The sequence below is a fragment of the Myotis myotis genome, unplaced genomic scaffold, assembly GCF_014108235.1.
Source record: "Myotis myotis isolate mMyoMyo1 unplaced genomic scaffold, mMyoMyo1.p scaffold_m19_p_18, whole genome shotgun sequence".
NCBI classification, from domain to species: domain Eukaryota; kingdom Metazoa; phylum Chordata; class Mammalia; order Chiroptera; family Vespertilionidae; genus Myotis; species Myotis myotis.
The window spans coordinates 31,800,594-32,088,951 of NW_023416322.1; the positions used below are offsets into that span (position 1 = coordinate 31,800,594).

A 288,358-nucleotide genomic window follows, 5' to 3' on the forward strand; every position below is an offset into this window, starting at 1 on the left:
TTGACAGGCTTTCAGAGTTTGTCATGAGCTCAGGCATGGGTGGGGTTAGGAGGCGGTCATCATCCCCCGTCTCTGAGCTACTGTCTCTGCGGTTCATTAGCCTGTGAAACAGAAGGGCCAGGTCCTTGTCCACATCGGGGTCTTGCTCCACAGGGTCCTGCTCTGACTCCAGGACCTCCTCCGTCATTTGGAACCTGCGCAGCCACACTGCGTCTTTCTGCTGGTACTTCTCTCACCTGGTCATGGGCCTCCTTCTTACTATCAGGTCCTCCAGGTCCAAGTCATCCTCGTCCAGATCATGCCTGCGGATGGCATTGTAGCTGGCCTCCAGGTCAGAGAAGACGATCTCAGACTCTCCCTCGGAGAAGCTATCCGTGGACTCCACCTTGGGGCTGGCCTGCATGGTGCTGTCCTGGTGATTGATGGGCTGGCTGGACAGGGAGAAGATCCAGATCTTGTTCACCTTGATGGTGGGTGTGCTGTAGGCCACCAAGTCGGAGACACTGTCACTCAGCTGTTTGCTACCCAGACCCTGGGTCTTCACAAGCATGTTGACCAGACTCGGAGGCTCCTTCTGGCTCCAAGTACTGAGGATGGTCCTCCTCTCTGTCTGCCAGCTTGAGTGTGGCAGGCCTTCGAAGTATGGCCTGAGCTTGGTCTTGTGGGGGCTGAGGATGCTGTCATCGTCCTCCATGTCTTGGCCACTGTCACTGGGATTCTCAAGGCTGTCATACGAAAGGTCCAGGTCCTCCACCTCTGGGACATGCTCCGTAGGGTCCTGATTCGAGTCCAGGACCTCCTCTGAGACACTGGATCTGGGAAGCAGCCCCATGACTTTCTGCTTCAAGTTTCATTGCATGGATCGCTGCTGCCTCTCGGGCTGCCCCAGCTCAAAGTCATGCTCATTCATGTCCTGCCTGTGCATGGCATTGTAGCTGGTCTCCATCTCAGAGGAGAAGCTCTCAGACCCCCCCTCAGTGTAACTATCCATGGACTTGGCCTTGGAGCTGGCCTGCATGGAGCTGTCCTCATGGTCGATGGGCTGACTGGACAGGGAGAAGATCCAGATCTCAGCCACCTTGGTGGAGACCTCCTTGAAGCTGCTGCAGAGATTCAGCATTTGGCCACCCTTGGGGGGGGGGGGGGGGGGGGGGGGGAGTCGCTGCTTTACCTCGGCCATGTGGATGGCGCCTGTGGCCAGTGTCTTGTAGCCCAGGATGATCCGGTTATTATAGCACGTCCTCTGCTGCAGCATGATCTGTAGCTTGTTGCCTTCTCTCTTGAGGAAGTGTGGGTACTGCAGGAGGAATGTCAGCGCCAGGTCGCTCTCCACTTGCCCGCTGGAGGGCAACACAATCTCATGGGACCTCAGGATGCCCTTGGAGCCCTGCATTTTCACTGCTATCACCATGGAGATGAGCTCCTTCTCCAGCTCCTTCAAGACCACAAGCTTCTTTACAGTCAGGCTGCACAACCTGGGCATGCAGCTGGGGCTGAAGCAGTCCACCTCACAGGTAGAGAAGAGGTTCATGGGCACTGGCGTGTTGAGCACGGTGGGTGTGCCAGCCAGGCCTGCAGGTGGTGAGGAAGCTTCAGCTGCTTGCAGCATATAGGCCTTTGATGGTCTCTCCCCCTATGGTGGGACAGAGGAGGGACATGATGGGTGGCAAGAGGTGGGACACGAGTGACTGAAGGAGAGTGTGGATGAAAAGGGGGTCACACGCCCACCTGTGATGCTCAGGTAAGGCCTGCATGGCGGCCTTTCAAACTCAGAAACCTAAACTAACTAAATTACAAAGTTTGGCCTGAAATTAAAACTTGTTAACTAAGAGAGGTTTATGGTGTGTAGTCTTGTGTTAGGCCAGAATCTTCCCTGACAAAGTCAATCTTTACCTTAAAGGAGCCTTTCTATTGTCTTTTGGCATCTACTGTAACATATCTTTGGGATGTCAAAGGGATTTTCCTTTTTCCAGACCCCTCAAAGCACAGGCACTGCTCTGTGCTCTGCAGAGACCACAAATCTGCTCATTGTTCTTGAGTTCATTGCTGACCGCTAACTATCCTACATCCACCTGCATAAAAGAAGTGTCTATCATTTTACTTTTTATCCATTCCCAGAGATTTCCTTGCTTTGCTTTCTCCCGCATCCCTAATCTATTATCTGTGTAGTTCATGGGACCCACATACATCTCCACTTTTGATTGTAATGTATAAAGTAAGGTGCAAAACTGCCATTTTCTAGAGCATTATTTCAATCCATTGAGCTTTTGCTTCCCAGCAATTGTTGACAGTTTGGCTCCAATAAACTCACAAAAATCCTGCACAGGTTTGAATGCTTCTTATCTTGACATTTACTTGGCATAGTGCGGCAGGATTCCAAAGAAGCTCACCTAGGACCACCTTGCAGACCCAACCTGGTGCCAGGATCCAAAAAAGGGCCCATTGAGCCCGTCAGTTCCCTGCCTATCAGAAGAATTTGGCTAAGTTGTCTGTTGGATCCAGACATCAGTACCTTCCCTTTCTTGTGGTAGAGAATCTGACTTTACTTGAGCTATATGTTTAAATCCTCAATGTAGAATTAAGGTTAAGGGTTGACAGAACCCAGGCTAAGGAAACACAGGTGGCTGGTTTTTAACTCTGGTGTTTCCATTGGCATTACTTTCTGAGAGTCTGAGCAAAAAACCTTCGCTGTATAAATGAGATAAAGGGGCTGTAACATATCTGGCCATGCCTTCTGGCCCGAATCTCAGGTGTTCTTAGGCAACTAAGAGTCTTTATGGAGTTGTCAGAGGACATTCCCCATACCTAGGTTGTGGGTTCGATCCCAAGTCAAGGCATGTACAGGAGGCAACCAATCAGTGCTTCTCTCTCACACAGATGTTTCTCACTCTCTTCCTTCCTCTTTTGAAAATCAGCTTTTTTAATTAAAAAAAAAAGTCAATGCCTGCCCATTTGCTCACTCTGACCTGTGTTCTGTCTCTCTGTCTCTGTCTCTCTCAGTAACTCACTCTAAAGAATAAGCCTCTGAGTTATGAGTTGCTAGCTGGAGAGATCCACATGGCCTAGCACTGAACGAGACCAACAGACAGAGAGGACAGACATCAGGCCTTCAATCCAAACTGAATCCCAAAGATGCCCCATGTGAGCTCAGAGCCTGGGTGACACAGATCCCGCCTCAGCTGAGACCTCAGTGAGAGACACTGGCAGTAGTACCAGCTGGGCCAGGCTGGATTCGTCCTCACAGAAACTGTGAGCTAATAGTGTGTATTGATTAAGTCTCTAGTAGAACTTAGGGTCTCTACAGAAGCTTCTTCCCTGGGCCTCCGGCAGTTTCTTCTCTGCTGTGTGCCTGAAGGAGACTTTTCCACATGCCCGGATTCTCTCTGTCCATTGCTCTCCTCCCTGTGAGGCAGGAGAGTAAACAATTAGGAGACAGTTTTGGCAAGTGGAGTGGGGAAACGGAGACAGACAGCCCATTCCCACTGGCCTCACCCAGCAGCACCCTGACTCACCTGACTCTTCTCCTTTGCATGTGCACTCACTCCATTAAGCATTGAGCCCTCAGGACAAGGAGGTTCTGATCAGCATCAAATAATCATAGGAACAAAGCCTCCAGTTTGTTGAGACAGCATTTTGTTCAAACTAGAAAGAATATCTAGGTCTCAGTTGTGTTTCAACTCCAGGACCAGAAAAGCACCAAAACCAGAAAAGGCGACACCATAGCTGACATCAGGACCAGTGATTCCTCCCTTCCTCTCCCCCCCCCCTCCCCCCCACAAGCACCAACCAATCAATAGAGACCATGGCCCTGACCCTATGTGCTAATTTTGATGAATCAGCATATTAATGGACACACCTGGAAAGTTGATGACTATTCTATGGAGATCCCCCCCCCCCCCCAGACCTCCCCTAAAATTCCTGCCTTTAGAAAACAGACAAAAACACTTAAGGCAAAGGACCCAGTGCACCTGCAAGCACAAACACACACTCTCTCTCTAGAGCAGTGGTTATCAACCTTGGCTGCACATTAGAATCACCTGGGAATCTTTTTAAAATCCTGATTTCTGGGCCTCATCCTCCGGAAATTCTGTTTGTTATGGGGTGAGGCCACAACATTAGTAACAAAGAAACAGAATTTCTGGAGGATGAGGCCCAGAAATCAGGATTTTAAAAAGATTCCCAGGTGATTCTAATGTGCAGCCCAGGTTGAGAGCCACTGCTGTAAGGGCCCTTCTTTTGTCTCTGAACTTGTTTTCTGAGTCCACACAGCCCAGCTGGCTCACTTCTGCCTCCATGACTCTCCCTTAAAGGCCAAGGCATCTCTCTGGGCAGCCCCCATGAATCTTCTCCTCCAGTGTACTTTCGTTTTGCATGCTAAATAAACTTTTGCAGCTGGCTAGCCCCAGGAGGGAAAGGGCGTGCTGGAAAGGGGAAGGGAGCCTCCAGGCGAAAGCAGGGTCACGGCCTCATTGTTCCTGGAAGGGGTGCCTCCCTCGGACCTGGCCGGAGGAGGACTGTGGAGTGGGAGGTCATGGGGACACGTCGGTCACGCTTCCCCAGCACCACGCACCGGGGGACATTTGTGGTGACCGTGGGAGTGACCGTCTGGACAGGAGGAGGCGCGGCGCCGGAGGCAGAGGGATCCACACACTTGGGTCAGGAAATGGGGGAGCCTGGGTGGGGCCGGGGGGCGCAGTGTGGCACCAGGGACCCGGAAGGTCAGGGGAGAGCTCGTGGGGCTCCACACCCCTGAGTGCATGGCGGAGCCTCGCCCGGGAGAACCAGCTTCGTGATCGGTGTCGCCCCCGCCAGGTAAGTGTGAGCGCGCGCCCTCCTGGCACCGTGCAGCCCTCGCGTCCCTCCTCCGTGCACTCAGGGTCACCACCCCCGGCCCCCGCACACGCACACGGGAGACCCCCCCTCCGCCGCGGGTCCTTCTGACCGACCGCCTGGCGGCAGCGGCACCCGACCCAGCGACCCGCAGCCACGGCGCCGACACCTGCTTCTCGCTCTGCGGCCTCTGCGGCGGGGTCCCCGCCGCCCACCCGCCTCGCTCTCTCGCTCGCCCCTGGCCCAGAGGACACCACGCGCATCCCGACCGGTCTTCGGAGGGCAAAGGGAAACCGTGCCCCGCACCGGGGAGTGTCTGCGGGTTTAAGGGCAACAGTCCTCGTGGGACTGGGCCCTGGGACGGTGGTCGGAGCTGGTGCGGATTCCTGCTCCTCCCGCTGCTCGCGGCCGCGCTCGGCGTTTTCCGGTTGCGCCGACTTCACGCGCTGCCTTAGTTGGTTCACGTCGCCTCCCTACCCAGCTCGAGAGACAGACGGACAGTCACCCCTGGCGGCCGCACCTCTCCCGAAGCCGAGCAAACATTTTTGTGCGACCGAGCTGGGGAGGCCCCGCCGCCCGGCGCGTTTCCGGGGCGCGCACCCACCCTCCCTCCTCTCCGCGATGCGGGCTGCGCCGGCTCGGCAGGTGCCGCGGCCTCGGGTGCAGCCCCCCGGGATGCGACCTCCGCACCGCCGTGTGCACCTGAGCGGGAGGCCGAGGAGCCCTCCGAAGCCCTTTGTGCGGGAGGGCGGCTGCCGTAGAGAAAAGCAAGACCCGTGAGTCCCCAGAAGCGCGAGCCCCCGTGTCCCTGCTGCGGGAGTTGAAGACTCGGTGCGGGGAGCGCACACACCGCACGTGCGGAGATGAAGCAGATTCCTGCGGGAGGACATGTCAGACGGCGCAAAAGGAGTCCCCTGACCGGGAATCGAACCCGGGGCGTGGCAGTGAAAGTGCGGAATCCTAGCCACTAGGCTACTAGGGACAGGGCAGGCTTGTTCTTGCCTCTGTGGTACAGAAGCGATACCATTTGGCGGGTTGAGTGGCCGCCCACAGGTATTTAAAAATCCTTGAATATGTGAGAGGGGTTGACATGGTGAATATAAGGACACCGAGTCCCAGGAACCAAGGTTGAAGCAGCTAAACAGGTCTACCGAGGAGGTGTCACTTATCTGATGCAAACTTTTTTTTTTTAATCTGGTCTTTAAGATCCTTTAGAATCTGACAGAAGCAACATTTCCCAGCAATGCTAGCACATAAGCGTCCTCGCTGGGCAATTGGGGCACGAAGGACTCTGGCATTTGGGGGTCGAACTGAAGGGGAAGCATTTTCTTGGGTGTCCTCGTGCGGAGAGTCTAAGCGGAGAGGGAGGTCAGGTTCCTGCAGCGCAGGGTTTCCTTCCCTTCCCCTGAAGTGGTGGCAGGGAGGAAAGCGCTGGCCTGTGGCCCCAGATAAGGAAGGGGCGCAGCCTGCCTGCCGGGTTTGAAAGTTAAGCTCTAAGCACCACAGAGGCTCTTGCCGTGACTAGGAATGGAACCGAGGCTGTTGCCTACTAACCACTATAGAATCATGGCAGCTAAACCCGCAGTGGTGGGTCTGTCTTGTTCTGAGTTTTGACATAAAGGCATTCCGCCTAGTGCGCTTTGTTCTTGAACTGCAGGCACTCTTCTTTCCTGCTCGCTCTGTTTTCCCTTTCCTTCCTCTCAATTCTGATGATAAAATAGAACCCCCTAGCAATTCCCATGTCCCTACATACAGCCCTAGCCTCTGCCCCGACCCCTAGTAAGGCTGCCTGTCCTTGATCCCTGTCCTCCCCGCACTTTACCGCCTCTTCGCATTTGCCCCTTTTGAGACCCCCCACATCATCTTTCTGGCCCTCGCTGAACCAACAGCAGCCAGTCGCACAGATGGTGGGGTGCAGCCGAAGCCAAGCAAAGGGGAAGAATAATTGCCGGAGACCAGGGCCTTTCAACTTCCCCTGGGGCCACTTGGCTCAGGCCCAGGGGTTCGCAGGCCCTGCATCTCCAGGGCAATGACATCTGAGGCAGGCATGGAGCAAGGCCTTGGAGACCATTTGAATGCCCCATTGTATTCAGAATTGCCCAATGCACCGGTTTGGTTTCAAAAGTCAAAGGTACGTTAGTGGTTCCAGTCCACCCAGGGGATCCCTGTTAAATTTCAGAAAGCAAAATCATTTCTCCACTGCCCTTTCTCTATCAGCCCTTAAGAGGCGGGGCCCTCCTGCTGCAGTCTTTATTCTTGTACACATAGTTTGGCCACTTGTTCAAGCAATTCCGTAGGGTAGCATCCCCAAAGAGTTGTAGCATTTACATACTTTTCTATAGGATTCTATTTTCTCTCCTTTCATTGACTTATTACATAACACTCTTTATTTTGTGGTCCAGCATTTAAAAATCAGCTAATGTAATCCATTACATCAGCAGACTTTAAAACATACATCATACGATCATACCAATAGATGCAGAAAATCATTTGACAAAATCCAAAACCCAATCATGATAAAACGCCCAGCAAACTGGGAAGAAAGGGGAACTTCCTCAACTTAATAAAGACTATCAACAGAAATCTTCCAGCTAATATCATACTAAATAATTAGAAACACAAAGTATTTTCACTAAGATCAGGTTCAAGGCAAAGATATGCACTCTTGCCATTTCTTTTCAATATTGTACTAAAGTCTTTGCTGATGTAAGGAGGCAAAAAAAAGTTACACAGATTGGAAAGAAAGAAATAAAACTGCCTTTGTTTACAGACGACATGATGATTCTACATATGAAAATCTGAAAATATCAACGAAAACAGCCTGGAGCTAATAAGTGATCACAGCAAGGCTGCCAAATACAAAGGTAATATACAAAAGTCAATTGTTTTTTCATATAACAGCAATGAACAAGTGGAATTTGAAATTAAGAATGCATTTATACCAGTGATTCCCAAAGTGGGCGCTACCGCCCCCTGGTGGGCGCTGCAGCGATCCAGGGGGGCGGTGATGGTCACAGGTGCATTTGTTTTAACTTTTTTTGTATTACCTTTCTATTCTGAGTTCAATAAATAGTTTCATAATTTCAAACTTCAATGTTTCTAATTTACACCTTTCTTTACTATATTTTACGAAAAAGGTAGAAACATTAATACATATATCTTTCTGTTTAATTGCTATTAAAATTTTAAAAAAATTAATTTCCAGGGGGCGCTGAGTAATATTTTTTCTGGAAAGGGGGCGGTAGGCCAAATAAGTTTGGGAACCACTGAATTATACTAACACCCCCCAAAATGAAATATTTAGGTATAAATCTAACACAGTGTACAAGATCTACATGAGAAAAACTATAAAATTCTAGTGAACAAACTTAGAGAAAAAATTAATGGGGAGATATTCCATGTTCATGGATAAGAGGACAATCTTGTCAAGATGTCAGTTCTTCCCACTTGAGCTATTCATCCAAACAGTCTCTATCAAAATTCCACCAAGTTATATGTGGATATTGACAAACAGGTTCTAAAGTTTATATGAAGAGGCAAAAAATAAAAATAAAAATAAATGACCAATACATTAAAGAACAACGTCGGACAATGACACTATCCAACTTCAAGACCCACTATATAGCTACAGTAATTGAGACATAGATCAATGGAGCACAATGAGGGGCCCGTAAGTAGATTCACATAAATATAGTCACTTGATGTTTGACAGAGGAGTAAAGATAATAAAATGGAGCAAAGATATTCTTTTCAACTAATGGTCTTGGACATTCATATGCCAACAAAATGAATCGACACGGACACTATGCCTTTACAAAAATCAAATTAAGATGGAACACATACCTAAATGTCAACTAAAAAAGTATAAAACTCTTAGAAAATAACAGGAGCATATCTAGATGACCTTGCATATGGTGATGACTTTTTTGATACAATGACAAGGGCATGTCTCATTATTCTCCTCAGCTTGACTAAACTTTAGACAGGGTTTTTCCTTATAGTTAGGTCCCTGACTTTTCTTTAATTACAGTATTTACTTTAGAATACTTTTAAATTGTTCCTTCACCCCTAGAGATGTAATAGTTTTATAACCTAGGACCTGGGGACATCTCTTTGAAATGTAGTCATCAAGGAAGAGAAGCCCCTGTCTCCCAGTGTCTGTGAGAGAGTAAGAACCTAACTTCATTGGGCACATTGCCTCAACTCCTAAAATATCTCCCATCAGGAAGGAAAGATAATGTTTACTTTCCTTTGAGTAAAGCCAATTAACAAGCACAAATGACCTATGAGTCCTCCAGGCTCCCTCTTAAAAACTGTCCTTACCCCTTGGTTCATAGAATCAGGTATCCAGAAGTGGTCTGTGTTTTCTCCCCTATTGCTGGAGATATTATGAGAATAAAATCCATTTCTGTTTGCTCACTTTGAGCAAATTTTTCTTTAAGAGCTCCTATATATAGTAGCTTTCTGATACTAGGTGAATTGATAAACTTTTGTTTTCATCTCATTTGTACAATGAAAGGAATCTGACAGAACTTGAAATAAATGAAACAATGCATGTCAGACCATGTGACATTAACACATTATACACTGAATAAATATTTCCTTAGCACTCTTTCTTTATCAAGAGAATACATTCTAAGAGCCCACTCACTGATTTTTCTGGCACTGATCTTTGGTGTCAACACAGATGAGCCTATCAAGTGTATGGAGGAATGTGGGTGCCCCTTATTGTATCTCTGCTTCCCTAATCATTAATCCAAAATATCTTGTTGCCTGTCTCTACCATGATGATAATATGAATGTTGAAATTAAATCCCTAGAGTCTACAAAGCAAAAGAAGTGCCCGAGTGAGAAACTACACCAGCCTTCAAAAGTTTTACTTATAATGGTGGTTGATTAAAATAATAGAAAAAAAAAATTATGTAAGGCAGAATTAAGTGAGAGCTATGATAGAAGTATAACTACAGAATGATAAAATGAAAATTATCAGCTTACTACTTTTGAAAGGCAGTAGAATGTTGGGAAATATTTCTAATCCATTATTTAACTTAAAAATAATGAGTTTAATTAAAACAATTCTCAGGCTCTGGTGTCTGAGCTTCTCATAGTAGGAAAGTCTATCCTAGAATCAAGGACAACTGGTCCCTGAATATTTCTTCTCAAATGTTGCCTGACTCTCTTCTGTCCTCTAGTGGGCATCTGTAGAATTATTTCAATTGTCCCAAACCCTTCATTTCAGGTTTAAGAATATTAAAAACATTCTGTAGGCAAAAGAATTATAGGGAAAATAATTTAATGTTCTCTGAAAATATCATAAAAGTGAATCTTACCTCAAATTGGCTTCTAAATTTATCCTGGGTTCTGTGTTGGTTTGACCAGCTAGCTGCCTTGTTAAATTCTAGAGACAAAATGATGAGTAAGAAGGGATTAAAAAAAGCAGCAAACATTATTAAGGACTTGCTGTGCATCAGAGACTGTGTTAAATGTTACACATGCATTATTTCATTAAAGCCTCACAAGAAACTGCGAGGGGTGTGTATCTATCTATCTAGATAGATAATATCCTCCTGAGTGGTAGGATGGTTAAGTGCATGTTCAAGATCATACAGCTAGCCCGTGAAATATTTGAAATCTCGCTCAACTATCCAATTCAAAAGCCCTTACACTTAGCAACTATGCATTCTTATCTATCTATGAAACACACCATGAATAAAATTTCTCAGGTTGCAATGAATTGTAACAAGAGCCCAAATATTATCATTCCTTTGCCTTATATTGCCACCACATTTGTTATACACTATCAAGATTCTTCTAAAAGTATCTAAAGAGGTAATGCCACTTCTTCACATTTATAATTCAACATACCTCACTCTGGCTCTGGCTTCAAACTGAAAATATTTTTAAGGTTACCAATGACCTTGTCATTGAAACATCAATGCTCTATGTGGATTTCTGCTGATCCTTACTGAAACTCCCAAGAGCATTAAACCCCAAAGGCCACTAACTCCTTTTTCAGAATGGTTCTTCTTCTAACATCCATTCCGTTATTTCATATTGCTTTTCCTTCGTCGTCATCGTCTTCCTCCTCCCCTTTTCCTCAGCTTCATCTCAGTAAAGCTTTTTGGTTTATTTTGTTGTTGTTGTTTTTCCTATTTTTTAATATGTTATTTATTTATTTATTTATTTATTTATTTATTTATTTATTTATATTTTTTGGTTTATTTTTTAGACTCAAATCCTCTACTTAAATTCAGGATGAAGGAACTTTTTAGCTTCATTCTGGTTTTCTGTTCATTCTCATAGATTAAAAGGTAAAAATGTAGCCCTGGCTATTGTAGCTCAGAGGTGGAGCATCGGCCCTGGAATGGAAGTAGCACCTTTTAGACGTTCCTTGGAGCTGCCCTACCCAGGTGTCCACGTCCATTCTTACTGGAATACAGGACACTTAGTCTCCTCCCTGAAAATTAAAAAGAAAAGAAGGACCAAGGATGCCTTTGCATGCAGTTTGCCACTCTCTTGGCACATCTTTATTAAACTGGGTCAAGCGCTTTGGTGATTTTCCCATCGGGCCCTCCGGGTGCAGTGTTCTGGGATGAAGGAGTGTGTCGCGGTGACTTCTGTCCTTTGTCCTCGTCTGTGTAGGCTGAGAGGATCATGGAGGCAGTTGAACTATACCGAGAAGAAACTGCAAAAATGAAAGAACACAAAGCCATCTGTAAAGCTGCAGGGAAAGAGGTAAGATAGCCCATGACGGTATGCTCTGGGAGACATTTATAGAGAATTCCTGAGAGGAAAACCATTGTTTAGGACTTACTAACTCAGGTCAGGACATGAGAGAAACGTAGTAGAATTCGTTCTCATTCAAACATTAGAAAGAGCGAATTGAGGAAGTGGGGGGTGGGGGAAGCTTGATCTTAATAAACGGGAAGGAGAGCAAAGTGAGATTATTGTATTGAGTAGACACTCACACTCCTACTTTGGTTCGGAGGCAGGGTAACCATGTCAGATTTCTGGTGAAACCTATTGCCTAAACTCACTCGTAAGCACTATTGAAACTGAAAGGCCTGATGGGTCTTTACATTCACTCTTTCAATTTTTAGGGTCACTGTTTTCTCTTCTAGAAATGTAAATACTGTTATCTCCCTGCCTGTGACAAGCACTATCAAAGTCTCATTTTTTAATGACTGGATTTAATAATTTTCTTCTTAGGTTCCTCTCCTCACCAACCCCATCCTCATGGCTTACGGAATGTCTCTGTGAGTACAACGTCTAAGTCTCTCCCTGGTCAATCAGAGGTTACTCTCATGGGTGAGGAAAGAGGTAATTCTTTGTCGTTAAAAATCCCTCTTGAAGGTTGGTGTCCTCTAGATATGACCCATAAACAAAAATTCTTTGGGATCCTCACTTTTGAGCCCCATTTCTTCATTTGTAAAGTGGAGAAAATAGTATCTATCTTAGAGGTAGTATTAAGTAGGATTAGATATGATAATGTATCTACACTAATAAAAGACAAACATGCAAATTGACCATACCTCTGCTATGCCTTAAGCCACACCCACCAGCCAATCAGAGCAACTATATGCAAATTAACCCAACCAAGATGGCGGCCAGCAGCCACGGAGCTGGAGCAAGCAGGAGGCTTGGTTGCCCCAATGATGGAGGAAGCCAAGCTTCCCGCCTGCCGTAGCAGCTCTGAGCTCCACTCAAAGCAACAAAGTTTCAATTATAGAAGGTAAATAAACCCCAGATACCTGCTTTTAGCCAGCCGTGGCCACAGAGCTGGAGCGAGCAGGAGTGGGTTGCCCCTGGCAATGGAGGAAGCCAAGCTTCCCTCCCACCCGCCCTGGCTGGCTCTGAGCTCCTCTCAAGGCTACAAAGTTTCAATTATAGAAGGTAAATAAATCCCAGAATAAAAAAAGAAAAAAAGAAAAAAAGGGGAGGCTGGGAGCTTCCATCCCTGGGGGGGCTTGGCCAGCCTGAAAACGGCCCTCAGCCCCTCACCCAGACTGGCCAGGCACCCTAGTGGGGACCCCCACCCTAAAGGGGGTGTGGCCAGTCTGAAAACAGCCATCAGCCCCTCACCTAGGCTGGCCAGGCATCCCAGTGGGGACCCCTACCCTGAAGGGGGTGTGACCAGCCTGCAAACACCCATTAGCTCCTCACCCAGGCTGGCCAGGCACCCCAGCGGGACCCCCCACCCTGATCCAGGACACCCTTCAGGGCAAACCAGCCAGCCCCCACCCATGCACAAGGCCTCTATCCTATATAATAAAAGGGTAATATGCAAACTGACTCTAACAGCAGAACGACTGGGAATGACTGGTCACTATGACACACACTGACCACCAGGGGGCAGATGCTCAATGCAGGAGCTGCCCCCGGTGGTCAGTGCACTCCCACAGGGGGAAAGCCAGGCTGACAATTGCCAGTACTGCAGTGGTGGTGGGAGCCTCTCCCGCCTCCTCAGCAGCACTAAGAATGTCCGACTGCAGCTTAGGCCTGCTCCCCGCTGGCAAGTGGACATCCCCCAAGGGCTGCCGGGCTGCCAAAGGGATGTCTGACTGCCAGCTTGGGCCCGATCCCACAGGCAGCAGGCCTAAGCCAGTAGGTGGACATCCTCTGAGGGATCCCAGACTGCAAGATGTCATAGGCCTGGCTGAGGGGACCCGCCCCCCCCCCACCCCCCCCCCGTGCACAAATTTTTGCGCACCGGGCCTCTAGTATAAAATAATACCTATTGTAGTTATTAGAAACTAGTATTTTCATTCCAGCAGGCTAAATGGCTCATTGGTTTCTGACTGTAAAGAGAACAAACTTTAGGTCTAAGGCCTCAGATTTGAATGGTTGAAAATCAGATTCCCATTTAGTACTTACTGGACCTACTGTGGACAGACTTTCTGGGCCAGGACAACTCCAACATCAGAGGAAGGAACTGCAGATGTCCTCTGGACCAAGGGATTTTCCTTTCCCTGGGGAAAACCTTCAAGTCTCTTATCATAATTGACACTTGTTAAAACTGGTATAATATTCGTTAAGGACTATGATTTTCATGGTCAAATGATTTATATTCACAAACTCTAACATTTCAGAATTTGAACCTCTTTTCTAGCACCATTAGCTCAATTTTAGGTACTTTTCTGTTTAATGCAAGTTTTACATGCTCAGGCTTAGGGATGAAGGATGTATACTGACCTCTTGGAATTTCTTCTGTTCCCCCTAGTGCATGTTGCTCTGCCTCTCTAGAGTAGCCATCAATCACCATAACCAGGCCCCCAAACCACATCAATATACAATTTTATGGTTTTTGGTGCAGAAGGGTCCAGAGGGGTGTGAACTATCACTGTCTTTGGAAGTAGGTTAAAGATCTAATAAAACCCCTTTCCACCATTTTTCTGTGCCTGGCAGGTGATCTTTAATCTATAAGCAAGGAAATAGAGAAATTTTATTAGCACAAGTGCTAAATGCTCTAATGGCTGTGATCAGCAGCAGGGATTCTTTCTCCTGCTCCCTAAACAGACCCCAAATTTCTATTCCTTTCCCATACCTCATTCGTCACCTCTTTATAGGTGATGCATAAAAGTATGTCTCCAGATCTGACTCCAACTGAAATCCAGTTCTGTATATCCATGATTCATTATCTGAGCCCACAACCTTGGAGTTGAACTCATGTCCTCTTCCTTTTATCAATGGGTTCCACCTCAGATTTTACAGCTCTCTTTGCCAAATGTCCTTCATCATGTCCCTCTTCCACATGACTACTGTTGTCATACTGTAGTTCTTGTCCTTATACTTGGCTTATTGATGTATCTTTCCAATAGCTCTTTGCATATCCAGCCACTCTTCTTAAACATATTTTGTGCAACTGGATTAATTTTTATAAAGACATGCTAATTATGTCCCCACGGCATCAGAATAATGATTCACTGTTGCTTATTTAATAAAGTTTAAGCCAAGGATTCAAATTCTTCTACAATTTGATTCCAACCAACTTTCCCATTATACTTCCTAATACTCCCCAAACTCTTAACAAACTCCCTGATAACTCTCCCAAACACCTGGAGCTTTCCTATTGCTATGGGCTTATTTTTTCTTTCTAGTTTAAATCTTTCATCAAAAGCTTTTGCATTTTATAAGACTCAAATATCAGATATATAACACAAGAATATATATATATATATATATATATATATATATATATATATATATAAAACTATAGCACAAAGTAGTATATTATATTATTCATGTCATTGCAATACAAAAAATATAGAAATCAGGTATGAAGGCTTTCTGCTACTAGTGTATATGTCTTTTGAGATAGAGTCCAATTTTCATTTTCATATATGAAAAATATTTCATATAGTACCTTGCATATAATAAGTACTCAATATCCATATGATATCTACATGTGAGACATTAATATGAGGTATATATGCGTAATTCAGTGAATATCCATTCAACCTTTATAATAAAGAAGGTATCTCCTGTCTCTCAACAACATTATAAGTTTTTCTTGATGACAAACACTTGCTTTTAAAAAAAAAAAATTGGTAGTCCATCACAGCTAATAACATTGGCATTAATTCATCTTGCAATGACTGTACTGGTGCTGTGTGTTAGGCACTTTGCTTGGAATTAATGAAGCTATGGAGTGTGGGTGTGAGGGGGTTAGAAAATACCCTTTTGACTTCTGTGTTCTCCTGGCCCAAATGCAATTTTTGCACTATGCACGACAATTCAAACTGAACTTTAAAGGATATTCGCTTCCACAGGTAAGAACAGGACGTCATGCTCAGTCATGATCTCAATATAGTGAAAGATGTGTGTCGATCCCTTGGTGCTGTCCTCACCCATAACCATGGCAAATAGCTCCACTTTCAGTTCTACCTGCAAGCCAGATGCCACCTGTGAGACACAATGGAGCTTTAGAATCAGACAGATTTGAGTTCAAATCCTGGATTTCACACCAAATTGGGCAAGTTACTGAAACTAATCTGGTTCCTCACCTATAAATTAAGCACAAATGAATGCTTACTGTTACAGCATTTAGAAGAAGTACTTCATGGATTAGTGAGGCAGGATTCCATTGAGTAAATGGGACCCAAGATAAGTTGTTGAAGAAAACCAGGTGCTATTAAGAAAAGGCATGAGGATAAATGCCAGGGCCCCAGAGGCGATACCAAAGGCAAACTTTTATAGTGCCCCTAACTGTGCTAGTTCTTGAATGTCAGTAGTGGGTTTCTATTCCTTGGCATCCTTGCAGATTAGATTTAAGACAAATATAAATATAATCTGAGAGACTGAGTGAAACCTACCACTGTCCTGCCTCTTGATTTCTACCTTATGTAGGACCTGTGATGTGACAAAGCCAGTAGAGGGAGACAGAATTCCTTTAAATGCTGAACTGCCTAGGTCTGAAAGCTACAGGGAAGAGGTCTGTCCCCACCAAGAAGAAACCTGATACACAACGAAGAAACAGGGAGGAATGGGCTTCAAGAAACAGGGAGGAATGGGCTTCAAGAAACAGGGAGGAATGGGCTCCTCCCCTTGTTCCTTGAAAAGAACACCAGCCAGGAAACAGAGTTGTTTGTGTTTCTAAGCTGCCTCTCCGGGGGTTGGGTTCAAAAGCAGACTTGACAACAGTTATCTGGAAAAAATACGTCCACAAGGAAAGCAATTTGATACAAATAATTTTCCCTCCATCTTGTTTTAAAAAATAATAGAATTGAAGAACTTTTCAGTTTTTTTTCAACAATGTGTAAGGCGCATCCTGGCGGGGATCCAAGAGCTCTGTTTCTGAGAATCAGCCCTGGGCCCTCCAAGCCCAACAATCAACAGGGCTGGGGAGGAGGACATCCTGCACGCGGGGCTGGAGTGCAGCACCATACAGGTCTGCCCAGGCTTTGAGCACATTCCTTTAGTGTTGGCAACCGACCAAGCTGAGCAGTGGCCAGATTTACAAATGGAGAAGTCTACAGATTATTTGCCAGAGCCAAAACCTACTGTCAAAAAGAAAAGAAGAAAAAAAACACCTAACAGTATAGAGTGAGCTTTAAAGAATACACTCTGGATTTTAGTATCTATAAAGGTCTATCCCACAGGCATGCTAGCATTTGGCATAATCCCTCTTGAAGTGAAAAAATCTGCTAACTTCCCAGAGCGGTGGAAGGGGAGCTTGCTTTGGTTTTGGTTTTTGCCTTACGTTGTGAAGATTCTGAAATCTTGACACAGTACAATGATAAGTTGTTTGGGAGAGAGACTCATGAATTAGGGGATCTAACCCCAAAATGCATTTCTGCTTGGAATTGGGACTGCATAGTACTGCTTCACAGATTGGAAGATATTAGAGCTGGAAGAGGGTGAAGACATGGTCTGGTCTGCGTTTCTACAGCTGAGGAAAACAAGGCGCTCAGGATTAATTAGCCAACATGGCTGAGCTGCTTGGTCCCACAGCTGCAACAAGAAGCCAGGTGACTGGGCACTGAACCAAGGCAACCCCTCACTGAGCCAAGCTGACTCTTCTCTGTCAACATATAACATCTTGGACTCAGTGACCCCTGCGTGCTGGTCATGGGACTGGATGCCCTTTCTCAGTGTTTCCATGAGCCTGGGCATGGCCCCACCTGTGACAAAGGGTTCATGCATCCACCAGACTTGCTCACTTCATTCTGTCCTCAAGGACACATCTTCTGGGTGCCCACTATGTGCTCGGCTGTGAGCTCCTTCCCTGTCTTACTCATTTTATCACCCCCTGTAGCCTGGCACACAGTGGCTTGTGGGAGGAACTGTTTGTTAGGTGAAATGAAAGGATTGTTAAAGCAGCAGGATGGTGCACTGACCAAGAAATAAGTGTTAAGATTTACAAATGTGATGTTACTATATTTGAGACAAACTTTAGTTTATGTCACACTAAAGTTCTGAAATTATAGAGTAAGTGGTGATATGCAAGTTTTATACTTAACATCCTATTTTTGGGGTTATATCAAATAAAGTCAGAATAGGTTGACATTTTAACATTTGTATTTTCAGAGATCTTTGGAGAAATGAGGCAGCTGATGAATTTAATATATACTGTTTCTTAGTATATTAAATAATATACTTAACATTCTTAATAATATTCTCTGACAAACACCAAGAGAACAAATCAGATTTACACAGAATTATAAGACTGGAATATTTCTTTTTCCAAAGGATTTTTCACTGCAGAAGGATTTGTCACAGGATATAGTTAGGTAATCAACTTCCCAAATGCATGTTAAATCATGTTTAATTATTACAGATATATTTTTCATACAACCATACATAACTGTAGTACTGGGCGAACTTCAGAAATGTTTCCATAGCTCAAAGTTTAACTTTGTTTATACACAGGATCTGTCTCGTGGTTATTACATGAAGTAAGTGACATCAAGCCACATACTGCACCAATGCCAGGAATCTTTTGCTTATGATACTAAAAAATTAGACTTCAACGTGGTTTAAATGGAATGGGGAGAAGGACTTCACTGGAAACATATCTGCATTCATATAGAAACACACTGACATACACAACAGGCAACACATAGGACTTACAGGCCCAGGTTTGTAGGTCACTTTTAGTCCTGTGCTGGGTGGCGGCTGCTTTACCCTGAACCTACGGGCCGAGAGATGGGAATAAATTTATGCCATAATGAAAACCATGAACAATGAATGAACCTGGGTATTAAAAATCAGGAAGGTGTTAATATTCACGCTGTAGGAGCATGGGGTCCACACCATTGGAAAATCAACCCAATATTCAATTGGGAGAAGACTCTGGGGCCCGTTTCACAAGCGCCTTTCCAACAGCTGTCATCAGCGTCAAGCAGGCTCCTAGCCCAGCTCCAGCCCTGCCGAGCAGCCAGGCCGGGCAGAGCCGTGAGTGTTTGGCTATGTGTGCATTGCAGTGTGGCCGCCAGCGTGAACACAATGCTGACCGTCAGATTGTTAAGCTGAAGAATAAAGGTCTGGGGAGTGCAGTGGAGCGTCGGAGCCAGTCTCACTCTGTTGTGCATGGGGTTTGATCTTTGGGGAGAGGAGATACAGGCAAGTTGGTGAAGTTGAAAAGCCCTGTGCTCACACATGGGGCCTTTCCCTTCTTGTGGTTTGTGGGTTCTGCCTGAAGGTTGAAGGCCTGGAGTAAATTAAAATGCTGAGGAAAGCCCACCTCCACATCAACCCTAACTCTGCTCCGGTGACCCTCAATTCTGCTGCCTGCCCTATAGTGGCTAAATTTACTCCCCTGAGGAATGAACTCTCTAAAGCTAAAGTTCTGTACTGAACAGACAGGATCAGTGGTTATTACATGAAGTAAGTGACATCAAGTTTATTAGTTTGAGGTTGACTATCCCTCCCCACCTACTTGTTGGCCACAACCTAAACAACCAATACCATCTGGTGGCCTGGGTCCTCCTCAGTCTGTTTCTGAGGAAGCAAACGTAATTCCTGAAGTGGGGGTTGGCCTCAACTGAAATGGGACTGCGATCTTTGAAACCCATGCTCCTGTTGCTCTGCTGCACATATTGCCGAACCGGAGTCCAGAATCACAACCATTTTTGAAGGACTTGTCACTCACACTGAGAAAAACTTGGCAATTGAAATAAACATTTATTCCATACTTATTGGGGAAATTCTCCACATTATGCTTAAGATAAAGTAAAAATGGGATAGAGGTAATTTTGTAGTTGGGAGTTGTCTTGGTATAGAACTCTCCCATGCAGCAGTGACAACAGCTGTGTGGATCCAGTGAGTTGCCTGCAAGAACTAGTTGGTACTCAGGAGATCTGAGACTTCACCTTACTCTCCAGCCTACAAGGACCTTAAAAACAAGTCACAAAAGAGACTGCTCGGCGATTGGTGCACAATGCAGCATGCAGATGATGCTTTATTGAGTTGTACACTTGAAACCTGTATGGTTTGGTGAACCAATGTCATCCCAATAAATTAAATTATTTAAAAAAACACATGAGTTACTCAGTTTGTTCTACTGGCATAGTCTCTACAAGCTCTGAAATTCTATTGGTCTTGAATTGGAAAGGAGGGACTGACTCTTCCTTGTCACTGAATATCAGATGCAGTGTATTTTCAACTGGGAGTACAAACTGTGAGTTAAAATATTTGTTATCAATTCCAAGTCAGAACTTCAGAGCCAAAATGACACTAATGCAGTGATGGCGAACCTTTTGAGCTCGGTGTGTCAGCATTTTGAAAAACCCTAACTTAACTCTGGTGCCACATCACATATAGAAAGTTTTTGATATTTGCAACCATAGTAAAACAAAGAGTTATATTTTTGATATTTATTTTATATATTTAAATGCCATTTAACAAAGAAAAATCAACCAAAAAAATGAGTTCGCGTGTCACCTCTGACACGTGTGTCATAGGTTCGTCATCACTGCCCTAATGGTTCAGGTTATATTTTTCTCTTTTTGTTTCAACTATGCAGAAGTAATGTAATGAAAATCATTTTTAGATCATAAAGTTAAAACATATCAGCTATCATAGTTGGTGGTAGATTCGAGAAATAATTTGAGAAGTAGACCTTCAAATTATGTGTTAATTATTGTTAACACTTGTACAGCCCCTCACCTCCCTTTTTTCTCTAGAGCTGATCAGGCCTAGAGTTGCTTCTACCAAAGTATGAATAATGATTAATGGGAGGGCAAAGAAGTACCAACTAATACTTGAGGCTTGAGGCTTGATGAATACTGATTTTTCTGAAGAATAAATGAATCAATGAATGGGAGAATTAGCGAATGAATGATGTGAAAATCCAAGAGAGTATAATTACAGTTCAATTCAAGAAACATTCACTGATGTAGATAGTCAAAAACAAGCCACAGAGTAGGGGAAGGTGACTGAGCAGACGCGGGTGCCTAGGCCTTACCTGCAGAAGTCCACACCAGTGTTCTTGAGCTTGACAGTGGTTTCATAGGTGTGCCCTTCTCGAAGCACTCCAAACTTCACTGATGGAGGGAGAAGATGGAATCCGTAAGGGGATGAATGTGGGTTCTTAATGGCAGCCGAAGCAATGGAGGATGTTCTCACTCTTCCTCCAGAAGGATCTTGCGCCTTTGCATTAAGGAAAAAGTAACAACATGAAATAAAATGGTTCTATTAGTATTTTGAGTTCCCAGGATGAGATAAAGGCTCTGTCTCCAGAGAAAATGCTGCTTGTCTTGAGAGGAAAGGAACATTTACTGTCTCATGTAATTCTTGAGCAACCCCATGTGAGGGAGGATTTTAGGCTTTGGTTTGAGGCTAGAGAAGCTCATGTTTGAAAAATTTGCTCAAGTGGTAAGTGGCAAAGTCTCACACTCAAGTCTGCCTGAGTCCAAAGTGTGTGCTCTTCCCTCTGTGCCCATGAGGACCGAACGCTCCTCTGTGCCCGTGAGGACTGGATGCCAGCTCCCATTGGAATCAACTCCAGGACTCACTCATACTCCAATTGTTGACTTCATCCCCAGAGTTCTCATCCGTAAATGTGGGGTGGGGTCATGACCTTGCATTTATAACAAGGTCTCAGGTGTTGCCAGTGCTGCTGGGTCAGGTGATCACACTTTGGGAACCACTGCCCTATGCACTTGGTATTCCTCAGATCTGCAGCACTGACCTCACCTGGGAGCTTGTCAGAGCTGCATAATCCCCGGCTGCTACACCAGTGAGTCCAAATCTGTATTTTGACAAGATCTTTAGGTAATTCGTGTGCACATTTAAGTTTGAGAAGCACTCCCATCACATCAATTATATACATTGTGACAGATTCTGTGATGGCAACTGGCACAGGGTGCCATGAAAGTATAGAAGGATAACATCAAAACCTGTCTGATGGGCTCAAGGAAGGCTTCCAGCAGAGCTGATGTGGACTCTTAATCTCTGAGGCTCTAAAGAAGGAAGGAGTTGGATGCTTTTAAAGAACTAAGAACTAAAGAACTAACAACCCACAATGGCGGAAGTACAGTGAGTTTGGGGCAAGGTGATCCAAGAAGCAAACGGGGCCACACTTGTAGTCAGGCTAAGATATTGGATTTTATCCTAAGAGTCACGAGAAGTGTGGCGGATGACCCCCTTAGCCAGCAGTGTGCTGGTAACACTGGCTTCCTGAAAAGAACCTTGATTAACAGCAATTGTCAATTTCTATGATTACGAACTCCCAGCTGGGCTGATTTCAAGCTACCAATTCCTCCAGTGAGCCTATAGGAGCAAAGCACTGACTTAGTTCCTCTGTGTGTGACCTACAGGCCTTCACGGTGAGATGGTACGTCTAGTAAATAGCACGCAGTGGCTGGCCATCAATCACTCCAATGGGTCAGGTTTACATAAAATGCTGCTTGGCTCTGGGAAATGTGTCCCCATGTCTTTTACCTTTGTGAGAGGTAGAGACTTGGGCTTGGAACTCATCAAATAGTGAGGAATCTTCACTTTCTCCTTCCTGGCTTGTCCTTTGACATCCTGCAGCAACGACTGGGTTGGGATTTTCACGGGCAGACACAGATCTGATTCTGTTAGAGAGAAAGTTGAAATTACCACATGGACATTTTATTCAAAGACACTCGAGGTCATCCCAGGGAATATTGAACATTGACTTGGAAAACTTTTCTTCTTTTTTAAGAGCTCATTTAAAGGAACAAGGCTTTTAAAAAAATTAATTCTAGTGTTATATCTGTACATTTTATGAAGAGATGTTACTCAATGTTGGTCCTCACACCAACTTGACGAGATGCTATTAGTATAACCTTTTCTAATTAAATCAGAAAAATCAGATTCTATGAAGCTGAGTGACTTGCCTTGATAAACTGAATTCATACTGAGATGTTCAGGGTTCTTTCCACTGAATCAATGAGGTACAAATACAAGAAAACATTGATTCTGAAAGATTTCTTAAAACAAATGAGGACAAAATCTTGAGAATTTTTTTTGGCTCAACTCTTATATTTATAGTTCTAAAAAGTGGTAGTAATTACAGATAAATTGAGCCAGGGAAGTAAATCCTCAAGTCAACACATTTGGTGAGGAGTAAGCAAGAGTAGATGATCCACATTGCTGCATTTTTCCAAATACCCAGGCAATTGAAATAAGAATTGTATTTTAGATCATAATATTAAACATCCTTTCTCAGATTCAAAAGTCATCAGGACAGGAAAGGGAAGGGACCAATATTTGAATGTCCACTATCTGCAGGCAAGCACCATGGGTAGATTTTGCAAACAGCATCTCTGAGTTGAGGGTTATGATAATTATAATCTTTGTGCTCTCAGCACTCTCCACATCGCCCCCCTCCACACCCACTCCTGCCACATATATTTCTGGTGCCATGACATCCCTGGACCCAGCCATTAGGATGGTACATGAGCCAGGGGAAGGCAACACAGTACCTTTACTGGAATAGTCCCACTGAAGCTGACAGGGATAATTCCATGTCGCTGACTGGGTTATGGACCTGGAAGAATCAGAACCTTGGACCTCTGTAGTAATGGACATAGCCTGTCCTTTGTAGAAGAGGATAAAAACAAAGAGGACAAGTAGGGATAGGGCAAGATGAAGACAGGGAGGATGCCCAGAGAGACAGGCAGTCAGACACAAACACTCCTATGTGGATCAGTGGTTAGTGTCCTCGCACCAAAGGGTCACATGTGTGATTCCCCATTCAGGGCACATTCCTGGATTGCAGGCTCTATCCCTGGGGCATGTGTGGGAGGCAATCAACCAATGTGTGTCTTTCACATTGATGCTTCTCTCTTTCTCTCTCTCTCTCTTTCTCTCCCTCTCTCTCTGTCTCTCTTCCTCCCTCCTTTCCTTCCACTCTCTCTAAAAATCAATGGAAAAAATACCGTCAGGTGAAGATTAACAAACAACAACAACAACATTGCTGTTTATATGAATATTAATTTACTTCTTTTAAAGAGGCCACATTACCATGTCTTATCTCAAGTATCAGAGCCCAGGGCAGCAGTAGGTATCCTTGATTCAAAGTAGTTTGTTTCCTCCTTCGAAAACTCCCATTCCTTTAAAGCTCCTGCCATCAGACTGCGTTACCTATGACATCTCCAAGCAGCTATCATTGACTGACCTCTCCATCATTCCCTTGATTCACTGGAGCTCTTGACACCTAGGGTGGCCTTCTACTCCATGTTTCTTGGTGACATCACAATGTCCTCTCTGATTCTCGATCATCTCATTTCTTCATAGTTTCCTCTTCTATCTCAGAAACTCTCATGTCATATCTTTGACCTTGCCAACACCAATAATTTTACCACTTTCAAACTCTCATTTCAAGCTTCCCTCTATATATCATCGCCTCCTATTCTTCTAGCTTATTACTCTATCATATTTAACAAGCAATTATTTAACCTCATTGAGACCTGTAATCAATTGACTTCCTCATTTTAAACAATCACTTGTCTCATTCTTGTCTTGCTTTCCTGTTTCTTTGGAATGGATTATATATTCCATCATTATATCTACTCCTTTGCAATCGGACCTTCTCATCCTCCCAAACCCAACATATTAACCAACCTGCCAATGTATCCACATCATGCTAAGAATCCTTTCACAGTTCCACAGCTCCAGGGTCCATGATACTACAGAAATTTTTCTACAACCACAACCATACCTTCAATACCCAGTACAATCTCCCATACTCCGAAAGGACATAATGTCCAGTTTTGAGAGACAGTGAGATAAAGCAAATGATTACCATACCTGTGGGAGACTTGGATAAATTTTCAGTTTCCTTCTGGTTAGCGAACTCCTTGATATTCACAGAACTCTCCGATTTTGAAAAAAAAGCCCTATCTGAGGGTCCCTGTTCTACAACTTCTTTTGGCTGGGGATCTAGAAAACCTAAAACAAATATTATAAGGTGATATTCCAGACAATGGTACAATCACTACTAATGTTTGTGTTCTTTACAATGAACAAGGTGCTCAACCCCCACACTTGGGAAAGACTAAATAGAAAAAAAACTACTAAGAGGCAATGATTCTTCATATATGATGCAGTGCTTGCCATTAACAAATGGGGCTCACACTGCCTGGGAGCTAGCTGGTTCTTTCTGTAGTAGTAGCTATCTTGTTGGGTTATGAAATAGAGACCAAGTAATTTGGCCTATGTTATCTGGCAAGAATAACTGAGATGTGAATTTTTAAAAATTTTCTTATCTTAAATGCATTCATTACTGTGGACATGTAATTCTTTTATAAAAATCTTCCCCCAAGGATATGTATTTATTGACTTTAGGGGGTGAGGGGAGAGAGAAACATCAATTGACCAGGGACCTAACCTGGAGTGGAACCTGAAACCTTTTGGAGTGCTTGGTACGATACTCTAACTAAGTGAGCCACTTGGCTAGGGCTGAACATGTAATTGTTAATTAAAATATATCTCTCTAAGGAATCAGTGCAATATGAACACATTTTAAATAAATATATCAAGGACCAACTTGTGTGGGCCAACCCTAGTTGAATGAGTGGTGGTGGCTGCCTGGAGGACTGTGCTGAAAAACTGAGGCCTTTCCCCGTCTCAAGAGGAAAGTAGACTTGATTGATTAGTGATGTCTGTGTAGGTGGCAGGTAGAAGCATCAACCTTCACCCCCGATTTCTCCCCATCACACTTATAAGCCCTTGTTCCAGCCTTAATCTTTGCTTTGCAAACTCTGACCCATCATCACACTCAGGAAAACCTATAGTAATGCCACAATGCCTGCTGATAGAGTCCCCCAGTCAAACTCATGTAGTTGCCCTACAATATCTTTTATGGTGGTTTTTCTCAACCCACATCCAAAGTGCATGCACTGCATGTTGTTTTCATGACTCCTTAGTCTCTTTTAATATAGAACAGTTACTCCATCTTTTTCTTTTAATAATACTGATTTGTCTGAAGAGTCCAGGATAATTGTCTTTAAGAAAATGCCTACATTTTGGGTTTGATTGTTTCCTGTTAATCAAATTCAGTTTAAGGATTTTTGGCAAGAATTCTCCTTCATAGAGAATTTAGTTACATCTTGCTTTCCTCATATAAGTCAGGCAGGACTAATATACAGGTCACAGCAGGTCATGTCATTAGCTGTTACTAAGGCGAAGGGTGGTAGGAACTAGTTATGGCCTCAGAGCCACTATGAGGTATTCTTCATTTAGGCACAGTCACAGGAGCTACACAAGCACATTACCTGGATGAAGACCACATGTATTTTTCTCAGTTGTTTTTCTCACACCTTCACCTTTCTTTGTAAATGGAGGCAAGTTTCCAGAAAGGGTGTACAGATAAGGAAAAACCAAAAGAATAATTTTAGACTTACACGTGGCTGAAAGGCAGCTGCCATGAGCATGTTAAATTGTTGAGCAATGATCAAAGTCTCTTTTTTAAGGTCCTGGAAATGAAGTTTTGTAAACTAAAAGTTTTTCAAGAGACTTATTAACTCAATTGTAGATTTTGTTAATTAGTTTCCTATAATTTCTTCTCAGGCAGCCTCTGGTTAATAATAGTGTCTGGAGTTTTCATAGCAACACTGGGAGTTCTGAACTTATAATAACTTAGAGTTATCTCAGCAGCCGATGGGTAACAGAATTTCAATGGAATAAAAACTTTAATGAATAAAACTGGGATTTATCATAGGATGAGCATCAATAGGGAGAATTTTACACATAAAAATGGCTTAAAATAGATGGGATAAGGCAATTAATAGTGATAATTCAAGGCAGGGAGAGGGAGAGGTAGTAACACATTGGTAGAGAACACTACTTAGGTGTAAGACCTGAAATTAGGTCTCTCTCTCATGCTCTTGGAGACATGGATTTGAAGGGTATAGGTTAGTTAGCGGATTAGATGTAGGAACGAAATAACTTCAGGAAAGGAACATATATAATAGCATATGCACTATGTCAACTTTTAAAAGGACTCTTATTCAATAATTGTTAATTACATTCAGTTACCTGAGACTGAAATGTCTTGCTAAATTCAGATTTGAAGTAAGGTGACACTACTTTGTTCCTAATTTTCATTAAATAGTTGTTTGTGTTTTCAATCTCTTTCCTGGTCAGTAGTTCCATAATTATGCAAAAGAGACATAAAATATTTCAAAATATTATTTGCTTGTGTTTTAGCTCTATATCCCAGTCATTTTTCCTACTTAGAAATCAGCCTTTCATTGTAAGATAGCAAATAATGATACCAGCTGGTTGGTTTTACAGTTGACCTCAAAAGACTAAAAACCACATGGTCTTAAAGCCAACTAGATTCTTCTAATCTGCATAATTTCAGAAGCAGAACTAACAAAAACCTAAGTAAAAGTTTATGAATAATGTGATCAGTGATTACAAAGTGAAATAAAAGCATTATAATCCTGCTAGATGTCTTTCCAATATCAGAACCCTACATTGGGGAGACATATACCAGCTAAAAACTATACTTTTCACATGTAAAGACAGGCAATGAGAAGTAAACTAAATTCCCTGAGTAAGACTCCAGGTGGCTTTTTAAAGAAGGCTAACTCAGCTGGGAGGCTTTCCCTTTGTCCTTGTCTCATTTATTTTTCTACTTTCTGAAATATGGATGAAATGGCTGGAGTTGTGGCAGTCATTCTGCAACCATGAAGCAACCTTAAGGATGGAAATCATGTGCTGAGAACGATAGAATAGATGAAAAGAAGGAATCTGATGATGTGGTGCTGTCTACTTCTTTCTTATAAAAGCATTGCTTTGGGGGCTGTCTGTTAAATGTAGCTCAACCTAATCCTATCTGATATAGTTTTCCATTTTAAGTGCTTATTATATGCCAGACACTTTGCAAAGTACTTTATATTTAATCTTACAAGAATTCCGAGTTAATATTATTCCCATTGTGTTGGCCAAAAAGTCAAGGCCTAGAGAAGTTATGTAACCCACTCTAAATCATTAGCTCGTAAGAAGTAAAGTCCAAATTAAAACCCAGGCTGCCTCCTCCAAGCCCATGATCTTGATAAGTGCACTTGCTAATTAGCAATTAGTCACCCAGTGTGTGAGCTGACCTTAGGTATTAGGTGGTCCAATCATCCTCATTTTATAGATAAACAAATTGAATTCCTGGAGTTAATTTTACTGAACTAAAACAGTGCTCTCTTACACTGGATGGCTTCTCTGGAAATACTGGCTGAATCAAAATATCATCTAATTTGCCAAAACCGGTTTGGCTCGGTGGATAGAGCGTCGGCCTGCGGACTGAAAGGTCCCAGGTTCGATTCCGGTCAAGGGCATGTACCTGGGTTGCGGGCATATCCCCAGTAGGAGATGTGCAGGAGGCAGCTGATCGATGTTTCTCTCTCATCGATGTTTCTAACTCTCTATCTCTCTCACTTCCTCTCTGTAAAAAATCAATAAAATATATTTTAAAAAAATATCATCTAATTTAAACAATAATTTCTCATTAACATGTCTCGTCTCTATGGCCTCATGGATTCACTCATCAACCTATGGAAGTGTGCCTATTGCCTACCACTTTCTTAAAACTGTTCTCACAAAAGACATCAATAAGCCTTCCACCTGATAAACCCTAATTTCCCCATTCATTCTCCTTTCTGACACTTCCATATCATCTGACATTTTTGACCACCTCAAATTTCCTTGAAACTTTCTCCTTCCTTAATCCTCCTCTCCAATCTATTATGCATGCTGCCAACACTTATTTTTCTATGACACATATCTATGTGTTTCACTCTCTTTTTCAAAAACTTACATTGGCTTTCTATTACCTACCTCTTGGTTAAAATTAAAAATTTTAGTGTTCCAAAATTCTAAAAAATGTGAATGGATAACACATGTACACAATTCTAAAGGTATTGAAGAGTACATAATAAAAAGGAAGTCTCCATCCCACACTGTCCCCTAACCTAACCTCCCAACCTCCCTCCCCACAGGCAATCACTCTCACCAGGCACTTGAAAATCCTTCCAGGGATATTCTGAGACAGTATACACCTTACACTTTGACCTTGTATGTAGGGTGGGCCAAGAGACTTAAGGTCTTATCTCACCACTTCTCCAACACATGCCATAAGGTAACCCAGACATTGTTATTAAGAAGCATATTCATCTGGGAGTCATTCTGGAGGGGAGCCATACCAATATGTACAATAGTACCATATATACTACTATATGCTCAGTAAATATATATGCTTCCTCTCTTTATGGCAAGAGAGTTGAAGTTAGAATCATTGGCTAGGATTGAAAGGAAACCAAAGCACATGATGCTTAGAGCACATCCTCAGATGAGTTATATGAATCCTTGAATGTTTATAACTATGCTCTGCATTAAGTTCTAGATTATTTATCAGTAATTAAAATTAGCAAAGCACAGAGAGCGTTCTTACTTATGAGAGGGAGAGGATCCACCCCTACTGGTCCAATGGGCATCCTCAAGAGATAAGGACATGGTCACACAAAAGCTAAATGACCACTGGCAGAAACGCAGAAGAGATTCAGATCACAGCAGGGAGCCTGGACGGTAGGACCTCCCAACCCTTCCTTCTCTAAGATTCTATGATTCCACAAAGCTGGGCTTTTCATATGTTTATGTATATATACTTCAGAATGGATTACCTCTTCTGAGCTATCTTCTCTTTCCAGTGCTTTACTGTTGCTGCATGCCTATGTGAAAGGAAAGAGACTTATGACCAAAAAGGCAATACGATACTTTGCTGACTTTCCACACAGTTGGCTCTTTTCTCTGTTATCTTAATGGGCCATATCTTAGGTTACTTAGTGCCCACCATCCGGCTGCCTCTGGGATAAGTCCATGTGATGCTTTGAAAGGTCTAAAAGCATATTTTTCCAAAAGATTCCCCCTTCCCAGGAGCCGTATTTTTGAAGTCATAAAATAGGGCCCTCTGTCATTTTCCTTCTGGGGCTCCATATACCTTCCGTGGCATTTCTCGCAATCTGTCATGACGTGCCTATGTGTTGACTTGCTTTGGGGCTGTTTCTGATGCTATCTTATAAGCTCCTAGATGGCACTGGTCGAGTTGTTATCTATCACTCTATCTCTAGCTCCCAGCATGAAGCTTTTCACATAATGGGCATGCCAGACATGTCCATTTGGATTAGTGAATGAATAAAGAAATACACATGCTTCTAAAGCAAGAGAGGCAATGCTCTCGGTTGGCAAACAATAAAAGAAAACCACCCCTGTATGATAAGTTGTTGACAGTGTGGCAGATGAAAGGCAGAGATCTCCTGGATGTGGTCACCCATGGTTATGATACCCACATCTCTCCATTCCTGAATCACTGCATGCTTAATACTAAGTGGAAAACATTATTGGATCAGCTTACTTCAATTTCTTTTCAGAGAGCTCTGTATCAAATGGGTCTGGCAGACACTCCGGAACAGAAGTCAAAGACTGCTTGTACAAATCAATTAGGTGGGCTGCAACTTTAAAAATAGATTCATTTAACTTTACAACACAATCCCACACACAAGCAATACCTAATGTCTCGTTAGAGATACTGTCTAAGAGCCTTTCTTTAATCCATCAAGTGTTTACTAGGATTTCCATGATCAAGCTATACTGTAACAGTGAATGTTTACGCAGTGCCCTACTAGAGGACAAAATGAGAAACGTAGTGCCCAGCCAGTATGGCTCAGTGGTTGAGCGTCAACCTATGAACCAGGAGGTATGGTTCGATTCCCAGTAGGGGCACATGCCTGAGTTGTAGGTTCGAGCCCCAGTGAGGGAGGAGGCAGCCAATCAGTAATTCTCTCTCATCATTGATGTTTCTATCTCCCTCTCTCTTCCTCTCTGAAATCAATAAAAATGTGTGTTTTGTTCTTTTTTTTAAAAAGGAAACATAGTGACATGTTATTAGGGGAATCAGCATCTACCTGACTGAATTTCATTGTATCTGAAGCACTGAAAAAGTACCCATTTTATTTAAATTGTTCTGTGTCTTTTTTTTCCAAAAAGAAAAAATACACAAAACTATGATGATCTAAATCTAAGGGTATGAATGTAATACAATGTGGTTGTTTTTTTTGATAATTTGGGAAGTGACTCTCAGAGTTCATTCCACAGATCATGGTCTTGGTGCGATGTTAATAGGAGATTAAAAAAAGAAACAAGGCTCATGGGTATATGAGCTTGGGAAACACCAGGGCATACAGAATCCATCACAACCCTAGTGTCTCCCTGTCCTCTTCCCCTGGGCAGCCCCTGATATTAAGATTACCAGATTTAGCAAATAATGATAGAAAAGACCCAGTTACATTTGAATTGCAGATAAACAACCAATAATTTTTTAGTGTAACTATCACACCAACTAGAATTATGTTTCATTGTGCGGGACTTCTCTGCATCCTCCATTATTTAGTGTATATTGTGGCTCTCCAAGAACATAAAGCAACATGCAGCATTATCCAAACTTATATCATACAAGCCATTCTTGGTGGAGCCACCTCAGAGACTAGTGTCCTAGGAAATCCTGTGGGGAGCCTTGGCCCCGGATCTCTACTATTAATATGTCAGGGGCTGCTGTTAAGTATGCAAGACCCTGTTTGACTCCCACATGTTTGTTTGTTAATTTTTGTGTTTCCAAAATATATTTAATTTGTCCTTCACTTTTGGGCAACCTACCCATTTACCTCTCTGGAGACTGTTCCCTCATGCCAGAGGTTATGAATTCAAATGCCAAAAGTAGGTTTACCAGATAGAGTATAAGGCAACTAATTAAATATGAATTTCAGATAAACAAGTAATATTTTTAAAATATAAATGGGTCCCAATACTTGCACTAAAAAATTACTTTTTCTTTATCTGAAAGTCAAATATAACTGGGCCTTCTCTATTTTTATTTGCTGAATCTGGCAACCTTAATATAAGGGGCTGCCCAGGGGAAGAGTGATAACACTGTGTGAGGACAGGGAGACACTGGGTTGTGATGGATTCTTCTGTTTACAGTCTTGAGCCACATGCTACTATGTGGTCAAGTGACATTTCAAGAAAAGAAAAATTCAGATAAACAAAACAAACTGTTCAAGCTAACATGGTGGGGACACACAAAACACATGTATGGGCTTAATGAAGCCATGGCTGCTAAAGATGGCCAAAAATCAAACCCAAATTACCAAGTTTCTATGTTGCTTGTCTGCCATGAACTATGAAACCATAAAACCTTTTTTTGGAGCCATACATCTACACTAATAAAAGAGAAAAATGGTAATTGGCGTACAGCGCTACCCTTTTCATTGGCTAATCAGGGCTATATGCAAATTAACTGCCAACTAAGATGGCAGTTAACTGCCAACAAAGATGGCGGCTAATTTGCATATGTAGGCACAATGCAGGGAGGCGAAAGGGAAAGCAGGAAGAAGCCCCCTGCCACTGACAGTGATCGGAAACCCAGGGGGGAGCTAAGAGCTGGGGGACAGGGCAAAGGCGGCCCTGGGGCCGCCTTTGCCCTGTCCCCCAGCCATGATCGGAGAATCAGGCGCCTTTGCCGCCCTGGCCAGTGATAGCAGGAAGTAGGGGTGGAGCCAGCAATGGGAGCTGGGCACGGTCGAAGCTGGCAGTCCCGGGAGCTAGGGGTCCCTTGCCTGGGCCTAAAGCGGAACCCATGATTGCGGGGCCGCTGCCACTGCGGGTCCCTGCTGCCCGGGCGGACGCCTAGGCCAGAGGCGTTAGGCCTGGGCAGGGGCGGAGCCTGCAACCGCGGGGAGCTGGGGGTCCCCTGCCCAGGCCTAACCCCTCGGCCAGAGGCGTTAGGCCTGGGCAGGGGCAGAGCGGGAGATCGCGGGGAGCTGGGAGTCCCCTGCCCAGGCCTAATGCCTCGGCCAGAGGCGTTAGGCCTGGGCAGGGGCAGAGCGGGAGATCGCGGGGAGCTGGGAGTCCCCTGCCCAGGCCTAATGCCTTGGCCAGAGGCGTTAGGCCTGGGCAGGGGCGGAGCCTGCAACCGCGGGGAGCTGGGGATCCCCTGCCCAGGCCTGACACCTCTGCCGGAGGCCTCAGGCCTGGTCAAGGGGCCGATCCGGTGATTGGTGATCGGAGGGTGATGAGGGTCAACTCCTCCGGCCGAGGCATCAGGCCTGGGCGGGGGGCTGGGGGTCCCCTGCCCAGGCCTGATGCCTGGGCCAGAGGCATCAGGCCTGGGTGGGGGGCGGAGCCGGAGTTTGGAGGGATATGATGGTCCCCTTGCCCAGGCCTGAAGCCTGGGTCAGAGGCTTCAGGCTTGGGCGGGGGGTGGAGCAAGCGATCAGAGGGAGATGGGGGTCCCCTGCCCAGGCATGATTCCTGGACCAGAGGCCTCAGGCTTGGGCGGGGGTCAGAGCCAGTGATCGGGGGGAGATGGGGGTCCCCTGTCCAAGCCTGACACCTCTGGCGGAGGCGTCAGGCCTGGGCAAGGGGCCGATCAGGCGATCGGAGGGTGATGGGGGTCTACGCCTCTGGCCGAGGCATCAGGCCTGGGCAAGGGGCAGAGCCAGCAATCGGAGGGGTCTGGGGGTCCCCTGCCCAGGCCTGACGCCTGGGCCAGAGGCATCAGGCCTGGGCTGGGGGCAGAACCAGTGATGGGGGGAAATGAGGGTCCCCTGCCCAGGCCTGACACCTCTGTCAGAGGCGTCAGGCCTGGGCAAGGGGCCGATCCTGCGATTGGAGGGTGATGGGGGTCAACGCCTGAGGGCTCCCAGTATGTGAGAGGGGGCAGGCTGGGCTGAGGGACACTCCCCCCCACACACCCCCAGTGCACGAATTTCGTGTACCGGGCCCCTAGTATTCCAAAATAAAATGCTTTGAATGAGGCTATTTTCCAAGAGTAGATATAGAGTAAAATAGGGTGAGGTTTTGGTGACAATTGTGTAGTGGCTCCAAAGTTCTGTGTGGGTGTAGGGGCAGGGGGGAGAGTGCCCATTGGTTGGTTGTTTTCTTCCTGTGTCTTAGCCATGTTCTAGATACAGGTTAAGGTTAACATAGAAGCCAAATGTTAACTTTTTTTATTCAGAAGATGAATGTTAAAGATGAATTAGAGGCAATCACAGTTTTCAAGAATCTCATAATTCAGGCAGAAAAAAATATGAATAAATAATAATGATACAACATGGCTAATACAACAACAGAAATACCTACACAGAACTTTGCTATTAGATGCAAGAATGACTGAAAAGCGTATTTAAGGTTGTTCTTTTGGAATATGTAAATATTTTGCAAAAAAAAAATTAAATGTACTTACTTTGAGTATCATGACTTTTTATAGTTTCTTCCATTTTAGGGAAAGACTGAAATAAAGAGAAAATTCCTTAATTATTATGTTGCACACAAAATTCACTTTGTGTACAAGCATTCTTATGTGATCAATTTGATCTTTTATGAAAATTACAATGAATTATTTTTAATGCTTATACAAATCTTATTTGATTTTTTAGTCAATTCTTTCACTTAACAAATTTCTAAAAATCATTTTAAGTTGTAGAAACTCCTTTTCTTCCTCCTTCCTATTTCCTTCACTAATTCATTCACTATTTCAAAGAATATCAATTTCTCTTAAGAGAATAAAAACTTTTCTTTTAAGAGCCTTCAGAGTTATTTATGATTTAAGAAAGAGCCTAAAAAGACATTTGAAAAATTCAATATATAAGAAGTTAGATTTCCACAGAAATAAGAAATTATAAGGAGGGAGAAAATGCTTCACAGAAATGGCAGAAACAAGCTCTTACTTATAGGATTTTGTCTTGGAGCACCTAGTAGTGGGACAACAGTAAGGACAGTGGTGTGTGAACATTCTGTCTCACTATAACTAGTAGTGGAACAACAGTAAGGACAGTGGTATGTTAACATTCTGTCTCACCATAACTAGTTTGAGGAGATCTGCAGCATTGCCTCTCTCCTCCTCAGTTCTGGAATCTTTAACTGTCATGTCCTGTAGCTCATCTTCTTTCTTTAGGATATGGTTTATATAATCCTAAATCAGCAGAATAAAATGAATTAAAAAAAATCAGAAATAAGGTAGAGAGAGACACCAAACTAGTCAACATCAACTTGGAATATCACAAAGAGATTAAGAATATATAAATTCACAATGACCAGCCACCACAGTTACTGATCAAGCAATCTAGAAAGACCCTTCTTTAATATGTTAGTAAGCAAAGATCTGAAAAGCACAAAAGCAAAGCTTTAAGGGCCATAGGACATTAGAACTGTATGAGGACTTCAGAGAGGCCCCATCTAACTATATGCTCCACTGTCCCCACCAATAAAATGGACACAGGTAATTAGATGATCTTCAGAGTCCTTTCCAGGGACAACCTTTATGGTTCTATCTTTGAATGTAAGTTGCTTAGGCATGCCTTTGATTCCAAGAGGAACATACTTGACTTTCTCCATAAATATTTGATCTTTTCCCACAAATAATTGTCCCCTGTTCTATGTCAGGTACTAGAGACCCAAATCTCAGAACATATGATCCTTGTTCTGAGATTTAACATACCTAGACAGTGAGATGTTACAGATATGCTTATACAATTAATTAAATATTTACAAATTCTTAAGCCATTTCCAAAAACCAACAATAGTTTTCTTTCAGAGACAAATTTCAGATTAATATGCAGTTCTACCTTTTTCCAGAGGTCACTAGGCTAGTTTTCCACATAATGAGAAGTGAGGACTCTATATAACCATCATATATAAAAGTTACTTATCTTCTCAGTGTCTTTGGGATCTCAATACTTCCTACACCTTATGGGACTCATTTAGCATTTTATACCTCTCAATGTCCTCCCCTCTGGAAGATTGACACTCCTCTGTTACATTAATTCAGGTTCCTCAGCAAACCAAGAGAAATGATTGCCCTGTTCCTGATTATTTTGGGGCAAGTTACTTGGATTCCATTACCTTAAGGGAAATCTGTAGCTTCAGTTTCACCTCATTCTTTATGATCTCGTGCTGGATGAACTGGCGTATCTGTAGCACATTGGGGCTCTTGACTACAGGGGCGGGGGTGCTCACTAGCTGTTTGGTCTCAATGTTAAGGCCCTTCCAAATCTGAGTGCCAAACGGAGGTCCTGGAGTTTTTTTCTATTAACAAAACAAAGCAAAACAACCACACAAGAAATCAACATTTTAAAAAAACTGAGTTCTTATTATTTAAATACTATGCTAGAAACCACTGTTAGGGAATACATAGGCAAAAAAGGTAAATAAATAAAATATCATTGTTCTCAAAAAGTTTCACAAGTATAAGAAAAATTGGGCAAGTTTTCCTCTTTATATGTGTTACTGAGAATCTGCATATTTTAAAATCCTGTTGCATGATGTCCTGTGGATGGCACTTAGGGGAGTGCCAAGCAGTGCTGTGTTATGGCAACGTGGCTACAGCCTAGCTTAGGCCAAATGCATGAGACTATCCTTTGATACCCACAGGTAGCCAAAGACACTTGGAATAAAACAATCTTTAACTTTCTGGTTCCATGAATATGTTGACTTAATGAGAGAAACCATCTACAGACCTGAGTGGTCTTTGAGCTCACTCTAGAATAAGCATGAATCTTTGAGGATCTCTTGAGCAGAAATGTCTGCCTTAGAGTGGATTCTCATCTCTATGCTATCCTCTGTTTTCAGGAGTGGTGTGGTTTGACGCCATATGCCCCGCAGTGTGTCTGATGTGCTCCCTTTTAAATTGCTATTCAGTGTCCACTGCCTGGTCAGTGATAAGCACTCAGCATCTTGCCTGGGTTGGGCAACTCCCACCGTGTGTGGTCATAGCTACAGGAGTTGCAGAGGAAGAGACTGAACTGCTTTCATTCATTTCAGATGTCGCATATTATTTGTCATAATGCAGTGCTTCCAACTTGGATATATAGCCTTAGTGAGTCATTTGGTGTGTCCTTTCATTTTTTAGATAAGGAAGTAAAGGTCCAGTGTGACTTGTCACAAATCCCACCTTAATAATTGGTTGAGTCAGGACTAGGATTCAGATCATTTTCATTCACCATGTTGACTATAGTCACCAAATTAAAATATAGGGCTAGGAGATCATTGTCAGCAGTTCTCAACCTGTGGGTCGTGACCCCTGAAAATACATCCTGCATATCAGATTCATAACAGTAGCAAAATTACAGTTATGGTAGCAACGAAAATAATTTTATGGTTGGGGGTCACCACAACATGAGGAACTGTATTAACGGGTCACAGCATTAGGAAAGTTGAGAACCACTGCGGCTTAATTGTTCATTATTTTATGCCCCTGCTATTATAAAATTATTCAGGAAAGCAAAAATCATCATAACTCAAAACATTATCCTCTTCACTTAACACTAGTATCTCTCTCTGATCATCTTATCAATGCCTTCACTGACTTAATAATTTAATACCTGACAATAAGCTGGACGTATTACTTAAACTGCTTGCAAGATGAAATGGAAAGTCTTGTGAGATTCAGGACTTCAAGGTTCTCACTCCAGATATTTTCTTTCATTCTTAAAAAAACTTTAGGTGGAGGCTTTTCTACTGTGACCTAATTACAATATTTATTTTTTAACATTATAGTTTAAATCCCTGTGTATAATCCTTTACATTTTTCTTGTGAATTTAATTTATGAATTAATGAGATAAGAAGAAATTGTGCGTTAAAACTAACAAATAAGGAACCAGTGGAGAGAAGATTTTTGTATTGCATATCAGTAATTCCATGACAGCAGAACTGTAACATGGGTTACTCAGAGTATTTTTATATCATGAGAAGATGTTCAAGCCTGCAATGTAGGGTAAAAGAAATAAAACAGATTAGCTGGTCAGGTTTATCTAAATCTACAGTGTCAAAGTCTTCAAATATAAAATTCCAGCCCTAACCGGTTTGGCTCAGTGGATAGAGCATTGTCCCGTGGACTGAAGGGTCCCAGGTTCGATTCTGGTCAAGGGCATGTACCTTGGTTGTGGCACATCCCCAGTAGGGGGTGTGCAAGAGGCAGCTGATAGATGTTTCTCTCTCATTGATGTTTCTAACTCTCTATCCCTCTCCCTTCCTCTCTGTAAAATCAATAAAATATATTAAAAAAAAATAAAATTCCATAAGCCCATTCACAACTTACATAATAATAAAAAAAATATGGCCCTAACCAGTTTGGCTCAGTGGATAGAGCATCGGCCTGCAGACTGAAGGGTCCCAGGTTTGATTCCGGTCAAGGGCATGTACCTTGGTTGCAGGCATATCCCCAATAGGGAGTGTGCAGGAGGCAGCTGAATTGATGTTTCTCTCTCATCGATGTTTTTAACTCTCTATCCCTATCCCTTCCTCTCTGTAAAAAATCAATAAAATATTTTTTTAAAAAAGAATGAATATATGTGAGAAGACCTGAGACTCTGGTTTCATTTATGAATGGATATGCAAATTTAGTGACTTTTCAGCTAGAAAAGTTATACCTCTACTGGGGGGAATGTCTCCCATGTCCTCGACTGGAGATTCGGAGGAACAATTGTATCGAGCTCTTTCTTCATCAGCCATGGCGATGCTTCACAAAAAGGGCGAAGGACAGTGATGCTGAGGGCACCTTGTTGAAAGAGAGTCATCAGAGGATCACTTTTCTATCAAAAATATTCTGAAAATTTCCATGGGCATTCACTAAATTCAACAACCACTATTTGATAAGTGAGACACAGCAATGATGCTTAAGGGCCTTAAGATCTCAAAAGAAAGGTGGCTTTTAGTCACTGCAACACCTACAGACTGGATTTAGATGACCTGAAAGTACTCATTGTCCTTCAAAACTCACATCCACGTCCTGTCCATCCCACCACTAAACATTTCTGGAGTTCAGCACTTCTTCCCTCTCCACTGTCCCTCCTTAGATCATTCGCCTCCGAGAGATCCTATTTGGGATTGCAGCAAGGACTAGCTTTTCTGCCCATATCTACTCGGCGAGTGAACCTTCCCCAGCAGTCAGGGTGACTGATTACCTTAAGCCATGATTTCAGCTATTCATTGACTTACCATTGCTCACAGGATAAAACTGAGTCTTTTTAAATATTTTCTCACCCTGCACCATTCTTCCTTTCTGAGCTTCAGGTGCTACAGCCTTTCCCCTATTTTCTCCAGTGTTTTATGCTTCCTGCTTTGTATTCTCTCTTCTAAGATAGCTTTCCCTCCCATCTTAATGAACTCCTACATATCCGCCAGCTGTTGGTTCCAGTGTCTTCAGGGAAGCCTTCCATACTCTCTTAGCTCACCACTGTATCCCTAATACCCAGCCAGTGTTTGGCACATGGTGGGTTATCAAGTAGGTGCTAGTTAAATGCAATTTGAATTCTTGTTCTCACACAGTTCCATACATGTACTGTACAACCAGTGAGAGCACCCCACTCTCCACATTCACAAAGAGCATGTGCACTGATACCATGTTAAGCGCCCAGCCTGTTTTGTCTTCCAGACTGAAAGTATAGTATCAGTCACCGGTGACTGACATGGCACTCAATGTGATACACTAAAAGATCTAACTGCACACAGATGCAGGTATATTTATAAACAAGCACAAAATATATCCTACCAACCAGAGAAAAAATTAAAACACACACACATACACTTAGACTCACTAGAACATTAGTTTGGTACACAGATAAAATGCAAGTTTATATCTATGTTTAAATACACATATTACATACACGGATGATTCAAACTTAATGCAATATGTGTCTCTAATCTTTACTCACAGACTTTTTTTGAAATTGAAAGTTATACAAATGTCCAATGAATACATGACAAAACATATTTCAAGTTGGCTTTCTAACTCACACATCAAATGTACTTTCTCTTTTTATTCTATTAAATTCATTAAGGTAACACTGTCAAAATGACAAAAAATTAACTTACAGGGGATATCCTACTTTTCTTTTTTTTTTCTACCAAGATTAAACAAACACATAAATAGGAACCTAGGTACCTACATAACATACTTAAACACAGATACAAATCTGCATATGGGTAGGAGAGTGACTCATCCTCCACAGTTTACATAGGTTGATGCTCAGATAAATCTTGGTCTGAGCACAAATAACTATATATATAGGTTGACACAGTCAGGTAAAAAGTAGAATTGAAAAGTGAGCAAAGGGAAAAAGTAGAGACGACCTAGGCGTGGACTGGATAGGAAAGGTGAGAGTTTGGGAAGGGACACAGTGAGCTCCAGCCTGGTAGGCTTCCTACCTGGCTGCTCCTGCACTGGCTCTTGAAGAACTACGGTAGTTGGTTCTCCGTATGCCAAGGACAGATACTCTTCAATGTCACTGTCTCGAAGAAGTTCCACTCCTGATCCATCGGCATAGACAACAAAAAACCTATTTGAAGAAATAAAAATTGAATCACTTGACGTATTCAGTTAAAATGCCCCTTGAACTCCGAATTAAAAATAAAAGTCCTGGTATTATTTTTATCGTATTACCTGGGGACATGTTCACCAAAGATTTGCAGATGATTCTTATGAAGGTGAGCAGATGATAAATTATCATAGCCTTCTGGACTTGCATCTAAATGATCTTCCAAATTGATTTCAGGTAGCCTAGTTGATACGCTACCATCAGCCATGACCTAAGGGACAAAGTATATTAGCAACTGAAAGAAAAAACGCCATAAAGCTTACATTTCTGCTCATCACACTTGAGAAGTAGATGATTTTTTGTATTCTCAGAAAATCAGGTATTTTTATTTATTTATAAGGTATTGCTCACTAAGTACAGATTGCATAAAACTGAAAACCTAATAGCACATGTTCACTCACAAACCACACCTAGACTGTGAAAACAAATTAGAAAAACCAGAAATCCCCTGAAGAAGGTGACTAGGAAGGCAGAGGTCTCCAAACCTTATCTTCTGAGGATCAGTTCAAGGAACTGGGATTTAAACATGGAGGAAAGGCTGGTCATGTGCTAGTTGTCTTGAAAGATTGAGTGACAGCATGGAAGAGGTTTATATTCTGCGACTCCAAGCACAGAATTAGGATGCATGGAGAGAGTACATAGGGAAACAGATTGAGTATCAGTATGAGAGGAAACATGCTAGCCCTCACTACTGTCTAGATATGGCATGGGTTTTTCCAGGAAGCAGTGCAGTCCAGGCTGAAAGACCACCATAGAGGATGGCCAAGAAGAGCATCAACGCCTAGAAGAATGCTTGGCCTGGATAACCCATGTGTTCAACCTAGAAGGGCTGGGCTTTCAATTTAAATTCATTGTAAATTTAAATTTGTTAGGAGCCTAAATTCATGCTGTGAAGAGCTTTATTTGCTTAGTACAAAAACAAACAAACAAACAAACAAACAAACAAACAAACAAAAAAGCCAAGCTGGAACACGGCTTGTCTGAATAACAAAACAAAGTTGGGGACTCTGTGGTATGGTTCCAATCTAAAATAACTGCACCACCAACACACAAAATTCCATTCTTGGGTGAGGAGTGGAAAAAAAAAGATAAATGCCTAAAGGAGGGGTTGACAAACCTTCTTCCACCGCCCCCGCCCCCAAAGGCCAGATAGTAAATAGTTTAAAGTTGGTGGGCCATAGAGCCTATGTTGTAAATACTCAACTCTACCCTTCCATGACCAGCAGCCATGGACCAGTAAGCATCGCTGTGTTCTAGTAAAACTTTATATAACGACTAGAGGCCTGGTGCAGGAATTTGTGCATGGGTGGGGTCCCTCGGCCTGGCTGGGGATTGGGGCTGATCAGGGCCCTTTCACCTAGTCCCACTTGGGGCTGATCGGGGCTAGCCTGCTGGGGGGAAGGACCATGGGAAGTTGGCTGTGGGAGCGCACTGACCACCAGGGGACAGCTCCTGCATTGAGTATCTGCCCCTGGTGGTCAGTGTGTGTCATGTGACCGGTCAACTAGTCTTAACAGTCACTTAGGCATATATATATATATATATATATATATATATATATATATATATATAGAGAGAGAGAGAGAGAGAGAGAGAGAGAGAGAGAGAGAGAGAGAGATAGATATAGATCTATATCTAGATAGATAGATAGATATACATATAGATAGATACTGAAATTTGTATTTCCTGTCATTTTTTTAAATATATTTCTTTATTGATTTCAGAGAGAAGGAGAAGGAGAGAAAGATAGAAACATCAATGATGAGAGAGAATCATTGATTGGCTGCCTCCTGCACACCCCCTACTGGGGAACAAGCCTGCAACCCAGGCATGTGCCCTTGGCCAGAATCGAACCTGGGACCCTTCAGTCCGCAGGCCGATGCTCTATCCACTGAGCCAAGCCGGCTAGGGCTTTCCTTTCATTTTTATGTGTCAAGAAACATTATTCTCCTTTTGATGTTTTCCTAACCACTAAAAAATATAAAAACAATTTTTAGCTCATACAAACAAATGGCCAGGGTTTGCCAATGCCTGGCCTAGAGGTAAGAGGGTAGTTGTGCTTTTGAGGGACAGAGAAACAGAAGGTAGAGTTCTGTCCGAGTAGCTAAACTCCACTTCAGGCTTCCCCACCTCCCTATCTTCATCCCCACAGAACCCTCATTAACTGAAATTCTCACCGTGGATTCTCTGCCTGCTGTCCATGCATTTGCTCTTACTTTACCCTGGACACAGACCACTCTTCCACCATTCCTTTGTGTTGGCATTATTTATAGATGTTTAGTTTTTTCCACTGTTTCATCCACTATGTTTTAATTAATTACTTAGCTTTAGCATTTCTACCATTCCAATAGCTAGGCTTTCTATTCCCTACGCAAGTACACTTGATAATCAAAAATACTGACATTCGCTACCACTTGCCCAAAGTATTGGCAGTTAGTAGATAACTTACTCCAAAGCTGCTAAGGTAAAAAGCTACGTGGAGGCTCTCTCATGTGAAATATCTGAAAAGCAAAGCCATAGCCTCTCTTTCCAAACTAATGATACATTTTACCTCAAAGGTGTTTCCCTGTGGGTCCAGGACCTGACAGATAACCTCTGAGGTGTGCTTCATGATGTACATGCTAGCTCTCAGCTGCTCACGGTTTTGGAAAGGATGGTATATATCACTGCTTGATTCATGGCAATATATAGCTGAACAATCCCTATCGATATAGAGACAGCCTGTGTTTGGAGGTAACACCTGGAAGGGTATCAGAAAGAGAGAAATTATTTTAAATTTCTTAATCAAATTAAGGAATTTGGAGAATCATTTTAGGACAAAAATTATTCACAGATCTCTGCCACAAACTGTGTTTCCAGGAAGAAAATCTGAGAATAAGATTTGGGAAGGACTACCTGATAAGGAGGTGCACTGAATAATTAGCATCTAATTTGTCCCAAGTCCTCATATTTCATCTACTTACTTCACTATTTCTTTCGAGTAATTGCTGTACTTTCTTATTTCAGATGTTTAATATAAAATAATAAAAACATTTTAACTGAAGCAAAAACACGTGGCCCTATTTAAACTGTTGAACCCTTCATGATCTTGGGCAGGAGTCATCTCCAAGAGGGTCCACATGGCAGGCATGCTCACTGCCCTGGTTCAGTGGGTTTTCTTAGTTGAATGGACATTTACCTTTGGCACTCCTTTTCCTCCTCCCAATGCCACTTCTCCCCCAAGACCTACCTGGTATGTTCCCTGTGGCTTTGCAATAACAGATGTCCCATCCCCAAAGGTGGCACAGCATCTACTGTCCTCGCAGTTGGTGATGACAGTGGCATAGTGTGAACTTTCTATCCGCATGCACTTCACCTGCCTAGTGGCAGTCACCTGAGGACCTTCATCTGCGGGCAAATGCATGGCAAGCAGATCTGAGAGCATGCACACATTGGAAACATGCTGCTTGCTAATTTTGCTCCTGTCTCCTGGCTGCCTCGACTGGAAGTTCAGACTGAGTGCTGAGAGCTCACTCCACAAGGCAGGAGTGCCCAGGTTCTCGCTGGCAACATAGAGCAATAATCCCAGAGGATCTTTTCAGACTTAGTGTAGTGTGCTGTTTAATTCTCACTACTATTTTTACTTTGAAAAATTGAAAACATCCGGAAAAGCATAATTACTCAATCAACATTTGCACTTGTTAATATTCTGCTATATTTGCTTCAACATTTTTAATATGTACATAAGAATTTATTCTCAGTTTATTCCCTTCTCTTGCAATCCATATGTATACTTTTATATGAAGACCCGATGCACGAAGATTCGTGTAAGAATGGGCCTTCCTTCCCCTGGCTGCCGGCACTGCCTTCGCTCCAGGTGGAGCCGCCTTTCTGCCTTTCCACGCTGCCCAGAGGCCCACAGCAGCTGAGGTGGTGCGGAATGCCTGCATCCCGCCCTGCCCCTGGCCACTTGGCACCTGTGTATGCAAATTAACCCACCATCTTTGTTGGGTTAATTTGCATACTCACTCCTGATTGGCTGTTGGGCAAGGTACAGTCAATTTGCATATTTCCCTTTTATTAGTGTAGATGCGTACCAAAACAATGTATAATATTTTGCGTGCTTTAAATTTGCATGTTATATGTTACTCTGTATCATTCTGCAACTGCTTTTCTCAGCCTTATTTTGAGACCTTTAGCCATTTTGATATACTTATTTGTGTGTACATGTATATTGTGTGTGCACTTCTTTCCTTTCAACTGCTATATAGTATTCCTTTGTAAGTATATACCACATGTTATTTTTCTGTTCTGCTGTTGATGGGCATTCATGCTTTCCAATATTTTAATATTATACTCAGTGTTGTAAATAGCACCCCTGCACCTATTTCCTTATATAAATGCATAAGAGTGTTTTTCTATATCTACCCAGGTGTGGAGTTAGTGAATCCTATGATAGGTACCTTTACAATTTCCTAGATATTTTTAAATTGCCCTCCCAATTGACTCTTAATTATCACTCTGTCTAGTGGGGCATAAAGACACCCGCTTTTCCCACTCACTTGCCAATTTCATTGCACTTAATTTGGCAATGAAGCATTAATGCATGAAATAAACTCTGGAATTAAAGAAAAGGAAGTCAGGTAATAATTTTTCTCTAAAAATCTTGTTCAGATTTAGGTTAGGAAGGCTGGTAGGCGTTTAGAATCTTTGAACAGGTGCCAGTTGCTTAGCAGCTGCAGCTGGCCTGAGGCATGCTTGGAATTGAAGGGGGGCCTAGCTGAGTTCACCTGTTTATTCAAATTTGATTCCTTAAAGATCTAAGAAATTAAGTCTGAGAGCTAATGTCCAGGACAGTTGAGTCATGATTTTTAACTTTTAGTTGCCACCATAGCAGACTATAGGTTTTTGGGAATGAAAATGGAAAAGCCACTATTACTACCCATGAGCCAACTAGAGCTGCTATCTCTCTGCCTATCAAATTCTAGAGACTTATAAAATAATGTCACATACTTGAAAAAAAAAAGCATACTTATTTCTTGATCACTCAAACGAATAAAATTATCTTCATAAACTTGGTAAAAGGTTGTGATTCTGGTCCCATCAGCATGGTCCACTATCCGCGTGCCATCCTGCTTCTCCACGATGATTGCTTTGTCCTCCCGAGTGGTCATAACCTGGACACAAAGGCAGGGCATTTGGTTTGGTCAGTGGCCAATCCCAAGTGCGCTCATTTTCACACCCTGGGGAATATCATCAATGCCTGGTTATGTATTTATAAGTGGAAGCTTTATCTTATCTATTTGGTCTGACCTTTACAACAAACCTGGAAGGCTGAACATTTAGGTTGAGAAGAGGTTAAGATACTTGCTCAAGGTCACCTGGCAAGTGCCAGGGCTGCTGCTGGATTAAGGCCTTCTGACTTCAAAACTGATGCTCCTTTCACGGTCACATAGTTGTGAGTGAAAATTTAACATCAGGACTGGCCTGACCCTGGTCTGGCTGGGGAAATGTCCCCAGGACATGCTTCCTTGGAAATTAAAGATTGAAGGTGAGTGTGGCTTGCTGAGCCTGTCATGCATGTTATGTGGGTTGTCTCGTTTCATCAGAACAGAACATGAGGATTGGTGGGGGCAGGGGCTGAGGCTTCTCTGAGCCAGGTTGGTCCGTACCCTCACATACTCCTGTGGGTGGCTGCGCAGTGATGTGTGGGCCTGAGGGTAGCAGAAGGAGTGTCTGTAGCTGGTGGCTGGGCCTCCCAGCTGGATGAGGCTGCTGCATTGACCACACTGATATCCTTCCCTAAAGCTGAGGAAATGCAGTTGAAATGAATGCCAATTGTGTTCTGGTAGTTTGATTGTCAGTTTTAAACCATAATCTCTTCTGTTCTAGTAGATAATGTAAGTCATCTCAACAGCAAGCAGACATTTTGCTTTGACCAGCAGCACATGGTTGTAAATGGGTAGGAAGTCCACAAACCAGAGATAAGACACCTAGGAAATTCTTCGTCTTGTTTAGACTCAGAGGGTGTCAGAGGACTATCTGAGGGATAGAAAGAGCCCAGTGTTCAGTCACCAATGATTGTTCTAATCCTGGCTCTCTCACTTCCAGGATGCATACTCTTGACCATATTATGTAACTTGCTGAGACTCAATTTCCTCATCAGTATAACAATATTCATTGGTGTAAGGACTAATGAGATAATGTTTGCAAAATCCCTAACAAAAAGTCCTGCATATAGAAGGTGCTATTTATTATTCATGTGAGGAATTTCAATTCCACATCCTAAACAAAACCATTATTTTCTATATCACTCATAAGGTACCTATTTTTATGCTACAAATGAAATGTTTTGTACAGTTATTCTGTGGTGTCTTGAATTTTTTAATGTGAGAATTTTCTTAAATATATTAAGTTCTTTGAAATCAACGTTCATGAACAAATTCCTACCACTCACATCAGGTGCACACAAAGAATTAATAATAAGGCATAGGCCCTTATTTCTATGAGGTAAGACATATACACAAATGCATTCAACATAAGGAAATAATGACATTATTAATCATATGTCTTAAGAGTGGTATAGAAAATTCATTACCTGTCTCCATTTCAAAAATTAGTATTTTATGATGATGTTCTATGCTGGTTAAATAAATGGCAAAATGTTTTAGATTTGGGGAGAAAGATCCATCTATTCATCCATTCATTCTTCCTTCCATCCATCCACCCATCCATCCACATACTCACCCACCCACCCACTCACCAACCTACCCACTATTAACTATTTAAAAAATTGTTATTGAAAATTTACTCTTTTCAGGCACTGTTCTATGCGTTGTTTCAAAATTCTCATGATTTAGGTAATTTTTCAATATAAACAGTTTGCCATACCGTTCCAGTGACAGGATCTGTGGCCTGAAAAGATAAAAATGGTGCTAAGCCTGCTATTTTTTCGGATCCTTTGGTGCCAATCCGATTCCCTTCAGGTGTAGTTGTAAACCAGGTGCCCACATGAGCCTCCATTGGAGTCACTATGTGAACCGTTTCTATGGGAGGTTCATGGATTTCACTCTTGTGTAACACCGCAGACTGATTTTTGTGACTTTTTCCTGCAGAAGTTTAAGTAAAATCAAACACAACAATATAACTATAATGTCGATTATATGAATCATTCATTGTTTAGTTCAGTATAAAAGACATTGTGACACAGAAATTCTAAGTAGTATTTCTCAATTATATTATTTCTCAAATGATGAAAATATCAGGTCATGAATATCTTAATCTTGGTACTTGAACTTTGGCTGGATTCTTGTCACCTTCCTCCAAATATACACGTGCATATATACAATTCACTCTCTATGACATCATACGTATTCTAGCCCATTTCTGCACTTTGAGTTTTGCTTATATCTTCTGGATCACACTTTCCAATTTCAAACTCGTGTGGGCAGTATCTAAGATGAATGGAACAGGATCCTGAACAAAATGCAGAGGAAAGGCTTCGAATGTGCCAGGGGTCAGGATAGGGGTGGTCCTTTCATGACAGGTGTTTAGGAAGCACTGGTAAAATACAACCTCTAATCATGGATGCATCTAAGAAAGCAACCCTATTTAAAAATGGGCAAGATATATCAATAGGCACCTCACTGAAGACAATATATGGTTAGTAAATAAGCATATCATTAGGGATTAAAATTAAAACAACAATGAAATATCACTACAGACCAATTAGAATGGGTAAAATCCAAAAAACTGACACCACCAAATGCTGATAAGAAAGTGGGGCAACTGGAACTCTCAAACATTGCTGGTGGGGATGCAAAAATGATATAGCCACTTTGGAAGACAGTCTGGCAGTTTCTTTCAAAGCTAAACATATATGGAATATGCTCCTAGGTATTTATATAAATGACTGAAAATATCCTGTATAATAAAAGGCTACTATGCAAATTGTCCCTCTTGACAGGGAGTTTGACCAGGGGGAGGGGCTGGCTGGCCCTACCTTCAGGGCCCCCCCCCCCCCCGCAATCGGGGGCAGGGCTGGCCAGCCAAATGACTGTGGCCCTTCCCCCTGGAAGGTCCCACCCCCAATCTAAATCCCCCACACCGATCAGGGCCGGCTGGCCGGACTCCACCCATGCATGAATTCATGCACTGGGCCTCTATTGTTCATATAAAAACCTGCATGCAAATGTGTAAAAGCAGCTTCATCCCAATTGCCAAAACACTGGACACCACCAATCGAGTAGGGCAAAAGGAGGCATACAGCTGTGAGTACATGAAACACAGAGTTTATTCTTGTGCCATTACTTATTAGTTACTGAATTATTTTCCATATGAACAACTGTGAACTTACTTTTGTGTCACCCTGGATATCCATCAAAACGTGAATGGATAAACAAATTTTTGCACATCTATATAACAGACTGTTATTCTGTTAATTAAAACAAATGAACTTTCATGCCATGAAAAGTCCAGAAGGAATCTTAAATGTATGTTACTAACTGAAATAAGCCAATCTGAAAAGGTTACATACTAGAGGATTCCAACTACATGGCCTTGTAGAAAATGTAAAACTACAGAGACATTGAAAAGATCAGTGGTTGTGAGGAATGGTTCAGGTTGGAGGAGAAGAGAAGGATGAGTAAGTGCAGGAGAGGGGATTTTCAGGGTGATGAAACTTACTGTGTGCCCTCTAATGGTGGATTCATGGCCTTATTCTTTGTGAAACCTCATAGAACTGTACAACACAAAAAGCGAACTTTACTGTAAACTACGGACCTGAGTTCATAATAATGTATCTGGTTCATCAATTGTAACAAATGTACTATACTTTCAAGATCTTAAAAATAGGGAAAATTGTGAGGCAGGAAGAGATGAAGTATATGGAACTCCCTGTACTGTGCTTTCTGCTCATTTTTCTCTGTACAACTAAAATTTCCCTAAAAACACATGAGTTAAGAAAAAACAAAAGCGAATGCATTGCCCTAGATGGAAGGGCTGTGAAGAAACCTGGAGTACACCTGCTGGAGGCAGAAGCCCTTTGGAACCAGGATGGGCCGTTAGAGAAGAGGCTACACAGACCACCTGCACACCAAGTCCTGGAATCAACAAGAGAGGGAGCCCTTGAGCCGGGAAGTTTAGAAAGCTACAGGGAGCCCTCAGTTCCCTTCTACCAGGGGCCTTCTGCTACTGCCAAAGGAAACTCTGCTTCACTAAATTCTGAGTTAACAAAAAAGGAATTCACTTTGCTTCCATACAAGATTACAGGGCACTGTGATGCGATGTGTGAAATTGACAAAAAGACTAAATCTTGGTCTCAGATCATTAAAGGCCTATGAGAAATTGAGAAAAAATTGTAACACATGAAAGACAGTGTGAGTCAGAGGTTAGCTGCTCAGATGCAAATCCCAGCTCTACCACTTACTAGCTAAGAGACCTCAAGGAAGTTACTTCTCTGTGTCTCATGTCTCAATTTCCTCATCTGTAAATTGGTATCATTAAAATATGTACTTCATAGGGTTGATATGAGAATTAGCTGATTTAATACAGAGTGGGGCATAGGGAGGTTTACAGTTGTGAGTATGCAAAACAAAGTTTATTTTTATGTTCTTATTTATTAATTATTGTATTATTTCCATACAAACAACTGTAACCTACTTTTGCTCCACCCTGTATTTACAAAATCTATTAAATCCACTGGACGCTTTGGTTATTACCTTTCTTTGGGATGACAATATCTGATGGTATTGTTTCTGACTTTTGCTGAGAAACCGAGTCCATCAAGTCTCCACTGTGAGGAGTTACTGACATTTCAACAGGAGGACAAACAGGCCCTGAATCGGGACTACTGCTCACAGAGCCATCTGCAAAGAGAATCTGAAGGAAAAGCATAAATCCAGCATTCTCAGAAGCAAGGAAGAGGCTGGTTAACAATTAACAGTGTGGGTGAAGCTGTAATAGATTAAAATGAATCCACAGAAATGCTATTTGCAGACTTCCAGACTCAACATTGGAACTCAGAGTCTACAGGTTCATAACCAGCACAAACATATTACTTTGTTTTCCACTCACCTTCTATGCTATTTGTTTTATTTTTTTATTTCCTGTCTTTTATTAGATTGACTTTTTAAAATGTTTTTTTCTTTATTCACCCTTCCCCTATGTAATTGGGAAATTATCCAGTTTCAATTTTTCTGACTACATTTAAAACTTTATCACATATTTCAATGCTTAGTTTCTATCAGTATCTATCTAGTATATATTGTATCCAGAGGCACTATTGATACATACTCTATCCAGTATCAGTATTGATAGCCTCCCAAATAACAGAACAAGAACTGTCAGTGTTGCTAATAAGAAGTCCATTTTAATTCTTTTATATGTAACTGGTTTTCTCAGGAAGCTTTTGGGATTGTCTACTATGCAGTCCTAAAATTGTACTATGATATATCTAAGTAATCTTTAAACAATTAGTATCAATCCTGATTGGTACTTGGTAGTCCTGTTTAATCTAAAGTATTTTTTAAGCTCTAGGAAAATTTACTATATTGTTTTTCATTATTTCTCCCCCCCCCCACCCCCCCGACCCTTCATTTTCTTCTTCTGGAAATTTAATCATATAGATTCCTTTTCAATGTTTTTTAATTTATCTGTTCTTCATAATCCAGCCCCCCCCATCTTTCACAATTGTTATTTTTAATATCTAAGAACTCTATTTTTTCCATAGCAACTTTTAATTTATTGAAGAGAGAGAGAGAGAGAGAGAGAGAGAGAGAGAGAGAGAGAGAGAGAGAGAGAAACATCGATCTTCTGTCCCAAAGGTGGTGATTGGGGTACACGGCCATATTTTTCACTGAGAACCCCTCTCCCTTCTTGGGGCCATATGTGGTCAGAGGATGCTCTTCCTTGGGGAGGGATGGAGCAGGGCACATGGCTTCCGGGTATTATGGTTTCTGGTTTCACCCTCCAGGTAGCAGTGAGTTACCTGGGGTACTGCCCTGATTTCTGAGCCCAGAGCTCCATTTGTGAAACATCTGTGTTAAAACTCCCATTTAAAAAATTTTGGTGGTTTTGTTTTTAATATGTTTTAAACTTTGCATTTGTTTCTCCATCATTTGAATTCCATCTGACTTGAATTTTTTAGCAATTCTCTAAGCCTTCCGATCCATTGATGACACATTGTGTTGTTCTCTAGTACAGTTATGAATTTGCTATTTAAAAGTATTTTTCTAGTATTTTAAGGTGCTTTGAGAGGGAGAGAAGGTAAACTCTGTGTTCAGTCTATAATCTTGGATCATATGTACAATGATATGTTTATTTGTATCCTGTATGGCACAGATAGTGTGTTTTCTTCTCACTATACTACTTTTTATTTGTCATTTTCAAGTGTCATTCTATTTTCAAATGAGTTGTTCCTCTTCTATGTCACAGTACTGTTCCTTACCCATAGCTTGTTTGTATTTTACTTTGCAGCAGGAAAGAGTACTTTATCTCACATCCTCTTACCTGTGTGGATCCATCCAGCATATACTTGACCACGGTGCCTTGCCTGGTGATAACCCTTGATGCCTCCTGCTCCACTGGGGGCAGCACCGTTTTATAGAAGTCATAGTGCTTTATCCTCTGGGGGTAGCTCTGTCGGACCATGATGTCCCAAGTGGGTTCCTCATCCTTAACATATTTATCTTAAAGAAAAAAGAAGCCTACTGTGAACTGGGCAATGCTGTGTGGCTGGGATTTTATCTTCTTGCTTAGTTTTTTTTAAAATTATTGTTCTTTTGTCTATATATAAGTAATAGGGCAGTTTCCACATATGCCAGAGACCCAGAGTACTGGTTCTTTGCTGCCTTTGTGAAATGTAGTAAGGTCATCTACACGCACTTAATAGGTACCTTCCCCATGTGTAAGCCATTCTCTCTAATGAAGTCCAGGACATCTCAGGGCAAAATTAGGAAAGAAGCAAAATAATGCTGCCTTAGATGTCACCTTTTCTGTCACCTGAGTGTAAACTCTGGATGCCCAAATGCTCCTCTCGAGTGCCCTGGTTGCCTGGAGCCCCAGGGGAAGTCACTCGTGTGACCTTCTCTGCCTATGTCCAAGGCTGACCCTGACGAAGGTATTGCTACTTTGTTTATGTTGTAGTTATGTTCAAGCTTAAATTAGGATATTTACAATATATGAAAGACTTTTAAGAGATTATGTGTTCCAGGCAGAGTCATTATTAACCCCATTGTCTGCCTACACATAAGGATGAAAATGTTAGACTATATAATAAAACTAATAGAAAAGACAGGTGAAACAGGTATTAAGTTGGGGTTTGATAACAGGAACAAGTAAATAAGCAAATAAGCAAAATGTCCTTGAACTTGAAAACATCTCTCTTAGTACACTCATAGCATCTTTAACTTCGAAAGACCTTAGTGGCCATTAGTCTTGGTAGCACACACTGTGGGTCCCCTCACAGAGAACCCAGACCACTAAGAATCCTTGGAAATAGAAACAAAAGTCCATAGTCTATTTCTAATAATATATAAAGCCTAATGAAAAGTGATATTGAGACAAAAGAGATCAACTACATCTAGTTTCATTTGTCTGGCAAGTAAATATGACATTAAATTGTTTTTAATAGGATACTCATCCTTTGATAGCTACACTTTTCAAATATGGCATACATTAGGGAATTATAATAAAGATGATACTTAGTTGTGAAAAAAATCAGGATCCACTGATATAATAGTTACCAGATGAAAAAAACATGGTTCAAAGGCAATAATTGAAAGGGCCATGGAGTTGGTTAGAACTCAAGTCCTAGTTCAGCGCTTGGTTTGCTGCACTTCCCTACTTCTACAGAAATAGTGGGTCTCTATGTAAATAATATTCAAATTCAGTGGCCCATCAGGTTAATTAAAAAAGCCCCACTTGTACTTAATCATCTTAATAGATTAGGAGCCATATGCAAAGTCAATAGAAATAATCCTATCTAATAAAAGAGAAACATGGTAATTGGCGTACAACCGCTACCCTTCCCATTGGCTAATCAGGGTGATATGCAAATTAACTGTCAGCCAAGATGGCGGCCGGCAGCCAGGCAGCTTGAAACTAACATGAGGCTTGCTTGCTTCAGTGACTGAGGAAACCAACATTCCCCAACTGCCTTGCAGGCCTCTGAGCCTGCAGTTTGAAACATTTTAACAAATGTATCTCAGAGCTGGAGTCGGAGCTGGAGTTATACATTGTTTCGAACCGAAACAAACCAGATACCTACTTTCAGCAGCGGAGGCCTAAGAGCTGGAGCCTCAGAGCTAAAGCTGGCCCAGAATTAAAAAAAAGAAAAAGAAAAAAAGGAGTGGTTGGGAGCTTCCGTAACCTGCCAGCCTGAAAACAGCCCTCAGCCCCTCACCCAGACTGGCCAGGCACCCCAGTGGGGACCCCCACCCTGAAGGGTGTGTGACCAGCTGCAAACAGCCCTCAGCCCCTCACCCAGGCTGGCCAAGCACCCCAGTGGGGACCCCCACCCTGAATGGTGTGTGACCAGCTGCAAACAGCCATCATCCCCTCATCCAGGCTGACCAGGCACCCCAGTGGGGACCCCCACCCTGATCCAGGACACCCTTCAGGGCAAACCAGCCAGCCCCACCCATGCACCAGGCCTCTATTCTATATAGTAAAAGGGTAATATGCCTCCCAGCACCCGGATCAGCGGAGCCGCGAGGCCTCCTGGCACCGGTATCAGCATGACAGGGGGCAGCACCCAAACCCCCTGATCACTCTGCGGCTTTGTGTGTGACAGGGGGTGAGGCCACAACCTCCCTATCCGCCCTGCTCTGTTCGTGACAGGGGAAGGCGCTCCAACCTCCTGATCAGCCCTGCTATGTGCCTGATATGGGGGAGCTCCCCAACCTCTGATCACCCTGTGGCTCTGTGTGTGACAGGGTGCGGCACCCCAACCCCCTAATCGGCCCTGCTCTGTGTGTGACAGGGTGCGGCGCCCCAACCCGCCCTCCCCCCACGGGCCCTGCTCTGTGTGTGACAGGGTAGAGCCATAACCTCCCCATCGGCCCTGCCCTGAGTGTGACAGTGGCGGCGTCCCAACCCCCTGATGGGCCCTGCTCTGTGCGTCACGGGGGGAGCTCCCCAACCCCCTGATGGGCCCTGCTCTGTGCGTCACGGGGGGAGCTCCCCAACCCCCTGATCAACCCTGCTCTGTGCGTAACAGGGGGGAGCTCCCCAACCCCCCTGATGGGCCCTGCTCTGTGCATGACAGGGGGGAGCTCCCCAACCCCCTGATCGACCCTGCTCTGTGCGTGACAGGGTAAGGAGCCCCAACCCCCCTGATGGGCCCTGCTCTGTGTGTGACAGGGGGCAGCGCCCCAAACCCCTGATTGGCCCTGCTCTGTGCATGATAGGGGGTGGCGCCGCAACCTCCCCATCGACCCTGCCTTGAGTGTGACAGGGGGCGGTGCCCTAACCCCCCAATCAGCCCTACCCTGAGCGTGACTGGGGGTGGCATCGCAACCTCCCGATCCGCCCTGCTCTGTGCATGACAGGGGGCGGCGCCCCAACACCCCAATCGGCCCTGCTCTGAGCCCGACCAGGGGCTGCACCTAGGGATTGGGCCTGCCCTCTGCCACCCGGGAGCAGGCCTAAGCCAGCAGGGCGTTATCTCCCGAGGGGTCCCAGACTGCGAGAGGGCACAGGCCAGGCTGAGGGACCCCCCCTTCCCCCCAAGGGCACAAATTTTTGTGTAGACTATAAAATTATATACTGACCTGGGAATAAGACAGGTTTTCTTCATCATTTAACCTGCACTTATCTCACTGTACTTTCTTTTGACCAGACCAGCAAAATACTATATCCGTGGCCCATTGTAGAAGCAGGAAGATAGAGCCACACAGTAGTTGTTAAGAGCACTTGCTTTGCCATGACTAAACCAAAATGGCATTTTATTTCTTTCACATAGGACTTGAATGACTTGGGCAATGACCTCTTGAAGCCTCACTTTATTTTGTAAAATGGAATTATTAGGACTTAGCTTATAGTTGTATTTTGTTATATATGGTAAGTACTTAGATAGTTCCTGGTCCATAGTATAGCCCTAGCTGGTTTGGCTCAGTGGATAAGAGCATCGGCCTGCGAACTGAAGGATCCTGGGTTCAATTCCAGTCAAGGTCACATGCCTGGGTTGCAGGCTCGATCCCCAGTAAGGAGTATTCAGGAGGCAGCCAATCAGTGATTCTCTCTCATCATTGATGTTTCTATCTCTCTCTCTCCCTCTCTATTCCTCTCTGAAATCAACAAAAAATATTTTAAAAAAATGATTATTTATTATCCTATTATTCATTATCAACAAGTGTGTATAATAGGCAGGAAAATACACAATTTCAATGGTGATTTAACTGTCTTCTACATGACTTTTTGCTCCCCTGCCTCCCTACCCCACCCAGTTAGCACTCACCTGTTGACTCTTTTTGCCCAATGAAGGTCACTAGGAGTCCATTGGGGCAAGACACATTTAGGTTTGGGAAGGTGGGAACAAAAACAGTCTCTTGTAAAACAGGTTCTGGTTCTACTTCTTCCTGTAAATAATTTCGCATGTGAATAATTGTTCATCTTTTTATAAATTAGTTATTGATTTATTATGACTGAGCAAAAACTTGCTGAATGCTTAAGATATGACTTGCCCAAGATGATAAGGCCTTGTAAGGATAATGAGTCTCCACCCTTTATGCAACTTACAACCTGCTTGTAGAATGGCACACAGATATGTGAAACAGTTAAATAGTACTCAAATGGTTGATACATCTTTCCTCAGAAAAGGGAGTTTATGGCCTAGCTGGTTTGCTCAGTGGATAGAGCATCAGTCTGTGGACTAAAGGGACCTGGGTTCAATTCAGGTCAAGGGCACATGCCTTGGTTGCAGGCTCAATCCCCAGTAGGGTATGTGCAGAAGGCAGCCAATTAATGATTCTCTCTCATCACTGATGTTTCTATCTCTCTCTCCCTCTCCCTTCCTCTCTGAAATCAATAAAACTATATATATTTTAAAGGGAGTTTTCAATATGCCAATAATTAGAGAAAAAGTCATGGAGGAGCTGGGGCCTGATTTAGGCTTTGATAGAGGCTTCTGTTTGCATATGTAGGTGTAAAGGCAGACCAATCTCCCTGATATCTTTTTTGTGCAATTGCTAAAGTTTGAAATCTAGAGACATTATGCTATCAGGATATGTGTCCTTATTTTTCTATAATGAGCACACATTGATTTTGTATTCATAAAAATAAGTGAAAATAATAGATAATTAAAAAACTATTTATAAATGAATGAGCATTTGGTTGTATCTACTTAAAAATGCTAATTAATTTTATGCCAGCTATGCCTGAACACCTTGTTTGGCTATGTGTGCTCTGGAATGAAAGTTATTCTGGAGCACACATCCAATCCCTAATGATAATTTCTGTCTTTCCACTTGGCTTTCTTTTGTTAGCCACTAAAATCATTCCACTGACCTCCCATTGCTGGATCTTCAGTTTATTCTAACTAGTCCTTTAATATTGATTACAAACAATGGAAAGACCTGAGGAGCAAATGAATAGCCATAGTGAGATTGCAGCGGTTTGTAGAATATTATAATTTCACCTCAGAGGGGGAAATTCAATGAGACTTCTCGCTTCTCATCTGACCAGGCAGAGCACCAAGAAAGGAAAGGGGGCTCAGTGATAACTATGGCCATGTGCCCATGTACCCAACAATCAACATTGGAACAGAAGAGCTCTCTCTCTCTCCCCGCTCCCTCCAAATCAATCAATAAATTAAAAGTTGCTATGGGAAAGAAAAATTCAAGAGTTCTTAGATATTAAAAATAGCAATTGTGAAAGACGCGGGGATTATAAGGACAGGAAAGTTAAAATACATTGATGTAACTCATGATTTTTAAAGAGCTGACATTGAGGCAGAAGTACACTTTAGAATCCATGGCAAGGTCCACTCACCTTTTTTTCTTCTTCTTTTGGGTGCTCCTCCTCTTTAATAGATTCTTTGTGTTTTTCTTTGACTTTTGTTTTCCCTTTTCCTTTGACTTGAGGAACTGGCACTATAACAGGAATTACTGTTGGAAGAAGTGCTGATGGGATATTCAACATTGCTTCCAACTGAGGATCCTTCTCCTCTATAAGAAGAAAACAAGGAAATTAGACATTCATATTACATATGTTTATTAAATAAATTTACATCTCATTCATTTATACAAGTTGGCAATAATTTTTACCTTGCTGAATGTGACTTATTAGTTGGATAGATTTCAGGCATAATGTAGTTGATTTGAAAATCAGGATTATAGATGAAATATTTGAGGTAGTTAATGCAATTATATATTTGATGGAGTCATTGTTTCACATGTTCTTGCCTTTCCATCTACATTTGAAAGGCATATTGATAGAGCAGTAACCATCTCTTCATTTAATTGAGACATATTTATTGGGAGACTATTATATACAAAATATGTGGAGTAGTGATAAATAAAAAAATATGTAAAAGAACTTACGAAGCCGAAATAGTCAAAATAAGATCTGCACTCAAATACCTTCAATACAAGGACATATTAAATAGTAACATAATAAGGGATACAAACAAGGACATTCAAGAAAGACAATTTCTAGTTGAGATGGTAAAAGACATTTTCTCATAGCAGATTGATTTTATTTGGGTTTTTAAAAATTGTCAGAATTCTAAAAGGAGAGCTGATCTGTGGAGAAACTGTGTTCCTCACATCTTGAACTTTATCCTCCTCTGGTTTCCAGGCTGACACTCCCACCTGGATCTCCTTTTTTCTCTCTCGGGTCCGTTTTGTTCTTAGTCTCCTTTCCTGATTCTTCCTCTTTTGTCAATCTGTTAAATGTTGCTAGTTTCAGAGGGTTTCCCCTTATCCTTATACAACAGATGTCCTCTACTCTGGCTGTCCATGATAATTACTCATGGAACAAAACAACAACAACAAAAAAGCAAATGCTCAGATCCCCACCTTGACCTACTGAATCAGACTCTCTGGGAATGAGGCTCAGGCATTTATATCTGTGAAACATCACTTGCGGTTGTAATGCTCGCCAGGGCTGAGTCTCTTCATGAGTGATCTCTTTCAGGACCAGGGCTCCAACTGCCATCGATGTACTGCTAATGACTCCAAAATTTACATCTCCACACTTGGCCTTTCTTTTCTCAGCCCCAGATCCTTATTTCCAACTACTTATTAGATATCTCCCCCTCGCCGGAACCGGTTTGGCTCAGTGGATAGAGCGTCGGCCTGCGGACTGAAGGGTCCTGGGTTCGATTCCGGTCAAGGGCATGTACCTGGGTTGCGGGCACATCCCCAGTGGGAGATGTGCAGGAGGCAGCTGATCGATGTTTCTCTCTCATCGATGTTTCTAACTCTCTATCTCTCTCCCTTCCTCTCTGTAAAAAATCAATAAAATATATTTAAATTAAGATATCTCCCCCTGGTGGTGATACTGGACACATTTCAAACTCAGTAAGTCCTCTCCCAAGCTGGGCACCCCTCTCAATGCCGCTACTAATCACACACCCTGTTCCCAAGTTAGACATTCAAATCATTCACATTTTCTCCTTTTGATTCACCCTATAGTATAGGCAAACTGCGGCTCACGAGCCACATGCGGCTCTTTGGCCCCTTGAGTGTGGCTCTTCCACAAAATACCATGTGTGGGCGTGCACATATAGTGCGATTGAAACTTCGTGGCCCATGTACAGAAGTCGGTATTTTGTGGAAGAGCCACCCTCAAGGGGCCAAAGAGCCACATGTGGCTTGCGAACTGTAGTTTGCCAACCAGGGCCCTATACATCCAAACAGTCACCAAGCCCTGGGAAATTTCTCTCCAATCATGCCTCTCCTATCTAATCTTAGCACCTTAGCTCAGATTCTCATTTTCTTATACTTAACTAGAGGCCTGGTGCACAAAAATTCATGCACTCAGGGAGGCGGGTCCCTCAGCCCAGGCCCCTTGGGGGATGTACAACTGACGGCTTAGGAGCAGGCCTAAGCTGGCAGTCAGACATACCTCTGGCAGCCCAGGAGCCCTTTGGAAGGCGGGGAGCGGGCCTAAGCCATTAGTCGGACATCCTTAGCGCTGAGCAGCCATGAGCCAGCTTCTGGCTGAGCGGCGCTCCCCCTGTGGATGTGCACTAACCACCAGGGGGCAGCTCCTGCGTTGAGTGTCTGCCCCTGGTGGTGAGTGTGTGTCATAGCGACTGGTCATTCCCAGTCATTCTGCCCTTAGTGTCAATTTGCATATTTTCCTTTTATTGTATAGGATTATTGCAGTAGTTTCCTAACTGGTATCTGGCACCTCCAATACCACCATTTCAGTGCACTTTCCAAAATGTCACTAAAATTATGTTCCTAAAATGAAATCTGATCATTTAACTTTGCGTCCCTTACTTAGAGACCTCTGCCACTCCCTAATCATCCCAGGCATGCAGTGCTCACCTTCCTCCACTCCAGCCACACTCAACCTTTCACTCTCTGTAAGGATGTCATGCTTTTACACACTAAGTATTTGCATAAATGGTTCTAACTGCCTAGGACTCCCTTTCCTTGTTGCTTTGTCTGGATAATCCCCACTTCTCTCTAAAGTCCCATCTCAGATGCTTTACCTTCTGTCTGAAGTATTTTGTAGCTGTTCCCAGTTTATACATAATTTCTACCACTGGCCCAGTTATTTCTCTATTTCTCTACGTCTGGCCCATTAGAAGTACAGTAGACATATAAATAAGCAAATGGCATCCAGTTACAGGCAGCTGGAAACTCCTCCCTCTCATTCTCATCGAGATACTCTTTCGGTAAATATTGATTGAATACCTAGTACTATGTACCATAAATTGGATAGCCAATGATGAGTGAGACTACAAGGCACTAATGGGAAGTTCAGAAGAAGAAACCTCTGGGTACAATGTTATGTGTTAGGTCTCTGATGGGAAGTGCAGAGCACTATAGGAACCTAGGAGAGAGGTCATCTAACACAAATGCCTTCATTCAACCTACACTTTAGCTCTACTGTATATAGTTTGCCTTTCCATAAAGTTGTTGTGCCTTTATACTACATAGTTGGTACACACGTTTCCTGGCACCTAGAATTCCCTGCCTTTGATTCTTTGCCTAGGCAATTCTCACTCACCCCTAAAAACCCCAGTTCACACGCTACTGCTGCTTGATCTGTGCAGCATTTCTCAGTGCAAGTAACCTGTATGCTGAGACCTGAAGTGTGGGAGGAAATTTAATTGTTGAAAGTGGTGGTGTATGTAGGAGGAGAATGTGTTGTGAGCAAGTGACACAGCATGAGATGTGTGTTATAGATAAAAGAAAGCACAGTTTATAGATAAGAGAAAGCGTAGTTCATTCAAGGAACTAACAGGCACAACAGGAACAGGGTAGCCAACAAAACAAAAATACTAACAATGTAGAGGGCTCCCTAACTCAGTAGAGATTACAATATTTGGCACAATATAAGGCCCTGGATTATAATCATCCACGGAAATGTGTGTCTGCAGAAACGGAAGTCCATAGTAAGGCAGATCATTAAATTACCACGATCGACACAGTTTTAAGCCAATATAGCATAGGGATTATCTTTTTATTTTCTAAAACTTTAAAAAAATCTGTTGTGGTTAGATCCCTGTAAATGCATGGGAACCCACAAGATTTTCTAATTAGTTCTTGGTAAAGCAACATATTATTTTGTGGTTTGTAAGGAAATAACTTCCAGTTGGAAAATTTGTTTATTAAAAGCGGGGTAAAGAAATCCTTCAAGATGTCCAATGAATGGCTCCTTTAAGCCTAATGTTCTGAAGCACGATGAGTAGTTCTATAATCACAGGATTCATAGAAATATTATTTTGTAGAAAATCAAGAGGATTCCTTGGCAAACCATGCTTTCTTTGGCACCAAATAACAGACTTATTTTCATGGGCTAGTTAACAAAGATAACTGTAATATATATGTGTGTATATATGATCTAATATGTCTATGTGATTATAAGATTCTATATGATAAAGGTTATTTCAAAGTGCTGTTATTTTCTATGTATATACACACATATATGTATGCACATCCACATATATTCTGACTCTTCAGGAGATGAGGGGCATTACATCAGAACATGTTTCTCAACAAGTGAGCAGACTGAGGATGGGCAGACACCCTTGGTCATGGGACGCTATCCATTCTATCGTGTCTACTTCACCTGGCGCATTTCCGCTAGGTCCATAGTAACTTATGGAGAGGCAGATTCCATTTTCCAAGGTGGCAGAAAAAGATCCAGACTTGCTGACAACTTTATTCTCTGCATTTGATTCTTCTGGAAGACAAAATTGAAGCAAGGAAATTTCCATTTTATTAAAAAGAAATGTAAGCAAAACACAATGCAAAGTGGAAATCAACTAAATATGCAAACACATGAAAATGGTTAAGTAAATTATGATATATATATATATATATCAATGAATTAAAATGAAAACATTTAAAAAGCTTGTTTTCTAAGAACATTGATGAATAAGAAAATGCTCATGATAATAAAGTAAGAAAGGAACACACTATGAATAGTGGTTACTGCTGGGATGGTAGACTTATTAGCCACTGTTACGTTCTTTAAATATTGCTATATTTCCTAATGCTTTATAATAAACATATTTTTACATTAAGAAAAAACAAATATAATTTAACAATTTGCTTTAAATTCTTGGGTACATTCAAACTTGTCAAACATTGTGTTCATAAGTTTGAAAAATACTGTGATCATGTTCTGTTTCTTATTACTAACTTGAGTCCAAAACATTTTATTAATGAACTCATCTCATTTTTCAGGTGTAACCCTCATCACATTGGGCAAGAATCAATTAATTTCCCCACTAGGTGTTTCCTGAAAATGTTAAATGGTATTATCAGGAAGTTTCTTGGTGTACAATCAATGGACATCCACTTGGAAGTCTCATCTACTGGCAGGTGTAGACTCTTCTGGACAAATTTAGGATTTTTCTCTTGTTCCTGCAACTTAAGAAATTTGATACTAAAGAGAGAACTAAATAATAGTGAGAGCATATGAGGAAACCCCTCATTTACAATGAATATTGGAGAGAAGTTAAACCTTCAGTAGGAGTCAACTAATGAGGACCTGATACAAGCGCATACAGCAAAATTCAGGCCACAATGGACATTGCAAACTCAGTGTTGCTAAAGGTAGCCAGGCTAGGAGGATTCTATATGACAACTGGAATCAAAAGCTGGGTCTCCAGAGGGGGCAAAACCAAGTAAGCAGCCCACTAAAGATGGGCTATGTATATAATGTATATACACATTACAACAGGGGAATGTATATAACCAGAATCATAAAACACTTCAGTTCCCCTGATGGGAAACTTACACGCTGAATGTGAGGCACACATGTATTTCTGTCAGGTGGACGGGATGGACACATTGCTGAAAGATAACCCCTACCTACTGCCAGAGATGCCTCTGCTTACCTAGTTCAATATTTTTTTCTCCCTCTCTTGCTTCTTCCTCATCTTCTGAAGAATAATCCACTTCTTTTTCCTTTTTCACAATTTTCTTAGGGTCTTTCAGATGAATTATAAAATTATGTTTGTCCTTTTTCACTTTCACTTTGATAAAAGTTGATCCTGGGGAAGAATCACGGGATAGAAGATGGGCTGATTGTGATGCCCTGTTAAGCTTCTTGGCAAAACATCAAAATAATGCAGCACAGAATCAGCCAGGGAATGGAAATACCTAGGGATGTCCCCATTTTCATAAAAAGATGCCTAATGGTGAAATTCAGGAATAGATGGCAGGTGGATGGGGGAGATATTTGCAGCCTTTCTAATCACATCTCAAATCAAATCACAGAAGACAAAATGAATTGGCTGAGGCTAATGTATACTTATACTCAACTTTAATCACATGAAATAGCTAATATGAAAGGGTTTGGCAACTTATAAAGAATTACATAAATATTATAGTAGCTATTATTATTAGTAAGAATTTTCCTAACAATACATTTTTCTAGTGTTCTGACTCATTTTTTAAAAATATATTTTATTGATTTTTTACAGAGAGGAAGGAAGAGGGATAGAGAGAGAAACATCAATGAGAGAGAAACATCAATCAGCTGCCTCTTTCACACCCCCTACTGGGGATGTGCCCACAACCAAAGTACATGCCCTTGACCGGAATCGAACCTGGGACCCTTCAGTCCACAGGGCAATGCTCTATCCACTGAGCCAAACCGGTTAGGGCCTGCCTCATTTTTTATCTCCTCTCTCAGTCTTCTTCTTCTTTTTTAAAATTCAGTGTGATTGCACTATTATCTCTCAAAATTGATAAAATTAGGATAAAAACACTACATTTACTATGAACCATCTGAAGCATATATACTGTATATGTATAAAAATCTTGGTAGGAGTAAGAAATAATTATTGAAAATACTATTACAAATACCATTATAAAACTTGAGTCCAGTGTTTTTCTTAGGTATGTGATTCTGAGCTCCAATGATAATTAATAATAATTGTACAGTATACCCAGAGATGATATTTAAAATATTAAATATTAGTACATGATAGCATAAGTAAAGAGTACATGATAGTACATGATAGCATAAGTAAATATGCATACTTATAGATTAATAAAAATCTTTTTCATGTTTTAAGTAAACAAACCTTATATAATAAAACAGTCTGGCATTTGATGTTATATCACAAACCATTCTTTAAATAATATGAATAATTTTCAGGCCTTTTTTTTAAATCCTCACTCAAGGACATGATTTTACTGATTTTAAAAAGAGAGAGGAAGGAAGAGAGAGAGAAACATAAATGTGAGAGAGAAACATCGATCTGTTGCATCCCATATGCATTCCAACCGGTGATGGAACCTGCAACCTAGGTATGTGCCCTGACTGGGAATTGAACCAGAATCTCCTGGTTCATAGGTCAGTGCTCAACCACCGAGCCACACTGGCTGGACTGTGTACATAATCTTGTGGACATTAAACAGGGTCCTGCTCACATCCCTCCACAGCTTTCGGAGACCACTGCTCCCTATCAGATGATAAGCTGTCAAATAAAGCCCAGGTCCTCAAACCCACCTGAGGAACCTTTAAAGCACAATGAAAAGATAAGCCTTGCAAGATGCTCAGACAGTTCCCTGAGGCTATATCTGCACTTTGCTTTAGGGTCTTCCAGACTAGGTCCTCGGCAGCTCACCTGTCCCTCGCTCTCTTAAAGACTTCTAAATCCAGCAGCAGTTTCTTATTGCTACAATAACTGGGTACCGGCAGCAGGCTCCCAAGCTCTGTGCTCCAGAGCCCAAACAAGAAATTTGCTCTAACCTCACAGTATGTGCTTGGATATTACACTATTTCCCAATGATATAGAAATATTTAAATATTTTAACAACTGGAACTTTCTATTTGTGTGTCCCAGCTAACCTCTCATGACTCACAGAGTCAATTACAACAGAAGAATCTGAGTGTGAAAATGTTGAATGGAGTGGGCACATGACCACTCTCACCTATTACATTCAGGAGTACAAGGGCCCAAGGTGACTGAAAAGGGTAGCTTCCAAGCCATTTAATGCTACTTTCCAAATGTACCTTTTTCAAATGTTGTCTTTTCTACTTCAATCTGCCCTCCATCTGAAGGATACAGATAATAATTTGTTCCTGAGATTTGGATGGGTATATCTCCCATATTGTATCCATGAAACTAAAAGAGAAAACATATGCTTTGAGTGAGGAACCGCAATCAACAAAAATCAACTCATCACGTGAACCAATTAGAGTTGCTATGAGCTTAATTTCTAGGAAACTCTTTGTCACTGTGTACTCAGAGACCAGCACTCACATTATCGCTAGCACCTCCTGTCATGTTATAATGAGGGGCAGAATTAAAGGTGGTCCATGATTTTAAACTCTGTTCACTGGGGCACTCTCATAACCCAATGAAAATCAAATAAAATCATTGTACCATGGCCAAGGCAGTGCAAGAAGAAATCAATCTCGCTTTCATTGGCTGTTAATTTTCTGTTTAAAGTGAACTGATACATTGAGTGGTATTTCCACTTGAACACGTAAAAATGTTAAAGACATTTATTTTTACTAAGTGTTGCTAATAGAGCGTCAAGTGATTCTGCTATAGGTTAAAGCTTGAGAACAATTATCTCAGAGTGGTAGCTAAAAAGGACAAGGGCTGCTTCATTTCTTTCCTTTTTTCCCCCCTTGAAGTTTTACTCATAAAACCACTTGAGGAACAGATTGGCAAAGGGAAGGTTTTATAAAAACCTACAAGCAAAAAACATGGTGCCTACAGAAAGGCAACTGAATGTCCTCAAGTCTAGTCATCTGAGACAGATAAAGCCAACCTTTGACCTGTCACAGTTGCTTATTGACATAAATCTAAAAATGCTTTTGTGTCAAATTTCCATCTTTATTGTCCTTAGTAACCCAGTTTCATGGCACTCATGAAAACTTGCCTGAGGGTGTCCCATCTTGGAGACTGGCTACAAAGAAGGCCCTAGGTATCAGAGGATGGACTACAGGTCTGAGATCAGCTACTAGAAGAAACCCTAAGGCCTTTGCTGTGACAGAAAAGACTAGGAACCTATTGTTTCCACAGAAGCTGTGTTCTTCCCCTGCAACAAACAATTATTAATGACCCAATAAAGCTTATTCAAAAATTAATTTTACCGGGTAAACTCTCTCAGGTTGTGGCTCCTGGAGACTCATCATCTCTGGTACGTCTGATAGCTTTATTTGCTCTTCTTTAGCTTTTTCCTTGAACATAGATTTTTTCTTCACAGTCCTACTCTCTTCTTTCTCTAACTTTTCTTTGCCTCTCCTTTTACCAACTTCCTTACTCTTCTTTTCTGCTTTTTTTTCTTCTTTTAAGCGCTCCTCTTCTGCTAATCGATCTTGTTCTTCTTTCCATGCCTATAAACACATTAAAAATTGTAACAGGATTTTTAAAAAAATATATCCCATTTGGGCCCATTTTAGAGAACATTTAACATGATTTTTCTAAGTAGTATCTAAATGATCTTGAGAAAGAAGAACAAAGTTGGAGGAACCACGCCATCTGATATAAATCTCTGCTACAAGGCCATAGCAAGCAAAACAGCATGGTACTTGCACAAAAACAGACATCTAGATCAATGGAACAGAACAGAGAGCTCAGACATAAACCCCTGCCTTTATGTTAATATTTGACAAAGGAGGCAAGAACATGCAAAGGCCTAAAGATAGTCTATTCAATAAATATGTTAGAAAAATTGAACAGATACATGCAAAAAAAATAATAAAACTATGCCACCTTCTTACCCCACACACAAGAATAAACTCAAAATTTATTAAAGACTATAATGTTAGACTCAAAACCATAAAAATCCTAGAAAAAAAACATAGGCAGTGTAATCACAAACATTTTTAATAGCACCATTTTTTTCTGCTTTATCTCCTTGGGCAAGGGGACAAACCAAAAAAAAGGGACTACATCAAACTAAAAAGTTTTTGCACAGCACAGGAAATCAGCAACAAAATGAAAAGACAACCCACTGAACATATTCGCTGATACATCTGCTTTATAAAGAACTTATAAACTCAACACCAAAAACAAACAAACAATCCAATTAAAAAATGGGCAAAGGACCTGAATAGATATGTCTCCAAAGATGATTTACAGATGGCCAATAGATATATGAAAAGATGCTCAACATCACTAATCATCAGAGAAATGCAATAAAACCCACAGTGAGATATCGCTTCACAGCTGTCAGAATGGTTATCATCAATAAATCAACAAACAAGTGTTGGCTATGATGTGGATAAAAGGAACCCTTGCGTACTGTTGGTGGGAATGCAGATTGGTGAAGCCACTGTGGAAAGCAATATGGTGTTATCTCCAAAAATTAAAAATGGAACTAACTTATGACCCAGCAATTCCACTTCTGAGAATTTATCCACAGAAACCTGAAACTCTAATTCAAAAGAATATATGCACCCCTATGTTAATTTCAATATTATTTACAATAGTCAAGATTTGAGACTAGCACAAGTGCCCATCAGTAGATGAGCAGACAAAATAGCTATGGTACATTTATACAATGATATAGTACTTAGCTGTAAAAAGGGGGAAAAAATTTACTCTTTGCAACAGCATTGATGGATCTGGAGATTATTGTGCTAAATGAAATATACCAGTCAGAGAAAGACAAATACCATATGATTTCACTCATATGTGGAATTTAATGAATAAATTGAACTAACAAGCAAAATAGAGACAGACTCATAGATAGAGAGCAGGTAGAAAGCTCTGGTGGGGGAATGTTGAGGAGTGGGAGAAGACATTGAGCAAGAAAAGAAAAAATAGAGAAAGAACTCATAGACTGGGTCAACAGTGTGGTGTTTGGGTGGGGGAGGGTGGTGGATGGAGGTGGAAGAGGGTATAGAGAGGATAAATAGTGATGGAAAAAGTAAAATAAAGTTAAAAAGATCCCAAAAGCGAAACTAAAAGAAATAATAAGCATGGGCCTACTCTAAATAACATCGACAATAATAATGTGTAATTTTTTGGAACAAGAAAAATCAAGATAAAACTTAATTTTAAATAATTTTACTGGTTCCTTGTATTGTGCTGGAAGAAAGTAAAGATACTTTATTAAGTTTAGGTTTCATTAAATTATATATACAAGTTGAATTCCTAGAGCAACCAGGAGTAGAATAGAAATGGAGTGTTTACTTATAACCTTTTCCTATCAAGGGCCAGATGGTAAATATTTTAGGCTTTTTGGGTCAAGAGGCAAAATCAAGTACTAGTAAAATGATAGTCCATCCAGGCAAAGAAAAGTAAGGCCTTTATATTATACTATACAAAGTGAATTTCACATTGATTAGCTATCTGAATATGAAAAGTATGTCTGTGAAAATATTCTGCTATAGTGCAAGAAAATTAATGTGTAATCTCAGGTGGAATCAACCCACTGGAATAAAAAACATAAAAGTCCTGAGACCATTAAAAAAGTGACAGATTTTTAAAAACTGTTTTGGATAAGCTTAACATCCATACAAAAAGAGCACAAATCCCAAGTGAGTAGCTGAATGAATCACCACCAAGTAAACATTACTGTTAGTACCACCAGGTCAAGCAATAGACCATCTCCAGCTTCCCAGAAGCCCTGCTCATTCTTCTTCCTGCCCACTTCCATTGCCCCAAAGGCAGCCATTCTCCTACTTCATAATACTGTAGTTTAGCTTTGCCTGCTTTTAAACTTTATGTAAATAAAAGCATACATAATGTATATATTCTTTTGACTCTTCTTTTGCTGAACATGATGTTTGTGAGATTCATCCACATATTTCTATATGTAGGAATGCAGCTATAGGTCATTCATTTCCAGAGCTGTGTAGTATTTCGCCACATGACTAAATCACACTAGGCTGATAAATGCTTGAACTGTTTCTGATTTTGGAGAGTTAAAAATGATGCTGCAAGAACAACTTTGCCCATGTGTCTTGATGCACCTACACACATGCATTTCTACTGGGCATATACTTACGAGTGGAATACTAACTTAAAGAGAAATTATGTGCTTAGCTTTAGGAGATTTGTCCAGTTTTCCAAAGTGGAAGTGCCAATTTATACTTTACCCAGAAATGCATGAGAATTCACTTTACTTCCTATATTTGTCAAAATGTAGCACTGTGTCTCTTAAAATTTGGTCAAAAATGACTGATTTGACTACATAAAAGTTAAATAGTTCTATATAGAAACATAAATGATACTTATTAATAAGGTAATTATTTAACACATTAAATATATCTAAATTGTAGGCTAACATATTCTATGAAAATAAGTTAGATCTCTACATATTGTCTGAAAGTAATATTCATGATATGTTGATAAGGGGGGGGGGAAAGCATATAGCAGAGTCAAAAAACCATACCAAATCTAAACCAAACAAATGAAAACACTCTTTGTATCTGTGCATGCATGCTGTGTAAGCATAGAAAATGTGAAATTGTTAATATTTCTTATTTCAGGGGTATAGAAGAGCAAGGGTAATTTTGATTTATTATAAAAAGCATACATTACTTTTATAACTAAAAATTCCAATTAAAAATATACAAACAAAACAAACACCTGCCACAGAAACAAAGAGTATGACAAGTTTGAACAAGGCGCTGCCCTGGATTTGGTTACATAAAAATGAATGACACAGCTTCCCTTACAGGCTTATCATCTGGTAGAGGAGTCAGCTTGGTGGAAAGACTGTCCTTTCGTTACAGTTTTCAATTATTTCTGAACATTTAGTAAAAAGATCATTTCCTCTTATACCACACAAACTATCCCCCCAAGTTTCTGAATATGTGATTACTCATTGTCACTGTTTTCTTTCCTTGTATTACCTTCAGAGAGCCTTCTAAAACAAAAGTCAATTTTTCCTTCTCTTTTTCTTTTTCTTGATCTGGTATCTCTGTTTTGATCATTACTTTGTTACCTATAACCAGAGAAAATTAAACTTCTTAGTAACTCCCTAAAACAAAGTTTCATAGAAGGACGGGATGTCTGGGTTGTAGGTGATATCAAAGGTTATCAAGCTCAATTTCCCATTCATTCATCTTGGAATTATTTCTCACCATCTCCTGAATGGGCTTCGGAAGGGGAACTGAGCTCCTTGTGGTAGGAGGAACTCACTATCAGTGGAGGTAGTGTGTTGAGAATTTAAAGGTTTTATTGAACTGGACTCTCTCTCGCTAGGGCTTTAACCAATTAATCCTAATTTAACACTTTAAGACCACACAAGACAAATCTAACTTTTCCTTCCGCATTGAAGCCCTCCTCTGGCCATTGTAGTCATTCTGTTTGGAAGGTTTACATCTTTCCTGACTTGAGAGGACTCAAACTGAATGCAGTACCTACCAGATGTATTCCAATCCCAAACTGGCCATTTTCTGGATTTTCTTAGGCACCTAGAGAAGGTGGCCCTACCTATCTTTTCCCATTATTCCACTTACTGCTCTCCTGCTGAGCCCCCATCAGGAGGAAGGCTCAGCTGATAGATGGATTATATTGTATAACCATTTTGGTAGATGGTGAATGATTCATCATCGACTTGGTTTGCTAAGTTTTATTTTAGAAACTAACCAAGCACAAATTCCTCTGGTCATTAATGAGGAATACAAAAGCTTTGGAAATTATAGCTTTGCTTCTTTATAAGAAATTACTCTCAATGTTGGCTGTTAGAAATAATGAGTATTATTAAGATGGAGTCTATTCTCCATCATAATTCACTTAGAACTCAGTGAATAATCTTTATTTTCCAGATGAATTCCTTCATTATTTGACTTCTAAAATCAACTATCATTCTTCTTAGTCATCCTCTTCTCCTTTCTCTTGACAGCATCAAAGCCATGGAAATTAACAAAAACAAAGAGTAATCCAACATCCTGTCAAGTCCCTGCTATAGCAGGCCTCAATAATTCCTTTTCACTTTAATTTAATTTAAATATTTTTATTGATTTTAGAGAGGGAGGGAGAGGGAGAAATAAAAACATCAGTGATGAGAGAGAATCATTACTTGGCTGCCTCCTGCACACCCCCCATTGGGTAGGGATCAAGCCTGGGGCATGTGCCCCGACCAGGAATTGAGCTGTGACCTCCTGGTTCATAGGTAGATGCTCAACCACTGAGCAACACAGGCTGGCTTCCCTTTAATTTTAGATTCTACCTTAGGTTAGTGTTGGGACTCTTCTGTTTGCTCTTCTAAGGAAGGTCTTGTTTTAACTTCACTTTTGGAATCTGTAATTTTTCTATTGGAGACATCTGGACTCTGAATTTACTTCATATATATAGTCAACAAATTTTAGATAGCTGAACCTATCAAACTTAACAAGATCAAGATATTTGTCATTTTCCTAACATCACATTTGACCTGTACAACAGATCGAACCTGACCTGACAGGAAGGGGGGTCGATATTCCACTTGGGTATGATCTCATCATAGTTGGAATGCAGCTATTCTGTTTTTTTAGAGAAAGTCAAGAATCACAGCAACATTGCAGGCAACTTGTTTAAATCCTAAAATATTCAGTCTTGGTTAAATTAAGAAATAGAATGTCTTTGGACTTGTATAAATTCAAAAGCTTACTTACTAGCAGATTTTTTAATAGAATTAATTTTGCTAGGAGAAACAATTTTGGTACTAATAGTAGATTTCAGTTCCATCTCAGCTTTGGTTTTAGCAATTTCCTCAGCCATTTTAGATTCCTGATAGAGAGCTTCTTCTTTTATGATCCAATCTTGAATGGAATTTGTAACAAGTTCCAAAAAATTCCTTAAAAAGCAGAGAGTTATTATTAATGAATGTCACAAAATACTTAAGATACTGACTAGACAAATGAATTGATCCTAAATTGCCCATTTAACAAATATAACAGACTCAGAAACATCCTGGACATATTTTGTACAAAGTAGTCAAATATAAATACCTAGTGAGAATATGAAAACTGCCCAACTTCATTCACAATTAAAGACATGTAAATTGTAAAAATTAGATCTTTCTACCAAAGTCAAGGATTAAAAAGTTTGATAATACTGCCCAACCATGGTGGCTCAGTGGTTGAGCATCAGCCTATGAACCAGGAGGTCACAGTTCAATTCATGGTCAGGGCATATGCCTGGTCTGGGGGCTCAATCCCAAGTGTGGGGTGTGCAGGAGGCAGCCAATCAATGATTCTCTCTCATCATTGATGATTTTATCTCTCTCCCTCTCCCTTCCTCTCTGAAATAAATAAAAATATATACTTATATTTTTAAAAAGTTTGATAATACCAAGAGTTGACAGTTTGGAGGAAAAGTCTCTCTCAACACTGTTGAGTTTGTAAGTTTTATGGTACAATCTCTTTTTAGGGAAATTTTATAGTACTATGGAAACTCCTTTAGTTGACCGTCAGCTAACTGACTCGCTGGATTAACTGAAGCAATAAATGACAAAAACACAGATTAATAGTTCAAGATTAGTTTGGTACACCTATTATGTGCCTTAATTGAAAAATAATGTTATGGCCACAGAAGGTATACTCCTGTGGCTATGCATGTGTGTGCCAGCACACAACTTGTATCCCCAACTATTCTCAAAGTCCATTCTCTATAACTTTACTGTATCCCTTCTGACTAAGACATTTACTATACAAATAATAAATACTAGGTGTATATTAACCAGCATTAAAAGATAATGAAATGCTCTTGTTATTAATGAAAAGAGAGAACAAAGTTTCAAGGTAGTAAAGGAATCACTAAGGAGCTCAGAAGAAAAAGAATCACTGATTCCTAGAGGACTCGGTTTGCTGGGAGCCTGACCACTGGGCTGATATGTCACTCAGTTGACCTACCTGCTAGTCTTTCCCAAATCAAATGGAGTCATCCCAAACCAGTATGCAGAACATCCTGTTTTGCAGTTCCTACATGGAATCTTTCAGAGACAGTTTTATTGGAGTCTAAATAAATCAAATGTAAGATAATAGCATTTCTACTAGACTCAAGGGGGCCAGGAATGATATATTCTTTAGAGGTATACTTTCACCACTTTTCACAGTGCCTGGCACACTTCAGATATTCAACTCGATGAGCTGAATTTTATCTACAGTACTACACAAATCTATTCATTGTGTTGAACCACCTAGCTTAGACTAGGGAAATAAAATCTGCAAGCTAACTAAACTAGGATAACTAAGTAAACTAGCTAAGTTGGTTACCTGAATCCAACATTGGAGTGAAGAGCAATATTCCAATGTTCACAATGCAGATGTTGCATATTCATCGGGTTATGAAAGACTAAAAGTAAAGAGTTGTCCTGGGTATGGTAATAAGAATCTATACACTTGTACTGCTGATTGGCTTCTTGAAGAACCTGAAAATAAAAATAATTGCATTGTTGTGTGTCATTTTTTGTTTGTTTGTTTTCCAAGAGAAGGGTCTTCTGCTAGAGCATTTCTCTGCCCCCTACTCTTTCTCCCTTTATCTCCACACTGTCAGTTAGTCAAGGTGAGAGCATACAGGGTAGATATTTTTTGGAGCATTTCAGAAGTTCTTATATAAAAACAAATACTAGGCTCCAAATGTAGGGGCATTTGCTCAGGTGTTTTCCATTAAGGCTGCAGTTACTAATTTAACATTTTCCATGCCCTCATATAAGTCACCTCATTTTATCATCATTAAAACCCCCAGATAAATAGGTATGATTTTTTTTTAAATCCTCATTTTAAAAAATATATATTTTATTGATTTTTTTTACAGAGAGTAAGGAAGAGGGATAGAGAGTTAGAAACATCGATGAGAGAGAAACATCGATCAGCTGCCTCCTGCACACCTGCTCCTGGGGATGTGCCCGCAACCAAGGTACATGCCCTTGACCAGAATCGAACCTGGGACCCTTCCATCCGCAGGCCGATGCTCCATCCACTGAGCCAAACCAGTTAGGGCAAATCCTCATGTTTCTTAGCATAAATTGGGGCTGAGAGAAGAGATTTGTCCAAGGACATGTAAGTCCCGGTGCCTGGGCTTAAAGTGTCTTTTGATTCTAAATGTCACCATTTCGTACATCACAGAGTGCTCTCTGCACCAGGCTGTACTACAGAGAAAGGAGGTGAGCAGTTTTTCTGATACATCTTATTTCCCTCTGACTTCTAACCCAAGTCTTTTCCAAAATATTCTACCCACAGCATGCACTGCAATTACAGCCTTCAGTAGAGGGGCACCGTGAGCAGCTTGTTGTCCTGTTTCCTTTTACTGCCAATGAACACGGGGAATTATGTCCATAGGAAAACAGACAGCTGTGGGGTTTGTTTCTGTTTTCATTTTCAATACCAATCTGGGGTAGGCAGCTTTCAGTTATTTGCTGTTCATGATATAAAGGCGCAGAATTGCATATTATGTTAGGAAAGAACTGTTTTGATTTTGCTTTCAATTTTTCACTGGTAGCATAACCAAAATAATGGGTTACTTCTCCAATCTCATCTCTTGTATGAGTGTCTTTATGGAGTGGCTCATCTGTTCTCTGAGAGTCTTTATAGAAAATACACATGTAGTGAATATTTTTGTATTTTTTTATGTAGGACACTATTTAATACTGAACTTTTTTTGAAAGGCAAATTTCTTTGACTTTAAACTGCCAAAACAAATAGTATGTCTATTTCAGATGAACATGTATCCTTCCTTCTATTAAAGAGCACTGAAATCTGCGTTTCCATATTCACTTTGGCTCCTGGGATCTACAGTGCTAAGTTTTTGAGTTACAGTTGCTCTCAATCAATGTTTAAGTTTTCATACTATATCTTTCTTTTCTTTTTTCATATCTTGGATTTTCCTAATTAATATTAACTGATTAGTTAATTCTTTCATAAAAATAAACACTTTCTATGTGCCAGGCACTGTGTAGGTTCTAGGAAAACAAAAATGAGCAAGATACACAAGACTATTCTCTAAAATCTGATTAAGATTTTTATAGCTCATTCTGAAGTTTGGAGAGGTGTTCTAAGAAGGTGAAGTTAATGGGACATCTGATAGGTAGAGCATGGATTGGAGTAAGTGAGAGTGGAGGCAGGCTGATGGTAGGAGGATACTGTGGTAGAATAAGAAGATGGTAGTTGGACTAAAGTAGCAGCAGTGGAGATGGTGGAGAGAAAGTTTGAGATTTACCCCTCAAAACCTGATGATGGATCAGACACGTGGGATAAAGGAAAGACTGAAATAAAGGATGGCTCCTTAGTCTTTTGGTTTGATGGTGACATTTCTGAGATGGATGAGGAGAGAAACATGCTTGGGTGGGGAAATTATGAGCTTCATGTGGGACAGTAAATCTGAGACGCCTATCAGAAATTCAAGTGAAATTTGGAGGTAGTGTGGAGTTCAAGAGAGAGATTATTTATTTGTATCTCTTAATTTTTAGTTAAAGTTTACTTTAATTTTTATTTTGTATTAGTTTCAGGTGTACATTATAGTGGTTACACAATCATTTACTTTACAAAGTATTCCCCCTGACATTTCCAGTAGCTATCCGGCACCATAACATAGTTATCACAATATTATTGACTATCTTCCCTATGCTGTACTATACGTCCTGTGACTATTTTGTGACTTCCAATTTGTACTTCTTAATCCCTTCACCTCTTTCATCCCCTCCACTCTGGCAACCACAAGTCTGCTAAGAGAGAAATAATTTGGAAGATAAAATTTTAAGAGTCATTAGCATTAGGACATAGATAATAAATGAAATTATTAAAGGAAGGTTTAGAGAAGAAAGGAGATAGTTCAAAGCTGAGACTTAAAGCACTTCAATATTTAGATGTTAGGTGGAAGAATATTCAACAAAATTCCAAATGCAGCCATACAGTATGGTGCCTTGGGAACTAAGACTGTTTCACAGAAGTGACCTGCTTTGTGATGATATTAAAAGGTTAAAAAAGATAAAGATAAGTGTATGCTATATTTGACAGGACAATTTTTGGTGACCTTCATGGAGGAGTGAGGACAGAGCCCAACTGAAATAAAATAAGGTCTGAAATGAACTTCCAGTTTCAGATAGGAGATTAAACACATGTACACCCTAACATCTCACTAAAAAAAGGAAACAGTAGAATTATTAGGTTTTAATATCACAAAGTTGAAGGCAATGGGAGAGGAGACAAAGCAACAACATTTCTGAAGCTGGAAAGCAGAAGGATAAGTGGTAACTGACTTAGCAGAACATAGAAAGCCAAATCCTCAGATTAACTGTAGGAGAGATCAGAGCAGCCTTATTTGTATGTAGAAATGCAGAAAGGCTCAGAAAATGGCAGTACTATGTGCCTCTGAAAATGGCATTGAAAATAGGAAGATCAATTCAGTGTCTTTTAAAAAAGGTTTTAAGGCCTCCCGAAGCCCTCGACAGGTCTGAGCTGCCATCTTCCTCCTCAGCAGAAGGAGGGAGGATTATTAGCTCCAGAAGGTGGCAGTGGATTCTAAGAAGAGAGACCCTAGGCCAGTGATGGCGAACCTTTTGAGCTCAGTGTGTCAGCATTTTGAAAAACCCTAACTTAACTCTAGTGCCGTGTCACATATAGAAATTTTTTGATATTTGCAACCATAGTAAAACAAAGATTTATATTTTTGATATTTATTTTATATATTTAAATGCCATTTAACAAAGAAAAATCAAGCAAAAAATTGAGTTCACGTGTCACCTCTGACACACGTGTCATAGGTTCGCCATCACTGCCCTAGGCACTGCTGAGGGAGAGATATACTACAGAAAAAAGGAATTGTATAAAAGTCTAATGCAGCATTGTTCAATAGAGCCATAAGATAAGCCACAAATGTGAGCCACATGTAATTTTAAATTTTATAGTAGATATATTTTAAAATATTAATAGTTCAATACATAATCAATACAAAAATTGTTCATTTGATATATTATTTTTATACTGTCTCTGAAATCTAGTGTGCATAGCATTTATATAGTTGAGAATACTAGTAGACATATATCATATATAGCATTCTTTAGCACATCTTGATTTGAATGCTCTACATTTCAAGTATCAGAAGCTACATGTGACTAGTGGTGACCACATTGGATAATGCAGATCTACAGACTGAATGGTTAGAAGACTAACTGCCTTCTCCCCATCACTGAGCTCCTAAAACCCTGACAGCAAGTTATGTCTTTCAGACAGGAAATTAGATTTTTTTTTCCTGGAGAATCTAAATGGCCCAAGAGAACAGATCTAACATACCAACACTGATGGGTCTCTCAAGGAAATCCCTCAGCCAAATCACCAATGATGAAGTCTAGTTATTGACAACTCCTCACCCCTGGACCTTATGCAGCATTTCCTGTCATATTTTAGTGTCTGGTTATTAATATGAACAAAGAGGTAAGATATCATTAGATATTGCTCTCTAATATGAAAAAATGGAGGCAAAAAGTAAATCCCCCAAAAAAGAACTTGAGAAAAAAGAGACACTGCAGGGAGAAAACACTAAGACTTCAAAGGACTTTAATATCCTCAAAGAGATAAGAGAAGAGATGGTTTTAGGGGACGTGAACAGGATGCTATAAAAAGGTAATATAAAATTATAAGTAGAACTTTAGAAAATTAAAATGATAATACCAGAACTAGAAGACCGAGTAGAAGAATTGCATGAAAACTGAGCCATATTCCCAGAACTAAAAGATCAAGTGTTGGAAACTAGGAGGGAAAAGATAATGAAATTGGAAGTACAGTCAGGAAGTCCAACACCAGAATCACAGTAGTCACAGGAAGAAAGAACAGGAAAAATGAGGGGGAAGGATTGTCGAAGAAATGATTATAGAACAGGCTCCGGAATATAAAGACAGGAGTTTCAAGGTTGTCCTGGGCTCACGGGTACAATACTCAGAAACAGAACCATACCAAGTAACATCAACAGGAAGTTTAAATCATTGGAACAAAGAGACCATCTTAAAAACCTCCACAGAGAAGGAAGAAACAGACTCAAACAACTGATAAGGAATCAGAATTTCATTGATTTTTCTCAAAGAGAATCCAGGAAACTAGAAGAACATTGAGGAATGCCTTCAAAGTTTTGAGGGAAAATGCTTTTTAACTTAGCATTTTACATAAAGCTAAACTGTCAGTCAAAGGTAAGGGTAGAATTAAGATGTTTTCAAATATCCACTGCCTTAATAATTTACCTGCTATATATCTTAATTCAAGAAGCAACTGGAAGAGGTGGCCCCCTACAAAAGGAGAGTAAGCCAAGAGAGAAGATGAGTTGGAATTCAGGAAACAGAATATCTAACTGGAAAGAGAGGCAAAGGATGTGGCCAGGATGATAAAGTAAAGGGAGCTCCCAGGACCACAGCTGTGCAGCAGGCCTAGAGGGCAAGCAGGAGTTCAGAGCATATGGGAGAGATATTACTTAGACAATAAAATTGATAGAATACTTGTTAGGTTTGAATATATTAAAAGGAGATTTACTCTTTGATAGAGAGCTCGGGGATGAGTAGTGATAAATGCATAGTAAACAAACATAAAAAAATGAACTCCAGGAAAAATAGAAATTATATCAGAAAAGGAAATGTACTAGTAAGAATACAATACTACACAGTTCAGCTGTGAATAATAATTATACAATTGAAATAAAGTAAATATTGAATACAGACCCAACCAAAAATTGTGAGAGTAAACGGTGTGAGAGAATGACAAGGAGAAGTGTTAGAGTGTACTGTACGTGCAGAGGGGTGTGTGTGTGTGTGTGTTTTGGGTCGGGGTAGGCAGAGCTGTTTTCTCAATAGAGTTAATTGATGGTAATGCCTAAAACTAAACCTAAACAAAATATACTTGTTATTTAAAGATAACAGTTAAGTAACAAAAGAAAAAGGGAAATGGCTTGAAGGTTTTTACATCTGGGAATGTAGGCATGAGGGTGGGAGGGAGCTGCTATTTTTTGTAGGCCTCTTTATAGAACTTTCTGGCTTTAAGAATATGTGGATGTAAAACTTAGAGAAAAGTAAAATTGAAATTAAAAAGACAATAAAAAAGAGTCCAGTTTTTTACATAAAATGTAAAAGCAACAAAAGAAACTAGTTTTAGGATTACTTGTTAATATAGTGGTTAAGAGCACAAGTTCAAGGGCCAGATTTCTTGGGTTCATATTCTGCTTCTCTCACTTATCAGCATGTGACTTTGGACGAGTTACTACTGGTCAAGGTGCCTGTGTTTCCTACCACTTACCTAGTGTCTACTTCATAGATTTAGTGAGAGGGTTAAATGAGCTAAAATGCATACTAACCATTGCCTAGCAGATGGTAGGTGCTCAATAAATGTCAGTTGTTGCAGGTTCCTTTGGCCTGTTAATTGCATCAGAAATCCTTTGAAATGTAGTGAAAACTGAACAGAACTGACAGGCAATATGGGGGGCAGGGGGGAAATGAGGCTGCTTCCCCAAAACGCCTTACTTTTTTTGTCAAGAAAATATGTGCAGCAGTCACGTACATTTCTCTTTTTCTTAAAAGATTTGATGAAAAGATCCTTTTGGAAAGTACATTTTAAAGTCCTTTGGAGATTCACTGCATATGTGTAGCTCGATCTGAGAAGAACTCATTTATAGCTGAAGTAAAGGGGAATATTGATACAAAGTAGATTTGAGAGTGACGTGGGAGTGAACTGCTCTAAATCACACCATGACACATCAGACCTCTCCCACACACAATCCATTAATACCTGCAGCAGAACTTTAGGTTTAAAATGCTCAGTATAACTCCAGTCCATTAGACTGCGTTGCTGCGTTTTCTGAATGTCCTCTAACTCTGCTTCCACAGTCATCTTCTTGGGTTGCTAAAAAATCATAGGAATACAATTTCAGCTTTAATCTGTGTAAGTACAAATGGAGCCCTCGTGGACTTCATCAACTAGCCAGCATGCACTCCATCTAATTGGGGAAATCTGCATATGTATAAATCCATATGGCAACATTTTAGGAGACCTGCTGCCAGAAAGAGTATGCCTTTGACATTTTTTTTATGGGCAACATAATCTAAATATTTTTATTGTTAGGTTATACTCTTCAGAGTCCTGTTAGCAATTATAGGCAGGTTTTCTGAACTCTCTTCAAGACAGTATTAGCTCTACAGGGCTGTATGGTCAGCAGGTGTTTGTGAGGTTGCCAAGCCACATTGTCTAGAGAGGAGCATGGAGCTTGGAAGTTTTGCTTAATCGGGCTAGTGAAATTAACTCCTTTCTCTCCAGTTGGAGCTGGTCTGGGGATTTCTGCATAATCTCTCTCCTTCTCTGGCATCTGCATTCTCTTGCCAAGCATTTTTTATTTATTTATTTATTTTTTTACTGTTTCTTATTCTGGGTCACGGTTTTCTCTGATGATCTTGTCTCTACAATTTTAAGAAAGTAATTTCTTACCTTTTCAAGAGAACCCGTCTTTGTGACTGCCTCATCTTTGATCTCGTTGGTCTGCTCTGTAAATCAAAGACACCAACATCCAGTTGTGTTTGGGCTTTGTTCTTGCCTTTGTCAGTGTTGTGCCTTTTTGTTGCCCATATGATCTATGTTTCTGTGCTGAAAAGGTAATTCCTGAAAGGCATGTTTCATGCCTCCAAAAAGGTGTTTGTGTCAATAACTCTAAATCAGTGTCTATCTAGAAAAGTGATACTAAACCCTTTGAAAAGAACCCAGCTTCCTATATAGACATTCCTAAATCACATCAGATATGCTGGCTTCAGACTGTACCACTCACGACTATGTACCTTCACCTTTACAAGTTGCAGATATTTACTGATTAAATGGTATCAACTGCTTAGTACACACTGATTGTCTTGTCATACTGGCAATGATCACAAAGTCTTTCCAAATGTCTATTGGTCTATCTCATGAGCCACAGACTAGGTCGGGGCAGGGGATGTATGCAAAGGAGAACTACCAGATAAATAAACATCGAATGAGAAAATGCAACTCTTCTTCCACTCATTAATCATTTATTAATGTGAAAACCATTTAATGAGCATCTATAGATATATAGATGAGTTTAACAAACGTTAGTTCAATAAATGGGTATAGCTGGACTCCATGGAACCAGGGACCAATATGAGTCATACACACTAGCTCTCCTTGTGACCCAAGAGAATCCTTATAAAACAACTGGGATTGAGATATGATACTTGGCCATGGAACAAACAGCCACATGAATGGGCAGAGAAAGGACAGAGTCCTGCTATTGGTCTCTGCATCACCATGCTTTTGTAGTTCCTAAAGTTAACAAATGCTACATATAAAAAAGAGGTCCATGATAAATTAGTTTAACATGGATAAACAAGCATCTTTATTGTGAACATCTCAATATTTGTAATATACTTTTGGGATTATGAAACTCTAATAGAGAAATTGATAAAGTATATAGCACATTCCAAATTTGACCAAAGAAATGGAGTAGGAAATGAATTTTGTAAGGTATTTGTGGTGCTACTGAATCACTGAGCCAACCTGACTTTTTATCACCCTTAGAATAATAGAAAATTAATAGCTATAAAGTAATATATGAAAGGGCTCCAACCTCTCTCTCCAAATGCATCTCCCTCCATTCTCCCTTGTTCATTCCACTTCAGACTCACCAGCCTGATTGCTGTGTTATTAAGTTTTTGCACTTGCTTTTCTCTGTCTGGCATGCTTTGCTTTGAAATATTCATGGACTGCAAATTCTTACTTCATTCATATTGCACAATGTTACCTCTTCAAAAGCCTTCTGCCTCATACCCTGCTTCATTTTTAATCATGGAATTTATCAGTGCCTAATACTATTTAAAATAATTGAGGGGGAATCTACATCATATATTGAAACTGGAAATCTATGTAGAAAGAGCAGAAATGTGGCAGAAACCCTGCAACAAAAGCTTGTTTGGGTGTAAGCATAAGATTTGTGTCAAAGAGAACCATATCTAGGCTTCCAGAGGGAGTAGTTAATTATGTCTAACAAGGAGGGGACAATGTTTTTCTTTCTTCTGGGAGCATAGCTACTTACATTTTCATTACTGGTTCCATTCTGCCTTGGGCTGCTGAAGGTGACAGCATGAATGTTCCATTTTGATTTAGAGTAAAACTATAAAGTCAGTTCAGTTCAGTATTTATTTAAATACATCCACTCAAGAGAAAACTCAGGCCAACTATAACTCTAAATAGACCATGATGTCCCATGTGTCCTTGAGCAATTGATATGAAATCTGTGGAATAAAAATTATTCTATTCTGTGGTATGCCAGATTTCCGGGAGATTTGATACTCCCTTCTGTGTTTAAGGATCCAGCAGAGAGTCTCCAGTTTAGAAAATATGTTCTGAAAAATTGTGCATCAGTTATTTTGTCAAAGGAACGAACATTCACAAACTAATCTGAACTCTTTAATAGAAGAGCAAATATCATTTTTTTTCTTTCTTTCTGATTTCAGCCTTCAACCACATAACCCTTTGACAGTGTGATTCAGTAGTTTTTGACACATCTGGAAATAGATGCGTTCTCATCCCTTTGAAAAACAGCTTTCCTAATCTGTTTTACTTTAGAGATAACAAGATCCCTCTGCAAAGCAGTTACTTTATTAAAAAAACACCCAACAAGCATAAAGGGCACATCTAAACCTATAGCCTCATGGTTATCAACTCTCAGTTTTTCATAAATATCCAATAGGCCCTGTCAACTTCAAAAACAGTCTCAGATGGAAATCCAGTGTTTGGTTAAGAAAAGCACAAATATTCAGCCCTTCATGTCCAGGAAAAGGCTTTTATATGTATTTGATGCTAAGATGGTTGTGCAAAAAATACATTAACAATTTCTGCTTTGCTTAAAAAGATTTAAAGTGGCTGCTTTAGAAGTGTGAGACATAGTTAAGGGGAAAATGCAAGATCACCACAAAAAAACCCTCTCATCCACAATAGCCACAGTGAGGCACTAAGCTTAAATTGCCCTCCCCGGTTCAACTGTAACTGTTCCTTGATGTGGGCCCACAGGTGCCATGTAGAATCCCTTCAGAGTCTCAGCTCCAGCTCTCAAGATTGGTCAGTCTTCAGGACACACTGATGATGTTCAGCCTTGATCATTTAGGAAGTTGCTATAGCTATCTACTTTTCACCAGAATCCAGAATAGCAGTTTATGTGGTTTGACCACCAGGTGGCAAAAGTTGCCTAAAGAAAACCATATACCAGTTGCTCTAAAGGAAAAAGAGCAAAAGCAAAACAAAACAAAAAACAAAGGAAAAAACCCTTAAGGTTAATATCTCTCTTGGCTTATTCTGGCTCCATATTAATTCAAAGTGACTTATTTGTCATATGTATATATTTCCATAGGAGGTCTTAATGCTATACCACCCCTGGTTAACTTATTGATGTACTCTATTTTCTTCCTTTTAGTTTATTTGAATGCAGTTAATCTTTAACTATTTGAAGTTGATGTTTAATGTTTAGCTAATTAATTTTAGCTATCTTTTAAAAAATGTATTCATTTAATGTTTAACATATGTTCATTTAAAGCTCTGCCTATCTCCTGCTGTATCTGCATTATATAGATTTTGATATTCAGAATTTTAATTATTCAGTTCAAAATATTTCCTAGTTTCTATTGTGATTTTTTCTTCAATGAGAATATACTCTGTAGTTTTGATCCTGTGAAAATTTGTTGAGACTTTTTTCATGTTTTAGTATATGATTTTAATATCTATATCTATATCTATATATCTATATCTATATCTATATCTATATCTATGTCTATGTCTATGTCTATGTCTATGTCTATGTCTATATCTATATCTATATCTACATCTATATCATAAAAGCCTACTATGCTAAGTGTCTGGTCATCCACTCATCCATTCAACCAATCGAAGCGTAATATGCTAATGATATGCTAAGGCTGCTCAACTGCTCGCTATGATGTGCACTGACCACTAGGGGGCAGACACTCGAACCATTAGGTTAGCTTGCTGCTGGGGTCTGGCCATTTGGGACTGAGTGAGACAAGCCAAACACCCCCTGGTGCCCTCCCACGGTCCCTCCCAGGCTGACCAACCTCCTGCGTCCCTCCCCAGTCCTGATTGTGCACCAGTCGGGTTCCTAAGCCTGGCCTGAGCCCTCTAGCAATCTCCCCTCCCCCCAAGTACATAAATTTCATGCACAGGGCCTCTAATATAGATAGATAGATAGATAGATAGATAGATAGATAGATAGATAGATGATAGATAGATATAGATAGATAGATAGATAGATATCCATCCCTCACCCAAGGATATGTTTTAGAGAGCGAGGAAGGGAGAGGGGGAGAGAGAGAGAGAGAGAGAGAGAGAGAGAGAGAGAGAGAGAGAGAGAGAGAGAAAGAAAGAGAAACATCATTTGGTTGCCTATGGTACATACCTCGAACCAGGGATTGAACCCACAATCTTTTGGTGTATGGGATGCTCCAATCAACTGAGCCAGCTGGCCAGGGTGGTATATGGTTAATATTTTTAAGATGAACATACTTATGGCATTTAAGAAGCTACAGTGTGATAGAGGCTTGAATATAGGCATATGCATTACTGTAATAAGTAGCAGGAAATGACAACTAATGCAATAAAGGAAGTGAAGACTGTTACCATGGAAATGCTAAGGAGGCATTTCCAGATGGACACATCTAACAAAGTCTCATGGAGGTGCTAGTGAAACCTAATCATCATAAAGAAGAGAACCTGAGGTGGAGCAAATTGTGGGGAAAAGGCACAGGGACTAAAAAGAGCAGGTTGTATAGAGGCAAAAGGGCCTAATTCTGTTTGACTAGGGCATGAGATGAGTGAGCAAAAGGTAAAAAGTGGAGGGGGTTTTGGGAAAGTAATTTAGTACTATTGTTAAAGCATGTAAAGCAGGCCAAGGAGTTGGGTTCTATTTTGCAAATAGTAGGGAGCCATTGAATGTTATAAACAGGAAAGTAACTCAGCTGTATTTAAAGTAATTAATCTGACCGCTATATGTATGATAGCTCAATAAAAATTTAGCTTAATATTTTTCTACTTCTATACATCCAAATATGATAATATATATGATGCTCTATTCTAGAATGAGAGGAATTACATGAGCTATAAGGAGGAGAGGAAAGGGATCAATGTTCATTGAGTATTGATTTTGTATAAAGCTCTGTACTGGGCAGTTCATTATGTTATTGCAAGTAATTTTAAAATAATTTTTCACATAAGTATACTAACTCTGAAATACTAGTGATAAAAGTTTTGATTATGTTTAAGTTACAATAATATTATTCATAATTATATTTTTAAGTAATAAAAAATAAGCTATATTTACTAAGGTAAGAGTGGACTAAGAGGCTTTAGGAAATTTTAAAAACAAGGGTTGAAATAAAAAGGATTTATTGACTAGTAACACTCATTAACAAAGTTTAATTACACAAAAAAGTTTTTCAATTGAAATGGATAGCAATTAAAATAATGCACCTTGAATCACTCTTTTGGTGTATACATTCTTAATAGGTCTATACACACACACACACACACACACACACACACACACACGTTCACTTACCCAAAGGTTCAGGTTGTTGCTGAATCTCTAAGCTGGCCTCCTTTTCTGACGACTCTCTATTATCAGGCTCTAAGGGTTTCTCATTATTCGGGTCAGAATGCTTCATATTGTCAGCATCCGGTTGACTAGGATTTGAAGGTTCATTATTGATCTCACTATCTTGAACATTTGTTGACCAATTCTGATCCATAAATATAATGTTGTCTTTGGGTTCAATATCTAATCAGTGTAAAGGAGATTCATGAGCTACCACACTAGAAAAATCAACAACCACAAAATGCAAGAATGTCTTTTGTTCCCTCCATGCAGTGTACCTGTTTCGAGTTTGGCCTCTTGGGTGTTCATTTTTGCAATGTATTGTTGCCTTATTTGTTTAGCAAATCTGGCAGGGTTGTCCCATGGTATGTTGAAAATTTCAGAATCTATCCCATATATTTTCCTAGAAGGCATTAGTATCCCTTCTTCATCAACCTCCGAGAGTTTCAGGCTCTCAAAAGTAAACACTTTGAAGGCTCTTTCTACTTCATTCCAGCTCAAGGGTTCTGTAAGAAAGCAGGATCTGTGCTGCTAGGATGCTCTTACGGTACAGGGGGGCAACCAGTGGCGGGGCGGGGGGTAGGGGGGACATCCACCAGAATAACAAGGGAGTCACACCATATGGGTGTTGATCCGACTAATATGGGCTCCGCAATTCTACAACAAACATCAAAGGCACCTAATAATAAGAAAGCTACATAATCAAGATATAATTTATCAAGATAATGCTCCCCAATTACTTCATAGCTTAATAAATATTAGGTGTTTAGATTAATTCACATGGACTTTCCAGGGTACCACATTGGTAGAATATGCTTAAAACTTATTCTTTTAAAGCAAAAGCACCCTCTGCTATTGTAATTTTAAACAAAAAATTACTCACTTGTGTCTAATATATGCTATTATATTCAGTAGAATTTCCTCTTCATGAGGACAAAAAAGGCCTCTTTCCACCCACTTTAACTGGTGCTATCGATTCCATAACCGCACTTCAAAAGTTATCAGCTTTCAATGGGATCTATTCATTTGCATATTTACTCTTTTACACTAAGTGCATCTATCCATTCACTCACTCACTCACTCATTCATTTTTATTTTCTATGCATTAGGCTTTCTGATAGGGGCCTGAGACTCAGAAAAAAATTGGTTCTTGCATTTTAGAAGTCCAAGGTAGAGGGGTGAGAGGTAGGTATTAACAACTAATCATATAAATCAATATAAAAATAATTAATAATTTGCTTAGAGTTAGAAAAGAAATGAGAAGAATCTGCCCATGCTTTAGTGTAAAAAAAAAAAGATGTTTATGTAATTTCTTATTCCTTCTTATAAATAGGAATGTATCTTTATACAGCCTCAGGTGGAAATAGAATTTGTTTTAGAGAATGATTGTCTATAACATAAAATTCCAGCGAACTCTGTAATGAGAAGCTGATTTTAGATAGTCTTTAAAATTGAGGTTGTTTTTTTTTTTTTAGAAAGAGAAGAGGGGAGGAGAGAGAGAAACATGGATCTGCTGCTTCTTGCATGCCACCTACAGGAGATCGAACCCATAACCAGGACTCGAACCAACAAACTTTTGGTGCACAACCAACTGAGTCATACCATCCAGGGCAGATTTCAGATATTCTTAATGACCCCTCTTTCCCACCATTCTTTAAGAGCATAAAATGGCCTTTCCTGTTGGGAGAGGAGGTTCAGTGGATCAATACACCCTCAGCATGACCCCGACAGGAGGCTCTCTCCTCCATCTTTCTAACTACAATAGGGATTCCCACATCATCTCCAATGATGTCAATGAGGAGATATGACATAGGGGGTGGGGAGAAAGAGAAAATAAAAAATAGACTATTCTTGTTATGGAAACACAGTAGAGCCAAAACCCAGTGCAGCAAATTGAAGAAGGTTAAGCATTGTAGCTATCATAGTATTGCTAACAACATTATTCAGGATAAGAAAATTGTAGTCAATCAAAATACCCACCCTCAGCCTCTGAAAGGTCTTTCAACAATCAAAATACTTTAGGGTGTAATCTAAAGAGGCACACAAGACCATAAGTGAATAAGTTTAAGCTAAGATAGAGCAGTATACTCACCATTTGTACAAAAGTGCATGAGCTCATGGATTGTAGCTAGACGTTTTGTGCTATTCCATGGTGGGGGCAGAGGGAACTCAAGAAATTCCCATAGTGGCAACTTGGACTGCATCTCTTGCTCAATTTGAATTGGGTCAAAATTCTTTTGATCCTGATGAAAAAGAGCAGCACAACAGAAGACATTAAAGCAGCTGCCAAGTGACTCATGCATATGGAGGAGGCAAAACATAATACCTTCCCTCTCATTATTTGGGAACAGGGGAAATCACTGGTAACTGGGGAAGACAAACTATTGGTATTTTGCTGAGGGTTACAAAAGCTAGTTCTCACTTTGCCAGAGGTTCCTGGTACATAGAAATGACAGATTCTTCATTCACAGTGACAAACTGCCAAAGTCTCATATGTACTTCTCTCTCCCTTCTGAGAGTCTTTTCTGGCCTCTACTAGTTTTTCATATTAGCAGATATTTAAAGCAAATAACTATAAAGTTTTAATGCAAATTTGGTGTAGCCATAATCAATGTGATGATTAATCGGACCACTATAATTAGGCAAGCTTTCTTTGCTGACATAATTTCCCCCTTATCCATTTCCGTTTTCTGAGCTCTCACTTTGCAAACAGGTATTTATTTTGTGTATTATGTGTAATTGGCATTGGCAAGGCTATCAGATTAAGATTTCTTTAACTGAGTAATTACAAATGGGCTTTCCTGAGGCAGTCATCCTCAGGGTAGGTGGGTTATTAGTACCTTCAGTGCATACTTCTTGTGGGCGTGCACATCGTGGTAATTCAGCAGCAAAGGGCCTCTGGGCACTGCTTTGCTTTCACTTTCTTCTTGAGGAAAATATATCTTATGGAGATTCTATTCAAATGGAAATAATACTGATTTAAAGAAAGGATTTACACTTTTTCAAAGCATGTAAGCACTTGGCTCTCTCAGGCCATCTGACCTTTTTCTCACTCTCGGTGAGGCAGAGAGAGGGCAGGATGGACACAATGTGAGCTGCGATTCTGTGATCCAGCCCATCGGCTCTGGGCGGCAGCTCCACCAGACTGGGTGGGATGAGGTCTTTTTCCGTTGCCACAACCTGTTATGATAAAGAATTGGGAGGAATTGGTTTAATGGTCAGCTCTTTATGATATTCATGTGTTTCTATTGCTCTTAGTAAAAACCAGGCAGTTTCCACAAATAAAATACAGTGCTTAGACAAAGTGGCAGTATAATTACCACTAAAAAAATATATAACTTTAATATATGTGTTAGAATAGATAACAAAATACAAATGGTAAACAAGAAAATTTTCTATGATAAAAATCAAAATAACAGTATAATTTTTTTCTTAATGATTTATTCTTTCTCTTCAAGCAAAAGAGTAATAAATATGTATTGAGTGCCTTCAGATTTAATAAATATTTATTGAGTGCCAACCAAATGCCTAGCACTATATGGTCCACCTTCATGTACATTATCTCATTTAAGCCTCACAATAATGCTCTGGGTGGACTAGATATTATTTTCCATTACAGAGAAAGAAGCCAGGGGGGACTGAAGTTAGGTGACTGGCTCAGGCCCGAGGCTACTGACTTGGAGGAACTGGGGTTCAGGTCAAGTCCTCATTCTTTCTTTCAGATAGAAAAGTTACAGATGGATGGTGAGGTCAGTAAAGATCAAGAGTCTCCTGCATAAGGAGAAAGTGAGGTCTTAAAAGATTGCATGCCTACTTTTCTACTCAGATGGACTGGTTTTAAGTAGTAAGCAGTTTCTGCCACTTACTATTTGAACAAGTTACTTAACCTTTTCATGCCTCAGTTTTCTTATCTGTAAAGTAAGAAATAAAAATAGTTCCTGTTTCATAGGGTTGTTTGAAGGATTAAATAAGTTAATAAAAAACTCTTCTCAAATACATATTAAAAATTCACCAGTGACCATGTACACCAAATCACTCAAAAAGTCCAGATAATTAAAAAATATTTTAAACATGCATATCATGTTTACTAACCATAACAAATAGTGTCCAAAAAAAGGAAAAATCTTTAGAATTGAAAACATCAGGATGTAGCCAAAGAAATACTCAGATGGAAACGTGTAGACTTGTGTGAAGTAAAAGAGAGTAAAAATAAATAGAATAAGCTTTCAATTAAAATGAAATACAAAATAAACCCAAAGAAAGCAGAAGGACATAATTACGATAAGTGAAAAAAAAAAAAAAAGTAAAAAGGAGTTGATCAATGAAACCAAATGCTGGTTCTTTGAAAAGATAAATACAAATAGATATATCATTATCAATAAAAGAGAGGGCACAAATAAATAAGATCAGTGATAGAAAAGGAATATAACCAGATATGAAGGAAATTTAAAAATGCATATAAGTGAATAAAGAACTTTGTATGATATGCAAAACACAAATAAGATTGACATATTTCTAAAAAAAATATGAATGTCTGAAGTTGGCCTCGGAAATAGAAAACTCTGATTAAATCTACAAGTATAAAAGAAATGTTAAAGATAGCTAAAGACCATTAAACACCTTATCCACCTATCCAACTCCTTTTTCTCTTTCATTAAAATGACAAAAGACATAGATAGTTTTAAGGACAGGTTTACTAAACTTGAAGGAATGTTATAGAAACAATTCCAGAGCATAGCAAAAGAAAGGGGATTGAAGATCAAAGCAAACTTTAGTTTTATCTAAAATGTTCTAATCTTTGTACAGGAAAATGCATTCAGGTATTATGTATGTAATTTTAAAATCATTTTTAAAAAATGGAAGCAAGGAGAGAGGCAATGACTGAACAGGTCGGTTATTCACCTACCTGTTCCAGCATACAGTGCAGTATCAGGGGCACAGAAATGAATTCTTCTGGAATTGGATTCAGCAAATCATTGTAATATCTCATGTCTACTTCCGTTGTGATGACAGAAGCCACTGTAAAATAGACAAAATGTCATTGCTCAATCGAGATGCATTCTCCAGGTCTTCCAGTAAAATCTCATCCACCGATTCAGACTATGACCCTGCACTATCAGGCAGAGGATCTGCAGGGGAAGGGATAACTAAAAGCAGTATAGTGGACAGTCACTATTCCAAAGCCCCATCTCATGGCCAAGAGCAGTGGTTCTCAACCTTTCTAATGCCGCGACCCTTTAATACAGTTCCTCATGTTGTGGTGACCCTCAATTTCATTGTTACAAATTGAACATAATTAAAGCATAGTGATTTAATCACAAAAACAATATGTAATTATATATGTGTTTTCCAGTGGTCTTAGGCGACCCCTGTGAAAGGGTTGTTCGACCTCCAAAGGGGTTGCGACCCACAGGTTGAGAACCGCTGGCCTAGAGCCTCCAACAACAGGTCTCATACGTGCTGATGGTAGAGCTTGTAATTCTTCATTTTGTGCTTTCTTCTTCCCAAGGGTTGGGGCAACAGGTTGTGGAGCCTAAAAGAAGAAGAATTATAAAGAAACAACTGAGATGTCCAGCTGGGAGAAGCTTTCGTCAAATGCGGATCTGATGGGATCTGACAGGATTCTGAGATTGTATGATTATGTTCCCACCACAAAATCATTTGCTGATATTAGGCTCAAACAAAAGGAAGAAGTTAGTGGGTACAGACACTTTCCCATTTTTCCTAACAGAGTTCACTAGCCAGGAATGTGATGGGGAGAAGGGGCACTGAGAGTCAAAAAGCTTTTCCTCCCTGGGTGACTCCGAATCATGCCATTCTCCCTCAGAATCCTTCGATGGTCCCCATCACCTTTAGGAGGAAACTCAGACTCTTTAACTCAGCACCAATGGGCATCCTGGCTTCTATCCAGCTTTAGTTCATGCTATTGTTCGCCACTGTGCCCATATGGCCTGAGGGCACTGACCTACACTGTGGTCTTGGTTTGTGCCATAATAATTCTTTTCTTTGACCTCCATGTCTTCATACACCTCTGCCCCTTTCTTGAGGAGGCCAGTCTGTCCCTTTCCCTTATCCGGCTTTGCCTTAGGCAACTTCTACTCAGCCTTCACCACATCACTGACCCGCCTGGTAAGGTTTTCCTGCCTCCTCTCTCTTTCCTACTCCTCCAGACCAGGGTAGGTGCCATGTTTTACAGCTTCTCCTTCTGAGCTGACTGTGCTGAAACTGCTCTTGACTTGACTGCTGTCCTCTTTAAAAGTTAACCTCCACAGGAGGACAGGGGAGGAGTCTTGCTTATTGTTGCACTGTCAGACCTTGCCCAGCATTAGCACATTATAGGCGCTAAGCAGATATCATCATTAACTGACTGCCAGCTCTCCTTGTTCCAGACCACTTACTGCACAATGGGCTGGGAATGGTGGGGCACCTCTCCATGTGGCAGGGAGCTGGGGAGCTTGTAAAGCCCCCACCACATAGGTACCCTTTCAGACTGTCCCTGAGGGGTCTTCCCTTGTTCCTATCCTCACCTATTAAATCCCAACAGGCAGTATGACCTTGCTACAAGTATTTATATGATGTTTTCTTCATATGTTTTATAAAAGTGAAAATTAAGTTGTTCAGTTAATCATTCCATTCATGAAAAGACATTTGAGCACGTGCCTACCTCAGAAGTTAGCATGGCTTCTAAGATAGGTTTCTCACTAACCACGTGTGGGACCTTAATCAGCTGCATGCTCTCCAAATAGTGCTGATGCTGCCTTTTCCAGTCCAGGGTGTCGTACATCAAACAGGCAATGCTCTCAAAAATGCTCGTGCCCAATTCCAGCTATAGGTGACAGAATTGGTGAAAATCAGTTACTTATTTCATATTGTTGGAATCAGATGTATGGTGTGTATCTACCTTAACAGTTAAACCTATCACTTAAAAATGTTTTTTTTCTCTTTCAGTTACAGTTTACATTCAATATTATTTTGTACTAGTTTCAGGTGTATAGTATAGTGGTTAGACAATCATATACTTTATAAAGCGTTCTCCCCTATATTTCCAGTACCCACCTGACACTGTACATAGTGATACAATACTGTTGACTACATTCCCTTTGCAGCACATCCCATGACTGTTTTGTGACTACCAATTTACATTTCTCAACCCCTTCACCTTTTCCACCCTGACCTCAGCCCCCACCCCTCTGGTAATCATCAGTCTGTTCTCTGTATCTATGAGTCTGTTTCTGTTTGGTTTATTTACTTATTTATTTATATTGTTCTTTATTTTCCACATATAAGTGAAATCATATGGTATTTGTCTTTCTCTGACTGACTTACATCACTTAACATAATGCCCTCTAGGTCTATTCATGCTGTTGCAAATGGTAAGATTTCATTCTTTTTTTATGGCTGAGTAGCATTTCATTATGTAAATGTAATACTCATCTATTGATGGGCACTTGGGCTGTTTCCAGATCTTGGCTGTTGTGAATAATGCTGCAATGAACACAAGGGTGCATACATTCTTTCAAATTAGTGTTTTGGTTTTCTTCAGATATATACCCAGAAGTGCAATTGCTGGGCCGTAAAGCAGTTCCATTTTTAATTTTTGGAGGACCTTCCACACTGTTTTCCACATTGGCTGCACCAATCTGCATTCCCACCAACAGTTCATAAGGGTTCCCTTTTCTCTATACCTTCTCCAGCACTTATTTGTTGATTTATGATGACAGCCATTCTGACAGGTGTGAGGTGATATCTCATTGTCAAACCTATCACTTTTTATAGGAAAGCACTTCCCCAACCACTGAATCCCAGCCATGGCACCTGAGTCTTCCTTTGTTGAACTGTTCTTGTTCACTTCCTTTTGGAGGGCCTTATGGCTACCTAATATTGTTAAGAGCTGAATTAATGCTTGAACTGAGTGAAAAGCACCCTATTCATTCGTTTCAGCAGTGTGGCTTATTTTCTCGGTACCTCAGTTTCTAAAACAGCACATCAGATAGGTAATTTCTACTTCCTCAGCTCATGATCAGCTGCGCATGGTTTCTTGCTGGGCTATGCAAGAGGCACATAGGAAGCATTGCACAGCTTTGACATCATCCGTGCAAGTACACTGCAGTGTGTGCAGTCAATATTTCTTCCTTTCCTCCCTGCCTCCCCTTTTCTTTCACCTGTGCTGCCTTAAGGGAAAAAAACAACAACTAAGAAATCCTGATAGACCACCGCTCCTCTAATACCCACAGATTTTATGACCTGGCAGGTCAGTTATAAATCAGTTGCTTCTATCACCTGGGCTTTTATTTCCAGAAGTAGAAAGGCACTGCTATCACTTGGTCTGTCTGCTTGAAAGCAAGGGAGGATTCAATAGGCTCATCCTATGTCTGAGCTAAAGAGGTAAGGTAGGGTGAGATAGCTTCTTGTGGGGCCCGTGACCACAGTCTGGCAGGATTAAGAGCAGTGTCTAGCTCGGCCCATCTTCACAGCACACCTGTCAGTCTGGTCTTCAGGTGTCTACTCTCATTCTGTGCATTCTTCAGGTAAGCTTCAGCCTGGTATTTACCCAAAGCCTGGCATCAAAAAATGTTTTTGTTTGTTTGTATTTTAAAGAAATATAGTAAAAGTTCTCCTCAGTGACCCCTTAGTCTAACTAGTTAATTTATTTTTAAATCAAACAGCAAATCATATGCTAAAAGCCAGAAAATTATTTCAGCAACCAAGGTCTTAACTTGAGATGTTACAGATGTCTTACACGAGCAAGTTAGCACTTCTTGATGGGCATTTATTTGATGTAAAGCTTTCATTACCTTGGTTGAGCAGAAATACAGCCTGCCTGTTTGCAGCCAAAGGTACTAATGCTTTCCTTCCTCCACAGAGGAAGAAGGCTCTTTGTCTGACTCCTGCCTTGGATATGAGGCCATTAGCAACTTAAAGACATAGCTGAGAGTGTGACACCATGTATCTATACCATGTATCTAGTCTACTTCTACTAGAAGTAACTGTGTTTCTTCTTAAAAAAATTAAATTAAATTAATTTTTAGAGAGAGGCGGGGAGAGAGAGAGAAAGAGAGAGAGATCAATTTGTTGTCCCACTTATTTCTGCATTCATTGGTTGATTCTTATATGTGCCCTGATCAAAGATTGAACCCATAACTTTGACATAACCAATTTTGCCTAGAACAAGCTCTGTCTTCAGCTACAGCTTTTCTACATTCAGCTTCATTTTCCAAGTCTAGGACAAAGCAAATATATATTCTTACTATTAGCAAGTTAGACCTAAGTGTTCTGTTTCTACACAGTGACAGCTAATGCCTTTTGTTGGCAGTCTTTATAACTCAAATTGATCTACCATTGCTACTTATTCAAGTCCTGTCCATCCTTGGAGGTTCAAATCTGGGCCTCCCTCCTCGGTGTTATCACATACTTCATTCACCAAGTGCACACCCATCTCAAGAAAAAAGAATCAGGGACTCTCCTAACGAGAAATGTTCATGCTCCAACCCATGGCCATGGACACCTACCCGTTGGCTCAGAAACTGTTCTAGGCTGTGATCCCGCTCTCCTCAGGTTTTTTGGTGTTTTGTTTTGTTTTTTTCTTGGCAGCTATCCAAGACCCTAACCAGAGACACTCATCTACCGCCCTCATCTTGCTTTGCCCAGCTCCCTTTAGAGCACTCACTTCATGTGGTCCCTCCCAAGTATGTGCTTTCAGTTCAGCTGAAATACATCACACTGCAGGATTGAGCCCCCCATCTTGGTGTATTGAGACAGTGCCCTAACCAACTGAGCTTACTCGGCCAAGGCTCTTCATCTACCTCTTATTCTTTGTCACTAATTCATACACTGAAAGCTATAGATTCAGTCTATAACCATTACTGGGCTTTCAATGCTCTCATTGTCTTGAAGATAAAGGACAAAACCTTACCTATAGTCTATGATCAATAAATATCTGTGGAAGGAAGGAATGGGTAAATGGAACCACAGTGTCCATGTGCACAGCACTCACTCTATTTATTGCGGGTACTCACCATCATCTGGCTGTCCGACCAGTCGGAAGGAAAGTCATCCGCCTTGACTGTGTATTTAAATCGAGCAACATCAAAGAGATTTGTTTCAGGCTTCTCATTATTCAGGATCGGTTCCAAGTACTTCCAGAAAATGTCAAGTTCTTTTATGGTATTCTCTTTCTTCAATTTTTCAGCTTCTATAGCTAATAATAGCAACATGTTTATACTACAAAATGAGAGTGTTGAATTTCTTCCCACTATAAGTGGACATGGCACGTCATATGCAATGCAAGATGTCTTATACAGTTCCAGAAAATGCAAAAAAATAAATGCAATTTTGAGAAGACTTTGGAACTGGACTATATGATTATAAAATCAGAGGATTTTACTTCTGAAATTGGTGTTAAATATGAGCTTGTCCCATCCCATTCATCTTACAGTTGAGGCCCTGAAGATTATGATATGGTTACATATTTTGGAGGTAATATGTTCAATATTTTTATCACTTCACATTGCATTTGTATAGGAGCAGTTTTACTGCTCAACGACTTTCTGACCAAGTTAGTGTTTATTTGCTGCATAACTTGTTATAAATGCAAATAATTTGGTTCTTCTTTCCCAAATGGCTAAAAACAAACTGGCTCACCAATTTATACCTCACTTAACTCTTGGTCATATTAACATAAATACTGGCTTCTCTGGGCATTTGTGTTCTGACTATAAAATAATGATAGTTTTCCATATAGTTACGCTTGAAAACTTAAAATACTTATGTTTATTATATCTATAGCTAAAATAGGCTCTACTACCAATATCTCATTAGTCTACTTAAATATTATTTTTCTATTATTTATTTTTATAAATTAAATAATTTGTATAGAGAGACTATGCAGCATTCCTCCCCTCCCCCCTACACACACACACACACACACACACACACTCCTACACACACACACATACACACACACCACCACCACCACTGGCTCCAATAATGAATTATTTAATGTTACAAATATCTTTGAAATAGAAGTATCTAGGTTTGAATCTCTACTCTTACTTAATAACTGCCTCTAGGCAGAGTCCTTATTAGGAAAATGGAAATGAAGCACATTTCTGAAAACTATATGAATCACTGCATGTATCAAATAAATGCTAGCTATTATCATCATCAGTGGCAGCAATTTCTTACTTGGAACAGGAATTTTAAAAATGTAGTGTTATAGAAAAGGGGATGTAGCTGCATAAGTTACAAAACACCATGCAAATGGTATTATTAATAAATAACAATAAAAGTAACAGTAGATGGCAGAATGAGCTTGGACTTCTGGGTCACATGGGCTTATATACCAAATCCCAGTTCTATCGTCTAATGGATGCAGCAGCATTTTGTTCCTTCCCACAGTGGTGGTCAGGCACAAAGCCCTTAGTCAGCGGTTCTCAACCTGTGGGTTGCGATCCCTTTGGCAGTCGAATGACCTTTTCACAGGGGTTGCCTAAGACCATCCTGCATATTAGATATTTACATTACGATTCATAACAGTAGCAACGAAAATAATTTTATGGTTGGGTCACAATATGAGGAACTGTATTTAAAGGGCCAGAAGGTTGAGAACCACTGCCTTAGATGAAGAGCTCCAGGCTCTAATGACTGAATGGTAGTGTGGTGGGGGCTTCATCCCATAACTCACTACTTTAAGGCCCAGAAGATAAGGTGCCCTTTCTGCGTAATCACAATAAGCCAGGAGCAAAGCACAGCAAGCATCCCCTTGGGCCACTTGGTGACTGTGGCTTCTGGAAGAATGGATTCTCTACAGCAGATCTACCCACCCTATGGTCTAGGTAAAAGTTATAGATCAAATGTGCCAGAGAAATGTAGTTGGATAACCAAGTCTTTTGACCTGCCATCTATGTTCTCTGTGGCTATGTAACGATATAAACACAGAAGATGATTTTAATTTGCAAAATTTACAACACCTGGCTAGCGCAAGCAGAATAAACATTGAATCCAAGTCTTGAAAGGATTTCAGAACGTATGTATGGTATGACTATGTTTTGGACAGAAACGTGCATTTGTACTTTAAGGACAGCGGGGAATATTGAAGGACCCAGTACATTGTGGAGCAGGCTGCATACCTTCTGGCTGAAGAACCACTTCCTGCTGCTGGCTAACTGCTGCCAGGTGTGCCTGCAGAGGTTCGTAATTCTCCGAAGATATTTTTATCACGCTGCTTATGGGAACGCCGAGTTCAGTCATGATCGCTAATAGCTGAGGATTGTTGAAGCCCACAACTATAATGTAATGTTGGGCACCATCATCTGGCTCGTCATCTGTCCACAATACCAGAAAGAAAAGGAGGTGTCACTTTAAAAGAACAGGTTGCACTCAGCCAGTTCCATGGCTGTGTACATTATGTATGCGTTTACAATCCCCTGGCTTGCCAAAATCAGTCCAGCTGGCTGGAATGCAGTCCTAACTGGTTCTCATTACTGCCCTTCCAGTAAGAAGGCTGAAGCCATTTTACAAAATATTAAATCACTTTTGCAAATGAGACATAGGCGTAATAGGACGACAAACATACACAGGGCCTGTGGTCATGGAAAATGTGTGCTTAGGATTTTGTTTAAAAAAAAACAACAAAGTTTAGGCTGTGATTTTTTTTTTGTTTCTAATCTCTTTTGAGAAACATCTGGATTTACTCCTGAATTACGAGTAGCTGCAGCTTTGTGGTATTTTATAAGGAGAGGTGTTTACAGGAGAGGGAAATATTGAATATGGACATGCCCCCTACCAAAGTATTCCGGGTATTTATGTCAATAGGTGTGAATGCTGAGTGTGGGTTAGGCAGCAGCTATTGAGAGAGGATGGTAACTGAAAACGTTATATCCCACAATATCCCACTAAGATCAATTTTAAAATAGTGCAATAGGCGCACACACTTTTAATTCTCAGGTAATGATTTTTATTCTATCACTAAATAAATCAGCATTAATATTGCCCATGGAATCCATAATGTCAGTGCTTCTAAACCTACTTAAAGCATTTTGAGCAGAGATAGACATGGGGTGAGGGATGGGAAGGCCTGCCATCTCATTTACATGCTATGCAAATAATAACAGGTAGCTCCATTTGGACTCATGGGAAGGTGGCAATGAAGTGCTCATAGCTATCTAATTGAAATCATTTCTATACCAACAATCTAAAAAGGAAGAAACTTCAAGTTTCTCTAAGACACACTGATAGTTGGAGAAGTTGAAGCCAGGAAGCTCTGAGTCCCACATTAACTGGTCTAATTTTTTTACCACTGTATTTCACTCATGACAATAACCACTTTTTACTTTGCTTTATAATTATGTCTGCCTTTTAAAAAACGTTCCCAAGAAGATAGTAAGCTCCCCTGTGCCCAACAGCTCGCTCATTATTTCATCCTTTATGTGTATTATGTAAATGTGCCCATAGCAAGACAGGTGCTAAATAAATATTTGCTGAAAATATAAATGAATTGCAAATAGAACTATTTTTCTACGAGGGGGTGATGGGTAGTATGTGATTTATGGTTTTATAAACAGTGAAAAGGCCGGGGAATTGCTCTCAGTAGGTGATAAGGCAAGAAGTGAAAGGCAACCAACAGGAGGAGCAGCTTACTGACCGATGTAAACTTTGACCCCATCTTCCTCTCCCCTCCGCTTTAACTGGGTGTTCTTTTTCACTGTTGTGCTCGCCTCAGGCTGGTCCTTCCCCTTTCCTTTGGCAGCTTTGGCATCTGCGGCCTTCTTTTCCTTGGGAGTTTTCGCTTTCCCTTCCTCCTTTTCTAACTTAAATCTGTCTTCTGTGGCCTGAAAAGAGAGAACATTTTTTCTTCCAAATCATACAGTGAGCAAGCAATGGTTTTTCTACTGTCAGATGGACTCAGCTTATTTCAGTTAATCACTGTCTACTCATCTATTCAATCTTCAGGCCAGGATGGTGGAGATCTGGCTGAGCCTAAGTGGTGACGAGGCACATCTATGCACGAAGAGCGGAGGGGTGGGTGCTAGGAGACTGCATCAATATTTACCACCCTCCTTCACAAAAGTCTTTTTAAAATATCTATAAATGTTGATTCACTTCTTTAAATAACTTTTTTAAATTATAAAAAATATCATTCCTGAAAATTTGGGAAAGATATACAGAATTTACAAAAATCACCATAATTCCATCATCCAGAGAAAATGAGTGGAAGATGAAATTTAATGCATTCTTTAAATTATGTTTATGCACCATTTTTATATAATCATTACTGTTTTCTCTATACAATTCAGTGTTCTGTGTTTTCCATTAACAATGATGCATCTTCAGTTGGCAGGATTTCACTCTGCAAAGAATTTCCCAGGTAGAGCAGTTATATCTGCACTGCACGGTAGCATCTGGACTGTTCTGTTGTGAGAAGGCCCGGTGCAGACACTGTATGGTAGAAGCAGAAGCAAAGGGAGGCACCTTGTCTTCCCAGGAGCCAGGTCCAGGCAGAGAAGCCCTTGAGAGATTTCGGAGCATGTTCTTTGCCCTAGCCAGTCCCTTTTTCTCCCCCAGGGCTCACTCCAGTGGCGGTCTTCCTACTTGTGTTCCTTACTCTTCTCGCCCCCGATACTTGAGAACTGAACCAGGACAGTCCCCTTGACCCTCGGGTTCTGGACAACGATCGACTGTTAACCTCTAGAATTCTACTTTGGTCCAAAGGTAAAGCATCCTTTTATTACCAAGCTCCGAGCACACAAAGGTCACATCCCATCGCCTCTCCTTTTCCTCAGCTCTCTCTCATTCTGAATAAGCCCCTCCAGGACATATGAGCTTATGCTTTGCAATTTGGGGGCAGGTTAGGGCAAAGTGAGCCTGAATAGCGGAGTATTCAGAAAGTTGGCCCCTCCTAAATCATATGCTACTATTTGTTTACCCTTCTTCTTTGACCCTCTTCACTACTGGCTAACATAGCATGCATACTCCTATTTATTCTATGGTGATCTGCTCACAACTTGAAGAACTCAGAGGCAAACTCTTGCCAATTCAAGACAAAAATATCAGAGGGTGTATCCAAAAGGACCCTCTTTCCACCATGTTTAGGGAACACATGTTTCTCAGCATATGAAGGGAGACTCAAGTTCATTACAAAGTACGTTTTATTTAAAATGTGACGTGTACAAAAAGCATCTGGGTGCCTCCTACTGTGAGAAGGCCTTGGATAGGCACAGGGATTTCTTACCCAGTTAAGCTACATAGCAGATGGTGAGTTCTTGTCTTAGCAACAACCAAAAATAGTATGAACATTTGATGTACTCAGTTGAGTATCAAGTGACACCTATTTAAAAATTCTTAATCTTGTTAGTCTCACTTTTTAAAGGGAAAAATACAAATTCTCCCTGTCTGAAACATGGCAGCGTAGTTATTTGATACTTCAAATATTTTAGGTTGTATTTTATTCTAAATGACTCCTTGATGTATTTGTTCTGTTATTCCTCACAATGAATGGAAGGTAAAAGTCAGTGGAACTATTGGTAAATCACTCAACTTCATCTTATTATTTTGGTTAATAGTGCTTCTTAATATTTGTATATAAATAGTGTGTGTGTGTGTCTTATATGTTCTATCATAAGATTCCCACCAAATATTATTAAGGACGTAGGTAAAGACCATACTCATGGAGGTTATGTGACTAAGCCATTCCATCATTATGTGGCTTATGAGAAACTGGCTCTGTGTCCTGAATGCTACTCTGATTCTCTGTCAAGATATCACTCTACTTCATAAACAATCTATTCTACTAGTCACAGGTGAGAGGACAAGAGATGGACTGAAAGAAATGTATGGTGTCAAATAAGTTTGAAAGACAGACTAAACAGACTTATTTTCCTGAAACTGCCCATTTGTAATAAGCTAATGTGCTATGAAATCTCCAAAACTTAACACAGTAATTTCCAAGTTCATTTGACCAGAGAACTATTTTTTTAAAAAATGGAGAACAGAGTCTAAATGGATCTAGAACCTGTTTTGGAATCACAAGGTTATGGGGACATTTAGGGGCTCAATTAATCAATTTCTATAAACCTATTCTAAGGAAATTATTTTAAAAAATCAAGAATTCTATACTATAAAGTTGTTCATCAAAACATTGTTTTTTTGAAAAAATATGGAAATAATTGAAATGCTCAACAATAGAGGAATGATTAAGAAAATTATGGCAGTCCATAGAATATTATACAAGCAGTAAATTAATACATATGAATGCTGTGTGGTAAGGAGTAAAAAATATATTAATTTTTAAAAAGCTGAATAATTTCTTTTTACTATGATTGCAGCTATATAAAGAAACTAATCCACAGAAAGGACAAAAGACTATACCAAGTTGTTGATTGGTTATGGCATTATGAACATTTCTTTTTTCCATTTCTCTATTTTACATTTATTCTTTGCCCTCTGCTCTCCTCCTCACTTTCCTGACAAACAGAAAATATAATGGATGGATGGGACTGAGTTAGGAGCCTGCAGTAGTGGTGGTGAGGTGGTGGGTCTGATGTCTAATGTCTGTCTCCTGTAGGACTCTATGAGATTCAGAGGCTTTAGCAACAAGATCAGCCAATGTTATTATCCCTCAGCAATTTTCAACCTTTTTCATCTCATGGCACACATAAAATAATTACCAAAATTCTGTGGCACACCAAAAATACATTTTTTTCCAATATGACCAAAAAATTATTTTGATTCATTCACACCAGACAGCTATTATCATGTTGGCTGTTGTCATTATTTTATGTGACAATCTGAGTGACAATCTAAGGGAAAAGAGGTCAGTGCCCCTGACTAAGCAGTTAGGTATTGCATGTTTTAAACATTCTTGTGGCACACCAGTTGAACATCACTGTTTTACCTCAATATCCAGAAGGGTAGAGAGAAGGGGCAAGAATGTTTAGAATAATTCAGGAAGTCTAGTTCTAAGAGATTCCCACAGAGACCAGGTCATTTCTGGGTGGGGACAGGACTGGAAATAAAGTCAGGATTCCCTTGGAATTGGTGGTCAGTTAGCTCAGTGGTCTTTATCTTTGCTGAGCTTAGTTACTTTCCATGACCTGTCTCTGCACTTAACCTTGGGATGCTGTATGCATGCGATTAGTGCAACCAGCTGGCTGTTGGCAGATCACTGAATAGAGCCTTTGCTGTCACAGGGAAATATCTCTGGCAGCCACTCTACTGGTTTTGCGCCAAGACAGCCACTCTGCATTAATATCAAGACACACTGGGGAGGGGTATGTAGAGTGGTAAGAGCATGGTCTTTAGAGTTTGACAGTTTTGGATTTGAATTCCAGCTCCACCTCTGAGCAACTATTCAGCCTTGGGAAAGTTACCTAACTTTTCACACCCTCAGTTTCCCCATCTGTCAACTGGGAATACTACTCTGTACTTCATAAAGTCGTTTAAGAAATTAAATTATATAGCTTGTGTGAAGAGCTTAGTATAGTGCCGAACAGTCAATAATGGTAGCTAACTATTATTAGCTGCTGTAATTGTAGCTATTTGTATTTTTAAATGCTGCTCAATTTTAAATATGTGTTTCTGCACATTTTTCATGAAGTCTATAAAATGTTTTTTATTAATTAAAGGATCCCAATTTGCAAAGCACTTTTATTTTACAGAATTGCCAGCCAGTGAGTCATTTGTCATGAGTTGTTGGATTTTGCAGCTTTTTAGATCCCAGTTTTGATGGTAGTATCCCCATTTCAATAACCAGCCTTAAAGAATTCCACCGAGCCAGTGAGGCAAGTTACGCCTTCCCTAAATCCGCAGGGTCCCTCTAAACCAAGTTCCTGCTCTTCCTCTGTTTGATTTCTTGAAATAGTTTCTGAATATTTTAACCACAACTAAATCAAAACTAACCAGCCTATAATTTCCTGGTATGTCCCTATGGTCTTTCTTTTAAAGCAAACACACACACACACACACACACACACACAATGGCATTACATTGGCTGGTTTCCAGTGCTTCAGGGTTTCAGCTGGAGCAAGCTGGAAAATGTGTGTGAAAGTGACCCATTTCTCTGTCGCTGTTATGAGCAGGCTCGGGCTGTCTGAGGCTTTATCGTCACATCTTATCAAATCCACATGCTTTTAATCTTGAGTTGTCTTAAGAAAAGTTTACCAACACTCTGTCTCCATAGTTCTTTCATGTATATATATTTTCTCTTCATCCTAGTACATCGGGAAATAAGGCAACTTGTACTAAGTATATAAGCCAGAAAGAACTGTTCTGCTTTTATATAAAAAGATGCTAAAAATATCCAAGAAAATATGGACTAGTTATTTGAATACACAAATTAAAAGCACAACTAGAATATATTTGCTTTTTTTCCAAAACTCTATTCAAATATTCTGAACTTGACTCAACTCCAAGGCACAGAAAACTAGATTTAGTTTGACTAATTAAATTGTTAATTTTTTGTATTATAGCCATTTTTCATGTATTTTTTGACGATTAAATATTTTCTATTGGTTAAATTCTTAATATAGTTTGAATCACAATGAAGTATTTTAGCTTTAAATAAATGTTTATAATTAATATATAACAGAAAAGTTAGAATTAAAAAGAAGTAAAATTGTTAATGATGCTATCATATTCAGATAATGGCTAAATGAAAACAGGTTTCAGAATGGAAACCAAGTAATTTATTTTAAAATTATAAAGAACATTATGAAAATATATATATTCCCTCTACAATGTTTTCTAAATATTTATTTCAATAAATGTGTGTTAATTAACAACAGGTTGATAAGAACTAAAAATGCAGAATAAATGCTGAGATAATGATATGATGGGAAAATTTATTTCTAAGCAAAACATACTTATTCACATTTTAAGATACAATAAAATATAGTTTGAGATTAATTGTAAAAGAGTCATATTCAGAAGTTCTGAAATGCTAAAATATATTTAAAGAAATACAGTATATATATTTCCTTCATGGTATTCATAGAGAAGTAATCAATAAGTTTATTTCTAAATAGATAAAGTTTTCAAATATGTTCAACTTATTTGCAGTTAGAGGCAAGGATTGCCTCCCAGAAATTCATGTGCTAAAGGCTTCAAAAACTGTTCTTCTACTTCTAAGAACTATCTTCTCTTCTATTATTTTTTTATACTACGCATTAGCCAGCAAACTTCCTTCATGGTCAAAGCCAATGAGATGTTAAGCAGAGCCCAGACTAAAGTGTTATAAATTATTAAAATTAGTGGAATCTAAAAAATTAGTTTTTACTGTACCTGGCAATTGAAACTATATTATTTACCATTTACTTTTAAGAAAAGATTTAATAAAACAGGATCAAATATATAGTGATACATTATATTTGTTTCTTTGGGGGAAAAGAACAGGATCTGAATTATATTAAATTTTGTCCACAGCTTTCCCCTAATATTTTCTATAATTATTGTTCTGGAGATATTTTAAACCTTCATTTAAAAATTTTTCAGAAAATGTACAGATGTAAGAAATATAATTAGCATTTGAAAGAAAACATCTACATAGATTTCACATTGAAGTTAAAAACCTGAAGAGACACACACTCCTCTGTAGGAATTTCAGAATCTTACCCTGGGTTTAGGAAAGAGAAGAAAATTGGGTAAAGCCCTCTTTTCTGTTTTTCAATTTCTAATCCACAGCATGGTGTCAGTTTTACATACTTTATATTTATTTTGCTTTCTGCCAAACTCCCTGGCTGACAAACATTAACCTCAATTGTCCCGACTGACCTCTTGGGCAGTATTGCTGAAATGAATGTAGATTATATCATCCCTCAAAAAAACCCTTAATCTTGCCTTTACCAAGAGTAAAGGAAAGTATTCCATTCCAATCAGGTTTCATCACTTACTCATATGGTTGCAACACGAGGATTTGGGGCTGGTATTTTGGGAACCCGATCTAATGAAGACATCAAATCAGATTGTGTAATTGTTGGCTCTTAATTGCTCAGAGTTCTCTTAAGCATCTATTACTTATATATAATATGTAAATAAATCTAAAATTCAAGCCCCAAGTTCCTTACTACTCTTGAATTTTCAACAAATAAAGATTATCTCCATATCTTCAGAATTTCATAACTATATTATTATAGTTCACGTTTCAAAGAAATGCTGAGCAAAATAACAGTTCAGAAATATTTTTATATCATTGCTCCTGGCTAGCTTTAAAAACATTTCTTGAGTTTTCAGGATATTCCATTTATTGTTACTTCAAACCTGTTAACTTAAGTCTAAAATCTATTCCTATTAAAAACAATTACTAGCTTAAAATAGGTGGCAAACAAGTAAGTACACTGACACTCTTTAGTCTGTTAGATCTATTTGTAGGTGCTATGAAAAAGCACAAAGCAAACAGAAGGTGCAGGAATGTTCCAGGACTCACAGTCTATTTTTTCTAATTCAGATTCCCATGTGACACTGGAATTTAAAAAGGCAAGATGTTTCTATAGTTTCAAATTTTCCAATTTTTCTTCTGCCAAGTCCAAACGTCTCTGAGTATTTAAGGTATAAGTCTCCTGTACGTGATGGAAAATGCTTCAATAGGTGGAAAACTAGACCAGCGCCTGTGCTCATATGAGTAGAAATTTCCTGAGGACAATATGTGCCATGTTAATAAGATGCTATATGAGAAATCTCTTTGAAAAACATAAAGCCCAACATTACAAATATACGGTGGCATTATTATTTTGTTCTACAATTATCCTGTCAAGAGACCAATTCAAGTAGGAGACCTGGATTTGAGGGTCTTGCCAAGGTGAAGAAGGTATTATTGGCACATGGTCACTTTGTCTTCTTACATGAATTGATTTTACCTCTTCCTTTTAGGGACATAAAAGGACAACGAATATGTAAATCCATTTCAAACATACACACAGGCACATGTTATATATGTACATACAGGAGCATATGACCTTCCCAAAATATTTCAGCATGATTTAAAAAATAAGAAAAACATCTCTTATTTTGAGTAATGATAATAGCAAATGGATTTGAACCTGGCATCACTTTATTAAAAGTATTTTAAAATATTTTTCAGATGAAAAGATGAATCTTTGGAAAACACACAAATTGACTTCCAAAGGCTAATTAAATGAAAAGTCTACATGTGAAGAAATAATCAGACGTATAATATGGAAGCAGAAGTGATGGATTGCTGCTGAAATATTCAGATTATTATGAAGGTACAGATGTAGCCAATTATTTAATAGATACTCCTGTTGAGTATCATGTGGTAAATTTTAGATAGGACCCCGATTTCGCTGGTTTTTCAGTTTTTTAAATTTACTTCTGACTCTCTGTCTCTTTTTGGTCCCCCTCTTTGTCACTAGATATAAATAGAGTGCCATACAAATGACTTCAGGCACAGGCCCTGGATACTGTCATATTTCTACATAAGGGAACTTATTTTTAATGGGTTTGCCTTTGAGGAAATATAATTTCTCTGATAGAGCCTTGTGTAGCCTTTTCTCTAAGAAGCTGAGATAAACAGCTAAATGTGCTAGGTGACAATGGTCGGCTTGTGAAGAGAGGACACGTGGCCCTAGCTGGTTTTGCTCAGTGGACAGAGCATCAGCCCATAGACTGAAGGGTCCAGGGTTTGGTTCTAGTCAAGGGCACGTATCTCAGTTGCAAGGTCGATCCTTGTCCTAGTCAGGGCACAGGCGGGAGGCAACCAACAATGAAATTTCTCTCTCGCTGTCTCTCCCCCTCCCTTCAACTCTCTCTAAAAATCAATGGGAAAACATCTTCGGGTGAATATTAATGGAAAGGAGAGAGAGAGAGAGAGAGAGAGAGAGAGAGAGAGAGAGAGAGAGAGAGAGAGAGAGAGAGAGAGAGAGAGAGAGAGAGAGAGAGAAAGAGAAAGAAAGAAACACCCTGAGGAAACCTGGCCCATTTCACTCGCTGTTTGCTGTCTTTAGAAAACCCACCAGGGTACAGTACCTTCTTTTCATTTTCCCGTCGCTGTTGGTCCTTAAGTTTAATCTGGAGAAGTTGAAATTTCAAGAGTTTCCCTATCAGTGGTAAGGTTAGTTTCTCTCCATTGCCCATAATGAGTTTTGCTGCTACTAACACCTGTGAAGAAACACAATTATTAGAAAAGGTGGCATTTCATAGCCTATGGCATAAGCTGTCAGTGATGAAAAGATGAAATGGTATTTTGGTGTTGTAATATTTGCCTTACTGCAAAGGTGCCTCATTGCTGGCCAAAAAAATTAGGGGAAAAATGCATCAATGCCATAGAGAGGGGCATTTATCCTCCAACTAAATTGGTTTGTCTGAAAATTAATTTCTTTTCCCAACAGGGCAGGGGGAGCTTCCCCCAATAGAGCTAGACTCAAACTCTCCAAAATCGGCAGAGGAAAGGTAGGCAGGGCTCGTAACAGGGTACCAGGTAGGTCAGGTTCACGCTACAGAAAGTCTGTTGTCTGGCATAGCAAACAGTCCGAACCGTCAAACTCTGACTTATTAGTATGTTATAAATTAAACAGGGTTTTATAATAATGGGGATGGCTACGTGAGCAGTCATTTATTTTTGAGTGACCAAATTGGAATGAAAGATAAAAGATGACTGACAGAGGCGCCATGCGAATGTTGCGTCCCTCCCCCCTTGCAATTTAATGTTGATCCTGTTGGTATGCAGCCTAATTGGGGTGAAATAAGGTTATTGAGTTTTCTTTGGGTGACGACAGCACTAGGAACATACAGCTGTATTGTCCAGATGTGTGGCACTGACAGCCTGTTTTATGACTCCACATTTTACAGCTTGTTTCCCCTAAATGTCACACAACTCCCTAACATCTGGGCCCTTTTCCTTGGAGCCCTATAACCACTTTATTTACTGCAAAAAAATAAAATCACATAAAATAAACCATAAAAAAGTTGTTACGTGTTTCTCTTTACTTGTGTTGTCTCCCTAATAAAGCTCACCTTCAGCGGAAGCACTGTCACAAAAGTTAGTCTAGTCAAAGTATTTGTTTGACTTTTGTTTTTAAGCAAAAATCAGACTTATTTATAACCCCAGGATGAATTAGGTGTTACTAAAATGTTCTGACATGTTGCTTTTCTCCCCCCTTGGAGCAATTACTCCTCTGGGCGCATATGGTGTCAATTTCAGACCCTCTGTCCCAGACAATGACGGCGCACACTGCAACTCATCGGGCTGCGTCCTGTCTGAGGTTCCTACCAGCTCTTGGTCAGGGCTTTCCTGGCCAATCCGGTGCCTTACGACTTTCCGCTTTGCCAAGGGAAACAGCTGAAAGAAAGGGAGATGGCTATTTTGCTTCTAACGGCAAAGGCTCTGTGGATTATCTTAGGCCAAAATGTAACTGGACCTCTTGGAGAGCATACCGGGGTTTCCTGCACTGCATTGCGGAGGGGGGGAAGCCGGGGAAAGGACTCCTTGGAATTGCAGTTCCTAAAAACCTAAGGAACAAACCAAGTGTCAGAAAGCCTTGCGAGTGTCTGGCAAACAACCTCCATGAAATAGCTCTTTGCTTTTTACAGCAGTTCTCCTACTAACACGAATTAGAGAAAGGGACCTGATGGCTGAGATTCCTGGGAGCAGGAAGACAAAGGCACCCCTGCAGAACCTCACCATCTAATTAGGACCATGTTCAAGAGGAAGAGAGTCCTCAGGGAATGAACGGTCAGGCGTTGACTGTAAAATTAGAGCTGTCCAGTTAGGTCCAAGCCCAGGGGTAGATGTATATGGTTTAAAATGGCATTTTCAATACCAGCTAAACAGTGTGCTGACAGTCAGGCTGCTTTGTGACATGTGGTTCAAAATATACAAATTAGGGTTTTTGAAGCTCACAGCGGTTGAGTAGGGGACATTTCCCTGTAATACAAATATAACAACATCATTGAAGGGAAGTCAGCACTGGAACGGGTTACCCAAGAGCGCTGTGGAGTCCCTTTTCCTGATGACCTGTGAAAACAGGATATTTACCTATGTCTGGGGTGGTGTAGGTGAAGCCTGCCTGGCGTCATGGTGATGGATGGGATGTCTCTGGAGTTGCTTTCTCTCTCCAGGTCTCTATGAGTCCATGAATGTTACCTCACTGTGTTTAAATGTACTCAAAGCACAAAACATCCCCAGAGAAAGGTATTTTGCTGGCTATACAAATTTTCTCTGGTTCATCTAAAACTGTCTGTCAAGAGCTGGGTTTGAAACAAAAACCTGGTATGGCATCAAAATAACAGTGATATCCTACTGTGAAGTGGGGAGATTCGTGATGAAGAGTGTCACCGGAATAGCGGGGCACCATGTTCTCGTGACACAGGGACATGGAATAAAAGCAATGACAGTGCAAGGCAGCACTGAGGAGGGATGGGTGGTCCCTCTGGCAGGGACAGCCCCAGGGCAGCCCCTTGGGGGCAGACTCCATGCCCTGACACTCCTGGAGGAAGGCAGGCACCTCCTGGGCACCTTCAGCAATGGCAGACTCTGAGCATGTTGTCCTCCCCAGGGATACTGAGAGGAGCTGTGATTCCCACACACGTCTTTTCTCTCTGGGCTTCCCCCAAAGGGATGACATGTGGATCCTTGGGTTAAAGAATGAAAGTGAAAGTCTGCTGATTTCAAAACTTGAGACTGAAAATGTTTATGATATTTAGGTCATCTCAGGAGAGGCAGAAAAGCAAATTAATTTCCACTGAAAATTCTTTCTTCTCACACTCCATAAGTCACAATTCCACCCAATCAGGAGCCAGTAGTTTAGTCTTAGATGAAAAACAAATCCTTAGAGGACCTTTGATTTGCAGCAAAAGTCTTTGAGGAAAGAAAACAAAAGAACTGCAGAAGAGACAGAATTGAAGAGGAAATACACTTTTCACATAACATTTCAGAAAGGCTTCCCCTCCTTTGTCTTACTTGTATTAATTGAAATAATCAAACCTTCAACCTCCAGCATTGTAAGGGTCACTTGTCCAGGATCTCATCAATGTAAATGTGTGTACCAGTGTTCCTTTGTGTATCCGCATGTGTGTATCTATGTGTTTGAGTGTGTGCATGGGTGTGCACGCGTGTGTGTGCGCGCGCACGTGTGTGTGTGTGTGTGTGTGCGCGCACTAGGAAGCAAACTGACAAGGGCTGTAGGTGTTGGGAAGATGAAGGCTACAAGAGAAAATGGGAGCAGTGAGCCAGTCAGGGGTGGGGAATAATTGTGGACAAAAATCCAGGCTTTTAGAATTAGGCAGAAAAACAGTCCTACGTGGGTTTAAAAAAGACCTGGGTGTTCATTAAACCAAAAAACCAAATAAATTAGCCTGGCATGAGTCAGAAACTAAAAAAAAGAGAGAGAGAGTCTTATGGGCAAATGAGACTCATTAAAATGGAGAAGAACTGTTGCCAGGCGAAGCCTGTATGTGTCTCCTGGACCTACTCAGGCCAGGTCGAGGGGCCTGCCAGGGCTGGGTGGAGGGCAGGCCGGGCTTCCGGAGGTGTTCTAGGCCAGGAAAGAGGGCTGTAGGAGAAAATTTAGCTCAGAAAGTGCAGTGGAGGCTGCGCTGAATGAAGATCCTAGTTTGAGGTAGATGTCCTTTTCCTGTTAAAAAGTTTATGATTTTGAGCACACTAAGAAATAAAAATATTTCCCTCTTTATCACTTACTTGGCTCAAAGACTTAGGCCATATATATTATCTAATGATCTAATCCAACAAAAATAGAGCAAATGAGCCAAATTCTTTCCTTGCCTGAGTGTCAGGCCCACCCACAGACACTAGTGCCCTCCCTTCCCCTCTTCCATCCCCCCTCCCGGTGGTTCCTCCCCGCATTAGCAGTAAGCACAGCATCTGCCTGGACAAACACTTAAAATTGCCCCACGTATTAGAAACCCAATGGGTATATGCGTGCAAGTGTGTATATACATATATGTGCACATGCTTATATATGTATGTATATATATAGGATGCATGTTTAATCCAGGTGAGTTCTGAGGAAGAGTGAAGACTTCAGATCTGCAGTTCTCTTGTCTGGAACAGGTCTTGGGAAAGAGGTGATGGAGGAGGAAAGATGTAGTTGTGTGGGGCAGAGAAGGGAGGGGTGATGGAGAGCGATGGGATGAAGAAAGACTTTCTCTACAGAAGCTCCAAATAGCCACCAGTTCTCCTAAAAATAATCTGGTTTCAGGGTCCTCCATGGAGAGTGTCCATAGTGTTTGCACAGTAGTTGTATTAATGCGCAAAATATGAGTTCATATTTAACCCATTATTCTTAGGTCCATGACGTAGGGTTGGTTTAGACACAGAAAAACCTCAGTAAACAGGAGCAGAATCCATAACTTTAACTCAGTCTAGACTAGCACAGGGCTGAGCAAAAAGTGTTTTGACACACACACGTGTGACATGTACACATACCTACGTCTGTGCACAAGTGTCTGTGTACATGTATGCACAGATTGTGTGTTTATGTGCGCAGCTGCCTTTGGGATAATTATTAAAAGATACTCAGTATCTAAAAACACCATCAAAACTTAGCTTGAGGATATTGAAGAATTAATAGTAAGAGAAGAATACTACTAACATTTTTGATCGGCACCTTAAAAGTAATTCTGCTATTTACCATTTCTCCCTAATTATCCTGCAGAACAGAAGGTATTATGTTTATCATTAAACACCTGTCAGATTAAATCTGTATAATTTATTCATCAAAGTAGAGTGGGTAATATATGTGCCATCTTTCAAGTTCATTATTTAGGTAGCATCATTATTTATTTGTGCATTCTGCTATTATATGTTATATCTGCCCATAATATTAAAAACCAGAGGAACTATGCCCTGATGTGTGTTATAACATTTTCAATTTTTAGAGCAAAGAACCTGAATCAGATGAGCCTGATTCTGCACATTTGAGGAAAAAGCCGGATTTGCCAACGACTGAGAAGGACCACAGACATGGAGGTGCCTCACATGGGAGGATGCATGCTGGGAACTAGAGCACGTGTGGTACAGGGACAATAAAGAGGCTCTGGAGCCATGGCTACCTGTGCACAGCATCACGCGGAAGCGAGGCTGATTTATCTTCCAGTCCTCGAAAATGCCACTGGGAGCCAGGTCAAGTTGCTACTCCCTTTCACCCTCAGCTTTGTCATCTACAGCAGGGTTTCCTAACAGCATCACCACTGACATTTTGAGCAGGACATTCTCTGTTTGTAGGAGGTCATCCTGCGCATCTCAGCATGTTTAGCGCACCCCTGGCTTCTACAGCTCTGAACACCAACGCTATCGTCAGACGTTGACAAATGTTCCCTGGGACAGAATCATCCCTGGTTGAGAACCACTGATCTACAGAAAGAAAACACAAATACTGCTTATCTCATAAGACTGCCTTGAGAATGGAATGAAATAACACATAAAAAGACCTGTGTGGTACGTAACATACGCACCGTAAACCCTCACTGAAATGAGCTCTTACTGTTACTAGCCTCACACCCAGGACAGAAGTGGAGGAGAGAGGAAAGGAGTGAAGTGCACCTGGACAGGCAAGACAGTGTGACCCGAATTTATTATCAGCTGGGGTGACCATGGATTCTCCTTTCACTTAACCCTCTCTGTACTCTAACAAGGACAATCAGGATTCCTTTGGGGAAAGCAGAGAGAAAAAGAGAAAGTGCAGGAACGTATTTTGTTATGGTGCACCGTGAAATGGGAGAGTAGAGAAGGAGGCAGTTTGCTCTTCTTAACTTCTTCTAAACTGAGACAGAGAATTGTGTGAAGAGTGGTCTGCAGTTCACAGCCTCCTCTCCTGTACCTTCCACTCTCGTCCCTCCTTCATTCCTTCTGTATTTACTGAGTGCCAACTATACTGCAGTCTTCGCATTACTTGATCCTTTACACATCTAGTCTATGCAACTCACATTCTCTAAGCAATGAATAATTTCTAACAAGGCATAATTGGGAAAACAGCTGGGAGGGTAGGGTAGCAGTGGGGGAAGGCAATGGAGACTGAAAAGGGGGGGGGGGAGAATGGGAATGACGGAAACATGTTTCCTCACTTCGAGCAAAGGAAAAGAAAATAATCAAGCAATGTTAAGCTGTCTGTACATAAATGTAAAGGTGGCTGAAGATACAGGCTCCATATAGATCATACTGTCTGCCTAACACCAATGGAACGTTATGCAAGTGCTCACACTTGCAGCTTGGTGAGAAGTTTGTAATGATGATGAATTTCCCGAGCAGGTGACTCCTAGATCATTTTCAGCTGTCCATAATTAAACTGGTATCCATCTCTCGACAATGTCAAGGCTGTAAAATAATTCCAGTCATTGGACCTCTTACATCTGTGCTGAAATGAAATAATATTTGGCAGTAACAAGGAGTCACCGAAACTAAATAAACAGCCCCTTTCAAGACGACATAAAAGTTGGTAACGTAATAGCATTTGACAGGGATTAAGACCTCTCTGGGGCTGTAAGGAAGTTTCAGAAGCAACAATAACAAATACAGGGCAGGTAGAACAGATCTGTGCTTTAACAGACATGTGTAATTTGAAATGTGATGGATTTCCCAAGGGAGATGAGCATTTTGAGCATCTAACATGCTATGTCAAAAAGCACAGGCCTCTACTTGAGAAACATTTGTTGGGATTACTCTTCCAAAGAAGGAAAAAGCTAAACTTCTCTTGTTAATTAAGTAGCATGTTAGTTTTTTGTATATCAGAGAAATGCATAAAGGCACATAGAGCTGAATGTGATAACCTATGGAAGAATCCTATATAATAATAGGCTAATATTGAAATCGACCAAACGGCGGAATGACTGGTCGCTATGACACGCACTGATCACCAGGGGGCAGACGCTCAATGCTGGAGCTTCCCCCTGGTGGTCAGTGTGCTCCCACAGGGGGAGTGTTGCTCAACCAGAAGCCAGGCTCCCGGATGGAGCCGCAACCTGCAAGAGGGCACAGGCCAGGCTGAGGGGCCCTCCCCCAACCCCGCCCAGTGCACAAATTTCGTGCACCAGGCCTGTAGTTACCTAGAAAGGTCAGAGGTATTTTAGCTTTAGATGTGTATTGATGAGCAACACTCAACTCTTATCTTGGCAGTCTTTTTTCTTACAATATTTTTTCTTAGATCAGATCGTTTCCTTAGTCCCTAGATGTTCCCACTTGTCTGAAGTCCTTCTTAGTCCTTTTAGCTTGTAGTGAACGCTACAACTGAACAACCCAACAACTTTTCAAATCTTTCCAAAGGGATTTAACTCTCTCATATTGGAATTATTTGTTTACACAGGTTGTCTCCTTCAGGAGCTGGGAAGTTCAGGTTCTTACCTGATTCTTCTTTTAAGTCCCTTCACAGAATCCCCAACATATGTACATATACAGTATATTCACTCATTTAACAAATATTAGAATGGTGTATTTAGGGTTACTGATTGTTTGGCTTGAAAGTGTTCTCAAATGTTTAGAGCCAGAGCTAACAAGCTCTGGGAGTAGACTGCAGGTAGGAGTAGGTTCTCAGGACACGCAATGGTTACAGAGCACACACTATGTGCCAGATGAGGATTGTTCCAACAATTGCACTAAAATAATCTCAGGATTGCACTTTAGTCATTCTAGCTCCTTTAACTCTCACCTTCCTTTTGAGGTGGGTGCTCTTTATTACTCCATTTTATAAATAAAAAATGGAGGCCTGGCAATCACACAGCAAGTAAGTAGAAGAGATGGGATTTGAACTTAGGCTATCTGCTTCCAGGTCCTGCTCCTCGTCACCATATTCTGTTGCCTCACATTATGCCTTTTCACCCCCTAGCTGATGCTACTAGATACCCACCCAGCATCTCTGCTCCTCCCCAGTCTTCATTCCCAATCCTCTTCTTCACTAGAGGGATGGAGAGTTTTTTACCTAAAATTTTTATGTTTAAATATTCTTGGCACGCTTACTCATTTTATCCTTATTTGGTGCCTCAACTCTAAATAGCTGAACTTCTCTTTTCCTGAGACCTGGTGAGGATCTGAGACTCAGAACCCTCAATCCCAATAGCTCTGACAGGTGGCGGGATATGCTACCCCCAAATCTGAGGGACAGTTGGCACTGGAGAGATAACCAAGAGTGAGGCCACCAGCAGCTTGAAGGACATATGACAGGAATTTGGATTTCACTTTGAAAGTAACACGATACAGAGAGTTTAGAACAGGTAAGAGACATCAGCTGCACAGAGGTCTCATTGAGAGTCTTGGTGTGTTATTTATCTTCAGTGACTGTTCATATGCAGCAAAAACTCAGGCTTTATTCGATGTCTTGGTAACCCATGGCAAACCTCAAACCCCTGAATGAGTATTTCAGAGCTTACACTCTGTTCCTTTTCCCTCCAGCTTGTTTGCCATTTGCTCATAGCTCTAGAAGCTTGTGTGGTCAGGGGAGGTTTTCTAATTTGCCCAGCAGCTGTAGACAAAGATGTGGGCATGCAGGCAGCACCACTGACAGAGTCCCTTGATGGCAGGTTCATGTCTGTCCCTCCAGCACCCAGAACAGTGCCCAGCACAAGTGCTCAAAAATGAAAGAAACAATGAATGAATGGGTGAACTCTGGGAGATGTGAGAAGGGGTGAGAATAGGCAGAGCCACAGTCTAGCCTGGGTGGGTGGTGAGGGGGATGCAGAGCACAGGTGGCGAGTTCATCATGGAGGAGGATGGACTCTTTTCTGGTCCTGTGAGCAGCATGTGGACAGAGGTGTGGCTGTGTTTCTCCAAGTGCAGGCTCAGAAGTACCTGGATACTTGCTCACAGGTGTGTTCCTGGACCCCTGAAATGCCTTGATCCCATCACTGTGGCTGGGATCTGGAACTGTATTTTAATGAGCTCTCCAGGTGACTGATGTGTGTCACTTTGAGGGCCACTGACACAGGAGCCAAGAAGAGGTTATAAATTGGAAGGGCTCACACCAACGAGCCTTCTGCATCAACCCTTCCCAGATGTCCTTATCTGAGATTACTCTTCCTAGGTCCCACTGCCAGGGCCTCACTGACATTTCCGTCGAGGCCCCTCCTGTAGGCTAATAAGATGTGCCCTCATTAGCAGTCTTGCACGTGCACCCTTCATCTGCAGTCCACCTTGAGTTTGTGTGGGGCCGATGATGGCTTCTTCCTCTCTGTATTGCCTCACAGCATGTGAAATCTGTTTGAAATCACTTAAAGCAAATATCCCCCATTCTGAATTTAGACAATAAAGGGTCCCCTCCCATTATCAGGAGAAATCTGAAAACAAAATTACCTAATCATTTAACTTTAATAAATTCCATACTCACAAAACACAGACAATAAAAATATGATTAAATATCTAACCTTATAATTTTTTTATGTTTTTAATTGATTTTTTAGAGAGAGAGGAAGGGATAAGGAGAGAGAAACATCGAATAGCTGCCTCCCACATGCACCCTGACTGGGTGATTGAGCCACAACCTGGGCATGTGCTCTGACCAGATATCGAACTGGCGACCTTTTGGTGCACAGGATGACACCCAACCAACTGAGCCACACTGGCCGGGGCCCAACCTTACAATTTTTGCTTATCAAATTGACTAAGATAAAAAATACACAGTTGAAGAGGATGTGGTTAAATTGGAAGTATTAGAAGGGATGCAAATTGGCACAAATTGTCTCGAATGCATTTTGACATTGTGTCAAGAGCTTTATAAAGATTTATATACTTTGACTTAGTAATTCCACTTCTTGAAAATTTTCATAAGGAAACAATCAGGGTTATAACTATTAGTAAATAGTCTAAATTTAGCAAAGGGGGTTGTTTAAATGAATTATTAAATAGAGACATGCTTCTATTATATAGACACTGAATATGGATTTAGAAATAGGCTAACATCATATGTCGAAATGACATGATAGAAAGCATATATTATATAATTCCTATTGTTTAGAAAGAAGCATACTCTGAGTGGTGGAATTTTTTACAGATACTTTTTAAGTACCCACCATTTTATGGGCTTTGCTCTTTCTATATTTTCCAATTTTTAAAAAATTAACATGTATTATTTTATAGTAAAACAGCTGATAAATTATAGGTGCAATAGAAATGCTATACAGCAATTAACTGTTTTTAACAGCACCACCCCCCACCCTCCCAGAGAATTCTTCCTGCACACAAATTCTAATAGCTCCACCCCTCACATTACTCCTAGCTGTGCATTCCTCAATGGCTCCCATACCCACAGGACCAAACTGCTCACTCCTTAGCAGAGCACACCGAGACCTCTATGACCTGACCTTGACACACCTGTCCAGTCTCACTGCTGGCTGCTCTTTCCACTTTCCTGCCTGAACTTGAGGATACCCCCAGCTGAGACTTCCTTGGTACACTGTGCCATCTTATGTCTGCCTTATTTTACATGGACTGAGTCCTTTGCCCAGAATTCCCCCTCCTTCATTACTTCCTAAATCCCCCATTCAATTTTTAAGTCGTTTTCCTAAAACTTTTCCCTAGAAACTTCAGAAAGCTTTAAGCATTGCTCTATGTCCTCACTGCACTTTTTAAACTTCTTTGTTATCCTAGGCTAACAGAATTGCTCATTTCCATATCTGTTTTCCAGGTTGAAGACTGAAATTAAATATAAAAAAGTCAACACACAAATCATGCAGACCTTCACAAACATTGAGCAGGTGTCCCTTGTAAAGGCACTGTGATGGCGGGTAACATCAGCCAGCCCTCCTCACGCCAAGCCAGTGGGTTCAGAGGCTGGGAAAGCAAAGTGCTAGTTCACTAACTTAAGAAGTGACTGGTGCCACAGAAAGTGCTGAATATGCCCAAAAGACTGTATATATAGGACAGGATTCATTCATTCTTTTAGCCATTTCACAAACATTATTCTGTTCCCCCTGTGTGCTAAAGTCAGTGGCTTTGGTCTTCAATGCAGCCCAACACACGCACAGGACTAGCCACCAGGATGGGGAAAATATTAGAGCTCCTGATTATATTTATCCTTATTTTGTCCTTTTTTGTTTTTATTTTTGAGGATGTTCTATAATATTGGTAATTTGTTTCTATTCCCGTACATTTTTATCTCTCTGTATACACACACAACATACATAGAATAAATGCTCAATTATTTTTTTAGCTGATGGGAAATGTGACCAAAATAGCTTGGAATTGCTAGCCTAGAGCACAGGGTCTTTAGGGAATGAATAACAATGCCTCTCCTGCTCATGCCACTCACGAGGAAGTACGGGAGGCAGACACAAACAAACCACCACGGTATAACACAGCAAGATGAATTTGCCTAAGGAATTCCAAGAAGATTTCATAAAAGAAATGGCATTTGAACAGGGCTATTTGACTGATAAGTGAAAACATCTACGTCTGAAATTTACATAATTCTATTCAACTTAGTGCACTTTGCACTTGGGGAGAAAAGGGTAGAAGTGAATTAGAGCTACAATGACTAAAACGGAATGAGCTAGAGTTACCACAAAACCGTGGCTCATCCAAATGGCTGAAGGAACAGAGGTGTATGTGTGTGTTCAGTTTTGGAGCAAGTCGATGAGCTTGGATATAGATGTTCTGAACTGCGCAATCTCTTCCTGATGCCGCATCAGGTCTAGCCCCACTTCCTACTACTCTCAAAACACCCCTAGCTCCCCTAGAGAACATTGCACCTTAATTTAATTTGTTTTCTTGTTGTATTTTAAAATTTTGTGCAAAGTGGTCAGTATTCTAAGTGGAGATTTTTTTTTTTTTCCCAAGGAATGACTGATAAAACCTAACTCAAATTTCCAAGGGTAATGTGTGCTCGGAAGCTGGTGTTTGGAACAGTTCTTTCAAAAACTTTAAGACAAAGGGAAACACCTTCTCAATAACACCACTGGAGAAAACTCCCGGGGGCTGTGCTCTTTGGTTTAGATAAATTGCTAAACAGGTTAAACTCAATTGTTAGCTGCTTGACTACAGGGACTGTGTCTCCAAGAGCATGGCCTTGGCTTTGGAGTCAGAATGCCTGGGTTCTAACGTGGGCTCTGCCATGATTAGCTGCGGGTGGTGGGTAAGCAGTTAACCTCTTTGAGACTCTGTTCATTTACCACATGAGAATAGTAAAAGGGAAGTCAGCTTCACCAGGTTGTTGTTGGGATCAGATCTGACATTGTGTGTGAAAAAGTTTTGTGTTCCTACAAACATCTTCCAAATGTAAGTTATTATTCTTGTTTTGTTTAAGGGTCCCAGCAAAGAGGACTGTGTGAGATGTCATGTTCTATAAACTATTGATTCGAAAAGAAGACTGGCTGCCTGGCTGAATGAATACGGAAGGGGCTTAGTTTCAACACTCATGGTTGTGCAGAACTGCTTCTGAGACTTGCATCATTACCTTAAGCCTTGGCCCTTGCTAACCCTTCACCCTTATGGGCATGACTTCAAGGGCCAGTTTTTATCTCTGAGAAGTAGATTCGAGCAGAGAGGATAGGAGACATGATGGGTTAACATTCTGCAAAAGGCAGTTTCATTTCACTTAAACCAGGGTTTTATGGACACTGCGCCTGAACTCAATAGGCTGGTGCGGGGGCTATTTTTGGACAGGCAGGATTTCCAGCACCTCTTAAATCACATCACGCGGCTATTGCCGGTTCCGCCTACACACAGGGCGGGCCTGCATACATAAAACAGGACACCAGCCCCGGGTGAGACCAAAAACTCTCCCTCCCCCCCATCTGATGACTAATACTTGTCTCTGCTTTCAGAAAGAAAGGGAAAGCACCATACACAGCCTTACCAATCCAGTACGTTTTCCTTTGCCTGCTCCAAAAAGGGGGAAAAGTGCGCGCGCGCGCGCGCGTGTGTGTGTGTGTGTGTGTGTGTGTGTGTGTTCCTCCAATGGTTGAGAAATCTGAAATGAACTTCTATGGGAAACCTCTGACAATGCTCTGTAGATAGTTTTACGCAGGGAATTGAAACAAGTTGGCAGAAAGAATAATTTTTTCTGGGTAATTCAAAGCAGACATTTTACTGGAGGAAAAGCAAATCAGAAATTTGCTGTCATCCTTGAAATTTTATTAGTTACAAAAAGTAATATATTTGTCCCTTGCATTGCATTCAAATAGGATCCATCCTTCCCCCCCCCCCCAATCATATTCCTAAAATGAATCTTTGAGAATCCAATGCAAGACTAGCTTCTCCTATAGGACACAGAACCCGACAGTGATGCCTATGACTCACATGTCATTGGCTCTGCCCTTCTTTTCTGCAGTTCCAGAGGTAAATGGAAGGGTAACATTATAAGACTTGAAATAACTAAAATAATTAGGTGTTCCCTCTGATAAATATAATCTAATTAAACATTTCCTGATGAGTGAGTGAGCCAAAATGCGTTTGTCTTTTTCATAAAAATTCTTGATAAAGGCAAATTAGGAAATGATAAATTTGTTAGATTTGGACTGTAGTGTGGCACAGGGCACTACGCAGAGGGTCCTGTGGGCTTTGCTCACATGTAACCCAAATAAGTATGAAGCTGAAATACAAAATTTTAAAGGAAGTTGTCTATTGAACAATTTCACTTTTTCTGGGTAAGAATTTTTGTAAGGTTGGTTTCCTGTGATTCAAACTCCTAACCTTATATATTTTATATATTTCTTGAATCAATATAGTGACCATATTTCAGTTAACTTACATTATCATGCTATTAAGGTTTGAGGGTTTTTGTTTTTGCCAATCATGTTTGTGAAATAGAAGAATGGATGAATTTTAGTACATAAAGCTCTATCTTAGATTCATCCATTCAAATTAATATTTGCTAAGTACTCAATATGTACAGTAGCTCTCCAATAAATATAAACAAATTTTTCTCTAATAGTCCATTCTCCCAGCTTTAGTTTGATATTTCTTCTTCCTTTCCTTGCAACCAAAGATTGAGGAGTTAGAATTTCAGAAATAGAGATCACATTAAAAACATATAGAAGCATGATAATTGTTACCACATTTTAATTTCAGCTATACTTTCTCTCCCGCTAAGGAAACAAGGCCTCCCATATCTTTGTTGCATCTTTGACTGTTTGGTGAGTGTCCTGCCCCTCCCATTCTCCTCTTTCCAACATACCCTTGTCTGGGGACCATTACCCTTTTGGCTGAAAGTTGTGAACACTAAGTGAGGTCAGCCACAGGGCTCAATGAAGAACAGACTCAATTACAACCAGGCATTAAATATACAACTTCTATATCAGACTTGCTACAAGGTATTAAAATGCCATACAATGGCATGAAGCAAACCTATTTTTATAAGATTGTTGACTATGAGCTCCTGAGGGCAGAGACCACCAGGTCCAACTCAGTCTTGTGTCTATTATCCAGCATGTGATAAGAAACTCGGTGAAATGTCTGCTGAGTGAGGAGCAGGCTGGGATGAGTATCTGCTTTGTCCCTTAGCCCAGTGTTAGGTGAGCAAGTAAAAAGGGGAAATGCAATTGGATGATTAACACAGAGTAGGTTTAGAGGATTCTCATGCATTGGTTTTCCAACTCTTTTGGACCTATACTTACAGAAAAAAAAATGTTTCCATCACAAAGTACACACATACAACTGCAACCAACTAAATTTCATTGTAAACTAATGGGTTTTCAGCCAGTTAGACAACCACTGTATAGACTATGGAACCAATAAAGGGAAAATGGAAGGGGCCAAAACTGCTAGTTCCCAGGAAGTACTACTGAACTGCTGTTGTTGAAAGGGTTTACTGTCTATCTACTCTTTGTAGTCTTTACCAGTAACTCTCACTAGTCCTCCTTTAATATGTTGATTCTTTCAGACAACAATACTTCTTTGATACATACCATGTACCAGCACTGAGATAGGCACAGAAGAACACAAAAAATGAAAAACTACAAATCCCGACTTCCTTCTTGATATCTCCTCTTAGATAGCTTTCGATATCAAATTTAACTGGTCCCACAGTATACTTCCAAACTTCTTCCAAACTTAGTCTTCTCTACTTTTCTCTATGTCCAAAATTATTTTTGTTAGGTAGAATAAGGGTCTCAAGGGTCTGGGCTATTCTTTTAAATCCTATTCTCAATAGATGTTCAATATAGCCAGTATTTTGCAGACCAGCTGTAAACAGGATGAGCTTGACAGACCCAGCCCAGTAAGTGTAGCCAACTGAACTCAACCTGTAATTGAGCAAACAGTGGTCAATCAGGGAGGCAGACCTTTGGATAGGAATCCCTTTACTTGCTGAAAGTAAATAAAACTACATTGCATAACCATGTGTCATTTTTAAATAGAGCATCCTTCAGTTCAGTAAAGTTTTCACTCAGTTTCTTAAGCCAGAACTTTGGAGTCACTCCTGATACCTTCTTCTCTCTCACCCCTAACATCTCACATCAGCATCTTCTTCCTAAATATATTTTAAATCTGCCTGCTTGCTCTCTCTCGACATGGATACTCCCATGGCTTCCTAACTGGTCTCCTCACTTCTATGTCTGCCTCCTGCTCCCATCCCAATTTATTCATCATCCAACAGCAAGAAAATATGGAAAAACAAACACACTACTCAGCTTGTGTCCTTCTCCCTTTAAAAACCTTAATATCTCCCAATTTTCTATTAAGTAAAAATGCAAACTTTTTCTTAACAAAGACCTACCAGTCCCTATAGATCTGGCCTCAGCCCACCTCTCTCTTCTCACTCTCTCTTTTTGTTCCAGGTAGAGTGGGCTTTTTCATTCTTCTAAGAATGAATCTTCCCCTTCCTGCCTCAGATTCTCTGCACATGCCGTTTCCTCTGTCTGAATATTTTCCCTACCCTTTAGCTGGCTCTCTTTGTTATCAGTTTATCTCCAACACATTTTTTTCTTGTGATTCTCCCTGACTTAAAACAATTATCTCAATTCCTAATTTTATATATTTTTTCATATTTAATTTTTGCTTAAAGCCTGCCTTCCTCATTCAAGTGTAAATTCTGTGACAGCAAGGAATCTATTTCATTCCCCAAGATAAACTGAAGCATAGATTTGGTGTATAATAGGCACTCAAATATTTGTGGGATGTATACAAATAAAGCATTTCCTAAACCTTAGTGATTATCACTTAATGATTTAGCCAAAGCTATATAACACCTGTACTACAAACCTAATATTTTTCTCTAAACTGATTGCAAACCAAGTTTAATTTAATTTTATTTTTTTAAGTCTTTATTGTTGTAAGATGAAAAAGTGGAGACTGGTTAATTGCCCAACAATGTGAATATATTTAGCACTACTAACTATACTTAGAAATACTTAAGATGGTAAATTTTATGCATGTATTTTTACCACAATAAAAACACCCTGGTCATAGATGTTTCTAGTTCTTTCATGCTTCCATGAAAAACCCCAACATTCACCATGACTCAGTAGAATTTTTAAAATATTAATCATTATTATTTCAATATTATTTAATTACTAATATTATTATTAATTATAGGTAAACTTAATTGGACACTTACTCTATGCCAGTTAGTAGGCTAAGTATTTCGTATTTATTATCTCATTTAGTCATCACTACAGCTTCATGAGGTAGGTACTATCAACAATGCTGACTTTACAAAGAGCAAACTGACATACAGTGGAGTTATGTAACTTATCGGAGATTCCATAGCGAGGAAGTAGTCAAGAGTTAGAACCCAGGCGGTCTGCTTTGATCAGTGCATCTCACCACCGGCTTCTAACCTGATGGCTGCTATTCATTAGCTAAACCTTGCTCCATTCCTGTCTCTGCTTTTTGAAAACAGAACTCCAAGTTTCAGATCTGAGAGACAAACATTTGAGCTCCGAGCCCTGGGAGCCCATTCCTAAACCAATAGAGCCCTGACCTTCTGCCTCTCAGTTATGAGCCTGGACTTGACCTTCTCTGCTGGGCTGCTCTGTCCTCCTCCTTCCATGGGGGCTCAGGACATTAACACGTTGTACTGCTCTTTTCCCCATCTTGACAAAATTCATTCGGTTGCCATCCTTGCTAACTAACCCTTTATAACTCTTTCTACCCCTCTGATTTCTCATCTTCCCTTCTTTGGGTGAGAAATGCTCCCAAAGCCCATATTTTGGCACAATAACCCTAGGTTGTTTTTATAGTCCCAACGTAGTACTTCTTTGTAATAGCTCAATATTCCTAAATTTTGTTCCAAGTCATTATTTTACATTTATAAATATCAGATTGTATTAATTGGTTCCAGCTTTAAAAATGTTCCTTCAGAGGTTATTTTCTGCTATTTTGATAGCGGTTTCTAATCCTGGAGCACCAAGGCCCTGAAGTGGGCCATGTTCTGCAAGCATCCCTGAAGGGCTGGTGTGGAACGAAAAAGATATACAGATCCTGGGCCTCGCTGTACCCTTTGAAGACTATACTGGCCATAATAGCTTCAAAGAATTTCAACAAGTTCCTAAGACATGACCTTCCCTTTCCGAAAACCACGTTGGCCAGGCTTGCCTTAATCAAGCTGTGCTTTTCTAAGCATCCTTTTACTTGATCTCCTGCAGCAGTTTTTAATACTTTCCCCACAAGTGAAGTTAAACTAACTGGCCTGTAATTTCCTGGTGTGTCCCTAAGCTCTATGAAATAACGGCATTAGGTTGGCTACCTTCCAATTCTTCCTGAATTTTGTTTTGTTTTGTTTTAAAATGCAGGATTGAAAAGGCCGGAGAATGCTTCCTGTCTCCCTTTTCCTTCATTTCTTCCATGACATACTGCTCCTTCTGTTCCCAGTAGATCTGCCATTTTAATAACTTCAAACCTCTTAAATGTTTTCACATATTATTTGTTCCTATCTCTGAAGCATGAGTTTCCCATTTTTCATTTTGACAAGGGCCACCCCCCAAAAAAATAAGGGCTTGAAATTTTATTGAGTAGACTGTTAATTTGAGGCACTGTTTAAGAAATAAGTTTAGGAATCTGGAAAAGGGTGCCAATCAGATTATAATAGATTCTGTACTCGTACTTGTGAGTTATTATGTATACATGTTAGGGAAAAGAGCTGAGAAACATGTTATACACCCATGAAGAAGGATCAAATATGAAATTATTACATAGGGGGATACTAATTCAATGTAATAGCAAAGTATATTAAAAATGTGGTGAAACTAATTAGATATGACAATGTAAAATTTGCATCCTATATTTTTAACTGCATATGGTCCATTATTCTCAAATATAGGAACAGAATATCTTTCCATATTTAATGATCTCCCAATAGGAAGAGCCATAGAAATATCTTAATTAAAATATATCAGTTAAAACATAAGGTTTTATTTTTTATTGATAGATATAAAGAGGAAATTTATTTGCATATTTGTAAAATTGCATTATATCATTAATCTTTACGATTGTCCAAGTCCTTTACTGTACCAAATTGACTATTTTTTTTAAACAAGTGAGCCACCAACTAGGGCATAAAAATCTTTATTTTTATAGATCATTTTTGTTTCAGCAGGCTTTTGGTGTTTTGTTTCTGTGGTAACCTAATTTATCTTTTCTGAATAAGTCACAGACAAGCACAGAAACCACAGTCCATGTGTGGATGGAGGCCTTCCAGGCAGGGAGGTGCAATGATCACCATCATGAAATAAAGGAAACTATGGAGTGGAATCTAAAACTTTTAAGAAAGTAATCTCTGATTTCAGATAAGTGAGACAAACAAATCCCTGCCCAGTTGGTAGTTTTTTTTTCCTTCTAATTTATCAAAACCACAATGTCCAAGTCCAAACTTGGTGCATCTCTCTTATAATGCTCATTTACTATGTATCAGATTTAATCACAAGTAGGAGAATCTGCATGTACAGTGCACATCGACATTTCTCATAGGTGACATTTCAGTTGGCTTTGCATGACCCTTAGTATTTTCCTTTTTCCTTTTGGTCAGGAATGAGTGTATGTGCAAATGAACAGGTCAGATTCTCTATGTGGGCCATAAAACATATACGGTCAGACAGATATTTGTGTACACTCAAAAAATAAATTTAAGCTCCAGGAATGAATCTTAAAGCATAGATTTTTCTCACTGTTTAAAATGTTTTCTCATAGCTTTCCATCTTAGGATTTTAAAGCTATAATTAAAATAGGCATAGGATTACCTCTCCTAGTTAGTATATATTTTACCATGTAACTACAAATTTAGTATGTATTATCAGTCTTCTCCCACTCCTATGTCTTAGCTTGAACTGTTCCCCCTTTTTTAGAATGCCCTCTGCCACATTGGAATTCCAAGACCTACCCATCCAAGGGTGAACAGCTCTGAGCCCAGTAAAAGGGTATTGGGTTTGTGGAAAAATTGCAAAGCTTGAGGCAATGAATTTAACTACAATTAAATCCAAATTCTTCAGTTTTCTAATTAGTAGACTTTCTACATTCTCTTTGCGTTCATTTCCCTATATGTAAAATGAGGTTCTTTATATTTTCTTTTAGAATTGTGATATGGATTAATTTGGATAATATATTTAAAAGATAAAAATTATCAGGACCCCTTTCCTTGTCCTGCCAATACCATCTTCTCCACAAAACTCTCCCAACCCTAGCTAATAGCAATCTCATTTTCCTTGGAATGGCCATAACACTTCGTCTGTTCCTCATGGACTTGACTATTTTCTGCATTGAGTTATTTACTCATTTAACAAACATTTGTTGAATACCTACTATGTGTCAGGCTTATATTTTTTTCCTTTTATTTCTTTTTAACTAGTTCTTAAGCTTCTGAGGTCAGAGTCTTCATAATATTCATATTCCCTCCTCCATTATCCAGATAGTGTGTGGCACTAATGCTTGAATAAGAATATACTTGTTTCATATTTGGTACAATATCACTGTTGGGTAAAACTGGTTACTATATAATACAGGAAATATCTGTATTCATTTTCATAGGTGTCCACATCCTCAAAAAGGATTACATGCTAGAATTTGTAGTTATGTGTAATGCCAGTGCATGAGATCATCAATGTCTCCATCATTGTTAAATAATAATATAATAAATAAATAGCTAACATTCCTGAGACTAAAAAAGATTATTCTTTTCCTATTCCCACATGAGTCCTTGAAGTAACTCTTGCAAGAGCAAAACACAATTTCCAAAAAGAGAAGGTGAATGAACAAATGGCCTATAGTTATTATGCATGTCTCTGTGGAATTACATTAGCACAGATGTAAGCAGGTTTTCAAAAAAACTGAGATTTATAAAGACTCTCATATATACAATATCATGGCTAGATGCAATTCTAAAGTTTCAGGGGAAATTACACAATTTCAGAAATGAGGCGGAGTGTACACAACACCAAGCCATCCAAACGAAAGCTTGAGCACATCATTCAGGAATGTGGTCTTTGCAGGCCCAGACATTCCAAGTGGTTATTGGAAATATGTAATGTGGTTCTGACACTATTTTACTACTTGTGGATGAACTGTACCATAATGAAGTTTCACTTTAATTTGCTGCTCCTCCTAATTGACCACAAGCTAGGAAACCAGAAAGCCAAATTGATTAGAACTGTGTTTAAAGTAAGAACGACTAGGCTCTGATTTAAGGCCAATGAGAATATCCTACAACTAGAGTAAATGGAGTGGAAGTGCATGGCTTTATAATATCTATTTTGAGGTCTCGCTAAAAAAAACGCAGGTCTAAGAGGAAACAACACTGTGACTTTCCCATGCAACATAAGCAATTTTGTAAGAGTAGCTATTCTTTCCCATTGCAGTTTCCCTTGAGAAGGAAAAGATAAGACTCCCTACATTGGCTCCTGAAGAGTTCACCTGTGGCAAGGGGTTTACTTGCTATAGACCATGCAGGACATTCAGCAGAAATAGACTCAGGAGCAGACTGTCCACATGCCCTGAAAGCCCAGAGATCTCAGAAGAATTTAGCTTCTGGGCCTCTTTCATGGTCGCCACTCACAGCTACCTCAGGGCTCTCAGTAGGCATCACCCACAGCTTTTTAATTCACTTGGGATGAAGTACCAGGCGACAGAGTTCCTGACCAGGTCCTGAGTGTGGAGGGACTGAGATGGAAATGGGCCCCTCTGCTCCACATGTGCATTCTGTCCTTGGCTAACCTGACCAAGGGCCTGAATTTGTTTTTGTTCTTTATCCATTTTTGCTATAGTCACTGATATCAATGCTCATCTGCTGCATGCAAGGTTCAGTCTCTGTGGTGCTGCTCATCCGGCTTCCCTTTTCTTCTGCAACCATTAAAAAAAAGGGTATGTGAGAGGGTATGGGAGGCTGATTGCCCAAAAGCTCCACTGGAGGAATGTGGTAGAGCCAGATGTGAAATGGACCTCCCTGAGTGAAGCATACACATCCAAGAGCCACGGCATATATTGGAGAGAAATGGCTTTTCAACTGAACTCTGAATTTGTGACACTGTGTGATCCTGCATCCCAGTCAAATGGCTATCCAGATTAGACTTCAAAACTGGCCTGTATCATCTCTGATTTTTACTGAGCATTTCTGAAGAAGGAAGAGTCCTTTGGGGTGCTCCTTGATCCCAGGGTCAAGAACTGGACATGGGTTTCTATAGCTACTTCAGAAGAAAATTTCTAATGATTTAAATCTAGGTATCACTTAATGTCCCAACTAGAGCACACATACTCAGAACATCATAACAAAAGATAGTAAGTATATGTTATTTAACGCTAACAGCACAGAGCTTTCCCATGATAATGTGGCAGGAGTCAAAATATAAAATCCATGGTATTGTCAATCACATATAAACCCAACGAAACTTGTTCAGATAGCACTCAGGCAATGCTACAGAGGCCTTTATGAAATCATCCAAGACCTGAGACACATAAAAATTTTACTAGTCATCACTTGCAAAGCAAAGGACTGAATCCAAGAATACTCTATCCAGCAAGGCTATCATTCAAACTTGAAGGGGAAATAAGAAGCTTCACAGACAAAAAAAGGCTAAGGGAGTTTATCACCACCAAGCCAGCAATGCAAGGAATGCTAAAGGGACTGGTATAAAAATAAGAAATAAAAAGCTCAGAAAGAAAACAGCCACACAAAAACAGAAATGCCTACAAACAAGTACCTTTCAATAATAACTTTAAACGTAAACGGACTAAATGCTCCAAACAAAAGACATCGAGTGGCTGAATGGATAAAAAAACATGACCCATACATCTGCTGTCTACAAGAAACCCACCTCATTAGAAGGGACTCACACAGACTGAAAGTGAAAGGATGGAAAAATATCTTTCAGGCAAATGGAAAGGAAAAGAAAGCTGGGGTAGCAATACTTATATCGGACAAAATAGACCTCAAAGTGAAGGCCATAACAAGAGATAAGGAAGGCCACTTCATAATACTAAAGGGATCAATACAACAAGAAGATATAACCCTGGTAAACATATATGCACCCAATGCAGGAGCACCCAAATTCATAAAAAAACTCCTGGAGGATATCAAAGGAGAGATCGACAACAATACAATCATTGTAGGGGACTTTAATACACCACTGACAGCACTGGATAAGTCTTCTAGACAAATAATCAGCAAAGATACAGCAATCCTAAATGACTCACTAGATCAGATGGACTTAATAGACATCTTCAGAACACTTCACCCGAAAGCCAGGGAATATACATTCTACTCAAATGCTCATAGGACATATTCAAAAATAGACCATATATTGGGTCACAAGCAAAGTATCCCCAAATTCAAGAAGATTGAAATCATAAAAAGCGTCTTCGCAGACCACGATGGCATAATATTAGAAATAAACTACAATAAAAACAACCCAAAATACTCAAACACCTGGAAGCTGAATAGCATGCTATTAAATATTGATTGGGTTACCAATGAAATCAAAGAAGAAATTCGAAACATCCTGGAAACTAATGACAATGAAAACACAACAATCCAAAACCTATGGGACACAATGAAAGCAGTCCTGAGAGGGAAGTTTATAGCTCTACAGGCCTACCTCAAAAAACAAGAAAAAATGGTAGTAAATCATCTAACTCTACAACTCAAAGAATTAGAAAGAGAGCAACAAGAAAACCCCAGAGTGAGCAGAAGGAAGGAGATAATAAAGATTAGAGCAGAAATAAATGACATAGAGACCAAAAAAACAATACAGAAAATCAATGAAACCAAGAGCTGGTTCTTTGAAAGGATAAACAAGATCGACAAACCTCTAGCCAGACTCACCAAGAAGCAAAGAGAGAGGACCCAAATAAACAAAATCAGAAACGATAGAGGCGAAATAACAACAGACCCCACAGAAATACAAATGATTGTTAAAAAATACTATGGACAGCTCTACTCCAACAAACTAGACAACCTGGAGGAAATGGATAAATTCCTAGAAAAATACAACATTCCAAAACTCAATCAGGAAGAATCTAAAAATCTCAACAGGCCAATAACTATGGAAGAAATTGAAGCAGTCATCAAAAAGCTTCCAGCAAACAAAAGCCCAGGACCAGACGGCTTCACAGGGGAGTTTTACCAAACATTCAAGGAAGAACTGAAACCTATCCTCCTCAGACTACTACAAAAAATTCAAGAGGAAGGAACACTTCCAAGCTCATTCTATGAAGCCAGCATCACCCTAATACCAAAACCAGGTAAAGACAACACAATGAAAGAGAATTACAGGCCAATATCCCTCATGAACATAGATGCCAAAATCCTCAACAAAATCTTAGCAAATCGGATCCAGCAGTACATCAGAAAGATCATACACCATGACCAAGTAGGATTTATCCCAGGGATGCAAGGATGGTACAATATCCGCAAATCAATAAACGTGATACATCACATAAACAAATTGAAAGAAAAAAACCACATGGTCATATCAATTGATGCAGAAAAAGCATTTGACAAAATTCAACACCCATTTTTGATAAAAGCTCTCAGCAAGGTGGGAGTAGAAGGATCATACCTCAACATAATAAAAGCCATATATGACAGGCCCACAGCCAACATCATACTCAATGGACAAAAACTAACACCATTCCCCCTAAGAACAGGAACAAGACAGGGATGCCCCCTCTCACCACTCCTCTTCAACATAGTACTGGAAGTGTTAGCCATTGCAATTCGGCAAGAAGAAGAAATAAAAGGCATCCAAATTGGAAAAGAGGAAGTAAAACTGTCCTTATTTGCAGACGACATGATATTATACATACAAAACCCTAGAGACTCCATCAAAAAGCTACTGGACTTAATACATGAATTTGGCAATGTAGCAGGATACAAAATTAACCCCAAGAAATCTGAGGCATTTCTATACACCAATAGTGAACTTTCAGAAAGAGAGATTATAAAAACAATCCCGTTTACCATCGCACCAAAAAAATTAAGCTACCTAGGAATAAACTTAACTAAAGAGGTAAAAGACCTCTACTCAGAAAACTACAGGACGTTGAAAAATGATATAGAGGAAGACATAAACAGATGGAAGAACATACCGTGTTCATGGATTGGTAGAATCAACATCATTAAAATGTCCATACTACCCAAAGCAATCTATAAATTCAATGCACTTCCCATTAAAATACCAATGGCATACTTCAGAGATCTAGAACGAACTCTCCAAAAATTCATCTGGAATAAAAAAAGACCCCGAATAGCTGCAACAATCCTGAAAAAGACCAAAGTAGGTGGGATCTCAATACCAGATATCAAGATGTATTACAAAGCCACTGTTCTCAAAACTGCCTGGTACTGGCACAAGAATAGGCATATAGATCAATGGAATAGAATAGAGAGCCCAGAAATCGGCCCGAACCAATATGCTCAATTAATATTTGACAAAGGAGGCAAGAACATACAATGGAGCCAAGATAGTCTCTTCAATAAATGGTGTTGGGAAAACTGGACAGATATATGCAAGAAAATGAAACTAGACCACCAACTTACACCATACACAAAAATAAACTCAAAATGGATAAAGGACTTAAATGTACGACAGGAAACCATAAAAATTCTAGAAGAATCCAAAGGCAACAAAATCTCAGACATATGCCGAAGCAATTTCTTCACTGATACAGCTCCTAGGGCACTTGAAACGAAAGAGAAAATGAACAAATGGGACTACATCAAAATAAAAAGCTTCTGCACAGCAAAAGAAACCATCAACAAAACAACGAGAAAACCCACTGTGTGGGAAAACATATTTGCCAATGTCATATCTGATAAGGGCCTAATCTCCAAAATTTATAGGGAACTCATACAACTTAACAAAAGGAAGATAAACAATCCAATCAAAAAATGGGCAAAGGACCTAAATAGACACCTTTCAAAAGAGGACATTCAGAAAGCCAAGAGACATATGAAAACATGCTCAAAGTCACTAATCATCCGAGAGATGCAAATCAAAACAACAATGAGGTACCATCTCACACCTGTCAGACTGGCTATCATCAACAAATCAACAAACGACAAGTGCTGGAGAGGATGTGGAGAAAAAGGAACACTTGTGCACTGCTGGTGGGAATGCAGACTGGTGCAGCCACTATGGAAGACAGTATGGAGTTTCCTTAAAAAACTGAAAATGGAACTCCCATTTGACCCTGTGATCCCACTTCTAGGAATATATCCCAAGAAACCAGAAACACCAATCAGAAAGGATATATGCACCCCTATGTTCATAGCAGCACAATTCACCATAGCTAAGATCTGGAAACAGCCTAAGTGCCCATCAGTAGATGAATGGATTAGAAAACTGTGGTACATCTACACGATGGAATACTATGCTGCTCTAAAAAGGAAGGAACTCTTACCATTTGCAACGTCATGGATGGAACTGGAGAGCATTATGCTAAGTGAAATAAGCCAGTCAATGAAGGAAAAATACCACATGATCTCACTCATTCATGGATAATAGAGACCATTATAAACTTTTGAACAATAATAGATACAGAGGCAGAGCTGCCTCAAACAGATTGTCAAACTGCAGCGGGAAGGCCGGGGAGGGTTGCGGGGCAGGAGGTAGGGGGGTAAGAGATCAACTAAAGGACTTGTATGCATGCATATAAGCATAACCAGTGGACATAAGACATTGGGGGATAGGGGAGGCTAGGGGACTGTCTAGGGCGGGGGGATAAAATGGACACATATGTAATACCCTTTGTAATACTTTAAGCAATAAAAATTTAAAAAAAAAAAAAATTTTACTAGTCATCACTGAAATAAAGTACAAACAAGTTTGTCTTATAAAGATCCAAAAATCCTTGTGTTTTAGTCTACAGAGCCATAAAACAGTGCCTGATAAATTTTAAGTGATATTCTAATTAATCGCTGGATTTTTATAGTTTCTTGTGAGCTGTAAGTTAGTTATTAACAAGGCAAAGTGAAAGGAAATCCTCTTGTACTGAGTATGAGTTCTAAGTCCTTTGCACAAACCCACTAGTCAGCCAAGCCAGGTTTTGGTGTTAAGCATCTGCTAGAAATGGAATGCACCATTAATCTGAAGATTATTGTCATTTTCACATTGATTAAAAAGTAGGATGTAGAATGTGTACAAAGTTCACAAACTGATAGAAAATCATTCCAGGCGGCTCTGTCCTGTGCAGGAAACATTTTGGGGGACATTTTTACATTATGTCTTTGGTGAAATGAATACTTTTTCATACACTAATAATATGACCCCCTTAAATATTATCACATACTCAATAATTACCATGAGAAAGTATAACCAGACACTCTTGCATATAAAAATTTCTGATTTATATTCTTCAGTTGGATGCAGTGATGGTGTAGACAATCTGGACAATTTTATTCCTAGAGAGGAATTTAGTTAAAAGGACGGCAGATTTTTTAAGTGCCCATCACCAAGAACAAACAGCTCCAATGAGAAACAGGGATTTGTTTTCAAAGAATGAATTAAAGTGACTAAAAGATTATTATTTCAATTCTCATTTTCTAAAATAAAAATATCTTCAATAAGTATGTCTACCTACCTCATAATATAAGGGAAAGCTAACGCCTGCAGATTGCTTTGACTTTTTAGAGGTGGTTCCAAATAGTACATTTGCTTCTTCAATCTGTAAGAAAATTAAAATTCATCTATTGTGAGAAAGGCATACATAAAGAACAATAACATAGATATATGTGACTTTCAAACACCTAGGTGACTTGAGGCGTTGGGAATCTAGCAAGGAAGAGCATGGACAAGGTGAAGTATTTATAGTCACTGTGGTCAGCGCTCAGTGACTGTATGAGTATGTGCCATCTGACAGGACTATGCTACTGGGCCCCTCTGGCAACTATGAGTCTCTGTAGACTTCAATCTTTCTAGTTAGACTTCCTGGAGCATTACATAGTTTTATCTTTTATTTTATTGAACTTTCATTAAATAATTCCTCAGATAACCTAGCAGGAGCCAGGTAAGGCCTCAGAAATTTTTGTTGAATGGATGAATGTTGAATGACCAATATTCATGGACAACAGATAATTACTTCAGATTTAACAATTCAAATTATTCTAGCTAAGTGTTTAAAATAATCCACAAAAATTTACCAAATAGCCCAAGAACATGACAGTTTTCTTTATTTTATCCTACTATTTTAAGAAAAAATATCTTCGAGGGAGTGGGAAGGACAGTACCTGCTGGAGAATGTCTTGCCATGATATTATACTGAAGAGTCTTCGCTGAGGGACCTGGACAGCAAGGGTGAGGGCTCGAATGAGAAGATCGTCCTCAACCTGGTTTCCAACAACAAAAGCGACGGAGCCCTTCCAATCTTTCTGTTACAAAACCAAAAGAATTAGACTCTCAATACTCCTGGCTGGGTATTTGTGTGTCAATGGCTTCTACTGAAAAACAGAATAATATTTCCATAAATCTTACAGGGTGGTGGTGGTGGGGGAGGGGAGAGGGTGGGAAGAGATCAACTAATGAATATATTTGCATACTAGAGGTCCGATGCATGAAATTTGTGCAAGGGGCTTGGCCCTCGCAGCCCCTCACAGCTCCGGCCGGCCCTTGAAGCTTTGGCTTGGTCCGGAAAGTCATCTGGACTGTCGTCCAAAAGAATGTCTGGACGGTTGTTCTGCTGTTTGGTCTAATTAGCATATTAGCTCTTTATTATATAGGATATGCATAACCCATGGACCGACAATAATGTGGGAAAGGCCTGGGGTAGGGTTTGAGAGCAGGGTGGAAGAGGCCAATGGTGGGAAAAAGGGAACATCTGTAATACTTTCAACAATAAAAATAAATTTACAAATAAAACAGTTGACTTTATGTAGCCTATGTGGGTTCCTGATTCAAGTAGCCGCCAGGCGGCAGTATTGTGCCAAATTTCATGCCACTTGACAAAAACACAATTTTCTTGAGAAAGTAGGTCTTTTATTTTAAGGAAGACAACTTTTAAAAATGACACACTTTCCCCAGAATGCTATCCAAAACCAATTTGGTGCTGGAAAGCAGTAGGTTCATATGTTACAAAATATACATTAAGATATAATCACAAGTGCCAAAAACTTTGTTTTGTCCCTGATAGAATCCTAAGATTCTAAATAATTCTAGGAACATAGTAGGAGCTCAAGAAATATTTGTTGAATATTGGATAATATTGAATTTGTTGCCAAATGGACTTTTATATGAGGTAAAAATGCAATCTCTGAAGCATTTGTAAAATACAAAACTAGAACCCATCTTTTTCTCCTAATCTAAAATAAGAATCCCATTGTTAATTCGTGAGTTCTTTCCACTCTTAAGAAATAGGCTAAAATATTATACTGGGACATGAATTTTTGCATTAAATGATTGAAAGCAATTTTACTAAAGACAAAATTCTTATTCAGTAATCCCTTTCTCTCTATTGTAATTTCTATTGGGAAGAAGCAATTCTCTGGAGGAGATTAAGAATAGAATTTACTGCCGAAACCGGTTTGGCTCAGTGGATAGAGCGTCGGCCTGTGGACTGAAAGGTCCCAGGTTCGATTCCGGTCAAGGGCATGTACCTGGGTTGCGGGCATATCCCTAGTAGGAGATGTGCAGGAAGCAGCTGATCGATGTTTCTCTCTCATCGATGTTTCTAACTCTCTATCTCTCTCCCTTCCTCTCTGTAAAAAATCAATAAAATATATTTAAAAAAAAAAAAAGAATAGAATTTACTGAATTACTCTGCTGTGCTGAGGGAAGAACCAACATGCAAATCAGGCCTCTAACAGTCTTATGGGGAGATGGATCAAGTAGACAGGATATAGACATCAGGAAAGAGAGAATAATAAGGGAGGGCACTATAGCTATGCGCACTCTCTAGGCCTTAGTTTCCCCATTTATAAAATAAAGAAGGTGCCATTTATAAAATAAAGGGGTTGGGCATGGCAATATTCACTTCTCTCTAGCTCCACTCCAGAGTTTTGATTCAAACAGAGTATAACTCCCCCTTGCTGGATTCCAAAACAATGTCTAAGATGATTTGAAAGATTTTACACAACTTAAATGAAATGCATTAATTGTATGTGGTTCTCTCTGGCTTCTCTCCACCTCTTTATCAGGGTAATGACAGAACGAGGGTACAGGTGGGAGAAAGGATCTTATGCAAATTCTTCCTTACCATCAAATAGTGATTATCACTAAACTCTCTTACTTCTCTCCATGGAAACTTCCTAACAATACTCACCCAATTTTCAATGCTACCACCAAAATAAAAACTACACATAAAAGCACAAAAATGTGTATTTTGCCTGCAAAGAGCATGTGTGTCGGTGTGCCTGCATGTGGGTGAGGCTCTGTGTTCCCTCTGTCATACTGAGTTTAAAACCTGCTTTTTTGCTGTTTGCTAATTCACCCTGGGAAGGCTGAGCATTTGCTTTTTAAATATTCTGATTCAGCAAAGCAGGTATGATATTCATTATGCATGCTTTAGAAAAAAATTCCATTATCACAAATGAACTTCCTTTTAGACACCTTTCTTTTCTCTTGTCTGTCTCTCAGTCAAATATGCAACTACAATCATCATTAAAGGAGGAAAATCTCTCTCATTCTTATAATAAAGTCCATATGGCTCTTGAACAGGCAATCCCATTAATTTCCTAGAAGTCACACTTTCCATCACTGAAGATTTTAATGACCATTTCTATCCCTAGTCCCACTCCCTACTGTTAAATGTTCTTGCCAATATTTGAATGTCAGTGGTGACAAGAAAGGGCTGCCTCTCAGTTCTTTTGGAGATAATTCAGAAGAGGGCATTGTAGTTCAGCATCCACCCCTCAGTATCTGGCATTGAAGGCAGGTGTTCACTATTTCAGACCAGAAAAAGAGAAGGGAGGAGGAAGGAACTAACAATTATTGAAAAATCTCATGTGCCAGGCATATGTTATCTCATTAAATCCCTAAGTAATCTCTTTAAATAGGTGCATTAATACTTTATAGATGGGCAAAACAGAGGCCCTACGAAGTTAAAAATCTTGTTAAAGGTCATTTTGGCAAAAAACCACATGGAGACCACATACTGACTTGTAATTTTGTGATCATTTCAGAACAATTTTGAGAGCAAGCCTTTGGGGTCAGAATGCCTTTCTATAATCCTTAAATTGCACCTAATGGCTACTTTAGCCACAGTAACCATAATAGATGAAGATTTATATCACATACCGAGGTGCATAAAACCTTCAAAAATAGATTATTAAATCTTTTAAACACCATAAGATTGCTCTTTTATAAATGACAGTTTTACCAAGACTCAAAGAGATTAAGAAAATTTCCCAAGGTTCCTTCTCTCGAAGCCCAGTGGTCTTGTTACTTTGCTTGAGAATACATCTGAACACAAGACCTGCTCCTCTGAGTCACAGCACTGTACTGAAACTTCTGGGACCCCTGGGGTCACCTTGAGGCAGCTCACCTGGGCCAGAGCCCAGGCCACATCTCTCCACTAGAAGGGATCTAAGAGTTCTGCTAAGGCTCAGCTTCCCCTCTGCATTCTCTCACCCACCAAACTCCTGCTCCCGAAATTAGAGCTGTTTGGCTAAACAGGACTCCCAGAGGACTTGGTTGGAGTGCTGACTTGGTGTTAACCACATCGCCAGAATGGACTGACCAGACAGAAACAATGCAAACCCAGATTGTCTGTCGAGAAGGATGCACTCACTGGCAAGCTGCACTAGGGGGCAGCGAGATGCCAGGAAATGCACAACATTCCACTAACCAAGAGCAAATTGTTTCCTGTGTCTAATTAAATGATGCTCTGCAAATTTAATTTCTGAATCTTTCTCTTAGTAGTTTAGGATAAATGTAGAGTCCAAGTCTCTACTAACTGGCAGCAGTTTTAGAAATAGGAAAATTTTTGTAAAAAAATCAAACACAAAGTAGACATGGCAAAATACTATTAAAAACACCCCTCCACTCGTATCCCACCAACACACAGTTAAGCAAAAGCCTTACATTTGAGTTCACCAGGCAGCAAGAGAAATTTAGCCTAGAGGCTGACCCTGGGGGAGGAAAGAAAGCAGGGTGTGGACAACCTGATTCATCACACAAGAGTCCCGCAGTGCTCCTACCTGTGGGCGAGTTTGTTTAAGAAAGTTCAAAAAGTTTGGGTTGTAATTAGTAGCATAAGCCTAGAGAAAGAAAACATTAATCATTTTAGGAAAACTTCCCTGGATGTATCCAGTGGTGAAGGAAGAGGGCTTTAGTCGGGCACACCTCAGACACCTCAGGAAGTCAGACTGGCTCTCGCTGCCAGGAGGCATCTACTGTACATGTTATTGCTGAGTCTTGCCCTCTCGTAGTTATTGATAAAGTCATTCAAAGGATGGAATGAAGTCATGTATAGACACAATCCATTACCTTTTATTTACTTTACCAGTCTCACCTAATTTGAAGCCTGGCAGGAGGGCGTCTGAACCCAAACACTTACATACTGGTCTCCTAAGGCAAGAAAGCAGTCATGGAAATGCAGACAACCTGGCTGTCTCATATAAGCCCACTGTCCCAGAGACATAGCGTAGATTGATAACTATTTTTCTTTCATATATTGTAAATTCTCCACATTTTATTTAGGCATTCCTACATTCTAATATAATTACAACAACCCTATCAAAAGCAAGTGAACAGTAGCTTTGGTGCGACAGGATGGAGATTGCTTTCTTCTATTAGCTCAAACATCAACAGGTACTGGGAAGGCAACTGGAGGCCAGCACACTCTCCTCTGCTGCCTTGGCCCTGAAAAACCCGGGATGGGAGCCCCACAGTCCTCTATTCAGGACTTCCCTGCGCCTGACGAGCTGACCAATAGTGGTCAGCACCTGTATTTGGAGATTTGTGTAAGAGCCTCAAGAAAAATCAATGCATTGAAGAAGTCATGCTTTGTTAAGAGTTGTTTAACACTGTGCAGATATGGAAATCTATGCTTTATTGTAATACTCTGCTGAAAGGATAGCCCTTTTGTTAAGTAGATGTGCTGCCAAATGGACAGGGGATTTGTGAACGTCTTTCTCATACTGGGTTTTTCCTTCAAAAGGAGTCTTGGATCTCCATAAGCAAAGGAGTGTTAGTATGGGCTGTTGGCCAGCAAAAGAAATATTTTTATTACATATAACTGGCTGCTGCTATAATTGCATTTGTTAAAAAAAAAATTCTAACTGTAAAATAAGTTGGAAATATAGGTTAAAAGTGTTATCCTATATGTTATCCTATATAATAAAACCCTAATATGCAAATCAACTGAATGGTGGAACGACTGGTCGCTATGACGCACACTGACCACCAGGGGGAAGACGCTCATCACAGGAGCTGCCCCCTGGTGGTCAGTCAATTTGTAAAATACTTTTCTCTTTGGTAACAATATTGTTAACTGATATATTTCTAAAATACTTTAGATCCTTGGAAGAGGGGCAAAAATCATGAACAAGGGATTTTTATTTAAAGTTCTACAGGTATATAATTTTTGGAGCTCTGGGAGAGAATGTGAGAGTGTGGCACCTAGTGCAGGTCTGTCAGAGAAATCAACCCATCACCAACATGAAAGGACATTGATTAGAGCCAAAAAGAAGGGCAGAGCTGACAAAGGAGAAAGTGAGCTCTGAGGAGCCACACAGAGGACTGGGCACCAGATGAATTTTCATTAGAAATAGGACCTGTTTACTTGGCTTCAAAATATTAAAAAGTGGATCAGATGTTTGGTACTTGGATTGTGAATATTAATCTGATTAATTTTATGGGCCTAGACCTAAAATACAGATGTTAGGTAGGGCTAGTTCTTAAAAACAAAAGCAAAGTGATTGAAGTTATTTTTGATAGAGAGCCTTAGAGCACCCCTCTCTCAGATAAGATGGCTCCCCTGGCTTGCTGCTTGCTATGTTCTGACTCCCCTGAAGCCCCTTACAGGACTTTCCAGAATCCAGATCCTCTTTCTCCTGGGTAGAATAAAATTTACCCTCATCCCCTCCTATTCAGCTCAGGGCCTTAATAGTTGATCTTGGTAACTGGATAAATAACTATCCCCAAAAGTTTTAGTGAAGAGAAAAAAGCAAAAACTTTTAAAATTATTATTTCTCTCTATGCTATCTGCATTTTCTAAAAGGGATCCCAGTGATTCCTGGACTAACTCAAAGGGTTGTTCTGTAAATGATACTTTAGGCAGGGGGCTGGGGCAGTGGAAAAGGCTCCCCTAGAATCCTCCCATCTAGACAACTTCCAGTTTCCCCATGTGCCTGACATAGAGTAGCATTCAATAAATGTGTCTTGAACTTAGCAGCCAAAACCACACATTACAGAGAATTTTTACACATGTTTAGTATGGGAACGCCAACTAAGTATGTGGCATTTTATCAGCTACACTCAGAACTTTGAAAGGAACCATGTCTCTGAATCACCAAGCATTTCAATTAAAGAAAGAGTGTATTCCTTGGATGCTTACTAGTAGACAACACTTCAATGTGTTATATTCACTGAGGAGAACTCAGCAGTCTCAAAGCATCTTTACTGTGCATGTACACACCACTGACTTTTTTCCTTGTCCTCATAAATACTAAACGTGATCCCTTATTAAAAGTACTGAAGTTCTTGGGTAAAGATGCAGAACTCTGAAGTGACATAAAAGTCTGCCACTTAGTTTCTTAGCCAAATGACCTTGGGGTTACCTTTGTGACTCAGTTTTGTCACTTATAAAAGTGGATGTAATAATACAACTGTCCAAAGGTGGCTGAAAGGCATCTAGATTAATTTTGTATTGAAAGCTTTATGCAAAGGTGAAATAGTAACATATGCAAAAATATTCTAATTTCCCTTAGAAAATTCTGCAAAATGGGTTAAAGAGGTGATTACTTCTATAATTTTGAATTTGGATATGTCCTGAAGATCTTCTGTGGACAAGTTAATCTCTGAGTTAGGCTCTTTGTTTTTCTTTCGTGTTTCAGAGTCCTTGGCCCATCCCACCAACCCAGCACATGAGCCTAATTCTGTTTGCTCCATGCATCAGAGAGTTTTAAGACAGCTATTAAAACACCACATGGAAAAGCTTTGTAGGGAATTCTACTCCACAGAGAAACCACAGAAACCGCTACACACCTTAACTATCTCCCCACCCCCACGAGTTGGCTAAAATTATGGGCTCCATTATGTTAGTGCAATCCAACCAGTTTTATTGCTCAGAGCAAAATCTGAGGTCCAAAATGAACTTCAGAACATAAAAAGTAAGGCAAACCTCAAAAGGAAACAAGCTTCTTTGGGTTTTCAAACAAATATTACATATCAGAGACATTTTTCTAACAGAGAAGATCAAGCAAAGCCAAGAAGAGTCCTGCTAATTGCTACACAAATGTAAAATTGGAATCAGGGACTCACCCAAAAAAAGATCTCTTTTCATCATCAGATATTAAAGGCTAAACACTTTCATCAACTCCTTCCTCAGACATGGGACCTTCTTGTGCCTTCCTCCAGTCTCCAAGTGTTGAGTTACTATCTTCCACATGAAAATTAAGATACATTTTCAAGATTCAATATTATCTTAATATGACTAAGGGAGTTTGAAAGTAAGCAAAGTTACTTCAAAATAACTGCCTTAGAAGACCTTTTCCTGTGCAGGCTACTTAATATCAGTCGCTCTGACTGGCCCATCAAGGGAGTTAGGATGTGCTGCCTCCAGAGCTGGTTCTGTGTAGCGATGCTGACCTTTTCAGCTGCTCCAAGAAGGCAAGAGGCAGTGAGAACTGTCTCTGAATAAGGATGTTAGAATAAGACCTCATTGACAAGTGAAGGGTAAAAAGTATTGATCTATATCAATCAATCCTAGCAGGAGGCTAGGATTAGAGTGTCGGTGGGTAGATGAGGCAGTTCCTGAGATGCTTTTCCTAAATGCTTGTGATTTTCTTCAGACTTCCTTTGAGCTGTCACAACTTTAGGGAAGGATTTCTTAGGAGGCAGAAAGAAGGTGAGATGGAGGAGAGCCAGGAGGGAAGGTGTCTCTGCAGCTGAGGGAGTGGTGTATGTTGTCAAAGCAGTGAGGTTACCAGTGACCTTAGCAAGCCCAGTTCCATGTGAGTGAAACTTCTTCCTGCTCATTCCTTCACTCCTGCAATCCTGTCCACCCTCATAATTCACACATCTCCTTTACAATATGAACCTCATTTAAGAACCATGTGACCAAATATTCCAAGTTAATGATTATGATAAATTTCAAGCCATAGATCTGGCTATGGTTATTATTTTTTTCCAATTACTCAGGTACATGGAGTCTATTTATTGGTTACATCAGGGCAGTAATTCATTGTAATTATTCTTCTCCTACTGATTCCCTAATACAGTCCTTACAATAGCTCTTTCAGTGGTGCAATGAATAGAGCACTGGATTTAGTATCAGAAAACCTGATTATTAGTCCTGATTCCAACCACATGGAGTTGGGAAAACACTCAAGTACTCAGAATCTGGACCTTAGCAAAATAATTCAGCAGAGTCATTCGTTCACTCACCCAATATTAACTGAGGAGTTAGTATGTTCCAGACATTGAAATGGTCTTAGAAATAGAATGCATATGCATAAGTCATAATCACTATCCTTAAACAGCATCAGCTTGGGGAAGAAAATACAGAAATAAAGGTGAAAACAGATTACAGGTAAAAGTACTTCATAGCTACAAAACCAAGTATCCATTTCTATTATTATATTATTTGCCCTAATTTATTCACTAAGAAGTGATGTTTGCTATTTGGGAATCTATGTTGTATGTATCACCCTAGAAATGGAGAAAGCAAAGATGAATAAGACAAGAGCAATTAAAGGAAATGAACTAAATCTGTATATCTCACTCACCATGGACAAACTTCAAAACATAAGACTGAATTAAAAAAGACAAGTTGCAGAATTTATAAGTGTAATCATGGAACCATTTGTGTAAATTTTAGAAATCATACAGTAAACAATACTATGTATTATTCATGAATAGAGACTAACAGATACATAGGCAGAAAGGATACACATGAAATTCATGATAGTGTTTGCATCTGGGAAGGGAGAGAAAATGAATGGAATGCAGAATGGGGGTAGGGACAAAGTGTTTTTTAATTGTTTACAGTGTTTATTTAATAAAATAATTAGCAATTTTCAATTTTTAATGATGGCACACATGTGCTTGTTGTTATCCTTTGTGCTTTTCTGCATTTAAAAAAGTAATGGAAAGAAGTCTCTGCTCTCAAGACCCACAGTCCAGTAGGGAAAATAAATGTATGAATCGTTATGATGTAAGGTGATAGGCATTTGGCTAGACCTCATCTCTCCCTGTATCCTAGAAAATGTCTCATGGCAGATGCCACCTGAAGAACAGTGGAAGGAGTCCTCTGTCTCCTACTTATCCAGTTTCTGTCTACACAGTGGTGACTTGCATCTCAGAAGAGCAAGGCTTTCTTGCTTAGGTTTCCTCCCCCTTTTACATTTTCATCTCAATACATTCTCCCCCAATCTTAAGAACCAGCTCTTCTCTCTAGGGCTTTTCTACTAGAGAAAATGATCCACTTTCCTTTGACCTCTTTTACCACTTTGTCCCTTCAATTCTATTTTAGTTTAGAAGAAACTAAAATAGAGAGGGAGAAGTAATAGGAATCCCTGGCCAATCTGATATTAGCAGAGAAGGTACGAGGATTATTTCTAACTTCAATGAACAGGAAGTAGGCTTTTGTTGTTTGTTTGTTTGGTTTGTTTTTATCTTTATTGTTGGGAATATTACAGATGTTCCCCCTTTTTTCGCCATGTGTTTGAAGAACATGTGTAAAATCCATATGGAAATATATAAAAGAGTAATTATTATAATAATAAATCTTTACATCAGGTTAAATAGAGTCCCACATTCTTCCATATACTTTATTTGATTTTCATGCCATTCCAAAAATATAGTAATCATACTGATTAATAATTCTTCTAATTACTAAACAGCTCCTCCTTATTGAGGGCCTACTAGTCCTCCCTTCAGCAATGTTACCTGAGCCCCTCTATATGCCAGGTCCTGGCAATATATCAGAGAGCAAAATAAATTCCTGCCCTCCTGAACTTCCCTCATATAGAGGGAAACAGATAATAATGAGATAAATGTAAAGTAGAAAGTCAGGAACCAAATCAAAGTAGGTGGACAGAGGGTGATGGTATAATTTAACTGGGTGGTCAGGGAAGGAGATACCTGAACAGAATCCTAAAGGAGGGGAGGGAGTGGCTATCTCGGGGAAGGGTCATTCTGGGCCGAGGGCACAGCAAGAGCAACGGCTCTGAGGTGGCAATGTGCTTTCTGATAGATTTGAAGATCAGCAAAAAGGCCAGTGTGGTTACGAAAGACAGTGTGAAAGAGGAGTGATAGGAGATACGAGATGAAGCCAGAGTGGTTGGCAGAGGCTCACGCACACAGGGTCTTAAAAGACCTAAAAGTCTAAAGGTTATGATGGAGCATTTGGATTTTACTCTAAGTCAGATGAATTAAAAGAACCACTCCGGATGCTATATGGTGACAAGACTCTAGGGCAGCAAGAAAGGGAGAAAGAGAAGTTTCAAAGCTCATGAGCTACCTGTAGCTTAGGCAGGAAATGATGGTGGCTTGGATTAGGGGGTAACAGTACGGGTGATGCCAAGAACATAGATTTTAGAACCAATAGCATTTACTAAAAATTGGTTATGGGGTGCAGAAAAGGAGAACACAATGAATGCAATGTTGTTGGTACTAGTGACTTGCTGGGTGAATGTTGTCACCATTCAATGAGAAGGTGAAGACTTGGTGAAGAGCAGGTGTGAAGGGGGAATTCTGGGGTTTGGGTCTGGGTGTGTGAAGTCTGAGATACTATGTGTTAGATGCCTTTAATTCCTCTTAACAATCTTTTTAATATCTGTAAGGGAGGTATGACCACTGTCCCTGTTTTATGGCTACAAAAACGAATGCTTTGAGATTTTCTTCAATTTAAGTTCTGAGGACAAATGGATTGTGACTAATTCTGGGGCTCAAGAGAGAAAACAGGCCAGAAGGTTGAGACAGTAAATACAGTCAATGAAATTAATTCAGCAGGCCACTATGTGCCTATCACTATTAGGTGCTGTAACCAAGAGGAAGGGAATTAAAAATATTAATCTTTTGCTACCCTGGAGGATTTGCAGAGATATAGTAGATATAACACTGAAACAGTTGGGCCACAGCTCAAACAAAGATAGTGTTAACGATAAAATCTCTGAAGTAGTTTAGGAAGGAGAAAAGTCAGTGAGGGCCAGAATGGTGTGACTTGAGCTCCTTTTTGGAAGATATAGGGGATGATATTTAATGAGGAGGAGTCACATGGAGGTGGGAGATCTTCAGGCCAGGAAACTTCGTGGGTATAGTCAGTGTGTGCTTAGGGATACTACAGAGAGCATTACATTGGAATAGAATGAGATAAAGATGCATGAGCAGAGAAAGGCCAAATTAGGCAGGGCTGTGAAACCAGACAGAACATCTTGGATTTTGTCTTTTGGGTAACTGGGAGCCACTGATGATTTCTATAACTAGAGCTGAAACATGGTTAACATTCACCATTTCTTACCTAACATTTTCCTCAGATGTTGCCAAACTTATATTGGCAACACATTTTACTTATATTTAATATTTTTCATTTTTAATAAAAATGATCACATGTAATATCTAGGTAGATATTTTAACATGCTAATTCCCTTTGGTTCCAAACTCATTCAAATAATACACTTTTGTCCAAAAAGAGAAATTATAATGTGAGGTTATGAAAAGTCCATTTCCCTCTTAACATTCCTCCTAGCAACTCAGTTGTTTTCATTGGCTTTTATTAAAACAACCTTTGTGTGAACTGGCAATTTGTTTTGTAAATATCAATGAAAGCATATTTCAGAAAACACAGTAATAAAAACCAACCCAATTTCAGAAATACGCTTGCTGCCAGACATCAGTCTTCAGCTCGTATTATAAGTATTTCCAGTAAGTCTTAAATACACATTAACATGAGAAATAGCTTACTGTTTAAGATCAAAAAAGTTGAAAAATCCTTCACTGCCTCTCAAAATTGTTCAAGGGTTCTGTCCAATAAAATGTATTTCCCTTTTTGATAAACTACATTTATAATGGCTCAAGCACTTCAATTCAATTAAACATTTTTTTCATAAAACCTGCTTAGATTCAGTTTATTATCATCCTTGTATCTATATATTCTATAAAAACTTTATATATATAAAATATTTTGGATATTAATATTTCAGCTACACCTATCTTGAACCCTTATCCAATTCTAAACCTTTATAGGAATTATAAGCTTTGTTCAAGAACTCCAAGAAAATTCTATTTCAAATGTGCACAACTTAGCTATTGTCACTAAGCTACATTTAATACCAAAAAATATTATTCCTCAACTGCAGTATAAGAAGGAGGAACTATTAACTAAGTATTTTTTAAAATTGATTTCAGAGAGGAAGGAAGAGGGAGAGAGAGATAGAAACATCAATGATGATAACCATTGAGCAGTTGCCTCCTGCATGCCCCCCACCAAGGATCAAGCCCTCAACTGGGGCATGTGCCTTAACCAAGAATCAAACCCTGACCTCCCGGATCATAGGTCGATGTTGTTCAACCACTGAGCCATGCTGGCCACCAACTAAGTATTTTAAAGAACTTTTACTTGAATGCCTCGTAGTTGGTAGGTGAAGTGTCTGGGAGAAGTGAAATGAATCTGCACAGTTCTTTTCAGGGCACTGTCACAGTCATCTTATGTATCTGCTGGGATGAGCTTTTCATCTTCATAGCAAGCCTTTGAGGTGGATATTATTATCTCCATTGACAGAAGGAAAATAAAGCTCAAAAAAGGTCAGAAAGTTGCTCTAGGTCACCTATTATTCATTTCAGAATCAGAATTCAGTATCTAGGTCTGCCAGGACTGTCTTTAGCAGCTCATTGCCTCCTTCACATGTCTGTGCTACAGTGAGGAGACTGTTTGCCTGGAGCAATTCAATTTGATGCTTAGATGAGGCCAGATTAAAGAAGATGAAGAAGCCAGGATGATTAGCTTGCGACTGCAGTGGTCATTGATAGTCTGTGAGCTGGGAGTGAGCATGGTGTGAGAAGTGCTTAGGAAAAATAAGTTGCTCATTGGTTTTATACACAGGAACAGATGTTTCTATAGTGAGTATAGCTACAGGATTCATGTAAAACATCAGGAATCAAAAAATGAAGGTGTGAGGTAGAATGGGGCATGGGAACAGAGAACAGATTGCAGTGAGAAAGGATAAAGGAAAAATCAAGAGGACGTAGAGGCAGACTGAATGATTCATAGATGACCTCTGACTCATAGATAAGCTTTAGTGACTGTGAGAATTATAGTGCCACATCTGGAGACTTGAAAGACAGAGGTGGTCTAAGATTTTTATGAGCCAGGTTTTGGCAGGCACGACCAGAAAATGCAGCATACCTCCAGGTAGCAGAAGAAGTCACATTTCTGAACTATTTTTAGAGATAGGAAAATAATTTTTTCCTAATCAAGACACATTTTTATTTGTCCTGCTTAAATGATCTCAGAAAGAAGCCAAAAAGTTGAAATAAAAAGAAAATGCTATAGCCTGTCTTTCTTCTAAATGTTGTTTGTGAGAGACAGAGGATGACAAACAGATGGATAAAGTCTAGTTTCAGGTAAAATCAGTACACTTTCCATATTTATTTATTGGTTTTAAGCAACACTTTGATCTCAAATTTAAGTACTAATCAAATAACTTTTCATAATACATTCCCTAAATAACTTATTCTATTCTAATAATACCTACCTCATAACACTATTTTGGGGATTTACAAGATCAAATATGTAAAATTTTATTTGATTGCAAGGCTTATATAAAATGCTATAATTGCATATCATAACTTAATCTGTTGAGGAAGGACTAGTGAGAAAATCTACTATCTGGCCCCTCATGTGCTAAATCACTACATCTTTGCACTAGACCTTGAAATACTTGGATCTTCAGTTTTATAAAAGGAACAGGTTAGCTAGATGCCCTGGAAATCTCCACTACTGAGTATTGTGGAGAAAAGCCCTACTATGTATAGTATCAGTTTGTGTCTTAGATGTAAATATTACTACCTTTATGAAAAGAGGAAACACATTGATAATAAAAATAAAGAAATTGGGGAAAGACCTCATGAATCTCAGTAAGGACACATCAATATATTGTAATAGATTTTTCAAATATTTAAAAACATGTAGAGATTTATGTTAAAGAAGAATTGAAGGCTTAAATCAAGAAGTAGAGTGTCTACTCTAGTTCCTTAAATTGGGGATTAGGGGCCTGGCATTATCATTGCAAAATGAAATTAGTGCATTGGAACAGTGAGACTGGTAAGTGAAGGGGTGTGGATTGTCACAGGCTTTCCCCCCTCCCCACCCCCTGTTACTTTTTAATGTTTTCTGTGATGGGTCACAGTAAGGAAGTATAATTGCTATGCCAATGGTGGGCCTCACAAGTTATGGCTGCCTTTTTGGTATACATAAAAATAAGACTTTAAACTAAGAAACATGAAAAGAAATAACCATCCTCCACTAATCTGAAAATATGAAAGTATTTAACAATTATAATTAGAAAAATTCCAAACCAAACTCAATCTGTGTTATATCTAAATCAACCCAAACAAACTTTTGGGAAACCCTGGAATTCTGAAGAAGACATTTGGGAACAAAAGTCAATAATAAATTTTTAAAAAAGGATTTGTAGTTGGCTTCTGAATACTCTCATACTCTCTATGTTGGTATCATGCTACCACTTAACATTGTGAGGTTCCTTTTCCCTATGACACTTAAGTTCTGACCATAACACAAAATTCCAATTGAAACATATAGTTCAGCTATTTTTATTTATTTTTAATCCTCACCTGAGAATATGTTTTTATTTATTTTAGAGAGAGTGGAAGGGAAAGAAAGAGAAACATCCTAAAACTTTATAGGAACTTTGAAAGTAGGCAACTACCTAAAGCAATCAAGAAAATGCCTAGTCAAGAAGAAACCACATTTGATAAGATAGAAAAATTTGTGATACTTCTTTAAAGTCTAGTGTAACTCAATATGAACATGAGATCAAAATTACTATTGATTTGAATTATTCAATCAGTAAATTCTAAAATCTGGCTCATGGAAGACTTGAAGATAGGACCTCCTTCTTCCATCTCCCAACACACACAAACACATACACCACATATTGGAGTAGCAACTATATGAAGAGAAAATCTCTGAGAACTGAAGCAGTAACATTTTTTGAGCACCAACTATGTGTGAAGCACTTTGCTAAGCCCCAGTGGGTAAGGAATTCACACATCCATAGTCATCTTTAAACCAAATTCAGAGTCTATTACATTGGTGGTTAGGGCATGCCTCTGGGCATTGGCCTGCTGGGTTAATCTGGGAATTTTCCTCTTGGCTCAGACACGAAACCAAGATGAGAAAAAAATACGAGCTGAGGTGGAGGCTGTTGTCATCCTCCTGCAATAAAAAACCATGCAGTCCGACAAATTGAAGGAGTTCACTCTTTGTAGTTGAAACTGCATATTACTTTGAGTTCAAATTCTTTCTATTAATATATAAGATTTATTGAAATTATATTGTTTGAGCAGGAGCAAGAAGGCAGAATATTATTTCAGGTTTTCAAGCCATAAGGAAAAATAGTGCCTTTAGGTTTTCCATTCAACTAGGAAAATTATAGCCTCTTATTTGCAACACTGAAGCTAATGCAGTGTCAGCACCTCCATCACACTCCGTTGTTCGGCAGTTTATAACTCAAGCAGAAATGTTCCCTCCAGCCCAAACTTGGCCTATACAATTGCAAAGAAAAATGGGGAAAATTATGTTGGCTAGTGTTGACTTAGAAAAGCAAAAGAGAGGGTGCTTTTACAGAGTATTTTGAAAAACATCTTTGAGAACTTGAAACTATAAAGGGGAATTACTGAGTTGACACCCTTTATTCCTAAAGTTACAGAAATCACCAAAAATTACATGATGCCATGTCAGCATCAGCAGTATCTTGACTTTCATGAAAGTCTTTATCAGGTAGAATTACGTATCAAACAAAATTACTGTTTATAGAGAAAAAACACACAATTATAGTGGAAAATAAGGACAGATAGGTAGAAATTTCTCATAAGAGCCATCATTAAGTCTTTAGGTATATTTTTCCTTCAAGTACTACCTCTCTACTGAACTGTACACACACATGAAAAAATAAAATTTTTTTTCCAATTGGGAAAAATATGTTAGAATGGCAGGCTAGAATTTCCCAAATCAATCTTCCTCCTTCCAGATGTTATCTTGAACTTGGAATAAAGTTAGTGTTGGAGTGTATTTCCAGTGGCAGGTGACAAGAACTATTGGGCTGTCCAACTCACTGGAGGAGGGTGGGGAGCTAGTGGGTTCTGGGATGCAGTGCAATTTGAACTCATGTGGCAGGTGGGTTAGAGATTGCCTGGTGCCTCTGCAGCATCATATGAGTCTAGCAACCAATCCCTCATCACTCTGATCTCCTGCAGTGCCTTCAAACTACATCCAATCTCTGATATCCTGGTACCTGAGCATCACATAAGAAAGGCATTGCTTCCTATGAGTAGAAGGCTCACTTGTACTGAATAAGTTATGTTATCTTAGGCACGGCACCAGTGAGTTTTCACCCAGCATTTATTAAAACCTTACAGTAGGCCAGGCTACAGTGACTTGACAGGATGATGTTGTCCAGAAGATGTCAGGAGGAAGTGACAGTTCATAAAGACAACTCCAGGCAGGACACCCAGGACACCGTGGAGAGCCATCGGGGTGAAGGATCCCGGAGTGTCAGCGACACCTCTTCCCCACCAGGCCCTGTTTGAACTCACACTGACTCCCCTCTTTTTTCCTTAACACCCACTCTGACAAACACTCCCTGTGGATGGACCCTGGGTTTTGCGATCAGGAAGGACCAGGCCTGGGGAGAGGTACCAGGTCAGGTTTTCCCAGGAGCAGCTGTGGCGTCTGGAAGGGAGGGCGAGCCGGCTGTGTGGCCTGGAGGGTCAGATGGGCGAGGAGGACTCAGGGACTCCGCTCACCTGATTGAAGTGCGCAGCAATGAGCGATGGTTCCCACGCCTTAGAATTGGTGCTGGCCGGCCCACCTTTCTCTTTCTTGGGTGCCATGCAAAGGGCGGTGGAGCACTGGCCTCTAAACTAGGATCAGGCCCAGAGCCAGCGTCCCTGCTGCCCTAGTAACCGAAGCCTCGCAACGGCCAGTTTCTTAACCCCTGCAACTCCTGTCCCCAAACCGGTTCAGTGTTCCCCAAACCGGTTCAACCGCTTCCGTCGCCATAACAACCAAGTTTACCAGCTGGGGCAGCTCGGAAGTGGGACTCCCAGCGCCTCCAGTTAAATCTTAGGGTTTTGCAGCAGGAGACCTGGGCCAGGGGAGGAGAGGATGAGGGCTGCTCAGGCTGCTTTCCTTACTCACTAGGACCCTCTGCTGCTTCTTGGTGCCTTCTCTAGTACGAGGCATTGTCTTGAAACTCAAAACCCCTGGAACCCTGTCCTTGTCTTCTCCACCAAGATTTCTTCCATCCTGGATAACCTGGAATGGAGAACTGGCCCCTCAGGAGGCGACCCATGCTGGTTTTCATCTGCTCCCACCTGCCCACAATGCTTCCTTTTAGGAGGCCACATTTTTCCCTTCAACCTCCTGTCTTGGTTCCACCCCCCAGGGCTTTCCTACACATGGGTCCAGGGCCTTCCTACAGAGGGGCAATCACTCCTGTACAAGATCCTTCATATAACTGAACAGATCAGTCTCTTTCTAAATCTTCTCTGCCTAATCAGACCCAGTTCTTTTAAATTGGCCTGTGCTGGTCAGCAGAATCTTTCTTTACCCCTTTCCCTCCAGGCACTTCCAAATATCTAAAATATCCTGGTCAGACAGAGGCCCCAAAATAATAATCCTATATAATAAAAGCATAATATGCTAAGTGTCCAACCCATCAGTCTACCATTCAGTTGACGGCTCAACCAGTTGCTATGACGTGCACTGACCACCAGGGGACAGATGCTCCAACCAGTAGGTTAGCTTGCTGCTGTGGTCCTTCCGATGGGGACTGGGCAAGAGGTTCAGACACGCTCTGGAGCCCTCCCGTGGTCTCCCCCTGGCTGGCTGGCCCCCATGGACCCCAATAGGGACTGGGTGAGGTGGCCCTGATCCGCCCCAATCAACAGCCAGGCCAAGGGACCCCACTGTGCACGAATTCATGCACCAGGCCTCTAGTGATAATGCTAATGCTAATAACAACAGCTCTTGTTTCTTGAGCACTGGTTACATCCTATATAACACAGTCCTATCATTCAATTCTTACAACAACCTGACTTCAAGCCCCACAGGTATGACTGATAGCACCAGGATTAGAACTCAGTTATTATCTGAGTCCCAAATCCAGTGCAGTTAACCTCAACACTACCACCTACCACTGTGTCAGGTCCTCCAAAATAACAGCTGCCCCCTTTTATTTTTTTATTGCAATGAGACAAATTGGAGAATAAAATTTCTGATGCATAAGGATGCCAGAGGGTGCCAGAAAGAGGTTTTCCTGAGCATCTCCACAGCCACCACCTGGACTGCCACTGAGTCATTATCATGGAATTTTCTCCAAAATTCTGTTCTTCACTAAAGTTTCCTTTATAAGATGAAAATTGTCTTTGGATTATGGCTTGACCATAAAGATTAATCTCTTACAGACAAATATAGGCAATTATTAATTACATCATTCTGAGTTTGGATCATAATTACTCTCATAGGCTTAAACTGTTGGGGAAAGAAGTTCTGCATTTTTATTAGAAAAGCAGTAAAAAATTTGTTGGCCTTCCAGTTATGTTTTATAAAAAATTTAACCAGATGTTTATGTATGTCATACTATGTTACTAATTTTCTTCTTGAATGTGAATGCATTTTTCAAAATAAACATCTTATGTATAGTCAGTTCAGCCAAATCACTAGCAGATGATTAATAAAAATAGGTTGCAGATAAGAAAGTGAAACAAAGAAGAAAAAATAAAATAAGGAGAAAAAAGTAAAATTAAGTGTTATTTTAAGTGGTAGAGAAAGCGCCAGTAGTTATGTTTTACAAGTGACAGGTGTCCAACCCAATTTTGGTAGCAATAAAATGTTTGTGACATTTACTGTGGCAAAAACTGAGTAGCCGTTCTATAATCATTTAATTTTCTTTCCTCCTACTATGACAGTCGGACCACATTTTTCAACCTTGCTTATTCTTAGATACAAACATGTGACTGAGTTCTAGTCAGTGGGACATGAGCAGAATGCTGCATCGCCATAACCAAGCTTGGCCTATAAAAACATCTCCCAAGCATTGTTCATGCTCTTCCCCATCTGCACAGATATTGGGGTGACCCCAAAAACCTCAAATTTCTGAATGATTGTTGTAGCACAGAGAACCCTTCCCCCTGGCATCATCCTGCTTTCTTCACCAAAAGCATTTGCTTGGGACTATTAATTGGATGTTAAACTTTTCTTTTCTTAAGCTGCTGAAATACTGGGATTTGATATAGCAGTCTGTTACCCTAAATGATCTAACATTTTTGATAATTTTCATTTGAGAATCAGCTTAATAAATCTCAGAAAAAAACCTTGTCATTTTCAAGTAGGCAGGACTCAATGCTGACTCCTAGTGTGAGAAGCACACAAATCTAATCTCTGTCTTTTGGGAGATGGCATCCAGTATTACCCACCTGATTGCACCCTTTATCTGGTCTTCCACTTGCTTATACAGTACATCCTTTTTTATCAAGAAAATAAATTTCTTACATGAAGAAGTAGTTTTCATATTAAAGTAATACAATAAACTAGTCTGCTTACAAACACATAAAAATTTTGCCCAACAAGATCCATTGCCTAGATATCTATATTTTACACATAAATTATAATTTAGCAAGTGATTTCAAGGGATAGAACTTTTAAAAACCAAAAATAAAGATTTCTGGATGGAAGAGTGTATATCCAGTATAATCTTTTATACTTTCCTTTGTAAGTTCCTATCAGAATAAATTAAAAAATAGGTTTTCAAAAATTGATTTAGATAGTCTTTTTAATCTTCACCTGATATATTTTCATTGATTTCAGATAAAGAGGAAGGGAGAGGGAGAAAGAGAAAGAAACATCAATGTGAGAGAGATACACTGATTGGTTGCCTCCTATATGCTCCCTGAACCCACCACCACAGTATGTGCCCTGACCGGGAATTGAACCCATGACCCTTCAGTGGATGGGACAACACTCCAACCAAATGAGCTACATGGGCCAGGGCTGATTTAGATAATTTAAAGTAAGGGTTTTATTACAGAATGCTTTTTCTCTAGTTTTGGCATTTCTCATTATTCTAGGGAGATTGGTACTCTTAATAATTTATGATACAAAATGGGAAGACATTATACAGTAACCAAATTTATAGGGGGTTTCATCATAGAACTGGTCTGTTTAATTTCAGAAAATAGGTGTGAATGACAATATTCATAGTTTTAAGAAGCAAGAGCCATTCAGCTAAAAAGGGACCCTGCCAAGAATAGGAAAAAAAGTATTACCATCTGTCAGACATTTATGCTTTCTTGGTATAATAAATTGTTTCCCCCACTAAATATAAGTTGAAACTTTATAAGCATATACTTTACTACATAAATTTTCCCATATGTCAGTGGCTAAAACAAAACTATACTATTTGGAGAATTTTCTTTCACATTGGCAGGATTATTCCTGGTTTGTTCAATTTCGATTTTCCAGTACGATTTTGCATGGAGTATTGTTTAGCTCACCAAGGATTGTCTATGTTTAGAGATGTGCTGTTTCTTTAGGATACTATGATTATTGATTATTGATTTTTTTCAAGTTTAGACTTTAATCTTATAATGTTCTGTGAACCCTTTTTCAGGTGTGATGTCTGAGGCATTATTTTTCATACCTGAAAAGGTCTAGCCAGTTAATGATGCATCCAGATTTCTGCTGTTATCAGGTAAATCAGGAACTATGGACCAACTCATGTCTAGGCCAAGATTTCAGGTACTCAAAATACACTTAGTTGCAGCAATCTGCTTGCCTTTGGCTAAGAAGGCCTCATAGATGTTCACTGATTTCTTAGACTGGCATCCTACATCTAAGAACACCTTTCACTGCATGTTTGTGTTATTTATCATCATGATCTTTGTCTTTCTAACCTTCAAAATAGAATGTTAAAATGCACTGTCCTTGAGTTTTTATTGTGTGTGATGCAGAAGGCTTGATCTCTTTCAGCTACAGGTCCAAAACATATGGAGAATATTACACCTGCATTTTATGGTCAGCATTAGCTTCCTATTCAGTTGTGAGTGCAATTTAAAGTGTTGACTTTAATCTTTAAAGCCCCTCATTGTTTAGAAGTCAGTTACCCCAGATATCACATCTCTCCCTATGCATCATCGCGGCAATTAAAATCAGCTGCAGTGCTTGCAGTTCAGAATCCCCCAGTGAATTGTGGGGAGCCTGAGAATATATCACTTTCTAAAGAAGAAGTTCCCTAAGATCACTCTTTTCCTATCAATGATAAAAGCAATATTTGGAGTTTATAGTTTTGGCCTTGAATGTCCTGTCATATGTCTATAGGTCTCTGGAACCATTAAGTACTGTTTATTTTAATTTTTATGTCATTTTATATTATTTGGCCAAGAGTTTAGAATACCAAATATACCTTTTAATGAATCAGAAAAATAAGTTGTGTATATTAAAAATAGAAAAAGCTAAAAATTCATCTGTTTCATATTTGTTAGTGTGGGAGTTTTCACTCCAGCATTCTCTCACTCAAATTTTTCTTTGAATCTAATTTTAAAAATCTTCAGTAAAGGGATTTGCCATAAATACTTTGGGGACTATTTCAAAATCCATGACTCATGGTAAGTCATTTCTCTAAATGCTTAGCTAAATGTTTGATTTCTTAATGTTTTATCAGATGTCTGTTACTTTAAAATTGTGCTATGTCAAATAATAACTCTTTTTATTGTGTACAAAGTTCAAAGCTATTGTTAAGGTGAACTTCACCAACGCATATTATGCCAGACCATGGAGCTATCTTTTGGAAAGAAAAGATGATTGGTAATGGGGCTTTGAGGAACTGGTAGTCTTATATCTAATGGTTTAAACAAAGAATGGTGTCGGCTACTGTTCTTACTCCTCCCTCAACTTATCTCTTTCTCTTTCCCAGCCTGACCCTCTCCAACCATCAAAATTTCTTTAAAAATGCATGGTACTACTAGGAAAATGTCTGAATGACTTCCAATGTACTCTGTCTCTGACTATGATCTTCTAAGTATTAAGTGCAATTATAAATAGTTACCTTTTTCTATCATAAAACAGTTACAGTAAATTTCAATAAGACGGTTTGTATTCTATTATGTTCTTACTAGAAAGAATCTTTAGGTTTCAATTAAATTCTTTCTTAAACTTTTTAAAAATATAAAAGATTCTAGTGTTGTAAATATTTTTATACTTCACATAGAAGCCAATGCTTATTGATATCTAAAAAAGATGTCAAATAAAATGCACACAGTAAAACTGTTGTAATAGGTATGATTTTTCTAAGAATTTACTGCATATCACACTATTAGATAATTTAATTTAAAGAGAATTTACTCTTAAAGATTAGATTATTTGAGTTCTCCAGGGAAACAGAACTGGAAGAATATGTAGATATTTAGAAGGATTTATTATTAGAGATTGGCTCATGAGATTCTAGAGGCTGAGAAGCCCCACTCTCCGCTGTCTGGAAGCTGGGAGCACAGGAAAGCCAGTATAATAGTCCAGTCCGCCCCCAAGGCCTGAGAACCTGGGAGCCAAATGTGTAAGTCTCAGTCTGAGTCCCCAGAACGGAGACACAGGAGCTCTGATGTAGAAGATGGATGTCCTAGATCAATCAGAGGACAATTGAAGGGCAGAAGAAACCTAAGAAAGTACACTTAAAAGGAGGAGGGATTCTGTAATATTAAGGAATAGGTCTCATACTCCATTTCTGTCCCTGTCTGAATACACATTCTCAGAAAACTTCCAATGAAAGTTCCACCTTATGGCTGATACAAATGGATATAAGCAAAGCATATGGGGTGGGGGGACTTTAGAGTCAGACATTAGGAAGAAAAGGAAGATTATAAGAAAATATTCAAAATTGAAGTAATTTCGGCTAATAAGCAAGTCAATCAGCTGAACAAATACTGTTTTTAAAGGTCATGTCTGAGGCTGCTTTCTCTGCCTTGTTCCATTTCTGAATGAATCTATTCAGGTCTTCCACCATATCCTTTACAAGAGCCAACCATTTCTAACTTCACCTACCAAAATAATGGCTTCATTGACTCTTTCTTATATTTCAACTCCCTGCTATATTAAACTAAACAAAACCTCATTCTTTGTCTATGATTTGATTGTTGTACTTCGCTTTTTCTTTTGTGCATAGCAGTGCCTTCATATTTTCCCTCAGTTTTTTGTATTCCCCTTAGACTGGCTACAATCTCTAGGCTTCTATTTTTGTTCACAGTCAAGTTATACAATTCATCAATCATTCACGTTTTAAAACTTTTATGATTATTTTTGCATAACAGTATGTACTTCACCTGAGCCAACTGTCTTAATTCTTTAGAGTGTGGCCATTTTTCTCTACTATACTTTTGGGTAATAACCATTGCGAATTTTTCCCACTATGTAAATTCCTCATTTTATTAAAATAGTTTTTATAAAGCTTAAGTTATTCACATTTATACTCATAATCTCATCCCCCCCCCCCCTTGACTCAGGTAGAAGTTTGAAATCCTATTAATCTATTTGTTATCACAGTTTCCCAAACTCCACAATAATAGCTTTTAACTTGCCATATACTCATACCTCAATACAACAGAGACTTATTAAAAAGCAGAGAATCAAGCTGAGAGACATTTCCAGAGACCATCTTATACTAGAAGACAAAATTCTTTCTCCTGGGTTCAATTCCTTGCTCCATTATTGCTGGCTGTGTGACAACCTTGAGCAAATTACTTAACCCCTTTGCTTCAGTCTCTTTATGAAATGGGGATAATCATGTTTGCACTGTAGGGTTGTTGTGAAAATTAAAGTAGTTAGTAGATATAACTGCTCAGAACAGTTCATACATATATTATGCCCTTGATAAAAGCTGGAAAAAAATTTTAAGTAAACTTTTTCATTTTAGAGTAGTTTTAGATGTACTGAAAAGTTATAAAGATGGTGAAGATTGTTCCCATAAACCTTATACCCAGTTTCCCCTATTATTAACATCTTTATTTTGTATGGTAAATTTGTCACAACTAATGAATCAATATTCACTCTTCACTTATTCAATAAAGTTTATTGAGTGTCTATTGTATACCATGGCCTATGCTCAGAACATGGTGGATGCTACTTCTACTCTCATATGGCTTAGAATTCAGCTAACAGTTTAAATTTTTACTTTAGTTCTTTAGTACTATCAAGGATCGACACCACTCAAAACAATCTACGTATTTTCACATTTCTCTCCCCTCACCCCCAACATACTTCATTTCCTAACTTCCAAGACTGTGCTACCTTCTATTGACCTCTTTACCCTCATTTCTCTTCCCTCAAATCCTTGTCCTCTGGGGTTTATCATCTGTCATTGAAACACACTCCAGCATAAAAGTGACTGGGACATTTGATAAGCATATCACTACCTTCCATACATAGGGCATATTGTAAAGCTCTTTCACATTGTAAAAAACGCTAATGTCATTTATTTATTTATTTAAATCCTCACCCAAGGACATGCTTATTAATTTTAGATAGAGAGGAAGGGGAGAGAGAGAAAAGAGAAGAGAGAAGAGAGAAGAAATACTGATCAGTTGCACCATCCCCACCATGGATTGAACTCACAATCTAGGTATGTACCCTGACCAGGAATTAAACCCGCAAACTTTTGATAGAGGAGGCAATGCTCCAACCAACTGAGTCAGTCTGGGCAGGGCTCTTTCACATTTTTTATTATAGAATTCCTTGAAGAATGATAACATTATCACTAAGGTGCTTTGTCTATAGTAGCACCTTATGATGTCTGCTAACATACGAATTTGTACAGACGAATCACAGAGGAGGTCCTACATGGTCTATTCTCCTATTTTGTCAGGAATGGGAGGCTATAGGTTACTCTCCCATACAGACAGAGAATCTCTCCTGATGCAAAACTCTATAGGGCCTCAGCCTTTAGTGCCTTTCTTTGCTGCTAACTGAAAAGTTCTTGGCATATTCATATATTGTTACATTTAGTAAATATTTCACTTTTGTTAGTTAAATTCAACTCACTGCTTGAGGGGCTTGATTCAGAGCCCCTTTATAATTGCAACCTCCCTCTACTCCCCATATTTATATCCAATGACAATTCAATCCAATTCAATCCTTCTCACTGCTTGAGGAAAGTTTAAATTACCTCTCTCCATGAAGAAAATTCAGTTGTAATTTTGTTTTTCCTACTGTCCTAGTTTTGTTTTGACAACACAGTTATACTAGCCTACAAAAGGAATTGGGTAGTGTCCTCTTTTTCTCTTTGCTGATGGAGTTTGCCTAAGATTATAATGATCAGTTCCTAGATTATTAGGAAGAGATCACCTACAAAACTATATAGGCTAGGTGGTTTGTTTGTGGTAAAAAGTATTTAACTAGTTAGTGTTATTCCCTTAATGGTTTTAACATTATTTACATTATTATTATTATTATTATTATTATTATTATTATTATTATTAGTTTTAAGAATGTATTTTCCTTAAATTCATGTTTAGTCTTCATTTGTATATACTAAAAATAGACTAACCCTGTCCAATGATAGAAACACGTGAATATAACAGAAGCTGTGTAAGATGGCAAATTTCAGGAAGGGCCAAAGGTAAAATCCTTTACTCTAATCCCCATGCCCCAAAGATTTTGAAAAATAGTGTAAGTCAAAAACACAACAGACGGATCTTCCAAGAGTGAGACTAAATAAATCTTCCAAGCATAGAATAAATTTCATTGCCATCAAAGGCATTATCTACCACATGAGAAGGATACTGAGCACATATGCCAAACATAGGAAATCTTCTAATCAAAGCTCATACATTAATAGGCAACAAACTGTACAAAATCACTTACTGAGAGAATAGCATAGATATAAAATGCAGATTTGAATGGAACCACATCCTGGATTTATCCTCTTTTCCTGCCTAATGGGGCCTTACATTGCCTTTAGGAAAGGAAAGGCGCACTGATAAAAATTTAGGAGGGGTTTGGTGGATGGTAAAGATGCAGTGGACTGCTGGCAGTATATGACTCTGTGCATTGCATTTCTTGAACATTTTGAAATGGGGGAGAGCAAAAGTGGAAAACATGAGGAGTGAGAGGAGGAAGGTACCAAGGCTTAGATTTTCAGAACAAAAGGCTAGTTGTGGCAACCACATGGAAAGTCTGGGAGCTTCTTTAGATTCTCTTTGGTTTTAATAAGGGAAGTCAATTTTGGCTTGATTCAGAGCCCCTTTATAATTGCAAACTCCCTCTACTCCCCATATTTATATCCAATGACAATATGGAATAATGGAAGATCTTTATATTCAACTTCCTGTCAAACTTTCTCAACCAAAAAATATCTGACTTTTCTCAATGGGTTGCATTTCCAATGCCCAGTGTGCTGATGTAAAAAGACCTGTTCTGAAAATAATCTACTTGAAAACCACAAATGGTGTAAGTCCCAGTATGAGGACAGGAGAACAATATCTCAGCTCAGTCAGGTAGAAAAAACAAATTCATCCTTTTTCCTTTTTGTTCTATTCAAGCCCTCAACAGATTGGATAATGCCTACCCACTGAAGAGGGCAATCTGCTTTACTCAGTCTACCAACTCAAATGCTAATTCCTCCCAAAAACACCTTCACAGAACCATCCAGAAATAATGTTTAATCAAATATGTGGGCACACTGTGACCCAGTCAAACTGACACACACATAAAATTAACCATCACACTATATGATCTTGGGTGAGCTACTTAACTTTTGTTAGCTTTAGCTAACTCACAAATAGTAAGCAATAATAATTGCCCCAGGGTTGTTGGAAGGATAAAATGTGATAATATGTATGAACAGACTTTTATAAACTATAAAGTGCTTGGTGAATATTAGTTAGTTTTAAGGACTCAGAAAGACATGCTTGAGTGAATATGTCAGAGAATTACTCATCATTCCACGGGTGGTATCCAGATGAGCAGGCTCTACCATTCATGATGGAACGGTTTGACAGAAAATCAACAGCATACCGGCCACCTCATCTGCATTTTCTGTGCTCTTTTTAAAGGTCCTTTGTAATTCGTTGTTGCCTAAATTTATTTTTTCTTCACTTTAACTAGCTTATGAAGGGTTCTCCAGCTATCCTCACCATCTTAATAAACATGTAAGCCATACTTTGCTGTTTATTTCTATTTTTTTTCTAACTTGAGTCATTTTATATGGTTTCTCTATCACAAGCAAGGTTTACCACCATCTAAGGAGTGGCTTTACCCTCTCCTGAACCCTTCACTGAGATGCAGTGTAGTTTAACGGGGCAGGTATAGGGGTCCCCTCACGCCTCCCCTCCAGGGACTTTCCTTACGCCCTCCTCCCTGCTGCTATTCCTATGGTAGGACTCCCAAATGGGAAAGGCCCCTATGTTGGTAAGACCAACTGCTGAACTGCAAAGGATAATTCATTCTGATGTGGCAATGACTGAGGAGTAAAGCTGAGGGAGGTATGTTCCTAAACAGCAGGTGGTGGCGCTGGTCCAAGGAGAAATATCTGGACAATCTTAGACAACAACATAGGCCTTACTTAGGAGGTTTTTTCTTCATTTATTATGACCAGTTCCAAGAATAGGGAATACTTGGAAGAAAAGCCTCAGAGGGCAAGTGTTCTACTCAGCATCTCTAACAATCAACAACCAAGTTACATTCCATTTGTGTTTGAGCCACACTGGAGAGTGTGAATGATAGATATGTGTAAATTTGTAACCTTTTGGCCCAGTGATTTCAGTTCTAAGTTGTAAACAAACAAACAAAAAAATTAGCTATCATGTTGTTCTTCACAGTGTGTTTTAGTAAGTTGGAAAAATCTGTAATCTAAATTCCTACCCATAGGAAATGGGTTACTTAATAATGGTATGATGAAATATTATGCACCTATTAAAATGATATTTCAGAAGAGTTTTAAATTACATGAAAACTGTTCAAGGTATATTTACTACAAAAAAGCAAGTTACTAACCTAGCAGTTCATCCAGTCTGATCTTCAGTTAACCCTCCGCTTCAAGAAGAGGAACATCCTGGGTAGGATATCACATTCTGAAAAACACATTTCCTGGAACCTTGAATAGACAAGCAGCCTATCTGTTAGAGTCACATCTGGAAGACCCTGCGTGGCTGGGGAGGGAGGGAGGAGAGGGCTGGCCTGCCCGCCAGGGAGTGCCAGCAAGTGTGCACACAGAGCACTCCTGAGTGACCTCTCCGAGACGCCTGCTGAGCTGTTACTTAAAGGCCTACCCAGGTGTAGACCAAACTCAAGGCCTAAATCAAGGAAAAGTATTACCACATGTTCCCACACAGAGACTGAGGGAGGGAGGGCAGTTCGCAGCAAGGCAGGGTGGGGGGTAGAGGTGGAAATGAGGAACCGGCAGAGGAAGGGAAAAAAAACAGAAGAGCTGCCAATATAAAGAATTCATTAGAGGCAAGCCATGTTGTGACCTCCACGATGAAGATGAGTGAAAATTCTTGTACGATTTAATATGCCGTGGAATTATTCCAAACCACATGCTCTTGGTGCAGACTGGGATCCTCTACCATAGCTTCAGGGAAGTCCCATTACTCTGCATGCTGCTCACTTGGTCTGAGTGTCTTTGTAACACGCTGGCAGGGCTGGATGAAGAGGCTTGACATGGGCTGCAAGTATAGGAGCCTGGGCAGTGCCAAAGAACTGGCAGCCTGGCTAAGTCTCCGTGAGAAAGGACAGCGTCCTCCGGTGCCACAGGGGCCACAAGGCAGCCTACTTGCTGGGACAGAGGTGCCACCAGTCTGCATTACTTTCTTCACCTCTCTCAGGTAGTCAGATTAGTCCAGTGGTTTTTAAACTTTTTTTTTTTTTTTTAAAGTATTAGAAACCTTTTCTTAAGAACATCTCCTATGAGGCAAAGGTGCCCCTTTGGAAAACAAAACCAAAAATCTGCTTTAAAATCGCGCACATTAAAAATAGATCTGCTCTGGTTGGAAGTTAGAATGGGGTCCTGGGGCCTTGCCCACTAGCTTCTCTCCTCTTAGGCAAATAGATCCCTAAAGGCTTCACAAAGAAAGTGTGGAAACTCTAGTCCACTCCTTCAGTTTGTAAATGAGGAAATGGAGATGCTAGATGTTGAGAGAGTTGTCCACGTGCCAGGAATTAGTTAGGGGCTGAGTTAGGGTTGCAGTCATCTTCTGCTACTCAGCGCATTTCCCTAGCCCTATGCTCAGAGGTGTTTGCTTTCAGAATAGAGTGGTTCAAAGTGATGCTGTGTCTCATCAGCTGAGAGATACAGGAAGCAGTGGGAGAACTGGAGGAAGCTGATGCCCTCTCCTCTGTGGAAGCCCCACAGGAAGCCTCCACACCTGGTCCTCGCTGGGCACCAAGTACACATCTGTTGAACTGAACTGAAATCCTGTGGTTTTAGGCCAGAGTCCCTGGGAACCCATAGTCCCTCCAGCCATGGACATTCCCTGTCTCAGACACTTGGACTCAGAGGGTCCCTGCCTCCCAGGAATGTGCTATGGAAGTGGGCATTGGGCTTTAAACTCACATTACTTGTTTATTGTTTAGACAAGCAAGTTTATAACAACTCGCCACATCACCCAGGTGTGGCAACAGAGCAAAGCCCTTCTGGAAATTTTGTTGAGCAATAAGTCTCCTTCCAAGTCAAAGAAGAACAATTGGTTTGGCACACTAATATTTATTATGAGTTTTTTAAAAATGTCGTTTGAAGATTCTTGCTGAGCTACTGATTTTCCTAAGGCATCCAGACAGAGTCAGGTCCTTTATCTCTCCCTAACCGTACTTGGTCCCTTGAAGATGCTTTGCCCAGACCATAAGAAATGTGGATTCCTGCTGAAGTCATCATGGTTTGATGAGACTCCTCACCAAACATTCTACTGCTCCCTCACACTTGCCAAATCCCTTGCTTTTAGGTGGGACCATGGGACTAGTCCTGACTGATGAAATGTGAGCTGTGATGGTGAAAAAAACACGTGCAAATCTCCAGGCTCCCCCTCACTGCCACCAGCATTTTCCAGGCTGGGACCAGGGTCACTGTGATAGGCAGAGTGCCCTGTTCCATGGACCCAGGCTGGATATATGTCATGAATGAAATATAAATCTTGGCTGTTCTCAAGCCACTGATATCTCAGGGCTAATTTGTTATGTAGAATAACCTAGCTAATCAGGACTAATGCAAAAGAATTTAGGTTAGAAGCAAGTACAGTCTGAAGACCTGCTCTAGCAGGAGCTACACTGAAGAATTCTGTTCAAGGCAAGGAGTCTCCAGGTGTCAAGCAGCAGTGTGCTGGAGCTGGCTCACATTGGCTTTGAACAAGTGACTGCACATCTTTCCTAACTTGGCTTTCCGTGACATCATCTTGGCAACTTGCAATTGGCCATGAGGGGAGTATTTACACCACAGAAATCGGTAACTGCTATAAATCATGGTATTTTTCTCCCCCTGGAAAACTGGTTGTTAAGTATTTAACAGCACATCACTGGTAAATATTCAAGTCTCTACAAACAGATGCAAGGTCAAGTGGGAAATGGGACAGGAGGCTCTTCAGTAAATAAAAATTCCCTAAGGTCCCTAATTGTCACATACTTTCTGAAAGGAGGAAATTTGGGAGAGAGATACCTTGTTAGATATGGTTTCCTTCAAACCATATAGTTGACAGTCAAAATAATGTTTTTGACAGCATTTCCTAAACATCAGAATTCTGAGATCATATTATTTCAGTGGTTACCTCTGCACAAGATAGAATGCCAGCCATCTTTTACTTTCTGTTGACAAACACCTAGAAGGCTCTGTGCCTTTCCGATTTTCAGGTGAAGCAGCTGATAAGTAAGTTTTTATTCTGGCTTTGCTACTTGCTGGCATAGCACCTGGAGAAGGAACTGAATTCAGCATTCTTTTTCTCTCCTCAGCATCTCTTTTATTTTTTAAAGCATTTTCCATGTATTTCTTTACTTATTCTTACTGCCATCCCTTTTTCAGAAATATAAAATGAATAGATTTAAATTTGATTTTGTTGGGGGTTTGGTAAATTTCAAAGCCTACTGAACTCTCATTTTATTAAATGATATTTAGTATATTTGCTTGAAGGCCCCAAACATGAAAGATTTAATTCTTAATACAATATCTATATTTTCACATAGATAAATAAGTACTACTGGTAAGAAGCTCCTCTTTGACTACTCACTCATGGAAACTCCACTCCTTACAGTATTCCTGGCTCTAAGAACTGTACAGAGGAGAAGTGACCAAGAGACAGGCAATGCCATCTGTCGCCTACTCTGCCAAAGCCGAGGGAAAGGTCTTGCTTAGCTATGTAATATCACAAATTAGTAAACACTCTTCTCTCTAGTTGCATTTCTACTAATTCTTTCTGGCCCTTTCCCAGTTGAAAACTGTGAAATGTGGGTGGTCTGGTGGTGGTGGTGGTGGGTGCTTACATACCAACTTAAGAAAAACATCTCATAAAAACTTGATTTCTTTTATTTTATAAGGAGTTATAAAATCATTTTGATTGACGTATCACATTATTTGGCTTGAATATTAAATATCATTGGTGAATAGCTTATGTTTCATTGCACTGCCAACTGACATCTGCTAAAAATAAGGTACTAGGATACTTTCCCAGCTTAGGCTAGTCTGAGAAACTGTCTTGCCCTAACCTTCTTGACTTCATTTTCTTCCTTTTTAAAATGAGGGGTTTGCCCTAGCCGGTTTGGCTTGGTGGATAGAGCATTGGCCTGCAGACTGAAGGGTCCCAGGTTTGATTCCGGCCAAGGGCACGTACCTTGGTTGTGGGCACAACCCCAGTAGGGGGTGTGCAGGAGGCATCTGATCGATGTTTCCCTCTCGTCGATGTTTCTAGCTCTCTATCCCTCTCCCTTCCTCTCTGTAAAAAATCAATAAAATATATTAAAAAATAAAATAAAATGAGGGGTTTGACCTGATTGATTTATGGAGTCTCTCCCAAGTCAAACTTTCTCTGATCTGCTTGGGCACACGCAGAGGTGAAAGTGTATTCATTTCTGCAAGACACATTAATTGCCTATTAGATATCAAGCACTATGACAAGGACAGTTAATAAAAGATTCCTGCCCTGAAAGAAATTCTAATTTAATGGGGAAGAAAAACAAGTAAAAAGCCAATCACAATACTGCAGAATAAATGCTAGAGGGAAATAATGGATACAATTGGAGGACATGGGATAGGCACCTAACCCATTTTGAGGGAGGAAAATAATAGAGATCAGGATGAAAGTGATATTAAGTATATGGAGGGCTAGAACTAAGGTGAGGCAAGAGAGGTACCTACAGTGAAAAATGTGAGCAGGTGTTTGCTCTCAGGGTCATGCACGGACACTCACCCCAGTCCTGGGCCCTGGGTGTATAACTGTATGCTCCAGTTTAGCCACAAGGAAGATGACAGAAACTGTTCCAGGAAAAGGGAGCAGCATGTGCAAAGGCTTCAGGGCAAGGGACAGAACTTTAGGAAATTGTAAATTCCTTAGTATTTTGCATTTGGGAGTAGAGTTAAGGTTCTGGATGTGAAAGATGAGAGGTAAATGGTCTGCTCATGAAGTGTCTTGCAAAATATGGTGTTTGAGCCTTCCCCTTTTGGAGAAACATCAAGGACTTTTTTTTAAAGAGAGTAATATGACTAGATATGATTGTTAGAATATTCCCTCTAGCAGCAGTGTGGTGACAGGGATAGGGAATTAGATAGGGAAAAGGACTTGGGCAGACAGACCAGTAGAGTGATATTGGAGGTGGAAATGAAGAGAAGTATACTAAACAGCTTCTAGCAATGTTTAAGAGTTTGAATCTCCTGGGACTGATGACTAATTGAATAAACTGAATGTTAAGAGAGAGAAATAAGATGTTCAGTGTTTCTGGTTTGAGAAAGTGAGAAAATGGTGCTGGTCACTGAAATATGGAACACACTAGAATGAACAGGGTCAAGAGGAAAGAAGATGAGCTCAGGCTTTGACTTGTGGAGTTTGAAATCTGAAGTGTTCCAGGTGGTTGCTGCTCAGCAGAGAGATATGGGCATGGATATGGACCAGTCAGTCATCTGCCAGTGAATAATGAGAGCAATGGGATAGGTGAAATTCCCAGGGAAGGAAGGTAGACTGAGAAAAGAAGTCTTAGGGTTACTGAGAGCTCCTGACCCTCTTTGGTAAAATATATATATATATATATATATATATATATATATATATATATATATATGTATGCAACCTTTACTACCGAACAACCAGAATGACCAGAATGACTGATTGACCAGTTGCTATGATGCGCTCTGACCACCAGGGGGCAGACATTCAATGCAGGAGCTATGCCCTGGTAGTCAGTGCACTCCCACAGCCAACCTCCCATGGCCAGCCAACCTCCCCCAGTCCCTCCTCCCGGCCAGCAAACCTCCCCCAGTTCCTCCCCCTGTCCCTCTCCCTGTCCCTCCAGCCCCATCTGGCAGCCAGCAGGCCCTGGCCGGCCAGGCCCTGATCAGGAGTGGGCGAGATGGCCCTGATAGGCCCTGATTGCCTGCCAGGCCTAGCGACCCCACCCATGCACAAATTTCATGCACCGTGCCTCTAGTTACAAAATAAAAGTACATTTTTGGAGCCGTGATGTGATGGAGGGTAGGCTATGTAGCACTGTCATCATGCCTTTGCTCCAATGGATTTCCAGTCACTAAAGAATTTGTGTTAGTTTGTCGATAGAGAGACAGTTGTTGAAGCTGGTGGTTTTGTACTCTTGTTGCATAGAAGAGCACAAGGCCCCTCTCTGCTTTGTGATTTTGAAGAGCACATCACTGCTCATCCCTGGGCAGAGGCGGAAACTGGGCAGATGGTAATTTCTCTTCCCCTTTAAGTTACAAAAGCCAAAAATTGCTGACATTTTTGGATGCCCCTGTCTAAATGTTCACACATGAGAGAAAATTGCTTTCTCCAGGAAGTGAGTAATAAATCTCTCTCACCAATGGAAGTCACTACATCCTGAAATGACAATCATCAGCTGAAAAGGAGGGAATAAAAACAATATTCCTTCTCTCCATGAAACCCTATTTCTCTATCAGACAGTAGAGGACAGCACTAGGCAGACGTCTCAGGCTTCTCCAGGAATTGCCCAGAAACATAACTGGCTCTGACCAAAACACTATGGCAAACTGCCCAGGTTGTGAAATGTTTACTCAGGGTCATTGCTGGAGGGGCTCTGCCATGAGAGGCAAGTGGAATGAGCAAAGCAGGCCAAGCACACGCACATGTGGCCCATGTTTAATGGGGGAGGGGGGAGTAGGAGGAAATATGTGGACATGTGCCCTTTAAATCTTTTACATCTTTATCTTGCAGGGTGTGTGTATGTGTGTGTGTGTGTGCATATATGTGCACGTGTGTGTGTGTGTGTGTGTGCCTATGTGTGAAACAGCCAAGTGTGCTGCTTTTTATCCTTTACCTGTGTTTTGCCCTTATTATCAGCCTTTCTTGCTTTTTTCGCATTTTCCAAACTGTAGGCAGAATGAAATGCCTCCCGGGCTTTCTGACCCTACCAACCAAATCTGCCTAAGACTTTTCAAGGGCTCCTCTGATCCTACCCCTGTGGGTCAATGCACCATGAACATAAAAGGGAGGGTATGCCCAACTCCCAGAAAGGGGAAGCTTCTGGAAATCTTACTTTTAATTTAAAAATTCAAGATTTTAAAAATTCATTACATAATATGTCCATGTTTCTTTTAATAAAAAGTATTGTTTTTAACTGCTTATCATTGAAGAAGTTTACTACTCCAGGAACATGCACCACTTTGCCCCACAGTGTGTGTGTGTCCCAGCTTAAGAAACTGGATCCTTGAGGAACAGCTCCTACCTAGGTCTCTACCAAATTGCCTCCCTTTACCTGAAATTCTACAAATTAATCCAAAGCAAGTTCCTACACGGGGGTGTGGCAGGTATTTATTTCCTGTTAAGATGTATTAACATGTATCTGATTTATAGATAAAATCATTCTATTTGCTATTGAAGAGGTAGGTGTAGCACAGAAGTTAGGAGATGCTAGGCAATTCTAGGCATGGTTCCTTGCTCTGTTATTTATCAGATATGCAACCTCATGGAGCCTTAATTTCCTCATCTGTGAGATGGGAACTATAATGGCATTGCCTCTTGGGGTTGTTGTGAGGACCCAATGAGATGTTTTTAGAGTATACAGCACAAGCTTGTCACATAGTGAGTGCTCAATACACATGAACAATTGGAATTATTGGAATTATTTGTTATGGAAATAATTTTAGAGGTGATTCAGATATATATTATAGGCACCAAATGATCACAGATAGATACAAGAGGGTTTATTAGACAATTTGCAAGAATGAAACAGTTTTTAAAAGGCTACTTTACATTGTGCCAAAGGATACTTTAATAGTACTAAGACCTAGAGTATGAATTAAGAAAAGACTTAAGGGTTCATTGTAAGCATGCATTTAAGAAAATTCTAGAATTATCTCAGTTTTTGTTGATTGAGGTGGTTATGTTTAATTCTCATGAACACACTAATTATATTGACATTTTCTATAATATAGTTTATTGTACTAATATGTCTTTCCCCAGAGCAGAAGTATCTCAAATTTAAGCAAGGAATATAAATAAATACGAACATCTGGTAGAGGAGCAGAAGCAGATGTGCAGATTGAGGTACATCAAAGAAAGGCCCATTATTATCTTGGTGACTGGCTAATGCTGCATAATAAAAACAACTCATAGAAATGGAAATTAATTATCCAGAGGTGTCAGTTCATGTAAAAAGATATCCTAAAAATAAGGAATATTATTTAAACAATAAATAACTACAATGGACATATTTAGTGCTTGTACTGATCAAGGGCATCAATAGAAGATGTCTTTAGGACAGAAATGCCAAGTGTTTGGTTCTATTCGTTCGAGAATGGTTTCTTTAGATGTGGAGATAGGAGCATCTCTCTAAGATTTTTTCACATAGCATTGCACATACTGGATAAATTACTTTTCCGGAGATATAGTTACATGTGGTGATTAGTTGACACGTTTAATGCTGTTGTATACACTCAACTATGTGTCCATAGGACTGCAGATTTAGAATGATCATGGGGCATACCACTGATTAATGCAGGGAACAGTGGAATGGCCTTATTCCCAGAATGAATCTGTCTGATGTCATGTAAGATGAAGTTATAGACCTTCAAGTCTGAGGTCAGAGAATTGGACAGAATAATAACAGGACTTTAGATTTATTGATCATAAATCCCAATGTATTCGTTTCCTTTGACATACTGCAAGACAGGAAAGGGTGCTATGTGTGCTCCTGCAAGAAATTTCTCTAGTATCTTGCTGATGACTTTTATAGTTTCTTTCTGATACCCTTATAGGCAAGCTCTGCAACAAGTGCATGGGTGTGATGTCTTTCTTCTAATGGTTTTAAAGGTGACAAAAGGTTCAAACCCTGAACTTTGGGTAGCTTGAGAATTACCTTCAAATGCACTGAGTCTTCATTGTACAAGGAAAAAAATGCCGCTCAGTGTGAATCCTGCGAGCTGAGTGCCATGGGTTAGTAAAAAGACTCTGAAACCCCTTAATCAAAAGTCACAACCTGACTGGGAATGCTGTCCTAGCAAGTATTTAATCATATAGCTGTAATCCAAGTAAATCTGGTACCTAGAGGCACAGGGCAGTATCCCCACCCCACAAATAACTCCATAAAGCACTGAAATCTAACAGAAGACTTACTGAAGGTCTCTTGAGCAGTAGTAAAGGAGAGATTTTTTTAAAAAAGATTTGGAAAACTTCTTAAACTCTCCTTTTCTTATCTCTCTTTACTAAACTCTAGACCAACTGGCTCTCCTATTTAAACCCTCCTTTCCCACCCTCTTTTCCCATTTTCTGGATGTTTTCTTATATTCACAGGATGTAATAATGCATTTCCTTACATAGCATAACCTATAGCATTCTCTCTGCTTTTTAAGTTCTGCATCTTGGCTTGTGTCTGTCCTCAGCATGTTAAGAGATCAACAATATAGCAATGCAACAAATGATCCTCCTTGGCAGGTAAAGGCAGGAAAATACTGTCAATACTTAGGATTTTTTGTGCTCATCAACAGCATTAAAATGCCACTTATTGGAACAACAGAAGAAATGCCACAAATCCATATATAACAACTGCTAAATGGGTCACTAGGGCAGGCGGTAAGAGAAGAAATTCCTCACTTTCAGTCAGGGTGATTAAAAAAAAAATTGATGGGGAAGGTGAATAAGAAGTGGATAGAGCTTGAACTGGTTAAGACAAAAGAACTAAAGCATGTTATAGTTTAATCAAATTTCTTAAGATTATATCCTAAACATTACAAATGTAAGCTCCTTGAAGGCAGAAGAATTTGAAAAGTTCTTGGTACATCAGTAGTAGAAAGTACATATTTCTGGAATGAATTTAATCTGCACCTGTGGAATATAATTTGAGGGATAAATTAATGTTTGTGACATGTAATTTGAATGTAATCTTGGTGAAGATAGTAATCCCTTCTGAGATACTCTCTACAGCAGTGTTTTCCAGACTTTTTGGACTACCATCATAGTAAGAAATGCATTTTTAATTTGCACTTAAGTCTATGTGTGCACATGTATACACACGAGGTGAACACTTTATAAAGTAGGCTTATCTTTATACTTATGATGCACTGCTAATTTCTACTATATTCTAGTTTATTGGAAAACAATGCTGATCCCTGACCCACTCAATAGATTTCACAGCCACTAATGGAGACCACCAGTTGAAGAAATTGACTGCTCTGGAGTAGAGTACAAAACAAAAACAAAATAAAACAAATAAATAAAAATGCACAGAGAAGCCAAACAGTTACTATAAGTGTGTGAATTTGCCTGGATATGACAATAACTATCCCATGGATAATTGGATATAGTGTATGAGTCCTGGATGGCATTTAAATAGCCTTAAAAATAGGAGAGGGAAAGTGGCCACAGCAAAACAAATACGAAATAAAACAAAATGTATAGTGTAGGCTAAATAAAGCTGGTTTGGACCTAATTTGACCCTTGGTCAGTTGCTTTGTCACTTCTGTTCTAGAGGGTAGAATGAAATTGACATTTTAAACAAATTGCAATTATCTGAAATGTGAGGGTTTAATTTCACTCCAAGTCAATGAGTTTCCTCATCTACTTTGTTTTTTCTCTCTTTAGTCATATTAACAGTGATAGAAAGAATGGGACCTTTTAATAAAATAGAAATTACTATATTAAGTTTAAAATGAGATGTACCAATCGATTTATCCAACTCTCCTGTTAGATGGTGTGTATAGCTGTTGTCATTACGGTCATTATTATTTTGTTTATAGCCCATGCTTGAAAATATTTAAAATGCCAATGTTTAAGTTTTTCCTTTTGATATGAAAATACCTTTTCTTTCTTTTAAAGTTCAATTAGGGCTACACATGATCTTAAATCCTGCCTTCTTGTCACACTTATACACCCTGAGACTGGTTTTTATTTTGCACAGATATAAATTTTAACTTAAAATAATTTCCACACCTACTTTGTTTGGTTAAAAAAAGCTATGAAACATTAAATTTAATTTATGAAGCCCTCTATTTGTGTTCCAGTCCTCTGCACATACACACCGTGGTAACGCTGTGTCTCTATATGCCAATGACATTAAAGTTTCTGGCAAAACTCAATATGCAATCAATTATCACCTGTCACGAATGACTTTTAAGAGCCAGGCAGATATTTTGGAAATACCGTTTAGCTCCACTGAGAAGAAAAACCTCCCACCGAAATTGTATGGCCCTCCTCCTTAAATCTCTTAATCAAAGGAGTTGGACAACTTTCAGCTTAGTCAACATGAAATTGAGTCCAGGAACTTACATCTTAAAAAACAAATAAAATTTTAGATATTTCAAAACTGTTTCAAGAATATGCCTGTTGCTTAGAGAACAAATGATAAAAAAAATTTTCATCATTTTTTTTTTCTCTGCAGGGGAGCAAGAATCTTACACGCACCAGTCAGAGGTCGGTGCCTCTTTCCCCCTTTGCTTTAATGCTTGTTTTGATTTCAAATTTACCAATTGAGAAGAACTGGGATCTGCCTCCTAGGATTCTAATCGTGTTGTAATTTCTTTTTATTTTCTTATTCTTAATTGCTTTTCTCAGAGAAAATAAAAATCAATCATTATCATACAAGCCAAAGGAAAATCACTACTATTCCAATATAATGACTTTTCTAGGCGTGGACAGATATTTTTACTTGCTAAAATGTTATCAGATGGCTTTGTACTCTTCCTTTCCCCCTATTAATAACATTGTGATTACCTCTTTATAACATGTTTAACTGACTCCTATCTCTATCAACAGAAGGAGGCTGTAATGAGGAGAGTTTCCACATCTCCCCCAAAATTGCAGATTGCCAAATGTAATGAGATATAACTCATGCTGGTCCACACTTATCAACATTTGCTCTCTCTGCTTACACACTCATTCCTAAATACTCAGCAGGTGCCCTGCCAGGATCACACACCACTTGACCTCACTGTGTGTAGTCTGGGGGAACCAGTGGTAATGAATTGAAATTGATTATGTATAGACATAAGAAGCATAGTCTGTTACTTGGTGACAACAGCATTTGCCTCATAACAGAGAAGTCAGAGGATTGCTTTTTTTAAACATAATTATTGCTACAGCACCAGAAAGTTGAGAAGCTACTTTAGATAATTTATTTCCTGAATTCAGGTATATTGGGATTAACAAGTAGTTTCTGGGGGCAGAAAGCGAACAACTAATGGATAATGCTAAGTTCATTGTCACATATGCAGTAGATGTTCAGTAAGTGCCATCAAGAAATGAATGATATTCCTGAACAATTTGGATATGAATAGATAAAGCCAACTTTTCTCAGTTTCAAAAGCTGCAGTAAGTTCCCTGTGGAGGAATTTATTATGGATCATACTGTCTCACATTGCTGCATGGAATCTCTGAAAATGATTGTGTCTTTGCAAATTGATTCCCTGGGTTCAAGTCTCAATATACTCACTGGTGAGGGGTCTGGCCTAGATGGCCAGATGATATATTCCAGCTTCAACATTTCAAATGCCTCTAGTCTAATTCAATCCTATGGCTTGCATTTAAGGAACAGGCTTTTTGAGACCTCCAGGGGGCAGCCCCATACCAGTTGTGATGAGGGATAGGGTCAGACTGTTCAGAGAATTTCTCTTCCTTGCTCAGACAGACAAAGGTGTCCCACAAAGAGCTGCTGACATGGACATTTACATGAAGTGCATATCACCTTCCAGGGACACAGCTTGGGATGGGGTGACGGTGGGCAGAGGTGAGCTGTCTTTATTGATGGTTAAACAGTAAAGGCTCCTAACCATCAGTCTCAGCTGAGGCTTTCAGATATTCTCAGTGAGTTTTAGAGAAGTGCAGGAGTTTGTGTCCATGAAATGACCGCAGGAGGGTGATCATATCACACCAGTCTGTTTCCCAGGGTTGGAGGGCACACAAAGCATGCACATGCACTGTGTATTTGTATGTATGTGTACTATTAAACGTGCACACTCAGAACAATATGCAAACATCATTCAAATACCTGCATTTTGAATACACACCTATAATTCTCTTAACTGTCCATGGCATGAATATCCATTCAAGGCTACATCCTGCAAAACTCTCCAGTACACATCACCTCATCCCCCCAAAAGGAGGGAAATGCAAGTGTTTAGATGCTTACTTTGTGTTCTTGGATATCCTAAAATATAAACTCACTGAAAGCAAAAGCGATTCATTAGTGTTTTTTAAACCCCCACAGGGTATGCTGAATAGCCATAGCTGCTCAATAGCAGATTCTAGAATCTATGGGAGCCAGGAGTTCGGGATGAATTAACACTTGACTTGGGCCATTTTGGACTCTATACATTTGCACTTTTTCCTTAAGGAGATAATCAGAAAGGATTCTCTATTGATAGAATAATAGTTGAAAGTGGATTAAATTCCAGAAGTACTTATCAAGCATTCCCCCACCTTCCATCCCAAACACAGCCACACCCCACTTCGGAGTCAGAGACTGCAGGATTTATCCCTCTGTCCCCACCTCCCTATACCTCAGTCAGGAAGTTCAGGACTCCCAGGCCATTCCTAGTCACCAGACTCTCTTCCCTAAACTCAGCCATTTGCTCAGCTCTCTTCAACACCAGGCACATTCGCTGTGCCCTCCGGAACTCACTGTCCATATTCAGCAAAAATCCTCTTATCTTAACCAAACCTGGCTCTTCCCAGAGGAGGCTTTCTCTATAGCCTTCAAAGGCAGTGTCTGTTTTTGTTTTTCCCTACATCCAGGGTGGCTGAGGTGTTCCCCTTACTCTTCATTCATTAGCTTCACTGGCTCTTCCAGAACCTTCTCCTTTTCCCCACTTTCCCCCCAACCCCCTCACCCCTTACCGAGCTCACTGTAAGTTCCTGCTCTTAGGCTGAACTGTCTAAAGTCCTTTTTTGTTACAGTGTTGTGCCCAGATTTCAAGGTTCCCAGGACCCCCAGGGAGCCCGTCAGTCCGATGCAAAAGCAAAGAGTCCTTCATTTCGAACTAGTTCGGCTCCCCGACCACACTCACCGATACAACAACGGTAGCCCAGTGGCCGAAAGAGAGCGAGGCCTGATGGGATTGTGGGTTTTATAGTAAGGGCAGGGGAGGGGACTGTGGGCCCCGCCGATTGGCCAGGGGCGAGTCGGGTCTTGTTACACAGGATGTGGTCATCTCTCTGGCGCGCACGTCCCTTGATTGTCATTGGTTAGTTTAAAGAAATCCTAGGCGTGGCCAGCAGGGGCCTGGGCTTCCGGGAAGAAGGCACTCTCCTGAGCACATGGCGGCCGTCCCAAAACTGGAGGACCCAGGGCAAGATGGAGGGCGCAGTCCTAGCCCCCCCCCCCCAGGGCGAGCTGAGCCCGGGCTCCAGGGGCCAGTCTAGTTGCTGGGGGTCCAGCAGATCGACCAGTTCCAGCCCAGACAGGAAGTCCATGTCCTCCATCTCGTTCCCGGGGGCGCCGGCAATCGCCTCCTCCTCCATCTCCTCGGGCGAGGGCACACGCCCCGCCCTGCTGCCGCTGCTGCCGCCGGGGGGGGGCGGCGGGCGGGTGGCAGCCTGCGCCGGGCTCCCGCCGTGGGCTGGGGAGTCGGTGCCCAAGGCCGCCAGCAGCGTGGTCAGGCCCCGCGACGACTCGCCCTTTCAACAGTAGCTACAAACTTCTAGGTCATTCCCCTTCATCCCTAGGCTATTTTAGCACCTTGCTGATGCCCCTCCACTCCTTAAAACTACTCCTGTAATAATTCATAAACTTTTCAAATTCTTAGGGGCAATTAATGCCCTAAAAAAATCTGTTCTTTAACCCCTACTCTTACTAAACTACTTTTTATTTTATTTTATTGATCTTAGAGAGAGGAATGGAAGGAGAGAGAGAAACATGGTTGTGAAAGAGAAACATTGATCTGTTGCTTTCCACATGTGCTCTGACTGGGGATAGAACTCAAAACCTGGGTATGTGCCCTGATCGGGAATTGAATCTGCCACCTTTTGGTGTACAGGATGACACTCCAACCAACTGAGGCACCTGGGCTTGGCTAAACCTCTCATTCTTACAGTGCTATTCCAGCTTAGTCATTACCAGTAACTGCAACTACTCCAGATCCCAATTCCAAAGTTCCTTCCATGACTAGCACTCCCTGTCTTTTTAGTGCACACCATCTAGTCTCCTGTCTCCAGCTGTTTCTCAACTCCACAAGAAGTTACAATCTATTGATCCTACTCCATTTTCACTATCAGGCATCCTTCCTTATCTCCTTTTTCCACCTACTGCCTTCGTTTCTATGGTTCATCATTATAATAAGACCTTGAACACATACTCAATTCTCTCATCCCTCTCTCCCTCCACCATATACATCTAGCAAAACCACAACTCTAATTAAACCCAAATCTCTGTTCTACTCCATATCAAGTAGCTGAACATCTGAACATAACTGAATAGAAAAACCACGTAACCTTATGGATTGTTCTCACATTAAAGCCATGGCCACTCACTCTAGATGGGCCCTTGTGCTGCCCTGGAAGTCTACTCTACTTCTCTTTAAAACAGTCACTCTCCCACTCCCCCAGGTGCCTCTTCATCTCTTTTCCTTTCTTCTCAAACCTGTAACATCTCCTCCAAATTCCCCGTTGGCCACTAATCTGGCTTATTTTATGAAGAAAACACTAACCCTAGAAAACCATGTACCCTGTTTCCACATTTACTTCCTTCCATCCTCTTGTTATGAATGTGCTAACCTTTTACACAGGCACTTGAGTTCATCCCCTCTTCCCTACCCAAGCATCTGCTATAGGTTGAATTGTGTCCCTCAAAAATGCATATGTTGAAGTACTAACCCCCAGCACCTCTGCATAATAAACAATTATAATAAACAGATATAATAATAATAACTTACACTCATATAATACTTTATAATTTACATGGGTCATCACTAAGTTTTTTCAATTGATCTTTATAATAATTATATGATGTATAGTTTAGATATATTTTATAGATGACAAAATTTAAGTTCAGTAACTTTAACCTACTTGTTTGAGATACACAAGTAAGCAGAATAAAGTTAAAGTTCCTACTTATTCTGTTTATCTGAAGAGGTTATACCTCTCTAATTTCCCCACCTCCAATAAAAAACCAAGTTTATGTTGCCATCAGTGTGTTCAAGGTAGGCAGGAAGTGAAAGGAAAAGGAAGCTAGTATTCCTGAGACAGGAGCTCAGGTGGGAACTCCAAATCCTATGGTAGCAGTGTGAGTGGAAAGACAATGGAGCTGGGCAGGAAAGATATTTAAATACAGGGATTTGCTCCCTGAAATCTTTGAGGGATTTGCTCCCTCAAAAGCCATGGAAAACCATTGCTCAAAGCCCTTCTTTCATCAAGTTTCAAGTCTCTGAGATCAACAACTGCAGGCTTTTGCCTTTCTACTTCTGCTTTGGGGTATTGTGTAAATACTCGTTTAGAGCTGCCACCTCCCTCTGACAAAGTCTCACAGATGAAGTGTAAAACTGAGACTCGGCCATTCATGCTTATTAAAGGCCCCGAGGTACCTTTTACAAGAATTGGGTGATTAACATTCACAATCTTGGCCTACTTCCAACAAGGAAAAAGAAATTGTGCTTCCACATTGCCTGCTTAACTCTGCAGTTCCACTGGGTGGATTGTGCAGAAACACAGCACAGAGTTTAAGGCCATAGATTGGTCAGGGCAGAGCTATGGAAAGCCCATTCTCACGACATTGTAATTTAGAACATCTGAGGGCCACCTGGATGCAGAAACCAAACTTACTCCTACCTTCAAAGGAGGGGAGAATCAAGGCTTTAGGAGTAATTTACTTCAGTCAATTTCACCCTCACTTCCCTGGACTGTTTTGTGGACCCAGCACTTTCCTCCTCACTGTGACAGACACTGGCCCCAGGCAATGAGCAGATGGAGTTTTTAGAACACCTGGTAGATACCCACCTGGTCTTCACTCTAGGTTATACATGGTAGATTTAAGACTGAAATATCACACTCTTATTTTAACTTGGGGCAGATAGGACAAAATAAACAGTATGATGATTCTAAGTTACAGCTGCAAGTGTGGAGAAAGCGTAGGAGGAGCAAGAGAGAAATTTTGCAGAAATCCACTCAGATGTCATGCATTTTGAATTTCAAACCTGGTATTCTGGTTTGCATATCCTTGGCAAAAAGGCAAATTGCACTTAATAAGATATATTAAATGGGATATTGGACATTAACTGGTACTTACTAAGTGACCTATGAGTTAACTATCAATGAGTCTAGAAACACTGTAAGTTTCTAACAATCCAAGGTTCACAATCAAAGGAGAAACAATATGTAGAATGTGCAAAGAACCTAAACATATTCCTAGGAATAAAATACCCCTCGACTGTAGTAAGTAAAGTGTTAACAGAAAAACATGTGCAACCTATGGTTTTTACTCTGAAAATTCTGTGGTCACTAGAAGAAATTCTAATTTGGGAGACATAGAAGGACTCATGATGGTTAGTCATGGGGTTAACTCACTGGGCTTTTCCATCACTAATATTTATGAAATTCATACAGAATGCTCATTTATTCTCTAAGATAAAGAAGAAAGTGAACAAATCCACATTGCTTAAAGTCTTAAAACGTGTTTGGGTCTAAGGTTACAGCTAGAAGGTAGAAAAAAATGTTTGGAAACCTAAGTGAAATCAAAGGGGAGAACAGGTTTGAGAAATAAGCCATTGCCACCCATGCTTGTTTGGCCTGTTTATTTTAGGGTGAGGCCTAGCTATACTTGATTCTCTGAGGGGATTTTATTTCCTTTCATTTTCCACTCTTAGGCGCTGCTTAACACCACTTAAGCCAATAACCCTCTAGTTCTTACCCCAAGGACCCAACTTCTGGCAAAGTCCATTGGTGCCACTCTTGCCCCAGACCTTAGGTCATTTTAGCTATTTCAAAGGCCAGAGGAGGTTGCAGATGCGTAGCAAGCTATTAATTATTCAGGAATGGGTTGTCATTATAGTAACAAAGCAAAACAAAATGAAACAGGCCCCTTCCCACCAAAAATTGATTTGGTCATGGAATAGGAATGGGAAAATATGAGTAGATATGGTCATAGGGTAGACAAAATTAAACTGCTTTTCACACTGCTTCTCCTTTCTTCACCTTCCTGTATTCCAGTCACAGGGTCAAGAGAAATCTAGTTGAAAAAGTGAAGGGACATCTCTCTTGTGTACCAGAAAACTATCATTTTCTATCTACTTTGGTGGCTTAATTCATCAGTTAATCAAACAGATATTGAGCACATACAATATTTTAGACACTGCCTTCAGTGCTGAGGTTACAATGAAAAGCAAAGACAAGACCTGGGACACTGAAGGAAAACCATTTGGGATGGGCATGGGTACCAGGCAGCTCAGAAACAAGGTCAGCAGAAAGTGAAAAGTAAGAAGACAGGATTTTACCCTCCTCTTCCAGCAGCAACAGCTGTGACCTCTTCCAAAGCAATTAAGCCTGTGGCTAGGATTCCAGTCCCATCTCATCTAAGCAGCCTCCCAGCCTTGGAACTTTCTGGAAGGGAGACTCTTAATCGATTGCATTCTTTTTGCCTTGGCGTCTCAGATGGTGGCATTCCCAAGGCTGATTAGCTCAAAGTTCCTTCCCTGTGAAGCCAAAGCCACCATGTAATTTCCATTAGACCTGAAAATGATCCTCATTTAAAGCGTAGATGAAGCCCATAAGCCATCGTCTAATCATACTTAACAATTATCTGGCCTGGACTGTATGTTCTTCATTTCTTTAGTAGTAAAATCATTTTTAGAAATATGTTTTACTCTCTGTGGACAACGAAATAGGCATGATGACAGCCTAGTTTAGAACTGAGTGCTGCACTGAACATCAAAACTCTGGGTAAACCCTTAACTTTCCTCCTTTTTCCCTGTTCTTTCAGCATCTTTGATGTGCCAGTCTATAAAACTGAACTTGGGATGGGGTAGATAGTAAATGATAGAGGAAGAGAAGGATCTACAAAGAAAAAATAAAACCACCTCTGCCCTCTGCTCTGGAGAGGAGCACAGTTTACTGAAGAAACATGCTTTAAATAGTTAGAACCCCACAGGAGAGGACTGTCACTAAGGGGTGTGTAGGATGCTACAGGAGCACAAAGAAGGCTACTTATCGCTTTGGGGGAATTTGACAAGTCATCCTAGTGGTACTTATCAATGATCTGAATGCTCAGGAATGAAGAATGCTCTGCATGGAAGGGGAAAAGACATTCAGAGTTGTAGAATCTTTTATTCTAATTACCTCTCAGAAATACATTGGGAACAGACACAAAAACCAGCAGACCTGGGAGTGCAGCACCTCCATGAATGCCAAAGCACTCAAGCCCCACCAGAAAAACGATGCCACATTAGTCTTAGAACTTTGGATGGCTTCTCTGCTCTGTGCCAGGGAATGCTTGTTAATCTTTTGTCTCTTGGCAAATGGGAGGAGGAGACCCACTCACAGCTGGCTTCGTTATCCTCTCCTGGCTCATGCTGATGCTGGGACTTACACAGCTTGTGGCCACAGTGGCTCTCAGAGCTACGGTGGGAGCATCAAAGGAGAGCACATCACGCCCCAGGAGTGAGGCTGGGGCCTCCTTCTCCCACCGTTACCATGGGGGGCCTTTCCTGTGCAGCTTTCTAGAAGGGAGCTCAGCTGCTCAGGTAGCTCTAAACACTGTTCCCAGTAAGGGTTCCCGATAGTCTTCATGAACCTGTAGCTGCCATGACACTTGTTGCCCCTGTATGAGCACAGCTTCCCTGAGGATCGAGGACACGTAGGTGTGGTAGCAAAATGCAGACATTTCTAAGGCAGACCTAAGCCTTAGGGTTATAGAAATTTAGTGTCAAATCAGTCAACAATGAAAAGGACAAAGATCATGTAACCCCAGGTAGGCCCTGCCATAGTGCTCAAGGTTATGACAAACTCCATGGTTCCCATGAAGAAAGCACCTTGTAAGCAAGAAATGGAATGCTGGCCATACTGTGTCCCATGCCATGTGAAATCCCTGGGCCTCTGTGTCCTTATTTACGATGTGGTAAGGAAGGGGAAACTTAGATTACATGATTCTGCAGAGCAATATCTGATAGCTGTGATTCTCTACCTTCACAATGTATGCAAGACTCTCAAACCAGGACAACACTTCACATATGAGAGTGGGGATTTTAAAGACTGAGTTAATGGAACGTGGTTCTAAGAAATCATTTTATATAAGAAAGGAATTCCATTGAATACACAGTCATCTTCACAGACAGCATTATCAATATTAACAACTGTATTGTATAAAAGCAGGAAAAAAAGAGTCACAGGTAGATTAAAGAAATATGAAAATGTGCATAACTTAGAATAGTGTAATGCTGATGTCTCCCCTCCTTTTTGAAAAGCATGGTGGTTTCAAGAATAAGCATCAAATGGGAGACATCTGCAATACTACCAACAATAAACAATATATATTAAAAATACATGTAAAAAAAGGATAAGCATCAAAGAATATGCAGGAAGCAGTTGAGTTGGAAGACATTACTGGCTCATGAGGCAGGAGGGCCAGGTTTTAGCCCTTTCCCACCCTTTGTGACCTAGTGCATGCTGTCATTACTTTTAGAACCTTAATTTTTGTGCTCCTCAAAATAGGGGTAAGAGTGCTGGCCTCATATTGATGTCCTAGGAACAATTTAAGAATAATGACAGGTGTGCATTAAAGGCTTTTCTGAGTTAAAAGGTACAAAGGGGTGATCCATGTCCTCTGCCTGGGTGCTGGTGGGCCTACAGGCTTGGCTGTGGCGAGATGCTTCCATGGACAGGACTGGTGTGTGAGTGCATTAAGGGCTCATTGCTTATAGAACATCCTCAATCTTTCATTGTTGTTGTTCAAAGCCCAGTAGGGAGCAACCTCCCTCTCTCTTGGCTGCACCCTGACTCATACAGCCTGTGAGTCCCAGAGCATTAGTACTGGGCTCAGCTTGGCTTAGTTATTCACCAGGGTGGGCATTGTGCATCTCCTTTCTTTCTTCTTATTTCTGTCCAATTTTCCTACTCTTTTATCCAACAAATACTTAATAAGCCCCTTCTATGTTAAGGCACTGTTCTGAGCAATCAGTTCCTACTACAGTGGGACATATATTAGCATGGGTAAGACAGAAAACAAATAGATAATGTAATTTCAGGTATAGGTTTACATGTGAAGAAGAAAATAAACAGGGTGATGTGAGAGAACGTGATTGGGGAGGTGGACTACCCCACTGAGAGATTCAGAGGCCTAGGGTGGGGTCCAGGAATCTGCACTGCTAACTGGAAGGTCAGTGGATAATGCTGCAGCTGGTCCCTGACAACCCTTTTAGCACCACAGCTCTAGCGAATGTTCTGAGTGCATGACCCTCAGGGTTGTGGTCTCCTCTGTGAGCGGTGGGAGTGGAGTGGGGTGTGTTTCAGGGTGAAGGTTAATTGCTCTGAGCAGATTTCCACCTGAAGCTCCCTCTTCCTGGCACCCTTTCCCACTTCCAGCAGCTGCCTCCTATGCAGGGAGAGGCCTTGCCACCTGTTGGCTCTAGCCCCAAACTCAGAGGATTAATATGTTCTTATCTGAAATGAAAGGAAGAGGAGGAGGGAGAAGCAAAATTGTTAACATGGTTCCCCTTATCTCTCTCCTCCCAAACCCTTTTCTGACCCCCCCACTTTTCTGGGTCCTCCCCCCACCCTCTTGAATCCACTGTGAGCAGCTGCTGGCCTTCTGGGCTGATGGGCCTCTTTGCCAGCTGTCTGACGTCACACATCAATCTTCCATCTTTACTGCAAATCTCTACTGATCAAATTTCACATTTCCAGGACTCTGGCCATAAAGCCCCTTTCTCTGGTATAATTAGTAATTAGAGAAAAAATGTTAGCTAACAGACACTCCGTCCCCATCTGTCCAGTGAGGAAATTCCCACTCAAGCAGAGTCCTGACTGCTCTGTCCAGGTGATGAGCCACTCATGGTCTGCTCTTCTCAACCAAGTGGTTCTAAGAGAGCTATGCTTCCAAGTGTCCATATGGCTGTGCATAGGCCTTTCTGTATCTGTATAATTTTTTAAAAAATGCTTCTTCTCTCTCTCATCTCCTTTCCCATACTGCTTCTAACCCTAAGTCAAAGGGAACATCATTAAGAGAAGTTTCTCTTACTGAAGCATCCCTCCTAGGCTATCCCTATGCCCGCCCTGAAAGGGCTCTGCAGCTGCCAGTTGGTCAGAGAAGGGTCATAACTGTGAAAATGGGAGGTGGGCATGTGTGAGGCCTATGCCATCCTGGCAGGTCTGCCAAATTGGGGCATTTTTAGGGAAGTCTTTGCTTATTAATCGTTCTTGTCACTTATAAAAGGATCTCATGAAATATTCCTCAAACCCATGCTTTGCAGAGCTTGGATTTTAATTATCATTATCATTACCTAAACATGGGTCAAGAGCTTAGTCTGGATACTTCAAACAAACACAGCACTGAACCTCCCAAAATCTAATGTGTTTCTAGAGAGAGGTGAGAGTTTGCTATTCTTAGTGTTGGTTGAACTACATCAGGGGAACTGGATAACTTCTGGGCCCTGATTACCTAGGAGATAAAATCATGATGGTGGTACAGAGGCCAATCATCAAGCAGGTAAAAGAGTCTTAGACATGGTCACCTGAAGAAAAATTGGAAGATTCAGAGAAGAGAGGCCTCAGAGAAATGTTAGTGTTTAAGGGTTTGCATTCCCTAAGGGCTTGGACTAATTCTGTTGTACCCAGAGGTCAATGTGAGATGACAGTTATAGGGAGTGGGATTTTAGCTTGACATACAGAGCACTGGAGGCAGAGGGCTTGGGATTAAATTCTGTTTCTGTCTTTTATTAGCTGTCTGATGGCAGGCACATTTCTTAGCTCTCTATACCTCAATTCTCTCATCTGAATGGTCTGCATCAAAACAAGAAAACTTCTATTGGGATGGTATCCACATTATTAACCAGTCAATAGTTAATCTGCATAATTAATCCATATAATTAACCGTAATAATGCGGATTTTGTAATTAAAGAAAACAATAATTTCAAGAGAAACATCGAAAGTGCTTTATTCAAAGTAATGTCCATCCCTAGCTACACATTTCCCCCATCTTTCAGGTAATTTGTGGATACCGTCCCAACAGAACTTTTGTTTTGAGGCAGACCCAATTTTCCACTTCTTCACACATTTTGAATGCTGCTCAGAAAGTGTGTGTGCCATCGATCAGAACAAGTGGTAATCTGAAGGAGCAATACAACAAAATAGCATACATATCAAATCACATATATATCAACATATGTATAACTCCATCTATTGAAAAAATCCTCATTATTAACCGGTACACGTAGTATTAGTTTTACTCTTTCCTGACTTCTTCTTCCTTTTTCTTTGTCATCCCTTACTTTCAAAGGAGGAGATTTAACTCAGAATTCCAAGTGTGGCTCCCACTAGGGGTGCACAGATCATCTATCTTCTGTCCACTGGCATGGTGGTTCTGTCTCCAACTAATTGTCTTGCCACAAAACATTGCAAACGCATGTGTTTCTGGTTACTTGCTCTCAAATGCATTACTTTGCATTTTTTCAAAGTTGAATCCTATTTCATTGTTTTCCACTCATATTTCTATAATCTCTTAATATCATTCATGTGCTCACTGCCTGCCCACACTGGGGTCTGCTTCTCCTAGTTTGGTACCATCTGCATGTTCCATTAATCTTTTTAAAGAACACTGGGTCTCATACTTCACTCTATATCTCTTTGCCTACTACCTCCCAGCCCAATGCTTAGTTCTAATAATGGCTCGCAAATCCTTTTCCTCAGAAACATTACTTTGCAAATTCACTTAAAAATTTCAAATGCTAGCCTTGGGCAGGTAGCTCAGTTGGTTAGAGCCTCATACTGATATGCCAAGGTTGTGGGTTCAATCCCCAGTCAGGGCACATACACAAATCAACCAACAAATTCATACATAAGTGGAACAACAAATCATCTCTCTCTCTCTCTCTCTCTCTCTCTCTCTCTCTCTCTCTCTTTCTCTCTCTCTCTCTCTCTCCCCCCCCCTTCTCTCTAAAATCAATAAACTTATCCTCGAGTGAGGATAAAAAAAGTTCCAAATGCTGCTTCCTCTTGGATGCTATCATCAAAGTCATATCATTCAATATCTCAATTTTATAGGTGAAGAAACAGGCCCAGAGTGTACAATCGGTAGGGCAGGGTCTGGAAAAAACCAGTGCTAAGGTTCCAGGAGTGAAGACGGTCCATAAGAATCTCACTAAGCCCTGGCCAGGTGGCTCAGTTAGTTTTAGCCAAAGTCCTGGGATTCTTCTCCAGTCTTCATTCGCCTTCAAAAATATAAGTGGTTTCTTCCATTTATTTTTTCATGCCTCATGTTGTAGCTGATTGTTTTCTTCTAATTCTTGTGCACTCAGGATTTCCAAACACCTACTAAACTTATTTACAATTCATCTTATATGAACCATTTTTACGGCTTCCTAATTTACCAATCTTTTGCTTGATTTGTGCAAGAGATCAAAGTATTTAGTCCATTATTTTCTGTTGCCTGGTCATCACTTACTGACTTATCCTTAAAAAGTTTTTCCCTGTGTCTTCCACATCACGATGATCATAAACACCAAAAATCTTTATTTTTTATAGACAGTTATCCTAGCATTCAGTCATTCTGACATTTTTATGCCAAGTTTTCACTCCAAATCTTGACTGAGTCTGGGTCTACATGATACCAAAACATCTAAATGAACAAGAATAATTCAGTTGCACTCAAGATGTTTCTCCACCAAATCCAGATGTTTGGCAAGTGTGGACAATACTTCTGAATAATGATTCCCCCTACCATCAACATTTTAATCTTAGTACTTTAATTGATAGAGATACAGTTGGACTGTGTGCATTCCATAAAGAATGGTAGTTTCTGTGTGAAAAGACTCACCAATCTGACCAAGGTTGGGATAAAGTCGCCTGTCCTGGGTGCATGCTATGGGCTTGTTACCATGAAGAATTGTGGGTTAGGAAGTGGGCATCTATCCCAGCATAAATAGGTCCAGATGTAAAAAAATTCAAGGGAGAAAGAATCAGGAACTTGACTTCTCCTTGGCTGTAGAATTGTGGTGAATATTTCAAAATAGCCATAGTATCCAATTTTTTCAGTTTGCATAATTTGCCTAATTTTACCTATAATATAATTAAGTAGAAAACATGTATTTTGCATTTAGACATTAAGTGTCAATCTGAAAGATCTGAAACATTGAACACAGGGTGCCTTTTTCATTCTCTCAATATTCCAGTGAAAAACATTTTATTATCTTAATTTATCAAATGACTATAGTGAGACTTAGGCAGTTTCACATAAAAGTAGACAGCATGTTAAAACTAGACCTGAGTCTAGGGTTATAGATTTGAGGGACTTTAAAGGTCTTTAAAAAAAAAAATCTCATCCAATGCTTAAAGCTGCTCCCAAATGGCACACTTGCTGAGAGGTTATCCAGGCAGTTTCAGAGATGGGGAAGGGCATTATTATTATTATTATTATTATTTATTATTATTATTATTTTAAATATCCTAAGAATTGGGGAAACCAAGATGGCGGCATAGGTTAACGCCGGAGATTGCTGCCTCAAACAACCACTTCAAAAAACAACTAAAAGACGGAATGGACATCATCCAGAACCACAGGAAGGCTGGCTCAGTGGAAATTCTACAACTAGGAGGAAAGAGAATATCATACCCAGACTCAGAGGAGGCGCAGTGCTGAAGTGAAATACTAAGGTGCGGAGTGCACGCGGAGCGGGCTGGAGGCGGAGGGCGCGGTTGTTGTTTTCAATCAGGAGGGAGTTTTAGACTCTGAGCTCCAGATCCGGGCGAGTCTCCAGGGACCCAGACTCAAACGGGAGAAGCGGGACTGTCTGGCTTCAGTTGGAACTCGAAGGCAGCTTTCTCTCCGAGGTTTGCAGCGGTTGCTGGGACTCTGTGAGGCAGAGCCCCTAGGGACGGAACTGAGAGCAGCCATAACTGCTCACTCCGGCCTGCCCTGTAGATCCCCTGGGACCCACCCCGCCCAAGCCCTGTGCAGAGCCATTTGCTGGATAGCCTCAGGCAAATGCTAGATTAGCACCGCCCTAGAGATCCAGCACAGAAGCTCTCCCACTGCAGACACAGCGGACTCTCATAGCCAGTTAGCCTGGAGGTCAAATCACCCCCGGTATTGCCGACAACAATCAAGGCTTAACTACAACAAGACTGCGCACAAAGACCACTAGGGGGTGCACCAAGAAAGCATAAAAAATGCGGAGACAAAGAAACAGGACAAAACTGTCAATGGAGGATATTGAGTTCAGAACCACACTTTTAAGGTCTCTTAAGAACTGTCTAGAAGCCGCCGATAAATGTAGTGACATCCTCAAGAAATCTATTGAGACCCTCGATGTTATGATAAAGAACCAACTAGAAATTAAGCATACACGGACTGAAATAACGAATACTATACAGACTCCCAACAGCAGACCAGAGGAGCACAAGAATCAAGGCAAAGATTTGGAATGCGAAGAAGCAAAAAACACCCAATAAGAAAAGCAAAATGAAAAAAGAGTCCAAAAATATGAAGATAGTGTAAGGAGCCTCTGGGACAGCTTCAAGCGTACCAACATCAGAATTATAGGGGTGCCAGAAGATGAGAGAGAGCAAGATATTGAAAACCTATTTGAAGAAATAATGACAGAAAACTTCCCCCACCTGGTGAAAGAAATAGACTTACAGGTCCAGGACGCGCAGAGAACCCCAAACAAAAGGAATCCAAAGAGGACCACACCAAGACACATCATAATTAAAATGCCAAGAGCAAAAGACAAAGAGAGAATCTTAAAAGCAGCAAGAGAAAGAAACTCAGTTACCTTCAAAGGAATACCCATACGACTGTCAGCTAATTTCTCAACAGAAACTTTGCAGGCCAGAGGGAATGGCAAGAAATATTCAAAGTGATGAATACCAAGAACCTACAACCAAGATGACTTTATCCAGCAAAGCTATCATTCAGAACTGAAGGTCAGATAAAGAGCTTCACAGATAAGGAAAAGCTAAAGGAGTTCATCACCACCAAACCAGTATTATATGAAATGCTGAAAGGTATCCTTTAAGAAGAGGAAGAAGAAGAAAAAGGTAAAGATACAAATTATGAACAACAAACATGCATCTATCAACAAGTGAATCTAAGAATCAAGTGAATAAATAATCTGGTGATCATAATAGAATCAGGGACATAGAAAGGGAATGGACTGACTATTCTTGTGGGGGAAAGGGGTGTGGGAGATGCGGGAAGAGACTGGACAAAAATCGTGCACCTATGGATGAGGACAGTGGGTGGGGAGTGAGGGCGGAGGGTGGGGCGGGAACTGGGAGGAGGGGAGTTATGGGGGGAAAAAAGAGGAACAAATGTAATAATCTGAACAATAAAGATTTAATTAAAAAAATAAATAAATAAATATCCTAAGAATCGACGTCTCTGTGGATTCTATTCACTGAACCCTGACTTCTTCCTGGGCCACAGAATGAGTCAGGCTATTTTTTTCCATCACTGGTATTTAAAATAACTCACCATCCCATCCTTTACCCCTCACTACCCCCTTGTCCTGAATGTCCGTCAAGTTGTCTTCTCCGGCCACCTTTGCCCATCCTCTTCTTGACCAAATGATTCTAATGTGGTGAGAGAGCTATGGTTTCAAGTGTCCATTTGGCTGTACACATGTCTCTCTGTATCTGTATAATGTTTTAAAAAACATGTCTTCCCTTCTCTCAGGCTCTGTCTATGTTTTTCTTACAGCTCTAAGCACAAGGGCTGTGCCTCCCTGAGGCTCCCCTCCCCGGAGCTCTGCTTTGCCTGGAGCTGGCAGCACTCCACCAAGGTGGGCGTGGGCCCGCACCAGCCATATCAAGATGGCTTCCACTGAGGTCTCTGTGTCCCCTCCGAGGCCTGACTCCCTGGCGACAAATAGAAACTTGAGTAATGTCTCCTTCCAGCACAGTTAACTGCTCCTCACAGGAGCAGCCACTACCACCCACCTTCTCCTGGCAGGGCTCCAGGCAAGGTGAGGCTCTGAAACTTTTACACGGCACTAAATAGGTCAGGGACTCCGACAGGTAGCCCAGACCACCTCGTGATGGAAAGTGTGACCTGGCAGGCTGTTAGCAGCTGTGATCCCGGTGTTCAGGGTAGAGTTGAGCAGTGAATGTAAATATGTGGTACCTCTTTGTACTGGGGGAATGCCTGCCCCCCCTTTTTTTTACCTGAGCTCTGCTGAGGCTCCCACACATCTGTCGGTTCTTTACAACTTTTGGCAGCCATTCTTTGGGGCTCCAGTGGTGACTCCCCATGTAAGAACAACTGCATTTTCCTCCCACCTTTTAGCTTTTCTCCAGGTACAGTGTAACACTACCCCGTCCAGAATTGAAGTTTCTTTGAACTGTGGTTTGTATAACTAGCACCTTGGGTTTATAAAAAGGGGTAAAATTTCTGCCTTGTACTGTGACTATAAAGCTCTTAACCTAATTTTCCAGCTGAGCCAATTTCAAATGAAATGGTTTCATGTCAGGACCATCAACATCTGGACGAGACTCTAACAGATCCTGTGATAAATCAGCAGCTGCTGTGGGCAAAAGGTCACTCTCATTCCAGATTCTCTGCCTGGAAAACACCAAGACAATAAATAAATGGCCACACAGATTGTGTAAAAGCCACAAGGGATTCATGTGGGACAGAGCGTAGAAGCGAGCAGCTTTGGGTGGCAAAGTTGGCAACCTCAGTGATGTTGCTGTTCACTTGAATGAATTGATGGGGGTGCAGACAAGAGGCCAGGCAGCCTCTTTTCTTGGCCTGTGCCCCCCTCCCCAGCAGAACTTGGCCCTTCACTGTATCTCCCAAACAGATCCAGCAGGTAATAACGGTAAAGACACACTGGGGGTCGTGGTGGGGAAGAGAGTTTACATCACAGACAAGTGGTTGACCAGCCTTTGCCCAGACATCTCCTCCTTCCAAAGCAGCCCTTTGGCAGCTTCAATTATTTTTTTAAAAAATCTCCTTATAATAAGCCCAAATCTATTTCCTATCACTCATGGTTGTAGGCCTATGCAGCTCTTAAGACCATACAACATACTGTTTGTATAGGTGCTAGCACATACTAAGTACTCAAATAAGTTATTAACTTTTTCTTTACATGGTGGTCTCCACTCTTATAATCATTAAAGAGAGCTATCAATTCCTCTTTTGGAAAGTAATGCATAATGTAATTTCCTTTTAATAAGAACCTTTCCTAATTTTATGATAAGTCCTACCACTTGGAGACTACTGAATGTGTTTCAAAGAATAACAACCACTGTTCGTTCATCTCCACCATAGCAAGACGACTTCTTTTCCTGTATGTGAACAGAATGTCCCTCTGGCTGGAGTACTTTGTTGAGGCTATAGTTTTGGATCCTTAGGATAACTTTAAGGGACCCATCACTCTAACAAGAGTCTGCATTAACCATAAAATTTTAAAAATCAGCTATTGTAAGACTTCCCGCCTCACCTGTTCCAGTTGTACCTTTGAATTTCACTGAGTTTCTGATTCCAATGACAGCCAAGCTTTTGACTAAGCTTCCCTCATTTCTGGACAAAGATCACAGCCTTGCTAGGTGTCAGTACATTCTGCTGTTGTCTGACCCCTTGAAAACTTTCATCCTGGCTGATCCTGAGTAGTAGCTCTGGAAATGTGTGTGGGGCTGAAGTCGTAAGGAGCAGGAGGAAATAGCTGTTCTCCACAGCATATCCTCACCACATGGAGAGTCTGCCTACCATCAGATTTATATCAGGCCCAGTCTCTGCAATTGTGTTTCAAAGTTCTTAAGGACAAGTTGTTTATGGCATGCAGGATATTTCACATAATGTGCAGAATAAATGCTCTTAGGGCAGTGATGGCGAACCTATGACACGCGTGTCAGAGGTGACACATGAACTCATTTTTTTGGTTGATTTTTCTTTGTTAAATGGCATTTAAATATATAAAATAAATATCAAAAATATAAGTCTTTGTTTTACTGTGGTTTCAAATATCAAAACATTTCTATATGTGACACGGCACCAGAGTTAGGTTAGGATTTTTCAAAATGCTGACGCGCCGAGCTCAGAAGGTTCGCCATCACTGGCCTAGGGCATCTTCCTAAAGAGAAGCTCCTTTTGAACAATCGGGCTGTTCCTGTCCTACAGGTATGTGATTCCTGTTTGTGATGATCTTGCCCTCCCATTTTTCTGGTTTCTTGGAAGGTCAGAGTCAGATTTGCAGCACACTTGCAGCAAATACATAGGATCTCATGGTCTTCATGTTCTAGATCCATCATTTTCTATATTAGCCATCTTAGTTGTCCTACATATTGATCCTCTCTAAAATGTTTCTCACTTTAAAAACTCCTTTGCAGTACATGTCTTTTTGTAATCTTCCTAAAATTCTTTAAGAAATGGACAGAGTTTAAATAAGTAAGTAGTAATTCTTTGCTATAACAGGAGTTCCCATTATGCTCATCACGACATCAAGCACTATCTGTGCAGAATCCAGGAAATCCAAGGGCCTGGAGATGCAGGGCTTCCCTTACTGAGGGAACAAAGAAACAAGACCAAAGCACTTCGGCAGACTGTAGCTAACAAGTGCTACTAATGCCCAGAAGCCCACCCAGAAGCCTGAGAAATATGGGTAGATTTCTCAGGGTTAAACTACTGAAGGCAAAGTTAGTAGTCAGTAAGACAAGCCCCACCCCTGCCCAGGCACTTCCATTCTATGGGTATAGCTAGATGTTCAGCTCCTACCAACCGGCACAGCTGTCCCCAGCTGGGAACTCAGTACCACATAAACCAGCAGCTGGGGAGAAAGAGAAACACTGTATCTTGACTACCTCTGCTAAGAAATACCATCAGCTTTAAACATCTCCTTGGTAGAGGGAGGTCTCCAGACATCTTGGGATCATTTATTCACTAACTGGCTTCCCACCATGAGTCAGGCATTGTGACCAGTAGTCTAAGGAATACAAATATGAGTGATGCACAGACTGCAAGGTAAGCAAAATAAGTCTGACACATAAATAGCCCTAATATAAGTTGAAATATGTGCCAAAAAGAAGCATAGGTAAATCGTATGGGAGTTGAAAAGAGAAGGTTCCTTTTAGCTAAGAAAGAGATCAGAGAAACTTTCGAAGAGTTGGAACTGCATCCTGAAATGGGCAAAATTCATTATTTCAAAATGAGGTGACTTTTGGAAACTGTCAAAGGATGAGGGCTGGTTGCCAGTGGAGTCAAGAATGTGATTAGAAAGTCCCACTCCCACTCCCACTCCTTCACTAATGTCTGGGGAGGGGAGAGGGACTGAAGATGGATTTTGATTATCAATGGACAATGATTTCATCAGTCATGCCTATGTAATGAAGCCCCATAAATGCCTGAAAGGACATGGTTCTGAACGCTTCCAGGTTGGTGAACACATGGAGATTTGGGGGAGCAGCATGCTGGGAGGGGGCATGGAAGCTCTACACCCTTTCCCCATACCTTGCCCTGTGTATCTCTCCCACCTGCCTGCTCCTGAGTTATATGCTCTTATGATAAAGTGCAATCCAGTAAGTAAGATGTTTCTCTGAGTTCTGTGAGCCACTCTAGCAGATTAATCAAACCCAAGAAGGGGGTTGTTGAAACCTCCAATCTATGCCGGTAGATCAAGCAAAGGTGATAACCCGTACTTACAACTGGCATAAGAAGTGAGGGCGAAGGGAGGGAGTGTGTGGTTTTGCAGGATTAAGTGAACCCCTAATCTCTGGGATCTTCTGCTACCTCCAGGTAGATAGTGTAAGAAGTGAGTTGAATTGTAGGACATCAGCTGGTATTGAAGAATTGTTTGGTTAGGGGAAAAACCCTCATATATTAGAATTGGTACCAGGTGCCAAGGTCAAAAAATATCTCCACTATTAATGGAGATTTTTAAAGATAATCAATATAATATCCTTTAGAGAATTAATAAATGCAACGATAAATTCTAATACTTCTAGTAATACTCCACTTTGGAGACTACTGTTATAGATAAATGCTATCTCCCTGGTTTTAAGATCCAATTCCACCACAAGAGTGTAACTTGAGATAAATTAATAACTCCTTTGTCATTATATTTCCTCACTTGTACCATCCTATCTAATAAAAGAGAAACATGGTAATAGGCGTACGACCGCTACCCTTCCCATTGGCTAATCAGCGAGATATGCAAATTAACTGACAGCCAAGATGGCGACCGGCAGCCAGGCAGCTTAAACTGAACATGAGGCTTGCTTGCTTCAGTGATGGAGAAAACCAACGTTCCCCACCTGCCGCTGCAGGCCTCTGAGCTGGAAGTTTGAAACATAGTTACAAAAATAGAAGCTAAACAAAACCCCAGAAACCAGCTTTCAGCTAGCCGGGATCTCAGACCTGGAGTTGATACAGAGTTTCGATTGTAGAACCTAAACAAACCAGATACCTGCTTTCAGGAGCGGAGGCGTAAGAGCTGGAGCCAAGCCTCAGAACTAAAGCTGGCTCAGAATAAACAAAAATAAGAAGAAAAAAAGGAGCAGTTGGGAGCTTCAGTCCCAGCCTGAAAACAGCCCTCAGCCCCTCACCCAGACTGGCCAGGCACCCCAGTGGGGACCCCCACCCTGATCCGGGACACCCTTCAGGGCAAACCAGCCAGCCCCCACCCATGCACCAGGCCTCTATTCTATATAGTAAAAGGGTAATATGCCACCCAGCACCGGGATCAGTGGAGCCGCGAGGTCTCCCAGCACCAGGCTCAGTGTGACAGGGGGCAGCGCCCAAACCCCCTGATCGCCCTGCGGCTCTGTGTGTGACAGGGGGCGGGGCCACAACCTCCCTATCGGCCCTGCTCTGTTCCTGACAGGGGAAGGTGCCCCAACCCCCTGATTGGCCCTGCTCTGTGCCTGATAGGGGGGAGCTCCCCAACCTCCTGATCGCCCTGCGGCTCTGTGTGTGACAGGGTGCGGCGCTCTAACCCCCCCACCCCACGGGCCCTGGTCTGTGTGTGATGGGGTAGAGCCATAACCTCCCCATCGGCCCTGCCCTGAGTGTGAGAGTGGCGGCACCCCAACCCCCTGATCGGCCCTGCTCTGTGGGTGATAGAGGGCGGCGCCCCAACCCCCTGATGGGCCCTGCTCTGTGCGTGACAGGGGGGAGCTCCCCAACCCCCTGATTGGCCCTGCTCTGTGCATGACAGGGGGTGGCGTCGCAACCTCCCCATCGACCCTGCCTTGAGTGTGACAGGGGGCGGTGCCCCAACCCCCCAATCGGCCCTACCCTGAGCATGACTGAGGGTGGCATCGCAACCTCCCAATCCACCCTGCTCTGTGCATGACAGGGGGCGGCGCCCCAATTCCCCAATCGGCCCTGCTCTGAGCCCGACCAGGGGCTGCACCTAGGGATTAGGCCTGCCCTCTGCCACCCGGGAGCAGGCCTAAGCCAGCAGGTCGTTATCTCCCGAGGGGTCCCAGACTGCGAGAGGGCACAGGCCGGGCTGAGGGACCTGCTCTGCCGCCCCCCCCCCCCCCCGCAAGTGCACAAATTTTTGTGCACCAGGCCTCTAGTAGGTATAATAATAGACATCTACATCATAGCATTTTATGAGGTTTTAATGAATTAAACATATATTGCCTGCCCTGGGACCTGGTAAACAATACGGTTTGCGTTCATTTTTCTTGTTGCCATTGTTATAATTATAATTATTATCATTCTTTAGCATATATTTACTAAAATATCTGTACCAAGTCCTGCAAATATCTGAATGATAATTAAGATACTATAAATTTTTAAAAAGCCTATGAAAAATGACTGCAACATCCTCTGGTTGTGGGGGAACCAGCCACATTTTCACTTTGCACAGTCTGCATAGCCTGGGCTGAGCAGGTAGGTGGTAAAACTCCGGGCCCTAACAATGCTACAGAACTTGGAACTGTTCCTGGCTTAGCCACCAACTAACCTAAATTTGCTCATCCAATAAAATGGGAATAACAGTGCCTGCTTTGCAAGATGACTGGGGAGGGATTAGATCAGACCATAGCTGTAAAGAGACCAACATAGGGCCTAGAAAATGGACATGCAGAGACATTTAAAGCACGTTTGAACACATGAAGGCCACTTGTCTTCCACCTGGACGAAACCAGTCTGGTCACTTCTGACATGGGGCTCTTTGGCAGGAATAGCTGAGGGGACAGTAAGGACAGAGGTGGAGCTCTTGATGGGCTGGTGGAGACCACTGCAGGCGGATTTCTCCAGTCATCAAAACACCATGGGTTAAAGGAAGGAAAATATTGATGTTTTATTGAATTACTCCTATAGGTCAGATCATATGTCTCCTCTGTGATCTAAACAATGAGCCGGTGTAGGAGGAATGCACAGCTGAGACTGATGAGATAAGCCTTCCTCAACCCCGACTTTTTCAAGACCCAGAAAATTGCTTCCTTTATTTAATTACAAATTAATTGAAAACACTCCCATGCTGATAAAACAATACTAGTCCCCGATTTGTTGATAATAGCCTAATCCTCCTGTAATAGTCCCATAGACACCACTGCAGAATTATATTATCAATTTTACACTTGCAGGGCCAGGGAGAACATGGCTGCCTGAGGTTCAGGGAAAGGGTAAATGCAGAGAGCTGGGCATTTGGAAGGCCAGTTTAGAGTAAGCTTGGTGTCAGATGGTTCTGCGCTAATTCCCAGTCCTGTCAGTCACTAGCTAGGAGGCATTTCAGATTAAATGCCTTCGAAGATTAAAAATACATGAAAATGTCTAATACTGTGCTTGTTGCACAGTGCGGGATTTATTAATGTTAGCTCTGTTCTTTTTAAAAAATTTTCTTATCCTTTATGCAGTTAGGAGAACCCATGCTTTACTTATCAGTTCAGAAGGTCATATTAGTTCCAGAAGACCAGAAGCTAAAAATTATACCCTCTCCAGCATCCATAGCCCCTTATCAGTTGGGACTTCTGTACCCACCCATGGTCACTTGCTTCTGCTTGATCACCAGATAGTCACACCTTCCCAAAGTAAGCAGTGGCTCCCATCGTGTGAGGTGGCCACCGACATTACTGGCTGGGAAAGCTTATGTATTGAGGAGACTGCTCATTCTTAGCTAGAGAAATGTTACTGCAGTTCAGAACAGGTACACATAATAGAAGGTGAAGCAGCAGCAAAGAACAGCACTCATTTTATAACAGCAAGTAAAATGAGTTCATGTTAAAGCTCAAAGGATTTTGGAGGCCAGGATATTTACTAGGACAAGATATATGGCTTTTGCTAGAACAAGAGTCATCTCTCCATTATAATTGTGAGAATATTAAGGTTTTGCCAGTAAGAGTAACTTACTTTTATGCACTTTTCTACAGAGCAGAAAGTGAGATGCCGTGTCTTTATTTCAGTGCTTGAAACTTTGAAAACTGGGCAGAAGAGAATCAGACATTGTCTTTGCCTCTACTAAAAGAGAGGAGGAACTGGCCTCTCAGAGTTTTCATCTTCAAGAAGAGAAAAGGGGAAAGGACATGGGCATGTCCATAAAACAGAGAGGTACATTACTATTAGTTTGATTCAGGAAACAGGAAGAATTCAGAGTTTCAGAGTTCTTGGAACACTTTCTACTCTGTTACCAGCCCCACATGCCTCCAACCTCTGGAAGACCAAAGAGAACAAGAAAGATCTTTTTCCAGACAGAATCAATCCTTATTAAGTGTTCATGTCATTTTTGCAGGAGTCATTTGTGAGTTTGACTAAAAGAAATTGAGCTCTCTTTGATGAAAATGGTGTGAGAAGATGAACAATATTTAAGTAAACCCTCAGTCAAAAAATTCTTAAAGCATCTTAAAGCAAGATTTCAAGGACTATGGAAACTGTAATTCCATGGGGTCAGCAAGAATTACTTGTTCCCTCCTTCTCTGCAGCACATGGCTCACACCTTTCACTGTGCCTTTCATATGCCATGTCTCACTCTCCTCCAGGCACAAGGGCTTTTGGGGCAGGTTATGGGTCTTCATCATTTCTGAATTTCCTTCATCCAGTGAATGTCTGACACCTGGCTGGAAATCAGTAACTATTTGCTTTAGGAAATGACTTAAGAGAAGAGAAAAGAAACAAGAGAACCAAAAATTCTTTCAATCATAAAAAATTTTTGCTTCAATTTTAATCAGAAAATAAAAGGTGATTTTGCATGAATTATAAGAAAAAACATAATGTGTTTGGATCTGAAAGTTCATTAAGTCAGCATCACCTCATACAACTATTTTTAAGCTACACAGACATGGCTGGAGTCAGAGCCACAACAATTTGTAGCAGAGTGCAAACAATGGTTTCACCAAGGTGAAGATAAAGTCAACTTCTCAAATTCAAAGCATGTTTAGGCCGAGTCTATCACCCTGAATGACTAATTTGCTATATTGAATCAGATCATCTAATTGGCAGAGCCAAGATAAAAATACTCATGGCAGAATTCAGCAATCCAGATGTCTGCTAGATCTCATTTTGCTAAAACCAGAGAAAGTATCAGATAAATTTTTGATTTCTCTTGCTGATATTTTCAAAATTTTTTAGTGTGTGGGAATCAATGAAGGGACTTATTGCAAAGTTTCATTCTGACCAACCAAAAGTAATGGATTTATGGTCAATTAGAATGTGTTCAGCCACAGGATTATAATATCTCTATATTATTTAAGAACACATATTAGCTCACATAAATGAAAGACAAATGATAAAGCAGATTTCCAAGTGGGTTCATCCAATGGCTCAATGTTGTCATCAACAATCTAGGCATTCTCTTTTCCTGAATTACCGGCCATGTCAGTTTTATCTTAAGTTTAGTTTCTTTCATGGCAATGAAATGGCTGTTGGTAGCAGGTGGGTGTACTTTCTTTTTCATATCTAGTAGTGGAGAAAGACTTCCATTGGCTTTCTTTTAAGACAGAAGAAAAAGATTTTCCCAAACTTTCAGAAAATCCTCCCTCACATTTCATTGGTTAGAATTAGGGAATATTTTAATTTCTGAATCAGTAACTGGCAAGGGAGGGGAATTTCTCTGAGACACATGAGACTCACTCTTGGGGCTGAGAGTGGGGGATGCCTCCCCTGCAACTTGCTAGCAGCATGAGAGAGGGGAAAAACCTTAACCTAGTGACATTATTTTCAGGAATAAAGAAAAGAGAGTGGGGGAAGTGGATGTTGATATGGCAAACAGAGGGTCCATAAAAGGCAGAGCTGTGCCAAATACACATTTTGACAAAGTGCTAAATGCTCAGGAGTTAAAATAAAAATCGGGTTAAAATCAAGGCTTAAATCAAAATGTTGCCATCATAAAACTGACTTTTGAAATAAAAATAAATTGAAAACTTTCAAACATTATTATAATGTATCATTTACAATATTATTGGTTTATACCCACAAGAAGATGAAAAGAGCATTACACTCGTTAGAAAGATATGTACAAACAATTGCCTCTCACTCTGCAAGCATCAGAAGCAAGAGACGTCTCCAAATCCTTGAAATAAATAATAGAAATGTCACAGCAACAAGATAATGGATGAGGTGCATCTTTTACAATGAGCAAGGCTGTCATTAAGGCATCAAACATCAATTTGTCAGAAACTAGCTTGCTTGTGAGATATAAAATCATAAAGTGACCTTTTCCTCTCTTGTTTCCTCCTGTCCCTTTAATTTTAATTAGTTAGACAAGTTTTCCCCTTTCTCCTCCATGAAAATATGAACAAATACCAGAAACTATTCTGCTATTGCTGCTGTAATAAATTATGTCAGACTTGGTGCTTAAAACACCTATCGGTGATCTTATAGTTCTGAAGATTGGAAGCCCTAACATGAGTCAGTAAGGCTGTGTTGCTTCTGGAAGCTCTAGGGGAAAATATGTGTCTTCACTTTTTCTAACTTCCAGAGGCTGCCTTAATTCCTTGGCTAATGGTTCCATCCTCTATCGTCAAAGCCAGGAACATAGCATCTTCCCATCTCTCTCTCCCTCTCCTTTGGTAATCTGTAACCCTCCTCCCTCTCTCTCATAAGGACGCTTGTGACTACATTAGGCCAACCTGGAAACTCCAGGGTAATCTTCTCGTTTTTAACTTAATCATATACACGAAGTCCCTTTGCTATTTAAGATAACATAGTCACATGTTCCAGGGATTAGATGTGAACATTTGAAGGTGGGGGGAGTGCATTATTCCCCCTATCATATCCCATTACTTTTCTGTTCGCTCTCAGGTAACACATGTGCTACATCCTTTAAAGTCAGAAATATAGTTTCATTTCAGGAATTTAAAAATGTAGAGCTCCGTGTAATAATCACAGCTAAACTATTTAAACGTGATGCTTCTACTCTAATGCATCTACTGCCTCTTTGAGCAGAAAGTGTGTGGTCAGTCCTAGAAAAAAATGTACAATTGGCTACTTTTCTCTTTCCTTGTTAGCCTTCTTATTTTCTAATCAGTGCTTCTGATTTTCCCAGGCTTAGAGCAAGAGGGAGAGGCAGAGGTAAGGGAAATGGAAAATCTGGGGTGGTCTGGAGTCAGAAGTCTCTGGATGTGACAGATATTTAACTGATTCTTCCTTTTCCAGGTGCTTATGGAAATCCTTTGGTGACCCCACCTTCAGCCATCACTAGGGCTCTCTCACCTAAAGGTTCTTTCTCATGCACTAATATTTAACTTCTTGCATCATTGCCAGGCATCCCGTGGTCTACCTCCAGCTTCCCTGCTGCTGAGGTCCTCTGGACCATCCAGGCAGTTCTCGCCAATCATCTGGTTCACAGGAAATTCCCGGAGCCTTTGCCCTGACTCTGAGAGTGTAGTCAATTCCCATAGTACAGCAGTCTACTGTTAGAGCCAGCCTTTCTGTTCCTTTATATTTCGCATGTGTGGCTCAAAAACCAAACCATTATCCCTCAAAGTTCATAGAAATTAGATTAAGATCTCATTTTGGTTTCTTCTAAATCCCTCTCTCTGGATTTGGCTTTAGGAGGTGGTACTCTCACCCCTCTCTTCCTTGGAGGCTCAGGTGGGAGACACATAGTACTGCTCTCTCCAAAGAAAATCTCTTCAAATATATACCTCTTGACTTTTTAATTCTTGATGTAGGTGAGCGATTGAGTCCTAGATGGCTCAATCTATGTTTTAACCTCTCATTGCCAAGTTGGGATTGGTTGTTTCTTGGTGCCTCAGCATTAAGTTCCATTTTAGCATCCTGTTACGTATGTCAGACAGCTACCACAATGTTTGGCATAAGGAAAGCACTCACCCAAGGAATCATACTGTACTAAGAATGCCCTTGAACCTCTGCTCTTACAGTTTCTATTTCCTTCTCTCTTACTGTGGGTGCTGGAGACAGTTTCAGATCAAAGTCAGTGAAGTGAAGGAGAATTGTTTCTCTTATTTTTCAGATCCTTCTTAAATATCAGTTGTAAGCTTTTTCCAAAGAAGAACCATGTCTTATACCTTTGCCCTACACTGGGAAGGTGCCCAATAATGTGAGAAGATTACAATCATTGAAACTCACTCTTGGGAGGCAAACCTGTCAATCAAGCTTCCCCGGCTCTTGCCCTTGAGCCTGTGGCCCTGGGCCAGGAAGGTTCTACTGTGCTGTTGTCAAGTTTTCCACTGTGTCCTCAATTTAGCCCCAAATGGCTGGTATTGCTGTCCTCGCACTATTTTTAGCCATAGATCAGTTATCCCTGACACGCAGTGCTGGGGATTAACAAAATGCACGCATATGCATCTCTGAAGGCTGAGCATGTGTGTCCCTAGCCCAAAGTAGTCTTGCACAGTTCTGGGTAGGATTAGCAGGCTTAATTTTTTTATTGTCTCCCTCTACTGCTCCTGGCAGAGAGAGAGATCTGGGCCAGAACCACTCCTAATTTATTTAAGGAATTTGAAAGGAGGCTATTTTAAGTCATACATCAGACCTCCCAGTTTTGTGCCACTCAGCACCTGGCAGCCCCCCTGGCGGCTGGATGAGGCGTTCTTTCTGCAGATGGGAAGGGGCCATTGAAGTCCATCCTGATTTTATGAGAACACAGAGTAATAGGTCACTCTGTGGGGATGTCCCCAACAATCTCTCCTGTGGCAAAGGTTTCACAGGCCTGGGTAGGGAATTTCATAATGCCCAGTGCCAGCTGAGAAGGCTGTCCATGACAGGCGAACACCATCATAATCACATCATGTTCTGAAACTTCAGCCATGATTACTCTAATCTTTATCCTTCTTTGACCTGAGATGAATGCAAGGAATGGTCTTTAAATGACCCCATTGTTTTCAAACTCTAGTTTTCAAGTACAGTGTTTGACTTGGAGTTCCCCAGTGGCAGAAAATCACATCAGGTGACTCAAGCTTGCTTGACTTATTTATGGAATAATTTACATGCTGGGGTCTCTTCACTTTATCAGATGACCCTTGGTTCTCCTAGCAGGGAGGTAAATGTCAGGTATTGGAGACTTAGTATCTGAGTTTTTCTCACATAGGTTGTCTTCCTTGTGGAATCCTTTCCTGCTTGGTACTTATACATCGGTGTTTATTCCATGGTCCTCTTGTTCTCTGCAGATACTTTATGGCCAGTTTAAAGACACTGGGCTGGGGGACAGCAGCTTGACAGTACTATCGCAGATCTAGCAGGTTAATGCCAACATTAGTTGAGTGTCCATATTCAGAAGGTTAGATTCTCCTGGCAATCCCAAAAGCTTGCCTGCCATGCTCCTGTCTGCGAAATTCCTTTTTGTTTGCTGTGGTTGTCTACAGTTCCAAGCAGGAAGGAGATTGGAGACGGTGGTTTTAACTCTACTTAAGGATTTTTCTTTTACCATCATTTCCAAAGCCTTGCCAGAGACAAGACCCTCAAAAACAATGGGGCCCTGTGTGCTGTCCTTTTCCCAGGTTAACCCAAGTGTATAAGAAGAAAGCCAAGGGGTGGGGGACAACCTAGATACTCAACATCAGAGAAACACTGAGTAGATTTTGAGCTTTCGTGGGATGAAGTATTGTGCTACCATAAAAATAAAAGCTACCAAAAAATTTTAAAGATGCAGGATGTTTCCTATGTTAAATTAAAAAGTAGGATTCAAATGTGTACATACACTCTAATTTCAACTTTGTAAATATTTACATAGACAGATATGCAGCAGGATAGATGAAAATAAACTCAGCCTGACAGATTCCTCCTGAAGGGTGTAAGAAATTGGCAGAGATCTCAGAAACAGCCCACACATCCCTATCTGAGGACTCTGGAGACCTCAGCTGAGATCAGGGAAAAGGTAGACTGATTGTCTCTATGGTTCAGGCTAACAGTCCTTGGAGTTGAGAGTTTGAAGGAGAAAGTTCTGCTATGTCTTTGGTTAGGTATGATAAAAAAAAAAGCCATTAGTTTTTAATTCACAGGTTGACAAAATGGAGCAGAGCAAAGTATTTCGCTGAGGCTGGAATCCCTGGGAATGTCTGAATTACCACAGAATGATGAGCATCCAGGGCTGATTTGCCTTCTAAAATGTCACTGTGCCGAGAAACTTCCACCACACTCTCAGCCAGGTATGCCCTGGACTAGAGACAGCCCTCGGGTTCTGGACAGCCCGCAAACTCCATAAATCAGTGCTAAGTCACGTAATCTGATGTCTCCACGGTGTTTACACAATACCACCCCAGCATCCAGAGCTTCCATTGACCTCACATCCAGCCCAGGATTTCCCTTCAGGCTGTCATGGGTTTGGTTTGCCAGGGAACACAGTGTCCCCTCCACTCCTCCACAGTGAGTCTCAGAGACATCATTATCATCACTGTCTTATTGAGTGCCTACTATGTGTGAGGTGCTTTAAAGATATTATTTTTAATATTCTCAACAATCCTATCAGATAGGCATTATTATCCCAATTTTATAGACAATGGAATTGAGACACTGATCAAGTAATTTGCCCAAAAATAAAATTAGTATGTTTGAAATTAGATGTCTGCCTCTATCCTTTCCGTGATGCCTTTCAACTGCCACTGTGTGTGTGTGTGTGTGTGTGTGTGTGTGTGTGTGTGTGTGTATGAGAGAGAGAGAGAGAGAGAGAGAGAGAGAGAGAGAGAGAGAGAGAGAGAGATATTGGTTGACTTTGGAGTTTGAGTATTTCTTAATTGCATCTATTTCCTGGCATAGGTTTATTCCTCAAATGTTCCTCTCCAAAAATACCCAAGAATTATATAACATAGTTCTTATTTGTCTGTGTCAAAAGTAAGTCCTAGCCACAGTGGAAACTGGATTGAAAATAATGATAATTTTGGGGATTTAAATCATAGCTAGAAACCAAAATGAGATTTCTATGCAAATTAGGAGTAACCTAAGATTAATGCTAAAGGTACAACAAACTTCAAAAGTTCCTCACTTTGCATCCAATGGAGTCCAAGCTCAGAACCTTGATCCTGGTGCTTGTCCTACATGAGGCACCACTACTTGGTGTTAGCATACCAGGCCCAGAATTTGAAGAAGTTGTTGACATTCCCTCTGTCCACCTTGTAAATGAGTGTGGCAGAGGGTCCTCTGGGTTTGTTTTTAACTTTTTAAATTAAGAAGTATCAGAATTCAAGGCATATCAGAATTCCTATGGCATCTAAGAATTTCACAAAAACTCTGAGATAAAGGGAAATTACAGAGAGGAATTATAAACCTCAGCTTAGAGTTGCTATCTGGGGGGAATGGCTCACCAGGTGTCTGGAAGGGGCTTAGGGTCTATTGAGAAGGGACTGTGTGGTGAGGTTTCATTCTATAACCCATTGGATTACTCTTTTGCTGCAACAAAACAGAAGCACTCACAGCTTGTTAGGCTGAGTGCAATGAGGGCCCTGGCGATCTCCTCTGTCAGAGAGAGAGGACCAGGAAAACAGCCACAGGTTGACCTTGATAATAAGAGCAGCAATGACTCTGGGGTGGGATCAGATTTAATTCAGGACAGCTCACTGCAGCCATTTCACTTTATAGGGAAATTCCAGGTCAGGATACACAGTCTTCACAGGCGGTACCTGAGGATTTACACTAAATGTTTCAGCCCCAGTCTTAGTCCAGAGGCAGAGTCAGGATGAGGCAGCCTCACTTAAGGTTTCATCAAGATTTCAAACACATACCCTGTTGCTAAGGGTCTCATTATAGAAGAAACTCAATATGAACATAAGGTTCAAGGTTAATGGGCAGGGCTTCAAAAATGTTATTAAGAACTCTTACCTAATTATCCAAGTTCACCATTTCATGAGTTTCTTTTCCTTCCTCTTCATCTTCCTCCCTTCTCCTTTTAAATAACAATACATAAAAATGCCTCTCATAAATTGAATGCATAGTAATTTCCACATAATATAACAAGAGCCAAGGCACCCTCTATCATGTAATTCACATAATTACTCTATGGAGTGGATATGGTTTCACTGATTTTAGAGATGAAGAAACTTAGGTCTAGAGAAGGAAACTAACATATCCATTAAAAATGGGCACACAAGTACTCACACAAATGGAAAGTACCAGAACTGCAATTTTAATCCATTTAGTCAGAATTCAGGTACTTGCTATAAATATCTGTGGTTCAGTGACTAAAATTTAAATGCTGGCACATTGTTTGCCTGCTCTCCCTTGTTCCTTCCCCACTAGAATACAAGCACCAGCTTTCCTGGGTCTTCTATCGCCAAAAGCACTCAGGGCAGCATGTAGCATGTGCTAGGACATCAATAAATGAGGGAAGGCCTGGTCTAATTTTAGCCCTGCCACACAAATGGCAGGATTCCGCACCACTCTGCAACTCATCTTAAAAGGACAGGTCTTGCTCCTTCCTGAGGCCTGAGCACCCATCATAGGGCTGCCCTTGTCGCTGTGACAACAGGAAGCAGGGAAAGGAAGGCCATAAATTAGGCCAGGAGAGAGAGGCAGAGGAAAATAAATACAGACGCTGACAAGATTAATATGCAGTTGACGGGGAGCGCTTTCACACCAGAGCGCCAACAAATAAACACAATTCAGAAAGCTCAACTCTGCCTTACCAGAGGGGCGGATTCCTGAGCCAAAGGGAGAGATGAGCAAGAGAAAGAAAAAGAGAGGCCTGTGGGTGCACTGGGCCCCATTTGCCAGAAATTCCTCCAGCAAGGTCAGATGGCTGAGAGATGACATAAACAGTAGGTCCTGTGAGTTATTCATTTTCTGACCAAACCTGGGGAAGGAGAGGCAGGGCCAGCCACCGCAGCAGGTGGGCTTGATGGCACAGGGTGGAAGACATCAGCACTTCCCTGGCACAGCCTGGCCTGCTGTGCCCAGGGAGGTGCTGATGTCTTTCAGGGTGCCATCTTCTCCTAGAAAGCAGCCAAGCACCCCAGCCCTTGAGGGGCTCCTTTGCTCCCTGCTGAAGTGAATGGGACCTTAGCAGGCTGCAGCTAAATTCTTCAAAGATAAGGACCAACTCTTCAATTCTTTGTTAGGTTAAACCATATACTAGTAAAATCACCAGGTGGAAGGTCAGAAGTGGTGGCAATTTTATGTGGTTCAAGTTAATAGTAAAGGCAGAGGTAGGTTTCAAACCCAGAAACTGATTTTAAAATTGAGGTTGTTAACCAGTATGCTACACTGTTTTCTTGGGTGAACATACGATCCAGATGTCAAGCTTGGCCTAAAAAATTTGTCATAATCTGATCTTTTCTTAGCTCCTCTCTCCCAGCAAAGCTGGACTTCTGGCTACTCAGCTGTTACTCCTGGTTACTGATCTCTTACATACAACCTGCCCTCCTCCTGGAGTACTCTCATCACTTTCTTTTATCCTGGATGTATTATTCCATCCTTCAGGCCTTTGCCATAATAGCACTTATGCTGGATTGGAACCTCCATGCACTAAGGAGCTGCTGGTCTTATGTTCTATTGTTTAACATCTAGTTGAATGCCTGGCACACCGATGGGTGAATGAATGGATTACACAAACACACATACACTCTCTATGGCTAACTTGCTATTCCAAATTAAATTCTGTCTCATCACATAGATGCCCAGCTTTAGAAACACTTCTTGACTTTGGCTGGAGCCCTGCTCCACAGCTTGGTGATGCTTGGAAGGTAAGGTAAGAGCACAGAGAATTCAGCACACCCCCAAGAACCAGTCCAGCTCTGGTTTCCACACAATATACTGAATGTCTCAACTTTTGTCTTCTTTCTCTCCTGTGGAGCCTGACTTTCCTGGGCAGAACGTCCCAGATGTACCACTGACATAAACAAATAATTTTGGAGGCAGTTATCAGAACTAGGGACAGACTCATACTGATCATTGATGTTGAAGCTTCTATTGCTAGTGACTGGGAGCAGCTCAAATTAAATTATAAGCATTACTTAGTTGTTTTATATGACATCTTTCCCCTGAAGAAAAATTTATAGAAGAAACTGATTGCTTAGTAGTGAACCATTTGTAAGAATCAAATTTGCCCCCTTTTTTCTATGTAAACCGGTGACACTGGCCTCTGCTGTGTAGATAGAAGAGTCCATAAGCCACATGTGCTTGTACAAATATTCACTGAAGTTGGGTAAAGGAGTGTTCATGAGTTCCCTGGCAGTGCAAGCCCTGGATTAGATGCTGGGTCTTATCTGTCAAAGATTTTGTGACTTTACAGTCATAAAGTCTCCACCCACCCATTTTTGTTATTAGCTTGGTATATATGTATAATATAAATATAAGATACATATATGCATTTAAATATAATCATATTTTATGCTACTTATAAACCCTCTTAATCACAATATATCATGAATATATTTCCATGTCAATCTATATTTTTCCATAATGTTTAAAAAAATAAATTTACAGTGCTCCAATGCACCCTGAATTTTTAACAGAAGGTGATTTCCCCCTAATTTTTGATATTCTAAACAGCATCAATGTATATCTCCACCTGCATTTATTTAGATAGATCATGAAGATTTTGAAAGCTCCTGAGAGATGGCCTGTCAGGAAGACTGTGATTCACACCCACCAGCAGCCATACTCGGGCTCCCAAGTCCTCTCCTGGGCTCAGCTCTCTGGTGACATAAATCTGCCACGTGGGGAACCCCGGGAGGCTGATGTTGCCTATGTTAGAGCCTCTTCCAGTGGAAGAGAGTTTTTAAAAGGCAGAAACCATACTCACTAAATGTACAGATGCAGGAGTTAGAATTAGGTTCAAACTCTGATTCCACTGTCTATTCATTAGTTCAACAACTTAGAGCAAGTTACCTAACCCCTCAAACTGATTTCCTTATCTATAAAATCACAGAATCTACCTCACAGGGTGTTTTTTTTCTCTTTCTTTTTTTCTTTTTTTTGTATGAAGATGACTTATATGAAGGTGAATTAGAGAAAGGGCTTAACACAGCACCAGGCACATAGTGATTGTTTTGTGACCATTAGCCAATATGTTTATTATATGAAGTCCAGCCATTTACTGCTCCCAACAACTCTTCTTCCTAACTGTGAATGGAGGCATAAGGTGGGGCAGGCAGGGAGAGATGCACTGAGGCTGCTCCAGAAAAGAACGTTCAGGGTGGGAAAATCGGCCTTGATCATGTTGGGCAGCCTCCATCCTGAGCTCTACCCTTCCCTCTAGAACAGTGGTTCTCAACCTTCCTAATGCCGTGACCCTCTAATACAGTTCCTCATGTTGTGGTGACCCCCAATTTCACTGTTACAAATGGAATATAATTAAAGCATAGTGATTAATCACGAAAACAATATGTAATTATATATGTGTTTTCCGATGGCCTTAGGCGACCCCTGTGAAAGGGTCGTTCGACCCCCAGAGGGGTTGTGACCCACAGGTTGAGAACCGCTGCTCTAGAATGTGCAGCATTGAGGACGACCCTACACCAGCCAGCATTCTCGGGGTTTCACTGGCCTTGCTAGCTTTCTGTTTGTCACCTCTCTTTGCTCTGAAGGCAGCTCTGCTGACCTTGAGGGTCCAGGACATAGTGTTGATCCCAGGAAAGACAGTAATAGTTTTGTTGACAGATACTTTTCAACAGCTGTATGGTCTCCGGGAGGCTGTGAGGAGAGGTGGGAGGAGGGTGACTCAGGTTAACCCATGTTTGGCCCCCACAGGATTCTCTTTGTAAGAAACCCTTGGATTGATGTAGTTTTCTTTGCCTTTGAGGATTGACTTTTTTTGTTTGTTTGTTTTATAAATGGACCCTCTTAATCATTTTCTTATGAAAGAAAAGTAACATTTAAGGTTCAGAAACATACACTATACAAAATTTCAAAGCATTGCACTTGGGAGAATACAGAGTAAGGGACCACTTTACAAATGCAGTGGCCCTGAAATGCCCTGGGATTCTCTCATCTTGCACCTTCTAAGGCACATCTGACCTCCAGAAGATGAAACGTGGGTTTTTAATTTGGAAGAGAGAATGTTATTTTGTTCATTTCATTGCCGTTTTTGTAGTAGATAATATTCACATGTGGTTTGTATATAGTTGTTTTCCTATTTATTAATCACAATGCATGTGGTATAATAGCCAAGGTCTCTTTTTAAAAATTATCCAAGTGCTTTAAATGCATGACATTTTAAGTGCTAATCCAGTGGGACCTTTTATAACGCTGGTGTTGAGGGACAAGACTAACAACCGCTCGCAAGCTGCCTCTGGTCCCAGACTTCCCCTTTTGGCTCTGTTATATTTTAAGGGTAAATATCTAGAATCTGAGTCAACAAAATAGACAAGACATATAATAATGATATTCTATAGAAAAGTAGTTACTGTGCTTCATTACAATAGTTCTGCAGTGAGACTACAACTATACTCGTTTTGCTTTTCTATACATTCACCAAGAAGTTACTGAATGGCAAAAACTTAAGCATTCTAGGGAACACTAAATACTAATCATCTGAGAATCTCTGTCTTTGAGAAAATGCTCCCAAAAGATGGAGCCCCGTTCATTTATTAGCTGTAACACGAGGCAGAATGTGATGATTCTGAAATGAATGACAAGCAATGGGATGTCTTAGGGGACTGGGGTGGCAAAGAAGAAATATTATTATAGCTCAGGCTTTGTTGTTAGACTTGGGTTTAGTTCCATCTTCTTTCTCTTATTAGCTAGGTAAACTTATATACTGTATTGAATCTCTCTAAGCTTCATTTGCCTGTTTTGAAAAATGGGTATAGCTAACTCATGGTGTGTTTGTAAGATTGTACGTTAAACTTTTAATAGAGTGCATAGCACAGAGAAAATACTCAATAAATGATAGCTAACAGTGGTAGGAAAAATTAAAGGGGGAATGGCCGAGAGATACTTGGCTTTGGAGATATGTGAGATGGCATTCCAAGTGGTAAGGATGGCATTAGCAATGGTGTGGATAGGGGTAAGAGTGTGCTAGGCACCTTTAGAAATTGAGACTTAGACTGAGGGCTGGAACATAGGGTACACCGTTTGAAAAGAAAAACTTATCCAATAACAATCCAACTGATTTCGTCAGGGAGAGCTGATAAGACCTAGCCTGCCAGGTAAAGAAGGTGGGACTTTATTTGGTTGACAATGGGGCGCCTATCTGGCTTCAGGATGGACTGTAGGTGGAGGAAAGGAATTAAAGGCAGGCAATTTCAATGACCCAGGCAAAAGGGATGCCCAGGGCTCCTTCTACTGCAAAAGAAGTATGCCTTTGGATTGATATTTTGGATTGAAAGGGACCTTTTTTAAGATAACAGTTAACAGGTTTTGTGCAATTTGCTCTTTGTTCTGATGGGATCCCTTTCTTTTCTTCACTTATCCTCTCACAATTGCTTGTTTATATTCTTGCTTCATGAATTGTCTCCTGAGAACACTGCCAAGAAGCAGACTCTGGGCCATTGGCCGCTGAGCCTGGCTTTCCTCAGGTAGCCTATTAGAAATACAGAAGTCCAGGAAGCTTCCCTTTCAAAAGCTCCTCAGATGATTATATGATGAGTCAATTTGCGAACCACTGTGCTAGATTTAAACTTGCCTGTCTTGCTCATTTTTGAATCTACAAGGCCTTCCCACTATCTGGTCTGGTCTCAAATAGGTTGGATATTTAGCACACCGATCTGAAGTGTTATAACAAGTGCAGAGAGAGAGATACCACATTTTAGGAAAATAATAGTTGCCTAAAGCCTAGCTGGGAAGCCAGGGTGACCTTTGAAAAGAAGGATTTCTGTTTCTGCTCGGGCAGGGGGCAGGAGGAGAGCTCTCCTTGATTGATTGCCCTGTAACTTGAGGCCTGACTTTGACCCAAGGGTCACAGCATTGGGTCTACCAACTTGCAAATTATTAAAATATTGGTAAGGAGAAAGCAGACATTATCAAAGAACTCCATTTTTACAGTGATTTCCAACGTTGATAATCAAAGAAATGCAAGTAAAAACAGAGATACTTTTAAGTTAGTAAAAACATTTTTTTAACTGTTAAGAACTAAGTGCTATTAACAATGTTAATAGCACTTAGAACACAATGACCCAACCATTTCAGAGAGCATTTTTTTGTTTTATATCAAGACTCCTAAATAGGTCAATGATTTCATGCCCATGAGTATATCTTGAAATTATCCAAAAAAAAAAAAGGCAACTCTATCAAGATGTTTATTCCTGTAATAAAGGAATAGTTAAGAAATAAAATTTAAGATAGCCATTAAAAAATTAGTGAGGTTTGGTACCATCCTGGAAAAAGCTCATAAAATCATATAAATAAAATAAGTTAAATGAAAAATGTTGATGCATTAGAATAACTACATAAATAATAAACAAATTTATAGCTGACTAGAGAGACATGCACAAAAATAATTGTATTGCTCAGATGGTGCTATTATTTCCTAAAGTTTGTAGCTTGAGTTTGTGACACTTTTATACATTAAATTTAAAATATATTCATACTCAGAAGCACACAATAAAGTAGGTGATTGGATCACAGTCACTCAATGAGCCAGTAAAACTGAGGCAAGAATCTAGAGATGCCAGCAAGGTGTAATCCTTCTTCCTCTATCCCTCAGGGAACACCACACTATTTTAGGAAAGAATGGTATTTGATTTTTACTATATAAACCCCTTCAGAGTTTAGATAACAGCAAAACAAATCAATAAGAAAAAATTCCCCAGATAACCTGAGTTCTATAAGCCTTGTATTAGGAGAGGTGATTTTTATTTTCTTTCTCTTTTGAAAAGTCTTTTCCTGACTTACTTGAAAATGAGTCATATCAGTGCTACCCAGATTAATTTCTAGATCTGGCTGGGCTTTTCAAAGACATCTAGGAGAAAGAAGCATATGGGGGAAGTGTGTAGTGTTAAATAAGGTCATGCTTGCCGCTGTTGCTGATCCGTCCACATGACACAGCCCTATTTTTAACTGAGACAATTGGTGAATGACTCAGGAAGACCTCTGCAGCCAAATGGCAGCTTGGAGGATAGAACTTGTTATTAACTGAAGAGAAAATAACTAATGCAGTAGGCTGAAACTGCCCATTTTCTGCTCTCAGTAAATCTGGCAACCAACAATGCTACAGTAAACTCAGTTTAAAAAGTCTTCCTCTAGGGCAGATATAGTGTCCTGCTCCTTAAATACTCTCCTTCTTCTGCTTCAGAAGATAATTTTGTGGGAAAGTAACTTTGGAAATGGCTAACTAATAAATACCTTTTTTGAATGTTCACAAGATAAATCGGTGCAGTAGACTGCTTTCAAATGCATTTCACCATCGATTGATTTTTGTGGAGGTAGGAATAAGGGTAGGGATGCAAAGCATATAGAATGCTCCCAGGAACACACTCTGGGAAACACTGATCCAGTACAATATCTTCATTTTACTGATAAGAAAAATGGAGACCTAGGCAGTTCTAATAACTTGCCCAAGAGCACCTGGTTGGTGAATGCAGAACTGGGACAAGAACCTGTTTGCATTTTCCCGAGGCACCAGATTGTGTCTATCCCTCACACTTACACAGAGTCTATAATAGATATGTCGGTTAATACTGCTATTATTAGTCTTGTGTTTAATTTCTAGCTAAGATCATTAGTCATACACACTTGTTACTCTTTGAATGGGAGATGCTTTATGCAGACATCTCATTTTATTGTTAGTAAGCTCCTATTGCTGGTAAATCATAGAACTGAGTCTTAAAACAGAAGTTTTACTGCCACATTACATTTCTTCCTGGGCTGATTTTAAAAGGCATGAACCCTTTCATGGTAACTGAAGGAATTTCAGGCCACTAAAGAAGACCTGTCTCGCCTACACTTAGGTGACGTGATCCTAAGGAGTGGAAGGAAAGAGGTCATAGTTCCTTCTGCAAAAATAGTAACCCAGGTATGTTTAGCTTTGAAAAGTACTTTACCTTGTGTTACCTCCAATGATCGTTTTAAATATCTAAGGTGTAGTTTCACCCCCAGTGAGCCATGTACACAATCCTTTGTCTAGAAAACTACCTTTCCCAGCCCCATTACACCCATATTGTGCCTCTTTTTCTTTGAAACCCCATCAATGTGGGAGCTCAGAGGTCTGAGGGTGTCGTTGAAAATAAGCAGCATGTCAATTTCACATTGCTTTGCTTTGCTAAGAGACAGCCTCAAGGGCAAACTCAATGGCACAGTGTTTCAGCAAGGGCTTTGGGTTGGGGGCTTAGAAAGGTCACGTGTCTTACTTTCAGAGAGGAAAGAAAACGCTGAAATTCAGGTCAATAATTCTAGCTGTAAGGAGAATGGTTGCTTCTAGGCAGTAAGTGATAGAGGCTGGGGTGCTTGGGGGAGGGGGGTGCTCTTAATTTAGGTCTAGAGTCATCGTTATGTATTAAGTGCCTGTAGACTTTTTGTCTAAATTTTAATAAGCTACCTATATGTTTGGCTGGGTTGATTGAATCCACCTGAATAATTTCCTGCCTATTTCAGCAGCATTAATCATATGTACTGTTTCCTGACACTTTTACTAATGTGGGTTGGGACATGGACAAAAGCTGTAGTTTCATTCTTTAGACTGCATCTAAAATACTGGTATATGCTCATGTGGATCACTGGCCCTTGAAATAGAGAAGAGAATATATATTTCTATTCTAAATGGCCAGCATATGCAGGTGAACTCTACTACAAAGCATGTTAGGAAAAGGATTGAGTAATTTAATTAAATGAGATCAATCAAAAGATGTCTTACTCCTCATAAAAACACGATGAGGTCATAGTGCAAAACATCTTACAGGTGAGGAAACAGATAAAGCTCAGAGACTAAATAACTTTTCTCAAGGTCACATAAATAATAATGGTGACTTCAGAATTCAAATCCAAGTCTGAGTTATTTCCATTATATCAAGCTATGTAAGAGCAAAGCTCTCCTGAATTCATGCCTTCCTCTTTCAGTGAAGATTCTAGACTCTGCAGAAATGCTGGAAGCCTCAGATGATTGCACCAAATATCACGTATTGTATGATAGATGTATTCACATACATATCTATATGTATAAAATATACTGTTTTACTTTGTATTTGTAAAATAAAACTGCCCAGTATTGGTTTCATTAATAGGAATTTGTATTACTAAGATTTTTCAGCATAGATATTCTGAATGAAGGCACAATGCTAACTCAGAATTTGATGGCCTTTCTGAGTTACTGTGAGACCCTCGCCTTCATTTGTGAGGTTAGGGTAACAATATCTGGTCCTCTTTGCGATGTTCAGAGTCAGGGATGTTATGAAAGCACTTTGGGCTCACATGAAAACAAAGCTGTTGTGGTGAAAGGCATCCCATGACTTTGTCAAGGGACCAATTTTTGAAAATTTCCCAACCTGGTAAACTTCTTAAGAGTCATGAAAAATGCATATAAAAATGGGGATTAACATTTTGAATGTGTCTGTAGAAATACTTCATCTGGGAAAACGTCTTAGTGGTTTTATTGTGCTGAATAAAGCCAAAGAAGGATTATTTTTACACAAAATCTCTCACCTAACTAGGACCACCTGGTGTACAATTGTGTCCCATAAACTAGTGATGTCCCAAATCCCCTTCCAAAACAAAAGTCACATTGCTGAGGCTAATTCTGTTCTAATTAGAGGCACAGTCAGTTCTCCTTTCATACTCTGGGGGGCTGCATGCTGCAAACTTTAAAATGCACAAGCCCAGTCACCGCTTGGCCAACTAGCTTTCCACTATCTTTCTTTCCTTTTTCTGGCTCATGCAGTGATTATTTAAATATCTTCCCAGTGTGTTGAGATTTTCAAGGAGCAGGCTCTATACATGTTGACACCTAATGTGTGTAACTGATGAAAAGACTTCACTTTTACTAAAGGACTCCTGCTAGCTACTGTGAAGTTCTTGGTATAAAGTGCCAAAGGCATTGTTAGCAATGATGAATTAGGGGTTTGTCTTAATAAACAAAACACTCAATTAGATACTTTTTAAGGCAGTTTGAAAATCTCTTAAAGCTACTTTTGTACATCTGATGAAGACTATATAATATCTACTGGGATGCACACATTTTCAGGTGGCCCTTAGATTTTCAAAAGCCCACCACTCCATTAACTATTGAGTATTCCTGTTTTACAATGTCTACTTCTACACACAGCAACAATACTCATTGGCAATATTATTATCAATAACTAATATCTATATATATAGAAAACCCTAATATGAAAATAGACCAAACGGTGGAACAATTGAACAACCGGTCGCTACCCGTGCGCTGACCACCAGGGGGCACACGCAGAACATGGCAGGCATCAGCAGCAGGTGGCAGAGTGCAGAACATGACGGGCGTTGGCCATGGCGGGATGGTGGAGCAGGTGAGCGGGGGTACCAGATCAAAGCAGGGCACTGGTTGCTGTCATCAGGTGAGCCTCTGGTGATTACTGAAAATTCTTTGCTCCCACATACCACAGTCCCGCCTGGCACCAGAGCCACTGCTCACACCTGTTGCCGGCCTCTGGCACCATCAATGGATGTGAGTGGCGGCTGCCGGCCCTGATTGCCCCTGAGAATTTCTCCACCTCCCCCTGCTCCTGAGGGGTGATCGGGGCAGCAGTCGCCGCTTGCACCCACTGCAGGCACCAGCCCCATTCGCTCTGCGCCATCAGCAGGTGTGAGCAGGGCCAGCACCATCAGTGCGTGGGAATGGTGGCAGCAGGAGCGGGGCTGCTGGCAGATAGGGAACTGGGGGCCGTGGCAGGAGGGGCCGGGAAGGGGTGTGGAGGATGGGCCAAGACCCACCCCTATGCCCACGGCAGCCTTGCAGCCCACAGTTCCTTTCAAGGTGCATGAATTCATGCACTGGGCCCCTAGTACGTACATATTAAACTTGGCATCATGTAGTGAAAGTTAAGCTCAAATATCTAAATGTTTAAAAAGGGCAAACTTGACTTCTGGTTTGAGATTTGTACAAATTTGCAGAGAGGAGTCTCCTACACATTTTTCTGTGTGTAGGTATATGGGTGTGTATGGGTATATTTGTGAGTGTGTGTGGAATATATATATGGTCATAGGGTGGGTGCATATGTGTGTGGTAGTGTATGTAGATTTAAAAAGCATTAACATTTGCTATATTTACTCTCTGCATATACTAGTATATATACATATACATATATACATACACAAAATGTGCAGATGTGTGTACACATATCTATGTATGAACACTTCAATATAACTTTATCATACCTAAGAAATATATTTAAATTTCTCCAATCTATATCTATATCTATATCTATATCTATATCTATATCTATATCTATATCTATATCTATATCTATCTACTTATCTATCTATCTATCTATCTATCTATCTATCTATCTATATAAAAGCCTAAGCAACCATCTGACCGTTCGACCATCCGACCAGTAGCTATGATGTGAACTGACCACCAGGGGGCAGACGCTCAATGCAGGAGCTGCCGAGCTGCAGTGACTTGGCAGCTGCGGTTCTCAGGTGACACACCTGGAACGAGAGAGGAGGGAGCTTGATTCCGGGGTGCATTACCCGAGAACTGCCCTCTCGCAATCCAGGACCCCTCAGGGGATGTCAGAGAGCCAGTTTTGTCCTGATCCCCACAGGCCAGGCTGAAGGACCCCACCAGTGCACAAATCCATTCACTGGGCCTCCAGTTGTTTCATAATCTATATAATAAAAGCCTAAGCAGCCATTACAGCAGAATGACCAGAATGACCGGTTGCTATGATGCACACTGACCACCAGGGGGCATATGCTCAATGCAGGATCTGCCTCCTGGTGGTCAATGCACTCCCACAGGGGGAGCACTGCTCAGCCAGAAGCCAGGCTCACAGTTGGCGAGCGCAGCAGCAGTGGTGGGAGCCTCTCCCACCTCCGTGGCAGTGCTAAGAAGCAGCAAGCCGAGTGGTAAAGAGCGAGAGGTCCTGGACTGCAAGAGGGTGCAGGCCAGGCTAAGGAACCCGCCCCCCCCCCCCCGCATGAATTTCATGCACTGGGCCTCTAGTGTTTTCATATTTTTCTAAATTCCAAAATCCAATCAAGTATAACATATTAATTTAGTTCTTAGGTCTCTTTAATTTCCTTTACTCTAGAAGAGTTCCCTGAGGGCCTTTATTTGTCTTTTATAATAATGACATTTTGGGGGATCTTGGTGGGGTAGCTCAGTTGGTTAGCACATTGTCCCGATATACCAAGGTTATGGGTTTGATCTCTAGTCAGGGCATATATAAGAAGCAAACAATGAATGCATAAATAAGTGGAACAACAAATCAATGTTTCTCTCTCTCTCAAATCAATTTTTAAAAACTGACGTTTTTGAAGGGTCCAGCGAAGTATTATAGAAAGTTCCACAATCTCCTCATGATTAGATTCAGGTTAAAACATTTTTGGCAAGATTGCTCCCTAAGTAATGTGGGAACTCACTCTTAAGCACAGCTTGTGCTGTTTTTGGAGCTCTCACAATGAACATACTCTTGAGCTCCTCATCCTTTAGGCACTCTCATGTTAAGGCAACTTGAATCACACATAAGACAACACACACACACACACACACACGTACACACATAAAAAGATCAGATTTTTTTTAATGCATCTTTTTTTAAGGCTGGCCACAGATCCCATGAGAGTATCCATTATTTCACTGGCCCCAGCCTTGGAAGGTTTTATTAAGGGGGAGGGTCCAATGAAAGGATTAAGGTATCTGCAGGCCTGTGGCCCTTGGTGACAGGAAACCTGAATCTGTAGTGGGTCAGTGAAAGCAAAGCAAACCTGGTCACAGGAAAGGAAAAGGCCAGAAAGTAAGAGAGTAGCTGGGACTGGTGACATGGTCTGGGACAGACTGACAGAAGACTTTCAAACTCAAAGAATTCTAGATGCAATGTTTAGTAAACTTTTTGGTAGTTTACTAGGGTTTGCCTTTGGCAAACTATATCTCTTTCTGTTTCTAAGAAATAAAAAAAGGAGGAGAGGGCTTGAAAAGCATTTTGGACAGAAAATAGCACTGGAAGAAACAATATTTTGATGAGTTAGTGCTAAATGAATTAGAAACATGTGGACTGAATTTCCCTTGAAATACAAATGGATTGAATAATTAATGGAAAAAGCACTTGGCAAAATGTACTTGAGGTTTTTATTGAACCCAAACCAAAACATTTGAAAATATTTTGAAATATGTGAAAAGTACAATATACATCTGGATTTGCCCAACCCTAGTAAGGACACAGGAAATATTATTTTTATTTAACATTTATATGATAGCTGCAGTGTGCCTCAAACCTAAGGTATTTCTTACAACAGGCCTGTGGTCTAGGTCGTAATTATTATTTTCATTTGGGGCAAGAACTGTACCAGCACTTGCACAGTGGTCTTCAAGTGGAACCCTTTAGTGGTCTGTGTTCTTAGAGGTTATTGTTAGAAGGAACACTAGACCAGCAGACACAAAACTTGGGCCCAAGTCCTGGCTTTAATTCTTATTGGACCAATCATATATGTATGTCTTCTTGGCAGATTGTATCATTATACTATAGTTTCTCCTTTTCCCTGCTGATATATTTAGATTAATATGATTATGCCAGGTACTATTATTTCTACACCAGCTTTCTTTGGTGACTATTTGCCAGATATATCTGTAGTAGGCAGAATAGTGATCTACCCCAGATGTCCACATCCTAATCCCTGGAATCTGTGAATATGTTATATTACACCGCAAAGGGAAATGAGGGTAGCAGATGCAATTGAGGGTAGCAATTGCTAACAAGATAACCTTAAAATAGGGAGCTTATCCTGGGTAATGTAATTACAGTGATCCTTACAAGTACAAGAGGGCGGCCGAAGGAGACAGTCAAAAGAGCTGTAATGACAGAAGAATATAAGGTCAGGATGATGTGATAGGAGAAGTACTACATCCACGTTGCTGTCTTTGAAGATGGGAAAGAAGGTCACAGCCCAAGGAAAGCAGGCAGCCTCTAGAAGCTGACAAAGGCAAGGAGCCTCAGGAAGGAAGCAGCCTGCCCAGACCTCAGTGTTAGCTCAGAAAGACCCATGTTGGACTTCTAACCTACAAAACCCTTAGATAATACATTTGTTTTCCTTTAAGCCACTAAGTTTGTAGTAACTTGTTATAACAGCAATAGAAAGCAACTATACATCTTATAATGCCCTTTATTTTGAACCATCTGTGCATCTTAACTGTGTTTCTTATAAACAGCATTTAGCTAGTTTCTTAAAATCAGTTGCATAAGTTTTGTCTTTCTGTAGCTGTCTTTACTACCCCTTGAAGTCCCTCCCAGTCACTTCCTCCTTCCAAGATAACCACTGTTGTAACTTCCAACAAACCAATAAACTAGTTTTGCTAGTTTTAGCACTTTTTAAAAAGGGGATCATAGAGCATATATTCTTACTTATGAGATTAATCTGTTGTGAACTGCTGTTTTATTTATTTCCACTGCCATAAAGTGTAATGTGTATTCCCGAAGAAATGTACAACAATGCTCATAGCAATCTATACTAATAAAAGGGTAATATGCTAATTAGACTGGACGTCTTCCAGAAGTCTTTCTGGACAAAGCTGCAGTGGCTGCCTGAGCCTCGTCCCTCGCAGCCAAGGCTCAGGCAGCCACAGGTGGTGGCTGCTGCTGCAAGGGCCGGGCTGAGGCTCAGGCAGCTGCGGCAGCTGGCAGTGGCAGCAGCAGTGGCATGATGGGGGCATCGCCTTCCCCTGATCCACCCGTTGCCTCCTGCAGAAGGCCAGAGGCAGCAGTAGCAAGGGGGTGATGAGGGTGGTGCCTTCCCCTGATTGGCGGGTCGCCTCCTGCAGAGGGAGGCCAGACTGCAGCTTAGGCCCGCTCCCTGCCATCAGTAGGACATCCCCTGAGGGCTCCTGGACTGTGAGAGAGGGCAGGCCAAGCTGAGGGACCCACCCCCCTGCCTCCCGCCCCGTGCGTGAATTTTCGTGCACCAGGCCTCTAGTGTTATTCATAATAGCTCCAACCTGGAAACAACCTAAATGTCTAGCAATGGTATAATGGATACATATATTCTGGCACATTCATGCCATTACAATTTTAATGTGCATGCTAAATTTAACCAATATCTGTGTCTGTTTCTAAACAATGGAAGGACTTTAGAACTATTGCACTCTTTCCTGTTATTATTCCCTAGAATTTTAGTTCCAAAGTGATTTAAAGCCAGCCCCCACTGGCCATTACCATTTTTTAATAGATACCAAATATTTACATTTAACAGCACATTTATCAATTTATTTACTTATATAATTTTTCTACTCTTTTTTTCCTGCCACACTAATTCTTCATTTTGCTAAAGTATATCTCTATATATAAAAGCCTAAGTGACCAAATGACCAGTCAACTGGTCACTGTGAGGGGCACTGACCACTAGGAGCCAGACGCTCAATGCAGGAGCTTCCCCCTGGTGGTCAGTGCACTCTCACAGCCAACCTCCCACAGTCCCTCCCCACAGCTGGCTGCCCCAATTGGCTCCGATTGGGACTTGGTGAGACAGCACCAATCGGCCTCGATTGCCGGCCAGGCCAAGGGACCCCATCCATGCACAAATTCGTGCACCAGGCCTCTAGTCCTTTTATAATTCTCTTAACATGGATCTTGGAATGGTACTAGTAAATACAGTCTTTTTATACCTGAAAATGTCATTTTTGTCTTCATTATTAAGGATGTCTGAGCTGCTTACAGAATTCTTGGTGGACTAAGTTTCCCTCCGCCCTTTTAAGATTTTTATTCCACTTTAAACTTGCATCTGCTGCTGTTGACAAGCACTCGGCTGTCATTCTACTGCCATTCCTTTGTAAACCACCTATTGTTTCTCTCTGATAGCTTTTGAGGGTTTTAATGCTCTGAAGTTTCACTACAACCTGTCTAAGTGTGGACTTATTTATTTTTATCCTGCTCAAAACTTGGTGTGAACCCTAGCCAGGTTAAAGCATCATCCCAATATGCCAAGGTTGCAGATCCAATACCCAGTCAGGCACATACAAAATCAACCAATGAATGCTAAGTAAAGAAGCAACAAATTGATGTTTTTTCCTTTCTCTCCCTAAAAATCAGTAATAATAATAAGAAGAAGAATAATAGCAATAATAATAACTTGGTGTGCTTCTGCAATCTATGGAATTACATCTTTCTTTAATTCTGGAAAATCATATTCATGATCTTTTCCAAAGTTTTTTCTTCATTCTCTTTCTTCAGGAACTCAGATAACAAAACAAAATTTCAATTATTTCTTTTTGTTCTCTTAATTTCTCTTCTATATTTTCCATTCCATTATTCTTTCCTTGTTGATTTTCTACATTGTAGCAATATTATTTATAGATTTTCTTCAACTGTGTCTCTTGGAAACAACATTTAGCTCATTTCTTAAAACCAATTTCATAACTTTTGTCTTTTAGCAGCTGTGTAACCCATTCATGTTAGATTTATATTTGTTTTCTAATTCACTAATTTTATCTTTGGTTGTATCCAGTTGTTTTTTAAGTCACATGTTTAACTTTTCATATCAGTGACTATATTTTTCATTTATAGAATTTTATTTACTTATTTCTCAAATCTACTTTTTCTTTCCTTTTTTAAATATCCTGCTTCTACAGATATTTCATCATATCTGTGAACATTGTAGACATACTTATAGTTTCATTCAGATTGTTTTATTATCTCAAGTCCTTGGTGAGCAGGTGTTCCCTCTTGAAGGTGTCTGCTGCCTCTCCTGATGTTGGTTCACTTAATCATTAAGATCTGTAATTTTTATACATTAACATCATCTTCAGCACAAAATGCTTTCCCCTTGAGCGCTGAGTGTCTGGGGATGTAAGAATACCCCTATATACTAATCTGTAGGAGCCCTATGATTTCCCTAGGCTCACTCAAGTTTTCAAGTTACTTTCTCAGTTTTGGGTAACTCTAGCCAGGTGGGTCCATGAACCTATACCCACATACTCTACATGCCAGGGTTTTCAGTTCTCATATATTTTCTACTGAGAGTTCCAACTGAATTCCAAACTTCCTTGCTGCTCACTCCTCCCTGAGCTAGACTCTTGGACTCCCCTCCTCTGTGGGTGTTTACTTGTGACTTTCTCTGTGAGTCCCTCAGCACTGGAACCACTTCTTTTAGAAAATCAAGAACTTTGCTCATCCTTTCTGGCACCTGGGGATTTTCATTTCTTGACATTGTCTCTGTATTTAACTGTCCTTGCTGTATTTGGGAGAGGGAATTTGATGGATTTGATGTAGGAGAAGAGATTTTCATATCATCTCAGTCTGTCTAACTGAGATAATATAAAAACAAACTGTCTGGACAAAATCAGAGTAAATTTTACCTATTTTATGACTCTGTTATGAAAATAGAATCATACATTTTAAAATTCTGTTACTTGACATTGTAAAGTATCATATTAAAATGCTGGTCTGCCAGCAAATTCAGGCTCTTTGGACAATCAATAATGAAGTCATAAAATTATACAATTATTTGTCCTGAACTTAACAGTTTTGCATTCAAATGACTTTATCAATGTTGAGGAAAGAAGAGAATGTGTCTGAGGGTGGAAGACTGAAGACCATCCTTCCACAAAATGTTAACATGATTTGGATTATTACTGTAATGGCATCCAAAACAAACAGAAAAAGAGTGTTTGTTAACTTAATTTGAGAAGAATTTCAATAATTCTCTTATTATAATTATCATCTCATATTTGTGTAAAACTTTGATTGATCAAGTAAATATCGATGTGCAGACATTTTATAAATTATTTCTGATCTCATGTGCAGGTGAGGATAAAGCCTTAGACTACTTCTGATGGAACTAGTGTAAATACCATTGCCCTCACGGTACACAGCTGTGAAAACAGAGGTCCAGAGAACTCAGGTGACCTGTCTAAGGGCCCACCCATAGAAAGAGCAGAGCTACAAGTTACTCTGTGGCCCTTTTCTTACCCCGTGCTCTTTTCAGTATCAACTTACACCATTTTTGCCCTTATTTTCTGTGCTGACTCTTGTACAGACCAAGTCTGCACAAAAACCGTTTCTAGGAAATAATTATAATATCTGTGCTGGTCTGTCAACCCTGCTAGCACCGTTCTTTGGGTCTTATTATTTTTTTATTTAAAAAATTATCTTTTGCATTATTGCAATTAATTTCACTCTTTCAATACACAATTTTTCTAGCATGGAGGTACCCATTGTACTTATCCAATCTGGTTTTTTGTTAACATATTCATATACTTATTGGCCAATGTCTGTTGCTAACTCCAGGTAAATGTCCCAATAACCTGAAGAGATTTTCACAGCCTCTTAGCATTGAAGTATATTGGAAAGTTACTGCAGACTGTTTTCCCTCTATCAAAACACATTACCCATGGTCATAAGCTAAACTCTAGTACTGTGTTCAAATGTGAACTCGGCTCTTGACCTTGGCAAGTTGCTAAACCTTTCTGTGCCTCAGTTTTCTCATCTGAACAATGGAGACAATAGTAGTATTGGTGTATAGGGTTGCTGTGAGAATAATAATGATTTAGTATTTGTAAAGCACTAGAATGATGCTTTCCATTTAAGTGCTTATTGAGTAAAATGAATGAAAGTTCTACCTTTGTAGACTTCAACCACCAAAATCTGTTAAAGCTAGAACTGGGTTTGGTGAGCCCTAAGGTCCTCCAGTCTTTTGCTTAATTATCATCATAACTGGTCTGAATAGGTGTCTAGACTAATTTTCTGCTTCTCCAGGAATGACCATAATAGCATCTCTCATTCATAGCCTTCAAAAACCCAGGTTTTCTTAGATTCTGGTAAATCTAATGTTCAATCATGTAAATACTAGATATGGAACAAAATTTACTTTTTTTTCCAAACAGAAGTCTGGATATTGTGTAGATACAGTCTTTGACTTAAGGCATTTTTCAAAGCACTTTGGCTTTCAAGTTCCTAGATGTTTTCCTACTATTATTGTTAATTAATTCTTTTTATTCTCACCCATGGATATGCTTATTAATTTTCAGAGACAGAAAAAGAGAAAGAGAGACGGGGGGGGGGGGGAGAGAGAGAGAGAGAGAGAGAGAGAGAGAGAGAGAGAGAGAGAGAGAGAGAGAGAGAAAAGAAGAAGAAGAAGAAGAAGAAGAAGAAGAAGAAGAAGAAGAAGAAGAAGAAGAAGAAGAAGAAGAAGAAGGGGAGGAGGAGGAGGAGGAGGAGGAGGAGGAGGAGGAGGAGGAGGAGGAGGAGGAGGAGGAGGAGAAAAAAGAGAGAAGGGAAGGGAAGGGAAGGGAAGGGAAGGGAAGGGAAGGGAAGGGAAGGGAAGGGAAGAGAAAAATATTGATCAGTTGCCTCCCACACCTGTCCTGACTAGGGATTGAACCCAAGACATTTTGCTATATAGGACAATGCTCCAACCAACTGAGCCACCTGGCCAGGGTGTTAATGATTTATTTTTTAAGGGTTACATATGTTATTATCTTTGGTTGTAAAGTAAAGTTTGGGTAACATGGCATTCCATTAGTTAGAAATAGGTTAGATAATCACTTTGGCTAGTATGAGACTATTAGACTATTAGAACTAGAGTGGACCTAAGAGATCACCTAGTCTACTCATCTCATTTTACAGCTCAGGAAATGAAGGCTCAGAATGGGCATGGCTTACCTGGTTGTGTTGCTAGTTAGCCAAGCTAGGTTGAGAACTCTGGTCTTTGACTGACAAGTTGATGCTCTATCTACTAGCCAGAAAGATGGTAACTAAAGTCTTCATAATGACTTTAAGACAGCAAAAGATCCCAAATTATCTTTGCCATAACAAATAATAAAAAATAGATTTTTTTCAATTTGGGTGTTAAGAGCATTCTGTTGTACTGCAATTTCCTGAAAATTAGCGGTCCATACAGTGTATAATGCAATTTCTTCTAACCAGTACATCTGATTAGAGCACTTTGCTCTCTAGCTCCAGAAAACAGCATTTAGTATAAAAATTTTGATTTTTGGAAGTGATGCTATGTTAGTAGATAAGAGATGTTGGGCTTAGATTTTATTGATTTTGATAGCTATTTAAGAATTTTCACCATCATCAGTTTCATTTCTTGAGTATACAGAGGTTCTTAAGGTTTTCTATTACACACTAACATAAGGTCTTTTCTTTCTAGGGAGATATGAATGCAAAGAATGAAAAATATAAGTTATCATGGTCACTTTGTTTTAAATTGAGGTGAATTCATATGATACTAAACTGAAAGGAAGCTAATGGTTTTTTCTTTCTTACAAGTTCCCAGAAGATGCAAAAAAAAGAAACTTCAGGGAGATATTATGCATTATAAAAAGGGAGAGGAATACTTTGGTGAGTGTGAAGTATGAGATGATTCAGCTTTGCAGAGTAATACTTTTGATGTGAAAATAAGAACAAAAGACTAGAAAGTATGAAGCTTTGTAAAGACACAGACAAGCCAACAAGCAACAGAAGACTTGGAATTGCAAAATAAAAACCTTGGGGTATATCTGGAGAGAAAAATCTAATTCAAACGAATGTCTAAGTCATTCAAGATGAATGATCCTCTCTTTGCTCCTTGATAATTTTTACAGAATCTAAAAACCTCTTTCTCTGGCCTGATCCAGTATCCAGGTCAGAATTTCGTGTATCCTGTTCCACAAGAATCTCTGGCATCCTCATATCTCTGACCTCCTTTAGCACTCAGTGGACAAGGCAAACAAAAGAAGAAAATCATCACAAAAATAAAACTTGCATTTGTTTAAATACCATGAAAGCAATGCAATCTTTTCTATCCTGAGACACCTGGCGGCCATAAGAACCCTTTTGTAAAACCACCTTAAACCTCTGTTTCTTCCTTTCTCTGTCCCTTCACTTTTAAAATCTTAATGAATGAAAAGATTCACAGGCTAAACTAGCTATTATCTTGAAGAAATTGCAGCAAGCTGCTCTGAAAAACTTTTTTTTTTTTGGACAGGTTCAATACTCAATGCTCACCTAATACAAATGATTCTTCCAGGGTTCCAGACTTGAAGTCAGTGGAAATCCAAATGACTAGGTTGTGTATGATGTTTGAAGAGATTTCTAATTCTAGGAATAGAACAATTTGCAACTACAGAACCCACCAGGAAGTATCAAGCACCATAACTGGTCCCCTCTTTCCAAAGCCTGTCGGCCAACGAATTAGTTTCCCCTTTTCCAGTCTGAAAGAGTAAACAGTATCTGTCTCTCCCCACTCACAGCCAGTCTGGCAGTCGTCTGACTTGTCAGAGGGCACAATTTATTGCTGGGGAGTCTGCTGGGATGTTCATGGAGGGTTTGCCAGCTGCCGGATGGATCACACTTCTCAGATGCTGCCTCTGGATAGCCTGGTGGCAACACTGGTGGTGTTTGTACTCCTTTGCTATGCCAGGAGCTCTGGGAGGTGCACAGGAGCACAGAGCTGTGCCAGGAGTGCTCCTGCAAAGGGTAACCCAGAAGCACTCACCCCCAAACTGCACTTGTTGGCAAGGGGAAGACAAAGTAAACATAGCAATGGCAACATATTTGCACCAAACATCTGGGTGAAAGGAAGATAAGATGAAGCAGAAATGCTTCTGTCTGAACTATGTATGAGTCTGCCAATCACCATTAGTGTTGCGTTGGTATCTGTAGATTTCCTTGCACCACCAAACAGGAACTCCTCCTTCCACCTGTTAGCATCGATAGATAGACAGACAGATAGACAGACAGACAGATAGATTTCTATATATTAATAATAGAATGTGTTACCATTTACCAGCTGCATGATGACACTCTGGACAAGTTAGTTTTCGTTTTCTATAAAATGGGAATAGTAATATTATATGCTTTCCAGTGTTGTTTCTCTTTGGTCCAAGCTTGGAATGAGCTAGCACATGCAAATTATTTAGAACAGTATCTAGAACATAGTAAGCGTTAAATAAATATTATCTTTGTTATGTTTCTTCTTATATTGTTACTTTAAATTCACTGATACTTATAGATTTCATAGCATTCTGACTTCAACGGACCATATATATGTCTTACTAAACTAAGTATACTCAGTAGTCAACATGATAATAGGAAATATTGAGTCCTTCCTTATTGCCCTGCTTAACAAATGGTGTTTTCCTAGTGTTACAATTTGGCCATGAAAACCAAGGAGCAAAGCACCCTAAAGACAAGATAATTCAATTTTATATTCTTCAACTGTACTTCATATTTCTGAAAATACATCATTTATGTGTTTGGACTCTTCAAAGCATGGACTTCCTCTGTCAGTCTGATTTTTTTCCCTTTCCCATCCAAAGAAAGTTTGGAATTCTAATAGCAGAAACTTGAGTTACAATATTGCCCACTAGGTACTAAATAGAAATTTTCTTTTGAAATGCAAACACCATTGTAAGTAGTAACACAAATCAGGAAACATCATATGAATGAGTATACCAGACCTAGTAGAGAAGAGCTGCTAGGAGAGTATGACATGTCTGTGCACACGCGCGCGCGCCCGTGCACAGAGAGAGAGAGAGAGAGAGAGAGAGAGAGAGAGAGAGAGAGAGAGAGAGAGAGAGAGAAAGAAATATGAGAGGAGAGTAGGGTGAGAAGAGAGGGAGATAGAATTGGGGAGTGGGGTTGCAATAAAGCAAAAGGGCACACAACAAAGTGTGATGGACACCAAGGCAGCAGCACCAGCCTCCTAATTCCAAGGCATGGCAAATCTCCCCCCTTCTGTGATAATTTTCATCAGTGGCTCCCCAGAGTTGTACAGCTAAAAGACTTCTCTGTATTGGAAGCCAACTATGGATGCACTGGGACCACTCTGCCTTATAGATTTGAGAGTAATACAATAGTAGCCCTTGCATAAGTTGCATGTTCTAGGACAGGGGTGAAAGTTCCCTGTGTTCTATCCTTGCCATTTTTCGACTCTTAAGCAGAGATTTTCAGTTCAATTACAATGAACAAGAATCCTACGGACTAGAGTATGAGCCAGAGAACTGCTCTCAGCTTATATGCCCATATGCTGATTATGGAAATGTTTATTTCCCTAAGTGTTGCTAACATTGTATATCATCATTTAAATCTGTCCTATTAACTTGTTTGGGGAACTTGATACCTTATTATTTTAACTAGCTTTTCTTAAACTCCTTGTGAGAGTAAAAAGTTTTAGTATGTCTATTTGTAATTTTTATCTTTTCTATTTTCACTTGTCAGTTCAAATGCTTAACCCATTTTTCTACCTGTGTGTCATGCTATTTTTTTATGTCCAAATCAGACTTTGTTACCCTTCGTAGTTTCCTGCATGCTAGATGTAAAGTTCCTTTCTCACCAAAAGCTATACCTTTAGTCAGAAAAAATATCCAACAATTGGAAATAGGTCTCCAATGGATGTTCTTTCAGGACAGTACCGTGTGTAACTTTCTATTTATTGCATATTTCACAATGGTTTTGGAGTCAAGGTGACCATGAAAATTTCTGTCCAAGTAGCAATGCAAATAATCACTGACTATAGAATATATAACCAAAACGTTTATAGACCTTTTGAAGATTAATCCATTTTGCACCTAACCCATCACTTTATTAAACTGTCTATATGTACTCAGCTTCTCAAATAAGCTTATTACCAATTTTAAGATCTTACAGGTTTCCCCATTAATAAATAAGTTAAAGAAAATCTTTGATAAATGTTCATTTTATATTTGCCTGAGAGTCATGATTTTAACTTGTCAAAAATGATATTTTAATACTATTGGCTTTGAAAATTTCTCCCCAAATCCATTATTACTCATTGCTTTTACTGAATACAAAAGAGTTTTAAAATTTATATTCCTAAAACAAGGAAAGACAAATGTTGACCCTTTCTGTACTCTTCTAACTCCTCTCACTTTAAAGTTAAAGTTGAAAACTCCAAATAAAAAGGAACACAGCTCATGGTCCCTCTTCTTTCCCTGGAAGTCCATGGTTGCTTCCCATGAAGCCTGCCAGGACTCACAGCCTAACATTTTCTGTTTCCAGGTGCCTGCGGTGGAGTTTTTATAGCCCACTTTCCATCCCACTCAGCTTAATTTTAATGGCTGCCTCTTTCCGGGGGTCTTATGAACGGTTCCAGGAAAGGTTATGACCTACATTAAATAATAATTATTAAAAAAGAAAGATAGAGAAAATAAGTTCCTCCTGTTTATAACTCCAAACTAAAGGTTACTTTGAACAGGATTCTTGGCTGATTCCAGGAAGACATTACCACCATAATTTCTTGCCTGGATTTCTGCAACTGCCCCAGAAGTGCTGTCCAGACTCACAGTCCACATCCTCCTACCCCTTACAACCACCAGCAAGTGCATTCTCCATATACCATTGAAATTGTTTTATTTAGATACTAGAGGCCCGATGCACAAAATTCTGGCGCTTGGGGAGGGGGGGGATAGCCCTCAGCCCAGCCTACACCCTCTCACGGTCTGGGAATCCTCGGGGGATGTCCGACTGATGGCTTAGGCCCGCTGAGCCAGCATAAGCTGTCAGTCGGGCATCCTTAGTGCTGCTGCGGAAGCAGGAGAGGCTCCTGCCACTGCCGCTGCGCTCACCAGCCATGAGCCTGGCTTCTGGCTGAGCGCACTGACCACCAGGGGGCAGCTTCTGCATTGAGCGTCTGTCCCCTGATGGACAGTGCACATCATAGCAACCAGTCATTCTGCCGTTCAGTTGATTTGCATATTAGCCTTTTATTATATAGGATAATCGCTTCATTTCCCCGGATTAAAATCCTTCAGTGGCTCATCTCTCAAGTCTGTTTCCTTCTCCCTGGGTGCCTTGCCCTCTTTTCAGCTGATTCTTACTTGTCTGCCAAGACTTAGCTCCAGCTCCACCTTCTCTTCTTCTATGTCATTCTCAGGAGACACAATAAGGTAAGAACTAAGTTTTACCCCTAGGATTTATCCCATTGTCTTCATGTGGGGAATGCTCTATCAGTGTTCAATGGATGACCTCATTTTATGACTTATACCCTTTAGCAACAAAGAAGTTTCTTTTTTAAAAAAAAATATATATATATTATTGATTTTTTACAGAGAGGAAGGGAGAGAGAACAGAGAGTTAGAAACATCGATGAGAGAGAAACATCGATCAGCTGCCTCCTGCACATCACCCACTGGGGATGTGCCCGCAACCCAGGTACATGCCCTTGACCAGAATCGAACCTGGGACCCTTCAGTCCACAGGCCAATGCTCTATCCACTGAGCCAAACCGGTTTCGGCCAAAAAAGTTTCTTAAGACTACATGGGAAATGTTAGACATCTTCAGAATACCCTAAATTATTATCCAACTGCAATTGTTCAAAGTGTGTAAGAATTTCGGTTACCTCCTTGTCATTTAAAACCTATGACTGTTGGCTGAGCTTCTCAGTGTGTGGGGTGCTGCAAGTGAAATCATAGGATAGGGGTCCAGAATAGCTGACAAATCTGCTTGTGTGAAGCTCTTCAGGGAAGACAGAGTATCTTGGGTTTCTCTTAAATCCCCTTCAGGACTTAATATATAGCAAGCCATTTACCAAGAGTTCAGTAAATAGTTGTTGTTTGATTGATTGGTAGAAATATATACAGTCAGTGCTGCCAAGAAACTCTCAATCTAATTTATTAAGTGGTGAAAAGTTAGTGATGCAACAGGGAAATTTGGGGATAATATCATAGCAGCATAGCAAGGTAATTTGGGAAATATCTTATTGATGGTCATCTTGTCTGTAGCCTCCGCATTTGAGAGCATTGGCCATTCATCTGCCTTATTTATCCAGTAATATTCACTGCTAAAGTTTTAAACCTGTCTTGGTCTTTTTCAACACTTAGGTATACAACAATGGCTCACACCTCCAGCTTTAATCATCTCTTAAATAACAGATTATATTTCCAACCACAGAAGATCTAGACTTAGGTGTTCAGCAAGTACCTCATACACTACATGCTCATGTATGACATCACTGCCTGATCCTTTTTCTCCATCCTCCTTGTAGGTTATTGACCACTAGGCTATTTGTCAGTTACGAATTCAAGTCATAAATAAATTATTTGAAGTCCCTAGGCCTCGGTATTTTTCTGACCCATAAAATTGTATAATATTAAGCATCTACCTCAAGAGTTATTGTAAGAACTAAAGGATTTACTATATATAAAGCATTTAGAATGGTTCCTCGCACATTCTAACTCTCAGTGAGTATTTGCTAGCATTGTTTTTGTCATTCAGTTCCACTGCTACAAAAATCAGAGTTATCCTCACTGCCACCTTCTCCTTTACCTCCACACCCATGGTCATCAATTCTTGAATAGTCTCCTTTGTATTAATTTTCTAATTTGTAGCAATTCTCCAGTCATAAAAATAGACACTTCCTCAGGTGTACCTAACAGAGGGAATGTAATTCAGGAAATTGGTTTAAGTAGAGAATGCAAGAGCTGGGAAGCAGAACGGAGACATTTAACAAAAACAGGAAGCCACTATTACTCCCAGGGCTGAAAGGGCAATGGGACAACCTGCTTCCTGCCTCCTCTCAGTCTCCAATCTTCTGCTAGTGCCTCTTCTTGGCCAAATCTATCAATGGATACCAGGAAAGAAGTTAGTTCCTTGTAATATAAAGCAGAGTAGAGGAAGAGACTGTTACTTGAGTCCCACTAACTGACTCTCTCTCTTCTGTCCTTGTTTGCCGGAAGCCGGTCCATCCTTGCTGCTTGACACAGTCGCTGCAGGAAAGAAACATCTGCACAGCATATGTTTCAAGGGACCTGGCGTATATAGCATACTGTTCTTAATATGTTTGCTCCCCTTAGCGCTGTGTGTTTTAACCAAGGTCACCTCTCCGAGAAAGGTTGTTTCCCCAGGTAGGAATTTTTCCCTGAAGTCAGGGAGGGGATGCCTCTCCTAGAAAGGTTGTTTCCCCAGGTAGGAATTTTTCCCTGAAGTCAGGGAGGGGATGAAACTCCTTAACTAAGTGCCAGGCGGGTAGTTAATCACTACAAACAATCATGCTTAAGCTACATAATCTTTACTCCCTGGAATGGAGATAAGAAACGCCCTAACCTTTGTAATAGAAATTGACAGGATTAAAATCAACTGGGATAAATACGGATGTAACAAGACAATAAACAGCAGAACTTCACTGGAGATCCAGACCAGAACTTGGCTAGAGATCCTGGCTAGGCTGCTGATCAACTGAACGCTGTCTCTGTGTCATTCCTTCTTCGCCGTCTCCTTTGGGGACCCCTGGACCTGCTGGGGTTGGACTCCAGCACTTGTTCAGGTTGTTATTACCTCATTACTAGCCTTTCTGGCATCAGCTTCTTCCTACTCTAGTCTCTGCGCCATATTTCCTCCAGAGTCATCCTCTATAATAAAAGCCTAATATGAAAATCGACCAAATGGCAGAATAACAGGTTGCATGACCAGTCGCTATGATGCACACTGACCACCAGGGGGCAGACGCTCAAGGCAGGAGCTGCCCCCAGCCCGCAGGCCCCAGGCCAGCCAAGGCGGGTGCCAGCAGCGGGGGGGCCCCCTATTGCTGCATCTGTCACCCCACAGATCAGCCCTGATTGCCGGCCAGGTCTAGGGACCCTACCTATGCATGAATTTCATGCATTGGGCCTCTAGTCTTACTATGAAACAATTCCATGCGTGTTTTTCTGACTTAAAAACCTCAGTTTGCTCCCAATTCCCATAGGATAGAAAGTCTAATGTCTATAGCATGGCCCCACTAGATCCTTCATTCTCAGATCTCAGTTACCTTAAGTCAGAAATGGTTGACTAGGAGCCATTTCTTATGGTTTAACCAAAAATCTGCCCTGTTTATCTGACATCATTTCTATGCTATATGTGACTAGAAATTTCCATGCTACTTAATCTTCCTGGAAAAGTTACCTTTTTCTTTCAAGAACATCTCCTTTGAAGTTTTTCTATGGGCTCCTGGTGTTACCTGTCCCTTCTCTCCATGTTCCTGCATCGCTCCTGACCTCTACTCTAGTACCTGCCCTGCTGCATAAAACTGCTTTCCTGCCTGTGACCCTTATTCTGGCCCCTGGTGCATATTCTTCCTGAGCACATGGAACAGTCTTTGTGGGATCTCTATGAATGCTAAATAAATTAACATGATGTATTCACTGCGCTACAATTTGCCTCACTGAATGATTTCTGTGGGTTCCAGTGCGGTTGCTATCAAAACTGCTGGGTGAGCAATAGAGACCTTTCTGCTCTGTGAGCCTACGCGGACTGCTACTGGCTGATTTACTTCACCAGATCCTCCAGTCAGCCTGTTGGCATATGGTGAATGGAGATTCCATTTGAAAATTACTTTGTGTCCATTACTGAAAATTGGAGTGTTTTCCTTTGCATCTTTTCCAATGTTTTTCTCACCCATAAATTTTTGAGATACACCTGGCCATGGGATCACATAGGAGAGTACCCTAAGCCTTTGGCTCATGAATCAAAAATATTTTTGGTATAATGCTTTTCAAGTAGCATAACATTTCTTTGATATGGTTCATACAGTTTAAACTCAGTTCCACCTTTTGGGCATGTATCATTTTGTCAGAGTTGTCTGAAGTTAGAATATTTATACTGCTAGTGCATTTGACAGCTGACTTTTCTTTTTCAAAAGAACTGGCATATGTTCCAAGGAACAGGGATTATGCCTCCAAATTCTGTGCTAACATCACTGTGCCTAGTTGGGTGCAACCTCAAAGCTAGCAGCATGGCTTTGGGTAATCTTTTCATTGACTTTAAGTTGTGAATAATCTCTGTAGACCCATGTGGCTCCTGGTGTCTTTGAAAAGTGTTTGGAGATGTTATCTGAAAGTGAGTTAAGACTGAATTGATTGACTCACAAAGAAGAATTTAGCATTCATCTTTTAATAGATGAATGCATGACAGTTTGAGGCCCAGAAGGGAGAAATCCTACCTTTGGGACCAAGTCTAAGAGTAGTTCCCACTCGCTCCTCTTGCTGACACATGATCATAGGTCTAGAATGCTACGTGGTAAGTACTACAGTGGGGCACAATCAAGCACACAGCAAGAGCAGAGTGACTAGGGGACGAGCTGGGGGTAGGAGACATGGGGGATGTGTCAAATGAGACAGAGATTTTTGTGGTGTCTAAAGCATATGTAATTTGGAGGCACTCTTTAAAAGAAAAAGAATAGGTAAAGAAATAACATATGTCATAAAGAGTAGTTATTTTGATGGAGATCCATAAAATATATAATGGCAAGTTAGGAGAATGATGTCCTTGGAGGCATCTAGAAGGTTTCATGTAGGAGACGGTCATGAAGACTGAATAGGGCCTGGCTAAATGTAAAAGATTGGGAGGCCAGTCCAGCAGAGGACACTACATGCTAAGCCTTTGAGATGGACAAAGAGAGAGGACATCGCTGAAGAATCACAAATAACTCACTATGTCTGAGGCTGAAAACGTGTGCCTGAAAAACGTAGTGGAATGATGAAAAATCAGGTTAAACAAGGAGGCAGCCAAGGGGAAGATGATGCTACATTAAGGAGTTTTGACAAGAGGAGCTTCAGGACAAGAATGGCTACACCTGCATCTCAGAGCCTAGAACTGTGCATATTAGGTTCAATTAAATAGATGTGACCTGAACAGCATGCTCCCATTCATGGAAAACATCTGTATGTATGTATAGAGAGGTGTGTGGAGGGAGGGAGGGCGAGAGAGAGGAGAACTAACTCACATCATTGTAGTGCTTCATAGAGTATTTCACACATAGTAATGTTGTCTAGTAGTATTATTACAGTAGTAGTAGTAGTAGTAATGCTTTTATTATTGTTTAATTGAATGCTTCTTCAAACAAATCACCCATAAAGAATTACCTTATTATTTTTAGGTAAAATCATGTGTTCAGTAAATTACTTATTTAAATGGAATCTTCAAAGCTGACATCATGGCCCTATAACCACCTTACAGGCTATAATCCATACTCTCTACTCCAAACACCAGACACTTCCTTAGATTTGTATGTCCCTCTAACATCACGGAGGAATTAATACTAGACACTCTGATCATTTTTCATACTTTCTTTGTGTACATCAGTACTGTTTCTATTCCTTCTAAGGCAACATGAGCTCAGATCAGCAAGTGTGAGATGAGATGTCCTTAGTTTCTACAATATTTACTGTTACTCCCTCATGTTATTTAGAGTTTAGAATTAGTCTGAGGAGGACATTGCTTGATGTCTGGGGGCAAGTGGATAGAGCTTAGAGTCAGGCTGTTGGTGGTCACAAGGACCCATGCTTTCTGGGGAGAGGAAGGAAGGGTGCTAACCAGGTGTCCTGGCCAGCTTCCAAGTTGGGCTCAGTGAATTCTACCTCCTGAAATTCCCCCCTGTCCTTTCAATTGGATATGGTATTCCTCTTGGCTTCCTGGCCCAGACGGAGGTCCATGGGATTGTGGTGCGGCTGCAGAACAGCTGCTGCATTCCACCACGAAGGTGCTGTGCGTGGCTTCCCATGGTGGACGAAGTGAGAGGCTTATGCACAGCTTGGACAAGGTGTCAGCTTGCACAACATTTGGGGACTCCCTGGGATGAAAAACCCTGGGCAGAGCAGAGATGCAGTAATGGTGACGGGCACTGGTGACTCCTCGCTATCTCCAGGAATGTCATGGCCTTAGCAGTATGGACCAGAGCCATGTGGTCACTCATTCTGCCAGCCCGAGGGCCCGTGTGAGAGGAAGGGCTGCATGGTGTTCACAGCAGGATGCTGTGATTGACAGGAGTGGGAAGCCCGAGGGGTGATTTTCAGCTGCGAGGTCTGGCCAGATGGGAGAGGCCTCTCATGTCTGCTGGGGTGGGGTAGGGGCTTCTAGAATATCTGGCCCATGGATTTACCTTGCATTTCAGAATTTATATTTTCTGGTGGAATGCTAATGGCCCATAACCCAGAGGAATGTGATAAACACAGTCATGACAACAATGAAATCCTACACACTAACAGTGAAATCAAAACATTTGCCTGGTGTGAGCCTCCCAAGACTACACAAAGAAAAGTATAAAGAGGAGGGAAAAATATTTGAAATATTTAATTTTATGACAACAACTAGTGCTCTATTTATCAAAAAATACCTGAAAGTATCAGCTTCAAGTCATGGGAATAATAGAAAGAGTGCATTCTGTACCTTCTGGGAAGTCTCCAACCTTGAAATTGTGCAGACAACCTCCCCTCCCCCACTATTTCACACATTTCTGAGTCAAGTTTAGGATTTCAAGATTAATGCCCCAGGGGTTGTGGAAGAAATGACCTGGTGATTACTTGTCATTCATATGACCACGGAGACTGGGTTTGGGAAACTGGACCTAATTTGTTCCAATGAAGTCAGGCAATGACTTGAACTTGAACCACAAATATATAAAAATTCCTGGAACTATATATTTTCTCTTTTCTTTCAGCATCCTTTTCTTTTCCCCATAGCCCTCCCAGATTTCTTTTCTCTAACTTATTTCTATGCACTTTATTTAACCCCAATCTCATTGTTGAGGAAACAGTGATTCAGGTAGATAGCACAATAGAAAAGCCCTGTTCTTTGCCCCTAAATCAACCCTCTAGAAATCACAGAAACCACAAAGATGAAGAATTTTAGCAACTTAAAAAACAGTTAGTAATCCCTGGAGAGATTACCCTTGGGAAGAGGGGCCAAAACAGAGTACTAGGGCAGTGGTCGTCAAACCGCAGCTCGCGAGCCACATGCGGCTCTTTGGCCCCTTGAGTGTGGCTCTTCCAAAAAATACCACATGTGGGTGCGCACATACAATGCGATTGAAACTTCGTGGCCCATGCACAGAAGTCGGTTTTCGGAAAGGAGATAGATGAAACAAGTATACAAGACGAGTGTGGATGGGAGAGTTGGAAGGGGTCGACCTTCCTGAGGTCGAAAGTACCTCAATCAGATTGAGAACGTTTTTAGCAAAGGCCAGTTTAGGAGTACCCTAATTAATTTAATAACGTACCTACCTATATAGTTTAAGTTTAAAAAATTTGGCTCTCAAAAGAAATTTTAATCGTTGTACTGTTGATATTTGGCTCTGTTGACTAATGAGTTTGCCAACCACTGTACTAGGGGAATAAATAGGTCGAAGCTATTCTTCCTCCAGTTGTGCTTTGAGAGAATGCTTGACCCATCCATTCTGAATCAGCCAATACTGAGCCAACAAGGAAATTCAGGTCAATGCCAAAAGCTCTATTGGCGCAAGAGGCTGCTAAAAGTAAACATGCACTCCTTTACCCCCTTCCTATCCAAACCTTCAAGACTTATGGTTACCATCCTAGGAGACTTACTGCTTTGTCTCTTGTGCCTAATGCCATAAGCCCAAGCACATACCTCTTCCCCAGAATTCTTAGTCTCATATTTTTCAATTTTGCTCCTTTCAGGCTCTGAACTAATCACTGACACCCCTTATCACACAGCTCAAGAGTCCATGAAAATTATACTTCAGGCCATTCCTTGTTCCATACAAATTGAACCACCAAGCATAGAGCGTGTAGTTCTGCATGCTGGGCAATTTTCCTTCACCACTATTTTTGAAAGATTCCCTGAGCACAGCTGTAGTGTGATAGTAGTTCATACTGTATTCTGCCAACTCACCTGTGAGCCTGAGGCCATTCCTCCTTTCTTAATTGGTTGTAGAGATCTGCATCACCACCGCCATGAGGCCAGAGTTGAGGGAGAGGAGTACCTGGGTCCTTGAGACTGTTGAACCATTTTTGATGCAAGTACCTTGCACCATCTTGACCCTCTCAGGCCCATTGCTGGATGCTCCATTTCCATTGCACAATGAAGTGCTGCTGTTCTCTTGACTAACTTGGTGGATATGAAGACACCTAGGGTAATGGCAAAAAGTTCTGGTCACAGAGTCATTGCTATCCCATGGTCAGGCTCTCAGTCTTTATTAGGGCCATAGCTGTGCATCAAATAGTGATAATGTCTTTTGCAGAGATATGATTTGAGAATTCTAGCTGTCTGCCCGGAATATCTCCCAGTGCATATTGCTGGAGGCTGCACATAGCCTTTTAAACCAGTACCATAGCCACCTCAAATACCTCCAGCACTATTGTCTCTGATGGGTCACATCGCCTGAGCTTCAAGAGGACCTGCTGTGGAGCCTTTCTTACTCTGGGCCATACACAAAATTAACACCCTTCTGAGTCATCTTATAAATTGGTTAAAACAGAGATTTGCAACCTTTTTCATCTCATGGCCCCCACAAACTACTAAAATTCGGCAGCACACCAAAATTCTATTTTTTGCCTGACCAAAAAAAATATAATAATAATAATACTATATAATAAAAGGCTAATATGCAAATTGACCAAATGGCGGAACGACCAGTCACTATGACACATATTGACCACCAGGGGGCAGACACTCAACCCAGGAGCTGCCCCCTGGTGGTCAGTGTGCTCCTGCAGGGGGGAGCACCACTCATCCAGAAGCCCTGAGCCAGGCTCATGGCTGGCGAGCGCAGCAGCGGTGGCGGGAGCCTCTCCTGACACCGTGGCAGTGCTAAGGATGTCAGTCTGATAAATTAGGCCCGCTCCCACTAGGGAGCGGGTCTAAACGTCAGTCAGACATCCCCCAAGGGCACCCGGACTGCGAGAGGGCACAGGTCAGGCTGAGGGATCCCCTGCCCCCGAGTGCATGAATTTCATCCACTGGGCCTCTAGTGTAGGTATAATTTTGATTCATTCAAAATGGACAGCTATTGTTGTATTGGCTGTTGTCATTTTTTTATTTGACAATATCAGGGAAAAGAGCTCAGTGCCCCTGACTAAATAGGCAGCTATTACATGTTTTCAAAGTTCTTGTGGCATACCGTTTGAAAATTAATCTCTGGGTTAAACATTATCCCCAAGTATGATACATTCTATATTCCAATCTGAAAAAGGACTACCAAACACTGAGCCTCTTTCTTAGTAATGGAGGGTTTAAGATGCAATAACTTGCACTTTACTGTAGAGAGGATATCTCAGCATGCCTCATACCACTGTGCTCCTACAAACTTTAATAATATGGAAGCCTCCTAAATTTTCATGAGGTTATCTTCCATCCTCTGGCTTACGTGTGTCTAATTAGGGTACCAACATTCTGCTCACCACATCTAATATTTAGCCTCATGGTGATTAGGGAGATGCAAACAAGATGAAAGTTTTCCCACCTATACTGTTGGAAAACTTTACAAAACAATGTAATGAATTCCATTTCTTGAGTATCCCAGAAGGTGGGGAATTGTCATCCCTAAGCATGAACAGTGAGAATATGAATTGGTGTATGCCTGTAGGCAGTATAACAATATCTAATGTACAAAGGCATTTCTATTCACATATATGTGTGTATATAATTTAGCACATATACTACATATATAATGTATGTATATATACATATGTAATATAAATATAAAATCTGTATGACTTCTGATCCAATGGTATTTCTCTATCTTTATCCTATAGAAATATAAGGCTAAAGAAATGCACTTAAAAGGAATTCCATTGCAGCACGGTTTATAAGAAATTATAAAAGGACACAAACTGAGTGTCTATTAATAAGGAATTACAAATAGAGTTCATAGATAATTTCATGCAATAAAATATTATGCTGCCATTGAAATTATACTTATTGTGACATGTTGTGAAGTGAAATAAAAACCACTGTATAACAGAATCACTTCCTCAGGAAGCCATCCATTACACCTCAGGCTACGTAAAATCCCTTGCAATGTGCATAGCAGCCTGCACTTTCCACGTTACAACACTAGCTTTTCTTGAAAATACGTGTTGAGTGTCTATCTTTATACCTCAACAGTGAGCTTCAGGACAGAAGCTGCTGCACCTGCATCTTAGGTCCTAGAACTGTGCATATTAGGTTCAATTAAGTAGATGTGACTTGAACAGCATATTCCCATTCATGGAAAACATCTGTGTAAATGTATAGAGAGGTGTGGAAGGATGGGTTGCTGAGATGTAAGCAGGGCTACCTCTGGATGATAGGTTTTGACTAACTGCTATTTTCTTTTTTATATTCTTCTGAGTTATATGAACCTTTAAAATTTGAATTAACCATTTTCCACAAAAAATGAAAATCATTTCATTGTCTGTGACATAATGCTGCATAAGTATTTTTGATGCTATAGATGATAGTGCTTTTTTCATAATAAAATGTTAATGTGATCCAACATTTAATTTAATCTAACATAGTGTCCCTTCTTCCTCTCCTACACACGAAGCTATTCAATATTAGACCCAAACAATAACACCAGGAAACAATTAATCCTACTAACTCACTCCTCCTCTGTCATTGTCACAGCCAGCTCAGCTTAAGTGATTCTCTGAGTTAGCTGCTGAGCCAACGGTGGAGTGGGCAGGCCAATATGTGTTCTTCATTGGAAGTACACTGTTATGATTCCAACCAAAAAGCAAACCCAGATGCCCTGCCTCTTTCTCCTACCTGTTCTATACTCATACCTGCAAAATAGAATTCAAGTAGCTATGCCAGTCAGGACAAGCCTGGTTATGTTGTAGTAACAAGTTCCAAATCCCAGTGACTTAGGAAATCTCACACACATCTATCATATGTTGGGCAGTGCTCTTGGCATATACTCCCTCCATGGCAAGAATGATGGAGCATCTTCTCTGTGGAGCATTGCTTTTCAACCACGAGAAGGAAAAATAGAGGTGACACAGTGTACCCAGCTCTCAAAACTCCTCCCCAGAAGTAACATTATTCTAAAACTTTATTTGTCAAAGCTTTCTACATGCTTGAACGGAGAACCATAAATATTTGGTTTCTGACAATAGCAGTCGCAGTAGCATAGGCTTTTACACTCTTGAGCTAGTCTTAATTCTTCAAACTTGTTTCCAGGTCACATTAACCAGGCACTCATTAACATAATTTTCCGAATGCTTACTATCTGGTTCAAGGCCATCCTCTCTGCTAAGAATATGGGGCTTGATAGCTGCACAGTCTTTAATAATACTTGCTTTATCACATGCGATCAATAAACTTCACACATCTTTTCAAAGCAGTTGAGAACAATAGGCCATAAACATATAGTAAAGGAAGATTAAAAGCTTCTGCTTTGTGTTTTTCTTTAAAATGAAACTGCCAAGTGAATGAACTAAAGTGTATGGCCATGAGATCTGAGTGGGAATCACACATACTGAATGTAGAGAGCAAAAAAAAAAAAAAAAAAATGCCCAAAAGTCCATTCCTGGCAGATGTGTGTAATGAAACAAAAGCCAGGCTCTCCTTTGTGGTGGCCTCTACATTCTCACTTGAGCTGAGGACCACACTGTACATCACTTGTACCCCTGGTGAATCAAATGGAGAGGGCAGGGGACCGTGTCCTCATTGGAATCTTGAGGGACAAAAGCTGCAAGATGGCTAAACATTTTCTTCTGACTCCAGATAAGGCCCACACCACAGACCTGGGGGCACCCTGTCATGGTCACTGCCCTGGGCTGGAAAGCCCATTACAAGAAGAGAACAACCACATTTGCAGCCTGTGAAAATTCTGCTGTCCAGTGGAACCTTTTCCTAGGACAATCCTTACATGTGATTTGGAGGCCATTTTCCCAAAAGGCTGGTACAAATTTTCTGTTAGCAGTATGGTGGGTGTGAGTTTTGGGTAGTGCTATCTGTGATTAGAAGGTTATGGTTGTGTCAACGATGTAATGAGGTATGTTGAATCAATTTACAGTTTATTCACGTACTTGATTATGTAGCCAGTTCCACCCGTAAGAGATTGTGATGAAAGCTGTGTGGCGCAGGAGTGGGGATTAAACGTGGTTTTTGGCCTTGATTTACTCTGGATAATGCTGCTCCTTTTGTCACCATCAGAGGCCTTGCTTCTAAATTCACAAATGGTCACATAGCATCATGACTTGATGAGTTTGAACAACTGTCATTTCTAAGGATAGAACGTTCATCTCTCTCTAACCACGTGGAAATAAACTGCCAATGTCTGCTCTGGGATTCTTGATGGTGATAGTAACCTTATTAATTACTATTCTGGGCCACTGTAACCCACCCTGTCTTTTGCCAAGTTGACTAAAGGTCACTTAATTTTTCTTCATTAAAACATGAAGTGTCCCGGAAAACTCTGAAATCGTTGCTAAATGAAAACCAGTTAAAAAACTGAGGCCAAAAATTGTTAGCAGCCTTCATGCTAAATTATGCAGTCTACACATTGCAGGCAGCCTGTGGGTCCTGAGGCTGTCACAAATAACAGGGGAATGTGACTTTTCTCCCAACAGGAAGGACGTCTGTCCAGTGGTCTGGGCCCTGGGCCATGCCTGAACCTTACTGAGCCTCCCAAGGAAAGCTTTCTGTTTCACCCACAGATGGAACTGTTATGAGGGCGAGAATACATATCCAGTAACAGTTTTTCTAAGCATGAAACAGCCTAGCTCTTCACAAGTCTGTGAACTGTATTTCTATTCCTCAGGATTCTCAAAGGTGAAGGCTGTTCTTGGTGTCCCTCCTCCCACCCTTCTTCTAGTACTTCTGGGTACCCAGTGTGTTCATGTGGCCATGGCTTCCCAGCAGAGCCTCCCTGCAGTATCCACACTTTATTCCCTACCATCCCTTTATTATCAGAGAATTGTACGGGTGGAATTTCTCCAATGCTAGTGGGAGTAGGGTTCTTACGATATCTTGAGAAAAAATAATTTTCTAAGACTTGCACGGGAGAATGAGATGTGGTAGAAAGGTTTATTTGTGTGAAATTATATCCCTTGGTTTGTAAAATCCCATTTCCCTTAAACCAGTCCTGGAAAAGGTGCAGCTGGGGACCTAGCAGAGCTAAAAGCAAAGCCAGAGTCCATAGTTTCCTTTCCATGGGGAAGCTGGGTCTGACATAGCATCAGGCTAATCACAATCCATTGTGTGTGGGGCCCACATAGCTGTGGGCCATGTAGGTGAGTGCAGAAGCATGAGAGCACACACCCTGCAACAAGAGTCCCAAGAGAAAAAGAGGACTAAGCAAGCAAGAGAAAGAAATTCCTTGGTTTAGGAGTTTAAATATCCAATCTTCCCATGCTTGTCGTGGCCACGCCCATCTGGCCAATGGCTTGTTCCCAGGTGTGATTGACAGACAAGCACCTTCCCAAATCACCCAATCCTTACTGGGCATGGGTCTATTGTCCAGTCCCTTCCCCCAGTGATCTGAGGGGAACAGACCTGGAGAATGTTAAACTGCAGCTTCCTGGCAAAGCTGTACAAACAGCTTGCCTATATTATCTGGCCTTCCTTTCACTCCTTTCCTGTTATTAATAACCAGGTTATTACAGTGGTATCACCTTCTTCCACTTCCAGGTGTCCAGGTCTGATCATAGAGCCTTGGACCTGCCCCACTGTGATGAGCTAGATCTTCATTGTGCATTAGGCATCAATTCCAGCTGGTAACTCCAAGTGAGTAATGGTTTACCAAAAGGATACATTTGCTTTATAACAAAGTTATATAATACCTTAATTCAAAAGAATGACGAATAGTGGGAATTCTGGGACAAAGGGTATGGAAACTTTTAGGCTTGGGGTGGGGGGAGGTTCAAGGACCCTTCCAATCAAACCACAAAAGTGGTCAATTTTCTCACCTAACTTTTAGGTTGACACAGCACATAGGTGAGGCTGGTTAAACAGAATGCTGCTGTTCTCAGGCACAGCTGTCCCTATCATGAGCATCCTTGCTCAGGGGGATGCTTAACTTATGAAGTGGTTTCATGTACCACACTATACACTGCCTGAGAGTAGCCATTTGGGTTCTAATACAGATTTTTCCTTGCACAGATACTGTGAAATTCAAATTTTACATCATTTAAGAAGAGAATTAGACAGTTCCTGAACCAAAAATTCCCAGGTGTCCACTGTAGTATTTAATTTTCAATATTTAAACTTTTTATTTTGAAGTTTTAACTTATAAAAACATGTGCCCATCTACCAACTACACTTTGGTTTGTATAATGCCTGGCCCAAGGAACCAGACTCAGGACTATCCAGCCTTAATATTTCATTATAGAGTTATAGAACTGTGTCTATTACACTTGGGGGATTCTATTGTCCCCCTTCTTTTTTGCTTTAAAGTGATTTGAGATGTATAGATTAGTCTTGGGATCAATTTAATGTGAGGATCAAAATCAACATTTGACAATGTGAAGAAAAAAAGAAAAGAAAATCAAAACCATCCAAATCTATGACTGTAAAATTTCAGGTTGCCAAGTTTTATATCCAGAATGACTTCAACAATGTAAAAAATTATATACATAGATTAAAAATTCCTAAATATTAGCAATGGTTGTCATTAGGATAGTGAGATTACAGAACAGATTTATGTTAAGGAAAAAAAATAAATGCTGCTTAAAAATAAAAAGCACTGATACTGGAGTTATGAGAGCTTTATTCCATCCTGGTTCCATTAAAAATCGATTTTCAATGTAAAGTAGGTTGATTTCAATGAGACTATTCTGAGAGTCATGTGAGACAATGGGTTTTGTTTAGCATTGTAAAAATATAAAGTGATTATAAGGGGCCGCTCAAATATCCCCAAAGGCACATAGCAGCAAAGCCAGAAGTGACTCCTATGCTTACCAACCTGCCCCTGGATCGGGCACATAGTAGGCAGTGGGTCTCAGAGCAAATCAGGAGTCTAGTTGCTCGAACTAAACTATAAGGTCAGAGCGGGAAAATAGGGCTGCATTTCTTGAGCTCACTCACTTTATTCTTACCCTTGGTCCCAGAGAATGGAACTAGACTGAGGTTGCAAAAATGAGTTCTCAGCAATGAGAATGGCAAAATGTGGAAACAAGGCAACTAGTAGATCCAAACAGAACTTTTTTTAAAATAATGGAATGTTGGGGACAGATTCCATAAATGTTTTCTAGCTTGAATCCTCTCTTAGGGACAGTTTCAATAATTATGTTTTAGGACATGGACCTGCATTGAGTTTGGATGGTAATAAGCCATGCTGTGACAAATGCACCTTGGCAGTCCTCTAGACAGAGGAATCCCAGTGGCAAGTACCAGCAGGAGAAGCAGGTGTACAAATGATCCAGGGATTAAGCAAAGCAAGGGATCCATCTGGCAGTTTTTCATCATCCAGAAAAAAAATTACTGATAAGAGGGTCAGGGAAGGAAAAACAAGAAGTAGCCACAATTAATAAAGCAGGATTGCCTAAAGGCCCCATTTGAGAAGCAACGCAGTTTTCCCTGGACATGGTAGAAAAGAAAAGCAGTTTCCTCATTGATGCTTATGAAGCAGCAACATGGAACTCCCCAGAAGCTAAGAGGAACTAGAGTAGAGTAAGGCTTCATGGAAAATCTAATCAGAAGTAAGGCAAAATGGTCTCTCAATTCATCATGACATTCATATTTCTTTCTATGCCTCAGAAATGAAGGATTTACCACCAAGTAAGCAGAGATGGCAGTTGACAGTAAGGAGAAATTGAATGGGTGGTGGAGTAGGGAAACAATGAATATCGGTTGGGACCTCAAGACTAACTGCAGCAAATGAGGGCTGTAGTTTGTTCTGCTGACCTCCCTCCTCTAAGTTCTGGACAAGCTGCTGCTCCCCAGATATGTATGGAGAAGTGGATTCGCATGGCACAGGGCAGGAATTGTAGCAGATATGGAGATAAACTGCTCAGATACTCCTTCAAGAAAGCACCACCAACTTCCCGGAGTACGGTAACTGATAGCTTCCAACCCTTAACTGCTTTAGGATCTGCCTCAGGTTTGAGTTTAGGATATACAGTTTGTGGATGGGCACAAGGCCCTAGCCATTTCTGCCCAAAGCAGATCTTCTCTAACAAGCAACCTTTGTTATACATCTCCCTGATGCATTGTCATAGACTTTTGAAAGGTTTGCATTGTGGTTTGACAATTCCCTTGCCCAATCCTGCCTCCTTTTTTCTTTCATAAGTTTTACTTCCCTATAAACCTTTACTCCTAATTCAATCTCAACGTCAGCTTCCCCAAAACTCAATAGATAAGAAGGACACAGGGCTCTCTACTTCATCCTGCCTCCATGCTCAAGTACACAATAGACATTTGCCTGGAGTCCAGCAGCTCTTTCTCACATTCTGCGTTCTTTTTGTGACTGGAACGCCAAGTTTCTCTTTGTCCACATCCTGTATGGGTCCCTATACTGTAGCTATTTGAAAAGCTCAATGTAAACTAAATGGAATCTGTTTGATAAGGCTGACCTCTGATTCTAATCAAACCTCCCTGAAATCTCAAGGTTGCCAATTTGGAAAAGATATCACATCTGATTGTTTTTCCAACCCTTAGTTCCATGGGTGATAAAAGGTCCCTAGTTATTCCCATAAAGCACTAAGGCTTCTGTCTACTCTTAGGCTTCAAGTCCACATCTCTGGAGATGTCATTTAATCCCTGGTAAAAATATGCGAAAGAGAAAAATGATAAATGAGTATAAATGAGTCCTTGACTTGCAGAAGAAAAATTTTTCAGCATAAATTGAGGGCAAAGAATAAGTAAGAAAACCAAGAATATGATCCCTGTGTAATGAATAAGAACATTTTTTTTTTCTTAACAACTAGCTCTGAATCACATTTCCTTTGGTGTTAAAAGTTCCATTTCAAACCGTGACAATAAACGGAAACTGACCTGAAGTTTCTTCTTCTAAAGTTTTCCTATGTCTCAGCCTCAACTTTTGCTTTTTCCTTTGTCCCATCCTTTTTGTCTCCTCCATTCTTCAGATTGTGAATTTCCTTTGGTAGGCTCTTTTCATTCAGGTCAGATTTTGTTGAATGCCCAAGAGATTGATGTAATTCCGGCCACTGTTGATGAATTGAATAAAGTCACTAATTGTTAAGTGAATATTATTCCTGACATAACGGAAGGGAGTTGAGAGGAAAGAGATGGCAGGGAGCCTATGAGGAGGGAGTAGTTTTCTGACTCTTGAACTTAGCAGATTTTAGACAAAAGCCGCTATATGTAAGACATGAGTGTGACAGAATGCACTAATTGCTGTCATCAGGATTTTATATGCACTTGAAGGTTGCTGGCAGTCCTGGCATCTAAAATGATCAGGAATCTTCTTTTAAGAAGGAAAGGTAAGCACTTATCATAACTATGCATAACGGTCAGATTTCGTGTAGTGCTACAGACCAGTGTCCGTATCTGCACTTGTATCTCTGCTACCTATGTAACAAACGTCCAGCTCTTTCATTGTCCTGTCCTACAGTCAGGGTGCCTGCCTCTTTACTTTCTGCCTGTCTGACTTGCTGAGTAAGGATCACATTTGTTGGTGTCTTATAACCATAACCATATTTTAAAACTCAATACTTTGTAATTTTATAAAATTATAAACTGTTGAGTTTTAAAATCATGTACCCTGAGCTTGTTATCTACCCACCGTAGATTAACAACTTAAATATTGTTGGATTGTCCTATAAATCTAAGTAGATTTTCTATTTTTTAAAAGCACACATAAAATGTTTTTTAAAAAACTGATCATATATTAATCCATAAAGTAAGTCTCAATAATTTCTAAGAATGAGTATAATATAGATTTCTCATTCTAATCACCAGTCAAACAAGTTAGAAATCAATGACAAAAGGAAAAAAATAAAAATTCACATGATATCATGAGAGAACTTAGAAAATAAGTATAACTAAGGGAAATGACAGTACCACATATCAAAATTTTTGGAATATGGCTAAAGCTGTACTTAGAGGGATATGTGTAGCTTTAATATTAATGCTTATATTTAATTTTTTTGAATACTGAAAAGTAATGTGCTAACATACAATTTAAGAAGTAGGAATGACAGAATAAAACAAAAATTATAGAAGAGTTAATAAAGAGCACATATCAATGGAATAGAAAACAAAGAAAGCACAAAGAAAGTAAATAAACCTACATTGATTCTTTAAAAAGATTAACAAAATACAAATCTCTGGTGAGACTGATAAAGAAAAATGAAAGAAAACAAACCATATTGAGATGAAAAAAGGTATACTTTACAGATTAAGCAGAAATTAAATGGATAATGAAAATTAATTTGATCCTTTCGAGTTTTGATTTTATGATCTTTTAGAGAACATCTAGAGTGGTCTTTATTCAAGAGTGAATTGGTTCCCTTACTTTTCTGCAATCTCTACTGAATGTTCCATATAATCAATGAGATTTTCCACAACGTCTAGGGGGGAACTCAAATGATTATCACCCTTTATTATGCTCAATGAAATAAAGTAGTCAGAGAAAGACATATATCATACAATTTCACTTATATATGAAATCTAAAGAATAAAATTAATGAACAAACAAAATTGAAACAGACTCATAGACACAGAGAGAGAACTGGTGGTTGCCAGAGAAAAAGGGGTTGGGGGACTGAGTGAAAGAAGTGAAGAGATTAAGAAGTACAAATTGGTAGTTACAAAACAGTCACAGGGATGTAAGTAAAGCATAGGGAATATAGTCAATAATACTGCAATAACTATGTATGGTGTCAGTTGGGGTACTGGAAATACTGGCGGACTACTCTGTAAAGTGTATGATTGTCTAACCATTAAGCTGTCCACCTGAAACCAATATAAAATACAATTGAAAGAAAGAAAGAAAAAGATTACCAGCCCAGGGGAAGTTCTGGAATTGTTAGTCTTACAGTTATCTCATACTTTTTATTTCCTTAGAAATTGTTTTCTGATGGCACTTCTTTCTAAGCAAGCAGAGATTAGAAGACTTTTAGAATTTTTTCTCTTAGTAGCTCCCTCTTCTTGAGCCTTCTGCCCCCAATTCTAGCTTCTTTACATTCTTGAACTCGGTTCTCTGTCTCTTAAAAATAATATTGTTGAAATCTATTTAGGTATCCAATTCTTACACCACAATCCAGGAATAATATTCAGGCAAAAAGCCTATGTGAGACAGGGCACATCTCTTTTTTTTTTTTATTTTCTTAGTGATCATGGTCCTGTTGTCCAATGTCTAGCATTAATTTGCTCTACATTGTCCAGTTTTCTCATTGTTTACAATGAGAGGGTAATTCCAGACATTTTGCTCTCTTTTTGCTAGTATTGGAACTATACCATAGCTATTTTAAATTATTTTCTGCTGAGTCCAATATCTGAATTGCCTATGGGTCTGTTTCTATTGCCAGATATTTCTATTGATTATACGTAACATCTTCCAATTTTTCATATGCCTAGTAATATTGATTATATACCAATAATTGTGTGTCACGCTGTCCAGACTAGATTTAGGTCTTTTTCCAAAATAAGTGTATTTTGTTCTAGAAGTTAGTTCAATTACTGGTGGGTCATCTTTATTTTTGTGATGGCTTCATTTTAGAATTTATAAAGGTCTATTTCAGTTTCCCTAGTTTTAGGGTCAATGCTTTAGTCAATGGACATAATGTTTATGGTTCAAGGGCAGTCATTATATTGTTTCAGTGGAAAGTCAAAGCCTCTCTAGCTAGACTCAAACTCCAAACCCTTGGTCTCTTGCAGGGGAGCATCACTGAAATCTCTACTGAGTTCTGTCAGCCTTCTATTGTTTTTTTTTTTCTTTTCTTTGTGGTCCTTCTCTGAGCATGTACAACTCAGGAATCAGTCAAGGATTTGAAGAGAGTTTATTTGTAGATTTGGGGGCTCCTCCCACTATACACTACCCTATTTTAGACTTCTCTCTGTTTTCTGTTTCCTCAGGCCACTGAGAATGCAGTATATTGCTTAAGGGGAAACTTTAACACCTCATAGACTTGGGATTACCTTCAGTAGAAAAGCCTTTATTAAATGTGAACCTCACCCAGCGTGGTCTCCTTGTATCACATATCAGAGCCCTTTCAGCTTTTGATTACTTTTCATCACTTTCTAGCACTTTGTAACAGTTAATTTAAACACATCGTGGAGAATTTATAATTGTTATTGGCAGGAAGGTTAGTCTGATACAAGCTACTCCACTATTACTCAAACCATAACCAGTTCTTATGATAGACATGCTTAGAAAATGGCATGCTTCCAATAGATTTTTAAATAAATTCAGTAGGTAAAATAACAATTTTATTGCAACATATTTAATATAGAAGATTCTCCAGACATTCTTTCAAATTTATATCTCTGTTGAAACTCCACTGTTGTCCTTCAAAACTTTTAATTTACTACCTATTGTGTGAAATATCCCCTGATTTTTTAAAAGTTATTCACCAGGCACTGATAAGTATTTAATAGATATTATTTTTTCCAACCCTCATGAGAACCTAAAAGGAAGGTAGTATCTCAGTTCTCATGTTATAGATGAAGGCAGCTTAGAAACTAAGAAATCTGGGATTTGAATCAAGTATTCTGTATATATTCTTGGACATTATGCTACTGCCTCTTGGCATAACTCTCCAGCCAAAAGTAATCTCTTTTCTTTAAATTCCCTTAGCACAGTAAATCCTTTTGGCCATTAATCATACTCTGTTTCATTACTGGAGTGTGTTTCTATTCCTCTACAGGCCTTGAAGAGGCCATATCTTATTCATGACCTTCCATGAGAAATTGTAAAACAGACTTGGATTCAAATCCCTCTCTCTCACTTACTGGTTGACCTTATATGAAATTATACAACCTTTCTAATTTATTCCACTCGTACAGTGAAGATGATAGCACTACACATGCTTATTATAAAAATTAAGTAGGATGATATACTATACTTATAGTAATTCCCAGTAAGTGGAGGCCAGTATATGAAAAGTTCTTTGGGGGTGTTTGCTCATGTAACATCTTATTTAATTACCACAACAACCATGAAGTCATTAGTATCTCCATTTTCCAGAAGAGAAAGCTGGTGCTTTACAGGGGCAATAGACTTTTAATAACTGTTTCTGAGTGAATGACTCTCAGCGTGGCCTTTAAATGCCTCTCCAGACACAGATTCTTGCACTAATAAGGAACCCTCGCCCACCGTTCCCCCTTACATGGGGGCAAGGTGAAAGGTTGGATAGCAGCTCTCAAATCAATCCTTGAAAGGGAAAGCAGTTGACCCTTTGCCAGTATTCTCTGGCCTAATTGATTACCGCGCAGTGAAACCTTTATTTTGAAACAGGACTCCACAGCCACCACTGACTAAAGACAAAAATAATGTCCTTAACTGTTTGTTTTGCTTGGGATAAAGTGTCCTGAACTCATAACAAATATCCTCTTGTTACCAAATGGAAAAGCATAATTAAGCCAGCTTTTCCACCACTTTTAACGAGCTCTGGGTTTCCTCTCCACCTCACTCTCTGTTTTTTAATGAGATACCAATTTCCTCCTGCCCAGTACTCGCAGATACTTCAGGCAATAAAACAGATAGCTTTGATTGTTGTCTTGGTGTGAAGTTTTGGTGTTAATTTATTCATCTGCGACCTGTACCACCCTCTTCTTGTGCTAAATGCCCTGTTAATCTTTAAAAATTAACAAGGTACCTCAGGCCAAAATATGAAAGAGAAAAGGGAAAAAGAAATGAAAGAGAAGGAGATTGAGGAAGGAAAGGTTTCTACTAAGGGTAGCATGGAGACTGTTATTTTCATCCTGCTGCCTCCAACTGTGGCATCTTCTGGAAATACAGGCCCACAAGGAAGACTTTTTCTTGGTTTCCCACAACCCCCTCCAATTAAGATCCAAGTGTAACCCAGTCTGCCCAGACTGGGAAGCAGGTTGGGGCCTCACTGAGCAGTGGGACCAGGAGCAGCAGGCAGCTCCTGGAAGATGGAGAGGTGGAGAAGGGCAGATAGGGGGCCTTTCTGAAGGCTGTAGGATCTGCCCAGCCTTGCCTCCTGCCTAGCATCTGGAGAAAGGCATCCTTGGCAGGTCTGGGCTGCAAACTGCTCATTTATGAATAGTTGTTGTTTTCTTAAATAGTTTTAATAGCTCTTTAAGAGTTTCAGAAACCTGCAGCTGAGAACAAATATTAGGTTTGCACTTGAAAAAAAAATGCTGTTAGTGCTTAGCTGAAAATGTTCATAGAGTTGGCTAATTTATATTCACTTTCTCTTGTGTATAGAGTTCTAATATTTTCAGTTCTGTATCATTTAAGCTTCATTTGAGTAAATTTACTAAATATTCCAAAAAAAAAAAAATGCTGTACCTTGTTCTATGTGTTTGGCCCTCCTTATGAAGGACCGCACAGCTCTGCTGGCAGTTGGAAACCCAGTGACCCTATGAAGCCAGGTCAACTGTTTCTAACACAAACTGCACTGGCTTCTGCCTTTATATGCGACTGCACTTCTCTTTCTTCCCTTCTGCAAACACAGCTTCAATCATCGTAATTACGCTTCACTTAAAACACAGAACAAATTATTGAGATAAAATTCACATACCATAAAATTATCCATGTAAAGTATACAAGTTGATGGTCTTAGCATATTCAGAAAGTTGTGCAAACATCACCAAGATGTAAGTTTTGAACACTGTCTTCGCCGTAAAAAGAAACCTTGAACCATTATCAGTCACCCCTCATCACCCTCCAAACCCCATCCCCAGTACAAACCCTAGGCAACTACTAATCTGTCTGGATTTGCCTATTCTGGGCATTTCATATAAACTGAGATGCATTATATGTGTTCTTTGTCACAAGCCTCTTTTAATTAACATGAGGCTTTCAAGGCACTAAAATCAGTACTTCATTTCTTTTTTCTTTAAGGTTGGTAGTGATGCACTCTTCTTTCATTCCTGATTTTAGTAATTTGTTTCTTTTTTTTTTTTTCTTGGTCAGTTTAGCTAAGAATTTGACAATTTTGTTAAGCTTTTAAAAAGTCACTTTCTGGTTTTGTTAGTTTCTTTATTGTTTTTATGTTATGTACTAGAGACCCGTACACGAATTCGTGCATGCGTGGGGTCCCTCTGGATGCCCTGCAGGGATTGGGCTGAAGCCCACAGTCCAACATTGCCAGCATCTTCTACCTGCCGCTCCCGCTCATCCGAGCCCCACTGCACCAAATCAGTCCTGATAGGGAGAGGCTCCCACTGCTGCAGGAGCACTCGCAAGCCATGAGCCCTGCATCTGGCACTCTCCCAAGGGGAGTGGCCTGCGGGATCAGGCTGAAACCGGCTCTCTGACATCCCCCAAGGGGTCCCAGGTTGCGAGAGGGCACAGGCCAGGCTGAGGGACCCCATCAGTGCATGATCGGGTGGGGAGGGACCACAGGAGGGCTCCAGGGCATGTCCGACCCATCTCTCTCAGTCCCAATCAGCTCGACCCCAGCAGTAAGCTAACCTACTGGTCAGAGCATCTGCCCCCTGGTGGTCAGTGCATGTTATAGCAACTGGTCAACCAGTTGACTCTCTGCCCCCTGGTGGTCAGTGCACGTGATAGTGAGCAGTTGAGCAGCCTTAGCATATTATTAGCATATTACACTTTGATTGGTTGTTTGGTTGTTCTGCCATTTGGTCTATTTGCATATTACCCTTTTATTTTATACTAGGGGCCCATTGCAGGAAGATTCCTGCAAGAATAGGGCTTCGCTCCCATCTCTGCAGTTCCTGCCCTGCCCTTCTCTGCCACTCCTACCCCACCCATCTCTGCTGCTCCTACCCTGCCCTTCTCTGCCGCTTCTCTCCTGCCCGCCTCCACTACCTCAGCTCCGTTGCTTGGCTTCCTTCTACAGTGTCTTTAGTCTTTGCTCTCAGCCATTACATGCAAATTAGCTGCCATCTTTGTTGGCAGTTAATTTGCATATCACTCTGATTAGCCAATGGTGGGTGTAGCGAAGATACGGTCAATTTGCATCTTTGTCTATTATTAGATAGGATTCTTTGCTTTTATTATTCATATTCTTTAAAACACACACACACACACCTAGCCACTTCCAATGCTTATAAGACCAAGAGGTTGTTCTGATCCCAACTTCCTCTTTAATCTGTCTCTTCACTAATGTCATGGACAATAAGTCACCCAGGCTGATGATGTCACTTGGAGAAACGTGTCACACTGGCAACATGTCCCATTACTATCAATCTCTCACAACAACCATACAGCCCATCTGCACTAAAGGAAAAAAAATAAAGAAGTAAGGGAGAATTGGAGAAGACAGAATCTGCATTTGAGAGGTCTGTCAGGGCTACCTACATCATTAGAGGTTTGGCTTTGTTTTGTTTTTGTGGCTTTTGCTCCATGACTTCCAGTATTGCTTCCTGTCTTGTTCCTTAGCTGTATAATTAGAACCTCTTATTTGATGAACTGACTCAACTATTGTTTAATACTAGGGATGCCAAATACTTGGCATGCATGTTATCTCTTTCCCTTGCTGATGGAAGATATTAATAATCCTACCATTTTTCCTAAACTCATATGTAGTCATACAGTTCTCCTCAACATAGGAGGACTCCACCTAACCACCTCCAGCATCTATGACCCAACAACTGCAATCCTGAGCATTTATGCAATATGAATATGAATATATATAGCCCATGTTCAAAAGCTGTTAAATTGCATTGTTTACCCCATCTTCAGAAAAAAAATCACTTCTACTATTGTGGTAAACAACCTGCTTCCCTATTTATAATGGTCTGGCCCTCTAGCAACTTCAGCACGAAATTATAGCTAATTTGCCTACAAACATCAGGTGGTCAAAATAATCTGGCCACTCAGTGTGTGTGTGTGTGTGTGTGTGTGTGTGTGTGTGTGTTAACCAAAGACATGTACTAGAATTTTCATATCAACACTATTTGTAACAGCCCTAAACAATGAACTATCAAATATTCATCAATAGTAGATTGAATACAAATGTAAAGTATCTTTACACAATGTGTTAGTACCTGGCAATGAGAATGAACACTCTACAACTACATTGGACAATATAAATGATGTTTACTAACATAACACTGAACCAAAGAAACCAAACACAAAAGAATACATACTGTGAATTCCATTTATACATAGTTTAAAACCAGGCAAAACTTATCTATGCTATCAGGAATCAGGATAATGGTTTCCTTTGGGAGAAAGTTGGAAAGAATGGTGAGGGTGGTTTCCGGAGAATGAGTAATGCTCTGTTTCTTGATATGATGCTCAGTGTCACCCAGAGCGCCGAGTTTGTGAAAAATTGTCATCCCGTAGTCTTATGATATAAGTATTTCTCTGTATGTGTATTATATTTCAATAGTATGTTTTTAACAGTTTGGTTTACTCATCTCCCTAAGTGGACTATGAACTCCTCCAGTTTTCAGGACGTGTTTTTATTTCATTGAATCACCCTTGGATTTGGGCCAGTGAGGGAAATGTAACAGAAACATGTTTGCTTGCTTATTTGCTATTTCTATCTTACATTTCAATATTCTGGTCCCTGGTGAAATCCCACTTGTTGGAGTCTGACTAGTACCTGATTCTGTAATTACCCTCTATCCACAAGGCCCAGTATTCCTGGAAAGCTTTTTAACTTATTCCAACCCAGGCTAATAACTCCATGGTATCTCTACTCACGTTCTGGGTTCTGTTTTGGACACCTTGACTCCCTCCCTTTGCTGCCAGGCCTTGATAAGGTTAGATCTATTCCCTGGTAACCTAGATTCAACAAATAGACTTGGAATACATAAAAGAAGGAAATTTATTGGCACAGTAGCGTGTGGTGTATCTAGAAATTGTTTGAGTCACATGCTGTTCAGCCCTAAGACAGGAAACTTTTTAAGGACTCTCAAATGCTACAGATATTGTCATTCATGTGAGTTGCGGGACCACTCTCAGTATCTTTTGAATTGGGGCTTCAATGTCTGTGAATGCTGTGTGTTCCCTTGGAGGTTGATATAATTATACCTAAGTTTGGACCAAGCTCAGGGAGGTCAGTTGGCTCAGGGAATATAGACTGAATTATGCTGTGATGATGAACAACCCTAAAATCACACTGACTTATAAAAAGCATTTATTTCTTGCTCAAACTATATTCACTGTAGACCACTTACAACCCTATGGCTCTGCTCCACATCATCTTCTTTCCAGAACCCTGGTTGAATGAATACTTTTCAGGGACATTCCTACTTTTGTGCTACAGACAAAAGAGTATACTATGTTATGGTTCATAAAAATAATAATTCACACTTCATATTCTTCTACTCATAATTTAATCTCTGGAATTTTCAGGCTAAACAATTAGGGTGAAGACAAAGACTAGATATTGGTTCTATAGAAACCATCTTTGCTGCAACCTTCCCTTGACCTTTGCAGACCCATCCGTCCCTCACCCCCACATAATGTGTAAAGATGGAGCCAGGTGTCCTCTTCAAAGCATGTGGTTGATAGGAATGAAATTTGGAGCCTGGAATGTGTTTACTGATGTACCTGGATCCATTTATCGAACTATCCTCATCTAGACAAGTATGTGATCTGAAGAAGAAGAATAAATGAAGACAGGCTCTTACCAAGACCATCCTAGACTCCACTCTGCTCTCAGCTTAGTGAATAAGTGATACAGTTACTACTTTTTGAAAATGTCTAAAGGTTTCCTGTAGAAACAGAAACTGGTGAGGGACGGATGAACAGGCAGATTGCAGAAGATTTTTAGGGCAGTAAAGCTACTCTGTATGATAATATAATGGAAGATTCATGTTATTATACATTTATCAAAACCTACAGAATATGCAGCGGAGTGAACCCTAATGTAAAGTATGGGCTTTGAGTGATAATGATGTGTCAATGTAGGTTTACTGATTGCAACAAATGTCCCACTCTGGTGTGTGTGTGTGTGTGTGTGTGTGTGTGTGTGTGTGTGTGTGTGTGTGTAAGGGGGGGGCACATTTATAATGGGAGAGGCTATGCATTTGTAAGGGAAAGAGGTACATGGGAAATCTCTGTACCTCCTGTTCAATATTGCTGTGAATCTAAAACTACTCTAAAAAATACAGTCTATTTTTTAAAAAGATATAGAAATATTTTGCTAATTCTTGAAAAGCTTGAACAAAAGACCAGAGAATGTCCAGAAACATGAGTCAGAAGGTAGCTTTTGCAAACAGGACAAGAGTCCCCTGGCCTGTCATAACAGATCTGGTCAAAATCACGTCCTCCAGAAAAGGCCCATAAAAAGTAGAACACTGGACAGATAAGCATAATTCAATACACAGAACTTCTAGTGGGTCTGAGTAGATGAACTGAGCTACTGTTGTCCTAACTAAACAGATCGAGCTCTACCCCAGCGCTGCAGAAAGAGCCACGTGTCTAGGCTGAAGGGTGCTGAGTGAATCAGTTAGGTTTTGTTTCCCCTTTCATTCCAAGCACAGGAAAGGTCTGTCACTGCTGGTCACTATTTGTGGAAGAGAAAGGGGCTGGGGTTGAAGAAGGAAGAAGGAGGCAATGCAGCACAAAGCCTGTCCTTAAATTCCTCTGAAAGGGGTGTGGCAAATAAAGAGATGGGGAGAAAGGGGAAAAATTACAAAAACAAATGTGTGCCCAACACTCATCTGGAAGCCAGATACTCAGTGTGTGGGCAGAAAACTCTCTTCTGTTCCAGGTGCTGTCTCTGGGGGCTCTGTGGCTCAGTCTGCCCCTCCCTTTCACCAAACCACAAGCCATTCCCATTCCTCTGCAATTCCTCTGAGGCGCATAGCTTAATGTCTGACAAAATAGTTCTATGAAAACCAAATAATACCATTATTTCCCCTACCTATAGTCTTATGAAGATTATAGATCATACAATCATGGGTTGTTAGGATTGAAGGTACTTGAGAGAGAAGCAGTAATAAAATAAAAAGAGACAATGGACAGATGTGAATTTCAATTCTGACTCCCACTCATGAACTAAATAAAAAAATTATTTAATTTCTCCAAAACTTAGTATGATGAAAACAATACTACCCTATCCTTAACCATTCTTTATGTATTCATCCATTTATCCATTCATTTAACAAATATTTGCATAATGTTTACTCTATATCAGATGTCATGCTGAGAGATAAGCATAAGGTAGGGAACAAGGAAATATGACTTCATGAAGGTTACAGTCTCTTGCTGGGGAGAACAGACATCAAGAATCACACAAATCAATAAATATATGTGACATGAAATAAAAAGAACCTCTGGGGGTAGTTACATTTGGGCCGAGAGATGAAGGATGAGTAGGAATTAGTGGAACGAAGAGGAGAGTAGCAATGGGGTTGGCAGAGGGACAATCTGTTTTTGATGGTGCTGAGGAATGACTGAGTTTTCAGGAACAACAACAAAACAATATGAAGAACATGGACAAAATGAAAATAGTGCCACCAGGTATGACTAAAAAGGAGAAAGGGGCTAGATCATGTGTCCACTTGTGGACCATTTCAGGGAGTTTGTGTTTCATCTGAAGTGTAATTGAGAAGCCAGGGAAGGGTTGTAAGCAGAGCAGTTACTATTAAATAGATAATGTGTGTAAAACACCACTTTCACGGGTATTTAATGAAGTTTTTTGTGTGAAAGAAAAACACAAGAAATATGTTTTGGGGGGGAAAACACTTTGCCTAGTCTCTTCATCTTTAAGATAAATCGTCATAAAACCTATCACATGATTCCAGGGAGAATAAGAATATGATAATGCTGAGTCCTGGACAAAACTTTTGTTTATTTGGATTTATTTTAGATAAGAAATCTCCTTGGATTTAAATAATTGATACTGTTTAAGAAAAGATCTATTTAACTTCGAATGCAGGAATATTCTCTTTTAAGTGGGCCAGAGACCAGGGCATTAGATCCCTGGAGAAATATAATCTTTGCATAGCACATTACCTATAAACAATTTACCAAATAAAACACAAGATACCAAACTAAATTGGAACTTCAGATAAACAACAATCTTTTAGTGTAAGTATGTCCCAAATATTTCACAGAACATACCTATACTAAAAAAATATTTGCTGTTTACCTGAAATTCAAATTTATCTGGGCATCCTGTAATTGTATTTGTTAAATCTGGCAACCCTTTTGTTTATAGAGGAAATTGGTCACATAGTCATATTGTTTGTTTTTCAACTTTTAGAATTGCTTTATATATGAAACAGCAAACACTTAATGTTTATAGATCAGAATGCAACTTTTAGTAACTTTTCAATGTAAAATAAAAGGCACATGGGGCTGAGTGAAATGAGTAAAGTGATTTTAAGAAAAGAAAAGGGATAGCTGACAGAAGATGGGTGATGAAGGGGGTTGAGGAGAAGTAGAGAATAGTAAGCACACTGATGTATTTAAAATAGAGGAGAGTGGAGATATGGTAAAAGTTGATGTGTATTACATGATCCATTTAGTTTTGGGCTACTCCCCCAGAAAAAATTCTGAGAGATTGTATTATCATAGTGAATTTAAATACCTTATTGCTTCTGAGTGGCCTTTTGGTTCATCACCTATTTTTCCCCCCAAATACTTTAAAATCTGATCTGTATCACCTTAAGAAATGAGAAGCATCCCCAACTTTATTAACTACTATATAAAGTAGTGCACTAAAATTCATCTTTATCCAATGTAGTTAGGACCAGTAGTTAATCTGTTTGTCAAAAACACCAGTGAGAAATCATAAAAATGATACACACAGCCCTAACTGGTTTGGCTCGGTGGATAGAGCATTGGCCTGCGGACTGAAGGGTTCCAGGTTCGATTCCAGTCAAGGACATGTACCTTGGTTGCGGGCACATACCCAGTAGGGAGTGTGCAAGAGGCAGCTGTTCGATGTTTCTCTCTCATCGATGTTTCTGACTCTCTATCCCTCTCCCTTCCTCTCTGTAAAAAATCAATAAAATATATATATATTTTTTAAAAAATGATACACACACACCTTGTGCATTTTGTTATAACTTACAGCCAATCTTCTGATGCTGGGCCAAGGCATCCCCCTTGAGTATGAACCCCTGAGTATTCACTCTGTGTCACCAAAAAGCGGCATCTCTCATTTCCATTTATAGTTTCTATGAAATGTAGTGAGAATTAAAGGACACTTTAAAGTCATCTGGGGCAGATGCCCTCTGTGTTTTTACAAAAATGCCCTCCATCTTTCATATTCTCTTGCCCACAGCAACTTTTTTATAACTTAATTTTATTGAATCTCTGCAAAGTATTCAACATAACCTCTTGAGGGTTTAAAAACACACACACCTTTTTGCATTCATATTTCATTAACTTGAACACGCATCACATTATATAATTAAACTTGAGGCCCAGTGCACAGATTCATGCACTGGTGGGGTCCCTCGGCCTAACCTGCGGAGATTGGGCTGAAACCGGCTTTCCGACATACCTTGCAGGGCCCAGATTGCGAGAGGGCAATTCTTCGGTCACGCACCCCAGAATCAGGCTCCCTCCTCTCTGGTTCCAGGTGCGTCACCCAAGAACCACACCTGCCACGTCACCGCAGCTCAGCAGCTCCTGAGTTGAGTTCTGTCCCCTGGTGGTCATTGCATGTCATAGCTACCGGTTAGATGGTCGGAGGGTTGGATGGTCGCTTAGGCTTTTATATATTCATACGTAGAAAACCAATAAGACTAGGATATACTGGGTCAGCTTTCATAATGGCATAGAAAACCTACTTTTTTTAAAAAATTGAATTTGGTGAAATTCACATACTTCTTCCCAAAGGCAGTATTAATAAAATAGTCCAAGTATTTAGGCAATTAAGTCTTCCTAGAGGCTATCCTATTGGGAGGTAGGAAAGTAGATCAAACAATTTCTAAAGGCCAATTTCACCCAAAATTTGCATCATTATATATGTATACTGATGTCATTACTCAGGTTCTTAAAATGTGAGATTTTTATTTTCCTAAAATGTGGTGCCTCCATGGCAGGGTTTTATACTTCTCTTGCAGCTTGGTTATTTCTTCTTGTCTTTATCCTAGGCAAATGAGTGGCAGGTTATACTGGGACTAAGTTCTCAAATGACTTATTAAATTCTCAATTCCTGTAAGAATTCTATTTTGATGAATGTGTTATCTTACTTTCCAATCTACATCCAGCCAGAATGCTCACATAGAGACAGAACCACATTAACGAACATGTTTTTATTTGGTTTTCATCACAGAATTACAGTGATCCCTGCCTCAGTGAGCCCTGCCTTATCTGAACTCCTCCTTTCTCAATCCAGAAGGGTCCATGTCTTCAAGCAGGAAAGTCCTTTCTGCTTCTAGCATTACATTTGGCTTCACAGGCCAGGTTATGATCCCAATTTTGCTTACCCATAAACATAAAGCTTCCCATGAATTTCTGGAACTGAAGTGTAAAATGGGGCTGTTTTCCTTAGGACTAATTTTCAGGAAAGCCAGAGTTTTGCAAGTAACTGGTGTGTGTGTTTTTTTAAAGCTTCTTATATGTATTTTCTGTTTTGAATGCTCCTTTAAACCAAGAAAAGAGATTCATTGTTGAAATGATGGATTTTGCTTTTTGTTAAAAAAGACAGAGCGCTCAGGGTGGGGTCTGGCCATTTCCTGCCCAAAAACACAACTGTAAAGATCAGTCATGTTAAAGGCCCAAACAACCTGACAAGATCGCTTTACCAGCAACAGCAAATAAAGGTGATTCCCAACAGGGGGCTTAGGGAAAGGTGGCTGGGTTTAATTCGCCCTTAATGAACAGGCAGTTTCTCCTTCTGGTGACGCCTCAGTACAAGAGCCTTCAGAGCAGGCCAGGACATGCCTCAGGAGAGCACGTTTCCTTGGCTAAAATAAATGGATCTTGGTATAGACTAAAAGGGCTCCAAGTCTGTTGAAACCCTACCCTTCCTTACAAATCCAGATTAAAAGCTACCTCCTTCCTGGATTGAACAAGTCTGAATCGACTCCTTTTCTGAAATCCCATTGTATTGTCTTCTATTTTAATTAGCTTAGATTATACTTTTTTTTTAACCAATCAGATCTCCCCATTAGATAACAAGCAATTTGAGGAAAGGATCCTGTCTTATTTGTTAATTGTATCTTCAAGGAACTGTGCTAGGAACAAGGTGTACAGAATAAGACAAAGATGCATTCATTCTTGAGATTGCAGTCCAATGGAGGAGAAAAATCTGTAAATAAATGTTTGTGATATAATTTGCTAATGGCTATGTTAAAATTGATTACAAGACAATACAGAAACAATGAGGAGAAAGACTCTGATTTTGTTTGCAGATTTAGTAGAACATTCAAAACATAGTATCACACACACACACTACCTCAGCTAAGCAAACTGTATGAAGTTCTAAGATATATATATATATATATATATAATATATATATATATGTAAATTTTGAATCTGTAGCTAACACTATTTAAGTTGTCACAGAGCCGTCTAGTATCCTTTCCTGAAAAGTCCTCCCACCTCCCACCTCAGGCCATATTTATAATTCTCTGACCCTATACCCTAGCCACAGATGACTGGCCCAGGGAAAGGATTTGCTGCAAGGTGGGACAATCCAACACTGAGTATTGAATATTGTGGTGCATTGGATCTATCTCACCAACCAACACTTCTCATCTTACGCTACTCTGGGTACAACCAAAGCAAACACAGTTTCTTTAAACTTGTACTGAGTAAAAAATCACATCCTGGGAATCAACTTTGTTAAACAAATCAATATCAAAAAATGTATTGGGAAAATCCCTTATTGAAGACTTTTTGTATGTTAATAGCTATCTATACAGTCAAAAAAAGGATAACAAGATGTAGTCCCTCCTATCTTGGACAGGCATGTAGGGAAAAATTACAATACATGGGTAGCTGCTAAAATTACAATATTTGGGTAGCTACTAAAATAGGTGCATGAAGCAGGTGACAAAAGCAGAGAGGTCTAGCTCTGCTTAGACTGTAACCCTTTGGCTTTATGCTGCTTTGAGAATCATTGACCTCCTGGACACAATTTCAAACCAGGAAATTGTTTTGAACAACATTTTGGTGTTTGCCCCCCTAATCAAGCTGTAGCAAAAGAAATCTGCTTAATATGAATTCAGGTTAGATTCCACAGTCAACTTTGTTATAACCTTTCTTTGTGGGGGTTTTTTCACTTTTCCTTCCGGATTACTGAGCAGAAGCTGAATAACTCTGTCTGTTCCTTCAGTCTGGAAACTATGTCCTTGCGGGTTGCCAGACCTCAGGGACAGATCTCCAAGAGGAAAACCCTTGCAGGGCGTGGCATTCCCCACTGAGGGGTCCCCACTTGGGAAACACAGGGTTGACAGGAAGCCTTTTCTGGCCTCTATTCCTGCATTTGTCCTGTTTTATGGGAACATGAGCCTCAGTGAGGCAGCTGGGGTATTTGTGTTAGCAGCTAACAGGGGCAAAAGCTGGCACTGAAAGGAACTACTTCCAGAGAAGAGATCCTGTTTCCACCATTACCACTTTCCTAGGACTTATTCAGCACCCAGGCTCTAGGAAGATTTATGAGCTGCTTAAAACATTCATGTTTGCTCACTGCTGATGATTGGAAATTCAAGGGTGAGAACTGGGTTGTTAGTAGTCAGGGAGTGCTCTGTTCCAGGCCCCAGAGCCCTGGACACCTCCTTGGATTTATCTCTCTGTGTCCGCCTTCAAAGCTTCCATGGGGCACATGCCACAGATTTCCTCCTGCACTATACCTGTATTTGCCAAAATTCAGTTAAGTGTGCAACAGATTGGGAGAGCTAGAAAGTAACCACAAACCTGTAAAAGAACTCTTATTTGGGGAGTAGTTTATGGTTTACAAGGTACATTCATATACATAATCACCAAGTTTATTTATTCATTCATGCGATCCAATCATGCATTCATATATCATATATTTATTAGACATCCATTGTGTGCCAGGAACTGAGTTTTTGCCCCTGTACCTTACAAATAGAGAATATTATTTAATTTCTGTGAACCTGTGTTTAATTCCATAAAGTCTATTTATTAACTTTTTTGAATAGTATGTGTGGGAAATATAAAAATCAGTAAGTTGGGATAAGATGATAAAGATATGATCTAGTGAGGAACACAGATGCGTACATAAACAAAGCAAGGAAACAAAATGGTATGGGGAGAGGGAATGGGACCAAGTAAGGAACCCCAGCTGCAAGGTTCCAAACTGGAACCTGATGTTGAGGTGTCCGGGGGTATTAGCAACAATCCCATCCACATCTACCAGAAAGGGGCTACATCAAAGATCCGCTTTTAATGTGAAGTGTGTTGGAATAGAATAGTGGCTTTAAAAACTGGATTCCATGGAACCCTTAGGTATTTTATTTTGGTGCTACTATACACTAGAGCAGCTTTGCCTTTCTCCTTTACTCACAATGAATTTCAGCAGTAAATTTTAATCTCAGTGAAGGGTACTATGGTTGAGAGAGAATGAGAGAGAGAGCGGGGGTGGGGTGGGGCAGGGGGAGGAGTTGGAGGAGGAGGAGGAAACATTAGACTAGCTGGTCTCCAACATCCTGTTGAATCAAACTAACCTGAAGTGGTGATGCACGTTCTGTCCTGAAGGGTGGATTTATCAGACAGACAGCTGAAGATATGCTATTCTAGGCCAAAGAAATAATATGTGTAACATGAAGCAGAAGACAGTGTATAATTAGTGAGAAAGAGCACTAATTGTACCCCTGATAGATATAATTGGAGGGGTAAGTAGTTAGAAATGGGACTAGAGAGGTGGATATGGTCCTGTTTTTCTTACTGATGAGTTTGAACTTTAAGGTAAGGGGATATCATTTAATAATTTTAGGCATGGGACAGAACTGACCAAATTAGTCTGATATTTTGTATGTGTGTGTGTTCATGCGCTGTGGGGAAAAGAGGAAGGAGGAGGAAAGAAGAGATGGAAGTGTAAGTGAGCATGTGTTTTCTCCATTTTCCACAGATTTATTTGTGAATACATTTGCAAATTTCTTTGTATGTGTTAGCATATTGTTTCCATGTGTTTATATGGGTGTGTTTGTTTATGAGGGAGTGAGCTGTGTAAAAAATGTGTGGTTTTCTGTGTGCATGTTGTTCAACAGAGTAATGAGTATATGTGCATGTAGGTAGTGTGCCAGTGTACTGGGTGTATCTGTGGGATATTGTGAATTTTGAAAGCATGTTTAAAAACATATATAGGATTCTATCATTATATTAAATGTCAACATGTAGTAATTATCTTAATAAGAATTTACAAATCAACAACTATTTAAAAGTAATAGATATTAAGCCCATATAAAAATACATGCAAAATCTTTAATTCTGTCTTTCAAAATTGTAAATTTTGCAGACAGAAATTGTAGCAGTTAGAGAATGTGGCAAAAGAAGATGGTTTTTCAGAGCTTCTTGATTCTTTGGATGGGGTTTAGATAAGGTGGACTACAAGAAGTAATGACTGTTTTCCTCCACAGTAGCAGTGATTCCCACCCATCTCTTTGCTCACCTTTATACTTTTAATTATACTGCAGAGTTATGATAATCAAAACAGCATAGTATTGGCAGAAAAACAGACACACTGACCAATGGGACAGGATTGAGAGCCCAGAAATAAAACAACATGCATATGGGCATATAATTTTTTACAAAGAAGCCAAAAACACACAATGGAGAGAGAAAAAAAGCCTCTTCAATAAATGGTGCTGGAAAATTTGGAAAGCCATATGCAAAAGAATGAAACTAGATTTCAGTTTGTTCCCATGTACAAAAATTAATTCAAAACAGATCTTAAATATAAGATCTAGAACAATAAATTACATAGAAGAAAACATAGGTTTTAAACTTACTGACCTTGGTGACAGAGGACATTTTATGACTTTAACCCCAAAGGTAAGAGAAGTAAAGGTAAAAATAAATGAATGGGACTATATAAAACTAAAAAGGTTCTGCACAGCAAAAGAAACCAACAGCAAAACAAAAAGGCAACCAAGTGAATGCGAGAAGATATTTGAAAACAACAGCTCTAACAAAGGTTTAATATCCAAAATATATTAAAAAACTCATACAGCTCAACAGTAAACAAGCAAACAATCCAATTAAAAAATGGGCAGCACAAGCAAGTCTTGCCCCATAAGGGTATCTCCAGCACAGAAGTTCTCCCACCATAGACACAGCTGATTCTCACAGCCAATTGGCCTGGAGGTCAATTCCTCCCAGTGATACCAACAACAATCAAGGCTTAACTACAACAAAACTGTGCACACAGCCCACAAAGGGGTGCACCAAGAGTGTCCACCTCAGGTAATTGGGGAGGCTGAGCCACTGGGCCTTATAGGACACCTAGCACAGAAAGCCACTCTATCAACACAGGGAAGCAGCCAAAATGCGGAGACAAAGAAACATGTCACAAATGACAGAAATGGAGGAAAGCAAACTACTGGATATAGAGTTCAAAACCATGGTTATAAGGTTTTTCAAGAATTTTCTAGAAACCGCCGATAAATTTAGTGAGACCCTCGATAAATCTAGTGAGACCCTCGAGGATATGAAAAAAGACCAACTAGAAATTAAGCATACACTGACTTAAATAAAGAATAATATACAGAGATCCAACAACAGACTAGAGGATCGCAAGAATCAAGTCAAAGATTTGAAATATGAAGAAGCAAAAAACACCCAATCAGAAAAGCAAAAAGAAAAAAGAATCCAAAAATATGAAGATAGTGTAAGGAGCCTCTGGGACAACTTCAAGCGTACCAACATCCGAATTATGGGGGTGCCAGAAGAAGAGAGAGAGCAAGATACTGAAAACCTTTTTGAAGATATAATGACAGAAAACTTCCCCTACCTGGTGAAAGAAATAGACTTATAAGTGCAGGAAGTGCAGAGAACCCCAAACAAAAGGAATCCAAAGAAGACCATACCGAGACACATCATAATTAAAATGCCAAGATCAAAAGACAGAGAATCTTAAAAGCAGCAAGAGAAAAACATTTAGTTACCTACAAGGGAGTATCCATATGATTGTCAGCTGATTTCTCAACAGAAACTATGCAGGCCAGAAGGGAGTGGCAAGAAATATTCAAAGTAATGAATAGCAAGAACCTACAACCAAGATTACTTTACCCAGCAAAGCTACCATTCAGAATTGGAGGTCAGATAAAGAGCTTCACAGATAAGAAAAAGCTAAAGGAGTTCATCACCACCAAACCAGTATTATATGAAATGCTGAAAGGATCCTTTAAGAAGAGGAAGAAGAAGAAAAAGGTAAAGATACAAATTATGAACAACAAATACACATCAACAAGTGAATCTAAAAATCAAGTGAATAAAAAATTTGATGAACAGAATAAACTGATGAATATAATAGAATTAGGGGCTTAGAAAGGGAGTGGACTGACAATTCTCAGGGGGGAAGGGGCGTGGGGGGTGTGGGAAGAGACTGGATAAATATCGTACACCTATGGATGAGGACAGTGGGGGGGGCGGGAATAAGGGCAGAGGGTGGGGTGAGAACCGGGTGGAGGGGAGCTATGGGTGGAAAAAAAGAGGAACAACTGTAATAATCTGAACAATAAAGATTTAATTAAAAATAAATAAATAAATAAATAAATAAATAAATAAAAAATGGGCAGCGCGTCTAAATAGACACTTCTCCCCATAGGACATATAATGGTCAACAGATATAGAAAAGATATTCAACTTCACTAGCTATTAGGGAAATGCAAGTCAAAACTACAATGAGATACCACCTCACACCTGTTAGAGTGGCTATTATCATCAAGACAGGTAATAACAAGTGTTGGAGAGGTTATAGAGAAAAAAGAACCTTCATTCACTACTGGTAGGATGCAGACTGGTATAGTCACTATGGAAAACAGTATAGTGGTTCCTCAAAAAATTAATAATAGAGTTACCATATGACCAAGCAATCCCTCTTCTGAATATCTACCAAAAAAACTCGAAAACATTTATTTGCAAAGATATATGCACCCCTGTATTCATTGCAGCATTATTCACAGTGCTCAAGACATGGAGATAACCAAAGTGTCCTTTGATAGAGGATTGGATAAAGAAGATGTGGTACATATACACAATGGAATGCTACTCAGCCATAACATAAAATGAAATACTGCCACTGTGACAACATGGCTGGACCTTGAGAATATTATGCTAAGTGAAATAAGTCAGTCAGAAAAAGCTAAGAATCATATGATTTCTCCTATATGTGTGATATAAAACTAAAACTCTTAGATACAGACAACAGTTCAGTGGTTACCAGAGGTAAGGGGGTGAGGGGTAGTAAAGGTAAGGGGGGCCAAATATATGGGGACAGAAGATGATTTGACTTTGGGCGATGGGCACACAATGTAGTATACAGATCTTGTATCATAGAAAGGTACACTTGAAACCTGTATGACCCTATTGACTACTGTCACCCCAATAAATTAAATTAAAGTAAACCAGCACAGAAAAGAAGGGCTAGAGCTAATGGCCTTTCAGAACAGGAGGCTGATATGAATCTGTGCCAATATCTAAAAGAAAGACGGTGGCAGTGGTGCAAAGCCAGCAGGCACTGGAGTCATTTGGGACTGGATCCGAGTCCCAGCTCCACACTTTCAAGTCTTCGTTTCCTCATCTATTCAATGAGGTTAATGACACCTACCTTACCTATAAGGGTGGTTGTGAGTAAAATGCCTTCTATGGAGTCTGGCAAAGAGGTAGGACCTCAGCAAATATTAATGACCTTATCAGAAGGAGTGATCTAATATGAAATAATGGTGCTGAAAGAGAAGCACCCACTTTCATTTCTCTGAGATGTGCTAGGTAAGAAGTCAAGTGGCAAGAGCCTGCCTTCTGCCTCCATCCCCAGTGCTCACGTCAATCAGGAGTCAGCACAGAAAGAGCCTGTGCCTCCTCCCGTCTTCTAGGGTCCACCTCAAGGAAAAGGAGTTTGAGCAGAGCCATTGCTTCATGAACAGGCTGCCTGTGCTTCTTATCAGAGAGTAGGTTTTATTTGGGGGAAATAAAAGGCATAAAAAGGAATGTGTGTGAGCTATCTAAGTCTGGGATTCAGTGAGTGTCTTGGTTTCTGCAAAATGGAGCCAGTTGAGCTCAGCATGGTGATTAAGGCCAGTATCATATTTAATCAATTGAGCCATTAATTACTTGGAGGAAAATGAACACTTAATTTCTAATTCATGTGTAGTTTAAAAGGGGGAATGCAATCCATATGGTTCTGATTCAATTACACTTATATCATCAAAATAGACTTTTTTTAAAAAAAGCTATATCTTGGCCAAGAAATTCAATGAGCCTTTTTAACAAGCAGTTTTAAACCCTCTTTCTTAAAAACGGGAAGTCATATTTGACTGTGGGTAAGCCAATTCCCTCTGGACAAATTTTAGGAGTGCCTAAGTTTTGGACACCTGCAAACCCTAGGTTGGTTTCAATCATATAGAATCCAGTTTACTGAACTTCTGAGCAAACTGTCTTAGACCAGGCAAGTGGTGACCATATTGCTCAACAATTATGCTCTTTGCAAAATACCCTCCTCTTGTGTATAGTGATATGTTCAAAACCAGCGCTCTTTCTTGCTGCTGCCTATCTACTGGGTAGTTTTGGACAAATCTGTGACAGCCAGTCATTTAAATGCACCGGTCATTTGAATTCTTGCAGTCTCAGATTTTCAATGCTCTGCTCTCTAAGGGTTTTTTCAACTTGAAAATGCAATGGTTCTGTGATTCTGCAATCAAAAAACACTGCACCTAGGTGCCTTTGTAAATCTAGGTTAAAATTCTGTACAAGGGCTTTCTAGCTGTTTGGCTTTGGGAAAATTATTAAAACTAGAGGCCTCAATTTTATCAACTGTAATTTTTTGAGATAATATAAATGAAAGAGCCTATACACAGTACCTAGTTCAAAGTAAGGACGTCTATATCACTTTGTTTTCCCTCCCTCTTTCCTTTTCTGGTAGATTCCCTCCTCTTACCTCCCTTTTTTCCTACCTCTTACCTTCCAATCATATTTTTCAACCCTTTTATAACATGGTTAAGATTTTTATTGGCTGACGCTTTCTCTTCTCAAAAGACTCATCTGTGTGACGTCATGTCCTGTAGTTGGTGAGTGTTAGAGGACTGAACAGTCACTTCTGTTTGCTGCTCTCCACATTGCCTCACCAAGCGTCCCCAAAATGGGCATTCCTAGAGTAATGATGGCTGAATGGGCTTCAATGTTTTTGACAGCTATTTATGCTTATAGATGGGTAAATTCAGTAAAAGAATTCATCTTTTTACCCCCTTGAGATTTACCTGGTAGGTTTCAAGTTATCATATCACTTTAAGTATAAACCATGGATTCTTCATGCTAGATTCTGTACTTACTCTTCTTTGAGAAAAAGTCATGCAAAGGCCTTTATAAAATTTATTTTTTAAAAAAATATTAATTTCAGAGAGGAAGGAAGAGAGAGAAATAGAAATATCACTGATGAGAGAAAATCATTGATAAGCTTCCTCCTGCATACCCCACACTGGGGATCAAGCCCACAACCAGGGCATGTGCCCTGACTAGGAATTGAACCGTGACCTCTTGGTTCATAGGTCAACTCTCAACCACTGAGCCAAGCTGGCTGGGCTATAAATTTCTAACTATAACACTGCTAGTAAAATGTAAATCCCAAGAAAATCAGGAAATTCAGAGCCAGATATGTAAGCAATGAAGCAAAACTTATTGCCCTTCCTTGAATACTCTACAAATCATTTTGAAACTATATCTAGGCTGTAAAATTTAGAGCTCCTGATGCCTAAACCACTTAAAGATGTGTTGATTCTTAAGAGATGTTAATCAGGACATTTCTTAGGGGCTAAATTTGTTAAAATTGACCCTTCGCCCTTTTATCAGTTCCTATCCTTAAGTAATATAAAAGCCATTTCATCTGCACATTCCTGCCAAGTAACCTGTCTAGTTCAGAATTCAGCATTTTAGATTCTTCACATAGGACTTCCTCTTAGAGTAATGCTTCTTCTACTCTAATGTGCATTTAAATAAACTGGGGATCTTTTTCAGGGGTTGAGGTAGGGCCCGAGAGTGTGCATTTCTAATATGTTCGTTCCCAAGTGAGGCTGAGGCTGCTGGTCTACGGGCCACATTTTCAGTAACAAGGCCTTAGATAACTAAGCATTTGGATCAACTTGAATCCCAAATCATATCCTGCATGACAAGTGTGATCTTGAGCCTTTGTGACAACATGGACCTTATTATCTCCCTCTGTAGAATGGCCTATGATCTTCCTTGTTTCAGAAGAATTTGTTGAGATTCTATAAAAGATCATTACTGGCCCACAAAACCCTTCTCTTTGAAGTGAAGTGTGTTTCTCTCTAGCCTTTGCCTGTGTGAGTTAAGGAGACAGACAGACAGAATATTTACATATACTTGGAGCTTAGGAACAGGTCATAGCTGTCGCAGTGTGGCCACCTCTTTCTCTACAACATTTCTGATGAGCCAGGATGGTGCAGCTGAGAGCTCAGCTTCTCCCAGGATGATGAGGTTGGAGCTTGGACAGTATGTTAAGTTGCCGTTTCTACCCAATGGTGCTTGTACACAAATCCTAAATAGATTATTTTTTTATTTAAGACATTTTAATAGGAGGCAAGGAGAGTAATATAAAAGGGCAGATGCCTCCCGTTTACTAGCTATGGGACTTTGGTCAAGTACTTTACTGCTCTGCATTTCATAATCCTTCTTTGTAAAATGGGTAATTCCAATTTGCAGGGTCGTTGTGAGAATTACAGGCAATTTTAAACTGCCTGGCAGAATAAATGGGAGGTATCATCATTGACATTAATTACACTTGTCATTATGCGAACTCTGATATAATTGTTTGAGGCCACTGGGGACAAATGGATGAAGCCATTTTGTTATTCAGACAAACTCAGTGTATAGGTTTGGCCAAAACAAAGAATAATGAGTAAATGCTGGACTTGTAAATAATTTATTTTATCTGCGTTCTCATTATAGCTGCATTTGAGCTTATTTGGTATAATATATTAACCAAGGCTTCAAAATCCATTTTAAAAATTAAATCATAAACATTAAAAATAGTTCATATAATTATGAATTTTATAACTGATAAATATGCTTCTAACAAGCTTACTAGGTAAGAATACGTAGGGCTATTTGACTTGTACTTCAGTCCCTTCACAAAACATACCTTACAGTAAGAAAAAGCAAAAATCTAAGGGAGTTGGCATATTGCTTCCTAATCAGGTTTGCAGTCATAGGTGTCTGCCCATTAACTCTACCTTATTTAGTTTTCCATAAAAGTCCTCTGGGGCAAGAGGGATATCCTGGTGCCTTCTTTAGCACTCCTAACTAGGTCATATTAGAAAGACTTCAACTTTGCTTTGCTTCTTACTTCCCCTGTAACTGTCTTCTTTGTTCCCCATCTGATGCAGGAAAGGAGTGAACGCTCCCTCACTGATCCATGCTGGTACAGAGGCCTCTAGTATGACTTAAAAAGAGTAAAAAGAAGTAAATAAACTAAGTAGGCTGAGTTAAATCAGTTGGTGCCTGGCAGAAGCAAATGCACTAGAGGGCTGGACTAGGGCAGGGCCTGTGTTTATGTGCATGAAGCAATTCAGTACCTTTGATTCTGTGTTAATGACTATGGTAATAAGGAAAGCCTTTCTTGCTCTCAGCCCCTTCCCCTTCTTCCTTCAGTGTTTTCTGAGAAACAAAGCTCACTCTACCATACTCTGCACTTCTTTCATAGCCTCCATCTAGGCTTTCTCTCATTTTTTCCCAAGGATCATGCATTTAGGAGGCCCTCTTCATTTATTCAGTTCAACAAAATGAAGGAAGAAACAAGCTTTCAAGATGACATTTTGCTTATTAGGTTTAGGAATTATCAAGTCATTTACACTACAACATGAAGGCTCTCAGGGTTCTTTGGGAAGCCTAGCTTTCTCTGTGTGCACACCTTTGTGCACAAGCAAGGCCCTTTATTCAAGTGTTCTTGAAGGGCTTCTGTGCTGCCTTACTCTCTTTAATTGAGGCACCAAGACTAAGCATACATATGATACGTACTTGTAAATGACTTGATGTACATATTTGCAGGAAGTGTATGTCTGTGCATATCAACTTAGTACATGCTATTGATTGGAGCATTCATAAGCTATGGAATTCCAGCACTGGAAGAGTCCTCCTTTAAATGACTCTTGTGATGCTTGAATCCTCCACATAACTTCCTCATCCTAACATCTACCACCAGCCTAGGCTTGAACACCTCCATTGTCAGGAAGCTTCCTACCTCTCCAAGCTGCCTGTCTCATCTTTGATTGCATGTCTTCACTTGCACTATGTGTTACACACTAAACCTGTGGCAGGGGGCCTATCAGTAACATGCAAACTTGATGGCAGGTCAGGGTTATGCCTCTGAAAATTTGGGCACCATAGGCAAGAGGTACAAAGGCAGTCATATGTGCCTATACAGAGAGCCGGTTGGGGGGTGAAGGGAGGTGCCCAGTGTGTGGAACTGTGGCTCTGAAGACTGCCAGTGCCTATGGATTTCTCTCAGCTCCTTAGGAGACTCTCTTAATTGCACACTTGGAATAGTTCTCTGCTCACTGTGCATCACTCTGTCAACAAGCAAGGAGAGCTTAAGGGCAGAAGCCCAGGGCATGGCCAGGCTCTTGAAACCTTCACTGGGCCCTGGGGTGAACCCACACTCACAGATGGGATGTCTTCCAAACATTAACTGAAATACTCACACTTGTTTTCGACAACAGTGCTCAGGTTAAATTTCACCAATTGCTATTTTGGGTCGGGAGCTATGGCAGCAGTGTTCCAGATTCTGGGTTGCTATAATGGCTCTGTAAAGCCACCTTTCATCATGTTCCATTTGTTGTGCTTTCAAGGACTCAGCTGTGTAGTTGCCTTCACAAATTTCAACCCAAAAAGGTGAGTGGAGAGACCTGGGCAGGGCTTCTGAGGAGAGGGAGCCCCTGGGACGGGCCACTCCAGGAGTCTCCCTGCCTGCGTAGACTCATTCTTTGATATGTAGAAGCAACAGTAAGGGGTGGCTTCCAAGTGCCTGTCTGTGATGATGGATGAGTTTGGCCCTGCAGCCTGGGGAACAGATAGGAGTCAGCAGAACACAGATGTTGCAAGGCAGTCAAATTAATCTTTAATGGGAATGTACAAGTTGGACCCTTATTACAATACCTAATAACCTACCTTCATTGCAAAGAAAAAGCTAACTTAACAGAATGGACTCTGGCCTAAAATCTTCCAGGTCTCGCTAAGGTTGAGACAGCAACTGTTTCATATATGTGAGGATTTCTTAAAAACCTCTCAACCATGGTGGAAAGATTTCATAGCCAAGAAGAGTATAGTTTGAAATGTAAACTTTCTGCAGCCCTTGTGGAGAAGTTGGAGCTCTGATGATTGGCACTTGAGCTTTATCTGACCAGAATGAATCAGGTACATGTGTGTATAGTACAAGATAAAGCAAGAATCTAATCTTGTGGGAGTCGTTAGGTAAGAAGTACCTTCTTCTGCAGAAATATTTCCAGGGAAACATACATGTCATGACTTAGGGAACTTAACTGTTTTTTTTTCTGATTAAGAAAGACTGTATGCTAACTGACCTAGATTAATGTGGCTACTTGGCTGTGTAGAAATGTGTGGAAAGAGATGTTGACATCAGAGACCAAATGCATCTTAGATAGTTTTTACTGTCCCAAATTAGAAAGGAGCTAGTATCTTGACCTCTGTATTTATTTCTAACATTATGAAACTTTTAGGGAGCTTATTTCTAGTTCTAAGAGTGCCATGGAGAAGTGGATGGTCTGGTGCATTTAGCCCTTCTTTCTGAATAAATGGGAATTAAAAGAAAAAATTATTAGCATAAATTGGATCAGCAAAGCCTATATAAAAATAGAGTGGGTTACATCAGATACCTGGCAAGTCCAATGACCTAAGTAACACATCTGACCCAGGGAGACCTATGCTTACAAAAGGCACTGAGCATACATCATATCAAGACCGTCCAGTGGGTTTTAAGTGAACATTCATAGACGAGCCATCTAGAGACAAGAGGCAGTGTACATAATACCACATGATGGGACTGAGGTTTATTTCACTGTGGACTGAAGTAACAGAAAAACATGACAGGTGATGTAGGATTTTATTTGAGCTATGAAGGATGAGGTAGGATTTCCAGTAAATGGGGAGAATAGGAATACTAACTGAAAACAAGGGTATAAGCAAAGGAATAGAGGCAGGAGTAAATCTGAGGGATGAGTGCGCCAGATGAAGCAGAGTTGAGTTTTTCTGTGCAGAATGAGTAATTGCAAATATATGAAATCTAGATGGGATTTAATTTTTTAAATGCATTTGAAGGCTGATTTTAAACAGCCCAGTAAAGGCAAAATAAAAAAACTGAACTGAGATTACATGAGCTGCCACTCATTGCAGGGAGACAAAGTTCCCAGCATAAGTCCAGTTAAGTCAAGTGACTGCTAAAACACAGAGAGACACACAGTCAGGACTCTTCAGAGGAATATAAAAGAATCTAGAGTATATACAACATATTATTAACAATGCCCATGATATAATTCAAAATTGGTTGATATGCAAAGAAATAGGAAAACCTGACCAATTCCAGCAATCAGTAAAAATCAACCCTGAGGTGACCCAGATGTTAGAATTAGTAGAGAAGAATTTTAAAGCAACTATTATAACTATGCTAAGAATGTAAATGAATTTATCCCATAATGAATAAAATGATATAAAATCCTTAGCAAAGAGATAAAAAAGGAATCAAGTAGAACTGAAATTTGCAATACTTAAAATATATTAAAATTTTACTAAATGGTCTTAATACGAGAATGGAGATGATGAAAGAGTCACGGAACTTGAAGATAAGTTATCCAAATTGAAGAACAGAGAGAAAAAGGGTTTTTTTGCGGGGGGGCGGGGAGGGGAAGTGGAGGGAGAAAGTGGGTAGGAAGGGAAGGAGAGTGAAAACATCCACAGGGACCTGTGGAATAATATTAAGAAGGCTAACCTACATGTACATGGAGTCCTAGATAGAGAGTAGAGATAGGGGGCAAAAAAATATTTGAATAGAGACATGAATTCAATAAATGATTAAAGTATTTTTTATTAATAGTGGCACACCTAGGATAGGGTATTTGTAGTAGAACACTCTGGGTATAGCCAGTAGGGGGACATATTTTCTGAAGATAATTTATATACAAAATAAAACTGACTCTAGATCATCTGTTGTTGTTTTTAATCACAGTGTGCTGGCAATTTAAAAAATATATCAATGGCAAAATATTTCTTCCCCAAAATTTCTTGTTGGTCTAAGTTCTAAATTATTGCTATGGTTAATATTGATTTTTAAGAATACATACTTAAGCTTCAAATTAGCACATTTTAAACTTACCCTTTAATAGCTATTGTATTTTACAAATAAATAGAATCTTTGTTAACTTTTAATAAATATCGTTAATTTTCAGTACTCCTAGTTATATATTTGGCCCCTGACGCAGTCAATTCAGGTATATGCATTTATTCTGAGCACATCTTAATAAAATTTGGAATAATGGGAGTGCATTTTGTGTACAGTTTCCTCACAATGCCTATAGTACTATATAGTCCTATATTTAAACTGTAGATTAAGAACCATATGATTTCACTCATATGTGGGATATAAAACTAAAGCAACAAATGAACAAACAAGAAAAAACAAACAAAAACTCATAGACATAGACAAAAGTATGGTAGTTACCAGGGGGAAAGAGTTGGAGGAGTAGTAAAGAGTAACGGGGGTCAAATATATGGTGACAGAAGGAGATGTGGCTTTGGGTGATGGGCACACAATGCAATATACAGATGATGTAGTACAGAATTGTATACTTGAAACCTATATAAACTTATTAACCAATGCCACCCCAATAAATTTAATAACCAATGCCCCCCCCAATAAATTTAATAAAAACACAAACTGTAGATTCAAAATAAGCAACAATAGCGCTGTAATTGTAAAGATGAATAAACATAACTTTACTTCAATTGTGTCATCTGTATGACTATATGGAGTTATTATTTGTTTAATATTTAAACAGTGGAACAGAATGAAAACTGTGAGGTTTCATTTGGAAAGTGAAAATTTTAGTTCCTATGTAAAATTCTCAAATGATTTTAGAAAATTGAAATGTATTCCCTTTTAATTTTACTATTTGTTTTTAAGCTAAAGAACCAATCAAGAAAATAAAACATTCCTCCAAAATTATAATTTAGTCATTGCAAAAAAGTAAACCTTTTACAGGCATCTTGGTTGTGTTAAAATCCACTTAGTTTTTAGATTATGATTTTCATAAATATTTCACATAATATTTGAATAAAAGCCTCAAAGCTAAAACTACCAGGTTGGTAGAAAAGCTATCAAATTCTGTACTTTTGTCCTATAGAAAGTTGGAGGGCCTCTCGGTTATTTGGTATCTTATTTTAAACCAGCAACTGTTTAATAATTTTTCTCAATTTTGTGAAAAATACTAGTGAAAAACCCCATACCAACACGAAAGGGCAGCAACCCAGTGGAGCTCAACAATGAAAAATTTTTCAAAAGTAAAAGAGGCAACTGCAGCCATGTCTGGATCTATTTTGAAATATGTAATGCCTTCAGCATTGCCTAGCGTTTATGAAAACTGTGAACGGAGCAAGTTGGCACATCTAGAGCATGAACACTGCAAACAACACAAGATTTGGATGACACAGGGATGAAAGACAAAAATGAATCATTTTCTATAGGCACTGACAATGAGTTAGAGAAAGGAAATGTTAGTAAGCGTCAACACTGGCAGACCTTTTACAAAAAAGTGGAGAAGAAAGTGCCACGAGAGAAGCCAAGACTTTGATGAAGAAGAGACAGTGAGTGATATTTTAATCTATCTTGATATTTCTGCTTGGTCAATACTATTTCCAGATGAAAAGAGTTAATCTTGTTAAGAAAGGAAGTGAACCTTTTCAGAATAAATATGGATCTTTCTCTGTAGTTCAAAGAAAAGGAGAAAAGAGCAAAGAAAGCAGTCAGCACTTGACAACTTCATGAGTTTATAAATCCTTACCACACACTGAAAAAACATGCCTGTTTTCCAAAATTGAAATAATTATTTTGTTTCAGCTGTAGACTACAAACGGATATTGGGAGAGAAAAAAAGAGAAAATACAACCTTAAAACTGGCTTGAAACCTGGTAGAAATTAAATCCTAAGGTCTGCGAGTTATCTGAACAATACCTCTCCTGCTTTTTGACCATTATTATTCGTTTTATTTGATGACTATTACTTTTAATAATTTTGTCACATAGAGCAGCAATTTTCAAGCAGTGTGCTGCAAGGATTTTTAAAACATGCAATACCTGGATATTTAATCAGGGGCACTGCCTCTTCTCCCTTAGATTTTTCAAATAAAAAACTGACAACAGCCAACATAATAGCTAGCCAGTGTGAATGAATCAAAAGTATGCTTTTTTTGTCAGATCAGCAAAAAATACATTTTTTGGTGAGCTGCAAAACTTTGGTAATTACTTTATATGTGCCATGAGATGAAAAAGGTTGAAAATAACTGATATGGAAAATGGAGTGTCAAAAAAGGATGAGCTCCATGTATCAAACATGCTGTTCATTCACTGCTCGTTAATACCAACTTAATCAACAATTCTAAAGTGATTATTTTGATGATAGAAACATGAAGCCATTTTATCTTTTTGTCTTTTGGGGTTTTTTTAATCTTTATTGTTGAGATTATTACAGATGTTACCCTTTTTTCTGCCATTGATACCCTCCACTCTGCACCTGCCCCACTCCTAGGCCTACTGCACTTTTAAAAAAATATTTTTATTGATTTCAGAGAAGGGAGAGGGAGAGAGAGATAGGAACATCAATGATGAGAATCACTGATCAGCTGCCTCCTACAGGTCCCCTTCTGGGGATCGAGCCTGCAATCCGGGCACGCATCCTGACAGGGAATCAAACTGTTACCTCCTAATTCATAGGCCAACGCTCAACCACTGGGCCATGCCGGCCGGGCAGGCCTACTGCACTTTTGATGACTCTCTTAGATTTCAAAAAAATCCATAGATGAGCAATAAATAGTATACAAATATAAAAGATGTTTATCTTTTATATCAACTCAAATAGTGTAAATTAAAGCAGCTTAAGGGTGTCATTTAATATATACAAAACTAGATTTTTCAAATTATCATTATGATAACCAATACTGATAAGACTAGCACTCCCATACAGTACTGACAGCAGTGGAAATTTGGACAGTGATTATGACAACAAATAGAAAAAAATATTGTTGAATCATTAGGCCCAGGGATCTTAAATCTTACATCTAGGTGCCTTGGCTGGGTAGCTCAGTTGGTTAGAGCATTGTCCTGATACACCAAGGTTGCAGGTTCAATCTCCAGTGAGGGCACATACAAGAGGCAATCAATTAATGCATGAATAAGTGGAACAATGATGTTTCTCTCTCTCTCTCCCTCTCGTCCTTCCTCTCTCTCTCTAAAGATCAATAAAAAACATATCCTCAGGCGAGGGTAAAAACAAATGCTCCAAGCATTAAAAAAAAAACAAAAAAAAACTCAAAATATGAAAACCACAAAGAAAAATATCTGATAAATTGTACATTAAAATTAATAATTATTTTCATTAAAATATATTATAGGTTAAATGAAAAAACACAGACCTAACAAAGGTATTTCTAAAATATAACTGAAAAAGGATTAGCATTTAGAATAAATAAACAAGATGTCCTGGCTGAGTGGCTCCATTGGTTGGAGTGAGTGTCATCCTGTACACCAAAGGGTTGTGGGTTTGATTTCCAGGTAGGACACATGTCTAGGTGTGGATTCAATCCCTGGTAGGAAATGTATGGGAGGCAACTAATGGGTGTTTCCCTCTCACACTGATGTTTCTCTTTCTGTTTCCCTTCCTCTCTCTCTAAAAAAAATCAATAAAGAAATATCCTTGAGTGAGGATTATAAAAAGAACATATAAATAAGAAAATAGACAAACAATCCAACACAAAATAGACAAAAGACAAGAGCATATAATCCATAAAAGAAGACATGTGAATGATCGATAATCATATCTGAATATATTTGACCTCATCAATAATCAGAAAATGCAAATTGAAACTAACAGATTGGCCAGAACATTCAAATCTGACAATTCTAATTGCTGGTTAAATATGAAGCAACAGGAATTCATACACTGTTGATGAAATCATAAATGGGTATAATCACTCTATTGGTAAACACTTTTGTATTATCTGATAAAGTTGAAGATGTGTGTGTATCCCATGACCACTCCTGGAGATATATAAAGTGTCTCCAAAAATGTATACACATTTTGAGTAAGTAATAATGGCAGTATTTATTAAAAATACATTTCATTTTCAAAATGTAATAGAATCTACAGATGTAGTATATAAACATTTTATGGACACCCTGTATATTCCTTGAAAATTTGAAATGTGTACCAGATAACATGTACAAGCAAATCCATAGAAGTATTGCTTATAATAGTGAAATAATAGAAATAACCCATATGTCCATCAGATGAAATAATAAATTATGTTTACTCATTCAATTTAATATTATATAACTGTAAAATTTAAAGGACTATTTGCATCCATGTGCATGAATCTTGGGAATATAACACTGAACAATCACAACCAAGTGATAAACAAATACTTAGTATGAGTCCACTAAATGAAGTTTAAGAAAGTGGCAAAACTAACCAATTAATTATTCAAGGATATGTACCTTTCTGATAATGAGATGAAAAACAAGGGAATGACAATGACAAAATGCAGCACTGTGATTACCTTTAAAAAGGGGAAAGAATACAGTCAGAAAAGGACCCACAGGAAGCTATAGATAATCTGTTTTTTAGTAGATGTTTGTCTTATTATTATTAAATTCTACATATATATGTACTCTTTTATGTGCCTGATATACTGCATAATAAATTGTTTACAATCCCTGTGTATTCTCTACAGAAAATGCATTCTTGGGAACCAACAGCAAAAGCCTGAAAACCAGCTTTGTTGCCATTCCAGGTGTCCAGCAGCAGCTGATATTGAACTAGATACATCATGGTCAGCTCTAGTTTTCAATGCTGTCATTAAACTTATATTTTCCTCTGTCTTCTTAGATTCTTTGACGGAATGAGAAAGATAACACATCATGATTTGGTAGCCAGATGCCATTTCTTACGGGATTTTGACTTTGAGTTTCTCAGCAACTCTGTGCTGTGGGAGTGGGGTCAGTATTGCCCGTTTTACTTGACAAATCAAGAAACTGGGCTGAGAGAGGTTAAAGCAAATGCCTCAGTGCACAGGTAGTAAAGGTGAACTGGACTTCTCTCTACAATCCTGCTTTCCTCGGTGAGTCTATGCAAGGAATTGTCAGCAACATCCAGCATTGCCCACACTCAGGCTAGGAAGCACTCAGCCCGCCTGTCTCCTTGGGAGACTCCTCTAGGCTACCAGGAAGGTGTGATATACTGAGCACAGTGGAGGTTAAGTGTCCATTTCCTCTGACTTTCTGCTTTATTAGTGGTGGCAGTCCCTGAGCAGCTTATTTACTTAAGCCCTCTGCTCTCCTGAAGGCTGAGGCGCTGGGGCTGCAGAGAATCTAGATATTTAAAGGTATATTTGTAGAGAGGAGACCCTTTGCTGATCTAAGGAACAGCTTGTGAGGGCAGTGATGGCCAAGGGGGGACAAAGCTGGAATGTGTGAATGATAGCTTCATCAACTTGACATTCCCCCAGGACCCATCACCTACATAGGGGTTCTTTCCTGCCTATTTCCCCACCAGATGTAAAAATTATTAAATATATTTGGCTCAAGTTTCTTGGGGACTCTTTCTCAGTTTTTTCCTTTACTTTATTTCCCTCTCTGCCCTTGTTTTATCTCCATTTTTACTTTCTGCTCTCACATAAAATATAGTCAAATGGTGCCAGGCCTTGCTTAAGTATGAAAGTACAGAGAAGGAGCTCCTGTGAACCCCCAGTCCTAGTGCTAGGCACCTGAAGTGTTTGCCCAGGAACCTACAGCATTCTGGGGTGTTTATTTCCCCAACAACTCAGCAGTCCAGCAACCCTGGACTTAGAAAAAATGTAAAGATGGATGAGAAAATTCTCCGCAGCTTAAAAGAATTCCAGAAGTAGTTGACTAGTAAACAGATTAGTTCACAAAACAAAGTAGAAAAGTTGTCATAAGATTTGTCATTGGATTGTAGTCAGTGAAGTTTAAGGACTTCGGGAGAAAATATTGAGCGAGCTGAGGTCATTGAAGGTGCTGGGGCCTTGAATTACTGATGGAATTAGTCATGTATACTGAATATGTATGTCTATCTATATATATAAAAGCCTAAGCAACCATTCGACCAGTAGCTATGACATGCACTGACCACCAGGGGGCAGATGCTCAATGCATAGGCATGGAAACATGGAACAGACTGATGAATCTCAGAGGGAAGGTGAGAGGGTGAGGACAGGAAGAGATTAACAACCAATGATCTTATGTGCATACTAGAGGCCTGGTGCACAGATTTGTGCACCTGTGGGGTCCCTCGACCTGGCCTGCAGGGATCAGGCTGAAACCAGCAGTCCATCCCCCAAGGGGTCCCGGATTGTGAGAAGGTGCAGGCCAGGCCAAGGGACCCAACCAGTGCACGAATCTGTGCACCGGACCTCTATTATACATATATACATAAGTATAAATATCCATGTATATATTAATAAATACTCCTTATCTACATACTGAGATTTGGAGACCTTAGATAGCCCCTTACTTACTCTAAAGTCTATTTATTAGTGGCTCTAAAATCTCTATCTCTGTTTTTCAAAAGTTGTTTCTATGGCCCAACTCTTAGAATTTTTAGGACCCTTTGTTTAAATGCATTTACTTCTGAGAGAGTATATTAACCACCACAACAAATATTTGTTGAGAATTTTACAATTTACAACTATATTTTCAGATCATGCTTCATTTATGTAAAACAACCTTGCTTTGTCTCACCATATTAGGAAAAATAAGAGTCGCAGAAAATTATGCATTTCCAGCCCTTAAGTATAGGACCTAGAATTTTTTTAAAACCTTTATTGTTGAAAGTATTACATATATCCCCATTTTTTCTCCCATTGACTCCTTATATCTCACCCCCTTCCCCTACCCCAGAGACCTAGAATTGAAATCAGATATATGATTTTCCATCTGGTCATTATTCCTTAGTCCTAATAGTAAGTATTAATTATTAATGTTTTAGTATAATTTTGTTTATGAGTAGGATATTCAGCCTCACCTGACCTGGGCCTCAGACTGTTTAGCAGCCAGTCCCCAGCAGCCACTCAGGACAGTTGTTTTTTGGTTTGTTTGTTTGTTTGTTTTTCCCTGAAACTTTGGTGTGAAGATCACCTGGAACACAAGTATTTTGAAGAAGGAAGGGTTATTATTAAATTTACAGATTCTTGGGCACTATCTCATGGCCTGTTGATTTACCTTCCCTAGGATGGGGACTGGCCTTTTTAAAACAAACAGCCTAGAGGACTTTACATGTCCTATCTAAGCTTTGAGAAGCAGTGGGTTAGCAGCCACGTCTTCCTTTCTAAGGCCGTAGCCTCATACTTCTGAGTTTCTAGCACTCTGGCTGCTTGGTTGAAATGGATCACAGTGAATTTACATTCCAGAAGATTCCTGATTGGAGTTATTTGACTCATTGGCAAAAAATTCTTTCCCCATCCCACCCAACAATGCAGGATTATTTTCCGGGCTGGCCCAGAGGAAAAGCTGATCATTGTTCTCATTCTGCCTAATTGGAGATAGCCTGGCCACAAACAGCCCCCTTTGTGTATTTTCTCTTCTACAGGACTTGAGAGGTGGCTGGAGGGTGGCCCGGGTGGGACCCAGAAGAAAATAGTTACAACTGCAATGCCTTCTGTCATTAAGTCCTGAGTGGAATGCTGAGTTGAACGATGGAAAAGGTCTCTGCTGTCTTTGGGGACATTTTTGTTATTGTCCCAAGCCAAATATTTGAGTGTCGAATAAGATTCTTTTATGCCTGTGCTTTCTCACAATTTTTTGGAATTTCCTATGGTCTGTGCAGCAATGGAAATTTGCTTACAACCTTGTAGTTGGCTGCCCTCAATTTGTTTCTGCTAGTCTGAGAAGTCTTTGGGTAACTTAATGGACAATAATTAGGAAAGACTTGTTTCCTTGAAGAAGGAAAGAAGGTGAATCATTTTCTTCAATATATGGAAAGAAACCTAAAGTCTTCTACCAGTAATACCTTTTTGTGGTGGTAAAATGTTGCTTTGAAAACTTCCTCCAAATACAAATCCCATGTACAAATAATAGCAATAAACATTTATTGAGTCTTTTTTGTACTAAGTGCTCTATGTACATTTTTTCATTTAATTCTCCAATAACTCTATAAGTTAGGTACTATTATTCTCACTTCATAGATGAGCAAATGTAGTCTTAGAAAGGTGAAATAAGTTTTCTAAGCTTTAGAATGGCAATTTGTATCACTGAAGTCTAGCCTCAGAGCCATATTTTTTTTTGCTGCAGCCTGTCTATAATAATAAAAGCATAATATGATAATTAGACCAGACAGCCAAACGACCTTCCGGACATCCTTCCGAATGACCTTCTGGATGAATCTGGGGTTGCAAGGGCCGAGGCAAGCCGCCGCGGCTGCAAGGGCCGAGCCTCTTGCACAAATTATGTGCATGGGGCCTCTAGTTATGTATAATTCTATAATACAACATACTCAGATATTAAGACCATAATGAAGTTCCCTAAATATATTTGAAGAAAGAAGATAGGTAGGATGGTTATGGTGATGTTATAAATAAAAAGTGGTAAAGCAGCTGAATGACCATGGTATTTATTGAAATTCACAGTATGAATTATTTTGATTGACCATCCTACTAGCACTAGATCACAGTAGGCATTCACCATGCCAATGACCCCCGCTGAGACCCATCCCCATCCCTCTTCCATGTAACACAGGGCAGAATGGGGACATAGCCCTGTTACCTGGAATTAAGAAGCAGAATGGGCCGAGCTGGCATGGCTCAGTGGTTGAACAGCAACCTATAAACCAGGAGGTCACGATTCAATTCCCAGTCAGGGTACATGCCCAGGTTGCAGTCTTAATCCCGTCGGGGGGCATGCAGGAGGCAGCTGATCAATGATTCTTATCATTGGTGTTTCTCTCTCTCTCTCCCTCTCCCTCCCTCTCTGAAAAATAAATAAATAAAAAGCAGAATGCATGTAAATATGAAAAGGTAAAAATAATGAAGCAACCCCCAAGGCAGTAAAGTAATAAAGGATATGTGTAATTTTTAAACCCAAATTTGATGAGTTTTAATTCTAGTACCTCCTGAAAATCACTAGACTAATTTAAATGTCTATTTACCATAATATAGTACTTAATAGTTTAAAAAGACCTCTTGACTTACCCCCATTTGATTCAGATTTAACATGTACTTGTTCGCCAAGGACTGTGATTATCAACCTGCTAACCAATTTCCCTTAAGCACTGCAAGGCCAACCTACTTTTAAGACCATGTTGATTATAATCTCCACCCTATATAATCAAAGCCTAATATGCAAATTGTCCCCTTGACTTGGAGTTTGACCGCTTGCTATGACATGCCCTGACCATCAGGAGGCGGTGCGGACCATGGCAGGTGTTGGCAATGCGGCCCTGGCAGTGGGTGGCAGTGGAGGCACTGCAGGCCTGATGGGCCCTAACGAGAGCGGGCCGCAGCTTGATGGTGGAGCAGGTGTGTGGGCAGCACCAGGCCAAGGTGGGTGCAAGCAGGGCCCGATCGCCCTGCTGATCACCCCAGAGACAGGGACCAGCTGCAGTGGCGGGAGGCGGGGTTGACCCCTGGCTCCCAGGCGCTGAGGGAGCCGGGTCAGAGCCCAATTGCCCCGCCGATATCCCCACAGATGGCAATCAGCATACATTACAGAGAAAGGGCAAATAACAATATAAAAATATTTCTTCTAATTATTTTCCTTTCAATGTGCATGAATCTGTGCACCTGGCCACTGGTATTCAAATAAAGCTTCACTCTGAGCACCTAGGAAAAATACATGAGACCCCTTTGAGTCCTGGCTTTCTGAGTTACTGATTCTACTTGTCATCAAAGCATCACCAATAGGCTTGGGAGCCCATAAAAGAGGTGTCTCTCATTTTCCACAATAGTGAGACAGTGTTTCTATATGCATATATGGATATGAGAATGGGTTTTTTAAAATATAATTGTACTCAATAATTCAAAATCCCATTTTACTTGTTGATTAGCCTAACACTGAGAAGAGTGATACACAGCACTTGGTTGTTTAAAAATGACACGTGGAATGAAAGAATAAATGGAGGAGATTCCCACATAAATACTCCTAATAGTGTCCCTATTACTCCATGGTTTTCATTTGTACTCAAATGCAGGCACAATTATTTTTCCACACTCCCTCCCATTCCTTTTTCTCTTAGGATATTTTACTACCTTAAGGTTACTTATACACATTCTAAAGAAGAGGTTTTTTTCCAAAATGCAAATGTAATTGCATTTCTCAAACCACCAGGTAAATCCTTAACTAGAAAAGAACATTTTACAGGGAGAAAGAAAAAAGTAAAACAGTAAATATGTTCTCATTCAGGAAAGTCGAGGACTTATCTACTAGAGTGGCATAGTGTTTCCAAGGAGCTGTACCATTTATGATCTACAGAAGCAAAGTTCTTAAGCTGAATTGAATGTTTTCAGCCTGGTGGGGCATTTGAGTTTATTCAACACAAGACTGGGCCTTGTACAGGTGAATGGACAAAGGTCTAATTGGATTAATGAGCAAAAGTAGTTATTTTTAGGACACTTAGAAAAGGACAATGGATTTGGAACATGGGTGGTAGTTGAATCCACATTTATTTTCTTTACCTGAGTATGAAATACAGTTAAATCAGTTTACTTTAGGCTCCTTTGTCCAAAGATGGTAAACACATGGTCTCTTCCCAACCATCATGCATTGTGCTGTGTCTACAGAAGTGGCAAATATTTGTTGTGTATCTGCTACGTGTTTGTAAGATGCTGTATTTACAAACATCCAACTTTTGAAAAGTTTTCTACTACTGTTTCATATGACCAATAACATATGTGTGAGATCTGAGGAAAATGAAAAAATTCTGATTAAAAAAAAATGAAAGAGCTAAATAAGTGGAGAGAAATTCCATGTTCATGGATAGAGGGCTCAATATTATCAAAATGTCAGTTCTACCCAACTTATCTATAGACTCAGTCAATCACAATCAAAATCCCGGCAAGTTATTCTGTGCAAATCAATAAGAACCATATGATTCCACTCATATGTGGGCTATATAACTGAAAGCAACAAA

General features: G+C 40.2%; 2 protein-coding genes across 2 annotated transcripts in view; both read right to left on the reverse strand.

The window, feature by feature from the left end:
* Positions 1-2,590, reverse strand: part of LOC118673573 (phosphofurin acidic cluster sorting protein 2-like) — a 3,421-nt gene extending 831 nt beyond the window's left edge. The window contains 1 exon segment of the mRNA XM_036344572.1: positions 1-2,590. This exon segment is cut by the window's left edge and continues 831 nt beyond it. Within this exon segment, the coding sequence (XP_036200465.1) occupies positions 233-1,609 (1,377 nt within the window). The 5' untranslated portion in view covers positions 1,610-2,590 and the 3' untranslated portion in view covers positions 1-232.
* An 8,739-nt stretch (positions 2,591-11,329) lies between these two features.
* SPAG17 (sperm associated antigen 17) lies at positions 11,330-151,847 on the reverse strand. The gene is made up of 48 exons (XM_036343930.1): positions 151,761-151,847; positions 134,846-134,986; positions 134,200-134,283; positions 107,286-107,417; positions 98,952-99,138; positions 97,438-97,632; positions 95,326-95,507; positions 91,974-92,135; positions 90,767-90,842; positions 90,216-90,328; positions 88,352-88,489; positions 88,150-88,263; positions 87,402-87,552; positions 85,588-85,815; positions 85,274-85,492; positions 80,131-80,186; positions 79,438-79,551; positions 72,952-73,106; positions 71,350-71,531; positions 69,604-69,695; positions 65,890-66,132; positions 64,798-64,909; positions 62,669-62,824; positions 61,393-61,506; positions 57,133-57,308; positions 55,601-55,721; positions 51,652-51,830; positions 49,863-50,022; positions 47,035-47,252; positions 45,176-45,320; positions 43,394-43,551; positions 42,716-42,904; positions 40,230-40,375; positions 39,995-40,125; positions 38,218-38,345; positions 35,692-35,874; positions 34,649-34,762; positions 34,034-34,079; positions 30,149-30,248; positions 29,418-29,465; positions 26,769-26,878; positions 24,550-24,690; positions 22,213-22,349; positions 20,735-20,919; positions 18,400-18,460; positions 15,588-15,732; positions 13,705-13,849; positions 11,330-11,515 (listed from the first exon to the last, which is right to left on the reverse strand). Exons 1-47 carry the CDS (start codon positions 151,845-151,847, stop codon positions 13,710-13,712), a joined length of 6,594 nt encoding a protein of 2,197 aa, XP_036199823.1. The 3' UTR covers positions 11,330-11,515; positions 13,705-13,709.
* Positions 151,848-288,358: the final 136,511 nt, after the last annotated feature.

Excerpts from the sequence above, each read along its gene's own strand:
- SPAG17 (XM_036343930.1), bottom strand. The coding sequence starts at position 151,847 with ATGGCACCCAAGAAAGAGAAAGGTGGGCCGGCCAGCACCAATTCTAAG. Across the intron at positions 85,816-87,401 it reads CATGCACTTTTGTACAAATG|AACCCTTGAGCTGGAATGAA; the intron begins GTGAGTATACTG and ends GCTTTCTTACAG. Across the intron at positions 66,133-69,603 it reads TTTTAGAAGGCTCTCTGAAG|GCATGGAAAGAAGAACAAGA; the intron begins GTAATACAAGGA and ends ATGTGTTTATAG.